The sequence below is a fragment of the Pipistrellus hanaki genome (genome assembly GCF_964339955.1).
Source record: "Pipistrellus hanaki genome assembly, chromosome: 3".
Lineage (NCBI taxonomy): Eukaryota > Metazoa > Chordata > Mammalia > Chiroptera > Vespertilionidae > Pipistrellus > Pipistrellus hanaki.
In genome coordinates this window covers 143,490,945-143,733,061 of record NC_140505.1, presented here as the reverse complement: position 1 = coordinate 143,733,061, position 242,117 = coordinate 143,490,945, and the positions used below count along the sequence as shown (strand labels likewise).

The window sequence follows — 242,117 nt, the reverse complement described above, 5'->3', positions numbered from 1 at the left end:
TAGATGGGAGCGAATCATCGATCAGCTGCCTCTTGTACACCCCTACTGGGGATGTGCCAGCAAACAAGGTACATGCCCTTGACTGGAATCGAACCTGGGACCTTTCAGTCCGCAGGCCAACGCTCTATCCACTGATCCAAACCAGTCTTGGCATCACATCTCTCTCTCTAAAAATTCATGGAAAGTCCTTGGGTGAGCATTAACAACAAAAACCCAGCTTTAGCCCTGACCAGGTAGCTTAGTTGGTTAGAGTATTGTTCCATACTTACTGGTTGTGGGTTTGATCTCTGTCAGGGCATATACACAAATCAACCAATGAATGCAATGCATAAATATGTGGAACAACAAATCAATGCTACCTTCTCCCTCTCTAAAATCAATAAAAAAAAACCTTCAGCTTTCTTACATTTTCACCCCTTTTGCTCCCATCCTCTCTTGGTGTATTAACCAAAGAAAGACTCTGCTGCCTTTTCTGCTTTCTCACCTGTACAGGGAGGGTCACCATTTTCTCAGCTGCCCCCTGTGCCACTTTTATTTTATTTTATTTTATTTTTTTTAATATATTTTATTGATTTTTTATAGAGAGGAAGGGAGAGAGATAGAGAGCTAGAAACGTCGATGAGAGAGAAACATCGACCAGCTGCCTCTTGCACACCCTCTACCGGGGATGTGCCCGCAACCAATGTACATGCCCTTGACTGGAATCGAATCTGGGACCCTTCAGTCCGCAGACTGACGCTCTACCACTGAGCCAAACCAGCTTCGGCTCCTCTGCACACTTTAAACACTAATGTGTTACAAAATTTTGTCCTCGGCCCATTGCTCTTAAGCTATATTTTCTCTAGGTAATTAATGGTTCTAACATTACAGAATGTAGTTAAGTGCTCAGTGCTGGTATCTTGGCTCCACCATTATAGCTATCTTGTAATAGGCCAGTTATAAACTCTTTAACTCCCCAGTTTACCTTTGTCAAATGGGGATAAAAAAAAATAATTCCCAATCTAAAAGATTAGTTTGAATATTAAATAATTCATATTAAGTATTTAACATTCTGTCTGGCACATGATTAACATACAGTGTCAGCCATTAATGCCTGCTGCTGACCTCCAAGTCTGTGTCTTACAGGTTGACTTAAGTTTCAGGTATATCCAATTGCTTGATGTATCCACTTGAATTTCCTATAGTTCTAACTTGACAGGTCCACAACTAACAGCACTCCGTCTCATCTCCAGGACCTACTTGTGGTCTCTTCCTATTTTAGTTAATTACGCTATTATCCAAGTCAGAAATAAGGGAGATTAGACTATTCCTTGCACTCTAATCCAAACCAGGTACTGTCTTATTAATTTTTACTATTTAGACATCCATTTAATCAGTTCTACTCTTATAATTTCCTGCTTATCCATTTTTTCTTTTTTAAGAGAGGAAAGGAGAAACATCAATTTGTTTTTCCACTTATGCATTCCTTGGTTGATTCTTATATATACCCTAACCGGGGATTGAACCACAACCTTGGCGTGTTGGGACGATGCCTATACTTTTGCAGAAGGTTTTTAGTGGTCTTGGTTCCAGTCTTGACCTCTTCAGATTTATTTGTCACATTTCCATCAGAGACATCTATTTGGAACAAATTTAATTATGGCATTCCCCTGCGTTAGATTGCCTCTGAAGCATAACCAGAGACAATAGGTTAAAGAATCCCTGACCTAAGGGTCAAGTCTAGACTCCTTAGTATGGCTTATGAGGTCCTTAAGAGCTGACCCACCTTGTCCTTTGTTCTAGTAATATTAAACTGCCTACTGGTTGTACAGATTCTTGTTTTCATGCCTGTTCATGCTTTCTTTCTGAATAGAACATCATCTCTACCCACCTTTTTATCCTCTCTTTTTCCAAAAAGGTTTCTGTGACCCTTCCCCTTCCCATGCTGGGCCTAGTGTCTATAAAAGATAACATTTTTCATATAAAAATTATCTTTTTAAAATTGATTTTAGAGAGAGAGAAAAAAATCCACACTGATTTGTTGTTCCACTTATTTATGCATTCAGTAGTTGATTCTTACATATGTCCTGCCTGGGGATAAAACCCAAAACCTTGGCGTATTAGGATGATGCTCTAATTAACTGAGCTACCTGTCCAGGGCTAAAATAAAAAAAATAAAAAAATAAGTTTAAAAGCACAAGTAGCTAAAATAATTTTGAAAAGGAACAAAGAAGATGGATTAGGCGTACCAGATATGAAGACACAGTAGAAAGCTAATAGTAATCTAAATGTTGGGGTATTAGTGCAGGAGTAGACAAAGAGACCAGTGGCATAAAATAAAAACAGATCAATGTATACATTAGAAATGGCATATGATAGAGGATACATAACAAATCCATGGTGAAAATTATTACAGAATGTAGTTATTCATAGTCTGTTATGGATGAAAACGTGTTGGTGAAAATATTTTTAAAAATGTATAAAAAAATGGATTGAAAGGACACAACAAACTTACAATAGTTGTTATATTGGGGGTAGGGTAAGGTAGAGTTAGGTTAGAGGCTAAAGGAGTCTTAAAACTGTTTCCTCTGCTCACAACACTTCTGATACCCAATGTGTGTGTTTTTCCAGCACCAAACAATTCTCCATCTCTGGATGCCAACTGAGTATCCTATAACTCAATTCTGCCACTAACTACCCCGGGTTAGTGCAGACCCCACAAGTTAAGGGCTCAGTCCCACTAGATCACATGTGTCAAACACAAGGCCCGCGGGCCAAATCCAGCCCGCCAGGCCTTGCAATGTGGCCCGCACCGCAATGTCATCACTGCACTCCGCTGTCAGTTTATGACATTGTCAGTTTATGACTGTTCAGTAAACCATTCGGCCCGCGATTTAGGCTGGATTTTAGATTTTGGCCCCTTCTCTGATTGAGTTCGACACCCCTACACTAGATTGTCCTCTCACCAGTGGGTCCCCAGGTTACCCACACTTCTGCTTGACATGGCTACAAATTGGTGCCTATGACCACCTCCTTAAGTTTTATAATTTGCAATAATGGCTCACAGAACTGAACTCAGGGAAACACTTCATCCACTAGCACTGGCTTGTTAGAAAAGACCACTCAGGAAGTCGAGTGGAAGAGAGAGATGCATCAGGCAAGGCATTGGACACATCGCCCATCAGCACCTCAAATTATCCAATCCATAAGCTCTCTGAACCCTGTCTATTTAGTGTTTTTATGGAGATTCCATCACATACGCATGGTTGAATAAATAACTGGTCATTGGCAATTAGCTCAATCCCTGAAAATCCCAGCCCTCAAATCCTGCCTTGGTCTGGTTCCTCTGGCAACCATCTCCAATTCTGAAATTATCCAGGGGCCCACCAAGAGTCATCTCATTAGCATACACACACACACACACACACACACACACACACACACACACACACAATCATCACTCTAGAGTAGGGGTGTCGAACTCAATCAGAGAAGGGGCCAAAATCTAAAATCCAGCCTAAATCGCGGGCCGAATGGTTTACTGAACAGTCATAAACTGACAATGTCATTAACTGACAGCGGAGTGCAGTGATGACAGCGCGGTGCGGGCCACATTGCAAGGCCTGGCGGGCTGGATTTGGCCCGCGGGCCTTGTGTTTGACACATGTGCTCTAGAGATTCCAAGGTCTCAGAAGTTCTTTGCCAAAAACCTAGGATGAAGACCAAATACATACCTGCAGACTTTGAGTAAAGCAAGTTATTTTCTGTAATGTGAATGGGCATCACCCAATCAGTTGAAGACCTTGAGAGCAAAGACAGGGTTCCCAAGAAAGGAATTATGCATCAAAACTAACACAGAAACCCTGCCTGAAGTTCCAATCTGTAGATTTTGGATGCAACACAATTCTTCTCTGAATTTCCAGCCTGTCATCTTCTTTTTAAATTTCAGACTTGCTAGTCCCTACAATTTTAAGAAGCAAGCCTTTAAAATAAATCAGTCTCATTCTTTTTTTAAAAAAATGTTTTTTATTGGTTTTGAGAGAGAAAGGGAGAGGAGAGGAAGAAAGAAACATCGATGAGAGAAAATCATCAATTGGTTGCTTCCCACATGTCCTCCCACTGGAGATCGAGCCCGCAACCCTGGCATGTACCCTAACTGGGAATCGAACCGGGGAATTCCTGGTTCATGGTCGATGCCCAATCACTGAGTCACGCCAGCTGGGTGAAATCAATCATTCTTGCTCTCTCCAGGGGTAAGGAATGTCCAACCCAAGGGATATATAAGGAAGGTCCTCAAAATCATTTGGTCTGGTCCTGCCAAGGCATTAGGGGTGCATTCATTAAATGATTGACCAAATATAGCAGGCTAATTTTAAGTTGATAATTTTGTATGGCCTGCAAATGATGTTATACATATCCAAATGGCCTTTGGCAGAAAATTGGTTCCCCACACCTGCGTGAGTCTAACCTATTGGTTGTTTTTTTTTTTGAGAACTCTCATACAGCAGATAATGCCAGTATGTATCTGTCATCTTGTTTCCTGGCCTAGGTTCCAGTCATCCCCTACCTCCAATTGTCTAACAGTCATTTTCACTTAGAGCACCTACAGTCATTTCAAATATAGCTTGTGAAAACCTAAACTCAAGCAGTTGTGTAGTATTTATTGAGCATGAACTAGTTGTATTTAGTAAGAAAGAATAGACATATTTGCTGTCAAATTAAAATGAATATAATTAAGTTCTTCGGTTATTACAGTAAATATCAATGAACTGAATTCTCTCATTAAAAGACAAAGACTTGAACAGAATGGCTAAAAAATAAAAATCATGTAGTTTCTAATAAACAGCAAATAAATCACCCCCAGACAGTAAAGCAGTGATGCTGCCAAAAAGTTTAGTATTGTTTCCTAGAAGGCTTTCACGGAGCACTCATTTGAGTGAAAGCAGATTCCAAATTTGTTTTTTGGTAGGTCTGCGGCTGTGGTTAAAATCTTGGAGGCCTGCCTTAGCAGAGACCTTATTGAACTAGAAGAAAAATAAATGTATGCAGATGACTGAGATGAAGGTGGTACAGATAATCTTAATATGTATCCTTACTACATATTGGCCTATGTCAACTCATAGTCCCTCCTTTCTTAGAAAAAAATATTATGTATTATTTTTCAGAGAGGAAGAGAGAGAGAAACATCAACGAGGAGAATCATCGATTGGCTGCTTCCTGCACACCCATTACTGGGGATCAGGCCTGCAACCCAGGCATGTGCCCTGACAGGGAGTTGAACTGTGATCTCCTCTTCATAGGTCAATGCTCAACCATTGAGCCACACCAGCCAGGCTAGCACAGCCACCTCCCTACCTTCTTTTATAAAATCATTTTTTTGTACCTCTGTAAGGTCAAGCCCTAAGTTTTATTATAGCCCTATGACTGCTTTTACAGGACTAATTTTATTGCTTTTAATCTTCAGAAGCCCCCAAGACCTGTCATCTAAAATTTAATCTTCAGCCCTAGCCAGTTTTGCTCAGTGGATAGAGAGTCACTGTGGACTGAAGGGTCCTGGGTTTGATTCCGGTCATGGGCACATGCCCGGGTTGTGGGCTTGATCACAATGGGGGGCGTGCAGAAGGCAGCAAATGGATGATTCTCATCACTAATGTTTCTTTCCCTCTCCTGTCCTTTCTGAAATCAATAAAAGTATATGAAAAAAATAAGAAAAATAAAATTTAATCTTCAGCATGCTTGTCAAAGTTCTTCACCATCTGCCACAAACCACCTTCTTATTGTCATCTCATCACTCTGATACAACTCCAACAGATTATAGTTCCCTGAAACTGCCATGTACTTGTTTTTGCATTAAAAAAATTAAAATTATTCCAAACTTCCGAAACCAGTTTGGCTCAGTGGATGAGAATCGGCCTGCGGACTGAAAGGTCCCAGGTTTGATTCCGGTCAAGGACATTTACATGGTTGCGGGCACATCCCCAGTGGGGGGTGTGCAGGATGCAGCTGATAGATGTTTCTCTCTTATCCATGTTTCTAGCTTTCTATCCCTCTCCCTTCCTCTCTGTAAAAAATAAATAAAATATATAAAAATAAAATAAAAAATAAAATTATTCCAAACTTATTTAAGAGCACCAAAAATAAGCCCATCTTACATCCTCCCTCCACAAAGATAAACACTATCCACCTTTCAGTAACTGAACATTTCTGTACTATTTCTATGGAAGTATCCTTAATATTATTTGGGGGTTAAAAAGGTAATATTAATTACATCAACAGAGACATATTCTTTTGCAACTTGACTTTTTTCACCCAACACTGTTATTTTACATTTACCCATTGTACTGGTTAATTTTGTCTTCACTGGGCCACCGAGTGCCCAGATAGTAGTAAAACAGTATTTCTGGTGCCATCTCTGAGGGTGTTTCTGATTGAGAATAACATTTGTATCTGAAGAATGAATAAAGCAGATTGCCTTCCCCAATGTGGTTGGGCCTCATTCAATCCATTGAAAACCTGAATAGGACAAAAATTAGAGTAAGAGAGAATTCTTTATCTCCACTTGACTGTCTTCAAGCTGGGACACTGGTCTTCCCCTGCCTTCACACTTTGTTTGGAACTAAACTAGTATGCTCAGCCTTCCTGGGTCTCCAAATCCTGGGGTTTCTCAGCCTCCATATCCATGTGAGCCAGTTCCTTATACTAAAAATTTTTAAATAGGTATTTAAAAAAATGTTTTTGACTGATAAATATAAGAACATATTTTATTTTTTTTAAAATATTTTATTTCAGAGAAGCAGGGAGAGGGAGAGAAACATAGATGAGAGAACCAACAATTGGCTGCCTCCTGCACTGGGGATCTAGACTGCAACCCAGGAATGTGTCCCTGACGAACTGAACCTGGGACCCTTTAGTCCGGAGGTCAATACTCTATTCAATGAACCAAACCAGCTGGGGCTATATTTTAAATATATCTGTATGTACATATGTATCCTATTGGTTCAGACCAATACATTCATATTGACAGAAAAACTTAGTTCTTCATTTTAATTGTTGTACAGTTGGTTCCTGAATATGGGGATTAGGGGTGCCGAAGCCCCCATTTGAAAATCCACGTATAACTTTTGACTCCCCCAAAATTTAACCACAGTCGTCCACAGGGTACTGGTTCTGGGACACCCCCCCTTCCAGATACCAAAATCTGTGAATGCTCAAGTCTCATGTAAAATGATGTAGCACAGTGCATGCAGTCAATCCTCTGCATCTGAGGACTGAAAATATTTTTGACCTGTGGTTGATTGAATCCATGGATGCGAAACCTAGGGATATGAAGGGTCAATTACATATTTATTGAAAAAATATGCATATAAGTTCAAACCTGTGTTGCTCAAGAGTCAATTGTAATTCCAATTGTATGAATAAATAAATTTATTCTATTTATCTAGTGAAAGATCAATGGGCCATACCCCCCCTCCCCCCAATAAATAGCAACGCAATGTGTATCCTTTTACGTTTTCTTGGGCCCATGGGCTACTTTCTCCAAAATAGGAATTATTTAGCTTACTAGTTATCCTTGCTTTTCCAAAGTGGGTATGTCAATTTCACTCTCACCAGCAATACTTCTACACACTGTTGGTGCGAAGTTGTTTCTATTCATTTTAATTTACATCACTGCTTTCCAGTAGGTTGAGCACCTTTTTATTGATTTATAATCCATTAGCATATTCATCCTTTAGGAATTGCCTATTCATATTCTGTGCTTCCTGCACTCACAGTCCCTCCTCTTTTTTTGTTATTGGGTTGTCTTTGTTTAAATATATTCTAGATATTAGTATTTAGTTACTAGTTATGTGTTGCAAGTTTGATTGAGATAATCTTTTTTTTTTTTAAATATATTTTATTGATTTTTTTTTTTACAGAGAGGAAGGGAGAGGGATAGAGAACTAGAAACATTGATGAGAAAGAAAAATCAATCAGCTGCCTCCTGCATCCCCTAAACTGAGGATGTGCCGGCAGCCAAGGTACATGCCCTTGACCAGAATCAAACCTGAAACCTTTCAGTCCGCAGGCTGGCACTCTATCCACTAAGCCAAACTGGTTTCAGCTGAGATAATCTTTAAAAAAATTTTTTTAAAATTGATTATAGAGAGGAAAGGAGAGAAACATCCATCTGTTGTCTCCCGCACATGCGCCCACTGGAATTGGGTATGTGCTCTGACCAGGAACTGAACCCACCTTCTGGTGTATGGGATGATGCTCCAACCAAGCCACACCAGCCAGGGCTGAGGTAATCTTTTTTATTTGGGAGAGGTGGTGATGGTATAAGAATCCCATGTTGTCTGTACCATCATGTACATGTCTCTCCAGAGAGCAGCCCCATGGAAACTGATCTGAGACCAATTTTCATGCAAGTTCTTACCTGGGACTGGGTGTGGGTTGAGATGTTTCCCAGACCACACAGGAAATGTATCTTTAGATTCTCAAATTCACATGTGGGCCCAGAATTGGAGAAAATCCTTTCATCTCCTGAACCAAAGCCCAAGTATTTGAACTTCTTTGCTTTCTCTTTTTGCCAACTGGGTGAATTTTTTAGTTTTCTCCCTTTCACTAAGTCTGTTGCTTTTTCAGGGTCCCAGCCTCAGCTGGAGGTCTCAGTTCCAGCTTTATGCATGGGGCCAGACTCTTCTTTTGTGGTCAACATTGAAACCCAAGTCCTTAAGTTATATGCCCATTATCCCTCTAATAATTGCAACTGTTTGCCTTTTCCCCTAGCTTTCAATTCCTCTCTTTGTGGCTTTTGTGACATTTTCTTGGAACCTCAGATATGCATTAAAAAATCGATGTTTCTCTTTCTCTGAAAATAAATAAAAAATGTTATATATAAAAAAACCTTATCTGCCACTCAGCCTATTTTAGTATGCATTAAGCCAGAACTGTCATTTACTCTCACATCTTTTCTAAACATAATACCTTTCCATTCCTATTTTCCAAGCAAAACTCTACTCATTTTCAATGGCCCAGTGCCACTTTCAAGTTTTCTCCCACCTTGCCAAGAATAATTTAGGATAGTTCTTATCGCATTGCTCTTTTTCCCTTACCGGGTTATAAGCTCCTTGAGGGTAGAAACCAGATCTTGTTCATCTTTGTGTCCCTAGCTTTGGCCACAGTGCCTGTCATAAAGTAGACCCTTAATAAATGTTTTATTGAACTGAAAATATCCTCCTGCATAGATAATGGATTTAAAGTCTGAAGAACTTAAAACGAAATTAAGTATGAATAACTTGGTTTAAAACCAGCAAACTATCACCCACTAAACTCATATAATTATTTTTAGGATTGTGATGATGTGAGAGTTCATAATACATGATGAACCATCTAAGTTTTTTTTTTTTTAAATTAAATTTGTGCCTGGCCAGGTGGCTTAGTTAGTTGAGTATAATCCTATACACCAAAAAGGTTGCAGGTTTGATTCCTGGTCAGGGCACATGCCTACATCATGGGCTGGATCCCCAGTCAGTGCATAGGGGAGAGGCGGTGGTTCAACGTTTCTCTTGCACATTGATGCTTCTCTCTCTCTAAAATTAAAAAAAAAAATTACTGGTTGAGGATTTTAAAAACAATAAAATTGTCAGGGAAACATTGGTTAATAATATTTTGTTTCAAGTACATAATTCTATAATATATCATTTGTACATTGCACTGTGCTCACTACCCCGTTTTATTTAATTTTTATTTTTTAAAATATATTTTTTAATTGATTTCAGAGAGGAAGGGAGAAGGAGAAAGATAGATACATGAACGATGAAACAGAATCATGGATCAGCTGCCTCCTGCATGCCCCACACTGGGAATCAAGCCCACAACCCGGGCATGTGCCTTTGACTGTAATTGAACCTGGGGCCCTTCAGTCCATAGGCCAATGCTCTATCCACTGAGCAAAACTGGCCAGGGCTGTTTGTGTTTTTTTAAGTAACTCCTGTTACTCAGTTTCCTCATTGGGGTAGATTTAATTTTTCAAAGATGAATGCAACTCTCTCTCCCACATGCTCTTCTGCAATGACTGTGCCACTCCATCAAGAGGTAAAGTCTATCTCACAATCCTCTGAATCTAGGTGGTCCCAGTGACTACTTTAGTACAGTGGAATGATACGCGGCAGTTAAGGACAACGCTCTTAAATGGCTTAGTAACTTCTGCTTCCTACCTCTTGGAACACAATCACTTGTGCAAACCCCAACACACGGAGTGGGTATGTGAAGGTACCTTAGTTGATGGCCCAGACTGATTTCCTAGGGATCGGCCAACACTAACTTCTACCCAGGTTAGTAAATCATCTTAAACATCCAGCCCAGTTGTCTTCAAATGACTATTCCCAGCTGCCATCAGACTGGGGTCACATGAGATATCACCAGCTGAGCTCAGTCAACCAACCAAACCATAAGAAATAATAAACTGTTCTTTTAAGCCACTGTATTTTAGGGTGGTTAACTACATAGTAATAACCATACTATTCACTTATTGTGTGAGGATAATCCTTCCTTTCAAAACTGTTCTTTTTTTAAAAAAAAATATATTTTATTGATTTTGTACAGAGAGGAAGGGAGAGAGATAGAGAGTTAGAAACATCGATGAGAGAGTCATCGATCAGCTGCCTCTTGCACACCACCTACTGGGGATATGCCTGCAACCAAGGTACATGCCCTTGACCGGAATCGAACCCAGGACCCTTCAGTCCCCAAGCTGACACTCTATCCATTAAGCCAAACCGGTTTCGGCTCAAAACTGTTCTTAAGTTCACTTTTTGATGTATGTAAGATCATTTTCTAAGTAGTAAAACTACACAGACATGTTATTTTTTAAATAATGAAGTTAAAAACCTTTTATATTAAACAGAGGAGAGGTTAATACCTTTCTTCTCTCACCAATATTCCTAGTTCTCTGGTAGGGATGATGTGAGTCTGCATCTAACCAGCTCTTCACCAGTTTCCTTCCTCTCAGGCATGAAAACTTCCTAGTCCATCTATAAAACTAGCCTCATGACTGTCTTGCTGCCATAACACTATTATCATCTAGTATTCACATCCACTAACACCCTTTCTCTCACCCACTTTATGCATAGTTCCTTCTCAGAACAAGAACCTGTTCTTATAATTGACCCTAATCTCTATTTACTTATCCAAGACAAACTCTAATCAGTCTATCCCTCTGGCTAAATGTTTCTTCAACGTCTATTCTTCCTCATTATGAAGTTTTGGGAAGTGGTCAAATATAGTGGTTAAGAATAGAGACACGGTGACCCTAGTTGGTTTGGCTCAGTGGATAAAGCATTGGCCTGCAGACTAAAGGGTCCCAGTTTTCAATTCTGGTCAAGTGCACATGCCCAGGTTGTGGGCTCATCCCCAGTGTGGGGCATGCAGGAGGCAGCCAATCAATGATTCTCTCTCATCATTGCTGTTTCTATCTCTCTCTCCTCTCTGAAATCAATAAAAATATATTTAAAAAAGAAAAGAATGGAGACACAGTGTTTGACTTTACTAGCTGGCCTGACCTTTGGCAAGTTAATCTCTTTTTGCTTCATTTTTATCATAAGTGCTTTAAACAGTGCCTGGCATATAATAAAAAGCTATGTCTTAGCTATGGACTTGGTTGCATCTTTACAAAATAATTGTTTAAATTTCAGAAGGTCATGTGCAGCTACCTTAGTTGACAGCCCTGACTGAATTCCTAGAGATTGGCAACACTAACTTCTAGCCAGACTAGTATATAATCTTCTCTTTTCTCCCCTGGGAAACAACATATCTTTTCTGACTTTCAAAAGCATTTCATTCATATTTTACAATTATTAGTCTATTTAACAATAAGGTAAGTTGAGGAACTAGTTGTAAGACCTGAATGTTTTAGTCTTTTTAAAAAATATGTATTTTAATTGATTTCAGTGAGGAAAAAAGATGGAGAGAGATATAGAAACATCAATGATGAGAGAGAATCATTGATCAGCTGCCTTCAGCATGCCCCACACTAGGGATCGAGCCCACAACCTGGGCATGTGCCCTAACTGGGAATCGAACTATGACCTACTGATTCATAGGTTGACACTCAACCACTGAGCCAAGCTGGCTGGGCTAATCTTTTACTCTTACTGACTAGATATGACTAAATTTGTAAGATTTTTTTTTAGGACTTAATTTTCTCCTACACCACAGTAAGTCTTTTTAAAATCCAGCCACTCAGTAAGGTAATTTTAGTAGGGTCAATATCTCTATACTGTCAGTGAACATTAAGTATCTGATTCATAGAACAATAACCTATTTCATTCAATTTGCATTCAAATTCCCTGACAATGAAATACTACATAACGCCGAGACCGGTTTGGCTCAATGGATAGAGCGTCGGCTTGGGGACTGAAGGGTCCCGGGTTCGATTCCGGTCAAGGGCATGTACCTTGGTTGCGGGCATATCCCCAGTAGGGGGTGTGCAAGAGGCAGCTGATCGATGACTCTCTCTCATCGATGTTTCTGGCTCTCTGTCTCTCTCCCTTCCTCTCTGTACAAAATCAATAAAATATATTAAAAAATAATAAAATAAAATAAAATATATAAAAAAAAGATTCTCTCTCAAAAAAATACTACATGTCTTAATGTACATAGAGCACCTGGAAATATATACAGAGTGGCCAGATTATTATGATTTCTGATTGCATAATAATCTGGCCACTAAGTGTATATCCTATATAATGAAAGGTTAATATGCAAATTGTCCCCTCGACCAGGAGTTCAACCAGCAGGCAGGCTGGCCAACCGCCCATGTCCCTTCCCCCTGGCGAGGCTGGCAGGACCCCATCCATGCACAAATTCATGCATCAGGCCTCTAATACACACACACACACACACACACACACACACACACACTGAGTGGCCAGATTATTATGTATTCAGAGATCATAATAATCTGGCCACTCAGTATATATATATTTTAATTTTAAAAAAATATATATTTTATTGATTTTGTACAGAGAGGAAGGGAGAGAGATAGTTAGAAATCGATGAGAGAGAGTCATTGATCAGCTGCCTCCTGCACACCCCCTACTGGGTATATGCCCGCAACCAAGGTACATGCCCTTGACCGGAATCGAACCTGGGACCTTTCAGTCCCCAAGCCAGCGCTCTATCCATTGAGCCAAACCAGTTTCGGCAATATATATATATTTTAAAACTATTTTTATTGATTTCAGAGAGGAAGTGAGAGGGAAGAGCTAGAAACATCAATGATGAGCCCTGGCTGGTTTTGCTCAGTGGATAGAGAGTTGACTTGTAGACTGAAGGGTCCTGGGTTCAATTCCAATCAAGGGAACATGCCGGGGTTGTGGGCTCGATCCCCAGTGTGGGGTGTGCAGGAGGCAGTGAATCAATATTCTCTCTCATCACTGATGTTTCTCTCTCTCCCTTCCTCCTTTCCTCTCTGAAATCAATAAAAATATTAAAAAAACACACAACATAAATGATGAGAGTCACTGACCAGCTGCTTCCTGCACACCCCCTACTGGGGATTGAGCCCACAACCTGGCATGTGCCCTTGACCAGAATCGAATCTGGGACCCTTCAGTCCTCAGACTGACGCTCTATCCACTGAGCCAAATTAGCTAGGGCTGGAAATATTTTGATATGAATATTCACTAAGCAGAAAACTATCTTAAGACATTAATACTACTATTCTTTAAAAAAAAAATTCTTTTTATTGATTTTTAGAGAAAGAGAGAAACATCAATGTGAGAGCGGAACATCAATCAGCTGCCTACTGGGGATTGAGACTACAATGTGGGCATGTGCCCTCACCAGGAATCGAACCAGCAACCTTTCTGGTGCATGGGATGACACCCAACCAAGCCATACCAGCCAGTGAATAAATACTACTAATAATACTACTAAATACTACTAATACTACTACTTGGTAATTTTGCCAAGACCTCAACTAGAGAAAAACCTGTACTAGGAAGACTGTTTTTCCATGGGCTAAAAGAGAAAACATCTGCTTAGATTCACTTATCATAATTTTAAAATGTTAACTGGCAGTATCTGTATTTTTAACTAAAAGTGTCTTAGCTCTTCAAAGTCTTTGTTGGTTTGGTGATTTACATACTTTAATCTGCTCAGTATTTTTTTCTTGTGATTACTATACATGTTTATCTTTTCTTAAAACATAAAGTCCTAAAACGTAGGCACTCTCTTCCCAGCACGCACAGAAAGGAAAAATTTGGTATCCAATGGCTTCAGAATCAGACCTGAAAAAAAATCCTTAATTGGCTTATGGATTCAGGGAATTGGGGATAGAGTCACTAAAGAGTTTGAGATAGCAGAAGAGGGTTGAAGCACTTTTAATCACAGAAGAGTAAACAATAGTATAAACCGTTACCAGCTCACCCAGTGGCTGTTGTCCTCCTCTAGCTCTCTGCTCACACTCTCCCACCCCCATCCCCTGCGTACCATTGAGTAAAGAGCAGGGTTATCAGCAGCTGTCCCTGTCACTACCAGGTGGTAGGAAGGAGATGTAGCTAGGGGTCACAGCAATCCTGGCCATTCATCCATGGTTATCTGTTTCTACACAACTTCATGTGAAATATTCCAGCTCTGAAGGAAGAACAGTGCAGAAACCTTAACTTGGCTGCTCCATTCAGATGTCCAGAGCCTCAAGAGTCATGGACAAGAAGGGAAGGGATAGTCCAGAACCAGAATAATTCAAGATGCAGCCAAATCTGGGATTGAGGTGGACCAGGTAAGGCCTAGAGGCCCCAGTTCAGAATTGTGCCCCAACCCAGGCAATGAAACTCATGCACATATGCATGCGTGCGCACACATGCACACCCATGCACACACACACACACACACACACACACACACACACACACAGCAAATATTATGGAAAGAACCTGGAGGCTATTAAATACAAAATGGCATAGTTTTTAAAAAAGTGAAAATATTTGCTTCTTTGATTCTCCTCAGTGCCTGCAGACCCCTAGTCTCAGGAGTGCAGGTTTGGGGAGGTCCAAGAAGAGTAGGTTGCCAGTGGCCCTACAAGTCCATGTGTGCTTAAGTCCCCTTACCAACCATTTTACTCTTCAACCCAGCAGCTGCCTCCCATATGACCATTCACCCAACTGGCACCATTGCTGGAGCTGCTGCCACAGGAGCTCTTTGTGTTGGTGGTCACATCTTCTTCCTCTGAGCTGCTCTCCACATCACTGCGGTCATCCTTAGATACCTAGGTGGGATGGGGCCAAAGGCAGGAAAGGTGAGGACAGAACTTTTCTGGAAACTTAAGACAAAGCCCACAGAGCCCATGTTTGGGCACTGTTTCCAATTTGGCCTACTTTCTGATGGCACCTGACTCAAAACATTATCTGGGCCATGGCTACTGTTTTGAATATCCTTTGCCTGCTTCCTGGGTTTCTCTCTTATCATTTCTGTTTTTATTCTCTACGGAATAAGTAGCTAGTTTGGTTGAGGTGTGTGTCTTTCAGGACCAGCCTAAGAGAGCTGAAATCATTCCCTGAGTTCTGACTTAGGTTTGAGGGATACTCCAGACGCCCTTTTTCTCCTTCCATCTCAAAAAGTAGAAAAAGGAAAATATAAATAATGCATATGACTGTCATCATTGTGTCTATCTTCTGATGGTAATGGTGATTGCAGTTATTCATATTGGTTATCCTGAGTTTTGTTCTGTTTCCAAAACTGATCCATACTAGGACTTTTTCAGCAGTTCTATTTATTCTGGGCGCAATTAGCAATATCCTATGACACCATTTCTCCAATCTTCTCCCTTTTCCTGAAAGCAAGATCACTTCTCTTGTGCAACTCTGACATTCCCAAGATCCACATGGTGAAAAGTGGATTGGCAATCACGGGAGAGAGTCCCAGTCCCAATCATGGTACTATTTGTGAATCTTGACTGCTTAACCTCAGCTTTTTTGTTGTATATTTTCAAATGAATAGTTTGGATTAGAGCAGTGTTTTCAAATCTAAATTATCCTGCATATCAAACAAAATATTTCAAATTCTCTACAATGGACCATAAAAGTAAAAGAGAGAAACCCAATGAAACCTATGACAGACTTTTGACCTCCAGAACTAAAGGATAATAAATATGTGCTGTTTTTTAAATAAGTAAATAAAGGTGAAAAGAATTAAAAGTACAATTGTTGTTTCTAAGAAGTGGGGCACTTGCTTTGGTTAGCTCTAAGATTCTATGGTTTATAATAGCTGTTGACTTCTGAACCCAGATAACTGATTCCTGATTTTTAGAAAATGTCTACCAGAGAGCACAGTGTGTCTAGATCTGAGGTAAAGAGAGGCTCAAAAAGGGAGAGGGGAAGTAAAACAAACAGCAGACTCCATTCTTGCCTCCATTTAGGAAAATCTGGCAGCAGCTTGAGCTCCAGTCAACAATGGCCCCACCAAGGTCAGGAGAGGGGGCATGCTTTCAGACAACATGGGAACATGGAGGAAAGCAGGAAGGAAGAGAAACACATTCAGAAAGACATGCTTCACTGAATACTGGAAGCACAGATACACTTACATGCAAGAGACGAAATTGTCCAGCTCCCACCAGGCATAGAAAAAAGGAAGGAGGTGAAAAAAGAGTGGAGAATATAGAATCTGGGTATAATCCTTCCTGGATAAGTCACCTGGTCAGAAAAGAAAAGCAGGGGAGAAAAGAGATGTCTAGTAGCTATAGCAAGATGCATAGACACACTGAGAAAGTTCTGTAACCAATTGCAGCCATAGGGAACAGACATAAGAGGTCCTATATGCCCAGGTAACATTCCATCCCTTTGTCCTAGAGTCACTGTGTCCTCTAGCAGACCCACCCCCACCTCCACCTTGGGATTCTGTATTACTGAAGGCTGAATCCCCAGCCCTTAGACTGATTAAAGCCTGACTGCTTTAGAACTTGGTTCACTTATGAATTTTAAATGACACTTCTCTCTGTGCTTGTGGGCTCTGGGCATAAGATGGGTATTTGAAACCCTAAATAGCCTTCTTACTTAAGATCCTTGCCTCATACAATAGTGGGATGAGGCCAGTACTTGTCTCTCACATCAACCATATCTTGAACATTACAGAATGGTCATTTTGAAGTGGTTTGTGAACCAACACCACTCCCTCGGCAATCACTACCTTTACAGTTTTTATCTTGGAGCTATGCATATGTTTTCCTTGAAAAAAAGCTCCCCAGCTAAAAATAAAAACTATGAAATCTACTGAAGTACGTAGGTAAAGGGTACGAAATGGTTGAGGTCTTCTCTAAAACCTAATCCTGTTCATTATATAACGACAGTCATTTCTAAAAGATAGGAAGAAGGAAGATCCTTCCTCTTACATCTAAATCATGTCCTAAGAGGCTAAACACTCATACTTATAGAAAAGGTGAAAACTATGGATCCCTAGGCTTTTTGCTGGGTCTTCTTGTATAGATGGGGCTCACTAGGTTAGATCAAAAGAGAAGGCCTATTGAGTAATATCCATCTTTCTACTCAGTCCCAAAGAAAGAAGCCATCTTTCATCCTCACCTTTCCTCGGATCAAGGCTTTGAAAGCAATTCTCGCAATTAGGTAGGACCAGATGACATGCAGAACCTGTAGGATCAGGAGAAGGCCATTGAAGAGCCACCAGGAGGGATAGGGTCCAATAATCTCCCAACTCTCAAAGAGGGTTGTGTTCAGAATCCTAGAAGGAGACCAGTGGTCAGATTGTAGAGTCTAAGCCAGGCAGATATGGATGAAGCTGAGTTCCCTGAGAAGCAGAACTTGTGTTTTCTCCCTGTACCTTCTCTCTCAGTTGAAGTTCCATGGATATTCATCCACAATGAGGAAATAAAGGAAGGCAGCCTATGAAGTTTTCATCTTTTGGGGTAAGGGAAGATAAACATTCAAATGTCTCCCATCAAACAATTTGGTTTTTGACTAAGTTGTTCATGGAAAAAAATGTCTTGGTTGTCAAACAAAACTTCGGTTCTCGACCCAACAACCCTTTCACCTGTATGTATGTATGTAATCATGTGTCTCTCAGGTGACAAACAGGAGAGAATGCCTGAGTATGAGTCAGTTTACCACTAAACTTCACATTGTTAACCTTTCAGGAAATTGTGCTATAAATATTTTCACATGGTATTTTTTTTTTTGCTTTTGTTGCTGCCATTATTATTAAATATTACAGTAAGTCACATGGGTCCTAAGAAGGTTAGTGATAGTAGCAAAGTGAAAAGGAAAGTTGTGAGAACAACAACAGAGCTTAAAAAAAGAAATAATTGCCAAGTATGATTGAGGTGTTTGCATGTCTAATTTGGCTAACGAGTATGGCATGATGAAATCAATAACTAACTTGTACAATTTTAAAACATAAAGAGGCCCCCAAGAGAGCTGATGTTGCTAAAGATGTGACAATGCTCATGAAACAAAGATCACAGGCAAATGAAGAAGCAGAAAAATTGTTGTTGATTTTGATAAGTGAAAAGCAATTAGTCAGTGATGTAGCACTTCGGAGACAATGATATGTGAAGATGCTGCATACTGACCTCCTAAAAGATAACCCTGGAATGAGTATTGAAATTGATTTAAAGCTAGTAGGGGGTAGTTCGATAAATTTAAGAAAATAAGTGGCATTGCCCTAACCGGTTTGGCTCAGTGGATAGAGCTTCAGCCTGTGGACTCAAGGGTCCCAGGTTCGATTCTAGTCAAGGGCATGTACCTTGATTGTGGGCACGTCCTCAGTGGGGTGTGTGCAGGAGGCAGCTGATCGATGTTTCTTTCTCATTGGTGTTTCTAACTCTCTATCCCTCTCCCTTCCTCTCTGTAAAAAATTAATTAAAACATATTTAAAACAAAAGGAAAGAAGTGGCATTCATAGTGTAGTCAGGCATAGGGAGGCTGCTAACTCTAACAAAGTAGATGCTGATAATTTCATAACAGAATTTCAAGAATATGTAGAGGCCAAGGGATTTGTTTCCCAGTAAGTGTTCAATTGTGATGAGACAAGCCTCTCTGGAAGAAAATGCCAGAGAGGACTTATATCACACAGGAGAAGTCACTGCCAGAACACAAGCCAATGAAGGACAGGATGACGTTTTTGTGTGGGAATGCAAGTGGGGACTTTAAATTGAAGCCTCTACTGGTCTATTGTTCTGAAAACCGTGAGTTTTCAAGAAAAATAATGTCATGAAAAATAAGTTGAATGCAATGCGCAGGGCTAATAGCAAAGCTTGGGTAACCAGGCAATTTTTTTATTGAGTGGATTCATGAAATGTTTGCCCTAAGTGGGAAGAAATACCTCTGGGAAAAACAATTGCCACTCAGCGCACTGCTTGTAGTGGACAGTGTTCCTTCCCTCCCTCCAGGCGTGGAGGCCGAGTTGGTGGAGGAGTACAGCTTCATCACTCTCAGGTTCTTGCCACCTAATACAGCCCCTCTTATCCAGCCCATGGACCAGCAGGTCATTTCTAACTTTTAAGAACTACACAAAGATGCCGAAACCGGTTTGGCTCAGTGGCAGAGCGTCGGTCTGCGGACTGAAAGGTCCCAGGTTCGATTCCGGTCAAGAGCATGTACGTAGTTGCAGGCACATCCCCAGTAGGGGGTGTGCAAGAGGCAGCAGGTCGATGTTTCTCTCTCATCGACATTTCTAACTCTCTATCTCTCTCCCTTCCTCTCTGTAAAAAATCAATAAAATATATTTTTTTTAAAAAAGAACTACACAAAGGCACTGAATCAGAGATGTTTTGAGGTGATTAAAAAACTAAAACTAATTTAACTCTTGGGGAGTTCTGGAAGGAACATTTTAATATTCTCACTTGCTTGAGGCTCACAGACAAAGCATAGGGGGAAGTGTCTTCCAGGACCATGCAATCTGCCTGAAATTGTGGCCTGCGGCTGTTGCTGAAAGAGACTTTGAGGGCTTTGAGGATGAGCCTGCGTCTGTTGTGGAGGATAATGTGTCTCGGGGCAGGTCCATGGCTTGGAGGTGGGTAATGATGTGGAGGACCACAACACTGAGCTGACCTTCAGAGGGAACAGCAACATACAGCAGCTGAAGAGCTCCCTTCAGAGAAGGGAAGGGATATTCCTACTTCACTAACCAAGAAAATGCTTGGAAAATGAGGAGAAATGCAAAATTTTATTGAGAAAAATCACCCTGGCAATGAAGCAGCAAATTATGCAACAAACTTGTTCAATGACAATGCAGTGTTTCACTTCAGAAAAGTGTTAAAATGTAGATAAAAACAAACATAATTGAATAGGTTTTTAGTGAGACAGAGGCCCAGGGAGCCTGAAGCAAATCCTAGTGGAGCAGAGACAAGAGAGAAGTTTTTATGGAAGGGGCAACAATAACGTCCCTCCATCCCTCCTCTCCATATCCAGTCATTAACAGCTCTCAGCAGTAAAGGTAAGTCCTAGTATGTATGCAAATTTTTACTTTTTACTGTACATTTCACTTCCTTTTTGTTAAATTTTCATTTACATTTCATGTCCTTTTTGTTTATAAAGTGTTTATAGATTAAACAGTACATTAGACATGTACTACATATAAGAAAGGTTGAAAGAGGGAATCATTTGGGGGTCTGGAACAAATTCATTCAATTTACTAATTAAAAAATGGGAAAAAATGATTTGGTTTTTGAATAAACCACTTCTTGAACAGCCTTCCAAAAGAAATGAGTTCAAGAACCAAGGTTCCACTGTGTAAACCATAGGAACTAATGGAATAAGTTATATTATTAATCACTTCAAATATGCACAAAACTGGGTCAACAATTTTAATCATAATCCTAGGATTTAGATCCTCAGGCACATATAGAATAGTTAGTAGCTTATTCCCTTAGACTAAGCGTGATCTTCAATCCACAGAGTCACTGACTTTGTACCATGAAATAGTGAGTGTAGAAGTGAGGGGTGTGCGCGCGTGTGTGTGTGTGTGTGTGTGTGTGTGTGTGTGTGTGTGTGTAGTCAGGGTAGGAGAGAGGGTGTGAGTAGGAAAACAAGCAAGAAGAGCCTGAGAATTTTGTAATCAGCACACAAGAAAGCAAATGAAATACTTAGGCATGAAATGAGGACTGCTCCTCAGAGATGATTCAGGAAAGCCACAGCCAGTGAGTTGGATGCTCTGAGTCTGGATCATGCCTCACTAGAAATACTATGCAAGGGAACTGAGGTTAGGTCAAGGAAAAAGCAGGGCATCAGGTTCTTGGTGGTTTACTCCCTAAACTGACAAAAGGTATCATTAGCTACATTCCTACACCAGTTCCACAGCTCTAACACTTACCAGAATGGATAGATTCCAAGACGAGTGACCATAAAAACAGCACTAAAGATCACAAAAAGGGTGTCACAGAGACGCTGATATTTGGCATAATTGGCCAGCTTGGCTGCCTGAAAAAAGGAAGAATTAAATTGAGGAGAAAACCTGTTCTCAGGATGCAAAGGAGAGAAATAGAGGAATAATGAGGGAAAAGAAATTGGGGTCTTACCTCCAGCAAGAAGTCTGAGGCATCATGTAGACACATGACCAGAGTTCCTACCCGAACCATGTTGTTGATATATGAGAAGGTGATGAGCCCAATGGTGGCTAAGTGATGCACAAACATGATCAGGAAGTCCTAGGAAGGAATGGAAATAGAAGAAGCAGGTATAGGCAGGGCCATAGAGATGCTAGCCAACTCAATGCCCTGCATTGTTCTCTAAAGATCTTAATCCCAGCCTTAGAAGTTCCATTCTGTTTAAACTCTCCATTAAGAAGCTGCCTAGGCCCTAACCAGTTTGGCTCAGTGGATAGTGTCAGCCTGCAGTCTGAAGGATCCCAGGTTCGATTCCAGCCAAGGGCATGTACCTTGGTTGTAGGCACATCCCCAGTAGGGCGTGTACAGGAGGCAGCTGATCGATGTTTCTCTCTCATTGATGCTTCTAACTCTCTATCCCTCTTCCTTCCTCTCTATAAGAAATCAATAAAATGTAGTGAAGAAAAAAAAGCTGCCTAGCATTTGACCCCAACTCTCTACATCAGTGACCCATAATCTATGTTAATATAGCTTAAAGCAGGTTAAAAAGCTCTAATTTAGTCCTGGCCAGTGTGACCCAATGGTTGGAGTGCCAGCCTGCACATCAAAGGATGTCAGCTCAATTTCTGGCCATGGGCACATTCTTACATTGCAGGTTCAGGTCTCAGCCCCCGTCAGGCATGTGTGGGAGGCAACCAGTTGGTCGATGTGTCTCTATCACATCGATGTCTCAAACACTCTCTCTCTCTGACTTTTGCCCCCTCACTCCCTCTCTTCCACTCTGTCTAAAAAAAAATCAAAGGGAAAAATATCTCTGGTGAGGATTAACAAAAACAACAACAAAAAGCTCTAATTTCTTCTCAGATTCCAATGCCAAGGGTTGACCTGAAGAAATCTCTAAATACCTGAGTTATCAGACATAGCTAATAAATACTTCTTAGCCCAGTGAGGGACACAAGGTGGGAGAAGGCAGGAGAAACAAGGATGAAAAGTTATATTTCCCACATAGACAGATACAGCGATATATTCTAGTTTTTGAGTTGCGTATGGGTTCAAAAATATACATTCTAGTACATTTTTAAACCTTTATATTTGTGTCATGTTTAAAACAAAATTTTAATAAGGGGACCTGTATCTCCTGACCATAGGAGAGTGAAAGTCACCTGATTGGAGTATCAAACTTGTAGGTTATGTAACAATTAACAACCCAGATTTAGTTTCAGTCCATTCCCATAAATGTTACTTTGGCTTTCTCACCAAAAATAACCATAAGTTGGTAACAGATTAGGGCTAGAGCTGCTGGAACTACATTATGTCAGGTGGACAACAATAAGAGGTGAAGATTGTCTACTTATAAAAAACTTGTCATTTACAAATTTGTCACTATGTGGACAAATCAACTTACTTTTCTGAATCTTTGTTTCCTAAATAATAGCAAGAAAATGGTAAAAATAATAATAATAATAATAATAATAATAATCTAGAACCCCTTCCAGTTGAAATTCTTTGAGTAAGTGGGGTCACCAAGAAGGAAAAGCAGAGAGAGAACAAGGGCCCCTAATGCCAAGCAAAAGCCAAATTTAGCTTTTTTTTTTTTTTTAATATATTTTATTGATTTTTTTTTACAGAGAGGAAGGGAGAGAGATAGAGAGCCAGAAACGTCCATGAGAGAGAAGCATCGACCAGCTGCCTCCTGCACACCCCCCACCGGGGATGTGCCTGCAACCAATGTACATCCCCTGACCAGAATCGAACCTGGGACCTTTCAGTCTGCAGACAGACGCTCTACCACTGAGCCAAACTGGCTTCGGCCAAATTTAGCCTTTATAGATTCAGGCCTGTTCTGGATCATGCCTTGCTATCCCTATGTTCTGACTAGTTTTCTCTAAGAGCCTTGGAAGAAAATAAAGATAAAGGTATGCTTAGCTGGTAACTGTTCTCATCTTGGCTACCCTGAAGGCCTCAAATATACTTCTTCATTAGTCAAATCTCATTTCTGAGAACATTTACAAAGAGCTAATAGTCCATTCAAACCTACTTTCTCCCTCTTCTGTGATCTCAGTCAGGACAGAGAATCCATCACAATGGCAGTAATGGTAGCTGCTAGGAAGGAGGATGCAATAAGTTACTGAGAATCGAGGGAACCAGGATCCTTACCTTTCTTTTAATGTCTGTAAACTGAGAAAACATTAGAGACCAATAAAAGGCCAATTCCATGATATAATAGTAATAAAGCCCACTTGTGAGAGGCTGAAAGAGAGAAAGAATTAGTTAGAATACCAGCTAGTCAAAGATTCATTCTATGTCTGCAACTATCTCTCCGGGGAGGACCAATAGTCATAAAAAAACATTAAGAAATGACTAAAGTCTTTTCTCCCTATCATCTTCCAAGATCTTCAATAGCTAACAACAGGCTTTGGGTTAGCATGGAGAATTAAACCTGGTGCATGGACTGGTGGGGTCCCTCGGCCTGGCCTGAGGGGATTGAGCCGAAACCGACTCTCTGACATTCCCTGAGGGGTCCCGGATTGGGAGAGGGTGCAGGCCAGGCCGAGGGACCCCACCGGTGCATGATCAGACTGTGGAGGGACTGCGGGAGGGTTCCAGGGCGTGTCTGGCCCAATCAGCTGGACCCCAGCAGCAAGCTAACCTACCAGTTGGAGCATCTGCCCCCTGGTGGTCAGTGTGCACCATAGCGACTGGTCAACAGGTTGAACACTTCACATATTAGGCTTTTATTATATAGGATATATATGTTCAGCTCTCATCTTTTAGTGTATTTAAAATTCTGGGCAATTAATGCTCTTTAAGGGATTAAAATACACTTAAGCCTTTCCTTCTAACACTCCTGACCTTTTAATAGTATAGATTAAGGGAACTCCAAGTTATCCTTGACTCAAAAATGACACCTGAACCAGAAAGCACTTCATTAAGTGCCAAAAAGCTGCTTTTGTTTCCAGCCCAATTAGGGGATCATACTGAATATAATGGGGAACTGGAACAAAAAGATCACTGGATTTCACAGCTATGGGGACCCCAGAAATAGATACTCTGTATATATTACTCAAAGAGACTCAGCCCCTAATCCCTTAAGAATACCAAGGAAATGTGATATCTTTCCTGTGATTTCACTGTCCCCCACTCTATTTTATACATATACATAAGTGCTCAGATCCTACCTGATATGGATAGCTATGCCAGCATTGTCGGGTATCCCAAAACCAAGGTGACTAAGAAAAAACAGATAATCCAGGTCAGTCTTCAGAATTCTTCCATAGCTCACCTATATAATCCTGTTCTCTCTATGCTATAGGGAAAAAGTCCCTCTTGACAGAATTTAGAAATCCCTAAAGGGTAAATAAATACCTAGATTTCTCTTCTAGGACTTAAAGTGTTATCACAAATAGAAAAATCATGCTTTGAGGTAAATAAGGGCAGGGAGAGCTCTAGGATAGTTTTTGAAAGCATCATAACCTGGGATAGAGGAGATAGGAAGACAGGAAGATAATTCCATTTGTTAACCAAGAGAAAGATCTCCATGTCAAAGATTCAAAAGTCAAAAGCAGTAACTTCTAATGGAGTTTTAATTATGTCCTGTAAGGAATTTGCCCATATCATCTAAGTTGTTGAATTTGTTACTATTAAATCATTCATAATGTTGTCTTATTATCCTTTCTGTATCTACAACGATAATCCCTTTTTCTCCTTGCTATTGATTTGTTTTCTTTTTTTGAGGGGTTTATCAAATTCAATCAAATGTTTCAAAGAACCAACTTTTGGCTTTATTAGTTTCCTCCATTGTTTGTCTAATGCCTATTTCATTAATTTTTACTTATTTTTTTATTATTTCTTTCCTTTAACTTACTTTGGATTTAACTTTGTTCTTCTTTTTCCAGATCTTATTAGATCACTGATTTTAAAGCTTTCTCTTTTTCTAACATAAACATTTAAAGTTGTAAATTTCTCTCTAAGCACTTTAGCTGCATCACATAAATTATGGCATGTTGTAATTTCAGCATTATTCAATTAAAAACATTTTAAAATTTCCCTTCTGATTTCTTGTTTGATCCATGGATTATGTAGCAGAATTGTTTAACTTCTAAACATTTTATGGAAATTTCATTATTATTATTGATTTCTAATTTCATTTTATTATGAACAGAGAACATATTTTGTAAGAATTCAGTATTTTAAGATTAACTGAGATTCATTCATTCATTCTCTGTGCCCCCCTTCCAGTCACAATACAGACCAGACAAAGAGCCCAGGCTGAGGTATATAGGGGTGGGTTTATTCTGCCTCCTCTTTTTGTACAATCAATGTAAGAACACAGCCTATAGTAAGCACCAGGAGGCAGAGATTTATTATCTGGCCTATCACATGGTCTATCTTAATTGACGTCCCATGTGTACTTAAAAATTATATATGTTCGGTCTGGCCGGTTTGGCTCAGTGGATAGAGTGTTGGCCTGCGGACTGAAAGGTCCTGGATTCGATTACGGTCAAGGGCATGTACCTTGGTTGCGGGCACATCCTCAGTAGAAGGTGTGCAGGAGGCAGCTGATCGATGTTTCTCTCTCATCGATGTTTCTATCCCTCTCCCTTCCTCTCTGTAAAAAAATCAATAAAATATATATTTAAAAAATTATATATGTTCTTCAGCTATTGGTGTAGTGTTCTTCCTAAGTGTCAATTAGGTCAAATTGTTTGACTGTGTTATACAAAACTATAGCCTTAGTGATATTTTTTGTCTAGTGATTTAGTCAACTACTGATAAGAGAGTATTAAAATCTTTAAGTATACACAATCTGATTGTATGTTTGTATATCCTCATTCTTTAGTTCTGCCTCTTTTTGCTTCATTTATTTTGAGACCTTAATTATATCATTTAGAAAAATATATAAATGAAATAAAAAACATGTAATCAGAAATCAAAAAATCTGAAATTCTTTGACTCTGGCAATTAACTGAAAAGCAGGAATTATACCTATTTTACCCACTTTAAAGAGTTACTGACTCCATTTCTGTAACTGTCTCCTCCTTGAAAGAATAAGGTTTTTTTTGTCAAGTCCTATGTAAATCATTGTGCTTATGCTGATTTAATCAATACCAATTATTCTCTAGAGATGTGGGCATGATTAGAACCCAAAAGAAGATCAGAGAAAGTTCACACTCACCGACCAAAGAAATCTAATTCCGTAGCAGAATATACATAAATAAAAAGTGAATCTCCACCTGGGTGGGCAAAGAGTAGAGGTTAGATGAATATTCACTCAAAAGAAAGTCTTTGGGGTTAAAAAAGTCAAGATAGCAGACTTGGAGATAAGATAGTTACTGGTGAAAAGGAAGTTAAGTCCCCAGAATAGGGACAAATACTGTTACCTCAAAAGCCAAAAGAGACATCTTTTGGCTGTTTAAAATAGATATCCACAAGTGTATACTGGCTTTAATAAACTTTTCTTCCATATCTTACTCCTTGATAATAATGCCTAATATTTTCTTTGCACAACGATAAATACAGTGTTCTGTGTCCAGAGGGGAATTAGTAAAAACCCAATGAAATAAGTATAGTATGCCCAGAAAAGGGATGCTGCCCATCAAAAAGTCCATTTAGAACAAGCTGGTACTATTGCTATCAAGGTACAAAGGGTGTGCATGTCTACCAACGTAAGTACAGTTACAGGAATTCACTCCCAATCTGTGTATTTGGGGAAAGGAACTACATTTAGCTTAGTGGCAAGCACGTCCAAGAAAGGGTGACTAGTCTCCCCATGCTCTTCTTTCCTGCCTATAATAAATATAGTTAGTCCTGCACATTTATCGACTATTGTCCTAGTAACACAAGTCATTTCCAAAAAGAAAACCTCAGTCCACTCACACTCCACCCTTCTCCTCACTCCCCACCTCCCTCTGCACACCTACATGCTCTCACAGAATTTAGTGAGCGTCGGGGGCTTGTCTTGATTCCTCCGATGGCGAAACCAGCATTGGATTTTTCGGACATCCCAGTCCAGCTGCTTTGACAGGCCCTCCAGCCTTTTCTCATCAGGATACTGTAGATATATGACCAGAGTCAGAACATCTCTTTTTCTTCAAACTTTTCATTAAATCCCTTGACTAGTTCAGTGGCAAAGGGGTGATAACTATAGTGGCTTAAGTGATGTTATCTTTCCAGGTTTCATCTCAAAAGTCATTTTCAGCCCTGCTCATGTAGCTCAGTAGTTTGAGCTTTGACCTATGAATCAGGAGATCATGGTTCGATTCCCAATTAGGGCACATGCCCAGTGTGGGGCATCCGGCCAGTCAGTGATTCTCTCTCATTACTGATGTTTCTCTTTCTCTCTCCCTCTTCCTCTCTGAAAACAATTTAAAAAGTCATTTTTACACATCACAAAAGTACTATTTCACACATTAAGAACCTTTATCACTCATCTATACACATCCTTGTTTGGTCTTCTCCCTCCAGCCCAAGCTGAGTAAAAAAAATATTAAAAATCCAAACTGCAAAGGCTATCTCTGGTCCCCATCTTAATTATGTAACTAGATACTGACAAAAGCTGGAGCAGAGAAAAACGAAATTAAAATATGATTTGTCTGGGGGCAAGGGTGGTGGTGGCTGCTAGGCCTAAAACTCAAATTATGTAAACTCGACTTAGATCCTAGCCCAAAGGTATTTCTCTGAGGAGATAAAGTTCTCCTCATAGCTACTAGGTGTACCGGTTGATAATGGTGGATTTTGTAATCAAAGAAAACACAATAATGTAAAGAGAAACATCAAAAGTGCTTTATTCAAAGTAATGTCCATCATTAGCTACACATTTCCCCATATTTCAGGTAATTTGTGGATACTGTCCCAATAGAACTTTTGTTTTGAGGCAAACCATTCAGAGACCCAATTTTCCACTTCTTTGTAAGTTTTGAAGTGCTGCTCAGAAAGTGTGTGTGCAATCAATCGGAACAAGTGGTAATCTGAAGGAGCAAGTTCTGGTGAATACAGCGGGTGGGTTAATACTTCCCAGGCAAGATCTTTTAACGTATCTTTAACTGGTTTTGAAGTGTGTGATGGTGTGTCATCATGAAGCAAAATTACTTTGCCGTGTCTTCTGGCACATTCTGGCTGTTTTAAGATCAAAGCATGGTTCAAACTGATTGTTTATAGCAATCAATATTAATGGTTTTACCTGGTTTTAGAAGCTCAAAATACACCACACCTTCCTGATCCCACCAAACGCAGAGCATTGTCTTCTTTCTGAAGCGATTTGGCCTTGCAGTCGATGTTGATGGTTGACTTGGATCAACCCATGATTTTGTGTATTTGGGATTCTCAAAATAAATCCAGTTTCCATTGCCAGTCACAATTCGATGCAAAAAAGACTTTCTTTCATGCCATTGAAGCAACATTTTACTGATGACTTTTTGGTTTTCCATTTGTCTTTTGTTCAGTTAATGCGGTACCCATTTTCCTTCTTTTAAAATCTTTCACATTGCTTGTAAACAGTTGTAAATTGTTTGCTGAGCAATGTTTTCTAGAAACTAATAGTTCAAAAGGTTTAACACACATTTTCATTCAATAATGCTTGTAATTGTTGGTCTTCAAGCTTTTTCAGTTGACCTGGATGTCCTTTGTCTTTCATATCAAAATCATCACTTTTTAAGTGTTTAAACCAGTGTTCACAAGTATCTTGAGATGGAGCATGTTCACCATAAGCTTCCCGAAGTATACGAGAACTTTTTCTTCAAAATAATGAATTAAAAGGTCCCACAAATGCTCTTTTTTTGGTATGAAATTTGACATTTTAAATGTAAAAATATCTATGATGTTAACACCTTAAGAAAATTTGACATATGGGGAGATCTGGGGGAGATAAGAGATCAACCGAAGGACTTGTATACATGCATATAAGTACAGCCAATGGACACAAAACTCTGGGGAGGGAAAGTATGTATGGGAGGGGGGGTAATGTTAAAATATGTACACAGATAATAATTTAATAAAAAAAAAGAAGAAAAAGAAAATTTGACATATGAAGTTTTGAAGCTTGCTATCAATACAACAAAATAGCATACGTATCAAATTGCATATATATCAACATATGTGTAACTCCATCTATTGAAAAAAATCCACATTATTAACTGGTACACCTAGTATATGGACTACCCAAACGGGAAAGATCATCCCATCCTATCCTTACACTTGCGAAATACTTGTCCTGTATCTTCTCCTGCCCTATGGGGCAATCCCTCATAGGAATCATCTCTGTTTCTTTGCTCACTTACCTTAGTAATAGATATGAACACCTTTTCAAGGATGGCATTGGGTTGGGGCTGATAAGGACCACTGTCCTGGATGCCAACATGGAGTGCACAAGGTTTGGCAATAAACCTGTAATGGAGAAAGCCCAAAAGTCAAATCTAAATATGGTTTGCTAATCAGGAAGGAAAGATCCTGATTAGGGGACTGATGGGAGGGAAAAGGAGAATCAGCTGGCTGGGAGCCAGGACTTTTTTATTTTATCCTGGATTTTGCCACTGGCCTACTTGAGAAGTGACCTGTTTAAGAAATATTGGGTCATAAGCTCTCTTTCCATTTTTCCCCTGGCTTCCCTTATCACATATAAAGCTTTAAAGCCAGAAAGACCTAGGTCAAATACTAGTCTACCACTTATTGCCTGTATGAACTTGGACAGTTTACTAAATCTCTGTAAGGCTCAGTTTTTCATCTATAAGATGAAGATAATATCAACCAACATCTTTGCTACTCAATATAAAGTCCACAGACCAACAGCATTAATGCTTTTCCTGGAAGCTTTTTAGAACTGCAGAATCTTGAAACCCATCCCAGAATAATCTGCATAATCAGAATCTCCATTAACAAGATTCCCAAATGATTTATGTGATCATTAAAATGTTAGAAGAATCTTGTAAGTATCCAATGAGATAATGTATGTGAAGACCCTGGAACCAGGGAGGTGCTAATAAATGGTAGGTTTTTTTTTTTTTTTTAATATCAAGATCTTAATTGGAGGGAAAAGTAAAACTGAGGCTGAGCTCTTCCTAACTACAAATATCCTGGGTCATGGTCACCTTCCTGCCGAATAAAAAGATTACGGAAATACTTGGAAGAAAGAAATAAGAAAACTAGGATGAGAAAGAAACTACCTATTAGTATTCAATCCCTGCCCTAGTTTATACCATTAATGAATTATATAAATTTGGCCAAGTCACTTAAATCTTGAATCTTGGTTTTATCATTTAAAAAGGTGTTATATGAGGTGATTTCTAAGATTTTGTTCTATATCTAAGATTACATAGTGTTATCATTAATTGTAATTCATTCCTAATTTTTAGATCTTTGAGAAACTAGTCCTTGTTTCTTCAAGAAAGATCTCCTGCTTTTCCACAACTATAGATTTTTGTGAGTATTAATCAGCTCTAGAAAAAGCTCCATGTAGTCATTTTGAGAATAAATCAAATGCTCTCTTAGCATTTTAGGGAGTCCGATAAAAAAAAATGACTGGGAGGCCTAAGATGGAGTGTTCTTGACCTATTTTCTTGGTCTGCATTTGAATCCAGAATTTATCTCTAAAGGAGGGACTGAGAATAAGAAACTTTGTTTATCTTCTATAAAAACTTCTACCCTTATCACTAAAGTTCCTGAGCCATGGGGAAACATTTATTCAGAGCACAAAGTTAGCCACATCTGTAACCCATTCTCTCCTCTCTTTTACATAGGTGACACAAAAGGTTCATTCAAAAGTCAATACTACTAGTAGATACTTTAACATATTTCCTGGTATATTATTCTGTGTACAAATATTTAAAAGCCCCACTCCTGTTTAAACTCATCGTGAACAAAGAATACACAGCAAATACCGTTTGTCTTTATTTACCAAGATTCTGTGCTCAATAGTTTCTGTGAGAGGTTCAGTGAATCCCACTCTTGCCCTATGAGCTCATTTTGGACCCAGCATTGATCAGCATCCAGAAAAGTAATTAAGGCTGTCACTCTTTGCTTTTGAGTTGGTGCCATATCTGCTATAAAAGCACTGAATTATCTGTCTGTCTCCTCCATTTCTTCTCATCTACATTAATATATGAAGAGGTAGATGCAAAAATAAAAAAACCAGCCTTTAAAATTCCTATTCTTACCCCTTGATGTAGGTCTCTTCCTCAATCCAGAAGCAGTCAGGTGTTTAAAGGCTCTGGAGTTAGGCAGATTGTAATAGCTAAGACACTTTGTGAAAATTCATTTTAAAGATGAAATGACATGATGCATGCGTAGCACAGAACCTGACACTTAGTAAACATTCAATAAAAGGAGGCTATTATTATTTTACTAGAAACTAATAGTTCAAACTGTGTACCCTGATCATATCTTCAGCAGAAGGTGAGAAGAGCAAAAATCTTCTTTCATAGAACAGGGATAGGCTTGTACCCTGCCCACCTGAGGGAAGCCAAGATAATTTTTATTATTATCTGGACATTGGAGGGGACTTGATATCCTACGGTTGTCATTAGCTCACATCCTGCCCTCAATAGTTCACAGAGTTTAATGAGAGACATAGAGTTACTGGCATCCAGTTAGTTACAGCTGTACAGACCCTAAGAAAATTTATTTGACAAATATTTATTGGGCACCTATTTTGTGCTACAGCACGAAGCCCAAAACCAAATATAAAGACTTATGGTTGGAAAAGAATTTTTCTGATTAAAAAAATTAAATAAATAGATTTATGCATTTAATGAATAACCTTAATGAAGAAAGTGAAATTATTTTAAAGTAGAACTTGAAAGAAGTTCGGACTCAATCATGTATTTTTTCTATATCATCTACCTGGTATTTAGTATATAATTTATAAAATGGACATATATGTTAGTCAAACTCCAGACAAAGAGCCTGGCATTCATCCTTTCTTCTAGATTGGCACCTAAGTGTGCTCTGGAGACTTTCAGGGACCCTTTTAGGAGGTTTGCAAGATTAAAATTATTCCCATAATAATTCTATAACTTCATAATAATTACTTTCTTTCATGAGTATACAGTGGAATCTTCCACAGATTATATGACAACAGACTGAATGCGGAAGTTGACATGAGAATACAGCTGTCAGATATTAGAGACTTACAAAGATGTAAAATAATGCTATCCTTTCTCACAGTTTTTTTGTTTTGGAAATTTTCCCCATGAAGTGTTAGTTATATTATCAATATAATCAATGTATTGTTATCTGTAAATGAATTAGTAATATATTAAATTATTTTCCATTTTAATTTTTAAAACAGTACGTGTTAATAGGTATTATTCACATGAACAAAAGCACTCTGAGGTCCTTGATAATTTTTAAGAGTATAAAGGATTACTGACAACATAGTTTGCAAACAAACTGCTGTGCTGGACGACACCGAGAAATCAAACTTCTCATGATTTTCTTTCTTTCTGTTTATTTATTGATTTTGGAGAGAGAGAGGAAGAGGGAGGGAGAGACAGAGAGAGAGAAAAACACTGATTTGTTGTTCCACTTATTTATGCATTCATTGGAGCCGGCCAGGGCCTCTTGTGACTTTCTGTCCCCTCCAGGATCAATTTGTTGTCCAAGTTTTAAAATAATCTGTAAGACTAGACTTCCTTTTGTCTTCAAGTCTGAATAAGTGAACATTTAGTGGTCTATAATGTGAAGATACTCCTTTCTTCCTTCCATTCCAGGTACATGATGAATCTAATGATCCAACCTGATTGTAATATATCTGTCTTGCTTTACAGAGATCATTTCAATTTGCCCTTTCCCTGCCCTCCAGATATATGGTAGCAGCTGACCTAAGCATGGGTTAATTAAGATGAAATTACTACTTTGCTTGTTCATATTAAAGACAGGAGCTATACTTAACACTGCTATCTTTGTGATTCATTGCAACATCATTGATGGATATGAACTTTACACAAATATATTAGAAAGTCTAGATCAAGCTTCTCCACTGGTGTATCATGGCAAGTAACACAGATTGGCTATACTTATGCTGAGATGCTGCTCTCAGTTCTCAGGGTAGTCCATGGGGCCTGTAGTAGCCATAAACACTTAGCCTGTAGCCTTGCCTCATATACCCCATTGTGCAACACACATTTTATTTTCTACACTAGAGGCCTGGTGCATGAAATTTGTGCACTGGGGTGAGTGGTGGCGGAGGCGGGGGGGAGGTCCCTCAGACTGGCCTGTACCCTCTTGCAGTCTGGGACCCCTTGGGGGATGTCCGCCTGCTTCCCATGGACATCCCTCTTGCAGTCAGAACCCTTCACTCCTTACCACCTGCCTGCTCTGGCTGAGCGGCACCCCCCTATGGGAGTGCACTGACCACCAGAGGGAAGCTCTTGTGTTGAGCGTCTGCCCCCTGATGGTCAGTGCACATCATAGTGATTGGTCGTTCTGGTTTTTCTACCCTAACGGTCGCTTAAGATTTTATTATATAGATGTATAGCAACATGGTTGAGTTAGGAAGCATTGTGACTTGTCAAAATTAATATATAAAAAGGAAGAGACTGGACAAAAATCATTCACCTATAGATGAGGACAGTAGAGGGGGGGAGGTAAGGGAAGAGGGTGGGATGGGAACCAGGTGGAGGGGAGCTATGGCGGGGGGGGGGGGGGGAAGAAGAACAACTGTAATAATCCGAACAATAAAGATTTATTAAAAAAAATAATATATAAAAAGAAAAATAACCATCAAAGAAATAGAAATAAGGAATGGGATGAAGGGGGAAATACAATAAAAAGAAAAAGGTCTTATATAGACTGAAGATGGTGTATCATTAGGTGAAAATACCGCGTAACTAAATTACCTGAATATTCAGGTAATTTTGAGTATTCATATTTTTGATATGAATACTCCCCACCACACACACACACACACACACACACACACACACACATGTGAGAGAGAGAGAAGAGAGACAGAGACAGAGAGATAGAGAAACAAAAGAGATAGCTGAGGTGATGGTTAAATAAAGGTTTGTAGGGCAAAATTAAGTCAGTTTAGAATTTAATTCTTAAGTTCAAAAGCAGCATTTGAAAATCACCCCCCAAAATATATGTACCCCTTAAGAGGCAAATGCAGAGTCCCATAGAAAACAGATTCAGAAAGTCCTTTCCCTTTACAACTGAATTAAATAAATAAATCACATAAAAAATTAGATGAGCTTCTGCAGAGTGGAAAGAGAAGGAGAGTGCAGAAAGGACATTCAAACAGAGGGAACAGCATGTACTAAAACAGAGATATAAGAAACAAAGTCTACTTAGAGAATTATGGAATGCATTAGAGGAGAAAAAAACTATACAGGTAATTAGGGGCCAGATCACAGGTGCCTTGTATGTTATGTTAAGTTTGAACCTTATCCTACTAGTATAGTTTTTGTTTTGTTTTTTCAAATCAATCTTTATTGTTCATATTATTACAAAGGTTCCTCATTTCTTCCCCCCTCCACCAGGTTCCCACCCCACCCTCCGCCCCCTCCCCATCCCCCATTGTCCTCATCCATAGGTGCACAGTTAATGTTCAGTCTCTTCCTCCCTCTCTTTCCCCGATAGTAAATCCCTTTTCAGATAGTAAATCAGTTACTTAGCATTTTCTCATATCAATAATACCTCCACATGCCCAATGATACATTTCACACAAAAGACATTTCCAAATAGGTCAACCAGCCCCATCCAGGCCCCATCCAAGGCACTCACAGATCAACACCCCAGCGCTATACTAACTCAACACATCCAGATCTAAGCCTTCATCACTTGATTCAGCAGACCCTCAAGTTCCCACAAAAGTTTCCAGCCATGTCTGAGAGGCAGCCGTGGGGCAGGGGCAGGCGAGGAGCAAGCTGTTTCGGGCCTGGCTGCTCCGGGACTGGCCTCTGTTGCTCTGGTTCGTTCCACAACCAGCTGCTCCGGGTCTGGTCACTGCCGCTCCCGACCTAGTTGCTCTGGACTTGGCTGCTGCTGCTCCAGGCCAGGCCGCACCAGACCCGGCTGCTCCAGGCCTGGCCGCTCCCAGCCTGGCAGTCGCTGCTCCGGGCCTGGCCGCTTTAATCCTACTAGTATAGTTTTGATAGTCACTGAAAGGCTTCAGACAGGGGGGCAAGGGGTTAGAGATGAATAAATCTAAATATTAATAAAGAACTGTCATCACCTAAAGGCTATTGTAAAAAGTCCATGCTATAAATGATAAAACATTGAAGTAAGACTATAGAAATAGAAAGGATGGATTCAAAATATACCAAGGAGGTAAAAATAAAACTGATAGAACTTGGTGACTGAATAGATGTAAGAGGCAAAAGAAAAGGAAGAGTCAAGCATGCCTTTCGTGTTTCTGGCTTGGGAAACTAAGTTGGTTACGGTGTCTCAACCACGTAGAGAAGAAGGTAATAGCAAATTTGGGAGTAACAAATGAGCTGTGTGTGCCGAAATGGGACACTGAAATGGAACTAACAGGCAAAAAAAAAAAAAAAAACTTGGAAAAGGAATTTGAGATACACACTCACTGAGAGAGTGAGAGAAGAACAATATAGGTGGTAGCTAAAATTGTGGGTGGGTGGGTGGGTGTGACTACATAAGAAAGCAATACAAATTGAAAAGAGAAACAAGGTCAGAATCCTGATTGACAACCAGCATAAAAGGTGAACTAAGGGTACAGAAGTCATATCAAATAAGGTAGAAATCCAGTATCCACTGGCTTTGTCAATTTGAAGATTTTAGGTAATCTTTAACAAAGAAATTCCTGTAAGTAAAATAGAGGCTCTAAAAGATATTAATGAGTTATAGCAGCGAAAGATATGAGGAGGAGCACGAAAGAAGTGAAAATAGCCAAGACTCTCAAGAACCTGGGCTAAGAGGAGAAGGAAATGCCTGCAGCAGAACCACTCTATCTATCAATAAAATTAATATTCTTGTGCTTTAAATGCATCCTCTTATTGATCAGAAAGTTCATTCTATTTATTCCTCTTCCCCCACCCCCCGATTCATTTCAGCCTCATTTCTTCTCCTTAGCTTAGACCTTAAATATGCTGAAGTCTTTCCCATCTTAAAAAGGCTCTCCCTGTCCCTCACACCCTCTGGTTCTTTCCTACCTCACAACTGAAGTTCTCTCCTCCTGACTTCGCTTCTCCCACTCATTCCTCAACCCTCCTTCCTCTCTCATCTGGCTTCTGTCCCTCCACACCACTGAAACTGCTCTTGCCAAAGTTGTCAATGATCTTCTTATGGTGAAATCAAATAGGTGTTTTTCAGTCCTACATCTTACCTGACTCATAGCACCATTTTATATTGACCATGTCCTCCCTCTTGAAATGCTCTTTTCTTAGCTTCCTCATTGCTATATATACTCTTCCCAGTTTTCTCTATCTCTTTGGCAGTCGAACTAGACTGCTTGGTATGCACTGCTAGTTGAGTCACTTTGGACAAGATACTTAACTTTCTCTGTGCTGTGCTTCAGGTTTTTCATTCATCTGTAAAATGAAGATAACAACAGTATCTATCTACCTCATAAAGTTACTATGTTTGGCACTTAAAACAGTGTTTGGGACAAAGTAAATACTTATTAAATGCTAACTAAGATGGCTGTCATATCTCTTATCTCCTTTTGGGTTTCCTTTTCCTTTTCCTTTTCCTAAAATAAAGTGTTTCCTCAGGGTTTCTTACTCTATATACTAACCCTAGGTAATCTCATTCACTCACAGCAGAGGATGGTCCACAGACCCTGAGAGTCCCTGAGATACTCTCTGGGGGCCCATAAAGTCAAAATTATTTTCATAGTAATATTAAGATATTATTTGCCTTTGCTACTGTCTTGATATTTGCAATGATGGCACAAAGGGATGGTGGGTAAAACTAATGGCACCTGATCACAAATGTAAGCAGTGACACCAAACTGGAGCAGTAGTTATGTTATTCCTTGCTGTGTCCTCTTAGTTAAAAAAGAAACAAAACTAGTTTCACTTAAGACTGTCCTTGATGAAGTAATATAAATGATTAATTTTATTAATCTTAACCAATGACTAAACTGCTGAAAAGTATTCTGTGATAAAATGGGAAGTACACAGAAAGCACTTTTGCTGCACACTAAAGTACATATATAGTTGTCTCAAGGAAATGCACCTGGCTGACTGAGTTGTGTGCTGAACCAAATCACTTTTTTCATTGAACAGCAATTTTACCTGATAGAATGGCCAACAGATAAATTAAGATTATTCAGATAAAATTCAAACTTTCAAGTAAAAATTAGAATTTTAGAGAACTTATATCCACCTTTGGACTAGACGATAAACTTTGAGTTTTCTGATGATACAGGTTATGAGATTAACTAATATGATTTTTAAAATATTGTATAATGAATAACATTTGCCAGAGCTATATAACTCAGTGAACCAGTATTTTTCAAATGAGCAATACATGATATCCATTCAAAGTATGGCAGACTAATAAATTTTTAACATGAATAAAATGCTCATTGATATGGTTTCAGATTCTATAACGCAACCAACCTTTAAGAAACTACTTGTTATATAAAAGAAAAAAAAATACTTCTTTTTACCAATAACATATCTATGTGAAGCTTAAGAGTATGTAATTATGTACTTCAACCAAAACAACATACCATAAGAGTGAATGCAGAAGCCACTGAAGAGAATCCAATTATCTTTTATTAAGCCAGACATTAGAGAGATTTGTGAAATGTAAAATCAATGCTGTTCTCCTCACTAAATATTTGAAAATAATTATTTTTTCAAAAGTGTTATTTATGTTAACATGTAATAGGTTTGTTATTATTTTTCATGAAATGATAAATACATTTCTTAAATTTCTCAATTTTAATTTCAAATGTGAAAAAAAAATTGATAGATATATGTAACCCACACAAAAACAAATGCTTCTCTGGAATTCTCAATAATTTATAAGAATGAAAAGGAATGCTGAGGACAAAAAATATTTAAGAATTTCTAAATTTTACTAACACTATTCATGTATGTGTGAGTGGCTCCTAGACATTATCTTGTACATTCTATATACACATGCATTCATTTTAATGTATTTTTTTCTGAGTATCTTAAGAGGATAGGATTTTTCTATATATAAGCAAATGTGTTGTATACATTGTTGTACACATTTTGTGCTTGCTATGTACAAGGTGCTGCACTTGTCAGACAGTGTACCACCAAATCCAGAACTTCTTGCATTGTCTATGGTAATCTTTTTCATTTTATTTTGAGGAATATTTTTTTTAATTTAAAAAATATTTTTTTATTGATTTCAGAGAGGGCTAGAGATAGAAACATTGATGAGAGAGAATCATTGATTGGCTGTCTCCTGCACACCCCTCAATGGGGATTGATCCCACAACCCAGGTATGTGCCCTGACTGGGAACTGAGGGGCAACTTCCTGTTCATACGCTGATGCTCAACCCAACTGAGCCACTCCAGCTGGGCTTGAGGACTTTTTTTTAAATTGGCAAATGTGTTCTTAAAACAAAGCAGAATCATTTGGGTGGTGGGCATATGATGCAGTATGTTGTAATACAGAAACCCACACCTGAAATCTATATGATCAGGTCAACCAATGTCACCCCAACAAATTTAATAAAAACAAAAGGCACAAACAGAATAAAAGGAAAAGGACCTCTAGGACTTACTATTCTAAATCATAAGGCACACACTGCGGATTTATACCAGAATATCCTTCATTCCTTATCCACTTGTAGCACAGTTATCTTCACATAGATGTATAGCAGGGCCTTACAGAATTATGACTAATACCTGTGCCACTTAATGTACCTACTGGTACTATGAGGAGAAAAAAGGATCAGCATCCTGCTTATACCTTACCTTATTTATAAGGGAACTAAGTCTTGAGATAAAAATTACTTAAGAATGTGAAAGAGCCACATGCTAACCTGACAAGCTCAGGGGAGGCGTGCGTGGCAGTCTTGCAAACTTAGAGACCTAAAGTAACCACAAAAGATGGTTTGAAAATTAAATATCTAACTACAAACAGGTCATAGTGGGTAGTCATGTTCCCAGACAAAGATCAACTTCGATCTTTTTACTGAGCCCATTTGCCTTTTTGCCTCTAAGATAACATATCTATGAGATGTCTCGGTAACTTGTAACTTCCCTTTTTCCTGAGCCCCTGGGGCACAACCAAATATGGTGGGCGCCAGGAATAATGCCTCAAATTCCTTCGTTATCATGTTAATTGCTCCGGCTACTCACCTGACTACACATCCATCGTTTTTACTTTTTATCCAATCCCAGGGGTTTCCTACCGCTTTGCTTTCTCCCACCTCCTTACTCCATCACCAATGAATTTCATGTGTAACCCACCTATGTCTCTCCTTTGATTTCAGTGTATAAATAGAAATGTAACCCCATCATTCTTCGGAGCATTATCTCAATCCGTTGAGGTTCTGCTTCTGGGCATATGTCAACAGTTTGGCTCAAATAAACTCACAAAAATTCTTTACAGGTTTCAATGGTTTTTTCCTTAACAAGAGTATGTAAGCAGTTCAAATGCTTCAGATACAAACTAATTTAAGACTAAGTTGTAGTTTTATTGCACAGGGAGATGATGAGATGGGAGAAGGGGAAAAGGGGAGAGGAGGAGAGAGGGAGGGAGAGAGAGAGGGAGAGGTAGAGGGAGAAGAAGAAGGAGAAAGAGAGGGAGAGGGAGAGGGAGAGGGAGATGGAGATGGAGAGGGAAAGGGGAGGGAGAGAGGGAGGGAGAGAGGGAGAGGAAGAGAGGGAGGGAGGGAGAGAAAGAACATCAATGTGAGAGAGACATATTGATTGGTTGCTTCCCACACATGCCTAACCAAAGCCAGGGATCATGGTTCTTGCCATTGAACAGGAAAAGACCCTGTAATCCTTCAGTGCATGTCCAATGCTATGACCATTGAAGCCAGGGCCAAACAAATTTATCATTTTTAAATGGATAAATGATTATACAACTTAATGTATTAATGAAACACACAAACCTGGATGTCAAATAAGAGAATTAGAGAAAAAGGTTAACAAAAAACTCTTTCTCAAAAAGTTCTTACCATTCTTCATAGTCCAACAAACAGGGGACATTAAGCCTATATTTCAGTTAATAGCTGTTAAAAGGAACTGAATCCACCTCCTCCAAACCCCCATAACTTACCCTTGTGCATACATTTATTACACTGTCTTCTAACTACTGATTTTCTCACTCTCTTTCTGAGGGTAGACATCATGACTAATTCACCTTTTTATCCTTGGCACATATCAATAGTTTGATATCTACCGTAGCAATCTGATTTTGTTTGAGACCCTCTGTGCCTATAATAGAGACTTCCTACAAATTCTGACTCTAAAAGCTAAAGACTGCAAGGAATACCCTTTTCAGAAACTCCATAATTCTGAGAAGATATAGATAGTATGATTATTACTTAACTACTTGACAAACTTGTTTGTTTATAGCTCATTATCTACTCAACTGAGAAGATATATGCAGAAAAGCAAAACTACAGACCAATGCTTGGCTAAAGGCACTGTCAATCAAAGATATCTCAAAATAGACTATTAACATTTTAGAAATCTCATTTTTATTATAATTTTTTAAGAAAGACTCCTTGTTTTTAAAAAAACTGAATCAAATGTGAATTTATATAATTCTTTTTTATTATTAACATTTGTTTGAGTCACTATCAGCAGCACTGCTCAACAGAAATATGTGAGCCACATAGCTAATTTTAAACTTTCTAATAGCCACATTTTAAAAAGTAAAAAAGAAAGGTGAAATTAATTTCAATAATTACTTGATATATACAAAATACTAGCATGTCAATATATAATCAATGTTAAAATTTTAGATATTTTACTATTTTTTGGTATCAAGCCTTCAAAATCCAGTATGTATTTTATTTTACACTTAGAACACATCTCAGTTCTGTCTAGTCACATCTGAAATGCCAAAAAGCTAGCAGCTATTGTACTAACCACTGTACTAACTAACTACTGTACCAACTAACTACTATGCCGCACAGCACAATCCTAGTGATTCAGAGAGAATTCTCCTTCACAGCTAGAAAAACTGCCTTCATACCTAAGGAAACTAGTTTTAGATTTTTTAAAAATTAGAAGTGATTATGGTTAACTCCTTTTGCAGTAACACCTCAATTAAATTGAAGTGGATTCAGTATAAAAAGCTCATAACTTAGTGAATTCTTTAGAAAGCAGCATTTACTTGCCTAAAAATACCCCTGAGAGGAAGTCAAAATAGGTTATTATTTCTCCGTTCCCGCTCTATGAGGGAGGGGTGTGTGTACAGATTTCATTTGCTGTCTCTTCCTTCATGAATTTCTTCTTGAAGAAACACTAGTTTTCTGACTCAGGAAGTGGCTAAAGCAAAAACATCTAGCACATTTCTTTTCAGTGGCGAATTCATTGTCTCTAGGGATAAGCCAGGAACCTGACCTCATGCATGACAGTATTCAGGGTTATCTGCAGAGCATCAATACCCACTACCCAGAAAGGGCTTGGGAAAGAAGTTTTCCCATAGAGAGGAGGAACACATTAGGCTTTTGACCATCTGGAGCTTATTAAGAGGTAGATACTTAGATAAGAGTAGGGTCATGTGACCATTTTTTCAATCTCGCTCTGCTGGATCTGCAAACCTGATTTAATTGTGATTTACAATTCAATAACACCCAACAGAACACCTTTAGAGATGCAGTGGAATTGGCAGCCTCCCTTCCAGCCTAGTCAGCAGCTAAGTCCATTCTTCCCAAAGCCTCTTTCTCTAACACTGGCCACAATGCTGTGACATGCTATGGTTCCAAGAGGGGACAGCAGGTCTGTTGGGAAGAGGAAAAGAAAAGTTCATCCTTTTCTTAGGGGAGGTGGGGGAGAAAGGAAAACAAAGGCAGTATACAGCAGAAGTAGCAAGGTTTACAAGAGGAAGATGAAATGAGTGGTTAAGAAAGTACACATGCACACACACACAAACACACAGAGTCACTACTCTTTGTTGCCAGTTACATGATGGCCAGCAAATGAGTATGTTCAGTCCCCAGTGAGAATGATATTGAGAAGGCTCTTTAAACAGCCTACCGAGGTTGCCTAGGAAGTAACAGGAGAGAAGAGGGGATTGGAATAATGAATGAGCAGCAAGGAGAGTTTTAATCTACCTCCTGCATAATTCATAAAATTTTCTTCTGGCAACATAAAGCTCCTATTGCAGTATCATATTCAAAATAAGGAGCCTATATATCTCTGATGGTGTCAATATTAAGAATCAGGCTCCTACTTAATCCCAAGGAACAAGATATTATAACTAGTGCTCATGGGACTAGATATTAAAATTCCAACAATTTATCTTTAAGATCTAATTTAAGGAAGACATAGCAGACCTAGTTTGAACCACTCTTTCCTTCAGATCTCAACCATCAACATAATATTAAAATAAGTTTAAAAAAACAGGTGGAAAAGTTTATCTCTCTTTTAATAGGTGCAGGGTAACATGAATTTGTGTATTGGGGGAGAGAGGAGAAAGAGAATATGTAGAAAGGTACACAACATGCAAATATAGTATAGTGAACTTTAACAATAGAAACAAAGGAATTATAGTTTTGCCTCTCTTAATCAAGCCAAACATCTATTTCAGACTGAAGATTTAGATTCCAGTTACTCCTCTGGGCAAATGAGTAGATGAGGGTGGGCCCTTCTCAAACTATCAAAAAGTATTTACTGACCACATGCTACACTCAAGGCATTTTTGCAAGGTACTGGGCCATAACAATGCAACCAGTCAACAGAGGCCCACACAGGAAAGCCTCTTGTTCTTTGGTAGGTAATTCTCTCCTACCTGTAATTCTTCAACAAAATAGTTAGCTAGATATAAACACTTTACATAAATGGTCGTGTAGCTTTTCAAGTCATCCTTACCAGATGGGCTGCAGTTCACCAGGGAATGTAGGAACTTAAAAAAATAAAATATTCACTGTTGTTGATGACAAGGAAGAGAAAGTGAGAACAGATTGTAAACTCTATATTTATTCTTTGGGAGACTCTTAAAACAACACAAATAGAGATAACTTATCAGGGGTTATAGTGTAAGGTTCATTAAAATATGCAGAACAATTAAAAAAATTGCAAAATTCAAGTCAAACACGTTATATTAAATAATGAAGAATAAGATGAGCATGAATTTGTTCTCCAAATCTTAGAATACCAGGAACCAGGAGTTTAAATCTTAACCCTTGAAAGGAGGTGAAGGAACAGGAAAAGATGGCCACATTATACACACACAGTGGCAAGAGCCCTGGGCTGGGGGAATGATCTGCATCTTGGTTCTAGCTCTTCCCCCAGGAGAATATGCAACCTCTGAAAAGTGGCCATATTTTATCTGTAAAAGGCGGTTGGAATTCTAACTCTTATAGTTTATGATAACTACAGAACTGCTTCTATTGTAGAACCTAAGTAGGTAGGATTTGAGAAATGAGAAAATGTAGGAAAAACGACACCACCAATATTTCTGATAGATCTTTTTTCATTACTCAATAAGAATGGCTTCTATTTATTACCTTTATGAAAGACCAGAGCAAATAGAGGAACTGGTAATCTAGCAGTCAGTTTTATTGCTGAAGTATTGTCTTAAAAGAGAAACAAAATAGCAAGACTGCTTCTAGGGTTAAACTTTCCAAAGATCAAACATGAGATGAACAAAGTACTGATCTATACTAGCCAAGAAATATCATACTAGAATGCTTTCAGCTCAGTATTCCCGTCCACCCCTACTCTCCTGACACTGGAGCACCATAGAAACATTCAGATAGAATTCCCACAGGTAAAGGATCTTTTCCAGTGGCTCTGCCAGGAGAGTCTTCAGCCACCTGGGGCAACTTTATGGAAAGCTGAAGACATGTAAGTTTATATAAAATGGGTGTTTAGAAGCAACAAGCTATTTCCTCTTGCCACTAATGTGGAGATATTTCCATACTGGTATATATTTATGTAAGAAGCACAGAATCTTTTCTTAGGACAAAGAATTTTTTTGGCAGGTTTTGAATTATGTATTTTCCTTCTTAGTCATTACATTGTCTTCCTCGTTTTTCAGCCTTCATATACATACTAACCTGATCCTAAGAGAGATAAATGGTTTGTATCTCCATCCCAATAACATTTATAAAATGACTATACTTTAAAAACTGCAGCACTAAGTTCCGAGGACCCATAAAAGGCAACTGGGCTTCATTTGCTACAATTAAAAGCATCAGCCTAGCTGGTGGGACTCAATGGTTGATCGATGACCCATGAACCAGAGGATCATGGTTCTATTCCTGGTCAGGGTACCTGCCAGGTTTTCCAACTCAGTCCTTGGTCCCCAGTGACAGGCGTGCAGGAGGCAACTGATAGATGATTCTCTCTCATCATTGATGTTTCTCTCCCTCTTTCTCTCCCTTCCTCTCTCTGAAATCAATAAAAACATTTTTTAAAAGCGTCATATTTTGCACTTGAAATCTAGCAGAACACTGATGATAATATACAAACACTATGAATAAATGAATTAATGACCAGCTAGCTACATAGCAAATACTTTTGAAAGATTTTGTGTCATTAGTAGGCAAATCAAACAGATAACACTAATTTTTCAGAGACTAACAGATTATTTTGTCTATGGCATCCCAGAAAGGGCATTCATGTTCTATATAAAGCCCAAGTGGACAAAAGGTGTCCAAGTGCCACCTTCATTACCAGAGACCTAGTGGAAAGAAGTCTCCTTTCCAGAGTCTGAGTAGACTTGGTCAAAATCACCCACAGCTGTAAGTCCACCTTATAAAATCACCACATCAAGTTCTCATTGAAGAGCTTTGACAGTTAAGAGACAATCCAGTCACTCAAGGAAAGGTGAAATCACTTTTCCAAAAACACGGCCTAACAAAGAGGTTGTGATTCTGCTGCACTCAGAAGTTTGACTCAACACAGCAGTTTTCTCTCATAAGCCCCACGGGCTCTCCATCCCTTCAAGATGACCACTCCCCCTTCCATCGCTGGCCTCCAAGGCCCCATCAGCAACTAGCTGACAACTTTCCACATTTTGGAAGCCTCCGGCTCCACCACACCCTACTCTCTCTTACGGGCCCTGGTGGAATTTTATTGAAACACAAGCACATGTCCAAGAGCTGACAGACCAACATGTAGGGCCTAAATAATCCAGCTCCCGCCAACGCTCAGAAACTAAAGCATCCTCGCAAATCTTACATCCCCATGAACCCGCCCCCTTCTGCCGAAGCGCTGACCCTTCAGCTTGCATCGCCCCAACTAGCTCGGGCTCCCGTGGCCCTTTTCCTGTTCTTCGCTTCGGGTTCTCGGCCGCAGCTCGCACTCAGCCAGTTCTGGAGAATCCGTGGAGGTTGGGAGGACACCGCCCCCCCCCAAAGGCCTCTGGAACCTGAAATTGAATGGGCCCAGCATCCTCTCCCCTCTCACTCTACTCTCACTCTACCATGGTCCACGCCCCAAGCCTCCTGACTCTGCCAAGGCTCCCTGGCCACCTCGCCACCCTCCGCGCATCCCGCGCGGAGCCCGCGCTCCCCCTGAACCCCTCTCCCAGCCCCTGCTTCCGGGCTCTGCCCGCAGGTCTGCCTCCGGCCCCCGGCGACCCCCGGCGCCCCCCGGCCCGCGCCCCCGGCGCCCGTGCCGCCCGCTCGCCGGCTCTCACCGCTCGAAGAGCAGCCGCACGGAGAACACGCCCGCCGCCAACGGGAACACCGACAGGATGTGCCGGGCCCGGGGGTAGCCGTAGCCGTCGCCCGGCCCCTCGAGGTCGGCCCAGCTCACGTTCTGGGGCAGCCAGAAGCGCTCGCTCCACAGCCAGCCCCACAGCAGGCCCAGGGCGCCCGCCGCCGCGGTCGCCATCTTACGCCCGCCCCGCGGCCGCCGCAGCCTCAGCCGCCGCCACAGCCAACGGAACCCGCGGGGAGGCGGCCCGGGGAGGGGGGGCGGGGCCGGGCCGGTGGCCGCCCCCTTCCGGCCCCTTCTGGTTCCCCGCACGTCTCAGCCCAGGTCACACCCCTTCCCGAGCCTCCTCCGCGAAGCCGGGCCTCTCCAACGCCCCTCTCGCCTCCCCGCCCACCTCGCTCACCGCGGATTCCTCGGACTTCGTGGTGGACCCCGCCCTCCAGGCTGGCCACACCCCTTCCCGAGCGTCCCTCAGCCCCGCCCCATCCCTAACCACGCCCCTCATCCAGCCCCTTCCTAAGCCCCGCCCCCTGTGAGCCCCGCCCCTCATTTAGCCCCACCCCGCCCTGAGCCCCGCTCCTCATCCAGCCCCGCCTCACCTCCCTCGGCCCCGCCCCATCCACGCCCCATCCAGCCCCGCCTCCCCAGCCCTGGCCCCACCCCCACTGGCCTCAGAACGCTAGTCCCGTCCTTTTTTTTCCTATCAGTTTCGGCCTCGCTTCTTTTGCCTGACCACCTACTCATTTCGGGGCTAGCTCCATAATAGGGACATTCCTTTTTCTCAGCCCAGGCCACTCAAAGCTATTCCCGTTCCCAGCTGTACTCATCTCTCTACTCCCCGCTCTCATCTGAGCTGGTCCCGCCTACTCTTCACCATCAGAGGCTAACTGGAATGGTTTTAAAAGAAGTTAAAAATCTAAATCTCTACCTCTCATCTAAGGACAGATAAAGTAACTCTAACTAGTATGGCAGCAGTTAAAGGGTTTTAAAGAGAGAAAAGGAAAAAACAAAACTCCAGCCATTCTAAGGAGTACATTAGGTTTGCTTTAACTCAGTGATTCTCAAACTTTAGTGCAACCCAGCTCAGCCATTAGTTTGTTCCAAAGAGATTAATTCGGGAGGTTCAGGGTAGGGCCAATGAATATGCGTTTCTAATTTCTAAAAAACTCATAGGTGATGACTTTGCTGCTGGTCTGAGAAGCACTGCCTGAAACCATTTTTCTCCAAACCCAACAATAGCTTATGGTAACTACCCTATCTATATTCAAGATACATTTTAAAAGACGTAAATCCTCCATGATCCCATGGTAATTCAAATCAGAGCCCCAAGGAACAGAGAACATGCTAACTTGGCATGCAGGAACACACAATGATCTTGGTCTCAAGATTTATCCCAAGCTCTACCTAGCTCTGTCGGTTAAGCGTGGTCCCATGCACTAAAGAATTGCAAGTTCAATTCCCAGTCAGGGCACATGCCCAGGTCACAGGTTTGATCCCCAGTGGTGGTGTGTGCAGCAGGCAACCGATCAATGTTTCCCACATCAGTATTTCTCTCTCCCTCTCCCCCTCTTAAAAAAAACACAACCATATATATACATATATATGCTAAATGATCTACCCCCAGAAAAACACATTTGTACCATTTCTCAACCTCTTGGCTGTTACAAAACTTATTGCTCATGAAATATGTAATGAAAGCTTTGGCCAGAAGTGATCGCACCAGCACGCAGTGTTTAAGAGTCTCCTTTTCCCACTTCACCAAATGAGAAACATCCTATTGCCACCATCAACATATCAAATCCAAACAAGTTGCCTTCATTCAGGAGAACTGAGAGAATAAACAATAAACACTTTTTATTTGGCTGTCATTTTTGTTTTTCTAAGAATGTTTATTGTTTTTTCTAAGAATGTTTATCGGTCATTCTCTTAAAATGACTCTTTTATTATACTGATTACGGAGCTAGTCCTTGTTTCTACTTTTTATATCTATGATACATTAGCCCTTGAAAGGCATAGAAAAGCGTTCTAAGTGTAATCCCAGTGCCCATGTACCTGATATATGGTGACATACTCAAATGATAACCATAAATGCCAGCCATAAGCACTCAGACTTTATTGTATAAAGTCAGGAGATATTGTATCATGTAGATAGGTTAGAGTAGCAGTGTGTCACAGTAAGAGTAGATAAACTGAAGCCAGGATTGGATATTTTATGAAGGTCAACAGGAGCTTCTGGATAACTGTTCAGTGAACAAGGCTTTCTAACCGACTTTAGCTTATGGTGGAGCAAGAGCAAAAAGTAGTTAGAAAACCAGGTAAAACCCTGAAACGCACAGCACCCCTGGAAAACATAACATGCCTCTCTCCAAGAAAATCCACACTTCCCATTAAAAAAAAAAAAAGTGCCTTAACAATTGGGTTGATTGCCTGTGCAGGCAAGGAAACCAAACAACCAACTATGCCTTTGCTCAGAGTGGAAAACAAGTCCATTTTCAGCAGAGGCCTTTGGAAATTCCATTTGGCATTTTAGGCCTAATTGTAAGGTAAATTATTAAATGTTGAGTAAAATTAACAATAACAACCCACCATTACATTCTTAATTGGTAAAACAAACAGCTCATTTTGAATGTACACATTAATTCTCTTGCCAAGTTGTTTTCAATTTTCAAGAAAAATTTGCCTACTTTCATGATGAAAGCCCCCAAAATCATTCCAACACCACCACCTAGTGGTGAGGTATATTAATAGCACTTCACTTAAACCCACATCAGATTTTTTCTTTCCAAACTGCTCCCTGCCGGCAGGGGTCTTCAAACTACGGCCCGCGGGCCACATGCAGCCCCCAGGGGAGTCTGATCCTGCCCGCCAGGTTTTTTGGGCAGTGAGCGCAGCCAAGGTGTTACAGTAGGAATTAGTAGTTCATATAGTCCGGCCCTCCAGCTCTCTGAGGGACCATGATCTGGCCCCCACTTTAAAAAGTTTGAGGACCCCTGTATCCTGAGAGTCTGTAATAATGTAAAAAAATAATAATGAAAAAGGAACATTGAAAAGTTCAAATGTAAATTTAAAGCTTTATTGAGTAAAAATGTTTCAGATGAAGCAAGACTGTAAGAAAGCAGAACATTTTACATCTCTAAAAAATATTAGAGCTAAATCTCTAAAAATACAGTACAAAGAAAAGCCTATAGCTTAAAACGCCTCCCTTCACCACATATAATTTGGGATATCAATTATGTACAACAAATGTACTCAAGCTTATAATGATCCAAAGACATAACACTAGGAGCCCCTTCCCCCCTTCCTCCTCCCATCACCCCTACACACACACACACACACATACACACAAAAGCCTATAATTGGTTTAATTGCACCCTGGGAATACTGTCTGCCATAAAAATCAATACATTCCAGAGCTGATAGGAATTAAAAACTTAGTGTCCCAGAAAGGGGATCTGAAGTGAAATATATGGTTTGGGGTCTGAGCTCAAGTGGTTTAAGGCAGTCCGTCTCCCCCCCCCCCCCCCCCCCCCCGTTATTCCTTCTTTAAACTCATTTTGCTGTAACATCAAACATGGCAAAGAGTAATATAAAAGATCTTAATAAAATATTGTATCTTTTAGCAAATTATGAGGAGCACAGATACCACCAGAGAAGAAAGCAATCACTTGGGGGTATATCACACTCATTGGCAAATACTATAGTTTACTGGGGAGACAGTGGATCTCTCCGAGCACCGAAGGTGCTTAAAGGGGTTTCAGAAAGATTCTGTGTTATATCTCAAGAATTCAGTTTAGGGTGTGGTTTAAAGAGCAGAAATGCAAAACAATAAATCCCCCATATATATCTGAGCAAGGTAGTTAACCTAAAAAAAAATTTTAAAAAAAAGACTAAATATTTGATTTCTTAACAGTTGAATACTAAATAATTAAATTGGTACTCATTTAAAAATATACAAACTGTGCCCTTTATACTAAAGTGCATACAGTAATATTGTTTAGGCCCCTAAATCCCTCTGAATGATTCAATTTTTAGTGTAACAATATACTATACTAATCATCTATTTCATATTGCCTTTCGGGGAATACAGTGGAATCTGGACTATATCAGTTGGAATATTCCCCTTCTCTTTTATAAGGCCTTAAAGCACTTAAGTATATTATCATGGCTAAAATAGAGGATTTAGGTAAAGTTATCTCTAGCTTTTAGAGATAAGCTGCAGTATGGGATTTTTAAATTTATTTTTGAAGCAAGAACTGTTTCCCCCAAATGACTTCCACGTAAATTACAGTTTATGCTAAGATAACTGTATACATACATCACTCTGATAAAGGGCAGTGGCTCACTAACACTAGCACAAGATAAGGCCCAGCACCGGAGCAGTTTATCATTCCTCATCCTCATCCTCATCCTCATCATAGTACCGGTTTCTCTTTATCTGCTCCTCCACAGACAGCTCTTTGACTACGTCTCCCTCCCAGAATCCCACATCCTGGGACTTCTGATTCTGAGTAGTGAATTCTTTCGGAGAGGTGTTGTCTGCAAAGCCGGACCAATTTGGAGACTTGGGTTCCAGTGGAGACTGCTGTTTGAAAAGGTTTGTATCATCTTCATCTAAGTTTGCACCATTTTCTACAAGATTCTCACTCCCCATCTCAAAACCGTAAGCTTCCTTACTCCTCCTCTCCCCTGTCTCCTCTCCTTTAGGTTCCTTGTTTTGCCAGGTTGTTTTTTCCACGCTCCCATTCTTCTCAGAGGCATCGGCATTTTCCACTTGCTTCCTTCCTGCTGCTATTCCTCCCACAAACTCCTCACTCTGCTCTGACATGCTCCAGCCCTTCCTGAAAGGTGGGGACGAGGATTTGGGGCTCTTGACCGAAGTGGTTCGAAATGAAGCTGCTACAGTGAACGGGCGGCTTCTTTCCTTCAGTGAAGAAGATCGCCTCAGCTTCTTCAGATCCAGATCTACATCCTCCAGAGCTTCAGGCTTGCTGATTTCATCCTCAGGAGGCCACTTGGGCTTGGATACTTTTATTCCTTCCTCCACTGTACTTCCTGAACTGCCAAGTTCTGTGGGAGGCGGCCAGGCGATCCTTAACTTCTTGGTTTCAGCCGGCCTGTCTTCTTTCTCTGGCTGAGAGGAGGCCTTGGCTTCCATACTTGCGGTGAGCACACCCACCTTAGCAATGGGGGCATCTTCTACCCCTGGGCTCTGAGGGGTCTCTCCTGCATTCGGAAGCTGGGCTGGTCTCTCCAGTGTCTCCTCGTTTTCATTTTTGCTTGACCAGAGATCTTTGTGTGGTCTGTGCCCAAAGCCTTCATCATAGTTGCCTTTAGATTTAAAGAGCTGATTGAAGTGAGGCTTGCAATAGATTCTCCCATGTAATGATGCATATGTTCCAAGACTGTTGTTAAAAGAAAAAGAGCATGGAGTTAACAAATCTGTATGTTCTTATTTACACCAGCAGGCTGAAATCTAATTTGCAGTATTTTCAGAAGATGACAAGTGAGAAAAAGATAAAAACACATCAATCACCTAGGATTATCTACTCTATTTATTTATTTATATTTTGTAGCAATAAGGTGTACTTATTTTTTTCTCTACTCTTTTGAAAACATTTTTAAAAATTAATTTCGGAGAGGAAGGGGGAGGGAGATATAGAAACATCAATGATGAAAAAGAATCATTGATCAGCTGCCTTCTGCATGCCCCCTACTTGGGACTGAACCAGCAACCCAGGCATGTGCCCTGAACGGGAATTGAACTGTAACCTCCTCCTGGTTTACAGGTGGATGCTCAACCACTGAGCCACACCAGCTGGGCTCTCTACTCTTTTAAAGCACAACAGTTTTATTATCCTTATAAAAAAAACATGACCACTTCCAGACCTGAACCTTTGCAAGACATCTTTCTACCTGGTACATTTTCTCATTTTCAAATGATTTCCTTACCGTTTGTCAAAACTGTTAAAAAAAAAAAAAAAAAAAAAAAAAAAAACCCCACAGAACTTTATCCAGGAACTCTGATCACTCATGTATTTCCCAAGTATTTACATCCTATAGCTACTTACAATGATATTCTTTTGTAAAAGTTGAATCTCCTTCTTCCTAGTTTCTCATTTGTGTTATAATTTAAAAGCACATCTTTACAGGAATGGTACAATGTGCTGCAAAAAGCTGGCACTCAACAGGGACTAGTGGCCGGATACAGTGAGCAGAACAGTGCACAGTTGCCGGGAAGTAAGTCTAACATGCTGGACAGGCCTTCAGGAGATTTGGTGTCTCTCACAGGGTGAGACATTTTAAAGGGGAATATAAAAATTCAAAAACTCAGGGAAAAAATGTGCTTTGGAGGGAAAAAAAAAAAATGAAGTGGGGGAAAAAAGGGACCAATGAGTAGAAGTTAGAAAGGCACACGCTGGCTTAGTGGAAGGAATGCTGTCAAGCTAGAGCCATTTCACACTGGAACTGGCTGTCATGCAGATGCCAGGGCATCTTTCCAGGGCATTTTAGAAGGGAGGCTTGCTCTGGAAGGAAAGTTGGAGGAGGTGGCATCCTGGTTTCATAATTACAATGAGTTAATATGGAATATTCCCCCAGCTGGCCACATTTACATCCACACTTTGAGTTATTTGGAAGAAATGATAACTCACAATGACTATTTTTCTCAGAGAGAAAACAAAGCAACATACAGAAAAATACATGCTCTTCCGGGTCCATGATTATTGCTATTGTTACCATCTATACTAGGGGTGTCGAACTCAATCAGAGAAGGGGCCAAAATCTAAAATCCAGCCTAAATCGCGGGCCGAATGGTTTACTGAACAGTCATAAACTGACAATGTCATAAACTGACAGCGGAGTGCAGTGATGACAGCGCGGTGCGGGCCACATTGCAAGGCCTGGCGGGCTGGATTTGGCCCGCGGGCCTTGTGTTTGACACATGAGATCTATACAGTACTCAGGACAGTTTGAAGTAAGAGATTAGATAATTACCCTCCTGAAGTTTCTTAACTTTATGATTCTATGACACAAAGGGAAAACATTCTATTGAATTAGGTCATAGGGGGTCTTACCTGCCACTCTATTATTTAAGCTTAAGTCCTAACATGTAAATTAATATATCAATGCACCAAGAAGTTCCAAATACCTCAACCATTTGATATGAAATACTTATCACTAAATAGTACTTTTTACTTTTTTCAGGGGCCTTCAATAGCATCCTATCAGCACAATAGCTGTTGGTATCAGCATTCTTTTTTTAAAAAAATATATTTTGTTGATTTTTCACAGAGAGGAAGGGAGAGAGAGAGAGAGCTAGAAACGTCGATGAGAGAGAAACACCGACCAGCTGCCTCTTGCACACCCCCTTACTGGGGATGTGCCTACACCCAGATACATGCCCTTGACCGGAATCGAACCTGGGACCTTCCAGTCCGCAGACAGACGCTCTACCACTGAGCCAAACCTGTTTCGGCGGTATCAGCATTCTAAACGCCAAAGACTCCCTTCTGGGGGGGTCCAATTCTACAGAGAGATGACTTGCTTTAGTCTCACTTACCTAAGTTTGTTGTTGCAATAGGAGCAACGGAAGCAGCTGACATGAAACACCTGCTGGTTGGCCAAGAGACGCTCCATCGGGTAGACTGTCTTCTGACATTCCACACAGGTCTCTCTTGCAGGTATCTGAAACTTCTAGAAAAAGGAAAGGACAACTTTCACTTAGCATAGGCAGTGATGAGTTAGGACTCTGCTGAGATGGGCCCTGAAATTTACTTTGCTATCTAAGGGCTCCCTCACCCGGCCTATTCATTCTCACAGGAACATTAAGTCCACTGTGATGGTATCAGCTGGCTCTTTGACGCCAAGAGGCTGTCCTGAATTCCCTCCCCAGACTGTTTGGCTGCCCTAAGTGTAGCAGCCACCGAGGATGGGTGGGTCTAGGGCTGGATTGAGGAGAAAGGCTTAGACAGGCCACAACACACAAAATGGCACATACAAAATGTTTCTGCAGACAGGAAATTAGGAGAAAATATCACACACAAGAAGGAAGTGTGATTGTTTCATTCAAGTGCTAAGGAAAAATAGGACAGACTTTTTATAAGAACAAATTCTGAAGGGGAAAATTTTCAAGGAGAGGAATTGGGAATTGGGAAAAGATGTTTTGATAAAGCATCTTTTAGTTCCCTCTGCTTATAATCTTGACTTGTTCAATTCACATAAGTGGAACAATTTAAAAGAGCCACAAACTATTTTATTAGGACTCCAGAAGAAAGCATAGCCCAATAAAGCTATAAGTTCTAACACCTTAAAAAATACCCCACACAAAACAATGGAGAATAAAACTAAAAAAATGGGAAGTCATAACCGACTTCATGAGAATCATGGACTATTTATAAAGAGTGGAATAGGGCTGGAACCGGTTTTGCTCAGTGGATAGAGCGTCGGCCTTTGGACTGAAAGGTCCCAGGTTCGATTCCGGTCAAGAACATGTGCCTTGGTTGCGGGCACATCCCCAGTCGGGGGTGTGCAGGAGGCAGCTGGTCAGTGTTTCTCATTGATGTTTCTGGCTCTCTGTCCCTCTCCCTTCCTCTCTATAAAAAATTTTTAAAAAAGGTAAAAAAAGAGTGGAATAGGGTGTGATGAGCACAGATGTTCTAGCCGGTAAACTCAATTCTAAAGAGCATAAAATACTTGGTATTCAAGCACTGATGAAAGCCAGAATTCCAAAACTGTAAGTTTTTACATAATAAAAAATGGTTACATGGCTACCAAGGGTGGAGGTTCCAAGTCCTTAGGTGTGTGTAACCCTTCACTTGCCCAAACAGAAACACCTCAACCAGGAAATGCAGAAGCAGCTTAGGTTAAGGTGGCCAGGAGGCTCTCACAGGCATGTGGGTGGCCCCGTTGTTGCCAAGACCAGGGTGGTGTTAATAATGCAAATGAGTTCCAAGGTCCAGGACCCGAATGGTTAAGGTAAGCTTAAAACAATCCAGGTATGGACAAGAGAGAATTTTGATTTAAAAAAAAAACCCTGAAAATAGACCCATAAAAATTTCACACTGCTGGTTCCCAAGTCACATGATTCACTAGGAGGTAAAGCAAAAAGTAGGAATGGTTTTTCAAGCAGATTTGGACACAGGAAATGAGAATAGAAAATGGGCATGAAATGGAAGTAAAGGGGAAGAGCTGTAAAAGGAGTTTGATAAAATTAGCGGGAAACTCCCAAATAGTATTTAAGAATGAAGAAGCAAAACTGAGTGGAAATGGCTCCTTAATAACAACCCCCCTCCATTCCTAGGGGTACAGTCCTAAAAAGAAAAACTTAAAGAATCAAAGACCACAGGCTACAACCTAGTCTACCAAAGCATAAGGGAGGTATTCAAATGTGATCAAATGTTACAATACTGAATGCCATTGAAGTAATTAAGGCATTGTTTGGAGCTCAGAATTATTTTTTTCTTATGAACACTTCTAACAAGATAGGGCCTAAGTGGAGGTGTTCTTGAATAGTTTAATTAGGTTTCTCTAAAAGGACTAGGCCCTTATCTAGCAAGCAGGAGATACATTAAAACGCAGAATGATTTGGTATAATAGTACAGTTGAAGCCACTGAAGAGAGCTGGTACAACTCACAATTCACATAATGTGAAAGTAACAGGATAAATGTATTTATCAGATCGAAAATATTTTTTAGCTGCTGGGTGGATTCTGTTTTTTTGTTTTGTTTTGTTTTTTTTTTAACATTTGGCCTAGAAAAATAAGTTTTCATTACAGTCAGTAAAGACGGAGCAGGAGACAAATCCCCCATGGTACAGGAGGAAATGGGTATTATTCCGCTAAAGTGGAACGGAAGGCTAAAGAACACCCCTCCGCTGTAGGTGCAGAGAGAGGGCACGCTGTGGGAGAGGGGTGCAGCCCAGTGACTAGAAGGGAGAACCTGAGAGAAAGCTGAAAGTTGAGCTCACATTAGGAGGAAAGTGGAAGGCAGGAGCAGAAATTAGGTACCGGGAGCAGGAAGCAGAAGCTGGAAAAGACAAACAGGAACCTTCAATGAATACACAGCATTTGGTGCGCCCTGGAGCGCTTCACTGCGGCTGAGCTGTAACTCGGTAACAGACTCAGATCCACCAATAAGGCCACGTTTGCTTTCTTTTTCAACGAACTCAGCGAATCGTGGCAAAATCAGCCTCACCCATATCTACCTGCGGCTGGCACATGCCCCAGCTCAGGAGAGAGGCTTTTATGAGCCTTCACCCACACAGGAAGTGTTTCATTAACAATTCTTTAATGTCTTACTACCTTCTACTCTTGACCCACAATGGCTCTCCCTTGAACGGAGCAGAGCCTTCACCCACCCGAGTGAAAAATCATTCTTCCTCTTTAATATCAGAATCATACAGGCATACCGTGTTTTATGGCGCACTTTATTGCGCTTCACAGATGTTGTGTGTTTTTTACAAAATAAAGGCAAAATCTTCCATTGGCAAAAAATTACAACTCACTTTGTTGTGGTGGTCTGGAACCAAACCTACAATCTCTCCGAGGTATGTCTATAGATTGCTGCTCAAATATCTGACTAACCACAAGCTTCTAACTAACCACCCCTACCAGATCCCCATTATTCCGACTCATTTTTTACATAAACCCTTTTTGATATTATTTAAGGTTTATTTGGCAGCTGCCCAAGGGCCCTTCTAGTTTCATAAAGACAAGAGGATGGCAACATGGTATAACGCCAAGCCAGAGTAGCTGTGGCTGTGCCTCCCCTTTATTTCCTCTGTCCCGGGCTCTCAGCCACTTTCCTGTAATTGCCTCCATGTCTATTCAGACAACAGGAAGTGTAGTCAATGCCCAAAAATCTCTACCATTATGGTAGGTCTGGCATACATCCTGCCCGTGCCTTCATGGCATGCTCAGACTTGGCACAGCCACATTTAAAACACTGCCAACATTAGAATGTTAGACATTTAACAATCTTTACAATATATTTTTTTCAGCGAGTAAGATGTCTTTCCATCTCCCCTCCCTCACCCTTTTTCATATGTAGAAACCAACTCGCCAGGATATCAGGTGCCTTATCAAAGTTCTCACAGTCAGTAAATTAAAACTCAGAATTATTGACTCACAAACCCACAAAGCTTTTTATTTTTTTGATTTTTCATGGACTGTTAAATTTCCATAACTAAAGGAAACTCTTTGGGAGAAGAGAGCAGATGCTAACCCAAATGGAAATAATCTTACTACAGCAGTTTGAACAAAACACAGTCTTTTGTAGATAATAACTTCAGGATATTTGGGAATGAATGAGGTAATATATGCATAATTGATGTTCATAAATGCTGTCATGTCTTTCCCACCTGAGGGATCTTACAGGGCCTCTGCTAATCAGCATCTACTTAAAGCGATTTTTCCAACGAATTTGCATGACTTCATCTACATTCTTTCCGTCTCCTATCTTAAGTATATTTCTTAGTCTAATGAAGGCTCCAGTGGGGGGTGTTTATGGGTGTCTTAGTGGGGGGAGGCAACAGCTAACTATTAGCTTTTAAAGACATAGTGAAATCAGGAGGACATTCAGTATGGAAGTCGGACGTCTATTCCCCGAACACCACAAAGTGCCTGTCATTCCCTCCTTCCAATTTGAGCAAAACAGCTAGGTAATAATTAAACTTCTTTGCCACATAGTAAATGTGGCCAGTTCTATACAGCCGTAACCATTCCCCTCACTTTCTGTGAAACATTTTGAAGGCATTTTGGGGACATTCACATCGTAAACAGATTGCTCTACATGCAGAGGAAAGGCTAGTGCTTTGAGGAAGCAGTGATGATGCAGATAATGAGAAAGAGTCTGGGTGCCTGGATGCCTTTCTAGTGTAATCCTGATCACTCTACAGAAGAGCCTAAGACCTCCGACCCTGTCTGTAGAGGAAGGGCCAGCTGGCAGGCGCGGGGAGGGGGATGCCATACTGCACACCCTCTCCTGCAGTCTGCCATGTTTTCTCTCCACACTCACCAGCAGGAGCAGCCAAGGAGGCCGGGCACAGGGCTGTCCTGGACACAGTGGGGCAGCAGGTGCTCCCAGGCCAGCTAAAACTCCCTGTGCTTCCTCCCTTACCCTCCCCTCTGGGAACATTCAGGGGGTAACTCTTCCAATGGGACAACATAAAGCTTAAGAGACCTCTGGGTCTCTTGAGTCAAAAGGTTCTGATCCTCCTCACAGGGTCCACTGAGCTCTGCACCCGGAAAAACACGTTTTTTGAGAAGGGATCTGCAACTTCAACTTTATTAGCACCAAGTCTCATCAACTAAGTTGTTTAGCCAGTGTTCAGATGATACAAAATCCTTACTTTTTAAGACCAGTATTGTGTGTTTTTTAAATTAAGCTAAACTTGGAAATGAGTTGAGCCTCGACTTAGATGTCCTATTTTCAATCAACGGCCAGACACGAAGAAACAGTATTTTCCAGGTTTCGTGAGGCCCCAAAACCTATTCTGAGTGAACGAGTCTATTCTTAGCTGTATGTGATTTCCCAAAATGGAGAAGCACCTTCTGTTTCATGGTCTATAACCATGAGACAAGTTATGCCAAAGTGTTGAAATACTTGTCTGCAGAATGTAAAGGGTACCTTTGAGGAAAACAAACTGCTCGGAAACAAAAGTGGAGCTGAGGGTGGGTCTCACCCTGGGCTCTGTACACCATAACCATTTGGGCTTTGATCCATGGGCAAACATGGCGGCAGGCCAGTCTTTCGACAATGTTCAGAACCTGCAGTCTATGGCTGGTAAAGGCAGGCCTGTCTGCATGCTACTGCTGAGCGACCAGGGCCAAAGCAGCAGGCATGGGTCCGGGGAAGGTGCGCAGGGAGCTGTACCTCCAGCTCCTCTTCATGGTATGCCAGGATTCACTATAACCCAAGGACTCACATCTGGCAGGGCTGCTCCTGAAGAGGAAACTAACCCTGTGGCATTTGCTACTTTGTTGGACTCCAAACACTGGAAAAAGAAAAGTGCTGACGCCTGTGAGGATCTTTGAGGCCAGCACATGTGCAGATTCGATCACTATACTAACTCAGTTCTTTCTCCCTCTACTTTCTCTTGCTACTTTCTTTACCTTCTGCTCCTTTTCAATACATCTTACTGTCCTCATGAATCTCTGCTTCCTTTCTTTTTCCTGATTCCTTTTAAAGGTTCATGTTTATCTTCTTTACCCATCCTCCTTCGTTTTAACCCACCTTTAAATACTGGACTCCCCCTTTTCCTCACGTGTGTCCTCTTCTCTTCATCCTTTTTGTGCAATAACTTTCATTAAAGGACCAATCGTGCCCACAGTTGAGAGATACAAGCACAGCAGATGTGCACAGGAGGATGGGGCAGCCTCAACTACCTGAAAACTAATTCTGCCTGCTGAGTTTCTCTCAAAACTTAAGTTTCTCTCAAAACTTAAGAGAGCACCAGAGGAGAAAGACACTAAAGTAATGTAGGTATGTTTGGTTATTAATCCCAATGAGTCAATTAGCACAACATTGCCAAAGCATTCAACGAAAACAAGTCAGTTTTAATAATAATCAGTCTACAACAAGTATTGGATATTTTTAAACCTTTGTTTATTTTTATGAGAGTACTAGAGGCTCAGTGAGAGAAATTCGTGCACGGGGAGGGGGGTCCCTGCACCCTCTCCAATCCGGGACCCCTCAGGGGATGTCCGACTGCCTCTCACAGTCTGGGACCACTGGCTCCTAACCACTTGTCTGCCTCCCTGATCGCCCCTAACCCCTCTACCTGCCTGCCTGATTGCCCCTAACCACTTTGCCTGTCTAAATTGCCCCTAATCACCCCTAACTACTTCTGCCTGCCTGCCTGATCACCCTTAACTGCTCTCCTATTGGCCTGATAGCTCCTAACTGCTCCCCTGCTGGCCCAAACACCCTAACAGCCTCTGCTTCGCACACACCCAGGACCCAGGATTCTCTCCCTCTGGCCAGCAGCAAGCACCCAGGACCTGGGCTGGCTTCACCTGGGCTGGTCACAGCTGCAGGGAACCATGGGCGGATGGGTTCACCTGGGCCACAGCCATAGGCGCCCAGGACTGTGGGTGTGCAGACTGTCCCACTTCAGGGCTGCAGCCACAGCCACTGGTGCCTGGGACCGCGGGGTGGGTGGCTTGTCCCTCTCCTGGGCCACAGCCTGTCCGCATTCCTCTCTCCCCAGTGTCTAGTGTCTGAGCCGTGAAGGCGTGAGGGCATGATGACCATTTGCATATTAGCTCTTTATTATATAAGATATATTTGTTTGTAGAAAGAGATTTTTTTTTTTAAATTGATGAGTAAAAAGAGATCATAGGTTGAATAGCCAAGTAAAATTTTCTTGAAGTACAAAAATTTTGTACATTCTTTTACATATAAGAGTATATCAAAACATAAGTGTTACTTGAATGTCCATTTTTTTTTTTTTTTTTTTTTTTTACAGCAAATGGGCTAGCCAACCCCCTCTGGAATGTACACATTCTTTCTTTAAATATGCTGACCACTAATCATGTGATGGTCAAGTTCCCCAAACCAGGGAGCCACTCTTTTGAAGTTGACATTGCACATTCCTGTCCAATGGGCTTTTAGTTTAATGGATTTCTCAGATTTTCCATTTGTGGGCTTTTACCCATTCACAGATTAATGAACTTGGACTTTTAAAAAATCAGTTTATTTCCTTTAACTTCAGGTTTTCTTAAAACTTTCATGAGTTTTCCAGATTTCAAACTGAGTGCTCTAGTGAGCCTCCCCTCTCCTGACCCAAACATCTGAGCAGAAGTAACAAGACTTCCAGGAAAAGTGACTGGCTTTAAGTGTATCCTTATTTGGTATTTTTATCCCCTGGAAAGTAAAAACAGGTTATAATGAACATAATGATAGAGGTGCAATGAACTCTACTAGTAAACCAATGCCCAAAGGCTCACAGAGAAATTGCCATCATACCTTCACTGCTTTGGGAGGAGAACTCTCAGAAAGGCTGGAGGCTCTGGCATCTGGACTTAGTGGCTTGGGATGGACAGGCTGCTGGACCTCACTCTTAACCTGGGAGTTACCTGCTTGAGTTACAAAAGGAAGACATTTTTTAAACCTCATGGGAAGTCAGAGAAAAGGTTCTTTCCCAAAGCAAAGAAAGGATCTTCACTATAACAGGTCCTTTCAACACTAGGAAAAACACTGCTTTTCTTCTATGGAATATTCTAATGCTAAAAGCTATGTCTTAGGGTCTCTCACAAATCAGGTTCTCAGCCAGGAGGTTTTCTCACCCTTTGTCATAAACAGCCAGGATCCAAACCACCCTATATAAGGAACTTTCTGCCCTGTAGCTTTGGTCATTTAAAAAAAGACATATATATATTTAATATACACTGAGTGGCCAGATTATTATGATCTCTGAATGCATAATAATCTAGCCACTCAGTATATATATAGTAGAGGCCTGGCGCATGAATTCGTGCATGGGTGGGGTCCGGCCAGCCTGGTCAAGGGGACAATTTGCATATTAGCCTTTTATTATATAGGATATACACTGAGTGGCCAGATTATTATGCTTTCAGAGATCATAATAATCTGGCCATTCAGTGTATATATTTTTCTATATATATTTATACATAAATAAATATTTATATTTTAGATAGAGAGCAAGGGAGAGGGAGAGAGAGAAACATCAATGTGAGAGCGAGACTTTGATCAGCTGCCCCTGGGGGCACACCCTCTACCGGAGATCAAGCCCACCATGCTGGCATATGCCCTGACCCAGAATTGAACTGGTGATCTTTCAGTGCAGGGGATGATGCTCAAACAACTTAGTGGCTTGAGATGGACAGGGTGCTAAACCTCAGGGCACTTCTGTCATTTTTAAAGGCTATCTATAGACTTTGATGACTTTTTGATAGTTACCATTCCCTCTAATTCCTTCTGGGGTGCTTGAGAGCAGAAATTTCAAAACGTGTATGAGAGAGAGAGAGATTTGACACTATGTTTTTGGTTAGTCCTATAGCAGATATTCATGGCTAAAGATTATGGAAAAAGGCTCCACGAAATTTTATTCATATTCACTGACGTGTCACCTGCATAACTTAACTTCCTGCCAATACATTCATAATGTGGAAAACAAAAAAGAGGCACAGAAAAGCCATTTACACAGCTACTAAGAAAACATAGAATAATTTCTTATAATATAGAGTTAAGTCAACAAAGTACTAAAAGATTAAGGATCATTTTTTCAAAAAAAAATGTTTTGCAAACCTAGTCAAAACTAAGAAAAAAGATTTTTTTATTTTTTATTTATTTATTTATTTATTTATTTTTTAAAATATATTTTATTGATTTTGTACAGAGAGGAAGAGAGAGAGATACAGAGTTAGAAACATCGATGAGAGAGAGTCATCGATCAGCTGCCTCTTGCACACCGCCTACTGGGTATATGCCCGCAACCAAGGTACATGCCCTTGACCGGAATCGAACCCGGGACCTTTCAGTCCCCAAGCCGACGCTCTATCCATTGAGCCAAACCGGTTTCGGCAGAAAAAAGATTTTTTTAATATTTTAAATTAATTTTTAGAGAGAGAGGAAGGGAGAGGGAAAGAGAGGAGCATTTATGTGAGAGCTAAATATGGATCAGCTGCTTCCTATATGCCCTTGACCAGGGATCAAGCCAACAACCTGGGCATGTGCCCTGACCGAGTCAAAATGCAGCCTTTACGGTGTAGGGGCCAACACCCAACCAACTGAGTCACACTCGCCAGAAAAATTTCTATACAAGCAAAATGATTGCAAAAGAAATATTCTTGGATTCAAGCAGCAAAAGTTTCTCTCTAAAATTATAAGATAGGGTTTACTAGAGATTTGTTTAGCTCTACTTTAGTTGCTCAGTTTTTAAGTGTCTAATAAACTAATTAACCAGGGAGAAGGTAGAAATCCAAATATGTGTATACTAGAGGCCTGCTGCACGAAAAGATTCATGCAATAGGCGTTCCTTCCCTGGGCTTCCAGCACCAGTTTTCCTCCAGCACTGGGGACCCAGGCCTTCCCTCCAGCCGGAGTCTGCTATTTTCGTCTTCGCTGCTTCACTGCAGACTCTAGCTGGAGTCTGTAGTCTTCATCTTTGCTGCAGCTGGAGTGCCCTCCTGTAGATCCCTTCACCCCACCCTCACCATCCGCCCTCCCTCACATAGCAGGTGTCCTGCCCTGCCCCCGCCCAGCCACTCTGCGCCCAGCCACTCTGCACTTGGAGCAGCTGGGTGGCTGCCATCTTTGTCCTTCTAATTTGCATATTCCATCCTGATTGGCTGGTGGGTATAGTGGAGTGATGGTTAATTTGCATGTTTCTCTTTTATTAGTGTAGATATAATACTGCAGATCAGAGTCAAAGTGGATATAGTAAAGAGAAAACCAAATTTTTTTATCTTTGGGCAAAGTGAAATTCAAAATCACTCCAAAATAGGATAAAAAAGTGATGAAATTTAACAAAACAGAAAAATCTCTAGACTCTTTCTAGAGCACATGTGTCAAACACAAGGCCTGCGGGCCAAATCCAGCCCGCCAGGCCTTGCAATGTGGTCCGCACCGCGCTGTCATCACTGCACTCCGCTGTCAGTTTATGACATTGTCAGTTTATGACTGTTCAGTAAACCATTCGGCCCGCGATTTAGGCTGGATTTTAGATTTTGGCCCCTTCTCTGATTGAGTTTGACACCCCTATTCTAGACTGAGTAGACTATGGTACATATTTAGATAAGTAGAGAAAGATATTCAATGTGTTACTCAAATATTAATTCTTTATCCCTGTAAATGAATGAAATCTTTGGCTAAACTTTTATTAAAATGAAACTTCAGCCCAGCTATTGTGGCTCAGTGGTTTAACATCAACCTATGAACCAGGAGGTCTCAGCACATGCCCAGTTTGCAGGATCTATCGATCTCCAGAGTGGGGCATGCAGGAGGCAGCTAGTCAGTGATTCTCTCTCATCATTGATGTTTCTGTCTCTCTTTCCCTCTCTCTTCCTCTCTGAAATAAAAAAAAAAAATGTTATATATATTGTAAATGAAACTTCAAAATTAGTTTTTACAGCTTTAAACCTGAAAAGATTTTTGCCTGGCTGGTGTGGCTCAGTGGTTGAGTGTCAACCCATGAAATGAGACTGGTCACTGGTTCTGTTCCTGGTTAGGGCACATGCCTGGGTTGCTGGCTGATGCCCAATATGGGGCTTGCAGGAGTCAGCAATCCATGTTTCTTTATCATTGATGTTTCTTTCTCTCTACCCTCTCCCATATTTTTAAAAAAGGTGTTCAGTTTGCCCCAAGTTAGAAATATATAGTTGAATTTAACTTCTCCCTTAGTCATAAAATGTGTGAAGGGTATTCAAGCATCACTCCTTAAAACCAAGGGAAAGATCTGATCGGCTGAATTTAATGTTACTCTCTCAGCGCTGACAGCAATGGGGATACCCTCCAGATCTAAGAATGAATGCTTACGGTAGTCAACTTCAGCAGGGGTGGAACGGACTGCCAGGCTATTCTCAGTTGCAGAAACCTACACACACAAAAAAAAGAGGGGTGGGATTAACAATCACATTAAAAATAAATGAACAAGCTGCTGTTAGTGCCATAGAAACCTGCTGACTCCAGTCAGTCACCGGCTGCCTGGGGGAAATAACGGGCCCCTGAACAGCTGAGCATTTAAACAAGAGGCAGCAAATGTCTTTTATGAGGATATTAACATGCCTCTCAATTACAGGGTAAGGCTGGAAGCAGACTGCACTCCACTGCCAAAATTCTGCATCATCTGTCTTTTTGAAAGAACTTCTAAACCATATATTTCAATTCTCAAAAAACAAAAAGGGCCGGGTTGGAGTGGCGGGGAGGGGGTTAGGAGGGGAGGACAGTGGGAGCGGTGGCAAACAAACCCTCTATCATGGAGAGCAGAGCTCCTCGCCATAAACCACAGCTCACTCCAAAGCAAAATAGTCCTTACACATAGAAACTATTATTATTCTTTAATTTTCCCAATTCCTTATTTCCCAACCAAATACATGCTGCTGAAACCAGCTTGCCAGCACAGAAGACTTTCTGATAGCTGTACAACAAATGTATCTAAAACCAACCTCTGGTATTTATTACCTTCAAGGTTAGTTTCCCTTTTTAATCCCAGTCTCAAAATATTATAGCAGGGTTTAACAAGATGACAGATCTCATGTGTAGGTGCATGTTTCCCCCCAGAAACCACCAAAGTTAAATGAAGAACTTCCTCCTAGCTTTCTCTGTCCTTCCTCCTGGCCCCCAGCCTTCCTGGTGTCTTCCTCCACACTCAAAACAATGAGGGTCAGTGGAGACCGAGTATGGGCTCTACCTGTAATAATTCTTTTACTCGGATGTCAGGGACTTTATGTGCGATGCTGAGTGTTTATACCAGGCTGCCTAACGTACTGAATACATTTATGATGATAAAATATTGGACATTAAATTGTTGCCTGACTGCACCTGAATTTCAGCATGGTTGGTTCTTCCCCACTACGCTCTTTTCATTACAGGGATTCTGACATGGTATAAAGTGAACCAGTGTAATAACAGCCAATGTTTACTGAGTGTTTATGAGGCTCACTGAAATGATCACCTTGCATGCATTATTTCACTTAATGATATGAAATAAAATTTCTGAAAGTCATGCATGGCCATAAAAAGCTCTTCAATTCTTGCTAATTAGTGGGTGTATCTATCCCAGGATGTTCTTCTTTTCTCCTCTAATTTGCTCACCTTGAACCTAAAAGGTACAGCTAATGCCAATCATGACATCATTGTACCAACCAGATGACTTCTCTGCAGGAACAGCCAGGAGAGAGCACGTGAGATTTTGCTCAAACATTTCATTAAAGGAAAGTACAAATTCATTCATAGGACAAGAAAGGGAAGAACAATACCCTTACAAAATATTCTATTTGAGGCAAGTTTGCCCTCGCACTAATGTCCTTTTGTAACCAATCAAAGTTCAAATAGTTCTTAGGTACTGGTTAACCAAAACTAGGCAAACAACCAAAAGGATAGCTGAGACGCTGAAAAATGTTCTGAATTTTAAGGCAGCCAAGCGTTTATGAACCCACAGTGCGTGCTTGAAGACGATGCCCTATCTTAACACCTTTCTTTCCCACCCACTCCCCAATTCGTGATTCAGTTGCACTGAAGCTCTTTTAGATTATAATTAAAATGTTCTGATCCTCCAGTTCAGCTCAGTTCCAGTTTCAAACCATGAATCCAATCAAGAAGAAAACATGAAATTAGATATAGGCACAATCCATGTATTGTTTTCCAGAGGATCATTTCTCAAACTATGCTGCTAGGGTACACTGGGGATTTCATGCTGGGAATATTTTTCCTTTAAATGTCTTTTTTTATAAGCCATAAGAAAAAATTCCAAACATATTTACTTTGTTATTCTTAAGACATAATCTTGCACTTAAAAAAATGAGAAACCCAGGCAGCCTTAGGAGAGAACTCACTTGCTCCAGGACATGTGACTCATGCCTGAGCCCACTGTTGCAAGGATGTATGTAATGTATTTGGTAATTTTATGATTGTGAAAGACATTACTGCCAAGTATTTTGTCTTATTATTTCAACATATATTTGTGATTTTTTGTAAAGTAAAGTGATTTAATTTTTCTAAACTTATTTTTCCTGTTCTATTTTATGATTCAACTTGTGTGGCCATTAATCTGAGATCATTTTTCTGTGTGACTACTTTGGTCCAACCAAGTGTGTAGTGTATTTCATGAGTTCCTGTCAGTGTTCTGTCAATACAGCAAACTTTAGAGGGCCCAGCCAATATGGCTTAGTGGTTGAGTATCGACCTATGTACCATTTCCAGTCAGGGCACATGCACAGGTTGTGGGCTCTATCTTCAGTGAGGGGCCTGCAGGAGGCAGCTGATCAATGATTCTCTCTCATCATTGATGTTTCTATCTTTCTCCCTCTCCCTCCCTGAAATCAATAAAATATATTTAAAAAATAAAGTCTGTTAGAGTAAAATAAGTTTGAGACTATTTTAAATTATATCTTCACCTTTTGGAAGAATGGCTTCGAGGTATCAATATGTGTAACAGAAACAATGGTTTTCTCCTAAGATTAATTACTGTAATAGATTTGAAAGCTCTTTCTCCTTAACTAACTTAACATTTCACTATAATATTGACCAAAAGGTAAAAGAGATTGGGTAATGGACTGGAAAAGAAAATGATAAATTCACCTGATAGTCATATTGTTAGTTATTCCAACTAAGCCATTCATCTAACAATAAATGCATAACATACAGATCTAATTTGCTTAAAATCTTACACTGGCTTTCCACCACTATAGGGCTACATCCCAAACTCTTCAGGGTAGCATACAAAGCTCTTCAAGACCCACTCTGGCCCTCTCCCTCCACCTGTCTCTCATCATGGCCTGTATGTACCTTCCCTGCTCAGCCAAGTCATCTTAGTTTAGATCTCCAATTTCCAACCTCTGTTATGTCTGGACTACCTTCTCTTTCTTTACTCAAACTTCTCCTTATTCACTTTGCCTATTTCCACACATTTTTTCAGGACTTGACTCAGACATGACCTTCCTGAGGAAGTTAGGGCAAGTGTCCTTAGTCTCAGCTTCCACAGCCCTGAAGAGCCCTCTTATAGCAGAGGTCACACCGCTTTATGATGGCCAACCTGTTACTCATCTCCCTTCTACTGTTAGCTTCCTTGCAGATAAAGACCACATAGAATGGTATGTTCATATTTAGTTTTTAAGCTTAGCATTTCCCATGCTTAGCATAGTGCCCACCTTTCAAAATACTGAGCGGAAGAATGAAATTTTATTGCATAAAATGAGTTGATAATACACAAATACTTTGAAGATAATATTTCTAATCAAAGCAGATTTTTAAAAATCACTTTAGCTCTATGCCCTCTAAGCATTTGCTGAGCAAAAGAATTTTCCGATGAAGGTTCATTATTTGGTCAGCTATAAGTTGCAGAGCTTCCCAACCAAAATTATGTGACCTGCAAAAACAACAATCTGTCTTGGCAGCTGTTACCAAATTCCCAGACACTCTACAGCCCAGAGTTAGAGTGGTTTCTAATTTTAAGCATCTAATTTAGAACACATGCTTCTTTGGCAACTGGACATTAGACTTTTAAACCCACCTTTTCTCCATCTTGATGGGAGATACAGACCTCAGGACCTGGGGGCACATTCTCCTTTTGTTCCAACTTATGAATTTTGATTTCACTGCCATTGGCTCTCAATTCATTCTAGAAAATAAAAACAGTCTGTGATTTTTTTTTTTTTTTTAATTCTCAAAGTGATAAAATGAAATAAATTCTCACTATTCTCTTCATGGCACACGTATTAAGTAAACTTGGAATGTGAAAAATAAATTTTATTTTAAGAGGCCTCAGATCAAACCAACCCCCTAATTCTCACAAGCAAAACCCACTGACTTGTGAAACGACAAAAGCAGCTTTGTGGACACATACCTCAGAGTTAAGTATTTGTACACTAGTCTAAAACCGGATGCTCATTAGAAAATATGCACATCAACACAGACACACACAGACCGCCCCCAGCATACAATGTTCTTGTGATTCACTCTTCTAGCAGCAGAGCTTGTGGGAATGCAAAGCTTGTGAGTTTTATCAGAAAAGACCATTCTGGAGCAGGGAAGGGAGATGCCAAGTGCCAATAATTAAGGAAATATACTGACCATACACATATATATGCCCGGCCTGGAAAGAGAGACAGGGATGATGTATACATATGAAAACAAATTATATTTAATGATAACTATAAAACAACCTTTTTTTAGTGAGACTTTCAAAAAACATGGTGGGGTTTTTTTTTTGCATAAAATTCATACATTAGTACAAAGACACACCTTATTCTACTTCTCATGACAGAGCCTGAACATACCAAGCAGGCATAAATACTATCATAGGAATAAGCAGAATCAACTTTTTTTTTCCTTGCAAAGAACATGTAGGAGAAACTATTAAAATTAACTTTATATATTAGACCCAAAATTAATATAGAGATAGGTAACTATGAACATTTCCTATCATTAGTCTGCTAGAAACATAGTACCTTTTTGTTCTCTGTGATTCTGTAGGCATGGGGAGAAAACATAATTATGGCCACAGGGCCAATGGAAGGGAGTGTGAGTGTGACTGACTTAATCAGGTGTGGAATTCCAAATTAAGGCACACATTTTGGAGGTGCATCAATAGGGAGGAGCTGGCCGCCAGCACTGCAGAAGACAATAGTACAACAGTCCAACCACTCATTCCTGACCCCATCTCAGAGCCCAGCCTCCAGAATCACGGCCAAAGAGTGTGTGCCTGTTACAACCATCCTCTGTAGGGGGCCTGAGAAATTCTTTGGGGATGAGATAAAATGTGCTTTTTACAAGAATTCCTAAAGCATTTCAACGCTTAAAAGTTTCAGAGACGGAGACTGCAATGCAGAAGCTCTATTAGGAGTTTTTTAAAAAAGGTCACTGAACAGGTTTTTCCACTTAGGGAGTCACTTGGTCGGAATGTTTATAGCAGCAGAGCACTGAGAAGCAGCAAAATCCTGCAACAGGAGAGAACAGAGCTGCACAGATCACCGATTTGCTGTATCTCCTGACCTGCCTTCTAAGTGAAGTCTAAGTTTGTTCACTTTTCACACTCACTGTTGATTTACATACATCTCTTCTTAAAATTACAGTGAAAAATCAAGATGAAATCATTCATCGCCCTGAGACAGCCCACCAATACATACTACTGGAGAATGCATACTTAGTAATGTGGGAAAAAGAAGGCTCAACTCCTGAAATACACGTTACAATTTCTAATAGGCAGTTTCAGTCTGGCTGGGAACGAATAAAATTCAATACTAATCTTCCAACTTTGTTTAAAAAATAGGACATCAAGAAATTAATGGTCCTTGCTGGTTTGGCTCAGTGGATAGAGTGTAGGCTTTCGGACTGATGGGTCCTGGGGTTTGATTCCAGGTTTCAGACTCGATCCCCAGTAGGGGGAGTGCAGGAAGCAGCTGATCAATGATTCTCTCTCATCATTGATGTTTCTATTTCTCCTTCTCTGAAATAAAATATAATAATAAAAAAAGAGATTAATGTATTGTAATTTGAAATCTTAGAAGGAACAAATATTTGAAAGATAAATATGTGTACATGTGTATATATACGTGTGTAATATGAATAAATAGCATTTAAAAGGCAACTTTAATTAAGCAGTTCCATAGTGTCATCCTGCCAGTTAAGCCTAGGTAAGTATAAAATAGAAAAACCCTCCAATTTATTTAGAAGACCAATTTCTTTGTTCTTACTGAGTACATTATCTTGTCATTTCTCTCCCCCTTTCTCATCCACTATTCTAATTTTTTTTTTTTAGAAAAAAAAAGAATGAAGAATAAAGATTAAGTAGGCTATATATTATACAATTTCATTTATAAGAAACTAGAGGCCCAGTGCACAAAATTCACGCACAGAGGGGTGAGGTGTCCCTCAGCCCAGACTGCAACCCTCTCCAATTTGGGACCCCTTGAGGGATGTCTGACCACCAGTCTGGACATCCCTCTCACAATTCAGGACTGCTAACTCCCAACTGCTCACCTGCTTCTGCCTGCCAGCCTGATCACCCCCTAACCACTCCCCTGCCAGTCTGATTGATGTCTAACTCCTCCCTAGCTGGCCCAATTGCCCCTAACTATCCTCCCCCGCTGGCCGGGTCACCTCTAATTACCCTCCCCTGCTGGCCTGGCCCCCCCTCCCCAACTGCCCTCCCCTGCAGGCCTGGTCCCCCCAACTGTCTTTCTCTGCAGGCCTGGTTCCCCCCAACTGCCCTCCCCTGCTGGCCTGGTCACCTCTAGCTGCCCTCTCCTGCTGGCCTAGTCAACCCTAATTGCCCTTCCCTGCAGGCCTGGTGACTCCTAACTGCCCACAACTGCCACCTTGTGTCTTGGAATGATGGTCAATTTGCATATTACTCTTTTATTAGATAGGATGTTGGAATAGGCAAGTCCATAAAGACAGAAAGTAAATTAGTGGCTGCTGGGGGAATTGGAAGTGATTGCATAGGCATGGGGTTTCTTTTTGGGATGATGGAAATGTTTTGGAATTAGACAGTGGGGATGGTTGCACAACCTTGTGAATATACTAAAAATTACTGAGTTATTATACTTTAAAATGGTGATTTTTATGTCATATGAATTATATATCAATACAAATTTGCAAAAACTCCCACCCATATTAATGTCAAATATATCTGATATTTCTCTCCACTATTTGCCCTTTCTTTAATCAAAAACATAAACAAAAATAGATGTTTCTGTAATAACTAATAAAATACCACTTCTTTAACAACAAGATTAAGCAGAAGAGACAGAAAAACTCTATGACATTACTGAATGGTAACATTATACAAAAAATGACTGGGATAGGAATGAGGCCTAGGAAAGCAAAATACGATAGAACATGGTAGGGATGGAAATAAAGCTAGGGAAGGATCTCTATGAAAAGGGAATGGGGACTGGGAGGACGAGGGAAGGAGCCAGGGCTTTCAAGTCAGGGTCTGGTGACATTTCTAGTTCCTGTGCTCAGTGACCATTTGTTGGATTAAGGAATGAATGAATGAATGATGCCGAACACATACGGTGTAGTTGGTGGAACTGCTTTGTTTGGACACAGCTGCCTGGTACTTGGCCATTCGATCCTTTATGGAGGTTTCTGACAGGCGCGGGATCTCCAGGTTTCGCCTAGTCTCACTTTTCTCCGAATTGAATGCAGAAGTTGACACTTGACCTGGAAGTATGCAAAAAGATGCTTTATTAGAAGATAAAATATGACATTAGTGGTTTCAAGATTCTCAATTTGGGGATATTGTAATGTAATGGAATAAATTTCTTCTATTTTCCCTTATATGCCCTTCAAAACATAATTCCAACCTTAAGGTTTTTTGTTACCACTGGTAGTACAGATAACCCATCTTTAAATACATTTTTTAAAAATTATTATTGACTTTAGGGGGAAAAAAAGAGAAAGAGAGAAACACTAACTTGCTATTCTACTTTTATTTATACATTAGTTGGTTGATTCTTATATGTGCCCTGAGTGGGGATCAAACCCCACAACCTTGGTGTATGGGGACAATGCTCTAATCAACTGAGCTATCTGGCCAGGGATCAGGATAACCGATTTTGATACTGCCCATCCATGAGAGCCCCTCAAGTCTCAAATGACCATGGAGCCAAAATTCTCTGTAGCAGTTTCCTTGGAATCCTGCAGAGGTACCAGATATTTACCATAGGTTACCACTAACAAGGATGGATTAAAAATACAGAGAAGCTGTTTGTGGAGAGCAATGACATTTGGGAATGGCTTGTATCGATGCCGTTGTAATTTAACCTAGTTATCAATTAGCAGGAACGAAGCAAAGGGAAGGCCAAATATTGTAGCAATTTGTACAGTTTTCTAGGAAGCTGCAGTTTAAATGCATGCCCAGTCAAGTCTGGGTGATAAAGGAAAGGTTCTTGCCTGTCAGTCACACTTGGGAACAGATCATTGGCCAGACTAGTGTAGCCACTGCAAGCCTGGGAAGACTTGAGGTACCTAAGCTCCTAAACAAAGGAGGTCCCTGTCTTGCTTTACACTCCTTTTTTATTTTTTAAATATATTTTTATTGATTTCAGAGAGAAGGGAGAGGGCGAGAGAGATAGAAACATTAATGAGGGAAGTGTCATTGATCAGCTGCCTCTGGCATGCCCAACACTGGGGAACAAGCCCACAGCTTGGGCATATGCCCCAACCAGGAATTTGTGACCTCCTGCTTCAATCACTGTCCAGCCCTTGCCGGCCAGGCTTGGTTCACACTCTTACCTCTTGCTTGTTCGTGTTTAACTCCTGCCTTGCGGGACTCTCACACTCGTGCATTCGCCCACATGGCCGGTGGCCATGTGGACCCCACACCGTGGACTGATGCAGTGCAACTAGCCTATGCTAATCCCCACCCGATTCCACCATGGAAAGGAAACTTGGGACACTGGCTTTGCTTTTAGTTCTACTGAACCCCCAGCTGCACGTCTTCCACGACTGGATTAAGGGAAATGAAACTTTGAAAACCCAAGGATATAATTACATGCAAATAAAAGTCACTCATCCTCCCATGCAAGGCTCAGAAAATTCTTTTTCTCGATAAGTATGCAGCCCCCAATGGGGAAAGGGATACCTCACTCCCACTAGCACTGGAGAAAGACAATCCATGCATCTCTCCAATAACAGTATCTAACTGATAGGCTTCCATTTAATTTGTACCACTCTTCCTTCAAAAGCATTGGTGCTGAGGCCAAAATAAATTGTTTACTAATGAGTACTTCCCGGAGAACGTCATGCACATGGAGCTCTCTGCTTACCTGGCCCTATTTCCAAATCATCCAGAGAATAGCTGTTTTCAGAGATCCTCCTTCCACCTGCACTTCGGCTTTGGGTCCGAGGAATCTGTTTGGAAAACAAAACCAAGCAATACATTTTGATAGAAGATGGGAAATCTTGATGCAGTGTTCAAAAAGGAGGACTGCAAATCTCCTTTATAAATAAAAATCCAGAAGAAATTCAATTTTATATTTGTTTTTATATTCCACAGAATATATTTTCCATATTATCAGTATCAAGCACTACATGGTCACAAGTGCCCAGGGAAAAATAAGTGCACTCTATCAAGGTTATGCTCTCTACTAACGATCAGTACCTAACCAGCTTAACCAGAAAGCCTTGTAATTTAAACATCATTGAGGGGAACCTTCATGTCCCAGATGACAATGACATGTCTCCAAAGTGCCAAGTCCTGACAGCAGTATCTGCTATTTCCCTTCTATGTCCTACCTTATCTCTGCTGCTGCTGCAGTGGATGGACTACTGATTACCTTTCTAACTGGTTTTTCTACCTTCCAATCAAGTCTCTATGATGCTGCCATTATCCCAAGTAATACAAAGCAATTTTCCCCAAATATAATTTATGTTACTCTCCTGTTTAAATTAAAACACACACACACACACACACACACACACACATATATATATATATATATATATATATATATATACTTTTATTGATATCAGAGAAGGGAAGGAGGGAGGAAAGAAGGGAAGGAGGGAAGGAGAAGGAGAAGGGAGAAGGGAGAAGGGAGGAGAGGGAGAGGGAAAGGGAGAGGGAGAGGGAGAGGGAGAGGGAGAGGGAGAGGGAGAGGGAGAGGGAGAGGGAGAGGGAGAGGGAGAGGGAGAGGGAGAGGGAGAGGGAGAGGGAGAGGGAGAGGGAGAGGGAGAGGGAGGGAGAAAACATCAGTGATGAGAGAGAAAACATTCATGCAAAGCAAACTGCTGTGAGGCCCATGATATTGTAAATTAGTTCCCTCTACCTGGATTACCGTTTTATCCTTTTGTTGTCTAGCAAATGCTTGTTCCTTCAAGATTCTGTAAACTAAGCAACTTTCCCTCTATGAAGTCTGTTCTGCATAAATCTAAGTTGTTCTTCCTCTATACCCAAAGTACTTGGCTACACTTCCATGACAATGCTTATCAAACTGCTCTGTGTTCCTCTACTGGACTGGAAGCTTATTGAAGTCAAGAGACTATGCCTTTTTTTTTTTTAAATAGAAAAGTGAACGATACATATTTTTTTCTTAGTAAAGCATTTTGTGATTCCTGTAAATCACTATATTTCTATCTCTCCCATCTAAGGTTGATCTCTAATTAAAATTAAAAATTATAATTTTTAAGCCTCGAAGAGTGACTCAATAGAAAGGCACTTAGTCACGGAATGTTTCCATAGTTCCAGATTGTAATGAGAGCCTTCAATTCCATCCTATCATTTACATCTCAAGATAACATGAAGTAGAAAAGATAACTGAAATTCAATATAACAGATCAAACTTAGTACCCTTTTGAATTCAACATTAGTAAATAGCTATTAAACCTCTAAGTTCAATGGATTAATCAACTCAACTTAAACAATAAAGTTTAAGACTGAACTCTTGCCTATTTTAAGTCTCCCCACATCTCCCCACACTTCAGAAGTCAATTATATACAATTAATATAATTTACCTCAAATAAGCTTTGCTATTACATTATTTGTTGAATCTTTTTTAAAAAATAAAAATATTTTTAAAAATATATTTTATTGATTTTTTACAGAGAGGAAGGGAGAGAGATAGAGAGCTAGAAACGTCGATGAGAGAGAAACATCGACCAGCTGCCTCTTGCACACCCTCTACCGGGGATGTGCCCACAACCAATGTACATGCCCTTGACTGGAATCGAACCTGGGACCCTTCAGTCTGCAGATGGACGCTCCACCACTGAGCCAAACCAGCTTCAGCTAAAAATAAAAATATTTTTATTGACTTCAGAGAAGAAGGGAGAGGGAGATAGAAACATCAATGATGAGACTCACTGATCTGCTGCCTCCTGCACACCCCCTTCTGGGGACGAAGCCTGTAACCCAGGCAAGTGCTCTGACTGGGAATTAAACAGTGACATCCTGGTTCATAGGTCAACGCTCAACCACTGAGCCATACTGGCTGGGCTAGTTGAATCTATTTTAATTTTATTTTTATAAGTTTATTTGAGCCAAAACAGATAACATATGCCTGAGAGCAAAATCTCAAATGTTCCCTGAATCTATTTTTTATAAAAATCAAGATAAGCTGCAGTAACTCTAACTTTACCATATTATACTCAGGTCAGCTGCATATTTGATCACATCCACATAATGCATATGATGCAACCTACTGTTGCTACAGGAGCAGCCCCCAATCTGGAAATGAAGATCACTTGCTAAAGGGAAAAGATAAATTTGGCAGGAGACCCTCCCATACATATTTTTTTTTCTGTTTTTAAAACATTTCTCATTTGCGGATAATTAAAGGAAATTCCAAAGATTTATTCCAAATGCTGCTACACTATAAGATGATCACTATAAAAATTAGAATTTTCAGGGCTCAAAGAGAGGAAGCCTAAAAATACACTCCTTTTTAAAAAACTGAAAGCGGCCGAAACCGGTTTGGCTCAGTGGTGGAGCGTCGGTCTGCAGACTGAAGGGTCCCAGGTTCGATTCCGGTCAAGGGCATGTACGTTGGTTGCGGGCACATCCCCGGTAGGGGGTGTGCAGGAGGCAGCTGGTCGGTGTTTCTCTCTCATCGACGTTTCTGGCTCTCTATCTCTTTCCCTTCCTCTCTGTAAAAAATCAATAGAAATATATTTAAAAAATAAAAATAAAAAACTGAAAGCGAACAAGTTCTGCATTCTTTTCTTTTTCTTTTTTTTTAAATATATTTTATTGATTTTTTTTTACAGAGAGGAAGAGAGAGAGGGAAGGAGAGTTAGAAACATCAATGAGAGAGACACATCGATGAGAGAGACACATCGATCAGCTGTCTCCTGCACACTCCCTACTGGGGAGTGCCCGCAACCAAGGTACATGCCCTTGACCGGAATCGAACCTGGGACCTTTCAGTCCACTGAGCCAAACCGGTCCCGGCAAAGTTCTGCATTCTTAATACCAGAGCAATATTTCCAATACTTACATCCTGCCAAGGTAAAGTTTCAGTACAATTCAAAGAGTATGTGGCCCAGCTGGCATGGTTGATCATTGACCTAAGGACCAGGAAATCACGGTTTGATTCCGGTCAAGGTACATACCCGGGTTACAGACTCAATTCAAAGTAGGGTATGTGCAGGAGGCTGCCAATCAGTGGTTCTCTCTCATCATTAATGTTTCTATCTCTCTCTCCTCCCTTCCTCTCTGAAGTCAATAAAAAAATCAAAGGGTATGTGTTACATTCGTAATCTGCTGAGTGTTCAGTTTTCTGTCTGTACTTACAGTCATGTGGGAAGGCCCTGCACTGGTGTTCCTGGGATCAAGGCCGTTCAGAACTAGTGCATATGCCCTGCCAGGGCAGAGCGTCTCTTTGGTTTTAAATGCATAAAATTTTCAATCTTTGCTAGCTTTTCATTTAAAGCTTTGGATTAAATAAAGAGCCTTTAGGAAAAAGAAAAGCCTCTGGATCATAGCGTATCAATACTCTATATTACCTTTTTTCAAGTACTAAAAGAGTGACTGTGCAAAGCTAATTCTTAGAGAAAAATAGAAACGTCTCTGGAAATCAAAGTTACACTGACACTGGTTCTGAGGAGGAATACAGATCTGAGACTGCTTTTAATGAGATTCCAGGTGAAGCAGTAAGCACTTTCTAAATACCTTTTCACCTCCAAACTACTCAAATATTCAGAATAACAACTTCTCAAATGCATTTACTATGAATTTTATGAGCCTCATTTTACAAGTGGCAATCTGAAGTACAGGAAGAAGGAGGGGTTTCCTTCAATATTTCTCAAGGAAGCAGAGGAACACAAAAAGAAAAAAACAGGAATTGTGATACTGAAACACTCTTCTGTAACATATTTTATTGAATTTCAGCTCTTTTTATTCAGATGTTTGAGGGAGCCTTAATCATCAAAATCTGTTAAGAAAAGACAAGACACTTTAAGACTCTCTGGAATTTCCTATGGCTTGACCTAACCCCACCCCACATGTCCTCCTTCCTGTCAGCTGACTGTAGTAACTAACTCTATTTAAACATTATCTGTGAATCCATAAACACATCAACATGTACAAATAATAAAATAAGAGTTTGGGGCTTTTAGCTAATAGTCCGTGAAATTTCTTTTCTCTGGAAATTTTTTTTTTAAAGAAATAAAATAAGTTAGGTCCCAAGTGTCAAGTAAAAAGCAGATTTCCTGTCCCTCCATCCTATTTTCAGAAGTTCTCTTTAAAAGTTGATTTTTAAATACCTTAATTTATTAAGAGGTTCCTACCTCTCTCAGCCACTTCCTTCAACTTTTCAACTTTGACCTTCTTGAAGACTCTCATCCCTCCAAAGTCAAGGGTGGAGGAGAAAGGACAACTTTTAGGAAAAGTGAGATTTTGCTGAACTGTGAATGGTTATCATAGGGTGTAAATAAAACCTGGCTTTAATTTCTCTAAGTACTGTGAGATAAACATTGCCTTCTCCAAGGACCTTCTTAGGAAAAATAGACCTCATTTAAGTAAAACAACACATAGAAAAGGAGCACTCATCTCCAGTGCTGCGATGTCTCTCCTTTTTCTGTATTTCTAAGCATTCTACAAAAATTAAGTGTTACTCTTACAATTAGAAAAAAAAAGAAGAGAGGTAATATTTCATACCTATTTTGAAAACATCTTTATTGATTTTAGAGAGGAAAGGAGAGGGAGAGAAACATTGATTAGCTGCCTCAGCATGCACCCTGACCTGGATTGAACCCGTAATCTGCACATGTGCCCTGACCAGGATAATTCCCTGACTGGCGATTCTTGGGTACATGGGACAACACTCAACCAACACCAGCAAGGACATTACTTCATACTTATTAAATTAATATCCTAATATATAAAAACCCAGGGTCCGTAATGACCGACTGAAGGCTTGAACGAACACCGAAAGTCAGTCCTGCAGTGAATGCTGGGTTGCCATGATGACCCAGCACTGACTGCTGAGGGGGCTGTGGATCAGGCCCAGAGAGAGGCCCAAAGAGAGAGGCAGGGTCTGATCCGCAGGTTCAGTGGCAGCTGTTGATCAGCCATTGCCTCTTTCTTTCTCTTCGGGCTTTCCCAGAAGCCGAGTCTCTGTTTCTCTCCAGGCCTCCGTGGGGGCTGCTGATCAGCCCCATCTCTCTGATCAGGGCAGGAGATAGGCCAGGAGACACTGACTGGCATAGAAACCGAATAATCAGAACCAAATCTGGGTGAACTGTGAGGAGCCAATGGCTACCTAGGAGGCGGAGCTTTTGATGCTGACTGGCATAGAAACCGACCAATCAAAACTAATTGGCTGGCAGGGGAGCGCAGTTGGGGGCAACCAGGCCAGCAGGAGAGGTTAATTGGGGGCAAGATCAGGCCGGTGGGGGAGGGCAGTTAGGGTGATCAGGCAGGCAGGCAGAGGGGTTAGGGGCAATAGGCAGGCAGGCAAAGGCAGTTAGTGGCAATCAGGCAGGCAGGTGAGTGGTTAGGAACCAGCAGTCCCAGATTGCGAGAGGGATGTCTGGTTGGAGATGGTACAGGCTGGGCTGAGGAAACCACCCCCTCTGTGCACAAATTTCATGCACCGGGTCACTAGTAAACAGATAAAAATGGTAAAACCAATGGTGATGAGGTGCTGGATAATTGACTATGTCCTTAGATTGTGCTAGTGATGTTATAAAATAATATAGTCGTTGAGAACAAGTTGAAAATGTGTAAGAAAAATATTTAATGAATTATATTTTTTGACCATGATAACACCCCAAATAACTAAAAAATAAAATAAAATAAAATTCTTATAAGATGCTTAGAGCTTTTTTATTAGGCTAAACAAGAACATAATTACTGGGGAATGATTAAACAGTATAATGAAATACCATGTTGCCATAAAAAGATAACTACATGAACTAGGAAGATACACAGAAAGGTCTATATAAAAAGACCAAACAAAAAATAAAGCATAAGCATATAAAACAGTAAGTATACAGTGAATAAACCATGTAAAAACTAGTTATGCAATGATAAGGATATTACTGTGCACAACTGATGATGGTTACTCTTTTTTCCTGGATTACTTAGCTTTTTCTTCTCCTTTCTGGTTTACCGTGTGTGTGTGTGTGTGTGTGTGTGTGTGTGTGTGTGTATAGTGTATGTGTAGTGTGTGTGTGTGTTGTGAGTGTGTGTGTGTGTAAGAGAGAGAGAAGGAGAGAAAGAAATTGTTCAGATGACGATTTCATTTATAAAAGAAAACCAAACTTCCCCAAACCATAAACTTCTAATTCAAGAGTTTTAGTACAAATCTGCTGTATTATGATGTATTTCTTCTCTTCATTGCCCTCATGTTTTTTATTCACTTAAGAGACTATAAAATGAGGCAAGAGAAATGATAGAGAGCTAAATTCTTTGAGAATATTTTTAATTTTTAATTTTTTAATTTTAATGTTTTAATTTCCTAAGGCCATGGCCAATTGCTTTTATCCAATAAGCAGTTATTATAATAATCATAAAGATAGTGTAATATGGTAGAAAGGGTACTACACAATTTCAGTCCTTGTTCTGATATCAATCAGCCACAGTACATTGGGTGTATCAGTTAAGTTCTCTGACCTTGACTGTTTCCATCTACAAAATATAGATTTTAATATCTTAACTGCCCCAGAGCAGTGAGCTGGATTACTAACATGAAAGGGATTTCTCACACCTTGTAACTCATTGATAAGTCAGAAGGCTAGAGGAAATGACTAATACATTCATCTGGATGCATATCATGTTGTCTAATCCAGGATTGAGTCCAATAGCAAGAAGACAGAAGTGGTAAATATTTGGTAAATGATGTCCTTCTGACCCCTCCAAACTCTAATGTAGCCAACATTGCTTAGAGAATGTTCCAGTTTCCTGCTATTACTTTTCAACATGTTTTATTGTAATGAAAACCAGTTAGAAACCTGTTAAGTAGTTATTTGGCATGAAAGTAAGCAGAAAAGAGATTATTGGTCACCAGTTGGCACATCAAAGTCAGCTATTTAGGGTAACAAACAGTGAAAAATATCAGAATTCCTTGACTGGCACCTTTATACCTGGGTCCATTATCATCTTACCACAAAAGACCAAACAGTTACTCAGTTACTAAATAGGGATAAATAAAAATTATTTATACTAGTACGAGGTCTTTATGAAAAATTATTCACTATAGAAAGGTTATTCTTATTTACATTTGAAGTCACAGAAGCTATAAACTATTCAAGAGTGAATAATAATAAATCAGCAAAATTTAATTTTAATAAGATATACAAGAAAGATAGCATTGACAGAAAAACAAGGATAATTCTCGTGTTTATTTAACAAAACCAGTTATCTGTACTTAAGGCACTAACAATGTATCTAATGGAGGTAGGATGTTGGATCAATTTAAGATTTATAATTCTGATAAGCAAATTAAAGATATACTACCCTACATTAGGATGACCACTGTAATGTTGACAGTTATTCAAATCCCTTTCCTCCTTAAGCCCATCTTAAAATTATGATTCAAAAATATGCAAATGATACCAATTATGAACATCCTCAAAGCTGTATTTTTCTTGGGATTTAATTCCAACTAATTTACTTGAGACATTAAGAAAGCAGAAGAAAGAATCTTACTAAGATGACATTAAGTAGATAAGGGAACACACACAATTATTAACTATGAAAGGAGAAGATAAAATGTTACGGGTAATTTTATAACAATGTAGAGGTTCCCTATAGACACCTACCCATTTCTCAAGAAGGCAAATATAAAATGTTTTTTTGACGTAGATTATAGATTCGTTGGTTATAGATAAAATAGCTGATGACCACAGATCAGACTTTAACTTACTTTCCTTATTTTCTCAAGGGCTTGCTCCATTACAGCAACACATACACACTGGTATGTACCAGTGTTATATAAAGCTACACAAAATACTAGGCATCACTTCCAGGAACTTATAAGAAGGAAAACCACAAAAATGTTGGACTGTCTGAAGAAGGACAGTTGTTCTCTCCTATTAACAAGTGAAGTTTTGTTGTTTTTTTTTATGGTAGCCATTCATATAATGATCCTGATAATAAGAGGAACAGAAATTCTACGGGAAATTCATGGGGTTTAGAAGTCTAAGGGGAGAGAAGTAGCAAAGAAGTGAAAAGGGCTTGGGACAAGGGAAATTTCCATTTTTATTTCAGTTATTTCTGTTTTAGCCAATGTACTATTTTACCTTTGTAATCTAAAACAAGTGAACACAACTAAAATATGACTAACTAGAAGAACTAAAATATACCACGAGGCTCTCCCTGGTCAGGTAGCTCTGTTGGTTATGCTGTAGGCAGACAAACATGAGCAGAGCAAGGACAATGGGCCAGGTACAGAAGACCACCAGGGTGGAAAGCCCCAGGTGGCTAGCAATGGACAATCAATTGTAGGGTGGGACCTTGCCCCCAGGATGACTTTACTTCCTCTAGCATATCACTGGTCATGAGGTTTGTATCCCCTGACCTTTCCTACCATGCGATAGCATTTAGGCCTCAGTTGTATTTCAGCTCCAGGCCCAGATTAAGTAACAAAACCAGCCAAGGCTGACCTCAGGACCAGCTGCATGGAATAATGACCCCCTGCCCTGGTACCTGCCAATCAACCAGTGGAGACCACAATCCTGAATGGACACACCTGGAAATGTTCTATTAGGATCTTCCCCTTGGAACTCCCCTAAAGTCTCCATCCTTAAAACAGAAGGGAGGACCCAGTGCTGCCCCCACTCCCCACCCCTCACGTTTCAATTAGCGTTCTCACTCCCAAGCTCCAGGGGCCCTTCCTTTACTCTAGAACTTGTTTCCTAAGCCTATTTCTTCTAGGAATTACTTTTTCTACTTCTGTAATTTACCCAATAAGTGTTCTCTTATAGTTTGGGTTTTGCCATGAATTCTTTCCTAGCCAGAACCCAAGTTCCGAGGTTGCTGAAACCAAGTTTGGTCTAATCCCCCTGGTCAGACACCTGGTGCCTTTCCTGCCACCTACAACAGAGCATCTTCCAGATACACCAAGGTTGCAGTTCGATCCCTAGTCAGGGCACATATAAAAAAATTATGGAATACATGAATAAGTGGAACAACAAATTAATTAAATTGATTATAGCCTTATCCTTATTAAAGCTGAAATTATAACAACAACCATAACCTAGTTTCAAACTGAACAGTTATTCCTTTGCCTAAAGTAGACAAAATTTTAACAGTTTTACTGAAATATTAGACAAAACTTTTCTTTCTTTTTAATTCATTTATTATCTGTGTACATAATTTAACATTGCCCCCCCTCATAGACAAAACTTTTCAAAGTAATCTATACTGTTTCCAACATGGATAATGCTACTTATTTAGACACAGCTAATAAAACCAAGGGCTGCTGTGTGTTACACTCCCTTAGCAGTCCATTAAGTGACAAATGACTATTTAAGAAGTTTAAAAAGGCCCTTTAAAAAGTCTAATCTTAGGACAACCATCACCCCACCCCCAATCTTCCTAGACCGTTAGCTGCTCAGTGCCTATGAAATTGGGTTGGGGACTCACAATTCTTTATATAAGGAATTTGTTCTCCTCTCTGACCAGCCACAAAGAGACAGGCCTGTTCTGACCCATCTCTCAGCAGGCACTTATGAGAAAAAAAGTCTCTCACCAGATCCTTACACATAATCAGCATTTTTGTTTGCTGCAATCCCAGTCATTTCCCACCTTAGGCCAGTTTTGACATGCAGCAGCCTTTTGCACTGAACCTACATTGTGTGTGCTGGCATGACATCAGCTGTTCTGCCCCTTAGCAGGGTCTGTGAGGAGGAGACTGACAATGGCGCTTTGAGTCACAACAAAGCCCCTTCCTCTCTATTTAGGATTTCTGACATTTTTTTTCCTTCCATTTAAAATTCTTTTTCCCATTTAAATTTAAATTTTTTTTTTTTTATTAAGACCATAAAGAAGAAAGAGGGACTTGGCAGGCCTAGAGGACTAAAAGTTGGGAAGGATGAGAGTTGAAGAAAAGTTGTAAAACTGCTTTGTGGTTACATCTCTTGCCAACTGGTTTCAGTGTTAAAACAGAGCTAAAACTCATTTACAGAGCAGGGTTCTAGGTTTGAAAACCTTTAAAAATTCTTTCTGCATTCTCAAACAGACGAGCCCTAAACACTCAGGAATGTTTCTAGGCAGGAAAGCTCCAGGAACTGTAAGTTATGGGAAGAGATTGACTAAGTCACCCCATATATAATTGAGGATTAGGATAGTTATCTATTTTTTTTTTTTTTTAATCTTAGAAAGAACGCTTCATACCATTACTTCACAAATATAGGGATTTGGGCCAACTATTTAGCTTAAAAAAAAATTCAGCTTTCCCATTTAGATGGAATCTAAAGTAAATGATGGCTTTGCTACCCATCATATCTGTTTATTTCATTATAATGACTGTTATAACAAACCATCCTCATGTACAAAGCCAGATATTCAGGAAAGTATGAGAAAACTGGAAAAATTTACCAGTTCTGCAGCCCCTGGATTGTGTTATAAGTCACCAGCATATGTAACTCATTTTCTAGTTAAGTAATTCCCTCTGGGGACCTGGTCTGCAATCCACACGAAGGATCAAATTTCATTAACAGTTGTAGGAAAATGCAACCCTGTGCATTTGCAAGTCAAAAATCCTGAAGGCTACAGCTAGTCTGGCTATCTTCATTGATTTTTCCTGGGAGAGGATTTTAGCTGATAGAAAACATTTGTTGGGAGGCACAGATGAGGAAGTTGAGAAGAGGAGAAAGGATTCAGCGAGCAGAGACAACTAAGCCTCAGTCTGAACGTTAAAATCTGGCCCTAACACTCGGCCTGCAGCTGTGTCCAAGAGAACGATTCAGCAGTAATTCCACCCCCAAACCGACAAATGACAAAAGACACAGGAAGACAAATTAAAAGGGCAAGCGTACAAAAACACAAAATCACATTGGCATCAGACTCTCTTCATTTCTAGACATCAACCTGAAGCCCCTGTGTGAGCTTGATTTCACATGAAATTGGGTTGGAACCTCACAAATCTTACCATCTAGGCAAATAATTCGAGATTTTTAATTAACTCAATGAACTTGAGTCAAGACATACAGACCGCATGCTCCACACTATTGAAACTGTCTGGATTAGAAAACCAGCTTTGTTCATGTGAAATGACTGTATCAAGTCTTAAATGCTCTCAATCCTTACCTTGGTTTGAGATGGTTCGCCTTTCTCAAACATCATCTTAAGCCTGTTCAGCGGAACGTTGTATTTCTCTATTTTGTTTGTAGCTTCTGTATTTTCACTGATTTCAGGCTTTCCTACTTCATGCCTGGATTCTCCTACTAGACAGTTTTCCATTTTGTTCTTTTCTGTTGAGTGGTCTTTCAGAGGTTCACTGTCCCCAATGCGGGGGTACGGATCCTGAATGTGGGCGTCAGCAGGTGATCCAAGTCTGGGTCTGGGATGGACCTGCTCCCCTCGTTTAGCCTTGGCCCCAGAGGCAGAGTTGCTCACCACTTCAGCAGGAGGACGGTCGTCTCTGTGTCTGACCTCAGTGCTGCTGTTTCGCGGAGAGTCTGTGTGAGACTCAGCTCCCAGCACTGGGTTCTCCCACTTCTTCTTTAACGCAGTCAGGATTCCCCTTCTATAGTGCTGGGGGAGATTTTCGGTGTTCTAGAAGAACAAGAAGTAAGTGCCAGTTATGACTTGCCTGCTGAAACAATCAAACATGATGTTCTTTGTAAAATGAAAGTTAAAACTCCAAGCTGCCCCAGGTCCACTGGCGTTTCACACAGCTGTGAACAGTTACAGCCCTGCCACATGGAGAAAAAGCATCCACCCAGGAGAGGGAGAGGGGAAGAGAGAAAAAGTCAGGAGCTGAAGCAGGAAGTGATAAAACAGGATAGCCTTATAAGGACAAAATGAGGAGAAAGGAGAGCCCAGATCTAATGACAGTTACATTGGAGACAAGAGATTTTTTATCCAAAGATCAATGGGGGAAATGAGGGGGGAAAAAAGCAAACACCAGGTACTTTAAACTCTGTAAATATGCACTAATAAAAGTTCATCATTACATGCCACAAAGTTATATGGTATATCCTGCTTTTTTTTTATTATTATTATTTTAAAAACAAAAAGGCAATATAGCTGAAACTACACAATACTTTAATTGTGGAGAGTGGCATCAAAGATTGAAATTTAAAGAAGTCACCAGACTTTTACATGTATTTGCATAAACAATATTTCATTATATCTGACAATTTACATGCATAGAAACAGTCAAATTGTACGTAAAAATCTAATTTTTTGGGTGCAAAACTCTGGGGAGAGAGGGCAATTATGGGAGTGGGGGGCAATGGTAAGATATGTACATATATAATACCTTAATAAAAATAAAAATAATCTAATTTTTTTCTGCTCTTCTCTACATGTTTGTCCATATGTAAATGTTCAGTTATCAGAAAAGTCACTATTTTAGAGACCCTTTGGCTGAGAAATATCCAGGCTTCATATGAAAGCACCGACACACACTCTCCTGATTGAAGGGCAGAAATTTAAATATCTCAGAAGAGCTCCCTTCCAGCTGGGCCAAAATGGAATTAATTTCAAAATGTGAGACAGATAGAAAACAACCTGGAAGCTGTCAATGTTGTTCCACAATAACAGGAAACATGCTTGTTTAAATAAAATTCAGCGTTGCACATTCTGAAAGTACTCCTAAATAGAGCAGCTCCACCTTCCCAACAAACCACAAATTCCAATACTACCTTCTTGCCCTCCATTCCCGTAGTCTGTGACTCACCCGTCTTTCAATTGAGAAAGAAAAGGCAAACCACCTAGTAGTGAACGACTTCGGGGGAATTAAACAGGATTAGCAGCTATATTGGGAATTAAGATTCCCTGTTCCTCTTCTGAACACACGCTGAGAGCCACTTCATCAAGTAGCTACAAGGCTTGAAAACCAGTTACAGGTCAGCCTGAGGGGAAGGTCTGGGGGGGAGGGGGAGGGGACGAGCAGGCAACGGGGTCAGTAGGGGAAAAGGGACATATGTAATACTTTTAATAAAGATTTTTTTTTAAGTTACGAACTGCTTGATTTTAGTGTTAAAACTTAGGTGACAAGATTCACTGGGGGAAACATGTATGGATCAGAGATAGAAGCAGCATGAAAAGTTTTCTTGTTGGGAAAGAGAGAATTAAAAAAAAACAACCAGCTCTGGAAGCTGGTGCTACCTTTACTGCCAGTGGCACTCTTGGCTCTGTGTACCTCCTGCCGCACAATGGATGAGTCATCTTGGTCTCCAACTTTACCTGCCTTGCCCTTGCCCTGCCCAGACAGGAGCCCTGGGAATCAAAGTGGCATTCTGACCGGGTAACTGGACACTACCTTTCTCAGAGACAAATCATGTGATCGATGTATATTTATTAACAAGGAAAGATGCTTTTGAGTGGGAAAGGGCAAATTATGAGACAGTATGATTCCATTTTGTAATACACATGTATTTTTTTTTTTTTAATCTAAGCATAGAAAAGTATTCTAGAAGAAAAAACATCAGGAAATTAATGGGTTACTCTTGAATCATGGATTATGGGCATCTGTATTTTCTCTTTATAATAAATATGTATTCATTGTGTAATAAAATGAACATAAAGATAAAATTAGACATCTTCATGTCATAAAAAAGCTTCTACAGAAAACGAAATAATTTTAATGTTACTGTAAGCAGCTTGAAAATTATCATTTCTACTTGACTCATGGTGACTGGGAAGAAAGGGATGTGTGATAGAATACCAGCAGTGTCCCAAACGAGGGCCTGGGTGGAGAACATCCCTGTGGGGCATTTTAAGGAGGAGCAAACGTGCTCTTTTATTAAAAGAAGCACTTAAGGATACAAGTTCAAAAGTGCTGGCGTGGAGACAAAAGGGGGAAGGGCAGGGCTGTGTGATCTGACAGCATTAAAGACCCACACCCTTAACTCATTCCTGGCAGCACTGCCAGGTCATGCCAGGTGTTCAGGGCTTTAGGACCCAGGGGGAAGCACAGATGGGGAAGGAGCAGAGCCTACAGTCTATCTGGGGAAGAAAGATGCAAGGAAGTACAGGACAAAAAGGACAGCTAAAAGCAGGTTGGTCAGCACAGTGAACAGAGTATTGGATTGAGATAGTCTGGGTTATCATTGGATAATGGATTATGGGTCACTTACATTTTCTTCTCTTTATCTTTATTTCCTACAATAAATATGTGTTACTTGTATAACATAGCTCCACCCAACCAAGTGACCTTAGGCAAGTTTCTTAAATTCTGGAAACTACCATCCAGGGCTATTGTGGAGAATAAATGAGGATATATTAAGCATGTAATGTAGCATTGGACATAAATAGGCACTCAGGAAGTGGTAATTATTATTAGAAGGATGATCCTCTCTACCCCTTAAGCCATATCTCACCGTGGTGATCACCCACTGAACCCAGTCATCGCCCAAATCCTGAACTTGAGTTAAAGTCTCTTACTGTTCTTTTTACTTTCTCTATAGTCTCTACTGTAGGTGTGGGGGCGCAAAATAAGGTAAGATTCTAGTTGATGTCATTTGTGTCATGGTTTTAATTTCCCCCCAACTATTTTCTTAGATTAAGGCAGTGGGAAGTCAATGATGCTGCAAGTTTTCAAGGGCCCTTGGTTGCTACATAGCCTCTTTCTTCAAAGGGACATTTAGCACACTGTTCATTCTACCCAGCAAGGCTGAGCATCTTGGCAGATCTGCCTCTAGACCATAATTGGCTGCCTGGATCCAGATCAGGAACACCAAGGAGATGCAGCACAGTGTCCTTTCTGCAGGAGCGTCTGAGTCCTCGCTCTGTCACTGACCCTGAATAAGGCCCTTCCTCTCTTTGGGTCTCAGTTATCTCACCTGTAAAATGAAGAGGCTGAGTCAAATGAGCTTTAATGTTAAAATTGACATGGGGATGTTCATATTAAAAGCAGGCCCGCCGGCATGGCTCAGTGGTTGAGTGTCAACCTATGAACCAGGAGGTTACAGTTTGATTCCCAGTTAGGGCACATGCCTGTGTTGCATGCTTGATCCTGGGGGAGGGAGGGAGGGAGGGAGAGGCGGTGCAAGAGGCAGCTTATCAATGATTCTCTCTCATCATTGATGTTTCTATCATTCATCTTTCTCCCTTATTCTTTGAAACCAACACAATGTGTTTTTAAAAAAGCAGGAGGATGTTTGGTAGGAGACAGCAGTGGGATTAGAAACATGGACTATCTGGATGTACAGCCTCCAAGGAAGGGAAGAAATTCCTAGGCTGAGAGCTGCTCAGAAAAGTGACAGCCAGGCATTTTGGAGATGAGCGCCCAGGCAGCACAGATTTCAGGAAATGGCATATTCCATGCTTGAGGGGAACCTGGAAATATAACTGGTGGTGGTATTAATGGTTTGTGTTTCTGGGTCATAGGAATAAGTGGGAGAGGAAGAGAAGATGAGGAGTAACTTTTTGGAAAGTTAGGTTATCCCACTATTTGCTAAAGGAACAAATTTACCTACTTGTTCCCTAATGTTTCTCTAACTTGCTTTCCATGGTAGAATGTTTAAGTATTTTTTTACCTGGTCAGTCACTTCTATAAATATATATGGATACTTCTTGTTCTTCAGGAGACAGTTCAGACTTCTTATAAGTCTAGTGGATCTTAAAAACAACCCTCTGTCATTAGTGGAAAAACTGGTAAGCCCTAATAAGTCTGTAGTTAATAGCATTGCACCAATGTTAATTTCTTAATTTTTGATAAAGGTACCATAGTTATGTAAGATGTTACCATTAGGGGAAGCTAGGTGGGTGGAGGTATATAGGAACGCTGTACTAGCTTAGAAACTCTACTGTAGGTTCATTATTATTTCAAAATAACAAGTTTGTTTAGAAAATATAGCAACCCTTCCTTAAGTTTATATCTTCCTCTAGTTCTTGCTTCTCTTGCATTTCAGAGTTAAGTGTCTTGTAGCTGCTATTTCCACTTGATCCCTTTTCATTCACTCTAATTCTACTACCAAAATATTTCTGAAGTAGCACTAGTCAAGATCACAAATTTCCTCTTAAAAAATTCCATTTTGTTATTTTATTTTTAACATTATTTTTCTCAATTACAAAAGTAATAAAAAAAACTTATTGGGAGTAAAAAGTCACAATCAATATTGGAATGTATACATACATGTCTTGAATATATGCTATAATTTTCCCTATTGACAGCCCATCCCTCCTATCCAAGATATCCACTGCCAACATTTTGGTGTATATGTTCTCAATTTCCCCCTTATTTTTATAAACTATACTTATTTTATAAAGTCACAAAATTCATGCACTGGGACAGTGTGTGTGTGTGTGTGTGTGTGTGTGTGTGTGTCCCTCAGCTCAGCCTGCACCCTCTCCAATCTGGGGCCCCTCAAAGGATGTCCTAAACGAGCAGTTGGACATCTCTCACAATCCAGGACTGCTGGCTCCCAATTGCTTGCCTGCCTACCTTCCTGATTGCCCCTAACCACTTCTTCCTGTCAGCCTAATCACCCCCTAACCACTCCCCTGCCAGCCTGATTGATGTCTAACTGCTCCCCTGCCAGCCTGTTTGCTCCCATCTTCCCTCCTCTGATGGTCTGGTCACCCCTAACTGCCCTCCCCTGCAGGGTTGATTGCCCCCAACTGTCCTCCTTTGCAGGTCTGGTCCCTCTCAACTTCCCTGCCTTGCAGGCCTGGTGCCTCCCAACTGCCCTCCCCTGCTGGCCATCTTGTGGTGGCCATCTTGGGTCCACAGGGGGGCAGGATCTTTGACCACATGGGGGCAGCCATATTGTATGTGGTAGTGATGGTCAATCTGCATATTACTCTTTTATTAGATAGGATAGAGGCCTAGTGCATGGGTGGGGGCCAGCTGGTTTGCCCTGATGGGTGTCCCAGATCAGGGTGGGGGTTCCCTTGGGGCGTGGGGTGGCCTGGGTGAGGGGCCTGAGGTAGTTTGCAGACCATCCACTGGTGACCCAAGCTGAGGCCCTGGTATCTGGAATTTATTTACCTTCTACAATTGAAACTTTGTAGCCTGAAGTGGAGCCAAGCCTCCTGCTCGCTCTGTGGCTGGCAGCCATTTCTGTTGGAATTTATGTATCTTCTATAATTGAAATTTTGTAGCCTGGATTGGAGGCCTGGGCCAGCCAGGGTGTGTGGAAGGCTTTGCTTCTTCCATTGCCAGGGGCAACCCTAGCCTCCCGCTCTTTCCAGCTATATGACTGCCACCATTTCTGTTTGGATTTGTTTACCTTCTATAATTGAAACTTTGTAGCCTTGAGTGGAGGCTTAGGCTGGCAAGGGCAGGTGGAAAGCTTGGCTTCCTTCATTGCCTGGGAAACCCAAGCCTCCCTCCTGCTCTCTGTGACTGTAGCCATCTTGGTTGGGTTTATTTGCATACTCACTCTGATTGGCTGGTGGGCGTGGCTTGTGGGTATAGCAGAGTGATGGTTATTTTGCATATTATTCTTTTATTAGGTAGGATACTATACATATACTGTACCTTGCTTTAATCATTAATGTACTTTTGATATCTATCTATGTCAGTACATGAAATCTTACCCATATAGTATAATACTATATATATTATAATATACAACACAATATACTACTAAATGTATGTACCATAATTTATCATTCCTTTGAGAAGATCTGAATTATTTCAAAGTTTTCAGTATTATAAAAAATCCTGCAATATGTATCTTGTGATTTTTTTTTTTTTTTTTTTTTTTTGATGTGTGTGTGTGTGTGTGTGTGTGTGTGTGTGTGATAATTTCTGGAAGAAGAAATGCTGGATCAATGGGTATGAAATATATTTAATATTTTAATAAGTATTGCCTAACTTCTCACTAACAGTATATGAGTTCATACTTCTTCACATACTGAATATTATCCATTTAAAAGTCTGCCAACTATTTACATTACAATTTATAGTTCATGAATAGTTTAATTAAAATTTTTTTTTATTATTAGTGAGGCTAAGCATTTTTTCATGTTTATTGTTTCTTTTTTTCATTTATTGTTTCTTCTTTAATTACTGTTCACATCCTTTCATCTCAATTGTCAAGTGCAATGGACAGTTCTGCTTTATTTGATCTCTCTATAGTAGGGGTGTCGAACTCAATCAGAGAAGGGGCCAAAATCTAAAATCCAGCCTAAATCGCAGGCCGAATGGTTTACTGAACAGTCATAAACTGACAATGTCATAAACTGATAGCGGAGTGCAGTGATGACAGCGCGGTGCGGGCCACATTGCAAGGCCTGGCGGGCTGGATTTGGCCCGCGGGCATTGTGTTTGACACATGTGCTCTATAGCATTTTAGATTATTGATTACTCCCAGTTTTGAAAATTAGTTCCTTCCATGATGTATGTAATACCCCCATTTCCTAGATTTCTTCCCATTTTTCTGACCACTTCTCAATTTTCTTTATAGGTTTCTCTTCCCCGTTCCTCTCTTCTATGGTGGGGTCCCTTGAGACTCTGTCTTATGTCCTCTTCTTTGCTCACTGTATATATTCTCTATAGATGATCTGGTTTCAGTCCCCTGCTATCTGTTGATGATTCATAACCATAAGTCTAGCCAGATATTTCTCCTTACCTATTAATTCTCCTGGAAACCCTACAGGTACCTTACACTCATCCTTATCTAAGGCTGAAGTCTCCCTTCTCTTTCCTTCATTCCTCATACTTTAATATTCTCCTCTCTCCCCCTTTTTTAAACTCTTTTAAAACAATATATATTTTTGTTGACTTTAGATAGAGAGAAAAGGAGAGGGAGTGAGAGAGAGAAAAACATTGATGTGTGAGAGAAATATTGATTGGTTGCCTCCTGCACACACCCTCACAGGGATTGAACCCACAACCTGGGCATGTACCCTGATGAGGTATTGATCCAGCGACCTTTTGGTGTACAGGATGATGCTCAACCAACTGAGGCACACTGGCCTGGACTAATCTGTATTTTCCCCCACACCCCCCAAATTCTCTATCTTGGTGAATGTGATAATTATCTTGTCAACTGTCAAAGATGCCTGTTCTCTTATACCTCCACATTGTACACGTACTGATTTCTCTGTCACTCCTTCACCCTACTTTTAAAGCTAATTCCTATTTGTCCTTTGGGCTCAAGCAGGCACCACTCTGGGAAGCATTTCCTGACATGGCATAGTCCAGGTTATAAATCTTTCCTAAATTAAAACACAGCACCTTGAGTATTTCTTTAATATGCTACTTATTACACTGGGATTACAAATTCTATTTTCAAAACTCAGAACAGTCCCATGAAGGCAGGGAGTACATCTTATTCCTCCATAAATTTATGCTCCATATTGTTTTTATACACTCGTGGTGTCAACTTCTGTTGAACCTAGTCCAATCAGGCCTTTATCTCACTTCCAAACAGCACATGATGACCAATGATCTTCATGTTGCCAAATCCAACCATCAATTGTCAGCCTGTGTGTTTAACTCTGTTGAGAACTCTCCTTTTAGAAACACTTTATTCACATGACTCCTGACATTCTCTTGTTTCACTGCTATTTCACCAATTGCTCTCCTTCAGTTTCCTTTGCTGGTTCCTCATCTCTCCAACCATTAAACACCAAGGTACCTTTCAGCTCAGTCCTCAGAACTTCCCTCTAGCTTAAGGTGACCAGATTTTAACATTGGTAAAGTGGGACACCATTGACCAGGGGGAGGGAGGAGATTCTTGATTAAAAATTTGGTCTATATGGAACAACAAAAATTTTCATAGAATGCAAAAATAGTATTGTAATATATTTTTAAAAATTTCAACATAAGTACAATTTACAAATATAATAAATAAATAAAAATTATGTATAGTCATAAGTGTCACTTTCAAAGCCGGCGCTAGACTTTTTGCCGCCACTATAAAATATAAATAATCTGAGTACTGTCTGCTAAATTCAAGAAAATTTATGTATTTATGAAATAAATAAATAAATTACTTACCTAAATTATCTGAATAGCTGATTTGTAATAACATCACTTGTTTAACTAGTTTACTAGCACGCAGTACGATGTGTATCGTCTGAGAGACAGTTACAAAATGTTTTCGTTGTTGCCAATCCCAAAAAATGCCATTGTTCATTAAGTCCAAACAACGGTGGTTGAATTCTAACAACTGATCAACAATGTGAACTTTGGTAAGCAGTTCTCGATAATCAGTTCTCAACAATTATTTGTTATTATTAAAGTTTAACATTATAAAATTAACAAAAATAATATAAAACTCATATCCTGGCTAAATATTGGGACTAGCGGGACGTCTGGTCACCTTACTCTAGCTACATTCCCTCGCTAGGTAATCTCTTGCATCTTTAAATACCACTGACATGTTGATATATATATATATATATATATATATATATATATATCTTCTCATCTCCAGCCCAGATCTCTTCCAATTCTAAATTTGTACATCCAAGTTCCTATTTGACATCTCCCTTGAGATATCTTACTAAAAATTTTTATATTTAATAAGCCCAAAGCTGAGCTTCTAATATTTCTCCTACTCTAAACCTGCTTTTACTATGGTCTTCCTCATTGCAATTAATGGCATTTTCCCAGGTGTTTGGTCCAAAAACATTGTTGCCACTCTTGATTCTTCTTTTTCTCTTTACCTTCGGTATAAATCCTGACCACTTCTCATCACCTATGTGACTACTACCCCAGTCCAATCCATTATCATATCTTTCCTAAATCACTATAATCCTATATAATAAAAGCCTAATATGCAAATTGATCTAACAGCAGAATGACCTGCGAAACGACTGGTCACTATGATGCACACTGACCACCAGGGTGCAGACGTTCAATGCAGGAGCTGCTCCCAGCCCACAGGCCCCAGGCCAGCCAAGTGGGTGCCAACAGGGGGTCCCCCAATTGCTGAGGTAACTAGGTGAGTGGGCAATGCCAGGTCAGCCAAGGCGAGTGCCAGTGGGGGCCTCCCGATTGCCCCACCAGTCACCCCACAGATATCGCAATCTAGGCCTATAGACCCTACTCATGCACGAATTTTGTGCACTGGGTCTCTAGTCCAGTGTTTCCCAACCTTCTCTCATGATGAGAATCACCTGGTGGAGTTGTTAAAACACAGATTCCTGGATCCCAACTAAGAAGTGCTAAACTAGAATTTTTGAGAACATATAGGTAAAATTGCATACCTAACTTAGTGCTCTGTATATAACATCTGTGTGAGCACTAGTTAAGTATACAATTTTACCTATATGTTCCCAAAAATTCTAGTTTAGCACTTCTTAGTTGGGATCCAGGAATCTGTGTTTTAACAACTCCACCAGGTGATTCTCATCATGAGAGAAGGTTGGGAAACACTGCTCTAGTCTATATATATATAAAAGGCTTATATGCAAACTTGGGAGTTTGACCAGGAGACCAGGAGTTCGATCGCTTGCTATGATGTGGACTGACCACCAGGGGGTGGTACAGAATAAAGATAGACCCCGGTTGGCAGCTGGAAGGCCCTTTTCGGCCAGGCTTAGGGACCCTACCCGTGCATGAATTTCATGCACCAGACCTCTTAGTTGTTTTATAATTGGTTTCCATACTTCTGCCATTTTAGCGCTAGTCCCTCCTTTTTTTAAAATTTAAACCAGATTACATCACTCCTTTGCACACAAACACTCCATCAGGATTAAGGTCTAAATCCTCAGTCAGGCCTGTGTGGGTTAGTGGCTGAGCATCAACATGTGAACCAGGAGGTCACAGTTTGATTCCCCATCAGGGTACATGCGTGGGTTGTGGGCTCAATAACCAGTGTGGAGCATGCAGGAGAAAGCCAATCAATGATTCTCTCATCACTGATGTTCTGGTACCTCTCTCCCTCCCCGTTCCTCTCTGAAATAAATAAAAATATTTTTTTAAAAGGAAAAGGAAGTCTAGGTCCTCACAATGGCCCTATATTGCCCTGCTTTCCCTATTACCCAAGCATACAAAGAATGTTTCTGCCCCAGAGCATTTGCATGTGCTCTTATCTTTTTGCCTGAAACATTCTTCTCCTGGCTCAAATCTTCAGATTTCTGCTCAAATGTCTCCTTCTCAGAACCTTTCCTTGACCTCTCTATACTCTATCTCTCTTAGCTGCTCCATGTGTTTCATAGCTCTAATCATCAACTGACAAAATATCTTTATTTGTCTCTCTCACTAGGATGTAAATTAAACCCCCTGGTGGCAGGGAGGTAGTCTGTATGAATGCCTAAAACACGTGTTGGCTCATAGTAGGTGCTCTTTGAATATTTGCTAAATGAATAGTAAAAGGAAAGAAGGACAGAGAATGGGGGGAAATAGCAGGCAAGGGGGACAGAAGGAATAAAGAAAAGAAACCAGCATTTGAGCCCAGCTGGTGTGGCTCAATAGTTGAGCATCAACCAGCAGGTCACAGTTGGATTCCCGGTTGGGAGCGGGTCCCCAGTGGGGGCATGCAGGAGGGAGCTGATTGATGATTCTCTCTCATCACTGATGTTTCCATCTCTCTCTCCCTCTCCCTTACTCTTTGAAATCAATAAAACAATAAATAAAACAATAAATAAAACAATAAATAAATAAATAAATAAATAGATGTTTTAAAAAAAACTAGCATCTAAGTGAAAAGATGGTAGCTTTTTCTTACAATGCATCTGAGGACATCCAATTTTTACTTTTTTATTTTATTGATTTCAGAGAGGAAGGGAGAGGGAGAAAGAGATAGAAATATCAATGATGTGAGAGAATCATTGATTGACTGACTCTTGCATGCCTCCTACTGGGGATCGAGCCCACAACCCAGGCATGTGCCCTTGGCCGGAATCGAACCTGGGACCTTTCAGTCTGTAGGCTGACACTCTATCCATTGAGCCAAACCAGCTCGGGCCAATTTAGCATCCTCCCACTCCCCTCTTTAGAGAGAACAAATTGTCATAGGCAAGTTATATACTAATTTAAATAGGTTAGGTACTAAAAATTGCCAGGAGGATATTTTCATAATGCAGTTTCTTGTCCAAGTACATGAGGTACCCCTCACCCCCTACCCCTGCAGTAAGATTAAATGAGTAAAATTTCAAAAGAAATACAGTACACCATACAGCCCAGCTGGAAAGTTAGCTGGCAGGGAGAGTAGAGAATGGGTATGAGCAGAGAGCTTGGTCTGAGGCTTAAGCCTTTGATGGATCCTGCAGCTAAGAAACTTGCTAACTAGACTGGGTCAAGAAGTTTGTTTCAAACAATCCCAGAGGAGGACAATAGCTGCACAGCTGCTACCACTTAAATGCAGAGATACAGAAATTCTGGTTGTTTGATTTGGAAAAAAGGCCAAGCCTAGGAAGCTCTGTATCCTAATTTGAGCAGAAGTAATAATCCAGTTTAGTAACCTCAGGCAAAGCCCTTGGCCTTCTGTCCTTCTCTCAACTCGGGAAAGAAAAAGTGGTTTGAAAGGAGTACATCTGTGAAAAAATGATTCCCTCCACCTAAGCCAAGTTCTCCTGAGCAAATGGCTCACAATTCAGACCAGCTGGCACAAGTGCCTGGCTCAGCTGACATGGAGCCCAAGCCCCACAGAGGCTGCAGGTGGCTGGCCCACACAGGCTCTGCTCCTGAGGCCTCACATGCCCCGGCCTTCTGAGTACTTACATTTCTCCTCTTTTCCGCATTTGCTTCTTCAGCGGCTTTCTGGTACCTTCAAAGAAGGGGAGGAAAAAAAAGAGAACATCCTCAAATTAAACTTATATTTTTACTATTTCAATCTTTAAGAAAATGACTTTTGCAAACCTATGTCCGACAGCAACTGTCTTTAACAACTCTATCAGAAGAAGCAGAGAATCAGAGTAGTCCTTACTTCCTGCTGTTCCTGTCAACTGCTCTGATATAACATACCCAAGCTGATGAGGCCGAATGCTGGGAAACAACTGGGCAGAGCAGAAAGTACCTGAAAGTCTGGGGTGTTAGTCCCAGTCTCATCACTTATTAACTATGATATCTGGCAAGTCACTTAACTCATCTAGGCCTCAGTTTTCTTATCTAGAAAATGATTTTCTATAGCTACTTTCAGGGTTGCAGGGAGACTGAATGAGATCACATGTGTAAAACTGCCTTGGGATTAGTCAAAGGATTTGGCATTGCATTAATGCTAGAATGTACATTTCCTCCACATTAATGCATGTACATTTACACTTACATAAGCATATACCACACATATAGAGTGATAAATCCTTCAAAGAAGAAGAGTATTATTAAGTAACCTAATAAGGGGAACAAATTGAAAGGGCGGGGGAAGGGCTGTGTGTGTGTGGAAATGACTTCTAGCCTGAGATCTGAAGTTTGACCAGAAGGAATGAGCCAGGCAAAAAGAGGCAAGAAACGCATTCCAGACACAGAAAAATAGCAAACTCAAAGGCCCCAAGGCAAGAAAGCATTTCATGTATAGGTACACAGACTCCCAGTGTTGCTGAAGTGCACTGAGAAAGGGGGAGAGCAGGAGATGTCGCTTGGAAGCAGGGGCTTTTAAGGGTTTTTAACTTAATCCTAGCCGGGTAGCTCAGTTGTTCAGAATGTCATCCCAATATGCCAAGGTTGTGGATTCTATCTCTGGTCAGAACATATACAAGAAACAACCAGTGAATGCATAAATGAGTGGAACAACAAATAGATATCTCTCTCTCTCTCTCTCTCTCTCTCTCTCTCTCTCTCTCTCTCTCTCTCCCTCTCATTCCCCCTCTCCTTTCCTCTTTCTAAAATCAATCAGTGGCGGGGGGGACTTTTAAAAATCCTAGGTACAATGAATGGTCATTGATCTAATTCATGTTTTTAACAGAGTTCTTTGGATACTATGTGGAGGATGGACTGGAGGGGGCTGACAATGGAGGTAGCATTAGCGAGAGATAATGCTGGTTTGGCCCAGGGTGGTGGCATTGGAGATAAAGAAAAGTTAATAGATTTGAGACATATTTCAGAGATAGAATCAGCAAGATTGGTGATGAGAGGTGGGGGAAAAAGAAGTCAAAGTGATCCCCAGGTTTCTGGCAGCTGGGTCAATGGAAGTACTATTTACTTTACTGGAATGGGGAATTCTGAAGGAGGAGTGAATTTGCGGATAGGGAAGATCAAGAGGTCAGTGTTAGTCATGTTAACTAAAACATCCATTTCATGGTGGCAGTAATTAGATACATGTGTCTAGAGCTCAGAAGAGAAATCTGAGCTAATACTATAAATTTAGGACTTGTTTGGCCACATATGTTATTAAAGCACAGGAGTATATGATATCACCTACAAAGTGTGTGTAGTGCAAGAAAAGGCCCAGAACTCAGTCCTGGAGACGCTAACATTAGCAGTCAGAAGGGGAAGAAGAGGTGATAAGACAATGGCAAGGAACAGGCAGAGAGGTAGGAGGAAAACCAGGAAACTGCCAGTGAGGTCAAGAGAAGAAAAACATGTGGGAAGGAAGAAGTGGTGAGAAGTCATGCAAGACAAAGGCTAACAAACATCTCGATTTAGCAACACAGTAGCCCTTGGTTACCCTGGCAATCTTCTTCCATTATCAATACAGCATAATTCATTTACCCATACTCCTTTTAATGGGCATTTGGATTGCTTCTAGTTTTCTACCATTGTAAATAGTGCTTTGGTAAGTGTCCTTGTACATATATCCCTCCCTCCTCACTTGTCTAATGCACATATGTCTGAGAGAGTACCTAAAAATCCAACTGCAGAAACACTGGATTATAGCTAAAAAGGCACTTAGAACCTGCCTTGAACTTGTGTTTCCACAACACTTGGTAATCATCTTCAGTATATTACAGCAATAATACAATATATGAAAGCCAGAGCCAATCAGCAAATGGATTTACTCTTAGTCAATTGTTCTCCAAGGAAAATATTTACACTGTGGGTAGTTGGGTAAATAAGTTCAGAAGTTCCCTTTACTGTCCTAACAGTAACACAGATTTAAAGAAAGAAGATCAAATTAATTTTCATCTTCAGTCCTGACCTTTTAGCACTGAAGCATCTATATATTCTGATGGCTGTCTTGAATTGTTTTGAAACTCCCAACCAAATATCTCCCTTTTATTTGTAAGTAAGGACTTGCAAAATAGTAGATTCAAAGGAGACAGGTTCTATACCACTGCTTTCTTCCAAGCCGGGTTCTTGCTAATTTTACATTTTGTACCCTCAGAATGCTAAGAGATGCTAAGGCGTAATCCTTTTGAATTCGGTATTAAACCAGGAGTCTGGCCTCAGACTTTCCTCAAAGGCACTTAGAGCAATTAGCATTATTCTGACACAAAATATGAAGGTTATTGATTTGAGGAAGGGGCTGAAGCATTTTGAAGATTTAAAGTTGAGGAGGAAATATTTGCAATGAGATTTCTATGATTAAAATATCATCCCTCTTCCCTGCCCAGATTTTTTTTTTCCTTTCAGTCTTGAATTTAATTTTGCAACTGCTCATCAATGCTCAGCTGTGAGGCAGGCAGCTGATGGAGGATGCTAAAATTATCTGGGGAGTAAGAACAGTGTCTCAACCTTTTCTAAGGCCAGAAAACAAAGTTCCTGAGCCATGACTCTTACTTATAAGCCCTCAAATAGAGCAAAGGGAACACTGAGCCAAAAAGGGAAAATGGAAACTCCCAAGTTTTAGTCAATGTATTTTCTTCTGGAACAATCTCACCACTAAAATATTACAAAGAAGCAAAGAGGTTAACCAGGAAGATCTAAGGGTCAATTTTTTTTCTCTCTTGTTATCGAAGAAGAAAACTAAATATAAACCCTGTTCTTCCTTGGGACTATGGAGTAGCTAACAAGAGTGGGAAGAGTTGTGACATGGGGGAAGGCCCCGTGGGAGGGGAGGAATATGTGTGCTCTGTTCTGCCACTATGTAGGGTGTGGTCTTCAGTCATAGTTGCTGGACATCAAGTTCATATTCTGTCAGAGGAATGGGATGAAGGTTAGCCAGATTAGTGGTTTTTAAACTCTTTTCGCTGCAGAATACTGTTCAAATGACATCGTATTTAGAACCTAACATATAAAAGGGGTCAAAGCAGGACGACTAGGGTGAAAGGGCTCAGGCTCAGCCCTTAGATCTTCCCATTTTCTCAGAATTGTCCCCTGAGATTCCTATGCAGAACTCAATTAAGAGAGTTTGAAAACTACGGAGCTAGATTCCCTTTAATTCTAAAAATGTATAAGTCAAACAGGAACCTTCTGCAAAGAAACCAAATTCCACCAAAATAGTCATAGTTTAATCAAGCAAAGGATTATGTTGAAGTCAATGGTAAGTGAAATCCAAGCTAGCCATTCAAATGGACCCATCAATAGACCCTTCCTTAACTCAAATTCAGTTATTTATACAGTAGGGAAGTTTAGTATTGTAAAAGAAAACTCTGGAACTATAAAGTACTCATGAGACAAGCTCTGATGCTAGAAAAATTACTCTTATATACATATACATGTAAATGCATTGTTAACAATTAGAAAAACCAAGCAGCCTTTCCTCTGCTCAACTTCCTGTCGATGGCTTCTACAGAGAACAGTCACCACATGCCTGGCCGGGATTTTGTGCTCCATAGTTCACAGGCCCCCAGGGAAGATGACATACTATGACAAAAGGCGTGGAATCCCTTTTTTGTACCAAACTGTTTCATCACAAATTTACCAAGACAAGAATTCCAGCATTTTAGCTCTCACCTAGAATTCATGAAAAATGTGATGGGGATCCACAGCACCCTCATAAACTGCATACTGCTACCAGCATAAAAAGTACAAAAAGATGTCTATGTTGGGGAAAATATGTATTAAAGATGCTTGAGTTAGAAAAAGCACATACTTCTTAAATTCACAAGAATATTCCTTAGTGAACCCAAAACTGAAAGTAGTTAATCATTTGACAAGAAGCAAGCCCCTGAAGGCTGTCACCAGGACTTCCAACAAAGGAGGACATGACTCACACATTCCTTAAGAGCACTGGGGAATTAGTGGTGTCATGTCAAAAACCCTGTGGCCCAGGGAGCTATGAAGTCCTCATGCCAGAGCAGTTGCAGATTAAAAATTTCACATTTGCTCTGGTGGGTGGGTTCCATTGGGTGGAGAGTCAACCTGAATAGCAAAAATGTTGTGTGTTTGATTCCCCATCAGGGCACATACCTAGGTTGCGGGTTTGAACCCTGGTCTGGGGTGCACACAGGAGGCAATGGATCAATGTGTCTCTCTCACATTGATGTTTCTCTCTCCCCTATCCTTTCTCTCTCCCTAAAATCAATAAAAACATATTCTCTATGAGGATTAAAAATAAAATAAAATATTAAGATTTGAGTTTTTATTTAAAGAGAGTGAGAAAGTGTTCTCATTAAAATATATTTTAAATGCTAGTCATTTTCATTGACACCAAAAAAAATTCAAAGCCCAGCTAATTCTATGAACATCTGCCAGATTGTTTCCTCCAAATTTTATATTAATTTCTGATGAGAAACCCCCAGTGTGTTCCTACAGTCTCTTGACTAGGCTTGTATAGGCTTTACTAATTCCAAACTCCATACTAGACAGTGTTCCAAAAAATAAGAGAAAATCAGGTCACTAGGTGTTGGAAGTAGACATTCATATATGCCTTGTAGAACACAGTCCTGCAATCTGCTTTGGGAGCATACAGTGAGTGAACCCCAACAGCCTTAAGGAGTATCAGCATCATGTCTTCACTTAGTAAGAAACCTGGAGAAGAAATCCAGGCAGATTGATCTCTGATTTTCACATTGGGCCCTATCCCACTCCTGTGCCTTACCGCCTGTTACCCCTTCCTCGGCCATGTCACCGCTATCTTCCCACCCAACCAAATAAGATTCTATTCATCCTTCAAAGCCAGTCAATAGTTAGGATATAAGCATCAGGAGAAAAATACCAGGCAGAAACAAAATACTAATAATGGCTGGTTACTTTCTACACCTCAGGTTTCTCAACTATAAAACAGGTGTAATGTCCCTTCCTCATGCAATTTTTGTTAGGGTTAGAAGTAGTCTCTATTTCTATCAAGAGTCTAGCACAGTACTGGGCAAATTAATTCTAATTAATGAGTTCGGGATATACAATTTTGCATAACTGCCATTTACCCTTAGAACCTTTCTGGAGAAAAGATAAACTGCTATGCTGTGACGATCTCTAAGATCCCTTGGCACTTTCTCACTGCAAAATGAAGAATGCCCCTAAGATGGACAGCTTTTTCCAACTTCCTAACTCTCTCAGTGCAACTGCAAGACTCAAACCCTCTATCATGAGAACTTACTGAGCTGGACAAGGTAAAGGAGTGAGAAGAGAACTGAGAAAAGTGTGAGAGTTTCGCTGACATGACTGACCAAGCCAGGCAGGGAAGGAAGTGACAAGGAAGGGACCGACATCCACAGCCTGGGTGTCCTGGTGTGACCAGAGAGCAGGATCGGTGGGAATAACATATGGAAGCTCAGGAGGCTCTAAACAGGCAGTAGGCTTTCCAAATGTAACATTTCAGAGATAGAGTCTGGGTGATGAGGGGGTTGGGATTAGATACAGGGGCACGAGAGACAAGGTGCAGGTTGAAGAAGTAGGGGAGATCAAGAAATTGTGAGTCCAGAATATCAGTCAGATCATTTATGTGGACCAGTGATTTTTAAAAAAATAATATATATTTATTGATTTCAGAGAGGAAGGGAGAGGAAAAGAGAGATAGAAACATCAATGATGAGAGAGAATCATTGATTGGCTGCCTCCTACACGCCCTTCTTCCCCTTCTCCATGGGGATCAAGCCCACAACCCAGGCATGTGCCCTTGACTGGAATTGAACCTAAGCCCATTCAGTCCGCAGGCTGATGCTCTATCCACTGAGCCAAACTAGTTAGGGCAGACCAGTGATTCTTTACTGGAGGCACTACTGGCCCCAAGGGACATTTGGAAAAGCGTGGGTATCTCATTGGGGTTTATCCCCCATCCCTTTTTGCTTTTTTGGGTTGTCACAATGTCAAAGGGTGCTACCAGCATTTGAAGGAAGACAAAAATGATGAACATCCTGCATAAAGAAGACCTGCCTCATCTAAAATGTTAATAGCACCCCCACTGAGAAACATTGAGAAGAGAATGAATCTGGAAGCTAGTGTCCCCAGTGAAGGCAAGGAGTTTGACCCTGAGGCTGGCCCCCCCAATGCAACAAATAGGAGGATAAAAGGATTATAGTATAGATTAGGGGTGTCGAACTCAATCAGAGAAGGGGCCAAAATCTAAAATCCAGCCTAAATCGCTGGCCAATTGGTTTACTGAACAGTCATAAACTGACAATGTCATAAACTGACAGCGGAGTGCAGTGATGACAGCGCGGTGCGGGCCACATTGCAAGGCCTGGCGGGCTGGATTTGGCCCGCGGGCCTTGTGTTTGACACATGTGGTATAGATAGCTGTGAGTCTAAAAGTGCAGGGTTAGAACTTCAGAAAAAGGCACAAAATACAAGAGATGGGAAACAGAGTGGAGATGTAGGGGAGTAGCACCCCTGATTCCTGGCGCCAGAATATTCAGAGAAGCATGCGTAGAAAGAGCAGGAAGACACTACTCAGAGACAGAATGCATGTCAAGGAAAAGCCAAGTTCAGCTGAAGAGAGGTGGGGCTAGAGCGGGTGAAAAGGGTAAGAATGTGAAGAAGTTTCTCTACAGAACAGGGAGTTTCCAAGTCTCATTAATCACATCTCAACACTGTCTCAAATCCTTCCCTTCCTTTCCATCCCTGCTGCCCCCCACCCTTAATAGCTTTCACTTTGGTTCTCAAGAGACCCTCATGACTTGTCTCAGTGCTCTCAATCTCTCCCCTTCCCAGGATACCTTTTACACCTTTGCCACAAGCATCTTTCTAAAATACAAGTCTGATCATGACATTCTCCCTGCGTGAAAACCGTCAATTGTTTCCATTGTTTATCGCCTTCCAGTCCCTTCTCCCCTTTGTATTCTCCATGCCAGATGGCTTGCTTTCCTATTTCCTTTATTCATGTTCTGCTTTCTACAACCCTTTGCATGAAGCTATCATTCTGCTTTATTTTTTAAAAATATATTTTTACTGATTTCAGAGAGGAAGGGAAAGGGAGGGATAAGAAACATCAATAATGAGAGAGGATCACTGATTAGCTGCCTCCTGCACGTTCCACACTTGGGGATCGAGCCCTTAACTCAGGCATATGCCCTTGACCTCCTGGCTCATAGATTGATGCTCAACCACTGAGCTACACTGGCCAGGCTATCATTCTGCTTTATGTTCAAGTTCACAAATCCCTCTCTTCCACTACCAGTGCTTCCTAAATTTCCTTAGAGGTAAAAAAATCACCTGGGATACTTGTTAAAAACACTCCTGGGCCCCATCTCAGACATAGTGAATCAGAATCATTAGGGGGAGGTGGGGGACGGGTAAGCCATATAGGATGGTTTTAAAACATATCCAACAAATCAACAAACGACAAGTGCTGGCGAGGATATGGAAAAAAGGAAACTCTCGTGCACTGCTGGTGGGAATGCAGACTGGTGCAGCCACTGTAGGAAACAATATGGAGTTTCCTCAAAAAGTTAAAAATGGAACTCCCATTTGACCTAGTAATTCCACTTCTAGGAATATATCCCAAGAAATCAGAAACACCAATCAGAAAGGTTATATGCACCCCTATGTTCAAAGCAGCACAATTTATAATAGCTAAGATTTGGAAACAGCCTAAGTGCCCATCAGCAGATGAGTGGATTAAAAAACTGTGGTACATCTACCCAATAGAATACTACACTGCTCTAAAAATGAACTTTTATCATTTGCAACAGCATGGTTGGACCTAGAGAGCATTATGCTTAGCGAAATAAGCCAGTCAGAGGAAGATAAATATCACGTGATCTCACTCATATATGGGATATAATGAACAACATAAACTGATGAACAAAAATAGATCCAGAGACAAAGAAACACAGAACAGACCGTCCAACCTCAGAGAGAAGGCGGGGGTGGTGGCGAGTGGGGTGGTGTTGGTAAGAGATCAACTAAAGGACTTGTAAGCATGCATATTAGTATAAACAAGAGACACAGACACTGGAGCTGTGGAGGCTGGTCCTGGGGGGTGGGAGTGGCCAGGGATGGGTCAATCAGGGGAAAAAGGAGACATAGGTAAATACTTTAAACAATAAAAAACTGTTTGAACAAAAAGCTTTATCATGAAAAAAAAACAAACAAAAACATATCCAAAACAACCTTTGAAACACCACCCATTAAAAAATAGTCAGCCCATGCCAAACCGGTTTGGCTCAGTGAAAAGAGCATCGGCCTGCAGACTAAAAGGTCCCGGGTTCGTCAAGGGCATGTGCCTTGGTTCAAGAGGCAGCTGATCGATGATTCTCTCTCATCGATGTTTCTGGCTCTCTATCCCTCTCTCTTCCTCTCTGTAAAAAAAATCAATAAAATATATTTTTTAAAAATAGTCAGCCCTTGCCAGTTGCTCAATGGTTAGAGTGTCAACCTGCAGACTGAAGGGTCTCTGGTTCGATTCCTGGTCAAGGGCACATATCTCTACTGCTGGCTCCATCCCTGGCATGTCGGGAGACAGCCAATTGATGTGTTGCTCTCATGTCGAAGTTTCTCATTCTCTCTTCCCCTTCCTCCTTCCCCTCCACTCTCTAAGAAAATCAATGGAAAAAATATCATTGGGTGAGGATTAAAAGAATTAATAAAAGTAGAGTCAAACTCCCCTTCCTCTGAATATGAGCCAGCTTTCATGACTCACTTCTAATGGAGAGAATGTGGCAAAAATGTGTAACTTCTGAGGCTAGGTTACAAAAGGCAATCCATCCTCTCACCCTGACTCCCTTCCTCCTTTGTTCCATCACTCCCTCTGTGTCTGGATGTTTGCCCTTGGAATGCAGCCAACCAAGCCAAGCAGCCACATGGTGTTCCAAACAGGGCCTCAGCTGAGAGCCCAGATGCCTACCAGCTTCGACCTCCTCACTTATGAGTTGAGTGAGCATTTAGGTAAAATTAAGGTCACCAGTCCTTGAGCCACCCTGGCTGATGGAGCAGAGGCAAGCTCTGCCCAAATCAGAGATTTATAAGCAAAATAAATGCTCTCATTATTTTAAGCCACTGAACTTTGAAGATTTTTTTTTTCTTCATGCAGCATAGACAACTGATACCCCATGTGATTCTTAAGATTCAGGAAGTTTGGGGACTTCCTTTACTCAGGGTGTGCCCTCAAAATGTATACACAGTTTGAATAATTTTCACTTCCAATGGGTTAAATCTGAAAAGAAAGAAACATCAATTGAGCTCTTAGCTATTAAGTGTATATACATTTTTGGGGGATACCCTGGATATAAACTATACTAAATATACTATTAAGTTCCTTGAGGTCAGGGATTAAGTCTTAATAGTCTTCAGATCCTTATCCTTTTTGTCTGAAATAGCTTCATTAATTTTATTTTTTAATATAAGAATAATACATGTGTGACATAAAATTACAGCAATATAAAATGCATAATGTAGAAGGTAAATAGGCTGGGTGGTCTCATGCAACCTTCACTTCACCTTAAGCAATAACCAAGGTCAACAGTTTGAAAGGACAGTGTTTTCCACATAGCAGGTGCTTGATGGATTTGTTATTGAAGAAAAGGTGATATTGTAGATTACAGAAATCTCTTATTGGTATTTAATTATATCCTAGATATAGCTCCCAGAATTACTTTCTTTAAATATTTACCATCATTTTCTTTCTTTCTTTTTCTTGTTTTTTAAATATATTATTGATTTTTTACAGAGAGGAAGGAAGAGGGATAGAGAGTTAGAAACATCATTGAGAGAGAAACATCGATCTGATGCCTCCTGCTGGGCATGTGCCCATAACCTCCTGCTGGGCATGTGCCCATAAGGTACATGCCCTTGACCAGAATCGAACCTGGTACCTTTCAGTCCACAAGTCGACACTCTATCCACTGAGCCAAACCAGTTAGGGTTACCATGCTTTTCTTAAATGCATTGAAGCTACCTATCAATTAACAAATTACTTGTGAGGTAAAACTACCATATTCCCTAAGCTCTTCCCAACTGTGGAATCTTTATTGAGCAAAGTCAATGTATTTCCCATCATAGTTTATTATTTGCATACTAAAGGCCTGGTCCTTTGGCCTGGCCTGCACCCTCTCATAATCCGGGACCCCTTAGGGGATGTCAGACTGCCAGTTTTGGCCTGATCCCCGCAGGCCAGGCCAAAGGGCCCCACTGGTGCACAGGGCCTCTAGTATGCATATTCAATCTTTGATTAATCTCTTCCCACCCTCTCTCCTCCCCGCTCCGCCCTTCCCTCTGAGATTCATCAGTCTGTTCCATGTTTCCATGCCTGTGCATTGAGCGTCTGCCCCCTGGTGGTCAGCGCATGTCATAGCTACCAGTTGAATGGTCGCTTAGGCTTTTATATATTATATATAGACTAGAGGCCTGGTGCACAAAATTTGTGCGCAGGGTAGGGGTTGTCCCTCAGCTCGGCCTGCAACCTCTCCAATCCGGGACCCCTCAGAGGATGTCACACTGCTGGTTTAGGCCTGATCCTGCTGGGATACCTGCGTATCGGGCCTAAACCAGCAGTCAGACATCCCTCTCACAATCCAGGACCACTGGCTCCTAACCACTTACCTGCCTGCCTGCCTAATGCCCCCAACTGCCCTCTCCTGCCAACCTAGTTGCCCCCAACAGCCCTCCCCTGCCAGCCTGGTGGCCCCCAACTGCCCTCCCCTGCTGGCCTGATCACCTCCAAAGGCCCTCCCTGCTGACCTGGTCACCCCCAACTGACATCCCCTGCTGTCCAGTTTATCCCCAATTGCCCTCCCCTACCAGCCTGGTCTCCCCTAACCCCCTGCCAATCTGATCTTGCCTCTAACTGCTCTCCCCTGCAGGCCTGACTGCCCCAAACTGCCTCTGCATCGGCCCCCACCACCACGGCTTTGTCTTGAAGGAAGTCGGATGTTTGAAAGATGGCTGGTCGACCTGGTCTAATTAGCATATTCCCTTTTATTAGTATAGATAGATTATATAGGGTAGAATTGCTTAAATGGGGGGGTGGGGGAGGGAGCCTTTTTCAGCAGGAGGAGATGCTCTTGGAAGACAAAATACATAACCTTTATATCTGGACTAATAGCCAGCCATTTGCACTTTACTGCCAAACTGGTTATTAAAAAATTGAACTTCTTAAACCTTACACCAAACAGCTGTTACCCTTAAAACCCCTCCTCAGCCCCCACCTTAGGTTCTGCCTTCGCAGTTCACCCAGATTAGGTTCTGATTGGTCGGTTTCTATGCCAGTCAGCATCAAAAGCTCCATCTCCGCCGAAACCGGTTTGGCTCAGTGGTAGAGCGTCGGTCTGCGGACTGAAAGGTCCCAGGTTTGATTCTGGTCAAGGGCATGTACCTTGGTTGCGGGCACATCCCCGGTAGGGGGTGTGCAAAAGGCAACTGGTCAATGTTTCTCTCTCATCGACGTTTCTAGCTCTCTATCTCTTTCCCTTTTGTAAAAAATCAATTAAAAATATTTTAAAAAAAGCTCCATCTCCTAGGCAGCCATTGGCTCTTCACAGTTTAACCAGATTTGGTTCTGATTGGTCAGATTCTATGCCAGTCAGTGTCAAAAGCTCTACCTCCTAGGCAGCCATTGGCTCCTTTCAGTTCATCCAGATTTGGTTCTGATTGATCAGTTTCTATGCCAGTCAGTGTCAAAAAAGCTCTACCTCTCTAGAGAGTGGCTACAGGGTTAAGCCTCAGACTGACCTGTTGGCAAAGCTACAAACAAGTCCCAGCTTAGAGGGCACAGCCCTCTTAGCATAATTAAACTTTACCTTAAGATTCCCCCTAGATCTTATCTGAGTAGTTAATGGGCTGTGGGAGATGCAGCAAGTGCTGCCAAAACAAGCGAAACTCATAAGAACATTGTAACTATGGTGACCACTACCTTGTTTACCTCTGGCTATAAAATAAAGGCTCAGCTTGCTGTCTGGATCTTTTCTCTGTGGACTTAGCCAGACATAGTAAGATCCACCTAGACCCAGCTTTTTCTCTTTGTCTGTCTTTTACACATCCCTCCCTCAGGCTTGCCGAACCCTTGGCTGTGCTGGCATGGCACACACCTCCTAGGCAGCCATTGGCTCCTCTGGGAAATCCAGAATGGCCTCACCTTCACATTAGCACCAGCCCTTCAGTCACGACCCCAGTCCACTACTAGGTGTATCTCTGATCACTCTGAGAAGTGGCACCTCAGGTCTGTGCTGGTGACAATTTTGAATTCTCATCCCTGATCTTATCTTCTTACAGTGCAAGTTCCATGAGGGCAAGCATTTGTCTTGTTCATTCTTAGTTCACTCATAGACTTTACCTGTGTCTATGCATCTATGGTAGCAACACATGGTGACTGGTCAAATGGTCATTTCGGTTGTCATAGTCACTGCCTTTAGAGATGATAGATAGATAGATATTGTAGATAGATAGATAGATAGATAGATAGATAGATAGATAGAGAGATAGTATTTCTTCAATACTTGTTGAGTGTCTACTATGTTCATGTTACCATGCTATAGATTGGGGATACAAAATAAGCAGGAAAGGGACCCTCATATCAAAGAACTCATGGTTCAGAGTCAGCAAACTTTTTCTTCAAGGGTCAGATAGTATATTTTAGACTTTGAGGACCATAGGTCTTTGCTGCAACTCTGCTGTTGTAGATGAAAGTAACCATAGACAGTACACAAATGGACATGGCTGTGTCCCAGTAAATCTTTTTATTTACTAAAATGCAGTCAGTGGCCAAAAGTTTGCCTACATAGTTTGCAATGTTCAACAGAACTTCATGCAATGAAGAAATGTTTCTGTGATGTACAGTATGGCAGCCACCAGCTACATGTAATGAAATGTGGCCAGTACAGCTGATGAATTGAATTTTAAATATTATTTAATTTTAATTAAAATAGTCATATATGTAGTAGCTACTATATTGGACAATGCAGGTAGAGAGTGCACCTTACATTCCATTCTCTTCAACTAAATAAAAACTCACTTTATAGCTCATCTCAACCAGGAAGCCTTTGTGACTAGCCTCTGTCCATCATGGTCACTCTCTCTCTTACTCTGTATCTAGATTTTATTCCTACTTATTTGGGACTTGTGACATTTTGTTTGGTAATTATGTGTTTTATAATTACCTTTTGAATTTGTAACTTTGACTAAAAAAAATTCAAAGAAAAATGTGTCTCCCAATTATTATAGTCATCCACCTTCTCCACAGAGCCTAAATAGTGCTTAAAATACAAAAGGAGCTCAATAAAGCCATTTGATACCATGTACTTCCTTTACCGATTTTCCTGACAGGTGGTAATGTTTGTGCAAGACAGATGGTCCTTTTGGACCAGAATCAGCACTTACTTGGAGAATATTTCTACAATAGCCGATGACTTGTTCTTATTGACAAGAGAAAGTTCTTTGGCGGTTACCCTCAATGATAGTGAAGTCCACTGCCGTCGATTAAATGGAGTTGATTCCATTTTGTCTACAGATACTGAAATACCTATTAAATAAAGGAAATCAGAATATTAGACACAGAAGAGAATTCTCCAGCATCCAAGCACTGGCAGTGCTATGTTGAGAGCGAGCAGAGAGTCTTAGACCAGCAGACCACAGTTTTCTACCTGTTCTCTCAAAAACCATAACCTTGGTCAAATGATTCAATGTCTTTGGGTTGTAGTTTCCTGTAAAATGAGAAGGTTAGACCAGATGATCTCAAAGTCTTTTCCAGTTCCATCATTTTATGACTGACCCTACTGTGCAAACATCGATTGGCCTTTTCCTGAACTTAAGTCTGTTCCAAAGTCACATTTGGAGTGAAATGTTCCACTCTTCTGAGTTACATCCCAGGGGAGGTACAATCAGCATCTCTGTAGACTCAGGTCCAAATTAGGTTCTACCTACATCCAAGTTTCTTTTGGCTGCCCTCTCTCCCCAAGCTCTGCAGCACTGACTACTTGTTGTTGGGGAAAGAGCTGGGGACAGAGCGTGGATAATACAAAGAGCGAGGGCTTTAAGGCAAGACAGACTTCAGTTAAAATCATAACTTTATTATCTTAAACAAATTATGTCATCTTTTCAGTTTCAGTTTCTTCAGTTGAAAAAAATGAGAATACTACCTACCTTTATAAGGCTTTTGATACAGATTTAAGGAGATAATATACTTAAAATACTAGGTATGTTACAGTAGTATTAAGAGCATTTAAAGTATAATATATTAGTAACCGATTTTGTTATAATTATTATTATTTTAAGCCTTGTAACAATTGGGGAAATCATAATGACTTTAAATTCAGGGGGCTAAAACCCCTCTACTTAAATTCTTTCCTAAAATCCTTCCAAGTCAAAGACTGCATAAAACCTGGCCCTTGGTATCACCTGGTCCCTACCCTGATTTGTTTTTGTGTGTGTTTTGCCCCAGTAATTACCAAAGGAGTTCCAACCTTTGTCCAGAAGAGGTGAGATTAGAAATGAGTCAATCGTTTCCTTATTTAAAGAGTGAAAAATATAGATGACAGGACTATTTGCAGCACTCTTTACAACCACAGCGCATAACTGATCTGGTAGAATGTATGGCTCCGTACTGCTTCCCACAGCCTTGACAACAGCAGAACACACCCAAGCAACCTGGGCTTCCATTTCACACTAAAAGTCCTGTGATATAAAGTGCGTGATAGGCTGTCCTAGAAGACTGAGCTTCTTTTTCAAGTGCAATATTTGTTCTCTCAACTAAAGCTCTGTCTGAAAACACTAGTTTTGTTATTTTTGTTTACTAATTTGTTTTATAATCCCCAAGTTGGGACCCAACATAGAACCTTCTAATGGTAAGAAGCTCTTGTATTAGAGACAGTTTTGGCATCTAAATAGGTGTTAGTCCCATCACTTAAAGCTGTGTCTGTCCCTAAATCTTAGTTTTTTTTCACCCATTATAATAGTGCTTACTTCATCGTATCCTTATGAGGAATAAAGAAGATAAATACCCTGACATAGAATAAGTAAGCAATAAATGTTTGGTTTTTATATTATCTCTTCTCCCTGGATAAATAACCTTAATTCTATACATGTTCTTTGAAATAAACCTGAATGTATTAAATACTATATGATATTTCTCTGTTTGTTTTCCAGTCTATAACTGACAAACCCACCAAACATTGTCAGTCTTTTTCCCTAACAAGAAAAAGACACTGAAACAACAAACAATTTAGCTAAACTTCATCATGTAAAACCACAGTAATAACCCTTTAGAAAATAATGACCAACACTTTAAAACATTATTTGGTACAATTATGCTTCTAGCATAGGTGTGGGTATAAATGTTGTCAGTTCTATAGCAATCATTTCTGAATCAAAGAAAAAATACAAAAGATATGTTCTCAGGTTTGTTTGTAAAAAAGGAAAAGTATAAATTATTTGAAGGACTGAATATGATTAAGAAAAGGAGTTTAATTCCCAAGTCTAATTCCATGGTTTTGATTACTCTTGTCCAGAACGTTAAGGAAAGTCAGAACATCTATTTTGATATAAGGCTACGATAAGCACTCTTTATACTCAAGGAATGAGGTGGCTCACGTCCTGATCACACTTCTCTTCACAGAAGCATACTGTTATTTCTTAGCACTATAATTAGCATCCTATGAAACAGATAAAGGAAAGAATCACCTGGTATCAGATTACTGAGTAACTACTTCCGACAGGTGTAGAGAGAGGGCCCTACCCAAATAGTGTGCGTAATCTATGGGGCTTGCTAACGTGTACATGAATAATTATAGCACAAGGCAGAATGTGGTTAGAGGCAATGCATGTTTTGGAGTATAGGACCTGACTTTCTGGCTTGATGGGTGAGACATCAGATTGATTTGGGATTTAGGAACAACAGAATTTCAACAAGTGAGGGTGGAAGGAACAGTATTACACCATTAGGGATTTGGAATAGCATAGGAGACTTCAATGGAGTTAGACTCTAGGTGCACTAGAAGTTGAAGGTCAACTATGGAAAGATAGAATGGGAAGAGCTTGAAAACTGTGTTTGGGCCATATTCCAATAGAGGAGAGAACTAGCCTGTGAGTGAGCTGAGGTCTTGTAATCTTCTTAAGGTGCCACTCTAGCACAGATATGATCTTTATGGAAAATTAAAAAATAATTTCCCTGAGCCTCATTATGTGCATTTGTAAGAAAAGAACTCTGTAGTGAATTTCTCAATCTCTGTGGCAGGATGAAGAACATTTCTGAAAAAGCAAGCACCCTAATAAGAGCCTTTTTGGGTTGTTGCTGTTGTTGTTTTTAGTTGGTTTTTAATCCTCATCCAACAAACAGTAACAGCAGCTATCACTTATTGGTCACTTACTAATTCAACTAATCCTTTTGCAATCCTAGAGTATGATTTCCATTTTCTTTCTTTTTTAAAAAAAAATATATTTTATTGATTTTTGTACAGAGAGGAAGGGAGAGAGATAGAGAGTTAGAAACATCAATGAGAGAGAGAGTCATCGATCAGCTGCCTCTTGCACACCCCCTACTGGGGATATGCCCGCAACCAAGGTACATGCCCTTGACCGGAATCGAACCCGAGGCCCTTCAGTCCCCAAGCCGACGCTCTATCTATTGAGCCAAACCAGTCCCGGCAAGATTTCCATTTTCAAAAATGTGGTTCACTGAAGTGGAACAATTTGCCTAAGGTCACATAGCTAATATACACTGAGTGGCCAGATTATTATGATCTTTGAATGTCTAATAATCTGGCCACTCGGTGTATATCCTATATAATAAAAGGTTAATACGCAAATTGTCCCATTGACCAGGAGTTTGACCAGCAGGCAGGCCGGCCAACCGCCCATGTCCCCTCGCCCTGGCCAGGCTGGGCGGACCCTACCCATGCACTGTGCCTCTAATACACACACACACACACACACACACACACACACACACACACACACTGAGTGGCCAGATTATTATGTGTTCAAAGATCATAATAATCTGGCCACTCAGTGTATGTCCCAAACAGAATCCAGTGTTTCAACTGTGGACAAAAAAAGAGTTCTTCGGAAATAAATCTCACAGGGTGATCTGATCATAAATTCCTAACTAGACTGGTTATGGTGGGTAATTATATGACAGGTCTATAACTTCTTTAGTGGAAGGTTTTTAAACAAATCCAGTTCATTGTTCACATGCACCCCTCTGAAATGCCAGAAGTAATACCCCTCCAAGGCGTAACCACCCTCAAGAAAGCATATAATCGCCGGGACCGGTTTGGCTCAGTGGATAGAGCGTTGGCCTGCAGACTGAAAGGTCCTGGGTTCAATTCGATTCCGGTCAAGGGCATGTACCTTGGTTGCGGGCACATCCCCAGTGGAGGGTGTGCAAGAGGCAGCTGATCGATGATTCTCTCTCATCGACGTTTCTAGCTCTCTATCCCTCTCTCTTCCTCTCTGTGAAAAATCAATAAAATATATTAAAAAAGAAAAAGAAAAAAAAAGAAAAGAAAGCATATAATCTTTTTTAAAATATATATTTTATTGATTTTTTAGAGAGGAAGGGAGAAGGATAGAGAATTAGAAACATCAATGAGAGAGAAACATCAATCAGCTGCCTCCTGCACACTCCCTACTGGGGATGTGCCCATAACCAAGGTACATGCCCTTGACCAGAATCAAATCTGGGACCCTTGAGTCCCCAGGTCGACGCTCTATCCACTGAGCCAAACGGGTTAGGGCTAAAGCATATAATCTTAACTAACCTGTAAACCAATCCCCACTTAGCTTTCTCCCATCTTCATGTAATCTTTCTTACACTCCCTCCTTAATTTCAAATGCATAAAAGAAACTTCAATTTCAATAATAAAAGTTTGCATAGGAGTTGGAATTTGAAGAGGAAAAAAAAAAGGAAACTGAGAAATTGTTCTCTGAAGTATTTGAGATTTCGCTTCCCAGCATTGTTGTCAATTTGGCTCAAATAAACTCTATAAAAATTCTCTGCATGTTTAAACATTCTGTATGTGAACAACACTCCAAACCCAACCTCTAAGATCATATGCATTCTATTACCACTTTGACTGTGAACAAAGAACTTCTGGAATGGTTGACAGTTATGTGCAAGAGTTAAAGGAAACAGATGTAACAAAAAAAAACTAAGATTTTAGCCTTAGAGACTATAAGAGCAATGGCATATCAAATAAAATGGGATACATAGAAAGGGGAATCTTTTGCTATAAAGGAAGATGTCTTCAAATTTTAGATGTGCAGAATTTTACAAGAGAGCAGCTTAGAAATCAGTAACCAAATTCTCTCTCTTTTTTTTTTTTTTTACAGTAAGGCAGTTAAACCACATAAAGGTCCAATAATTTCGCATACTCACCAGGTAGTTAGTATGAGAGCCAGATTCTCAGTTCAAGTTCTTCTTTTTTTTTGTTTTTTTTGTTATACCAGATAGGTTGAGGTAGAATAGCTAAACATTCTACAGGTGAGCTGGAGCCTGGAAATAAAGATCTCTGAACAAAGGTCTCTGAAAGTTTAAGGGTTGGTAATGACTCACTGGGATATTTGGCCCCAGGTATCAGCTTCCTCCAGCTATTGCTTAGGGCGAGGTCTTCAGCTGCTCCAGGAAACCTACTCTGATATAGGCTTACCTAACCTAGTGAACTGGCTCTCAGAAACCATCTGGGACAAAAGCAAATGGGCTGCCACTAATAAATTCCTGAATCTTGTTCTTATAAGCCCAATCTAAGTCCTCTCTCTCTGTGTCTCTGTCTCTCTATCTCTCTCTCCTGAGATGGCTACTTGTGCAAGAGGCATAGTTGCCTGAATATAGCCTTGAAAAATTAAAGAGAGCAAAGTACAGTGGACCTTTGAACAATATGGATTTGAACTGTGCGGGTCCACTTACCCTGCTTCCCCAAAAATAAGACAATGTCTTATATTAATTTTTGCTCCCAAAGATGCGCTAGGTCTTATTTTCAGAGGATGTCTTATTTTTCCATGCGCTAGGTCTTATTTTCGGAGGATGTCTTATTTTCGGGGAAACACGGTACATGCAGATTTTTTTCAATAAATTCCATTAACATTTTCTCTTCCTTATGATATTCTTAATAACATTTTTTCTCTAGCTTACTGTATTGTAAGAATATAGTAAAGTAGAGGCCCAGTGCACGAAATTTGTGCACAGGGGGTGTGTCCCTCAGCCCAGCCTGTACCCTCTCCAATCTGAAACCCCTCGAGGGTTGTCTGACTGCCCGTTTAGGCCCGATTTTGGTGGACATCCCTCTCACAATCCAGGACTGCTGGCTCCCAACTGCTCACCTGCCTGCCTTCCTGATTGCCCCTAACCGCTTCTGCCTGCCAGCCTGATCACCCCCTAACCAATCCTCTGCCAGCCTGTTTGCCCCCAACTTCACTCCTCTGCCGGCCTGGTCACCCCTAACTGCCCTCCCCTGCAGGGTTGATCGCTCCTTGCAGGCTTGGGCCCTCCCAACTGCCCTCCCCTGCTGGCCATCTTGTGGTGGCCATCTTGTGTCCACATAGGGGCATCCATCTTTGACCACATGGAGGCAACCATCTTGTGTGTTGGAGTGATGGTCAATTTGCACATTACTCTTTTATTAGATAGGAAATACATATAATATACTAAGTATGTGTTAATTGACAGTTTACGTTATTGGTAAGACTTCGAGTTGACAGTAGTCAAGTTTTAGGGGAGTCCAAAAATCCAAAGGTATACAGACTTTTTTTTTAAAATTTTTTTACTGATTTTTAGTGAGAAAGTAAGGGGGGGGGGGGAAGAGAGAGAGAGATCCATTCATGTGAGAGTGAAACACTGGTTGGCTGCTCCTTGCATGCCCACCACCTGGACAGGTACCCTGACTGGGAATTGAATCAGCAACCCTTTGCTGAACGGGATGACACCTAACCAACTGAGCCACACCAACCAGAGCAATTTTTTAAATTTATTTTTATTTCAGAGATAGGAAGGGAGAGGAGAGAGAGATAGAAACATCTGTTGGCTGGCTCCTACACATCCCCTGCTGGGGATCGAGCCCACAATCTGGGCATGTGCCCTAACCAGAAACACAACTGGTGACCTCCTGGTGCACGGGACAACACTCAGTCAATGAACCACGCCAGCCTGACTACACAGATTTTTGTCTGCCTGGGGGTCAGCTCCCTTACCCCTGTCTGCATTGTTCAAGGGTCAATGGTACAACAAACTCACTTGTTCAGAGAAAATGTTATTTTTTTAGAAATAGATTATAGAGTGTTTTGTTTCTTTGTTTTTTAACTTGCAGTTTTAAAGTTTTCTTTTATTATTAACCAAAAACTCTTCAGTTTAGATGTCAACAGATAAACGGGAACAACTAGTTAAAAGGAAAAAAAAATTAACAATCTTGAAGGTACAAAGGGAAATTTTAAACAAAAGCAATGTGAAATATATGCCCACATAATGTTTTATTTTTATTTCCAGAATATAAACTACATTTATTTCTAAGGCTATATTTTTGTGTAAAAAGTAGTGATTGAAAAAAATTTTAGCCGGTTTGGCTCAGTGGATAGAGCGTCGGCCTGCAGACTCAAAGGTCCCAGGTTCGATTCCGGTCAAGGGCATGTACCTTGGTTGCAGGCACATCCCCAGTAGGGGGTGTGCAAGAGGCAGCTGATGGATGTTTCTCTCTCATCAATGTTTCTAACTCTCTATTCCTCTCTCTTCCTCTCTGTAAAAACTCAATAAAATATATTTTAAAAAAATTTTAGAAGCTAATAGCTTTTTAAAAACATTTTATTTTGAATTTAGATTTTCAAAATTACAAAGATAGTACAAAAGTTCCCAGATAGCCTGGACAGTGTTGAGTGTGGACATATGAACCAGGAGGTCAGTTTGAGTCCTGGTTAGGGCATATCCTTGCAAGCAGGAGGCAGCTGATCAATGATTCTCTCTCATCATTGATGTTTCTATCTCTCTCTCCCTCTTCCTTCCTCTATAAAATCAATAAAAAATATATATTTTATTATTTTTGTGTTGTTAATCCTTACCTGAGGATATTTCCCCATTGATTTTCAGAGAGAGTGGAAGAGACAGTGAGAGAGAGAGAAACATCAATGTGAGAGAGACACACGAATTGGTTGCCTCCCACATGGACCCCACAAGGGGGATGGAGCCTGCAACTGAGGTACGTGTCCTTGACCACAATCAAACTCAGGACCCTTCAGTCCGTGGGCCAATGCTCTATCCATTGAGCCAAACCAGCTAGAGCAATAAAAAACATATTTTTTTTTTTAAAAAGTTCTCAAATAGCCTGGCAGTGTTCTCATGGTTAGAGCACTGGCCCTTGCACCAAAGTGTCATGGGTTCGATTCCTATCAAGGGCAAGTACTCTGGGGCAGGTTGGTGCATGTGGGAGGCAACCAGTCAATGTGTCTCTCTCACATCTCTCTCTCTCTCTCTCTCCCTCTTTCTCTCTCTTCCTTTCTTCCTTTCTCTCCCTCTCATTCCCTCCCTTTCTTCCACTCTCTCTGAAAAGCAATGAAAAAATATCCTCAGGAGTTCCCATGTAGTTTTCACCTAGCTTTACTTTACATTACCACAATATAATTATCAAAAGTAAAAAATAAACATTGGTACAATAACTATTACTAAACTACAGACTTTGTTCCCTGAATTATTTTGTTGCTCAAATTGTCTCACCTTTGGCCATTGGAGCTCTTTCAGCTTGGCCCTGGTGTCCTTTCAACATACTACCAATTTATTTTATTTTTTTATTGTTTGAGCATTTCTTCACTTTCCAGCATTATAAGATGTTCTAGACTTATCTTGTATTTGCCCTGCCCCGGCCCTGGAATCAACAATTTCTCAAAAGTGCTGATTCCTTTTATTGGAAAAGCCAAGATCTGGGTACTGGCATGTTCATTACTACTGATATGTCACTGCTTCTAGGGGACAAAACCAGGAAATATATAAGTATATTAACCTACGTATCTATACATATCTATATTTCTATAGCTACCTGTCTGTATACATATTTTTAAACTATAAATTTATACTGATACTTTTTATTCCAATCTAGCACCACAAGGTTCATTCCAATATATATTCCCTTTTATTTATTTGTAACTTCTTTCTCTGATAGTGAGAAGCCTATCTCCATAGAATTTTGATATAAAAAGAAATCTAGAATTCCAAAATTATGCCATTACCATTATCTATTCCCTTAATACACTGTATTTTTTTTTTTCTCATTCCAGCTGGAATGCTTCCCCTTCCTCAATGTATTTGCCTTTCAAGTGAGAGACTACGTCTTGCAGAACCTTTCCTGAACTGCTCCTGACCTATTCCCAATCAGCATAGGTAATTTCCTTTGCCTTATAATTTTGTCAATCTTTTTTATCAAGAAAGATTCTTGAGGTCAAGGACCTCTTGCTCTCCTAGTATCTAGTATATTGCTTTATAAATAAAAGGAACTCTATAAATTTGTCTTGAATAAAATTGCATGAAGGTTTAAATTTTAACCAAAACACTATCAGTGCAAAAAAATGCTTATTATGCAGTCCAAAACTAATTGTCAAGAAAGGACATATCATTTTTTCAGAACCATGAATTAATAATTTTAGTTTATTTAAACTCTGAGATAAACTCAAGTGATATAAAAAAAAAAAATGGGACCATTAAATAACTTTAAATACTATACATAAAAGGCTCTCTGCTTTACTATCCAGGAACATGGCGACAGACAAGTCTGTAGGCATGTTAGAATAATCATTGCTACTGTTCTTGGAAGACCTTTAGCCAGGCCTCTGTAGACACATGTACCCCAGACAATAGGAAAATTATAACAATGACCAAATTCTCAGGGCTCACCAAGGACATAGATGTTTGCATCAAGGCAAATTCACTTTAATAACATTTTTTCCTCTCCTTCTAAGGATATTTTGTTCTTAAAAAAACACTAAGATTTAGAGCAAGAATAATGAAGAACAGATTGTATAAATGAGAAACAATGTCACTTCTGGAAACTGCTCACCAAAGAAACAGAGCAACTTTCACCTGGCACTCACAAACATTCATCTGTAGTGATTCACACTTTACCACTCCAAAGATAAAAGAAGAAGCAAAAAAAAGTTCACTCGGGTAGAATCATCGTTCCCCCATCTTGCCTATATGTCAGGAGAAAAACAAGTGTTATGACAACCCATCTGAGCCCCTGATCTTTCCCTTCTATCTTCCCAGTACTTCGTCTCACCTCCATCTCTGACTATGCCCTAAAATCATGCTCACATTTTCGATATGTGTGTATACATATTTGAAATTTGTATATATGGATTAAATAAATAAGCCCCTTTCCTCTTATGCCTCCCACCCCCATCCCGGCTCAAACTACCTCCTCACCTTACTCCTACCTACACAGCCAAACCTTAGTCTCCAGATACTCACTGTTTCCACTTCCTCATCTTCTATTCATCCCTTTGCCCACTTGGCTCTGGCTTCTACTCCTACCATTCTCCTGAAGATCTCTTAACTCAAATCCAAGGACCATATCTCAGTTTTTATCATTTTCTGTTGCCATTTGAATTATTAATTGTTCCTCATTTTTGAAATTTTATTTTCCCTTGCTTTTTTTTTTCTTCTTAAACGGCTCTTCTGATTCCTTTCCTATCTTTCAAACTATGCTCAGTTTTCTCACTGAACCCCTTCTCTGGCCCTCCACTCACCCCTCTTCCTAGACATTAGTCAAGTGTCAGTTTCTCTCCTTTCTGTGGGTGAGCTCAGCCATGCTCAAGTCATTAAAGGTCACACCAGATGATTCCCAAAGCTGTATCTTAAGTCCTAACTTTCCTGACTTCCAGACCTAAAATTTCCATTGCATGCTGGATAGTTTCCTATGTCCCATGAAGACACAACATAACACAGCCCGAAGCATATGTATCCTCCTCCTTTATTTCTACCCCTCAAAGTAAGTTTATTTAACCACAGATAATTTTTCTCAAAAGATGAGATGGCATATGTATTTTTGCTTATATCAAACAAAACAATATAACATAAAAGACAATATGATATAACAAAGTATGTACAATGTCTGAAGTTAAAAAGAGGGCTTACAGGTTCTTTTTCTGCCTTTTTCCAATTCTGTTGACCATAGGCGATTTATTCACTTCCCTGAAAAATGTACCGTCAACTACCTTGGCTTATCAAAAATTCTATATATAATGTCTACCACGTGACACTGCAGAGAGAATGGCATAGAGGCTAAGAGGATAGGCCTTGGAGTTTAAATCTAGCTGTTCAAATCTCATACCGCTCATTAGTTGTGTGATCTTGAGCAAGTTATTACACTCTGTCTCTGTTTCCTACTCTCTATATTGGGGGGAAAGAACCTACCTCATAATATTGTTTTGACAATTAAAAGAAGTTGCTTGCTTAGTTGCAGCAAGGAACTTCCTCTCTGAAATCAGTAAAAATATATGTTAAAAAAAACACCACACAAGTTCCTAAATGTCAAGTATGTACTATACTCCTAGCACTTAATAAATGCTAAATAAATCTTTAATATTATCATCATTATTATTAATCAGCAGTGTTTCACACAACTCTTTTATTTTTGACATGTGGACTTTGTATACACTTTTTCTCATACCTTCTCTCTCTGATTCCTGGCCTTTGTCCTTACATTCTCCTCCATGGTCTTATGCTACTGGTCCCAGCTTAGATGACACTTTCCTCCAGATGCCTTCCCTGACCCCTCCAGCCTGCTCTAGGAGGTTTGCCTTAAGTTCCTAAAATGCTAGATCTAGCCCTGACTGGTATGGCTTTGTTGGTTGAGCATTGTCCCTTGAACCAAAAAGATACAATGTGGACCAGCCAGAGTAGCTCAGTTGGTTGAATGTTGCCCTGTATATCAAAAGATTGCTGGTTCAATTCAGGTCAGGGCACATACTTAGATTGTGGGTTCAATCCCAGGTCAGGGCGCATATGGAAGACAACCAGTCAATGTTTCTCTCTCAATGTTCCTCTCTTTTTCTCTTTCCCCTTTTCTCTCTATAAGCATGCCTTCAAGTGAGGATTAATTAAAAAACAACAACAACGTAATCAGTGTTGGGGATAGATCTACTACTCACTCATCATTGATATTTCTATCTCTTCCTCTCTAAAATATATAAAAATATATTTTAAAATAAATATATTTTTACCTCTCCCTTCCTCTCTGAAATCAATAAAATATATTTAAAAATAAGTAAGTGTATTTTTATTGATTTCAGAGTGGAAGAGAGAGGAAGAGAGAGGGAGAAAGAGAAAGAAACATCAATGATGAGTGAGAATCATTGTTCCGCTGCCTCCTGCACTCCACTTTTTGGGGATTGAGCCTGAAATCCAAGCATGTGCCCTGACTGGGAATCAAACTGTGACCTCGTGGCTCACAGGGTGACACTTAACCACTGATCCATGTGGTTGAACATATGTATTGTAGTTTTATTGATTTTGAGGGAGAGAGGGATGCCTCTCACATGTACTCCAACTAGGGGCACAACCAAGGTATTTGCCACTAACCAGGAATCAAACTCTAGACCTTTTGTGCAGAGGCTAAGGCTCTAACCACTTAGCAACTCCAGCCAGTGCAATTCAAGTATTTTTTTTTTTTCAAGTATTTTCTTACAAATGCTAATTCTTTCAAATAACTATTGGCTTTTCAGGTAACAATGCCAAATAATATTTCTAGAACCCCAAAAAGGAGCTAATGTGAGAAATAAAAGAAGGAAAATTAATTCAGTTGGTCACAACCTTGAGTGTATATAAGAATCACCTAGGAAATTTAACATACTGACTTCCAGGTCTCAGCCCACAATTCTAATTCATTTGGTCTGGAGTAGGTAGGGCCTATGTAGACCACATTTTAACAAAAACCTTGAAGTGATTGCGGCATTGTAGGTATACCCATCACACACTGAAATAAAATATTTTTATTATTATTGATTTTATTTTTTATTTTTAATATATTTTATTGATTTTTGTACAGAGTGGAAGGGAGAGAGATAGAGAGTCCGAAACATCAATGAGAGAAAGTCATCGATCAGCTGCCTCTTGCACACCCCCCACTGGGGACGTGCCACAACCAAGGTACATGCCCTTGACTGGAATCGAACCCGGGGCCCTTCAGTCCCCAAGCCGATGCTCTATCCATTGAGCCAAACCAGTCCCGGCTTATTATTGATTTTAAAGGGAGAGGGAGAGAGGGGGGAAAGTGAGAGTGATTGAGAGAGAGAGAGAGAGAGAGAGAGAGAGAGAGAGAGAGAGAGAAACAAACACATTGATCAGCAACGTAGGCATATGCCCAGATCTGAATTAAACCAGCAATCTTTGTGTGTGTGTAGGAAAGTAAGCAAGAATTTGTTTGACCAAAGCAAAAACACACTTAGGACATAGAAGGGCATAGAAGAAGCAACAGGGGAGCCACGGCTGGGCTGCTCACTGGAAAGTCAGAGAATAGGGGCCTGGGAGACAGGTTCAGGGGATTAGCCTGGGACAAGCTGCCACTGTCCAGTGCCTTAATTTCCTCGTTGTGTAAAATTAAAGGGATATTAGTAAAATAGCCTAGAGTTTTTCTAGTAGCAGGTAACAAAATTAGTGAGTTGTGAAATCAGTTCAGTAGGACAGAACCAACATGTTTGTTTGCATTAATGAAAAAGAACAAAATGAAAATAGGAAAATGTCAGAACATCACGCATAGTATAGGTACTCTTTTATAAAGCTTTTGTTTGTGTGTGTGTATATATATAAACTGGGTAAGAATGCTAATTTTTAAAAAAAATATATATATTATTGATTTTTTACAGAGAGGAAAGAAAGGAGATAAAGAGCTAGAAACGTTGATCAGAGAGAAACATTGATCAGCTGCCTCCTGCACACCCCCCACTGGGGATGTGCCCGCAACCAAGGTACATGCCCTTGACCGGAATTGAACACGGGACCCTTCAGTCCACAGGCCGATGCTCTATCCACTGAGCCACACCAGTTTCGGCGAATGTTAATTTTTTATTGTGGGATGTGGTTAAGAATTATTGTTTGAAAAGAAAAATATTGCTTGACAGCTGTTGGTATGGATGAAACTGAAAGCCTCATATGCTGCTTATGGGAATGTAAAGTGGTGCGGTTGCTTTGGAAAATACTTGGCATTTCCTCAAAACGTTAAACATGTAATTATCAAATGACTCAACATTTCCACTCCTAGATATATGTGGTGGGGGGAGGGTGTTGTATCTTCAAGAGAAATGAAAACACATGTCCATATAAAAACTTGTACAAGGATGTTCATAAAATATTATTTGCAATGGCCCCAAAGTGGAAACATCCCAAATGTTCATCAACTTACTAGTGGATAAACAAAATATGGTCTATCCATATAAAGGTACATATATTATTTGGCCACGAAAAGAAGTGAAATACTGCCCTAGGCAATTTGGCAGAGTGGATAGAGCATCGGCCTGTGGACTGGAGGGTCCCAGGTTTGATTCTGGCCAAGGGCACATGCCTAGTGGCGGGGGGGGGGGGGGGGGGGGGGGGTATGCAGAAGACAGCCAATCTATGATTTTCTATCGTCATTATTTTTCTCTGAAATCAATCAATAAATATATTTTTTAAAAAGAAAATAAAAGAAGTGAAATACTGATACATGCCACAGTATTGGTTAAAACTTGAAAAATTATGACATGGGTCTCTTTAAACCATTAAATTTTTAATTTTATAATTATTAGAAAAACTACCTCTTTTTAAATATTTGTTCTGGCCACTTTGAGCAATTACTTTTAGTAGTTTTAATTCAAATGTCAAATTAAACATAAATCACTGTATTAGTAAAAATGTTATTAAAATGCAAAAATAGTAAGTCCAGATATAATTGTTGGGCCTTTATGAGGTTCTTGCACAATTAAAAAATTTTAATCTTTAATTATGTTAGTGATTTTCAGAAGAGTTTCAGCAGCCAAGGTGGAATCCCTCCTTTCTCCCCAGAGCCCCACCTTCCTTCCCCCTCCCTCCTCCTTTCCTTGGGGGACCTCTCCTCCTCCAGAGGCTCAACAAGCACTCCAAACCAGAGCTGTCATTGTCTTCAGTAACTTCCTTAGTCAGAGTGATGGATCAAGAGATGGGCCTGCTTATCATAAACAATAAGAAATAGAAGTCTGGCCCTAGCTGGTTTGGCTCCAGCTAGTTTGGGTAGAGCATTGGCCTATGGACCGAAGGGTCCCAGGTTCCATTCCAGTCAAGGGGCACGCATCTCACCTGCAGGTTCCTCCCCAGCCTGAGCCCTGGTCAGGGGCTCATGCTGGAGGCTACCAACTGATGTGCTTCTCTCACACAGCTACTTCTCTCTGTCTTTCCCTCTCTCTCCCACTCTCTAAAAATCAATGGAAAAATATCCTCGGGTTAGGATTAAAAAAAGAAAGAAAGGAAGAAATAGGAATCTGGTCTGACAGGTGTGGCTCAGTTGGTGGAGTGGTGACACATGCACCAAGAGGTTGCCAGTTTGATAGCCTGGCAGGGCACATGCCCCAGATGTGAGCTTGAACCCAGTAGGGGGTGTGCAAGAGGCAGCTAATAGGTGATTCTCTCTCATCCATGTTTTTCTCTCTCTTCCTCTGTCTATATATATATATTAAAAAAAAAAATCAATAAAAGAAATAAGAAATAGAAGTCTGCCTGCTCTTGTCCACCCCTTCCCCCAAGCCCATTCTATTTCTCAATGATAACCTCTGTGACAGTTTGGAATATAAGCTTCCTAATATTGTTTATATGTGGTAGCAATAATAATGATAATACTAAACACATATCTCTGTGTCAGTCTCCGTTCTAAAAGGATGTATCTACATATTGTATCTAATTTTATCTTCACAATAGGTCATGAGGTGGATATTATTATGATGCTAATTTTACAAATGAGAAAACTCAGGCACAGAGATGCTAATATACATTATGCACAAACGCACATTAAAAAAATTATAGCAGAGCCGAAACCAGTTTGGCTCAGTGGATAGAGAATCATGATTCTCTCTCATCGATGTTTCTAGCTCTCTATCCCTTTCTCTTCCTCTCTGTAAAAAAATCAATAAAAATATTTTTTTAAAAAATTTATAGCCGAAACCGGTTTGGCTCAGTGGATAGGGTGTCAGACTGAGGACTGAAAGGTCCCAGGTTCGATTCCGGTCAAGGGAATGTACCTTGGTTGTGGGCATCCCCAGTAGAGGCAGCTGATGGATGTTTCTCTCTCATTGATATTTCTAACTCTCTATCCCTCTCTCTTCCTCTCTGTAAAAAATCAATAAAATATATATTTTTTAAAAAGCATCTAAAAAATTATAATGGTCTTATGTGAATGTGCTGTATGGCCATTATTTATTTCCCCTTGGACATTTCCCACATCAGGACATATACATCTACTGCAACCCTTCAAGACCACTTATTATTTCACTCCAAAATAGTCTTATTTAACCAGGCCCCTGCCAATGAACATTTAGGTGGCTTTAGGTTCTTCATTATTAAGAGCAAGACTGTAATGAACATGCCTCTGCTATTGCCTACTTGAAGATGTGCACCTATGGTATAAATTCCCAGAAGCAGCATTTGTAGTTCAAAAGGCCTATGCATTAACATTTTAATAGACATTCCCAAATGTTTCTCAAAAAAAGTTGCTTCTTTCCCCCCTCCAAAATATTGATGCAAATATACATATATATATATATATATATTTGCATCAATTTATATTTGAACCATCAGCTAAAAGAGAAAGCCGATTCACAACATCCTTGTCAATATTAAGCATTATTAAACATTTTTAATTTTTTCCAATCTGCTAGATGTGGGAAAAATAATACACGATTGTTTGTTTTTATTCCTTTAATCATGGGGGAGGTCGAGTATATTTTCAAATGTGTATTGGCCACTCAATACATTTACTTTTCGATTATAAATTGTTTATTATCTCTACAACTTAATTACTTTTTAAAATTGCACAAGGACTTTCTGAATATCATGTGTAATTCATTGTACAATTCAAATTGCCTCTCACAGCAGCTGTCCTTTCCTGGTGTCTGATTCCTATCCAGATCTCATTAATATTCTTTCTACATAGAATTGTTGCTTGGCTATACAGATGAGATCCTAGTTTCTGCAGAGTTCCCTTTTGTAGGACATCTACCCCTTGACTGCTCATTAACATTCCTGCTAGAGCACAGTCCTCCGAGGAGTCTGACTGACACCGCACGACAATCCAGGCATTGAGATCACTGTTTGGGGTTGTGCTCCAGCTGCTACCCTCAACTCGCCAGTCTAATGCCTCTCAGTTGGGGGTGGGGGAGGTTATGTGTGAAGGGAGGGTTCTCTGAATATCAGGACTATATTTAGAATGTGAATATCTCACGTGGAGTCCAAACACATCTAATTTTTCTGAAAAGAGTCTCCTACATTCCAATGTAAGAACAGGTTTGAGAGTTTAATTTTGGCTTGATCCCAGAGTTATTAGGCCAGAGCACACACAGATCCTAATCACCCAGATGGACTATGTCAGAATCAAGCAAAAGTTTGGGCCACCTTAGCATAAGCCTGGGGATCAGTTATTGAGTGCATGTCTTATGCAAGGTGATTCATTCCAGCTGATCTTATTCACTTAATCCTATGATACCATGAAACAAATATTAGTGTTCTCATTTTACAGGAGGAGAAATTGAGGCTCAGAGGTTAAATAAATTGCTCAAGGTCACACAGCTAGTAAGAGGCAGAGCCAGCATTTGAAACAGTATAAGACAGTGGTCGGCAAACTGCAGCTCGAGAGCCACATGTGGCTCTTTGGCCCCTTGAGTGTGGCTCTTCCACAAAATACCATGGCCTGGGTGAGTCTATTTTGAAGAAGTGGCATTAGAAGAAGTTTAAGTTAAAAAAATTTGGCTCTTAAAAGAAATTTCAATCGTTGTACTGTTGATATTTGGCTCTGTTGACTAATGAGTTTGCCGACCACTGGTCTAAGAGATCCTAATGTCCATGCTCTAACAACTCACTGCTAACAACATCTTCCCAGAACCTGAGGGTAGTCTGGGCCAGTCTTATCCTCCTAAGTATCTCAAAACTAGAAATGGTGGAAGCATTATCTCAATCTACTGAGATTTTGCATCCTGGCAACTTTGACTGTTTGGCTCAATTAAACTCACAAAAAAGACTCCAAAAAAGAAAAGGAAACTAGAAATGGTAATGCTTTATATCTAGGCCGACTCTGCCCAGGTTCCTTTCAGCTCTGGCCTAAGTCTTGAGCCTATCACTTACTTATTAGGTAACATTAGGAAAAAAGCCTTAGCCTCCCTCATCATCTCTAAAATGTTCTTTTAGCCTGGCCGGTGTGGCTCAGTGGTTGAGTGTCAGTGGTTGAGTGTCATGGCACATGCCCAGGTTGTAGGTTCAATCCCCAGTGTGTGTGTGTTTGTGTGTGTGTGTGTTGGGGGGGGGGGGGGGAGCAGTTGTGCAGGCAGCAGCTGATCAATGATTCCCTCTCATCATTGATGTTTCCATCTCTCTCTCCCTCTCTTTTCCTCTCTGAAATCAATACAAAATATTTTTAAAAAATAAAATGTTCTTTTAGCTCAGTGCTAAAATATGTGCTTAATAATAATGATTGTGATAATAAAAGTAGCTAACATTTATGGAACATTTACCATATTTCAGATACTGTTTTAATTGTTTTGCATAATAAAGGTATTAATCCTCACACACAGTAACACACTCAGAATATTATGGTCTCATTTTACATATCTAGAAACTGAGATCTAGAGAGGTTAAATAAATGTTATCTCTTATTCATTTTTTAGGAGGCTGGCATGGAAACAAAATGATCTTTAGCACAGAGAATAAAGTTCTACTGTACAATGCATTTCAGGGTCAACTTATTTTTGTTAAACCTGAAATTTAAGAGACAATATCTCTAATACTTTGAGAAACTGGTAGTGAGTACCAGGAACTCCAGATCTGCTCAAAACCCTGACACCATTTCTCTGCACCAAAACATCTAAACCTGTCAAATTATACCTTGTAAGGGCCAAATTCTAGGTGTTCTCAACGCCTTTGTAAAAACTCTTAAGTTGAAAATGATATAATGATTACCTTACATGGTTTCTCTCACTTTATTCATTCACTTGAGTATCTTTTTGTGCTTTTCAAACCCAAATTAGTTTTTTACAAAAATGTGGTAATCTTTTTTGTTGTCGTGAGAAAACATTTATTGGGTAAATTACAGAGGTAGAAAAAGTAATTCCGAGAAGAAATAGGTTTGGGAAACAAATTATAGAGGTAAAGGGAGGGCCCTCTGAGCTTGGGAGTGAGGAAGCTAATGGTTATGTGCCTGGGGCAGGGGAGGGGGGAGATCAGGGAGAGCACGGGGTAATCTTCGTTTATCTTACTTAGATGATTAAAAGAATAACCTCCAGTTGCAGCCTTTAAAAACAGACTTTGGTTTAAAATTTTTAGGTCATAAAGAATCATATCTTTTTTTCCTTTAAATTAAGAAATTAGTAGATCGAATCCAAGTTTAATTCTACCTCTCTCTCTCAAATCTAATTTGTTATATATTCACTTAGTTCTCCTTCCCTTCCACCCAGTTGATAATTAACTCATTGTAAGGGCAACAAGTCAGTAAGGGTTTTTTTTCATACATAGCAAGTAAAATCTCTTTCGGAAAGTAGAAAAACAGATAATTTTGATAGTAACCCTTAAGGGGGAAAGTAGAGAAAAGCAAAGTTAATTGGAAAAAGAATGTGGAAATTTAGAGTTGACCAAGGCCACAAAAGCATAGGTTTACTCTGAACAGCCTGTTTCTCCTTTAACCTTTGTACCATTCCATACTTTATCATCCGGTGCATCAAATGTCAGTGCCCGGAACAGTGTAGGGGCTCAATAAATACGTTATACAAATAAAAAACAGTACTATGCTAGTTCTCAGTTGCCATATCTCTTGACAAAGATATAATTGAATATCTGCCTAAACGCTCACAGGTCTTGCCAATTACATGCTTAATTAAGACAAAGTGGATAATGAAAGGAGTCTTCTTCACAATGTCAAAGCAGAAGAAATATAAACAATTATTTTAAGAAGGCTGCTTCCGTTAAAGATATACCACCTTATACAGTCCTTTGTCCTTAATAATTAAGCAAGATTTCTCCAAATACAGGGCTTCTTAGTTTCACTCCTGGCCATTTCCAGGAAGGGCCTGGCTTCCATTCTTCTTATCTGAAATTTTAGATGGTGTGTTTTTTTCAGGTCTTGCTCAATCTGAAAAGCCAACTCAGATCAATTTAACCAGTCCCTTAAGCAGGAGAATTAAAACGGGTTTACTGAAAAGTGATTCTTCTCTAGGCAAGTTCTCTAATCTTTCCTTTCTGAAAACAATCTGAGAAGCTAACACAGAACAATGCTTTAATCAAGGACAAGGACAACCGAAGCTTGTGACAATTCTTCACATAAAGAATTACCAAATCACACAGCCACAGAAGTAATAAAATTCTGCTCATCTTCACTGATGTAATGCATCTTATTTCTTAATGAGTACTGGTTACAAACATATTAATGCTAGTGTTTTAATTAAATTTTAATGTTTACCTTCTAAAATCACATAAAATTATGGTGCTGTTTAAAAGAGCTTTTGGGAGAGATTTATTGAGGGATCTTTTAGTTGGCTTGGGAAATCAAATTTTTTTTTTTTTGTCTCAGGTTCTTCATCTAAAAAACATAATAATTCACATGACTATGAAGATTAAATTAGACAGTAAAAGTCAAAGTATTTTGAAAGATCATAAATTGTTATTATTATTTTAAATAAAATTTTCATTCAGTTTCAAGAAAAATGGAATTAAAAAATAAGGTTACCCAATGAAGAGAAATAGGAAGATATTAGAACTGATTAGTTACATTGTCTGGCTCAACTAGTTGTTAACAAGAATCCCTTGTTTAAAATTGTTGTTGACAGTCCTTCCAATCAATACCCTCTCCTATTTCAGGGTGTATAGTAAGTATAATGAAAATATACTTTCCTTGAAGATTTTCTGTGGCTTCCTTATTTTTCATATAGAGAAGGAAAGCAGAAGAAAACTTCTGGCTGCTTGAAGATTCTAGTCAGTTGGATTCTAGTTTTGCTACACTTGCTTTTAAAAATGTAATGAGTGTTAAAAGACTAGCATTGGCCTTAGCTGGTTTGGCTCAGTGGATAGAGAGTCAGCCTGTGGACTGAAGGGTCCCAGGTTTGAGTATGGTCAAGGGCTCATGCCCAGGTTGCAGGCCCGATCGCAGAATGGGGCATTGAGGAGGCAGCCAATCAATGATTCTCTGTCATCATTGATGTTTCTATCTCTCTCCTTCTCCCTTCCCCTTTCTAAAATCAATTTAAAAATAAAATAGTATTGGCTCGCAGTAGTAACCCTGGAAGGAGATGCTGACAGGTAGTAAAACGGTGGCCTGGATCCTGGGAACACCTTGGAAAACCTGCACTCAGATGGAACTGAGCCCTGCCTATCACAGTATCCAAACCTTTGTCCTGCTACCTTCAGAAGTCCTCAGAGACCGCTACCTGATTTGAACCCTCATGGGGAACTACCTCAGCTGTTGTCCATTAAAACAACAACAACAAAGCTTTGGATTGTGAACCAAAACAAGAATTGTTAAAGTGAAAAGTCTATCTTCAAGCCTTATTTATTCATTCAACAAGTATTTATTGAGCACTTAACCATGTGTCAAGCAGAATTGTTAAAAATACAACCTTAAGAGTGACAGACAAGGTCTCTGCTCTCATGTAGCTTCCATTCTACTGTTGAAGCAGGACAATTACATGCTGTGAAGAAAGACAAAAGAGTAACTGGAGTGGTGGTGGGGAAGGGGGCAGATGTTTTAGATAGTGGTCAGGGAAGGCCTCTTTGAGTAAATGACATTTGAGTGAAACCTGAATGATGGGAAGGAGAGAGGCAGCCAACCAGGTGAAGAGAAGATATGGGGGAGTTTTCCAGCAGAGGTAAAGGCCTCAAGACAGGAAAAATATGGCTAGTGAGTGAATGAGAAGTGAGGTGATCACAGAAATGAATGAAAGCTGGATCGAATAAGGATTTATAAGCAATGATTAAGTTATTTCAAAATTTTTTTTATTGATTTCATAGAGGGAGAGGGAGAGAAAGAGAGACTTCAATGATCAGAATCATTGGTTCTTCCCCCCTAATGGGGAAAGAGCCTGCAATCCAGGTATGTGCCCTCACAGGGAATCAAACCGTGACCTCCTGGTTCATAGGTTGACATTCAACCACTGAGCAACACGGGATAGACAGCAATGAATGGTTAAGATTTCAATTTTATTCTAAGTGTGATATTAAGCTGAACATTGTTACATAATAATATTTGCAAGATGAGATATATTTCATGTACTGTGTATTTAATTATTTATTATATGAATAATAGCTATGAAATGAAGAGGTAAAGTTCTCACTTAGAAGGCTTATAATCTTGTAAGGAAGCAATAATTCATATATAGTGACAGCATTAAGGTAAAAAAAGAAGTAAACATAAAGTGCTAAGTGAAGACTAAGCAGGGAGCCACTGATTCAACTAAGAGAAATTAGAAAAGGCTTTTTTTTCTTTAAATTGGCATTTTATTTGAGCTCTTAAGGAAAAGGATTTTAGCAGGAGTTGGGGGAGGAGCATAAGGCTGTGGGAACTGCATGAGCAAAGGCACAGAGGCAGGAAAAGACTGGGTGGGTCCAGGAAACCACGAATCATTGTGTAACTACAGTGCCAGGTGGGTGGGTAGTGATGTAGGAGATAAGCCGGGAAAAATAGGCTGCCAGGGCATGGGAGTGGGGGTCTTGAGTGGCATGCAGAGAAACTTCCTTACTTGACTTGGGCACTGGTTCCCCTTAAGTGTGTGAATTAATCTCTTGAGGTACTTCCATTCCCCAGATATATTTATTTGTAGAATTTTGTAGGACCTGGGAATCTAGCTCTTTAACCAACACCCCACGTGATTCTGAAACATGTAATTGAAGAAACCATACTTTGAAAATCAGTGTTCTATTTTTTTTTTTTTTAATGACTGAAAAAGCAACGACAAGCCAACTCTAAAGATGCTCAGCAATTTTAGTAGAAAAAGGGGAATCTGAATTAGAAGACATGAAAGAGGCATTGAGGCATTATCACTGTTGGGGTAGAATGTTAATGATTAAATGTGGGAGGAGAAAAGGACTGAAGTGTTCAAGACAATTCAAGCTTTTTCCTTAGGGAGACTAGGAAAAAGGTGGATGCAGGTGCCTGGTACATAAGGATTACCCACATGGTCTACCAGGTAGTTGGAAATATGGATCTGAAGCTCAGAGATATACAAAGGCACTAAACATACTGATTTGGTATTCCAAAGTAAAAAAGAAAAATTTAAAAATCCTATATAATCCTATATAATAAAACCATAAATTGCAAATTGTCCCCTTGACCGGGAGTTCGTCTGGGAGTTTGACCAGGGGGTGAGGCCGGCTGGGTGAAGGGAAGGAGGCCCCGGCCAGCAGCCGGCAGCCGCTAAGGACCCAACCAGTGCACAGATTTCATGCACTGGGCCTCTAGTTAAATATAAAAAGCAAAACCATAAAAATTAGAAGCAAATTGAAGTGAATACTTAATCCACCTCTGGATGACAAAAGACTTTTAAGCATGAAAGCAAGAAAAGAATCCCAAAGAAAAAGATCTATAGATAAATAATAATAAATCATGTATAAATTAAAAGACAATTATCTAGTTAAACAAAAGAATTGATATTCTTAAAAATGAAGAGCTTATACACATATCACAAGGAAAAACACTAAAAATAATTTCCCTACGAAATAGTGAAAGTTGTTAAATAACTTGGCATAGCAACTTAAACCTTTTATCATAACATAAGACTTGCTTTACATTCACTAGAGATGATGGTGCTATGTGGCATAGATCAGCAGGGCTTTCAGACTTACTTTATCAAGTTGCCAATCGTCAATCTGTGCAACTTCTATTGTCCAATGGGAGCAAGCCATTAAATTGCCACCAGGCTCCATTAAGCCTTGCTACCCCTGTGTAAACTGCCTTTGCTGTACCCAGTCTTTCCTCAGGTTCTGTATATTTAAAATGGATGAAGAGCTGAAACTGGTTTGGCCCAGTGGATAAAGCGTCGGCCTGCAGACTAAAAGGTCCCAGGTTCTATTCCGGTCAAGAGCATGTTCCTTGGTTGCGGATACATCCCCAGTAGGGGGTGTGCAGGAGGCAACTGATCAATTATTCTCTCTCTATCCCTCTCTCTTCCTCTCTGTAAAAAAATCAATAAAATATATTTTTAAAAAATAATAAAATGGATGAAGATTAGGAATGGGAGATAAAAAAATTTCAGAATATACAGTGAGCTATTCATGTTGTATGGACTTTGAGATCAAGAGCCCAACCTTCTCACTTTACAGATGAAGCTCAGAGAGGATGAATGATTTACTCAGGATAACCTAAGTGGTTAGTTTTCAACACCAAGTTGGGAATCCTGACTTTTAAGGCAGCCAGTACCCTTTCTGTTTGTAGGGCTGCTTCAGCCATCACAAGCTCTGGCTTCTCATAGCAATGGGCATTTAAAACACCACAATTTACACTTCTTGTACACTTTCTACTTTGTCGTTCCACTTATTCAACCTGGCTTAATACAAACCTATACTCTCTCCCCCAAATAAATGAATGAACCCCAGACAGAAAAACAACATAATTATAATGTTAAGGCCCAAATAAAAATGGGAATGAATAAACAAATTATAATTCACAGAAGAAATTGAAATGAATGTATTAAGATTGTTCACTCTCACTAATAAAGAAATACAAATTAAATAACTCTTGCTTATCAAATTAGTAAAGATTAAAAAATAATATTCAATGTTATGAAGAATGCAATATGATGGGCACTCACAATCACTGCAGGTGAGAATGTTAATTAGCCTAGTCTTCATGAAAAGCAATTTGGCAGGAGGCTTAGTATTTTTAAAATTTCATGCCATTTGACACAGTAATTCAACTTCTGAGAATCTAACCTAAGGAAATAATGAGTGATTTGTACAAAGATTTATGCATAAAGTTATTCTAAAATTTTTTCACTTATTAATAATGTAACACTCAAAACACCCAAGTACACAGTTAAATTATGCAACATCAATGCAATATGGTATTAAACATCCACTAAAATTGTTTTCAAATGATTTTCATGCCATAAAAAGCTATGACATAATGTAAATAAAAAAGCAGATACAAAACTGTCTCTACTGTAATAGTATGAACCCAATTAGCTGTGTGTTTGTGAGTGTGTGTATGTCTGTGCATCAAAGAAAAAAAAAGACTGAAAAGAAATACATCAGCTTATAGTTCTCTCTGAACAGAAAAAATATTTTATCTTCTTTATAATTAATTTGCCCCAGGTTTTTTTATAATTAGTATATGTATTTTTTATTTTCTAAATGTGAATATATAGTTGTATTTGTAAAAATAAAACAAGAATTATATATATATTATATTGTTAATGTGTGTTTTTAAAATATATTTTTATTGATTTCAGAGAGGAAGGGAGAGGGAGAAGGAGATAGAAACATCAATGAAGAGAGAGAATCATTGACCTGCTGCCTCCTGCATGCCCCCTCTCTGGGGATCAAGCCTGCAATCCTGACTGGGAATTGAACTGTGATCTCCTGGTTCATAGGTCCACGCTCAACTCCTGAGCCACACCTGCTGGGCTTATGGGTGTGTATTTTTTTAAGATAAATTTGCAAGTCACTTACATGGAGGTGTTAAAACAGATCAAATTGCACAGGTGAAGAGTATAATGAGAATAGGATTCTGGACAGGGCCATGGCAAACACCCACATTTTAAGGGGCAAAAAGACTGTGAGTTACTGAAGGGAGCAAGGGGTTCGAATAGAAGACAGAGAACCAGGTAGTCGCATCAAGAAAGCCAAATGAAAGGAAGAACCAGAGAAGTTGTCCTCTTGGTCAAATGTTGCCACGTGGTAAGGAGGACAGTGACAGGGCCGTTAGAGGGAAATCACTGGGACTATGTAAAGGCAGACAGATTTCCTCTAGTACTGGAGACAGAAGCTAAATCTGAGCAAGTGTTACCTGTTCAGTAAAACTGACTATGAGGAAAAGAACTCCTGGGCCATTTGCTTGATTTCAATTTATGGAAGAAAAAAAGAAATTAGAGAAAGCTAAAGCCAAGTAAAAGCGTAACTGGGTTACTGATCTATAGGTGATGAAACAAAAATTGGCAATACTTTGGCATGCAAGAGAAAACATGTTTGAAAGAGTGTAAGATTTTTATTTTTATTATTATTTTTTTAAAAATATATTTTATTGATTTTATACAGAGAGGAAGGGAGAGAGATAGTTAGAAACATCGATGAGAGTCATCGATCAGCTGCCTCTTGCACACCCCCTACTGGGGATATGCCCGCAACCAAGATACATGACCTTGACCAAAATCGAACCCGGGACCTTTCAGTCCCCAAGCCGATGCTCTATCCATTGAGCCAAACCGGTTTCGGCGAGTGTAAGATTTTTATTTTTATTTTATTTAATTTATTTATTTTTTTAAATAAATTTTTATTGTTCATATTATTACAAATGTTCCTTTCCCCCCCTTCTCATCCCATCCTCTGCCCTTTCCCCACCCCCCATTGTCCTCATCCATAGGTGCACAATTTATGTTCAGTCTCTTCCCACATCTCCCTCTCCCCTTTTCCCCAAGAATCATCAGTTCACTCCCCTTCCATACCTCTGATTCTATTATATTCAACAGTTAATATTGTTCCTCAGATTTTCTTTTTAGTTTCCTTGGTTTTTAGATTCACTTGTTGATAGTTACGTATTTGTTGTTCATAATTGTTATCTTTATTTACTTTCTCTTCTGAAAGAACCCCCTTCAGCAATTCATATAATTCTGGTTTGGTGGTGATGAACTCCTTTAGCTTTTTTTTATTAGTGAAGCTCTTTATCTGACCTTCGAATCTGAGTGATAGCTTTGCTGGGTAGAGTATTTTTGGCTGTAGGTTCTTACTATTCATCACCTTGAATATTTCTTGCCATTCCCTTCTGGCCTGCATGGTTTCTGTTGAGAAATCAGCTGACAATCGTATAGGTGTTAGCTCTTGCTGCTTTTAATATTCTCTCTTTGTCTTTTGCTCTTGGAATCTTAATTATGATTTGTCTTGGTGTGGTCCTCTTTGGATTCCTTTTATTTGGAGTTCTGTGTGCTTCCTGGACTTGTAAGTCCAATTCTTTCACCAGGTGGGGGAAGTTTTCTGTCACTATTTCTTTCAGTATGTTTTCGATATCTTGCTCTCTTTCATCTTCTGGGACCCCCATAATTCTGATGTTGGATCATTTGAAGTTGTCCCAGAGGTTTCTTACATCATCTTCAATTTTCTGGATTCTCTTGCCTTCTAGCTTCTGCAGAGGAGTGTCTTCTGGCTCTTTATGTTCCAAATCTTTGACTTGATTCTTGCGATCTTCTATTCTGTTTTTAGGACTCTGTAAAATATTTTTTATTTCAGACAATGTATTCTTTATTTCTTGTTGATCCCTTATCATTTCTTGTTGATCCCTTTTCATATCCTCATAGGTCTCATTTATTTTATCGGCCTTTTCTAGGAGACTCTTGAAAAACCTTATAAGTGTGGTTTTGAACTCTATATCCAGTCGCTTTTTGTCCTCCATTTTTTTCGTTTGTGATCTATTTGGTTTAGGCATTTTCGCAGGCAGTTTTCCTGATAGGGCGGGGTTTCAGGGTGGAGCCTACAGCCTTGGCTTCCGTCAGCCCCGCCCTATGCGACTCCTGAGACTCAGGGTCCTTCAGTACTTGTTGCAAGCGCCTCTGAGAGAAAGGTGCCCTTGATTTTCGCCTGCTGCCAAACTGTCTATGTATGCTCTCCCCCAATGAGTCCAGTATTGGGGTTCAGTTCAGTTGGAAGTGGAGTTGGAGATGGCGTTCAGAGCAGTCTGGAGCCCCAGTCTCCTTCCCGTCAGGGCACAGCCGGCCGGCCCTTCTCTGCGCGCAGTGTGCGTGCCTCCAGGACCTCCTCTCGCCGTTCCCTGGAGTTCCGCCTTACAGCCCAGCTCCCTATGGGTGAGCCTGGGTCCCCAGGGTCTGGCCTAGAATTGGGGTTCAGAGCAGTTGGAGCTGGGCCCAGCACAATCGGAGCTTTTCTCTGCTTCCCGCTTGGGAACGCCAGCCAGGCACTCGGCCTCCCTCCTCTCCGGCTCCGTCCTCTCCGCGCGCCGCGTGTCTCCGTACCTTAGGCTTTTACAGCTCCTCCGAGCTTCCTTCTGGTTTTCTCCTTGCTTCTTGTTGTAGGATTTCCAGTCAGTCGACTTTCCTGTAGTTCTGGGTAATGTCCATTTTATATTTTAGTTGTATTTTATTGAAATTGTTGTGTGCAGCTGCGGCTAGTTGCCTACCCGAGCAGCCATCTTGGATTCTCCCCTCAAAGTACCGAGTGTAAGATTTTTAAATAGTAAGCTCTGTTATAGGATAAATATAGGAAAAACAGCTCCACATTTGTTATCAGAAGTACAAAAAAAGTTGCATTTTTTCTAAATATAAAAGTTCTTAGTGTCTGAGTAGCATTGTTGTTAAGAAATTCTTTATAAGAAAGAATTATAAAAATAAAAGAAAAGAAAAATAATCTAAATTTTCATGGTATCATGTTAACTTCTTATAACTGGACATGTAAAGTCTCTAGAAATGTTTTCAAGTTTTAAAAAAATCATTTGACATGCTGAATAATGAATTACTTGTTGGGTCAAACCTTGTCCTTTTTATGAGAAGAGGTCTTCATTAGCACAGTAACTTGACTGAGGCTCAAGGACTTTGCATCCAGTCACAGAATAAACATATCAGTATAGTCCTACCAAGAGCACCATTGACCATAGAATCTCAATTCTGCAATTAAGTAGAAACTACTCAATTTACAACCACTCATTTGTTACTAGAGAACTTTGAGAGTCTGTGCTAAGTGATTTAGCGTCACCTAGAGATTACTGTACACAACCCAAAATAAAGTACTTTAACTTCTTATAAAAATATATATATATACAGTGAAAGACGAGAGCAACCTTAAAAAACAAACAAACAAAAAAACAACCAAAAACCAATAGTCTTTTCTTATGGAAATTTCTGACTTCAGAACCAAGTTAACCCACCTTTCTATCTGCAGAAGGAGTACAACTCCAATCTAAATAAAGATCATCTACTTCTGAGTATATGGAATTAAGAATGCCTGAAAACTAGTTTCATGGTCAATATAAATAATGACAAATTCTCCCAATCTGTGGTTAGGAGGCCTTTTATGGCAAACTTGTCCAATGATCTCTCATACTCTCAACTTTCTTTTTTGTCTGTGTGTCTTTGAAGAACTTCTGTACTTGAAAACATTGTAAGAAAGCAATGTAATCATTGTCGGTACCCAAAATACATGGAAATATACCTTTCTAAAAATTCCTGGTGGAGACCACTTTCCTAGAGTGTAAATGGAAAGAAAAGAGGTAAGCAGTGTCAAAGAAACAAGTGCCATGGCTCAAATTGCCAAATGAAACAACCACAATCTCTATTATTAACGCACAATCTTACTTAAAAAATGAAAAACACAGTCACAGAGAAGGGACCATGTTATGTTCATCCTCCCTATACCAGGGCACTGGCACACAGTAGGCCTACAGCTATATGACGAGCACTCAAGACTGCTAGACTTCAGATAATCAAAACTCTACAAAGAATCTTCAAACTCTTCTGACTCTTTCCTTCTCCACCCATCTACCCACCCCATCCCTGCTGCCAAAGAAAAAAGAAAAAGACATTTTGAGGACACCTTAGGAAGAAAAAATATCCTCTGTTACCAAGGTATGCTGTTAATAGAATTGCTTTCACTTCTGAAGCTTTCTTTTCTTACGATTATTAGAAGGTTGAAATCTGGCCCACCTTTAACCAGCATCTAGAACAAAGTTTGAATGTACCAAGTTAAACAAAGTTACACAATGGAGCAATTTTTACAAAATGGCGCTGCTTTACTGATGTTGCCAGTACTCTATTCTCTCCCCAGTAGCTCTACAGTTCATGAACTACCTGATAACAACACTTCAAGGCTCCTGAGAGAACAGTGAAAATAGCTCCACCAACTATTTACTGAACTGCTACAGTGCCAGCAACAGGACATAAGCCCATCTTGAAAAGGCCATAATGGGGAAAGAATGCAAGGTAAGAAATATAAGTGATACAGATTCATGAATTAAAGAGAACCCTATTACTCAAAGGTTTTTACTATGTGGTTGTTTACTTTTTTGTCTTGTTTTTAAGGGAAACTAAAAGGCAGAATTAAAACAAACAAACATTATTCTCTGTGCTCCCACAGCACTCTGGACTGATCTATAGTATAGCATCGACCTCACCAACCCTGTAAATTATAGCCAGTGATCTGCCAAACCCATTTGATTTTAAGCTCTTTTACAGTTGGCGATTTGGAACTTTGAATCCACAGTAGAACTGACAAAACAAGAGGCACTTAATAAATGCATGGGGGAAAAATGTTTTTAAAGAAATTACATATTGCCATGCTATGTGTTTTTTTTTTCTATTGATGCAAAACAAAGAAATCTATATATATGCATGCACAGCTTTCTTTATTTTTTCCTTTAAAACCTTCTCCCCTGCTAAGTCTGCAATTCCTTGAAGGTATACTTAAAACGTGATCATCCTTCATCCAGGCTGTAACTCCACAGGAACTTAGAAATGTTTGTTAAGGGTCATCTTCTTTTGTGTATACCTCGGACCTCAAAAGAAAGTTTGTTATTTCACAGTTCCTAACCCTGTGAATTTATCATTTGTGAATAGTATTAGTAATTATGCAGATAAAAAGTATCCTATTTAACCACTGGAACCAAGAGCAAAAGAAAAATTCTTTCATTCAAAAGAAGACACCCTGAACCCCTACAGAGGCATTGTCTTAAAGGCTGATAACTCTCTAAGTACCTTGACTAACTTAAAGAGTCAAATTGATAGAACCATCTGGATTAGATAGGCTTTTGAAAGCTGGAAATTAAGTGAAAGACAATAGTAGTTCAAATATCTCTCACCAGGATCAGCTAAACTCAGTTGTTGTAAGCGCCAGGAGGAGGCAAGGACAAGCGCCAGATGGTTCGCTCCTAGCACTTACAACTTTAAGTGTAGGAGGTGTAGTCAGGGTGTACGGTTACCTTACATTAACACCTACGTGCGTTAGTGACAGGTGCCAGCAATATAAACACGATAGCGACTCGGGGATGATTCATCCGGCTGCAAGGACTGCTATCGTCTCCACACACCTCTAAAGGATCTAAGTGTCTTAAACAGAGTTTAACCGGCAGAATGGCAGGGCAGAAAAGCCAAAGAGGGAGGGAATGGCTAAAAAAAATTAAGGAGGGGAAAAGAGCAGTTGAATATCCTACTAGTATTTTCTTGGGATATACTTTTTGACTATAGATGAACTGCCACCTCCTTCCACCACATCAAAAAATACATAGTTAAGAAGAAGGAGCGTTCCCGATTTAAGAAGAGGGAGTTCCTATCAGCTTCCTCCCTCAGGCAGCAAAGGCTCAGCCCTCTATAATTACTTCCAACCCCGGGGCAGTACCCAGAAGTGAAGGAAGAGCGCGGAGAATCAGCGGTTCCTCCACTCCCTCTTTCGAGGGTAAAGGGGGTCGCTCTCCCTGCGCTCCCCGCGCCCCTGAAATCGCGGGAGAAAGGCGGTGTGGAGGAAAGCCGCGGTCCGCGCACGTCACTTTTTTCGACTGAGGAGGATGCGGAGGGAGAAGGCCCTTACCTGGCTACAAGCGGTCCTGTCTCTGCACCGGCACCAGCCCTGCCCCGGGTCGCAGGCGCTCTGCCTCGCGCACCTGTCGCGCGACCTAAGCAGCAGCACCTACAGCTCCCGCTGCCCCGCCCCGGCCCGCTTCGGAGCCCCGCCCCGGGCCCCGCCCACCGCCGCGGGCGCGCGCACGTCAGCCCGCCTCCCTCGCGGCCTCGGAGCGAGCGTGCGCGCCGCGGGCTGCGTGCCCTGCCCTCGCGGGTCCTCTCGTTGCTCCCGCTGCTCCCTTCGCGCGCGCTCGTGTGTGAGGGGCGGGGCTGCTTAGCCCCGGGCCGAGTCTCCTCGCGGAGGAATCCACGTATCTTAACCGCCTGGGGCTTAGTGCATCTCTGTGTGACCCTAATGAACTCTGACTCAGTGACTGCAGTTTGCCTCAGGAGCGCGTGGGCGGTGTGTCCCAGGCTCTCTCCACTGTAGGCCAGTCCCCGGCCAGGTTCCTGGTGACTTGGGGTAAGTTCTTGGCAGGGAGGGTATGTTAGGGGACGCCCGTGTGCTGTAGTGGAAAGAGCTGTACATTAAAGCTGCCTCGACCGCTTGACGTTCATCAAGTCGCGTCCCCCCACTAGAGCAGACTGGCCCCTTTTACATGCAGGGGTTGGACTAGGCCAGATCTCCAGGCTCTCCTCCAGCAGAGCCAGCCTTTCTCACAGTTCTTAGAAAAAGGCTGTGTGAAAGGTTTTGAGAACTTTAAGAAGGCTAGTTGGCACTTGGTCCTCCTGTCCCCAAACTTTTTTGTTTTTTTAATTAAGTGCGTGTTTTTAAAAAATATATATATATATTTTTCTTATTGATTTTTTTTACAGAGGGAAAGGGAGAGAAACAGAAAGTTAGAAACATCAATCAGCTGCCTCCTGCACAACTCCCACAGGAGATGTGCCCGCAACCAAGATACATGCCCTTGACCGGAATCGAACCCGGGACCTTTCAGTCCGCAGGCTGACGCTCTATCCACTGAGCCAAACCAGTCAGTGCTGTCCCGAAACTTTTGCCCCAGTTTCCCGGGATTGAAGCGTGCCCTTTCCTTTTCTTGCACCCCAAGGGTAGTAAGGTTTCAGACAACAAGGTTTCTGAAGCTTTTTGGAATTCATGTAGTACTGTTAAGAGGCTTGTGGTGGGAAACACCTGTATTTACATTTTTAAAAGCAATTAAAAAAAAATTTAAAGAGAAATGTCCAATAGCAGATGATGGATAGACCACTCAGTTGTTCCCTCTTCCTCCAAGTATCCAGCCTAAATTGATTCTTGGATAGGTATGAAGCATCAAGACTCTAGCAAAACTGGCAGTCAGAACCAGAATGTAAAAGAGTGTGCAATCCTATATAATAAAAAGCTAATATGCAAATAGACTGAATGGCAGAACAACTGGAACAACTGAACAACCAATCACTATGACATTCGCTGACCACCAGGGAGCATGCATCAAACATGACGTGTGTTGGCTGTGTTGGGATGGTGGAGCAGGTGAGCTGGGTTGCCAGACCAAGGTGGGGCACCTGTCACTATCATGGGGCCAGACTCTTGCATTTGTTGCTGGTGCCTGGTACGGGTCCCAATCTCTGCGCCATCAGCGGGTGCGAGTGGCGGCTGCTGTCCCTGATCACCCCTCAGGGCTTCTCCACCTTCCCCTGCTCCTGAGGGGTGATCGGGGCAGCAGCTGCGGCTCACACCCACTAAAGGCACAAAGCGATTGGGGCTGGCGCTGCCATCTGGCACTGGAGCCACGGCAGTGGGAGCAGGGCTGCCGGCAGGCGGGACTGGGGACCATGGCAGGACAGGCTAGGTGGGGGTGTGGAGGATGGGCCCAGACCCACACCTATGCCCACCAAAGCCCACAGTTCCTTTCAATGTGCACAAATTCGTGCACAGGACCCTGGTATCAATATAAGATGGTAGTCCAGAAAATGAATTTCCTTGCATGTGGAGTTACCTCAGTATATGCCCACCCCCTGCAAGTTAAAGCACACTCACATGCATGAATGCACAGACACACACACACACACAAGCACAAGCCAATTATGGCCCTTATTCACCAAGAAACCTAACCTGTGTCAGAGTTTTGTACTAAAATTTGAATCTTGACATAGCCACTTATCAAGTCAGGCAAATTACTTGCTCTCCCAAAGCCTCCCTTACTGTACACATAGTTGACTTACCAGTTTGCAAGGCTGATTGCTAAATTTTCATGGATTTTATGAGTCAGGTATTAAGCATAACCACTATTAAAATCAAATTTATAAATTTACAGTAATATATGTGAAGAACAAGTAAACATTTAAAACTCATTTTTAAAAAATATATATTGTATTGATTTTTTACAGAGAGGAAGGGAGAGGGATAGAGAATTAGAAACATCGATGAGAGAGAAACATGGAACAGCTGCCTCCTGCATAAACCCTACTGGGGATGTGCCCACAACCAAGGTACATGCCCTTGACCGGAATCGAACCTGGGACCCTTCAGTCCACAGGTCAATGCTCTTATCTACTGAGCCAAACCGGTTAAGGCTATGTTTTTTTAACTTCATTTTACTAATAACTCTGCTCTTGAGGTTATTGGTCTCTATGAAGGAAATATTGTGTAATATATGTATCTCTTCTCAACTTTGTGTCCAGAGTTGTCACATTTGTAGCATGAAATTGGCTATAAAAGGAGTGTTTTCAGAATGGTACAAAAGACTTAAATAAAAGAATGGATGTAAGAATTGTTTGATAGTTCAACATTTAGGAGTAACAGCAGAAAAGCATGTCCATTGGTCCATGGAATGGAAGTCATATTTAGTAACTTGAGATGGTACTAATAAAACTAGTAGGCAAATTTCTGCCACTAAATAAATAAATTAGGAAACATGATTTTTTTTTCTCTTCCCATTTTTTTAATTCAATTATTATCTATGTACATAATTTAACATTGCCCCCTCCCCTCTGATATATACCCCCCCCCCCGAGTTGTGTGTCCATTGGTTGTATTTAGTATATGCATGTATACAAGTCCTTCGGTTGATTTATTATCTCCCCCAGATCTCCCTACCCTACCTGCTGTAATTTGACAGTCTACTTGTTGCTTTACTGTCTCTATATCTATCTTTTGGTTCATCAGTTTATAATGTTCTTTATTATCCATAAATGAGTGAGGTCATGTGGTGTTTCTCTTTCATTGACTGGCTTATTTTACTCAGCATGATGTTCTCCAATTCCATCCAGGTTGCTGCAAATGATGAGAATTCCTTCTTTTTTATAGCAGCATAGTATTCCATTGTGTAGATGTACCATGGTTTTTTGATCCAATCATCTGCTGACGGGCACCTAGGCTGTTTCCAAATTCTAGCTATTGTAGATTGTGCTGCTATGAACATAGGGGTGCATATATCCTTTCTAATTGGTGTTTCTAGTTTCTTGGGATATATTCCTAGGAGTGGGATTACTGGGTCAAATGGGAGTTCCATTTTCAGTTTTTTGAGGAAACTCCACACTGTTCTCCACAGTGGTTGCACTAGTCTGCATTCCCACCAGCAGTGCACGAGGGTTCCTTTTTCTCCGCAACCTCACCAACACTTGTCATTTGTTGATTTGTTGATGTTGGCCATTCTGACAGGTGTGAGATGGTAACGCATTGTTGTTTTGATTTGCATCTCTCAGATAATTAGTGACTTTGAGCAGGAACATGATTTTTTAAAAGACTATCAGAATTTAAGATTTGTCAGATGCATCAACTAATGGCTCAATTTCTTTTTTAAATATGGAAAGCTCCACGAATTTGCATGTCATCCTTGCACAGGGCCGTGCTAATAATCTTCTCTGTATCGTTCCAGTTTCACTATATGTGCTGCTGAAGTAAGCACCTAATGACTCAATTGCCAATTTGTTGTGTAAATTAAATAAAGACACTGATACTATCATAAAAGTTTTTAATACTCTTTATAGTTTAATGAAACACAGTAGTCTTTGTCTGATAGTGAGGGGTTATAGAGTTAAAAGAGAAAAATGAAGTGGATATAGGCATTTGTTTACATACATGATACAGTGCAATAAGGAAGAACAGCAAAATATATTGCAAAATAAATTATATGAAACTACTTAAGAATATCATAGAAGAGGATGACAGTTATGTGCTATCATTGATTAGGGATCTATAATTAAAAAAAGCACTTGTGCCGAAACCGGTTTGGCTCAGTGGTAGAGCTTCAGTCTGTGGACTGAAAGGTCCCGGATTCGATTCTGGTCAAGGACATGTACCTTGGTTATGGGCACATCCCCGATAGGGGGTGTGCAAGAGGCAGCTGGTCTATGTTTCTCTCTCATCGCTGTTTCTAGCTCTCTATCTCTCTCCCTTCCTCTCTGTAAAAAAAAAATCAATAAAATATATTTAAAAACAAAAACAAAACACTTTGTAATGAATCTTCAATATGCAATTGAGTCAGTTTCTCTACTGATATTTGTTACTTCAAAAAAATTGGTATCAGCTACTACAGAGTATATTTCTAATTCAGTATTGTCTGCTTGAAATGATTGGGCCTTTGATAATGAATAATTGAAAGTGAAATTAATTGTATTTTTGTTGTAATAGTGTTCCTACAGTAGTGGGAAGGAAGTTTAGAGTAGTTACAAATTTGTTAGAAAATTTTCCTGAAGTCATCACTTGGCACTGTTTAAATCATTTATTGCAATTTAGTACCTAAAATAAAATAAGTCAATTGTTTAAAATATTCTGGATAAAATTTATTTCACTTATCACCAACCAACAAAAATAAAATTAAATTAGAAACTGTAGCAAAAAAAAAAAGAAATTGAAATTATTAAAATTGCTCAAGTACAATGCTTGAGATGGGCAATATGTCGTTTATGAACTGCCACTGCTCTGTGTCAGTCATATCCTTCGTAAAATATGCATTTTTCTCTTTTGTTAAATTCTGGTTTGACAAAGGAATTAGCTAACATTGATTTCTTGCAAAAACTTGAAAAATTTTTGAAGAATTTTCATTATTTTCTTCTTTTAATAACATTTTAAATATATATATATTTTATGGATTTTTTACAGAGAGGAAGGGAGAGGGATAGAGAGTTAGAAACATCAATCAGCTGCTTCCTCCACACCCCCACTGGGGATGTGCCCGCAACCAAGGTACATGTCCTTGACTGGAATCGAACCTGGAACCCTTCAGTCCCCAGGCTAACGCTCTATCCACTGAGCCAAACCAATCAGGGCAATAAATTTTTTTAAGTTGACATAATTTCAGTTGTAATGCAGTCAAGATGAACTAACATAAAGTAAAAAAATTAATCAAATGCACCATAAAAGCTTTGGAAAGTTTTAAATTGGTAGTAGAAAGCATGAATCTCATATTAAAGATTTAAGTCAGGTAAGTTTAAAGACATTCCATTTTAATAAAAATAAAGGTGAAGCTCTGCACAAGAATCTATAATAATAAAAGCATAATATGCTAATTAGACTGGACAGCCAAACCACCCTCCAGATGTCATTCCAGATGTCCTTCTAGAGGACCTTCTGGACAAAGCCACGTCTGTGGGGGCTGAGGCAGAGGTGGTTAGGGGCCAATCATGCAGGCAGGCAGAGGCAGTTAGGAGTGATCAGGCAGGCAGGTGAGCAGTTAGGGGTGATCAGGCAGGCAGGCAGAAGCAGTTAGGGGTGATCAGGCAGGCAGGCAGAGGCAGTTAGGGGTGATCAGGCAGGCAGGCAGAGGCAGTTAGGGGTGATCAGGCAGGCAGGCAGAGGGATTGGGGCAATCGGGCAGGCGGGCAGGTTAGCAGTTAAGAGCCAGATGTCCCGGATTGCTAGAGGAATGTCTGACTGCCGATTTAGGCCAAATTGGGCCTAAGCTGGTAGTCGGACATCCCCCTAGGGGTCCCAGATTGCGAGAGGGTGCAAGCCGGGCTGAGGACCCCCTCTTCACGAATTTCGTGCATCAGGCCTCTAGTATGTTAATAAAAAGTAATGAATTTAGCCCTAACTGGTTTGGCTCAGTGGATAGAATGTTGGCCTGTGGACTGAAGGGTCCAGGTTCCATTCCGGTCAAGGGCACATGCCCAGGTTGTGGGCTCTATCCTCAGTAGGGGGCGTGTAGGAGGCAGCCAGTCAATGATTCTCATCATTGATATTTCTCTCCCTCTTGGAAATAAATAAAAATGTATCTCTAAAAAGTAATGAATTTATGTCTTTTATTAGAAACAGAGCATTTTTAATTATTTTGATTTATTAGAACCATCTCCTTGGCCTTATGAAGAAATAACTTTCAGGGGTCTTCAAACTACGGCCCGCGGGCCACATGCGGCCCGCAGAGGAGTCTGATCCGGCCCGACAGGTTTTTTGGGCAGTGAGCGCAGCCGAGGTGTTACAGTAGGAATTAGTAGTTCATATAGTCCGGCCCTCCAGCTCTCTGAGGGACCGTGATCTGGCCCTCACTTTAAAAAGTTTGAGGACCCCTGAGATAGATGGTAGGGAGAAATTGCATCATTTAACTGAAATCTTAAAACATGAAATTAATGTGAATGATATTCAGGATTTTGTAGATATTAATGTAGGATCAAACAATGTTACAATCCCAAAAACTATACAAAAAGCTAAAAAGATAGCACTTTGCAGTCAGTACTTCTAAAGCTCAAAGAAGTTTTATTTTGCTCAGTCAGCATGGCTCAGTGGTTGAGCATCAACATATGAACCAGAGGTCATGGTTCAATTCCTGGTCAGGGCATATCCCGGGTTGTGAGCTCAATCCCTAGTGGGGGATGTGCAGGAGGCAGCAGTCAATGATTGTCTCTCATCATTGATGCTTCTATCTCTCTAAATCTCTCTTCCTCTCTAAAATCAATACAATTATTTTTAAAGTTTTATTTTAATGAATTTGTATGAGGTGAGAAATTGTAGCTTAATAGTAGATCATGTATCAAACATAATGATAAGAAAGTTGTTGGAAAAATAGCAGATTAAGTTAATCAAATGATAGTTATACCATTATCCTCTGATTTTCTTCTGTGTTGGATCCTTTGTTTTTTACTTTTGTTTTCTAAACATTGGCACTACTGACATTAACTCTTTATTCTTTACTATGAGGCACTATCCATATTTATATGTGTAACGATTTTTAAGTGCTCTAAAGTATTTCATTGATACATATGCCACTACTGGTGGACATTCAGATTATTTCCATTTTTTTTACTGTTATAAACAATTTTAAGAGGATAACCCTATACTTATATTCTAGAGTTTCTAGGAATATACCTTCAGCTTACCCTGACACCCACAGTGTGAGATCTCATTTCTCTACATTCTTGCCCAAAATTAGTATTATCAGACTTAAATCTTTGCCAGTTTGATGGATATATGTATATAGCCTACCTTATAAAAGAGAAATATGCAAATTAACCATCACTCTGCCCAAGTCACGCCCACCAGTCACACCCACCAGCCAATCAAAGCAATATGTAAATTAAACCCAACCAAGATGGCTGCAGCCACAAAGAGCAGTTGAGAGAGGCTTGGGTTTCTCCAGCAATGGAAGCCAAACTTTCCACACATCCTAGCCGGCCTAGGCTCCACTCCAGGCTACAAAGTTTCAGTTGTAGAAGGTAAATAAAGTCCAGATACCAGGGCCTCAGCTTGGGTCACCGGGGGCTCTGTCTGGCCTACAAACCACCACAGGCCTCTCGCCCAGGCCACCCCCACACGCCAAGGGAACCCCCACTCTGATCCAGGACATCCTTCAGGGCAAACCAGCTGGCCCCCACCCATGCACCAGGCCTCTAGCCTATCTAATAAAAGAGTAATATGCAGATTGACCATCACTCCAACACACAAGTTGGCTGCCCCCATGTGGTCAAAGATCCTACCCCCATGTGGACACAAGATGGCTACCACAAGATGGCCAGCATGGGAGGGCAGTTGGGAGGCACCAGGCCTGCAAGGGAGGGCAGTTGGGGACATCAACCCTGTAGGGGAGGGCAGTTACGGGTGACCAGGCCGGTAGAGGAGGGAAGTTGGGGGCAAACAGGCTGGCAGGGGAGTAGTTAGATATAGGAATCTCTTTCACAACCCATGTGGAAAGAGTTCCAATTCAGTGCTCGGGTTCTGGAGAAGGGCCGCACACAAATGAAAGGACTTGAGACTTGAAGAAATTCAATTTGGCGATATGGAAGGCCAGGTGGTAGTCCAACTCTAATGGGAGAACTACTCACTGCTCTGGCCCTGCCATCCCCTTTTATTGAAGCTTTGGGGAAACATCTTAGGCAACATAAACAGAAATTTACATGTAGCCCTTAGGCAGGAAATAACAGAAACTTACACGGGACAAGCAAGGTGGAGGCTGCTTCAGCTAACAATGTCTCAACTGAAGGTTAGAGCAATTAAGGTTGTTGACCAGCCTTCCTGGCTTCCTGTCAACATCTCTTTCTTAGTGAAACTGATTTGTTTTTCAGCAGTTAGACATCAATCAGGCTGGCAGGGGAGTGGTTAGGGGGTGATCAGGCTGGCAAGCAGAACTGTTAGGGGCAATCAGGAAGGCAGGCAGGTGAGCAGTTTGGAGCCAGCAGTCCTGGATTGTGAGAGGGATGCCTTACTGCCTGTTTAGACCTGATCCTAGTGGTCTAAACGTGCAGTTTAATATCCCTCGAGATGTTCCAAATTGAAGAGTGTGCAGGCTGGGCTGAGGGACACCCCTCCTACCCCATGCATGAATTCTGTGCACCGGGCCTCTAGTATATATATAAAAGACTAAGCAACCATCCAGCCAGTAGCTATGACATGCAATGACCACCAGGGAGCAGACACTCTGACTGGTAGCTATAATGCACACTGACCATCATGGGGTAGACATTCAATGCAGGAACTGCCAAGCTGCAGTGACTTGGCAGCGGTGGTTCTTGGGTGACGCACCCCAGAACCAGAGAGGAGGGAGCCCAATTCTGGGGTGTATCACCCGAGAACCATCCTCTCGTAATCTGGGACCCCTCTAGGGATGTGAAAGAGTTGTTTTGGCCTTATGCCTGCAGGCCAGGCTGAGGGATCCCACCTGCTGAAGGGACCCCACTCACTGCAGATACCCTTTGAGCTGTGGTGCCACCCAAGGTGTGGCCAGCCAGGGAGGGACCATGGGAAGTTGGATCCAGGGCATGTCCAGCCCATCTCACTCAGTCCCACCCCGATGGCCACCTTCTAATTAATTTCCTTTCAATGTGTATAAATCTGTGAACTGGGGCACTAGTGGAATAATAAGATCATTGGTTAATTTGCATTTGTGTGGTCGATGAGGATAAACTAGATTTTCTATTCTTATTGGCCATTTGGGTTATTTTTCTCTCTGTATGTGAACTGCTTATTTAAATTCTTTGTCCAAAAAATAAATAAATAAAAATTAAAAAAAAATTCTTTGTTCATTTTCTTACTAGCTCATTCGCTATAGTTATTTTTCTATTGTCCCTCCTGGCATTTGTTTGTTGATATACATATTTTCCATTACATAAATAAAAATGTTAGCTTGTTTCTCTTAAGTTTATTTATACTTCAAAGTAAAAGTCATTCATTTACTTTTCATTCAATAAATTTTTATTGAGTGCCTACTATATTCCAGGTACAGTGCTAAGCACCTGGAAATTCATTGGATAACAAGACAGTGATTCAATAGGACAGATAAGTCAGTAGACTGCTTTAGATAGTACTGTGATAGGGAAAAATACAGGATGCTTTGCTAGCCTTTAAAAGGGATACTTAACTCAGACTTGGAAATCAGTATTCTTTCTAGAGGAATTAATGTCTAATTAGAGGAATTAATGTAAAATAAGAATTGGCAAAGCAGAAGATTTTGTGTGTTTGGTTGATTTATTGGAAGGAATGGATAGATGGGGTAGGATCAACAGGGGAAAACAGATCATTTCTTTAAAAATGTGGGGAAATTCAGTATAACTTAAGCCTAGGGTACAGGAAGTCATTAATGAAGCTAGAAAGGTATGCAGTGGCAAGATTGTAGAAGGCATTGGAAGACATGTTAAAGAGTGAACTTTTTTGTAGAACTGGGGAGCCATTAAACATTGTGCCTTAATGTATGACTGTCTACCTCAGAATCACCTAGGAGTCTTGTTAAAAATACCCATTCCTATATTTTACCCCAGATCTAATGAGTCAAAATCACTAGGTTAAAGTTCTCAGACCTGTTTTTTGGTGTGCGTGTGTGTGTGTGCGTTTTTTTCTTTCACAACACTGCCAAATCATTTCTTACACATATTGAAGTTTGTACAGTATAGTAAAGTATTCAAGGTCAGGAATGACACTGTCGGATGTGTACTCCAGAGAGGTAACTTTGGTTGGAATATGAAGAATCATTTGAAAGGTGGTAAAACTGGAGGCTAGGAGACCCATTAGTGGCTGTTGGAATAATCTAAGTGAAAGATACTGATGGTCTTCCTAGGACAAGAGAAACAAAGGAAAAAATAAACAAATAGGACTGCATCAAACTAAAAAGCTCCTGCACATCAAAAGAACCACCAGCAAAATGAAAAGGAAACTCACAGTATGAGAGAACATATTTGCCATTGATACATCTGATAAACAATTAATTCCAAAATACACACAAAAAAATCATAAAACTCAACACCAGGAAGACAATACAATTAAAAAATCCAAATTAAACCCTTCTTCAAAGAGGACACACAGATGGCCAATAGACATGAAAAAATGCTCAACATCAGTAATCATCGGAGAGCTGCAAATTAAAAATATAATTGAGGTATCACCTCATATTTGCTAGAATGGCTGTCATCAATAAATCAACAAACAACAAGTGCTGAGAAACCAATATGGCGGCATAGGTATACGCCTAAACTGCAGCCTCGCACAACAATTTCAAAAATACAACTAAAAGATAAAATGTACATCATCCAGAACCACAGGAAAGCTGACTGACTGGAAATTCTACAACTAGAAGGAAAGAGAAAACCACAAGGAAAATCAGAGGAGTTGTAAAAGCCTGAGGTACGGAGACACGGGCACGGGAGTGTGGAGAGGATGGAGCCGTAAAGGAGGGGGCTGCTGAGTGCCTGGCTGGCGTTCTCTAGTGGGTAGGAGATAAAAGCTCTGGACTGCGCTGAACCCAGTTCTAACTGCACTGATCCCCAGTTCTGGGCCAGGCTCTGGGGACCCAGGCTCATACTGGGGAAATCGGGGCTGTAAGGCGGAAACTCAGGAGAGTGGCAAAAGGCAGGGCTCTGGAGGTGTGCATGTGAATGCGCAAAGGATGGACTGTTGACTGTACCACTGGATTGTCCTAGCAGGAAGGAGACAAAAGTTCCGGACTGCCTTACCCCAGTTCCAGGCAAGAATCTGGGAATCCAGATTCATTGGAAGAGAGACTAGACTGTCTGACAGCAGGCAAAACTCGAGGGTGCCTTTCTCTCAGAGGTGCTTGCAGCGAGTACTGAAGGATACTAAGGAACACTGAGACTCAGGAACCTCATAGGGTGGGGCTAATGGGAAGCCAAGGCTGTAGGCTCCACCCTGAAACTCTGCCCCATCCAAGCTGAGCACAGAGGCTTTTGCAATTTTCCAAGTCTAGTCAAATAAGGCTGTCTCCCGGCATAGATGCAGCTGATACCAACAACAATCAAGATTTAACTACAACAAGGTTGTACACACAGTCCACAAAGGGGTGCACCAAGAGTGTCCCCCTCAGGTAACAGGGGAGGCTGAACCACTGGCTCATATAGGACACCTAGCAAACAAAGCTACCCTACCAACTCAGGGAAGCAGTGAAAATGTGGAGACAAAGAAACAGATCACAAACAAAAGAAATGGAGGAAAATAAACTACTGGAGATAGAGTTCAAAACCACGGTTATAAAGTTTTTCAAGAATTTTTTAGAAAAGGCTGATAAATTTAGCAAGACCCTCGAGGATGTGAGAGAGACCCCCAAGGATATGGAAAAGGACCAACTAGAAATTAAACATACACTGACTGAAATAAAAAATATATATTATACAGATAACCAACAGCAAACTAGAAGAACACAAGAATCAAGTCACAAGATTTGAAATACAAAGAAGCAAAAATCACTCAACTGGAAAAGCTAAAAGAAAAAAGAATCTAAAAAGTTGAAGATAGTGTAAGAAGCCTCTGGGACAACTTCAAGCTTACCAACATCAGAATTATGGGGGTGGCAGAAGAAGAGAGAGAGCAAGATATGGAAAGCCTATTTGAAGAAATAATGACTGAAAACTTCCCCAACTTGGTGAAAGAAATAGACTTACAAGTCCAGGAAGCACACAGAACCCCAAACAAAAGGAATCCAAAGAGAATCACACCAAGACACATCATAATTAAAATGCCGAGAGCAAAAGACAAAGAGAGAATATTAAAAGCAGCAAGAGAAAAAGTTAGTTACCTACAAGGGAGCACCCATATGATTGTCAGCTGATTTCTCAACTGACAGGCCAAAATGGAGTGGCAAGAAATATTCAAGGTGATGAATAGCAAGAACCTACAACCAAGAGTATTCTGCCTAGCCAAGCTGACATTCAGAAACAAAGGTCAGCTAAAGAGCTTCACAGACAAGAAAAAGCTAAAGGAGTTCATCAACACCAAACCAGTATTATATAAAATGCTGAAATGTGTTTCCTAAGAAGAGAAAGAAGAAAAAGGTAAAGATAAAAGTTATGAACAACAAATACATATCTATCAACAAGTGAATCTAAAAATCAAGTGAATTAAAAATCTGATGTACAGAATAAACTGGTGAATATAATAGAATCAGGGGCATAGAAAGGGAGTGGACTGACAACTCTCAGGGGGAAATGGGTGTGGGGGGTGCAGGAAGAGACTGGACAAAAATCATACACCTATGGATGAGGACAGGAGGGGGTAAGGGCAGAGGGTGGGATGGGAACCAGGTGGAGGGGAGCTATGGGAGAGGGAATAGGAACAACTGTAATAATCTGAATAATAAAGATTTATTAAATTAAAAAAATAAAATAAAACAAAAAACAAGTGCTCATGAGTATGTGGAGAAAAGGGTACCTTTGTACACTGCTGGTGGGAATGCAAACTGGTGCAGCCACTGTAGAAAACAGTGTGGAGTTTCTTCAAAAAATTAAATATGGAACTGCTGTTTGACCCAGCAATCCTATTTCTGGGAATATATGCTAAGAATTCCAAAACACCAATCAAAAAGAATATATGCAGCCCTGTGTTCACAGAAGCATTATTTACAATAACTAAGATCTGGAAGCAACACAAGTGCCCATCAGTAGATGAATGGATTAAAAAGCTGTGGTGTATTTACTCCATGTAATACTATGGAGCTGTAAAAAAGAAGGAATTCTTACATTTTGAAACAGCATGGAGGGACCTGGAGAGTATTACAATAAGCAAATAAACCAGTTAGAGAAAGACAGATATCACATGATCTCACTTAGAGGTGGATTCTAATGAACAAAAGAAACTTATAAACAGAGATTTCAAAATGGCAGTGGAATAAAAGAAAGCTACACTGACACTCTCCCAGGACTAAACTGGAAAAACAACTAAAACACAGAAAAACCACCCTGAAAAATCAACTGAAGACTAGCTGGAGAGAACCCTGATAACTGAGGATGGAAAGTGGGAACTACATAGAGAGTTGTAGGAAGTGTGGAGGTGTAAAAGGGCTGATCAGGCTTCCACAGACAGCAGCTGGAGTTCTGAAGGGAGAGCTCAGCTGTGGGGGTTACCACAGAGAACTCTGGGATCTTAAACCCCAAGCTGGGCCCCGTAGCCCAAAGAGCCAGAACTTAGAAAGGTGCCACGTAACATCTGTCTTTGAAAAGCAGCAAGGTAACTGTATGCCAGGGAGAGATGGCTGGAAAAGCAGGCATCCTTTTAAAGGGCCAATGTACAAAACTTGGTGTGCAGCCACTCACCGTGGGCTCCAGCAGAAGGAAGGCAGAGTGGACTGGAGCTGTGTGAACAGAAGCCAAGATTGCGGGTTCTGGGGTTGGAGCTTGGAAGCTAGCTCCCTGGTTACCTGTACTTCCCTCACGTCATGGAGGAAATTTTTCTCCAGCAGATATTTGCTGTCCAGAAGGCTTTTGCCTGGGGGAAAGCAGTTGTCCCACCCTGTTGGAAGACATTTTACTCCACCTTTTAGTCAATAGCCTAAGGCTAATCAAGTCTGAGTGTCAGTGGGACTGAGGGCAGAGAGCTCTGGAAGCTTTGAGTCTTTGCTGATGTAATCCCAGGTCTTGAGCTAGGAAAAGCAGACCCTCGTGTATATCTTTGTCCTTTCTAAAGGCACTCAGCCCTAGCAGAGGGAGCCACACACTGTAGATTGCTGATAGCTTTAAACAGGGTATGCAGGGCCAGTCACAAATAGCATTGACATTGTCTTGCACTAGAGATTAGGAGTCATAAGAGATCTACCTAATACACAGACACAAATCCAAATAGGCAACCAAAATGGGGAGACAAAAAAAAGAAAAAGAAAAAAAAAAAAAAGCCTCAAATGAAAGAATAAGAGAATTCTCCAGAAGAAGAGCTAAATAAAATGGAGGTATGAAATTTATGAGACATAGAGTTCAGAATAATGATAGCAAAGATGTTCAATAGCATGAGAAAAGATATCGTAACTGTGAAGAATGATAGCACTAATAACACAATGGAAGGAACAGATAGCAAATTAGGGGAAGCTGAGGGTCAGGTCAGTAAATTAAAAGACAGGGTAGAAAAATACAATCAGAGAACCAAAAGAAAAAAATAATAAATAGGAGGAGAGCTTAAGGAAGCTGTAGGACAACATGAAACAAAACAATATTAACATAATAGGTGTGCCAGGCCCAGTGGTTGAGCATTGCCCCAATGGTTCAGTGGTTGAGCACTGACCTATGAATCAGGAGGTCATGGTTCAATTCCCAATCAGGGCACATGCCCAGGTTGTAGGCTCAATCCCCAGTGTGGGTATGCAGGAGGCAGCTAGTCAATGATTATCTCTCATCACTGAATTTTCTATCTCCTCCTCCCTCTCTGAATCAATAAAAATATATATTTAAAAAAAATAGATGTTGCGCCAAAACCGGTTTGGCTCAATGGATAGAGCGTCGGCTTGGGGACTGAAGGGTCCCGGGTTCGATTCCGGTCAAGGGCATGTACCTTGGTTGCGGGCATATCCCCAGTAGGGGGTGTGCAAGAGGCAGCTGATCGATGACTCTCTCTCATCGATGTTTCTAACTCTTTATCTCTCTCCCTTCCTCTCTGTACAAAATCAATAAAATATATATATTAAAAAAAAAAAAAAAAAAATAGATGTTCCAGAAGGGGAAGAAAGTGAGCAAAGGATAGAGAATGTATTTGAATAAATAATGGTTGAAAACTTTCCTAATCTAATGAAGAAAAAAGTTACATAAGTTCAGGAGACACGGAGTCCCAAGCCAAAAGAACCCAAAGAGGCCTACACCCAGACACATCATAATTAAAATGCCAAAAATTAAAAACAAAGAGAATCTTAAAGGCACCAAGAAAAAAGCAAATCATTACCTACAAAGGAGCTCCCATAAGGCTGACATCTTATTTTTTCATCAGAAACTTTATAGGCAGAAGGGAATGGCATAAAGTATTCAAGGTAATGAAAAGCTATGATCTGAAACCAAGATTACTATATCCAGCAAGGCTGAAGGAGCTTATCACCACTAAACAAGCACTGCAAGATATGCTAAAAGGACTGGTATAGTAAGAAGAAGCAGAGAGCCAGGACCGGTTTGGCTCAGTGGATAGAGCGTTGGCCTGCGGACTGAAAGGTCCCGGGTTCGATTCCGGGCAAGGGCATGTGCCTTGGTTGCGGGCACATCCCCAGTAGGGGGTGTGCAGGAGGCAGCTGATCGATAATTCTCTCTCATCGATGTTTCTAACTCTCTCTCTCTTCCTCTCTGTGAAAAATCAATAAAATATCTTTTTTTTTTTAAAAAAATACTACCATTTAAAAAAAAAAAAAAAGAAGAAACAGAGAGAGAAACTTACACATAAATAATTAAAATGGTAATAAGCACCTATCAATAATAATGTTAAATGTAAATGGATTAACTGCTCCAATCAAAAGACATAGGGTATCTGAATGGATACAAAAACATGTACCAATTACATGCTGTCTACAAAAGACTCACCTCAGAATAAAAGACTCACACAGAATGAGAGTGAAGGGATGGAAATATTTTTTCCATGCAAATGAAAATTTTTAAAAAGCTGAGGTAGCAATGTTCATATCTGACAAAATAGTCTTCAAAATGAAGGCCATCACAAGAGACAATAAAGGTCACTACATAATACTAAAGGGATCAATCCAACAAAAGGATATAACCCTGGTAAACATATATGCACCCAATATAGGACCACCTAAATATATATATATTTTTTTAAAACTTCTGGAGGACTTTAAGGGAGAGATCAACAGTAATACAGTCATAATAGGGAACTTTTAACACCCTGCTGACTTCACTGGATAGATCTTCCAGATAAAAAATTAACATGGAAACAGCTGAGACCGGTTTGGCTCAATGGGTAGAGCGTCGGCTTGGGGACTGAAGGGTCCCGGGTTCGATTCCGGTCAAGGGCATGTACCTTGGTTGCGGGCATATCCCCAGTAGGGGGTGTGCAAGAGGCAGCTGATCGATGACTCTCTCATCGATGTTTCTAACTATCTCTCTCCCTTCCTCTCTGTACAAAATCAATAAAATATATTTTTTTAAAAATTAATAAGGAAACAGAGACAAAACTGCAGAATATTCATTCTTCTCAAGTGCACATGGGTCATTCTCAAAGATAGACCACATTTTAGGACAAAAAAAAAGTCTCTACATGTTCAAGATAGAAATCATATCAAGCATCTTCTCAGATCACAATGGAATTAAATTAGAAATCAACTGCAGTGAAGGGGACATACAGATGGCCACTAGATATATGAAAAATGCTCAAAGTCACCCATCATCCAAGAGATGCAAATTAAAATAATAATGAGGTATCACTTCACACCTGTCAGAATGGCTATCAACAAATGACAGTGCTGCTGAGGATGAGAAGAAAGGGAACCCTAGTACACTGCTGGTGGGAATGCAGACCGATGCAACCATTATGAAAAACAGTATGGAGTTTCCTCAAAAAATTAAATATGGAACTGTCATTTGACCCAGTGATCCCACTTCTAGGAATATATCGTAAGAAGCCCGAAATAGCCCTAGCTGGTTTGGCTCAGTGGATAGAATGTCAGCCTGTGGACTAAAGGATCCCAGGTTCAATTCCAGTCAAGCGCACATGCCTGGGTTGTGGACTTAATCCCCAGTAGAGGACGTGCAGGAGGCAGCCAGTCAGTGATTCTTTCTCATCATTGATGTTTTTATTTCTCTTTCCCTCTGAAATTAATCAATAAATATATATTAAAAAGAAAAGAATTCTGAAATACCAACCAGAAAGAATGTACATATCTCTACATTCATAGCAGCACAATTTACAATAGCTAAGATCTGGAAACAGCCCTAGTTCCCATTAGTAGATGAGTGGATAAAAAGAAGTTGTGGTCCACTTATACTATGGAATACTATGCAGCAGTAAAGAAGGAGGATCTCTTACCCTTTGAGACAGCATGAAGGGACCTGCAGAGTATTGTGCTAAGCAAAATAAGCCAGTCAGAGAAAGGTAAGTATTACATGATGTGGAATCTAATGACCAAAAAAACTGATGAACAAAATAGACCCAGAGACACAGAGCATGGAACAGACTATGGAATCTCAGAGGGAAAACGGGGGTGAGTGACTGGAAAGAGATCAACCAAAGAACTTGTGTGCATATATGCATAACTCATGGACACAGACAATAGGGTGGTGAAGGCCGGAGTGGAGGATGGGGGCAGGCTAGAAGGGGTCAATGGGCAAAAAAAGGGGACATAGATTATACTTTCAACAATAAATATTTAATTTAAAAAAATAAACTGATGAACAAAATAGATCCAGAGGTATGGATGCATGGAACAGAATAACAGATCTCAGAAGGGAGGGGGATGGAGGGGAAAGAAAGATATTAACCAAAGAAGGGTAATGAAGGACCCTGGAAAGGAGATTGCCTCCCTGTATCTGTGCTTTCATTTTCTTTTTTTTTCCTTTAAATATGTATTTTATTGATTTTGTACAGAGAGGAAGGGAGAGAGAGAGAGAGTTAGAAGCATCGATGAGAGAGAACCATTGATCAGCTGCCTCTTGCACACCCCCTACTGGGGATGTGCCCACAACCAAGGTACATGCCCTTGACCGGAATCGAACCCGGGACCCTTCAGTCCCCAAGCCAACGCTCTATCCATTGAGCCAAACCGGTTTCGGCTGTGCTTTCATTTTCTGTGATTTCAGTTACCCACAGTCAACTGTGATCTGAAAATATTAAACAAAATATTACAGAAATAAACAGTTCATAAGTTTTAAAGTACATGCCATTCTGAGTAGTGTGATGAAATCTCATACTGTCCTGCTTCATCCCTTTACCTAGCATATCCATGCTGTATACATGGATCTTGGTTATCAGATCAACTGTTGTGATATGGCAGTGCTTGTGTTCAAGTAACCCTATTTTACCTATTAATAGCCCCAAAGTTCAAGAGTAATGATGCTGACAGTTCAAATATGCCAAAGAGAAGTCAGAAAGTGCTTCCGTAAGTGAAAAGGTGAAAGTTCTTGACTTAATAAGGAAAGAAAGAAAATATGCTGAGGTAGCTAAGAACAGTAAGAATAAATCTTGTAACTATGAACTTGCCTAATTTTTATAAGCTTTATCATAGGTATGCATTTATAGGAAGAAAACAGAGTATACTATGTTCAGTACTATCTGCAGCTTCAGGCATCCACTGAGAGTCTTGGGACATATTTCCTGCAGATAAGGGGGGAATTACTATATAGAATAAAAAACAACAAGAGGTCTTATTATTTTACAGATAATTCTCTAGGCATGACTATTATTTTAAATTAGCTGTAAGAAAAGTCAGGAAAAAAACATAATAAAAACAAGTTAAGTCCAGCCAAGGTGGTATAATGGTTGAGCATCAATCTATGAACCAGGAAGTCACAGCTCAATTCCTAGTCAGGGCACATGCCTGGGGTTGCCGGCTGTATTCCCAGTGTGAGGCATGCAGGAGGCAGCCAATAAATGATACTCTCATCATTGATGTTTCTATCTCTCTCTCCCTCTCCCTTCTCTCTCAAATCAATAAAAATATATGTTTTTAAAAAGACCACTAGTTAAGAGTTTGTGGCCATACAATACACCATGGGTCAGTTGAACTTAAAAGCTTTATATGTTTATATTAAACTATTATGAACATTTGGGTACACTCCTAGTGAGTAATTTTGATAATCATATATGAAAAAATGAAGCTGTATTTTTCTAACTCTAAAAAGAGGGATGAAACTTTAAATTGAGAAGCTTTGTAGTTTTTATATAAATACTTTTGGCATCACATAAATATTGGGCAAAATAGATTTACAATTGTTTGTATGGAAAATAATACAATTAATAATGCACCCTGTGGCTTAGTTGATTGGCGTGTTGTCTGGTACACCCTAAGGTGGCAGTTTCAATTCCTGGACAGGGCACATACACAGGTTTTGGGTTTGAACCTTAGCCAAGGCACATATTGATGTTTCTCTCACATTGATGTTTCTCTCACATTGATGCAACTAATTGATGTTTCTCTCACATTGATGTTTCTCTCCCTTCCTTTCTCTAAAATAAGTTTTAAAAAATAAATAGTAATATAAGAATAAACTATGCTCATAACTGTAAAGCTAGTTTTGCTCTACCCTCATGTATTTCATAACATAATTACATAATATAGGTATATATAATATATATATGAGATAAATGTACTAGTTACTCTTTGCCTTAAAAAAATCGATTCTGTTTTTTTTAATCAGTGGCCTTCTCCATTTTTAAAAATTGTCAAGGAAATCTTTAACAATGTCTCGTGATCAGAAATCTCATATCTTTTCTAAATCTCTGATTCTCACGAAGGAAGAGGAACACTTTTTAAAAATCAGCTTTATTGCCTTAACCAGTTTGGGTCAGTGGATAGAGCTTCGGCTTGCAGACTGAAGGGTCCCAGGCTTGATTCTGGTCAAGGGCATGTACCTTGGTTGCAGACACATCCCCAGTAGACCCCATGCAGGAGGCAGCTGATAGATGTTTTTCTCTCATCCGTGTTTCTAACTCTCTATTCCTCTTCCTTTCTCTCTGTAAAAAATATTTTTAAAAAATCAACTTTATTGAGGTATTTTTTACATACATTGAATCATCAGTTTTAATTATACATTTCAATGTATTTTTGACAATGTGTACATCAGTATAACCACTATGATCATCCAAATACAATATTTCTGTCACCCTCCAAACATTCTCTTGTTCCCTTTTGCCATAAGGCTCCTCTCCTAATCCCTCATCCCTGCCCCAGGCAACCACTGATCTGTTTTCTGTCATTACAGCTTTGACTTTACTAGAATTTTATACAAATGTTTGTAGTCTTTTGTGCCTGGCTCTGGCTTCTTTCACTTAGCATAATGCTTTTGAGCTTATCCCTGTTGTTTCATGTATGAGTAGTTCCTTTTTATTTATATTTTTAAATAGTTTTTTTTTTTTAATTGATTTCAGAGAGAGGAAGGGAGAAGGGGAGAGAGATTGAAATGTCAATGGTAAGAGAGAATCATTGATTGGCTGCCTCCTGCACGCCCCCTACTGGGGATCAAGTCTGCAACCTGGGCATGTGCCCTGACCAGGAATCAAACCGTGACCTCCTGGTTCATGGGTCAATGCTCAACCACTGAGCCAGATCAGCCAGGCAGTAGTTCCTTTTTATGCTAAGTAGTAGATTCCATTTTGGACCTATCACACTTAATCAGTTCACTAGTTGATAGACATTTGTGTTGCTTTAGCTTTGGGCTATTATAAATAAAACTGCTATGATACATATTTACATACTAGTCTTCACATAGACATCTGCTTTCATTTCTTTTGGGTAAATTACTTAGAAGTGGGCTACAGCATAACATGCATTTAACTTATTAAAAAAAAAAAAAATCTGCCAGACTTTTCTAAAGTGGGTATACTATTTTGCATTCCTGCCAGCAATGTATAAGAGTTCTAGTTGCTCCCCAGCCTTCACTGTGCTTGATATTGTTGATCATTTTACTTTTAGCTTCCTAGTGGGTGCCATGTTTTCTCATTGTATTAATTTGCATTTCCCTAATAACTAATGATACTATACATCGTTTCATATGCATATTTGTCTTTTATATGTCATTTTTGGTGGAGTATCTGCTCTAATATCTTTTCCATTTATTAGTTGGATTATTTGTCTTACTGAGTAAAAGTTATTTATATGTTCTGAATACAAGCCTTTTATGAGATATATGCTTTGAAAGGATTATCTCCTAATCTGTGGCTTGTTTCTTAAAATTGTTTTGTTACTAATCTTCACCCAAGGATATTTTTCCATTGATTTTTAAAATCTTTATTGTTGAAAGTATTATCTATGTCCCACTGTCTTCCCCATTGACCTCTTCTAGCTTGCCCATGCCACAGGCCTTCACCAACCTATTGTCTGAGTCCAGGAGTTATGCATATATGCATACAAGTTCTTTGGTTGAATTCTTCCCACCCATCCACGCTCCCCTGCCTTTCCTCTGAGGTTCAACAGTCTCTTTCTATGCTTCTATATCTCTGGATCTATTTTGTTCATCAGTTTATTTTTTCATTAGATTCCGCATATGAGTGAGATCATGTGATATTTATCTTTCTCTGACTGGCCTATTTAGCTTAGCATAATACTCTCCAGGTCCATTCATGCTGTTGCAAATGGTAAGAGGTCTTTCTTTCTTATGGCTGCATAGTATTCTATTTTGTAGATGTACCACAGCTTTTTTATCCACTCATCTGCAGATGGGCACTTGACCAGAATCCAACCTGGGACTCTTCAGTCTGTAGGTCGATGCTCTACCCACTGATCCAAACCGGCTAGGGCTTAAATTTTCTTAATAGTATCTGTCAGAAAGCAGAACTTTTAAGTTTCAGTGAAGTACAATTTATCAATTTTTTTCTTTTATCTTGTACAGCATTCTGCCTAAGAAATTATTGTCTAACCCAAGTCTCACAAAGATTTTTACTATGTTTTGTAGTTTCAGAAGTTTTATCTCTTACCTATAGGTCTCTGATAATTAAAATTAATGTTTTGGTATATGGTGTAAGGTAAGAGTAAAAGGTTTTTCCATAGGGATGTCAAGTTGTCCCAGCACCATTTGTTGAAAAGACTATCCTTTCTGCTTTTGAATAACTTTGTTCCCTTTGTTGAAAATTAAATGAATTTATTTGTGTTTGTCTATTTTTGGACATTCTATTATATTCAATTTAAATACATGTTTGTGATAATTTTTTAATAATTACAATAATTTATTTTACTTACATGAAACATATCTTGTAGGTATTCTAGGATATTATGAGTTCTATAATTTGAACAATTTGTATTCTTCCCAAACATACACTTAACTGTGTTTTTAACATGTATAGTTAATTCATTCATTCAACTGGAAATATATATGTGTAGTCTAGGTATTTTGCCTTAAGTAATTACTAGGATAGTAAGTTATTATTTTAGGGAATTTAAAAAAAAATCCTCACCCAAGGATTTTCATTGGTTTTTAGAGAGAGTGAAATGGAGGGAGGAGAGTGGGAGAGAGAGAGGGAGGGAGAGAGATGAGAAAGAAAGAGAAACATCTATGTGAGAGGAACACATCAATTGGCTGCTTTGCACACGAGTTCTGTCTGGGGCTGGGGATCAAAACCTGCAACCCAGGTACATGCCTTTGACCGAGAATTTAACCCGAGACCCTGTGGTCCACAGGCTGATGCTCTAACCACTGGTCAGGTCAGGAATATACATTTCTTATGTATAAGGAGTCATTAGGCATTCTTGGTTTGCTCATAGCTTCATTTTCTAAGAATATAGAAAAGGGAATAAAATAAAATATTGTCATGTGGAAATCTTTAAACTAACCCAAACTATGTTCTATTAAGGAAGAATGAAAAAGAATGTTGAAAATGTCAAAGAATAGAGCAGAATAAATTCTGTTCTTTGCAGATAACAGCCACATAAATACCACAAATAAGAAAGGGAATTTCCTGACTTCTGCTTCCAAGAAATTCCAATAAATGAAGGAGGAAGAGATTTTTCCTTCTTAAAAAAATAAAATAAAATAAAATAAAATTTTGTTGGCAAGATTAGTGTAGTTCCTTTCACTCTTAGGATGTTAAACACATGTACACTAGTATCCTTGAACTTAAACCTTTGGAATTTTGTCAGGTTCTTAGTTTGCAAAATGTTAAATTGTTTCAGTAAAAAGTCACTCTTTTGTGGAAATGTTACAGAGTCAGGGAGATGAAGCATTAACAAGAGGCAGAGAAACACCCAGCCATTAACACTTGACTGGGAGGGATCCCTTACTCTGGTGGAATAAGCATAAATTTAGGAGTCAGAATGCATTTGCATTTCCTCTTTAACTTTTTTAACATGAGTCAGGGGGCAGGGGCAAGTTTCTTCTCTAAGTCTCAGTGTCTTTTCTTGGCAATAATACTTGGGTGACAGCATTGTCACGAGGATTAACCTAAATGGCACGTAGTACTCTGTTTAGCACAGTACACATTGAGTAAATATTAGACTCCTTCCCCGCTTCTTCCAGTGATTCGTCCGATAGGCAGGGAAGTTTTCTGGAGGTATATTGCATTCCCCATAGCAGAAGCTGACCTGTTGGTTCTTCCTCATTCTTTTACTAACCGAATGGTAGAGTTTGAAAAGTGCTGGAGAACAGGAGACCATCTGAGCTTGGGGATCGGAGTTGAGGATAAGAAACTAGTTCAACAGGAAGTGTGCACGGTCAGCTCTTTAAGGATCATATGCTCAAGGTGTCCAATCCCATCTCACATGTTTAATACCTCAAATGTCACTTGATGGTAGAAGACTCTCTGGGGAACTCTGTGAGAACAGTACCTAGCTGTAGTGGAAGGCTGACCTGACAGCACCTTTTAGTCTTTCTCTAGCCTTCTTTGTCCTCGTGTAATTTAATTATGTCCTCTCTAGCTGCAGCTTTTAAATTCAAAGACACTTATTATTAGTGTCTGTCACCTTAAATTACCAGATTCAGGCCCTCTTAACCTCCCTTTCCCTCCTCCCCCCACACACCTTTATCCTGTGAAAAAAAGACAGTGGTTCTGTCTAATTTAAATTGCTTTTGGTTCCTCCTCCCTGCTCCCCCAAATACCTGTCCTTTCACAATTAATTGTATTCCTAAAGGGCATTTCAAAATGCTCTTATTGGGAAGACCTCCACATGGCTATTAGCAAAAAACAGATCCTCGGTTATGTGTTCAAATATCTTAATGTGCTCTTGGGGATATTGCAGAAAAATTATCGTCTTATTTTGAGACTATCTGTCAAAACACAAAATAGTCTCAATCAGTTAGAATGATCATATGAATTTACTAGAATTGTTATGTCAGCATCACTATTCCCATTCTGTTGAAAAATAAAGATTAGAACTTTCTCTGTATTGTTTAAGCACAGCATTAAGCCCCAAAAGTATAAAAAGAACAATATTTGCACCTTATGCTTAAGTCAAAAGGAAGGAAAACTAGGATTAGAAATTAAAGTCCCTAATTCTGTTTTGTTTACAAAAATGCTACTGCATTAGATCTATCTCAGGCATAAAAAATAGCCCAACTGACATAACTCAGTGGTTGAGCATCAACCTTGATTCGTGGTCAGGTACATGCCTGGGTTGCAGGCTTGATCCCCAGTGCAGGAGGCAGCCCATCAGTGATTCTCTGTCATCATTGATGTATCTCTCTCTCCTTTTCCCTTCCTCTCTGAAATCAATTGAAAAAATATAAAAAATACACAGAACTCGCCAAAACCGGTTTGGCTCAGTGGATAGAGCGTCGGCATGCAGACTGAAAGGTCCCAGGTTCGATTCCCGTCAAGGGCATATACCTTGGTTGCGGGCACATCCCCAGCAGGGGGTGTGCAAGAGGCAGCTGATCGATGATTCTCTCTCCTTAATGTTTCTAACTCTCTATCCCTCTCTCTTCTTCTCTGTAAAAAAAAAAAATCAATAAAAAATATATATTTTAAAATACACAGAACTCTTTCTCTGATTCTATATAAAATATATTTATATGTATATATATATTTAACAAACTATTAACACCTTTAAATAATATTTCAGTGATTGATTGATTTCCAGAAACTTATTATTTTAAACAAAAAATTTTTTTCTTATTGACTTCAGAGAAGAAGAGAGAAGGGTAGAGACATAGAAACATCCATGATGAGAGAGAATCATTGATTGGCTGCCTCCTGCTGCCCCACACTGGGGGTCAAGCATGTGTCCTGACTGGGAATCAAAATGTGACCTTTTGGTCAATGATGCTCAACCACTGAGCCACGCCAGCTGTGCTATTCTGTTTTTTTGGTTCATGCATAAATTTGAGCCTTCTCAAATGTATATACACTCTTTTACACTTTCTGTTAAAGTATCACTCAGATGCAGCACCATCAAGAATAAGAAAAACACTCAGTTATTAATGTTTTATTCTGGAGTGAGTTCTGGTTAGAAGAGATAATTAAATGTCTTTATTGTTTAAGCCATTGTTACATGGATATTCTAGTACAGGCATATCTCGTCTTATTGGTTTTGCTTTATTTGTGGTTCACAGATGTTGCATTTTTTACAAATTGAAGGCAAGACCTTCCACCAGCAAAAAAATTATCACTCAGTTTATTGAAATACTCGCTTTATTGCAGCAGTACTTACTTTAGTTCAATACTTGCTTTATTTAGGCAGTTTAGAACGCAACCTACAGTATCTCTACGGTATGCCTGTGTTTGCTGCTGAAAGCACATTAAGTAAATTTGGTCTGTAGATGGCTTTATTTAAGTATTCTTCCAGATTTTCAATGACTAGATCACTTAAATCTTAACTTTTCCAGAACATAGAAAAAGTGGAGACATTCTCCAACTCTTTCCATAAGACCATGAAAGCCTTGATACCAAAACCAGATTGGGAGAGAAAGAAAAGTAAAGGCCTATCTCATTATCATAGACACAAAAATTCTAAATAAATTATTAGTAAACTGAATCCAGCAGTGTAATAAATAGATAATATGTATGATCTAGTTCAGTTTCTTCCAGGAAGCAAGGCTGATTTAACAAAACAATACAAACTCCCAATGTAAATTACTATATTAACAGATTAGAGGTGGGGAAAGCTATCATCGATTATTTAAGTGTGATGAAAGTTCATGATAACTGAACTCTGTTCCACAGATTCTTTATCCTGATAGGAGTCCCAGATGAGCTCAGTTTATCTCCTTTCACTGGGAAATTTTTTATTTTTTTCCCCCATTGGGAGATATTTTCATTAGAGACATTTAGAATTGTGTTTCAGGGTTGCTTGATTGATTTTATTTATTTATTTTTTAAGTATTAGCAATGCCAGCATCTGATAAACCCGAGTTTTTTAGTAGAGGGTGAATAGAATTAGAACTATGAACTTCAATGAGCTCATTTACTTAGCAGAATTGGAAGCTAGGGCTTTAGTTTCAGCACTTTGTAATTATAAATTAGCACTTGACTGTATTTCATTATCTTGATTTCCGTTAGGTAGTTCATTTTTTGAATAGCTAAACTAGATGGGGGAAAAAGGATAGTCTTTTATAAGAAGCTTTTATCCTAGTTGGGGATAATCACCACACATATAAGACTTGATACTTTATTTTTATTCTCTTATTCTGTCCTCTGCTTGAGGCTCTTGATCAAGAAAAAGCCCTTTAAACTCAAGCAAGACCAGGTTCAAATCCTTAAATTGCACTGTCCTTAAAAGGTCTTTGTCTTCCAAATAAGTCAGATAATGTTGGAACATTCCCATTAGTGAGTCACACGGACCACAACTTTTCTGTATTTTTTGCTGTAACTTTTTAATCTTCCCTTTCTTCCTTTGCCTATTAAATGACTATTGTGAATGCAAAACTCAGAAGTTAACAGGATCTTGTGTATTTTTGTGATTTAAAAAACTGGTTATCTGGGTATTGACAGATTATAGGTCAATTTTTTATTTTAATGGAGAAACAATCCAAAAATTTAAAAAATATTTTTATTGATTTCAGAGAGGAAGGGAGAAGAAGAGAGCGAAACATCAATGATGAGAATCATTGACTGGCTGCTTCCTGCACGCTGCCTACTGGGGATTGAGCCAGCAACCCAGGCATGTGCCCTTGACTGTATACTATCTGTAGTAGTTTTAAAACATAACTCACAAATTCTTTGGTATAACTCATTTCAAAAGGCAGAGCCTCTCCCTTGAACATGGTTGGCACTTAGGGACTTATATCTAATGACTAGAATGTGGCAGAAATGACAGTGTAGCATTTCTGAGAATAGGGCATAAAAAGGCATTCATTTTTCTGTCACTCTTGGGTCATTTGTTCTGGTAGAAGCCAGATACCGTATCATAGGATACTCAAGAAGCTTTATGGAGAGGTCTATATGGCCTCCAGCCAATGAGTGAACCAACTTGGCAGCAGTTTCTCTAGTCTTAGTCAGGCCTTCAGATGACCAGCCCTAGCCAACATCTTGACTGTAACCTCATAAGAGACCATGAGCCAGAAACAGTCGCTAAGCTGCTACTAAATTCCTGACCCACAGAAATTGTGATAATGTATGTCTTGTTTTAAACCACTAAATTTTGGAAGTAATTCGTTATGCAGCAATAACCGATATATCATCATGTAACATTTAGTAATATTCATAAACTTCTTATTGTCTTGTAAAACTAGCTGTCTTAAAGTTCAACATTGTTTAGTTCTCATAAATGCATACATTTTTGTTGCTGTTATTTCTTTTAACTATCTTGGATTGAGTTAGTCATTAAAGTAATTATTAGCATTTTTCTATTTTTCCAATCTTCTGTATCTACTACTTTACAAAAGATGTTGCTGTATTATTTGTTGTATTTATATGATTATTATATCTTCATTTGAAGCCCGGTGCATGGAATTCATGCACTCAGGGGGGTGGTCCCTCAGCCTAGCCTGCACTCTCTCGCAGTCTAGGAGCCCTCAGGGGGTGTCCGACTGATGACTTAGGCCCACCCTGGGCCTAAGCCACCAGTTGGACATCCTTAGCGTGGCTGCGGAGGCGGCAGAGTCTCCCACCACTACCGCTGCGCTCACCAGCCATCAGCTCAGCTTCTGGTTGAGTGGTACCCCTCCTGTGGGAGTGCAGTGACCACCAAGGGACAGCTCCTGCATTGAGCATCTGCCCTTGGTGGTCAATGTGCATCATAGCAACCAGTAGTTGCCCTTTGGTCCTTGGGCCGATGCTCTACCAGGGGTCTTCAAACTACGGCCCGCGGGCCACATGCGGCCCGCAGAGGAGTCTGATCCGGCCCGCCAGGTTTTTTGGGCAGTGAGCGCAGCCGAGGTGTTACAGTAGGAATTAGTAGTTCATATAGTCCGGCCCTCCAGCTCTCTGAGGGACCGTGATCTGGCCCCCACTTTAAAAAGTTTGAGGACCCCTGTACCACATAGCAAAACCTGGCCAGGGCTCTGGGTGAGGCTTTACAGATGGATCTTTTGGAGAGATTGGAGACAGTTTTTTTGTGTGTGTTTTTGTTTGTTTGTTTGTGTGTTTGTGTGTGTGTGTGTGTGTGGTTTGTTTTTTTGCTGTTAATTCTCACCTGAGGATATTTTTCCATTGTTTTTTAGGGAGAGTGAAAGAGTGAGGGAAAGACAGAGAAACATCCATGTGAAACATATCGACTGCCCTGACCAGGGCCCAGGCCAGGGAGGAGCCTGCAACCAAGGTACGTTCCCTTGACTGGAATTGAACCTGGACCCTTTGGTCCACCAGCTGAAGCTCTATCCACTGAGCCAAACCGGCTAGAACCAGGGGACAGTTTTAAGTCCTTGCCTGTTTTTTTTTTTCAGCTCAAGTGCTCCCTCTTCTGTTGCTATAGTGAAGAGCAGTTTTGTTAATGTGGTTTCTTTATAGTCAGATTTCTGATTCTCCTTATTGTTTTTTTCATTGGGGCATTTATTACCAGCTACTTCTTTTCTTCTCTTTACCACTGACTGCTGTATCCAAGGAACAATGACTTTACATTCCCAAGAGTCTCTTTCTCTTTAAAGTGGCACTTTCCCACAACTGCCACCTTTGTTCCTATACATTTTATTTTATTTATTGTTGATAGTCTTACAGAAGCCTCCCATTTCCCTATGGATTTTCCAAACCCTGCTTTGACTCCTGTTGCCTGTACCGATCTGCCAGGTTTCAGACTAGCTCTCAGTTGTTCTCAAAAGGGAGTGAATGATTTCCTTCTGGGGGTGAGACCTTATTGATGTTATCAGGCTCTACCAACACTAAGACTCCACGTTCTCTGCTTTTTTTTTTTTTTTTTTTTTAGCAGATTCTATGACTTCTACATACCTCTGGGGGTTCTGAGTGGTCCCTACTATATTTTTGCCAATTTACGTGTATATTGGGGATTTCTATGTTTTTCTCTACTTAGTATCAGTTGTAGGATTTCCCCCCCCCCCCAACAAATATTAATAGCAGCTTTATTTTTAATAGCCCAAAACTCTCAACAACCCAAATGTCTGTTAACAGGTGAATGATAAATAAATTGTGTTAACTCTCCAATGCTATCTTACTCAGTATACTGAATGAACATTGATACATGCAATGATAATGATTCTCAAAAAATTATGCTAAGCGAAAAGAACTAGGTAAAAACAAGTCTGAACTGTATGATTCCAATTCTAGAAAAATGTACACTTACAGCATAGTGACAGAAAGTAAATCATTGGTAACCTGGAAATGGGGGAAAGGTTGATTTAAAAAAAGAAGATATGGGGGCATGAGAAAACTGGGGGGTGATGGGTATGTTTACTATCTTGATTGTGCTGATGTGATTTTTTTTTTTTTTTTTACCCTTTAAATAAGTTGATGGTATGTCAGTTATCTTTCAAGAAGCCTATTTTTAAAAAAATCCCGTCTTTTAAAATGGAAATTTCAATAAACTTCTGGATCTTTTACTAGTATTTTAGCACTAAAGCCTGAAGGGAGAAGCTGCTGCTAATCCCACCCACCTACATAGGGGGACACCTCAAAAAGGTGATGCCCTCCCTGAGGGTGGCTGCCTCAATATTTGGAAAGAAGCCCTTGGAATAAGAATTGGGGAGACTCTCCTCATTAGAGAATGACAAAGCTCGAAAAATCTCAAGACATCATCTTGCCCAGCCCCTCATCATACAGACAAGAAAACTGATGCCCAGAGATTGGTAGTGATTTATTTATTTATTTTTGATTATTTACTTATTTATTTCATTTAGTGGGGTGACATTGGTTAATAAGACCATACAGTTTCAAGTGTACAGCTCAACAAAACTTCACTGCATACCACATCGTGCACTCACCACCCAAAGTCAGGTCACTTTCAGTCCCCATTTCCCGTTGGCTCACTTCTACCCCCTACACTCCCCTTTCCCTTTGGCCATCACCATACTGTTGTCCGTGTTTATGTATCATATATATATTTTGCTTAATCCCTATAGTTTTTTTTTTTTATGAAATGCCTTTTTTTTTTTTTTAAATATATTTTATTGATTTTTTACAGAGCGGAAGAGACAGGGAGAGCCAGAAACATCAATGAGAGAGAAACATCGATCAGCTGCCTCCTGCACACCCCCTCCTGGGGATGTGCCCACAACCAAAGCACATGCCCCTGACCGGAATCGAACCTGGGACCTTCCAGTCCGCAGGCCGATGCTCTATCCACTGAGCCAAACCGGCCTCGGCTGTCTTTTTTTGTTTTTTTGTTGTTGTTTTTTTGTTTTTTGTGTTTTTTTTTAATACCCAATCCCCTGACCCCCTTAAACAAAGTCTGCAATAGGACAGGTTTAGGAACAGAATGTGAATGAGCATGGCCAGGGGAGGGGAAGGATGCCATAAGCAGGGACTGAATTCTCTGTCTCCTTTTACTTACCTCTGCAGTAGCCTCTCATTACACAGACAGGACTGCTGGAGGGCTGCTGGGTGGAAGGGATGGTCCTAGCCCCGTCCGCCCACCCCCCAGAACGAGGGAGAGCCATTTGGCCACTGAACACTCTATCCAGCCTGTATTCTCTCCAGGCCTCACCCCTCGTCTCCCTCCCAGGTGAGAGTTCCGTCCTGCAGCTTGGAGGACGGGTTTCTGCGCCCCAGAAGCTGCCCCAAGAGACAGGAAATGCCAGGCAAAAATTTAATGTCTCAATCAGTTGTAGGAATTTTTATTTGCTTTCCTTTATGCTCTATAGTTTTGGAGAAGAGGTGTGGAAGGAGTCACAGGAACCCATAATGTCTACTTGTTTTTAATATGCATAAATAATATTGTGCTTCAAATATCCTTCTATTTTTTCTTTCTTTCTTTCTCACTTAACATTGTGTTTAAAATCTGTCTGTGGCCCTGGCCGGCTTGGCTCAGTGGATAGAGTGTCTGCCTGAAGACTGAAAAGTCCCGGGTTCAATTCCAGTCAAAGTCACATGCCGGGGATGTGGGCTCCATCCTCAGAGGGGGGCATACAAAAGGCAGCTGATCAGCTTTCTATCTCTCCCTCTCCCTTCCTCCCTGAAATCAATAAAAATAAAATTTAAAAAATCTATCTATGCACTACATGTATACCTGGTTTGTTGCTTTAGTTGTTACATTTCTTCCAGTCTACATCTACCCTATTATGTACCTATTTCCTAGTTAAAATACTGGGTTGCTTCCACCTCCCTGGTATCATGGGAAGGGCTGGATGAACACTTGTACTAGTATATATGTTCATGGTAATAATCAACATGACATTTTTTCTAGGACATATACCCAAGAAATGAGATCTTGGGACTATAGGACACAGTTTCAAGTGTACAGTTACTAATCTTCACTAATATTTGTAGGTTGCATACCAGAACAGTTAAGAGTTCACACTTCCACATTCTATGCATAAGAGATCAGTGTCCCCACATATTTTGCCAAGACTTGCTACCAGCCACCTCTTAAATTTGTCATGCTGGTAAATCTATTAACTTTTGGGCTTAAGTTCTATTTTGATTTTATGTTTTGAAATTTTTAGTTTTATTGAGGTATAATTTTCAAATAAAATTATAAGATATGTAAATGTACATTGTAATGATTTTGTTTTGTATTTTTGCATCTTGTACTGTCACCCAACCCAACTCACAAAGGTATTTTCTTCCAGTAGCTTCATAGTTTTACTTTTCCATTTATATCTTTTAAGCCATTTGAAGTTTACCTGTGTAGTTAGTGTACAGTAAGGATCTAACTTAGTTTTTTTAATTTAAACCTTTATTGTTGAGAGTATTATAGATGTCCTCCTTTTCCCCCCCATTGCCCATCCCCACCAGTTCCTGCCCCACCTTAGGCCTTCACCACCCTATTGTCTGTGTCCATAGGTAATGCATATATGGTTATAAATTCTTTGGTTAATCTCTTCCCACCCTCCCCTTCCCATTCCCTCTGAGTTTCGTCAATCTGTTCTAAGTTGTCATGCCTCTGGTTCTATTTTATTTATCAGTTTATTTTGTACATTAGATTCCTTGTTCATTTATTTTGATTTTTATATTCAACAAGAGGCCCGTTGCACAAATATAGTGCAAAAATAGGCCTTTCTTCCCCTGGCTTCACTCCCAGCCACCCAGGAGCTGGCAAGTCCCTGGGAGCCAGCAAGTCCTTGTTTCTGTGGGGAGCACAACTCCAGTAGTTCCCTCTGCCCCCCCCCCCCCCCCCCCGCTCCCCATAGCAGGCATCACGCCCCTCCCAGCCTTTCCACGCCTCCATATGCAAATCAACCTCCATCTTTATTGGCTTAATTTGCATACGCATCTGATTGGCTGTGGGCCTATCGGAGTGATGGTTAATTTGCATGTTTCTCTTTTATTAGGTAAGATTGTTGATAGATATGTATTTGTTGCCATTTTATTGTTCAAACTATAGACCCAGTGCATGAATTTCATGCATGGGGGTGGGGGGGTCCCTCAGCCCAACTTGCACCCTCTCCAATCTGGGAGCCCTCAGGGGATGTCTAACTGGGATCAGGCCTAAAATGGCAGTTGGACATCCCTCTCAAAATCCAGGACTTCTGACTCGTAACTGCTCACCTGCCTGTCTGCCCTAAACATTCTGCCTGCCGGCCTGATCCCCCTAACTGCCCTCCCATGCTGGCCTGTTTCCCTTAACTGCCCTCCCCTGCCAGGCTGGTCGCCCCTATTAACTTTTTTTTTTTTTTTTTTTAAGTCTTATCCCCTTCACACACAATTGTATTTGACTTCTTTTTTATTTTATTTTATTTTTAAAAAATATTTTTTATTGATTTTTTATAGAGAGGAAGGGAGAGGGATCGAGAGTTAGAAACGTCGATGAGAGAGAAACATTGAGCAGCTGCCTCTTGCACACCCCCTACTGGGGATGTGCCCGCAACCAATTTACATGCCCTTGACCAGAATCGAACCTGGGACCTTTCAGTCCACAGACCGACGCTCTATCCACTGAGCCAAATAGGTTTCGGCTGTATTTGACTTCTTTATTGGCTTCTCCCTCTCACACAATCTTCCTCTCTCCTTTATGTAACATTTTTTCCTACTGACTCATCACTTATAAACTCTTCTTTCCTTCTTATTTCTTACTCCTGTTCCATCATTCTTCTTCCCATCTTTCTCCTACCCTCCCCCCCCACATTCCTTCTTTCCTTTATCTTTCCCCCCTCCATTCCTCCCCTTTTCCTTCCTTCCCACATTAATTTTTTTCTTCACGTCCTCCCTCGGACCTGCTTTGCTCCCTCTCCCATTTCTTCTTTCTTCCCATTCTCCTTTTAAGCTCTACCAGCTCCCCTTTAAAACTTTTCTTCCCTCCCTCTTTCTCTCTCATCCTACCTTTCTCATACATTCTTCTCTACTTACTTCCACTGATTTAATATCTACTTACCTGCCTAATTATTCACTATCATTTATCTTTTTTCTTTTCTGAGTCCTACCTTTAAAATCTGTCCCCAGTACACAACTATACTTGCTTTTCATTATAGCTCCTACAGTTCACACATGTCCTCTTTCCTTCTTTAACTCTGCTCTCTAAAGACTCCTTTATAAAGTTATTCCCTCCCCCCTTCCCTTCTTAAAGCTTCCTTTGGGGCGGGGGGGGGGGGGGAGGGGGGGCGTTAACCCCCAGCGTAGGGCTCAGCTCAGCCAGGTGTTTGCCGCCCCCTCTTCCCAGCCTCCCTACTGCTGTCCTGCTCCTATTCCCTGCCTGGGACGTTCAGCCCAGCAAGGGTGGCCGAGGCCCCGCAGCCTGAACGCTGCTGCCACAAAGCAAGATTACCTCCACCCAGAAGGCCTCAGACCATCCTCCACTCAGTCCTGGACCCTTGGGCGCCTCCCTGCCAAGGGCCACCACCACCCTCCTCCCGCGTCTGGGCTGGGCTCCAGCTCCACCCCGCTTCTTTCCCTTTTCCATTCTACATCTTTTTCTTGTTCCTTTGATTTATTTCTGTTTCTCCTCTCAGCCTGTCTGCATGCAGGCCTGCCTTCCTCTCCCTTTCCTTTCTTATCCTCTCCTATCGTATTCTATTCTACCCTGGGCCTTGCAGCTGCCTGAGCAGCCTGCTGATCCAGTCATGACATGATGCTGTAATGGACAAATTTGCATATTCCTCAATTATTAGATTTTTTACTAGAGGCCCAGTGCATGAAATTCATGCATGGGTAGGATAGGATCCCTAGGCCTGGCCAGCGATCAGGGCCAACCAGGGCCTTCCTTCCCCCAGCTGCTGGCTGCTGGCCAGGGCCTTCTTTCATTCCATGTCGCCCCTTGGTGGTCAGTGCACATCATAGCAAGTGGTCGAACTTCTGGTTGGTTGAACTCCCGATGGGACAATTTGCATAATAGCCTTTTATTATATACGATTCTTCTTTACTCTTCAACATTTCAGATAATATTGGTTTGATGGTAATGAACTCCTTCAGCCTTTTCTTTTCTGTGAAGCTCTTTATCTGACCTTCAGTTCTAAATGATAGCTTTGTTGTGTAGCGTAATCTTGGTTGTAGGTCTGTGGAGAGTAGCTACAACATTCAGACAGGATCAACACTCAGACTGACTTGTGGCAAAGCCATAAACAAGTCCCAGCTTGGAAGGCAAAGCCCTCCCAGCACAATTATAGCCAAAGGCTACTATTGTAAGCTTGACCTTATAGTCTGACCCTGCAGTCCTTGTTATCTAAGGGATGTGGGCTACGGAGGTATAGCAAGTGCTGCCTAAACAAAACTTGAAAAAGTTCAGAGAATGGCAACAACAGGAAAGAAGCAGATTTGAAACTCACAAGAACATTGTAAAAATCTTGCCCTTGTTTTGTTTTGTGAGATCTGACTATAAAATAAAGCTTTGGTTTACAGGCTGTGTCACTGTTTCCTCATCGAGACACATTGATCCACCTGCTCTCAACCTATGCTCTTGTCTGTCTTCTTTAATCTTTCACTAACCCCCCCTCAGGCTCACTCCTGGCCGTGCTGGACATGGTTCAATATGTTCTTGCTATTCATCACTTTGAATATTTCAATTTTTCTTAATATTGTGAACCAGTTGTATTAACATAATTCATAAGCAATTTGTCCTTTCCTCATTAAAATGGGTTTGCCACCTTTGTGGTGCTGTATTTTTCATATGTTGAGTTCTATGTATCCGGGTCTATTTCTGAGCTTTCTATCCTTTCTATTTGTTATTTGTTCTTGTGCTGCTGCTATTGTTTTTTGTTTGTTTGTTTGTTTTTTAATATCTACGGTGTGATTGATCTTAAGAATTGTTATTATTATCCTCTGTAAATTTTCTTTTTCAAAATTGGCTCATCTTTTCATGGGCTAATATTCCAAATACATTTTAGAATGAATTTGTCAAGTTTCTTTTAAAAAATTCCAGCTAACATTTTAATTTTTTTTAAAAATATATTTTATTGATTTTGTACAGAGAGGAAGGGAGAGAGATAGAGAGTTAGAAACATCGATGAGAGAGAGTCATCGATCAGTTGTCTCTTGCACGCCCCCTACTGGGGATGTGCCCGCAACCAAGGTACATGCCCTTGACCGGAATCGAACCCGGGTCCCTTCAGTCCCCAAGCCGACGCTCTATCCATTGAGCTAAACCGGTCCCGGCTCCAGCTAACATTTTAAAATAATATTTGAATTTATAGATTAACTTGGGAAGAACTGACATATTTCCTACGCTGTCTTATCTAAGAATATAACTTAAAATCTTCCTTTATGTGTCCTTTAATGGAGTTTTAAAATGTTAGGGTAAAGTATTGTGGATTAATTATTAAATATTTTATAATTTCTGATGCTATTATGAATGGTAGTTTGCCATTTCTAGTTCATTATTGCTAGTATAGAGAAACATTTATGTTTTTCTGAAGAAATTTTTTTTTTTTTAATATATTTTATTGATTTTGTACAGAGAGGAAGGGAGAGAGATAGAGAGTCAGAAACATCGATGAGAGAGAGTCATCGATCAGCTGCCTCTTGCACACCCCCCACTGGGGATATGCCCGCAGCCAAGGTACATGCCCTTGACCGGAATCGAACCCGGGACCTTTCAGTCCCCAAGCCGACGCTCTATCCATTGAGCCAAACCGGTCCCTTTCTGAAGAAATTTTAAACATAAGTTTAACTTTATCAAGTGTTTTAGTCTGAAACTTGTGGAATGATCATGTGATTTTCTCCTTTAGTCCATAAATATGATCAATAACTGATAAATTTCTCATGTTAAGCCATTCTTGCATTCCTAGAAGAAAATCTTGACTGTTGAATTCAGTTGAATAATTTTATTTGAATCTATTTTTTAAATCTATTTTTATCAGTAATATGGGTTATGATTCTTCTTGTACTTTGGAATAAATAATTAGGCAGCTTTTCTTGTGTTTTTTTTTTTTCTATTTTCTGAAACAATTTAATTGATAGTGATTATCTGTACCTTGAAGGCTTGGTAAAACTGTATAATCATATAAGACTAAGGCTTTTTATCTGGAGGTAGTCTTCAATTACCATTCAATTTATTTATAGGTATTTGGTCTGTTCATATTTTTTATTTCTTCTACCAATTTTGGCATTTTATAATTTTCCAAAAATCATCTACCTCATCTAATTTATTAACTTAAGTATTTATTAATTTAAGCCTAACTGTTCTTTTCTTCTTTTTAAAAGATATATATCTTATTGATTTTAGAGAAGAAGAAAGAGGGAGAGATAGAAACATCAATGAAAAAAATCATTGATTGGCTGCCTCCTACACGCCCCCTACGAGGGACCGAGCCTGCCATCTAGGCATGTGCCCTTGACCAGAATCGAACCTGGGACCCTTTAGTTGATGCTCTATCCATTGAGCCAAACCAGTGAGGACCTAAATATTCTTATCTATCTCTGTTGTATCTGTAATGAGTTCCCTTGATTTCATTAAGGTCTAGATATAGTATATTATCTATTTAAGAGACACAATTAAAATGAAGAAATATGGACAAGTTGAAAATAAAGAGCTATTATTCGAGGCTAATATGAACAGAAACTAAAAAACTAAACACCCCCTCCTCTACCACAGAAACCAAATAGGTAACTATTTTATATAAGGTAAATTCAAGCTACAAATTCAAGGCAAAACTATTATCAGGAACAAAGCATAAGGAATAGGCTTGGTGGTATAGACTATCAGGACTTCAGCCAAGTGGAGGTATAAAGTAGATAGATGTATAAGACTAGAATTCAGGGGCAAAGTTCAGAGGCAAAGTCAAAGCTAGATATAAATTTGTGGTCATCAGCATATATATGGTATTTGAAGCCATAACAGTGAGTGAGACCATATAAAGGAGAATAGACAGGAAACACAGTCTGAGGAGTAAACTCTGAGCCACTGTAACATTTTGAGGTCAGGGAGATTAAGAGAAACAAGTAAAAAGATACAAAAGTGTCCAGAAAGGTAGGAGGCAAATCAGGAGAACAGGATGTCTTGGAATCCATCTGAAAAAAATTCAAAGAGAATGATCAGCAGTTCAAATGTTGCTGATTTGTCAAGTAAGAAGAGTCTGAAGATGTAAATGGTTGGATGTAACAATGTGGAGGTTGTTGATGACCTTGCTAGAAGCAAGTTTGATGATGGAGTAGGGGGAAAGACCTGATTAGAGTTGGTTCAGGAGAGAAGAGAAATTGGAGATGGTGAATTTACACAATTTTTGAAAGGAGTTTTGTTGGGAAAAGGAGAGAAATAGAGCAGTAACTGGCAGAGGAAATGAGTGTAAGAGAGTTGTTTGCTTTTCTTTTCAAAGTTCACAAAAATAACATGAAGGTAGAAAGTGGGAGGGGGGGATGATGGTACAAGAGAGATTGGGAGAATTATTGAAGCATTGTCCTTGAAGAGAGGAAATGGAACTGATCTATAAGCGGAAGGGCCAGCATTAGATAGTAGTCAGATAGTTCATCCACAGGTAACAAGAGAGAAAGTAGAATATGTGGGTAAAAATGCAGTTAGTTAGGGAGATATGGTACTAGAAGTATGTGGAGTTAATGAGTTCTTCCATTTTCTTAGTGCAATAAGAAGCTAGATCATCAACAACAACAAAAAGAAAAGAAAAAAGAGGAAAGAGAAGGTCTCAGAGATTTGAAGAGATAGGAGAAAATACAAAATTGTTGTTCAGGAAAGTCAGAGTGAATGGATTAGGGAGATTTAGAATGTTTGCCAGGCAGCCTTATGAGGCCACTCAAGGTTAATAATTATTTAAAATAATACCAGTTAACAAGTTTGAATGTTTTCCCAAAGCTACATTTAGCTGCCAGGATACAGCTATAGAACAGGCAGAGAAAATTGGATTTAAACTGGTCTGTGGTTAGACAGAGCAAGAGCAGAACAAGTGAATTAGAGTTGAGAACATATGCTAGGGCTGGATTATAATTATTGACCATGGAATTTATACTGGGTTACAAAAGAAATGAGGACGTGAAGAGATGGGGGAGAGTAAAAAGATGGTAGAACCAATGAAGTAGTTTCCTGTGGAGATCAAAGGATTGTTGGGATTGGGTTACTAGTGGAAATGAGGTATAAAGAGGTCATGTTTAAAGAATAAGTTGTTTGAAATTAAGATTATAGAAGAGCTATACGGTGGGTTTTTTTGTGTTTTTTGTTTGTTTTTTGTAATGACAAGGTCAAGGGTATGGCTCCTGGCTAAAGGATGAAATCACTGAAGGAGAACAGATCAAAACATTGCGATGCCAGGTGTTGGAAAGATCTATGTGACTACTGAAATTTTTAGAGGTTATGACAATATTGGATAGAGTGACAGTGAGTAAGGAGTTGGTAAATAACTAGAACAGAGAAGGCAATAGGGGTGTCTTCTTAAAGACAAGAAACTTTAAGTTGAATATTATTATATGTAACGTAATATATAATATTTTATATAGTACTGTATGACAAGAGTAGGGGAGAATGATCTGGAAATAGCTTTGAGGAGTGAGAAAGACCCCCCCCCCCCACCTCATTTTCAGTCCAAGTGACAGAGGGGGATGGGGAAGTTAAAATAGACATTGGGTGAAAGGTCTGCAGATGAGGCAGTATTATCAGGAGAGAGCCAGGGGTCATTTATTTTAGAGAGAGTGGAAGAAAGTGGGAAGGAGAGACACATTGATGTGAGAGAGGCACATCAATTGGTTGCCTCCCACAAGCACCCTAACCTGGGCTTAGGAATCTGAGACTGGAAATAAACTTGCAAGCCAGTGACATGCCCTCAACTGGGAATTGAACCTGCGACCTTTTGTTGGGTAGGCCAAAGCACTACCACTGAGCCACATGGCCAGGGCTATACATCATATATTCTTTTACACACACACACACACACACACACACACACACACACACACACTAGAGACCCAGTGCATGAAAATTCATGCACTGGAGTGGGGAGTCCCTCAGCCCGGCCTGCCCCCTCTCACAATCCGGGAGCCCTCAGAGACAGGAGGCCATTCCCATCACACCTCTGCTGCTGCTACTGCCAGCAGCTCAAGCCTCGGCCAGCCCTGGTTACCTGAGCCTTGGGAAGTGCTGGGCAGCCTCCATCTGAGGCTTGCCTGTGCCTTGGGCCAACCCTGCATGGCTGGGGGGCTGAGGAAACTGGAGGATTCTGGAGGCAGGTGCATAGAGCAGCTGGGCCTGCTGGGAGCAGTCCCGTCCTTGTCACACACCTGCTGCCCTGGTGGGGCTGAGAGGACTGGGCACTGTCATCTTGTGGTTGTGGGCACCACCATCTTTGAGGGCAGGGCAATTAGCATATTCCCTTCTTATTGGCTGTGGGCACTGCCATCTTTATGACAGCATGAGGGTCAATTAGCATATTCTCTATTAGATAGAACACACACAAACACACACACTCTAGAGGCCCAGTGCACAAATTCATGCACCAGTGGGATCCCCCATCCTAGCCTGTGGGAACCAGCCAAAACTGGCTCTCCAACATCTCCCTAGGGGTCCTGGATTGCAAGAGGGTGCAGGCCAGGCTGAGGGACCCTACTGATGCATAATCAGGGCCTGGGAGGGATGCGAGATGATGGCCATCTGGGGAGGGACCACAGGAGGGCTCCAGGGCGTGTCCAGCCTGTCTCACCCAGTCCTAATCTGCTGGACCCCAGCAGCAACCTAATCTACCAGTCAGATTGTCTTCCCCCTGGTGGTCAGTGCATATCATAATAAGCAGTTGAGTGGCCTTAGCATATCATAGCATATTATGCTTTGATTGGTTGAACAGCTGACTGGTCAACCGAACACTTAGCCTATTAAGCTTTTATTATATGGGATTTTTATTCCAGAGAAGAAGGGAAAGGGAGAGAAAGATAGAAACATCAATAATGAGAGAGAATAATTGACTGGCTGCCTCCTGCACACCCTTTACAACCCAGTATGTGCCCTTGACTGGAATCAAACACAGGACTCTTCAGTCCACGGCCAATGCTCTGTCCACTGAGCCAGGCCAGCTAGGTCTCATATGTTCTTAATTTACTGTCTCCCTTTGCCCATAAAGATGGATATTAGATGTCTGCTTGGCTTTCTTTTGATTTATAGTTGCTTTTTTCCATTTCTTTAATTTAATCCTATCCTTTCTTTTAATGTGTCCCTTGTAGACATTATCTTGCTAGACCTTGTTTTTTAATACAATCTGAGAATTCTGTCTTTTCTTTTGTGAATTTGACTAATATATTAAATTCCTTTTATGTTTGTTAAGACTGTTAATCCATCTTAGTTGATACATATTTAATCATCACCTGAGGATGTTTTTCCATAGATTTTTAGAAAGAATGGGAGATAGGTATGGGGGGGAGAGAGAGAGAGAGAGAAGCAGCTATATGAGAGAGAAACATCGATTGTTTGCCTCCTGCACATACCCTGATCCTGGCCAGGGATCAAGCCTGCAACTGAATTGAACCCATGACCCTTTGGTCCGAAAGCCAACACACCACTAAGCAAAACCGGCTAGGGCTAATTCCATCTTAGTTTAGCTTTTCCTCATTTTTCTGTTTGCTCACTCATTTCCTTGAATACATCAATTTTTCTATGGGTTTAAAAGGCTTTCATTTTATATAATATTTCTTCTTCCATTGGTTATCCATAACTTGTTAAGATGCTTGTATTTATTTTGCCCAATTTATAGAACTTATCAACACCTATTCGTATCCCCCTTACTGGGACAAATACTTCAAACACTCTTACCAACCTCTGGATGTTGCACTTTATCTCCTACTTTGTTATATCATCTTCCCTTTATTTACTTTTTTCTCTTTTATTAAAACACCTATTATATAAATGGTATTATTTCTATGTCTACCATCCATATTTCTTCATTCTTATATTTTCTTTATATATATTTTATTTCAGAGAAGAATGGAGAGGGAGAAAGAGATAGAAACATCAATAATGAGAGAGAATAGTTGACCAACTGCTTCCAACATACCCCACACTGGGGACTGAGCCCACAGCCTGGGCATGTGACCTCATTTCATAAGTTGACATTCAACCACTAAGCCAAGCCAGTCAAACCATTCTTATATTTTCCACCTGTTATTTCTTCTCAATGTCTTCTGGAAAAGTTTCTTGACCTGATCTTAAGCTATGTCCATTTTGCTCTTTATATCACCTAGTGAGTTTATTTCAACTGTATTTTTTATATTTCAGTAATCCTACTTGGTTCTTTATGATTGTTTTCACTTCATTAGCACTGTCCTGTTTGGTGACATTTATTTGGCTTGTATTCTATTAATTCTTGTCATCTATAATAGGTTTTTCAGTTTATTGCCTTTGTAACTGTATAGTTATTTTTCCCTATGAGATATTTTCCCTCAGGGTTTTCCATTCATTATCTTGCTGGATAGTGGAGAAAAGAGGAGGAGATCAAAACTTAGCTGTACCACTCCTGATGAGTGGAGGGTCTAACTCTTATATCATCATGTGTGTCACTAACATCAGAAGTTTTTGCCCCTTAGTGAACCTCTGTATACCTTCCCTTGGGCTTTGTTCTCTTCTAAAAATGTGTTTGTCTAGCTCCCTGGGTGAAAAAGGCCTCTATGAGAAGGTAGGAGGAAACCCTTAGATGTTTGTTGGTTGAACCAGCACTTACTGTTTTTTTTTAATCCTACATCTTAATAGTGTTCCCCTACAAACTTGTTTTCAGTGTTGTAGGGCTGATGGGAAAGGCAGTGATCTACGGTGGGCAATGTGGTGTATAGAAAAGAACTCAGCTCAAAATTTCTCTCCAAGTCTACTCTCTATGTTGGGAGTCTGGTCCTATTCCCCTGCTTTACTAAATCATAACCACCTCTGACCCTTCAGGGGTTTCTGCTGGTTTTCTTTTCTTTTAATACCATTCATTTTTTATTTCTGAGGCTTTTTTTGGTGACACTTCGCAATCATGTCAAGGGCTGTATGATATCCTTTTAATGACAGTCTACCCCAGTGGTTATTGAAGCTTTGAATTTCTAATAATATAGAGCTAAAGATTTTTTTTTTTCTTGAGTGATCATGGTAGTACTCTGGAAATGAAGATATTTAACCTGAATGACTGATAGGCAGAATGTAAATGCAAAGGATAGACAAAGTAATGTATATAGGTGAAAGAAAGCAAAATAATCATTTTACCAAAACATCGAACTTTACTTTCAACATGCTTGTTTAATTTTACAGTCGTCTGCGATTCTTGTTAAACCTGGAAACAAGACAAGATAATCTTATTACAAATTTCTCCTAAATACATTTATGAGAATATAGATGATTCATAGGGAAAATAAGAATGCCCCAGAACTCACAAAGTTAAACTAGTAAAATTAACATGGCAAAATGTCTCCCAGGACCAAAATCAGGAAGATCAGGGCTTGGCAATACCTTTTTATTTATTAGACTTCCTACCAGTCTCAATGTGCTATCTTCTCTAGTTGTAGAATTTTCATTCAGCTAGATTTCAGATGGTTTTGAATGATGGTTGTTCTGTATTTTAGTTGTAATTTTAATGTGGTCGTGGGAGGTGGCAAGTACTGGAATTTACCTACATCACGTATGTCAAACTCAAAGGCTAACACAGGCCAAATAAATGAGGCATTCAGTCTGAGAGCCACGGGTTTGACATGCTTGACCTACACCATCATGTTGGTTCTCTTTTGTTTCTTTTTTTAAAAAAATGTGTTTAATTTATGCTTGGTATTCCATATACAAATATTTCATTTTGTTGTTAATCCTCATTTGAGGATATTTTTTTCTATCAATTTTTATTTGTTTCAAAAATTTAAGTTATTTTTTTAAAAATATGTTTTTATTGATTTCAGAAAGAGGGAGAGGGGGGAGAGGATAGAAACAGTAATAATGAGAGAGAATCATTGATCGTTGCCTTCTGCACATGCCCTAATGGAAATGGAGCCTGCAATCTGGGCATGTGCCCTGACTGGGAATCGAACTGTGATCTTCTGGTTCATGGATTGAAAGGTTTTCATTTCATATGGTTTTTATTTTGTAGGAGATAAAGCAGAAGCAGCCATACACTACTGGCCCTGGATCTTTGTACATATTGTTCCTTTTGCCTGGCAACCATGGTCTCTTGAAACCTTCCCACTTACTGTATCTCAGTACCTATATAGTTATAGTACCCTGCACATAGATAGTAGTTAGCAAATGTTCTTGAAAGGAAAGCAAGCAGAACAAAAGTAGAGACTATTGAACACAACAAGCAAGTAATCTCCCAAAAATGTGGTCTCAAAGCAGGGGAGTAACAGGGCCATTATAATACAGAATGGTAAGCCCTGGCCAGTGCAGTCAGTGGTTAGAGCATTGGACTGGGCACTGAAGGGTTTCGGGTTGGATTCCCAGTTGGGGCACATGTGGGAAGCAACTAGTCAATGTGTCTCTCTCACATCGACATTTCTCTCTCTTCTCCCACCCTCCTCCCTTTCATTCTCTCTGAAAGCAATGGATAAAATATCCTCAGGTGAGGATTAACAAGAACAAAAGAATGTTAAGCCCTGGCCAGTGTGGCTCAGTTGGTTGGGCGGGTGTCATCTTGTGAACCTAAAGGTTGTTGGTTTGATTCAGTCAGGGAATGTGCCCAGGTTGCGAGCTGGATCCCCAGTTGGGGGCGTGCAAGAGGAAGCTGGTCATGTTCCACTCTCACGTTGATGTTTCTCTCCTTTTCCCTTCCTTTCTCTTTAAAATTCAATAAATTATCTTTTAAAAAATATTTTTTTACTGATTTCAGAGAGGAAGGGAAAGAGAGAGAGAGAGTTAGAAACATCAACCATGAGAGAATCATTGATTGGCAGCCTCCTGCAGCCTCACACTGGGGATCAAGCCTGCAACCCGGGGATGTGCCCTGACCAGGAATTGAACCATGACATCCTGGTTTATAGGCTGACACTCAACCACTGACACACGCTGGCTCGGCTTAATAAAATATCTTTAAAAAAACAACAACAACACAAAATGGTAAGTGCTCGGATATTGTTAATTACAAGATACATTGAGAGCACATAGGAGTCAGAGAAGATAGCTCAGAAAGTGTGATAGTTTAAACTGACCCCTAAAGGACAGTAGAAATAACTAAACCCAGAAGGAAAGGAAATCTTTTTTTGTACTTTAATTGACACAACATAAATTAAATATGATGCTCTTTGGGGAAGGAAGGACTCTAGTGAGGAAAAAAAGGAAGTAAAAATAGTAACTGATTATATAACATCCATTATTACTAATTTAGGATTTCTAAAAATTGATACTTCCTGTACTTATTCTATTTTAGTGAAAAATAGCAAAAATCAGAAGACTTCCATTTTCTTATAATGTCTTAATCCCCCCCCCTCCCCCCACTGTTCTTAGCATCTCTTAACTCTGAAAGTTTTCAGGGATCTACCTCTACATTAAAACTAATACATACATATTTTGCAATAGCTTTAAAAAATGGAGGTTTTGGCACAATAGAAGAGTTGCCATATTAAATACAGGATGCCTAGTTAAACTTGAATTTCAGATAAAAAAATGAATAATTTTAAATATAAGAATACAATCACATGGACTATACTTATAGTACTAAATCATAGGTTGTTTATCTGAAATTTAAATTTAATTGGGTGTCCTATATTTTTATTTTCTAAATCTGGCAACCCTAATAATAGATACCAGATTCCAAGTGCTAAACTAGGATTTACAAAATAATTGACTCTTAATCTCTTACTCTGAGAGTATGAAATCAAGTGAGAATTCGGTTTAACAGAATTTGGAAAGGTGGACCCACATCACCCACCTTCCCTATTCTTCAGTATATCCTGGGATAGAAGCACTTAATTTATCTCAAGTTGGGCCCAGATATGACAGCTGCATTTAAGGTATTTTACTGAACCAGGAGGTAGGCAGAAGCATGCTACTATGGTTTTTCTGGTACTTTCAATAATAAAATCCCAATAATAAAGGGTGGAATTCAAAGTGGGCTGATCTAGTGTTAGATTAGGTTTTGTGGTGTTATAACTGGTTGCTTCGTTTATATTATTCCATAGTGACATCTGCAGGCCTCCAGAGAGAAACACGAATACTTTTGGTAACTCCTAGGTGCTGTAAGAGAAAGTTAAGTTGGGTGGGGAGGAGGAAGAGAGGTATTTGACCAAAAGCCCAATGATCAGAATGCTTCCAGTCCTTAACTTACTGTGATTGAATGGATGAAAGAGATTTTCTGAAGGTGGACTGAACATCTAACTGGAGCAGCATGGGAATAGGTGGGTACCCACCCAGCTGGGCCCACAGTGAACGTATTGATGATGTCTTCTCGGTTATTGGGTAGCTTGAAGCGGACTGATCAGCATTCCAGATAGCTTCCATCTGATCTTGTTTTCTAGAGAGTCAGAGAGCACTAATTGAAAGCTCCAAACTCTCCTGTACTCCATAGGCAATCAAAAGCTATGGTTCTTATTCTCCCCTCTTTTCTTCACCACCACATCACCCCGTCCTCTAAGGCCCTTCCTCACTCTGAGGAACATTAGTCACGCCCACTTTGACTGAGAAATGAGTTAAAACAACAGGATTTGCTGAAATTTCCCACCTCCCCCCAAAAAAGCTGCATTTCCATGGTTTTACCTAGTAATCCATTTTAAAACTGCCTTCTTAGCTGCCTGGATTACTATATATAGATCATATCCAGAAACTTTTTTTTCTATTTTCCCAGCAGCAATCTTTTTCCTCTTCCTTCCCAAAGCTCCTACTTTCTTCTTTTTTATTTTATTTTAAGTAATACTTCTAAGTTTCTTCATTGTGTATTAATTTGTTGCTTAGTAAGAATGGATCAGCTTCTTTTTTAAAAAGGAACTCAAAATTGGATGTTAAATATTTAAGTAGGAATATATTTAAATAAGCCTTTTGTTAAATTAGCTAAGAAAATTAATAATCCTTAGACTCTCCACTATACCATATTATAATTGTGGGGAAGGGGAAGATCTTGGCTAGGAAAAAAAGCATACCATCCAAAGAAAGTTTAATGTCAATCTTTCCTTCTACATACCTAAGTTTCTTGAATATGTCAGATTTTCTGTCCTCTTTCATTGGTAGGTCTAGGAATGGCTGTTGAATAAGTTTGATAGGGGTAGGTTTCTGCTTTTTGTCGATGAACAAAGGTACAGGTTGACTAAGATTCAATTTATATATATCTTGGAGCTAAAAATAAATAAATAAAAAAGAAAACAATGAAAAGAACGGGCCAGAATCTTCAGGAAGGTCTTCTGAGCTGGCCCTAGCTTACCTATGACTCTTCATTTATCATGGATTTGCAAATTCTATTTCTCCATTCTCTTTCTCCTCTTCTCCAATTACTCCTCAGCCTCCACCCCACCTTCAACATAATTTCAGTGGTGGCAGCTATAATATATATAAACCTGGCTCCTGCATAATCTCTGATCCTAGCCGTTTCATTTCCTAGCTGTGTAACTTTGAGTTGCTAATTTTATCTGCACCTCGTTCTCATTATTCTATGAGAATAGTAACACAGGTTTGTTGTGAGAATTGTATAACATATAGGGGAGCACTTCATAAATTGTAAGAACTATGCAAATGCAATGATGAAAACATTTACTGAGTCCTTACTGAATGTCAGATGCTGTCTACATAATAATTCATTTGATATTTTATTTACAACAACCTTATGAGATAGGTGCTATTATTGTCCTTATCTTATAAATAGGGGTTTGGAGTTCAGAAAATTTAAGTGGCTTGCCCATGGTCTCCTAGTTAGCATGTAGTGAAGCTCATTTGAACCCATGTAGTCTGGTAGCAGAACCAACCTCTTGACCACCACCCTGACTCAGTGAAAGGTATTTATTATATTTCATTTTTATCCTCTTCTCTCTTTTGCTTTTTCCTCTCCCTTCGTTATGCCTTAATACCCACCTTATCATCTAGATGAAGGTTGCCTGGACCCCAGACCCTATTCATCCTCTGACATGCCCTAGATATTGTGATTCCTGTTAGACAATTCATGACACTGCCAACAGATCTTGCATTCCACTTACACTGGCCATATTTTCCAAGCAAAAAACTGTGTGTGTGTGTGTGTGTGTGTGTGTGTGTGTGTGTGTGTATTTACAAAGAGCTTTAATTCTTAAAATGTAGCCCTTCTGGAAAATTCAGAATATGTCTGATTTGAATCAGGCTATGATGAGAAGTCTCTGTACCTTCTAAAGTAGCAAGTAAACTGATCTTATTAAGTAACTAAATTAATTACTTTAGTGGAAGAAAAGGATATATAGATACAAAATGTTCCTAGGATTTCCAGAATGTTCCAGAACTTCTGCTAGAACATGTAATAGGGGCGTGTAATCCCAGAGCAAAGAGCTCTAATCTCACCTTTATAACTTCGTGGAAGGTCATCTCAGAGGGAGCTCTGGGACATAATGACTGAATTGTTAAGAGTTAAACAGGGTCTTCTGTGCATGGTGCTATGCAAGCAAGTTAAATAAATCCTTATCTCTCTTCTTGTAAAGTCACCAAATTAAAACTTGCTTTCTGATAGTTGTGAGAAAAGGAGTAACTGTCATGAATCAGTTGGAGAGTAGTGACTTCAAGAGAAGCTAGTAGATGTGGGTTGACTAGGAATGAGTTGAACACTTCTAGAAGTCTCTCCTATTCAAACCTTTTCTCATCTAGAAAGTCCAGCCAGTATTCCTGTTGTCAATTTAGGAGTTTCACTGAAGTCACGGTGTAATTGATTGAATGGTGATGCCCCAGATACGTGCACCCAGAACCCATGACTGTGACCTTATTTAGAAAAAGGGTCTGTACAGGTGTAATTAAGTTAAGGATCTCAAGATGAGATCATCCTGGATTAAACAGGTGGGTCCTAAATTCATGACACATGACTTTGTAAAATTCAGAAGTGAAGACAGACAAGCTGGGAGAAGGGCTAAGGGAAAAACGAAAGCAGACGATAGGGATTATGCCGGTACAAGCCAAATAATTGTCTATAGCTATCAGACTCTGGGAGAGGGACATGGAGTACATTTCTTAGAGCCTCCAAAAAGAACATCTTGATTCTCTCTTTATCTTGATGTCATAAACTGTCCTTCAGAACTCTAAAAGAATACATTTCTGTTTTTTTAAGCCATGAAGTTTGTTACAGTAGCCCTAGGAAACTAATATACAAGGTGTCTCCAGATGAATGTTAATTTCAAGGCTTTCCACTCTCATTTTTCTTGTAATACACTGGGCCGAGGGAATAGAAAACAGATTACCTGGCTAAATAAGAGCATCATTTTCCTCAGGCACTGATTCCGGTTCTTCTCTAGAGACTTCTGCTTCCCAGTCCAGACCCCCATCATCTTTTTCTGGTAGCCATCAATTCTGTTCAGCATTATGTAAAGGTCCTGGATCTCATAACCTTTCCCACTGTTTTGGATGATTTGTAATCTTTTGATTATATTGTTTCTGAAAAAAATTAACAAGAATTAGATTGATGTAATTACTGACCTTAACTTAGCAAACCTGGCCTTAGTTACTTCAATTCTCATCTCATCGTTAATAAATAGAGAGAGGTGGAATAGGGATAGGAGGCTTACTTAATAAAATCTTAATCAAGTTCCATATATGACTAAACTTTCAAAAATCTATATGACTGTCAAATTTTCATTAAACCTTCACAATTTAGTGTTATAATAGTGATATTATTATTTTAATATATTAAAATTGTAGTATTGTACAATTATGTACAAGACATAATTCTATATAATAAAAACCTAATATGCTAAGTGTTTGGTCATCCAGTTGTCCATTCAGCCAATCAAAGCATAATATGCTAATGATGTGCTAAGGCCACTCAACCGCTCGCTATGACATACACTGACCACCAGGGGGCAGACAGTTGACCAGTTGACCAGTCACTATGACATACACTGACCACCTGGGGGCAGACACTCCTACTAGTAGGTTAGCTTGCTGCTGGGGTCTGGCCATTCAAGACTGAGCCAGGCCAGATACACCCTGGAGCTCTCCTGTTGTCCCTCCCTGGCTGGCCAACCTCTCGCATCCCCCAACCCCTCCTCCCTGCCCCAATCGTGCACTGGTGGGGTCCCTCAGCCTGGCCTGTGCCCCCTCCCATCTGGGACCTCTCAGGGGATGTAGGAAAGCCAGTTTTGGCCTGATCCCACAGACCATGCTGAGGGACCTGCACTGGTGCACAAATTTGTGCACCGGGCCTCTAATACAATTATAAAAAAGACAGTGTTCTTGCCTTCAAAGCATTTCAAAGCCAGAATAGGAGACTAATAAGTTAACTATGTCAAAGAGAGAATGAAACAAATGTTAAATAGAAATGTAAACATGCTATTTGAGCAAAAAGAAATGCATAATTAATTATAGTAAGAGAAATAAAGAAGGCTTTATAAGAAGATGTTGAGCCCTAGCTGGTTTGGCTCGATGGATAGAGCGTCAGCCTGCAGACTCAAGGGTCCCAGGTTCGATTCCGGTCAAGGGCATGTACCTTGGTTGCAGGCACATCCCCAGTAGGGGGTGTGCAGGAGGCAGCTGATCGATGTTTCTCTCTCATCGATGTTTCTAACTCTATACCTCTCCCTTCCTCTCTGTAAAAAATCAATAAAATATATTTTTTTAAAAGATGTTGAATAGGATCTTGAGGAATAGTCATAAAAATGTATTCTCTTTATTATAATGCATGCTACCTTTGGGTCTCCTAAAAAATAGTGTTTCACCATCCCTGTACTAGAGGAGAGGAAAAGGAATCTGAGGGGGGGGGGGGGGAATTAAAGATTTTTGAAGTGATTTTTACAGAGAAGAAGAAGGGAGAGAAAGAGGAGATTAGCTGCCTCCTGCATGGCCCCACTGGGGTTCAAGTCCGCGCCTGGGTACTTGCCCTCACCAGGAATTAAACCAGCAACCTCTTGATGTATGGGTTGATGCTCAGTCACTGAGCCACACCGACCGGGCTAATTGATTTTCTAAAGTCACATAAATAAATAGCATATTTGGGAAGCAAACCTAGATATTCTCCCTTTTCAGAATACCAATATTTTTCAAAGTGTGTACTGAATCATTTGTCGGGAAAGGAGGAAATACTTGTTTAAAATACAGATTCCAAGTCTCCCCAGACCTTTTTAATCAAAATCTTGGAGTGGTCCCCCTCTCTTCCTCAGCGCTGCCTACGAAGGTGGCAGCCATCTTCTCTTGGCACCATGGCTGTCCTCAGACCCCTCGTGAAACCCAAGATTGTCAAAAAGAGGACCAAGAAGTTCACCCGGCACCAGTCAGACCGATATGTCAAAATTAAGCGGAACTGGCAGAAACCCAGAGGCACTGACAATAGGGTGTGGAGACGATTCAAGGGCCAGATCTTGATGCCCAACATTGGTTATGGGAACAACAAGAAAACAAAGCACATGCTGCCCAGTGGCTTTCAGAAGTTTCTGGTCCATAACGTCAAGGAGCTTGAAGTGCTGATGATGTGCAATAAGTCTTACTGTGCGAGATTGCTCACAACGTCTCCTCCAAGAACCGCAAAGCCATTGTGGAAAGAGCAGCCCAGCTGGCCATCAGAGTCACCAAACCCAATGCCAGGCTGCGCAGCGAAGAAAATGAATAGACAGATTGTGCACACATTGTATTTGGTTAATTAAATCATAAAATTCTGCCCCCAAAAAATCTTGGTGTGTAGATTTCGAGATATGTATTTTAAACAGAATCTCAAGTAAACCTTAAGTTTGGGAAGAAGGGGATGAGGAATTCCAGGTTGAAGCAATACTTAGTACAAACGTAAGAGAATGGAAGTTATATTTTGGGAGTTGTGAATAGTCTAAGACTTTTAGACCATGGATATGTGAAAGGATATGGTGGGAAGGAGACTGGAATGGCTGGATTATGAAAGGCCTAAAAAGACATGTTAAAGAGTTTGGATTTTGGGGGCAGGAATTGGCAAAGGAAATCATTGAAGATATGTTTCTGAACATAGGTGTTTTACATATATATAAACACAGAGAGGAAAAACAACTCTTAGGTCCCTTTTGTGGGTTATAATTAATAGCTTAGAACATACTAAACTATGGATCATTTAATACTTAAACAGGTCAATTTTCTGAGTTAACTTAGCATATTTAAATTAATTTTCCAGTAGCTTTGGATGTTTTCCCATGTCCTATAGGTGATTTTTATTTTTTTCACTTTTCTAACCATCTTTATAACATGTGTTTTTAATAACTTCTCCACATTGATTATAGAATGCCTATCACATCCATTCCCATAAATAACACTGTTCTCAATAAAGCAAGTGAGTAACATTCTTATCACCACCTTTTATACTATTCAAAAATAGTTAATATTATTATACTTCATATCTTCTCTCCCATATAACATCAAGAATCTTCTTGACCTAGCTACCTTTGTTATGGAATATTTAACCTATCAATATTTTATTCCTTGTTATATCTGTTGGTGATCTGATTATAATAACATTAAATATTAAATAAGAACTTTCTGAGGAAAAATGAATTGATCTTTGATGGGAGTAAAGTTATAATTGTATAAGTTGAATATTGTTACAAAATGTTGACCTATATATTTCAATTTTTAAATGATTTTACTGAAGCAAGTCAGATCATGTCACTTATGTCTTCAAAATCTCTAGTCAGGGAGAAGAGGTCAGGGGAAATGGGAGATATCTGTAATACTATCAACAATAAAAAATATTCAAAAAATTTAAATCTCCAATAAATCAAACAAACTAATTGCCATATATAGATTGCCATAAAAGCTATCTAAGAACTTCCCTCCAAAACTACCAAGCCTATATAATATCATAGATGATATCTGCCAAACCTTAAAAGAACAACTAATTTTACTGTAAACTCTCAAGCATAAAAAAATAAATTTTCACATTTTTTAATGATAGAAGCTTAAAATTAAGTAAAAAAAATGACAAAATAGCACCAATCAAACTTACTAATTAATGTAAAAAAATTTAAATAAAACATTAGCAAACAAACTTCATAACATTCAAAGAAGGATAGATACATCAAGGACAAATAGGATTTATTCCAGGAATGCAGTGATGGTTTAATATAATTAATTATATTAATATATCTGAGGAGAAAGTAATATTTTCTTTAATGCACATGAAAATGACATGTTAAAATCACATTTAATAAAAAATGTGATTTAACAAATTTAACAAAATTTAACATCCATTCTTTATTTTTTTTAAACATAATGAAACAGGAGCATATGGATATTTTAATATGATAAAAATGTACTTCAACCTAAAAGTCAGCATTTTTTTTTTTTACTGACAGTCCCTCTCACAGTCTGGGAACCCTTAAGGGATGTCCACCTGCTGGCTTAGACCCACTCCCCAGAGGATCAAGCCTAAGCTGGCAGTCAGACATCCCTCTGGCAGCCCAGGAGCCCTTGGGGGATGTCCTACTGATGTCTTAGTGCTGCCGCAGAGGCAGGAGAGGCTCCCACCACTGCCACTGTGCTTGCAGCCCTCAACCCAGCCTGTGGCTGAGCGGAGCTTCCCCTGTGGAAGTGCACTGACCACCAGGGGGAAGCTCCTGCATTGAGCGTCTGGCCCCTAGTGGTTATTGCATGTCATAGCAACTGGCCATTCCACTGTTAGGGTCAATTTGCATATTACCCTTTTATTATATAGGATTTTTATATAGGATGTTAATTATTTCCACTATCTTTTTAATCAATTTATAATTATTTTTAATAAGTAGCAATGAAAGGGCTTATATTTTGGCCATCTGAGTTACATAGAATGGAAAAAATAAGAAAAAAGAAATTGACTTAGGTTAAAAACATTTTACAACTTTTTCAGAAAACAGAATATAAATGTAAGTGATCCTTTTAAACATACTTGAATATAAAGGTTTTTTTTAGAAAAATAACATGGGGCCATGGGAAGGCACTCATAGCTGTTACTCAGGTCAGTCAAATGAATAAAGATGACCTTGTAGCCATGTCACCAAATTTTTTAACAGAGTTTTAGAGATACTAACCAATTCAGATAATCAAGAGACAGAAATTAGATGTTTAAAAATTGGCAAATCTAAATGTAAAAAAATTATTATTGATAGGTGCTATGATTACATTTGAGTTCTGAAGAACTCAAAATTATCAATTGAGCCGAAACCGGTTTGGCTCAGCAGTAGAGCGTCGGTCTGCGGACTGAAAGGTCCCAGGTTCAATTCCGGTCAGGGGCATGTACGTTGGTTGTGGGCACATCCCCGGTAGGGGGTGTGCAAGAGGCAGCTGGTCGATGTTTCTCTCTTATCGATGTTTCTAGCTCTCTATCTCTCTCCCCTCCTCTCTGTAAAAAATCAATAAAATATATTTAAAAAATATATATATATATCAATTGAAAAACTCACATGCATGAATACCATAAATGGTTGCATATAAAAATGATATAAAGAAATCTAGACTTCATTTATACAAATAATGAGTTAGAAGATATCATAGAAAAAAAGAGTCCTTTTAAAATGGTAACCACAAAAATAAAAACTACCCAATCAGTGTGGCTGAGTGTCAACCTATGAATCAGGAGGTCACGGTTCTATTCCCTATCAGGGCATATGCCCCTGTTGTGAGTTTGATCCCCAGTGGGAGGTGTGCAGAAGGCAGCAAATCAGTGATTCTCATCATTGACATTTCTATCTCTCCCTCTCCCTTCCTCTCTGAAATCATTAAAAATATTTTTTAAAAAAATACTACCAGGATATACACTTATGGAAGAATATGGAGGAGTTATACAAAAACTTTTTCCAGAAGGACACACACATACTTGAACAAAAAGGAAGGTATACCATATTCTTGGAGAGGAAGATAGCATTAGTAAAGATAAGCTAGATTTTGCTGTCTTAATAATCCCAAATCTTAGTGGCAAAAAAGAAAATTTTACTTGTTGTTTATACTAAAAATCCATCAGGGTGTAGCAGGGAGAGCTTCATTATATACTCTCAAGAATACAGGCTAAGACGGGAATGGCAAGAAATATTCAAGGTGATGAATAGCAAGAACCTACAGCCAAAAATAATCTACCCAGCAAAGCTATCACTCAGAATCGAAGGCCAGATAAAGAGCTTCACTAATAAAAAAAAGCTAAAGGAGTTCATCACCACCAAACCAGAATTATATGAATTGCTGAAGGGGGTTCTTTCGGAAGAGAAAGTAAATAAAGATAAAAACTATGAACAACAAATACGTAACTATCAACAAGTGAATCTAAAAACCAAGGAAATTAAAAAAAAATCTAATGAACAATATTAACTGTTGAATATAATAGAATCAGAGGTATGGAAGGGGAGTGAACTGATGATTCTCGGGGAAAAGGGGAGAGGGGGGTGTGGGAAGAGACTGTGCACCTATGGATGAGGACTGAGAAAGGGCTGAGGATGGGGTGGGAGCCTAGTGGAGGGGAGCAATTGAGGGGGGGATAAAAAGAGAAACATTTATAATAATATGAACAATAAAGATTTATTTTAAAAAAAGAATACAGGCTAAAAGAACAGCTATCATCTTAAACATTGTAGTTTATCATGGCAGAGGAAAAAGAGACTCTGGAGGGTCTCAGACTGACAATGACAAGCTCAGCACAGAAATGACACATACCAATTCTGTTCACATCTCATTAACAAGTACTGGCAAACACTATAATGACTATGACAAAGACTCAACATCATGAAAATAAAACTGCAATAAATAACATGGACTAGAAGTGACTCATCTATATGTAATCAGTAAAAAAAAAAAAAAATAACAAAAAGTGAGAAACTAAGATGGCAGCAAAGGTAAATACCTAAACTGTCACCTCGCGCAACAATTTCAAAACTACAACTGGAAGACAAAACGTCTATCACCCAGAACACAGGAAAGCTGGCTGAGTGGAAGTTCTACAACTAGAAGGAAAGAGAAAATAGCATAAGCACTGAAAAGCTGAGGTACAAAGACACGTGAATTGGGCTGGTGGCAGGTGATTGGGAGAGCTGCTTTTTTTCAACCTACAGGGAGACAAGCTCCCGATTACTCTGAAATCCAGTTTCTGGGGAGATGCAGGGGACCCAAACTCCTACAGGGAGAAGCTGGACTGTCTGCCATCAGGTCGAAAAGTAAGGGTGACTTTTTTTGCAGAGGTGCACCCAGCAATCTTGTTTACTGCGCTGGAATGTGGGATGCAGGGACTTAGAAATGTGGAAAGGCAGAGAAGACTGACTGGCAGCCATTGCTGACTGCCATGCCCTAGCCTAGTACACCCTGAGACCCTATCCAGCACATTCTACAAACACACCCAAGCTCCTCGCAGTGGCTTTTGCAAATAAATGGGCTGCCTTGTCAAAGTTTAACCAAATAAACTGAAGCTCCAGTCAGACAGCTCCAAAACCTCCAAATCCCAAGCAAAAACTGTAGTTCTTGCTGTAATTCCTGCTGGGTGGCCTCAGACAGTAGCTGACTTGCACCCCATTAGAGATCCAGAATCTAATGGTCTATGTGAGACAACACCAGATTGCAACTACTCTCATAAGAGACACATGCAAGAGGCAGACCCAGTGAGTACCAAAGCCCCATTGGGACAAGTCCTGCCCCATAAACATGTCTCCAGAGCAGCAATTCTTCCATTATAGACACAGTAGGTCCTCACAGCCAATTGGCCTGAAGGTCAATTACTCCCAGTGACACTAACAATAATCAAGATTTAACTACAACAAGGCTGTACACACAGTCCACAAAGGGGTGCACCAAGAGTGTCCACCTCAGATAACTAGGAGGCTGACTCATTAGACCATATAGGACACCTAGCACACAAAGCCACCCTACCAACTTAGGGAAGCAGCAAAAATGAGGAGACAAGGAAACAGATCACAAATGAAAGAAATGGAGGAAAACAAGTGACTGGATTTAGACTTCAAAACCATGGTTATACAGTTTTTAAAGAATTTTCTAGAAAAGGCTGATAAATTTAACGAGACCCTCGAGGATATGAAAAAGGACCAACTAGAAATTAAACATACACTGACTTAAATAAAAAAATATTATACAGAGACCCAACCACAGACTAGAGAAATGCAAGAATCAAGTCAAAGATTTGAAATACAAGGAAGCAAAGAACAATCAACCCGAAAACAAAAAGAAAAAAGAATCCAGAAAGTTGAAGGTAGTGTAAGAAGCTTCTGGGACAACTTCAAATGTACCAGAATTATGGGGTGCCAGAATAAGAAAGAGAGCAAGATACTAGAAACCTATTTGAAGAAATAGTAACCGAAAACTCCCCCACTTGGTGATAAAAATAGACTTACAAGTCCAGGAAGCTCACAGAACCCCAAACAAAAGGAATCCAAAGAGGACAACACCAAGACACTTCATAATTAAAATGCCAAGGGCAAAAGACAAAGATAATTTTACAAGCAGCAAGAGAAAAACAGTTAGTTACATACAAGGGAGCACCCATACAATTATCAGCTGATTTCTCAACAGAAACTATTCAGGCCAGAAGGGAGTGGCAAGAAATATTCAAAGTGATGAATAGCAAGAACCTACAACCAAGATTACTGTATCCCGCAAAGTTATCATTCAGAATTGAAGGGCAAATAAAGAGCTCCACAGATAAGAAAAAGCTAAAGGAGTTTCATCACCACCAAACCAGTGTTGAAATGCTGAAAGGTATTCTTTAAGAAGAGGAAGAAGAAGAAAAAAGTAAAGATAAAAATTATGAACAACAAATAAGTATCTATCAACAAATGAACCTAAAAATTAAGTGAATTAAAAATCTGAGGAACAGCCGAAACCGGTTTGGCTCAGTGGTAGAGTGTCAGTCTGCGGACTGAAAGGTCCCAGGTTCGATTCCGGTCAAGGGCATGTACCCGAGTTGCGGGCACATCCCCAGTAGGGGGTGTGCAAGAGGCAGCTGGTGGATGTTTCTCTCTCATCGACGTTTCTGGCTCTCTATATCTCTCCCTTCCTCTCTGTAAAAAATCAATAAAATATATTTTTTTAAAAAAATCTGAGGAACAGAATAAACTGGTAAATACAATAGAATCAGGGGCATAGAATGGGAATGGATTGATAATTCTTAAGGGGAGTGGGGTGTGGGGATGCAGGAAGAGACTGGACAAAATCGTACACCTCTGGATGAGGACAGGGGAGGGGGAGAGGTAAGGGCAGAGGGTGGAGTCAGAACCAGTGGAGGGGAGTTATGGGGGGAGGAGGAGGAAGGAGAAATGATTGTAATATTCTGAACAGTAAAGATTTATTAAATTTAAGAAAAGAATGCAAAAAAAGTCCAGATATGTACCTAATTGTTATAAGAATTTATGATTAAGATATGTTTAAATCAGTAGTGGGGAAGGCAGATTATTTTGTAAGTAGTGAGGGGCAACTGGGTAGCCATGTGCGGAGAAAAACCAGATCCATTTCTCACAACAGAATATTGTGAATCAAAGACTTAAATATATATATGTGCTGCCGAAGTGAGCACCAAAGACTTAAATATAAAACAAATTTAAAAAATGAATAACCAACCATAAAAATACTAAGAGACCTAGAAAGGATTTTTTAAAATCACAATTTTTAAAATAGGGTTGTTTTTTTTTAGTTGACTTTAGAGAGGAAAGAAAAGGGAGAGAGAGAGATAGAAACATCAATGATGAGAGAGAATTATTGGTTGGCTGCCTCCTGCACACGCTCTTCTGAGGATCAAGCCCACAACCTGGTATGTGCCCTTGACCGGAATCAAACCAGGGACCCTTCAGTCCACAGGCCAATGCTCTATCCAAACCGGCTAGGGCTAAAAATCATAATTTTCTACAAAGCAAAAAATACCAAAAACAGAGTAAAAACAGACAAGTGGGGGGAGATTTATAATTTATTACACAGTCAAGGGGCCAATTTTCCAAATATTTGATCAGATCCCCCAAATGAATTTAAAAAGCAAGTTGACAACCCAAATGAGAAATGGGCAAAGTATTTTAATGGCGTCTTCATAGAAAATGAAATACGGATGGCTCTTAAGTCTAGAAAACGTTGTTTAACCTCACCAATAATAAAAATAGTGACAATTAAAACAGTAAAATGCCATATTTTATCTATTATATTGGTAATGAACAAAAAATTTGATAATAGTTTGTGTTAGTCTTGATGTAGGGAAATACCATTTTCCAACACTAACCAATATGTAAATTGGAAAACAATTTGGCAAAAATCTTTCACAATTATAAAACACCCTTTGATACAGAAATTCTACTAGGAATATACATACATATATATGTGTATACAAGATTGTTCATAAAAGTATATTTTTATAATGCAAAATATTGATAACAGCATAAATATCCATCAGAGGTTAGGTAAATTCTGATAAATCCGGACTTTGAATACTATGGAACTATAAAATCAATGAGTAGACCCTTTATATAGGAATTCCCAATTTATCTAACACTTAATACCTAAGTTCGATTATGAAAAAAAAAAAATCAAACATGGTAACTTTAAAATATGCAAAAATGGGGATAAAAGAGCATAGTACTTTTCTACATATGCAGAAAATGTTATGCATATGCATTAGTAGCCCTGTGGAAGAGGACTAAAGATTAGGATAGGATTATTATCACTTTATTTCATTTGGATTTTTAAAATATTGTACCTGGTGAATTCCACTTATTTTTTAAAATTTAAATAAAACTAAGGAAAAAAGACATAAGAGAACTGGAGATTGACCAGAAACATGTTATTTAAAATTCTCGAATAGATTAAAAAAGCAAACAAAACTAGGGATATTCAGTTTAGAAAGAACAAACTACAGACAAATATAGAGTAAAACATTTTTCAACAATCTCAGTTTAAGCTTTGAAATTAAAAGTTCTGATTATATCTTGAATAAGTCTTTCTTTTGCACCTTGTTATTTCAATCCTTAGTTATCAAATGAATTCTGTCCTCAAAAATGTAAATTTATTGAGAACAGGGTATTTCGTTTTATTCACTGCTATATCTAGCAACTAGAACAATGCTTGGCACATAGGAGGCATTCAGTAAACATGTGCTGAATAAATAACATAGTTCTTTCTATATTTAATGATAACCTCTCTATTATAGGTTTTAGTTTAGCTTCTTGTAATTTAAGGTTAAAAAATTTCCCCAAAATAATAGGTTGGTAACCTCAAAACACAAATGCTAAGGATGGCAGGCCAGTTGTCCCTTTCCCTGCCCTATTTCTGATATTTTCAATTTTTTAAAAATCAGGATGAGGACCTGTTTCTTTCAGGTCACTCCAGCGGTCAAGTTGCTGTGGCAACACCTTATACATAACATGCCATCTCCCATTTTAAGAATCATAATCTTCTGGTGAGCCCAAGATGTTGTAAGAAATTCAGAATAACTGGAAGCATCTCTAAACTTTTGAAATGGATATTATGGGGATCAGCCATGATCCACAAAATTTATCTTGGCATCTCTGCTAGATATATTATATATTTATTTTCTAAAAAAGATCTCCTATTGCTATCTTAAATAGGCTTCCATCCCACAGACCTACCATAGGATAATCTTTTAGAACACCTGATCTGACAAGTATGAACATACTTATAGGGCAGTGTGGGAGGATATTTGAAATCAGGACTAAACCAGAAGTCAAAATGTAATAGTTACATCTACCTTGCACGCTGGATCAGCCTATAGGCAATGTACTTGCGGAATAGGTATCCCAGCCGAACTGTGTCTGTATGAAGTGTCTCAAGTATGAGATTTCTAGCTGTTGTATATAGCTCTGAAGGGAGTCCAGAAGTTTCTGTGGTTTGATTTAGGAGTATCAGGTTCTTCCTTTGAGCCTTCACATCAACAAAATACCTCTGCTCTTTGAGCTCTTGAAAAGAGGAAGAGGGTATCATCATCTTGAGTTTCTTGGTATCTGAAACTGAAGTCAGTACACAGGGCTTACTTATAGGGGGGAATCGGGATTTCCAGTCCCATTCGGATGGTGAAATCTGTGATCTTTGGGGTAGTTGAGTAGTAAGAGGAGGTAGTGATGTTATAGGCTTCGTGAGAGCGGGAAGGGGCCCCTCAATGTAAGGAGTTTGTGATACTGGTGTCCTATAACTGGTGAGATAGGACTGAAATGTCCCAAGTTGTTCCATAGCAAAAGAATCTTGGAGTTCCTGGATTTCTTTAGAAGTGTCAGAAACCTCTGATATTTGGAACTTCTTAGTGGTGAAAGGGGTTTGCGGTACCTTGAAATGTGGAGCACTGGGTTGGACCAATTCTGATTTAGGTTTCAGAAACAAATCTTTTGGGGGCTTTCCAAGAGTTGAGGGGGCCTGTAGTGTTGACGGATATCCAGGGCTGGGAGAGATCCATAGTGGGAACGCTTGCCCAGGAAGGGTCTGTGGTGCCAGAAGCTGCCCAAGGGCAGAAGGGGCTTGTAGATAGGGAGATTGCTCACGGGTAGTAGGTAGCTGAAATGCCTGGGGCTGCTCAGAGAAGGTTGAGCGTCCAGATTCCGTGAGCTCCCCAGGGACAGAAGAGGGCCTAGGAATCAAAGGCTTCCCAGGAAAGAGAGGATCCCAGAGACTGGGAATCTGTGAAGAGGTGGATGGAATCATTGATACCAGAGGTGACTGGGGAGTCAGAGAGTCCCTAGGTATGAGGAACTGCCTAGGGCTAAGAAGGGAATCCAGTGGGAGGGGCTGCCCTGGAGTGGGAGGGGTCCCAGATACTGGAAGCTTCCCAGGGATGGGAGGGACCTCTTGTGCTAGGAACTGCACAGGGGTGAATTGACCCTTAGAAACCAGTGTCTGTTTAGAGGAAGGAAGTGGTGCCAGGAGCTTCTGTCTAGTTCTTGTAGTGTCTGGCCCAGAAAGGAAAGAAGTCTTTGATTCTTGAAATGGTTTAGGAGTGGAAGGAGTCAATATGGTGGACAACTTAGGCATGTAAGGAGCACTTCGTTTGATGGATTTATCGGGAATAGAAAAGATCCCACCTTCCAGGGTTTGTCCTGAAGGAGGACCAGCCCAGTCTTGTGAAAACTGCTCATTAATGGGAGGAGCTCTTGATTCTAGACTCTGCCTAGACATGTGAGTAGTACCCATGGGCTGGGCCTGTCCTGGGGTGAAGGGAGCTCCCAAAGGCTGAACTTGCTCATGGGTAAGGGGAGATCCTAAGTCATGGGCTTTATCTGAGGTGAGAGGGACCCCCAAAGACTGCTCAGGCCAAAGAGTTAAAGGAATTGGAATTCCGAGTGCCTGGGCCTGATTCAGAAGTAAAGGAGTGCTGAATGACTGAGCCTGTTCATAGGTGGGAGTGATCCCCAAGGCTTCGCTCTGCTTGAGAGAAAGAGTGTGTGATACTTCCTGAACCATTTCTGGAGTGATAGACCCCCGCAATCTCCGGGCCTGTTCTGCAGTGAGAGGGGTCTCTAATGCCTGAGCCTGGTCAGGGGTAAGTGGGATCCCCAATGCTTGTACCTGCTCAGGGGTGAGGGGGATGCCCTCTGCCAGGGCTTGTTCACTGGTATGTGTGATCGCTGAAATCTGCGCTTTCTCTGGAGTGAGAGTGAACATCAGTGCCCGTGTCTGTGCCTCTGTCTGCTGTGGTGTGACAGTGACTCCCAACGCCTCATCCTGGCCTTGAGTGATAGGGACACCAAGTATTTGGGCCTGTTGTGTAGTCACAGGGATCTGCATTGCCTGGCCCTGAGTAGGAGTAATATGGTCCCTCAATGTCCCTTCTTGCTGGAGAATGACAGGAGCTCTCAACGCTTGGTCTTGTTCATGTGTGAGTGTGACTCTCAACTCCTGGGCTTTTTCAGGTGTGAGGGTAACCATCAGTGCCTTTAACTGCTCATGGGTAAGAGTAATGCCCTGTGCCTGTGCCTGCTGAGGGGTGAGAGTGATGCCCAGAGCCTGGGCTTGCCTAGGAGTGACAGTGATTCCCTGGGCCTGGGCCTCGGCCTGCTGAGGGGTGAGAGAAAAGCCCAATGACTGGGCCTGCTGAGGGGTGAGTGTGATTTGTTGTGCCTGTGCCTGTTCAGGGGTGAGAGTGATGCCCAGAGCCTGGGCCTGCCTAGGAGTGACAGTGATTCCCTGGGCCTGGGCCTGGGCCTGGGCCTGCTGAGGGGTGGCAGTGATGCCCTGGGCCTGGGCCTGCTGAGGGGTGAGTGTGATTCCTTGTGCCTGTGCCTGTTCAGGGGTGACAGTGAGTCCCTGTGATTGGGCCTGCTGAGGGGTGGCAGTGATGCCCTGTGCCCGGGCCTGCTGAGGGGTGGCAGTGATGCCCAGTGCCTGGGCCTGTTCAAGGCTAACAGTGAGTCCCTGTGCCCGGGCCTGCCGAGGGGTAAGTATAATGCCCAGTTCCTGGGCCTGCTGAGGGGTGACAGTGATGCGCTTTGCCCGTGCCTTATGACGTGTGAAAGTGATGCCCAGTGCCTGGGCCTGCTGAGGGGTGAGAGATATTCTACGTGCCCGGGCATGCTGATGAGTGACAGTGATGCCCAGTGCATGGGCCTGCTTACGGGTGAAAATGATGCCCAGTGCCTGGGCCTGCTGAGGGGTGACAGTGATTCCTTGTGCCCAGGACTTCTGAGGGTTGAGAGGGATGTGCAGTGCTTGGGCCTGCTGACGGGTGAGTGTGATTCCCCGTGTCCGGGCCTTCCGAGGAGTGACAGTAATTCCCTGTGTCTGGGCCTGCTGAGGGGTGACAGTGATTCCCTGGGCCTCCTGAGGGGTGAGTGTGATGCCCTCGGCCTGGGCCTGCTGAGGGGTGACAGTGATTCCCTGGGCCTCCTGAGGGGTGAGTGTGATGCCCTCGGCCTGGGCCTCCTGAGCGGTGAGTGTGATGCCCAGTTCCTCAGCCTGCTGAGGGGTGACAGTGATGCCCTGGGCCTGAGCCTGCTGAGGGGTGAGTGTGATGTCCAGGGCCTGAGCCTGCTGAGGGGTGAGAGTGATGCCCTGGGCCTGGGCCTGCTGAGGGGTGAGTGTGATGCCCAGTTCCTCAGCCTGCTGAGGGGTGACAGTGATGCCCTGGGCCTCGGCCTGCTGAGGGGTGAGTGTGATGCCCAGTTCCTCGGCCTGCTGAGGGGTGAGAGTGATGCCCTGGGCCTGAGCCTGCTGAGGGGTGAGAGTGATGCCCAGTTCCTCGGCCTGCTGAGGGGTGAGAGTGATGCCCTGTGCCTCGGCCTGCTGAGGGGTGACAGTGATGCCCAGTGCCTCGGCCTGCTGAGGGGTGAGAGTGATGCCCAGTTCCTCGGCCTGCTGAGGGGTGAGAGTGATGCCCAGTTCCTCGGCCTGCTGAGGGGTGACAGTGATGCCCAGTGCCTCGGCCTGCTGAGGGGTGAGTGTGATGCCCAGTTTCTCAGCCTGCTGAGGGGTGAGTGTGATGCCCAGTTCCTCAGCCTGCTGAGGGGTGACAGTGATGCCCTGTGCCTCGGCCTGCTGAGGGGTGAGAGTGATGCCCAGTTCCTCGGCCTGCTGAGGGGTGAGTGTGATGCCCAGTGCCTGGGCCTGCTGAGGGGTGAGAGTGATGCCCTGTGCCTCGGCCTGCTGAGGGGTGAGAGTGATGCCCAGTTCCTCGGCCTGCTGAGGGGTGAGTGTGATGCCCAGTGCCTGGGCCTGCTGAGGGGTGAGAGTGATGCCCTGTGCCTCGGCCTGCTGAGGGGTGAGAGTGATGCCCAGTTCCTCGGCCTGCTGAGGGGTAAGTGCAATTCCTTGTGCCTGTGCCTGTTCTGGGGTGTGATGAAACCCCAGTTCCTTGGCTTGCTCGGGAATGACAGTTACTCGCTGTGTTTCAGCCTGCTGAGGGGTGACAATGGCACCCAGTCCCCTGTCCTGCTGAGGAATAAGACTTATCCCCTCTCCTTGGACTTGGAGCTGTTGAGATGTAAGAGTGATGCCCAGTGCCTGGGCTTCCTCAGGGGTGACAATGAGCCCCAGTCTCTGGGCCTGCTCAGGAGTGAGAGTTATCCCCTGGGCCTGGGCCTGCTGAGGAGTGACAGTGATGCCCAGTGCCTGGGCCTGTTCAGGAGAGAGAGTGATGCCCTGGGCTTGGGCCTGCTCAGGAGAGAGAGTGAAGTCCTGGTCCTCGGCCTCCTCATGAATGACAGCCATGGACTTTGTAGGATACTGTCCAGGAATAGACAAGGGCCCAGGTGAGGAAAACTGTGTCGAGGTGGAAGGAATGGCTGGTTCAAAGTACTTTTCATCAGCAAGCTTCATATGGAACTCTTTTTTTTTTTGTAACTGGAATGCTTCTTTCCATGTGTCCTTCCATCTGGGAGTCAATGTTATTGAAGCGTAATTTAACATATTTTCTAGATTTTCAGGTATTTCCTTCTTAATCTTCTTCTGCTCCTTTGTTTTTTTAGGCCACTGACTTTCATCATCCTCCCCCTTTCTCTCTGGCTTCTGCTTCTCTTCCTCTTCCTTCCAGCTGCTTTCCAGCTCCAAATGTTTCACTTCCTTCTGAATCTCCTCAAAGGACACTCCTTGTTCTTTCATTTTTTGCATCCATGCTTCCAGGGGTTGCTGCTTTCGCTTCTGCTGTTCTTCCTCTCCCATTCCCTTTTGCATCTCATCTTGCTCAGTCTGCTTTTGCATCCTCTGTTTTTGAAGTAGCACCAATACTTCTTTCTGCCATTGTTTCTCCTTCTGCTGCTCTTGCTTTCTCTCCTTCATCTGGAGCCATTTAATTTTCTCTTCCAAACCCTTACTTATCTTTTCATATTTCATCTTCCATAAATTCCTTTCTTCTTGTAACTGCTGTTGTTTAAGATTCATATTCACAATTTCTCCTTGAACTTGCAAATATTTCTCCTGCCTCTGTTTTTGCTTCTCCTTGTGGTCTTTCCCTGCTATTGCGACTACTGGAGCATCTTCTTCCTTTTCTATTTCAGTCAAGATCTCCTGTGTTAAATTTTGTATTACTGGGTCCATGCTCTCAGATGAAAGTAAGGAGCTAATTTCAGACTTTGCACTAATTGGCCTCTGTAAGTCTAGCCCTGGTATAAATGAGCCTTGTTTTTGTTTCATTTGTTTCTCTCTAATTTGTTCTTTTTTAATGTCTTTGTATTTTCTCAAGATTTTTCCCACAGCTCCAGCCACATTTTGGAAATATTCTTCCATTTTTGTCTTTATGATTCCTAATTTTTCAACTTCTGCTTTTTTTAATAATAACTCTCCTTCTGGCACAGTCTTTTTATCCAAAGGAGTTCTTGTGTTATCAATTTTCTCTTTTAAGAAAGACATTATGGCGTTATGAAATTCATCTATTGATAGATTATCCTGTTCACTTTTGCCATCTGGACTTCCTGGAGCTGTAGTAGATTCTGAAGTCTCTTTAGTTATCTTAGATTGCGATTCAGCAAGTTCATGAGACTTGACCTTCTTGGTAAAGACTGATGTGTCCTTCTCTTCAGTTTTTCCTTCTTTGCTTGTGGTAATTTCTGAAGAGACTTGATGTTCCTTTTCTTTTATTTTCACTTTCTCAGCAGATTTATCAAGTTGGGTTATCCCCGATGACTCTGCTCGGAAACTCATAAGAGATTTGCTCTCTTTGTTCATTAACTCGGTGGTGGATTTCTTTTTATGCCCTGAAATAACTTGGTCTTTTGAAATTATATATTCAAGTTTCTGCTTCCTGAGTCGTTCCCACTTACTAGTTCTACTTTTGCCACCTTGGCTCTTTGTGTCAGTAGAAGGGAATTTCGAAAGAACACGTTGACTTTTTGATCCAATGAATGACTTTGATTTGTCTACAGAAAGGAGTTGTACTTCTTGACTTGTTTTTTGCTCTACTTGTAGCCCTTTGGTCTCTGAGACTATTTGTTTACTTGTCTGAGTCAGACTTGATCTAGAGGTCTCAAGCTCATATGAGTCTTTTGAGATCTTCCTTTCCTGTGATTGATACTCATCAGTCCAATCTTCCTTCAGTGATATCTTATCTTCAGTGATATCTTTGGAAGGTATTTTGGGGGGTTTTTCAGGTAAAGAAGATTGCTGATCAATTAAACCTGCAGTCGTTTCAACTTGGGATGTATGTGAAATTGCTGAGTCCCACTTGAACACTGAGCCTTTGGTCCCCTTTCTTTGGGCCTTCCCCAAAGTATTTTTATATTCTTTGATCAAAATATTGTCTATAATCTCTTCTTTATCAGTCTGGCGAAAGCCCTTGGGTGATTGTGGAGAAATCCCAGATAACACTTTCAAGGTTGATGGGGGCCATGCTTTGAATTTAATAAGCTGCTCACATTTTTCTTCTGCATATTTAAGTTTCTGCTGAAGCATTTCATTTTCTTCACTGAGCTCTTTTATTACCTGCAGGGAGGTCTCTCTTCCCCCTTCCTCGCTTATATACACATCAGGAGAGAGGTTAGTAACTTTTACTTCATTATTTAGTGAAGTCAATGCTTTAGAAAGATTTGATATTGTTGATGCTATATAGTTAATAGCATTGTTTTCCAATTTATTGAACATTGTAGTATCTATGAGTTCCTGTAGCATGTAGTTGATTTCTGAAACCTTTGTATTTGTTGCAAATTCATCACTGATCATCTGATTTGGTGTTAAAGCCTGGGCTGTTACAGGTCGCTTTAAAACTCTATCTTTCCAGGATTTCCATAGACTTTTTCTAGATGCTAGAAGAAGAAAAACCAAAAAACATAAATGATGAGACTGTATTTATTTTTTTGTGTTGTGTCCTATGGTTAAGCCTAAGGAAGTTAGAATAAATTAACATATAGCTGAAGGAAACAACTATGATGATAATTGCTCATCAAACATAGCATATCAATAAAGATATGAAAATCTAGTAGAAAAAAAATAGAGCTGAATAGTATAATAACTAAAATGAAAAGTTAGCTAAGAGGGCTCAAAGTAGATTTGAACTAACAGAAGAAAATAACCAGAAAACTTGACGCTTGATTAGTAAAAGTTGTCTAATCTGAGGCACAGGGAAAAGAAAGAAAAAAGAAAAATGAACAAAGCCTCAGAGACAAGTGGCACACCATTAAGCATACTGATATACAAATAATAGAAACCCCAGAAGAGGAGAGAAGTACATTAAAATTATTTGAAGAAGTGCCTTGGCCAGTGTGGCTCAGTTGATTGATCATTGTCTCATGCACCGGTTGGATTCCTGGTCAGGGCACATGCCCAGGTTTTGTCGATACTTAGTAGGAGGCATTCAGGAGGCAGCTGATATGTTTCTCTCTCATCGATGTTTTTCTCTACCCCTCTCCCTTCCCTTTCTCAATAAAAAACATATTTAAAAAAAATTATTTGTAGCTGGGACCAGTTTGGCTCAATGGATAGAGCGTCGGCTTGGGGACTGAAGGGCCCCGGGTTCGATTCCGGTCAAGGGCATGTACCTTGGTTGCGGGCATATCCCCAGTAGGGGGTGTGCAAGAGGCAGCTGATCGATGACTCTCTCTCATTGGTGTTTCTAACTCTCTATCTCTCTCCCTTCCTCTCTGTAAAAAATCAATAAAATATATTTTTAAAAAAATTATTTGTATAAGCATAACCAATGGACACAGACACATGAGAGGGCATGAGTGGGGTGTGGGGGATAAGGACACATATGTAATACCTTAATCAATAAAAATAAATAAATTTAAAAAATATTTGAAGAAGTAATGGCCAAATCATCCAAATATATATACATATAGTGGCCTGGTGCACGAAATTCGTGCACCCTCCTCTCCAATCTTGGACCCTTCAGGATGTCCAACTGCAAGTTTAGGCCCAATCTAAACTGGCAGTCAAACATCCCTTTCACAATCCGGGACCACTGGACTCCCTACTGGGCAGCCTCCAAGCTGGGTGGCACTGTAGGCCTATGTTCGCCTCTACCAGTGGCCACTTCTGCTTCGGAGGTTGCTTCCACTGGGAGCCACTCCCAGGCTAGGCAATGCGGTGTGCCTGCTTGTGGCCTCCAGGCTGGGTGGGGCAGCATGCCCGCTCATAATCCCCAGCTGGGCAGCTTCCAGGCTGGGCGGTACTGTGACCCTGCACGTGCCTCCACTGGTGGCTGCTATTGCCTGGGGCTGCTCCCAGGCCAGGCCTGACTGGTCGTGACTATTACGTGCCTGACCAGTCGTGACTGTTACAGCGTCTGGGCTAATTAGTATATCCCTAGGATAAATTAGGAATATATATATACCGTGTTTCCCCGAAAATAAGACATCCTCTGAAAATAAGACCTAGTGCATGAAAAGATAAGACATCCCCTGAAAATAAGACCTAGCGCATCTTTGGGAGAAAAAATTAATATAATACACTGTCTTATTTTCAGGGAAACAGGGTATATATATATATATATATATATATATTTGAGATTTAGTTTCAGAGGGAAAGTTTCTCTTCTTAATATCTTTATATTGATTTCAGAAAGAGGAAGGGAGGGGAAGAGAGGTATGGGAACATCAATGATGAGAGAAAATCATTGATTGGCTGCCTCCTGCCCACCCCTCACTGGGGATCAAACTTGTGCATGTGCCCTGACTGGGAATTGAACTACTGGTATGACTTCCTGATTCATGGGTTGATACTCAACCATTGAGCCATACCAGCTGGGCAAATTATCCAAAATTTTATGAAAAACATTAATTTACACATTCAAAAAACTCAGCAAATTTTAAGTGGACAAACACAAAATAATCTATATTAATAAAAAGGTAATATGCTAATTAGACCGGATGTCTTCCGGACGTCCTTCCTGACAAAGCTGGAGCCCAGGCAAAGCTGCTCTGGGTCCTGGATGGCTGCAGCCAGCTGGAGGGAGGGAAGCCTAGGTTCCAAGTGTGGATCCCAAGGCAGAGGTGGTTAGGGGTGATCAGGCAGGCAGGCAAGTGGTTAGGAGCAATCAGGTAAGCAGACAGAGGCAATTAGGAGCAATAAGTCAGGCAGAAGAGTGGTTAGGGGAGATCAGGCAGGCAGGCAGAGTGGTTAGGGATGATCAGGCAGGCAGGAAGGCAAGCATTTAAGAGCCAATGGTCCTGGATTGTAAGAAGGATGTCCAACTACTGGTTTAGGCCCAATCTGCAGGGATTCCTGCAGGACTAGGCCTAAGCCAGCAATTGGACATCCCCCAAGGGGAACCCCCCCCCCCAATGCATAAATTTTTGTGCACTGGGCCTCTAGTAAGTAGATAAAATGAGGAGAAAGGTGGTTATAGAAAAAAATTAAAATAAACAAGATAAAATAAAGACACAAAAATATAGAAAAATGACTCATCCCAATAAAAAGAGACTAATCAAGTACAGGAGAACTATAGCTCACTCTTTATCAGAAAAAATGGAGGCCAGAAGGCAGTGGGATGGTATATTTAAAGTGCTGAAAAAATTATACTGCTAACCAAGAATTCTATACCCAGCAAAACTATTAAAAAGTGAAAGTAAGCCTGGCCAGAATGGCTCAGTGGTTGAGCACTAACCTATGAATCAGGAGGTCATGGTTTGATTCCCAGTCTGATTCCTGGTCAGGGCACATGCCCAGATTGCATGCTCAATCCCCAATGGAGGGTGTGCAGGAGGCAGCCAATCAATGATTCCTTTTCATCATTGATGTTTCTCTTTCTCTCTCTCACTCTCTCTTCCTCTCTGAAATCAATAAAAATATATCTTTTTTTAAAAATGAAGGTAAGCCTGGCTGGTATGGCTCAGTGGTTGAGTATTGATCTATGAACCAAGAGTCACTGGTTCAATTCCCGGGCAGGGCACATGCCTGGATTTGGGCTTAATCCCCAGTAGGGGGTGTGCAGGAGGCAGCCAATCTCTATTCTTCTACTTTCCTCTCTCTATAAAAATCAAAACATTTTTTACAATATATTTATTTCAGAGGAGATTGGAGAGAGAGAAAGAGAGAGAGAGAGAGAAACATCAATGATGAGAAAGAATCATTGATTGGCTACTTCTTGCATGCCCCAAACTGGGGATCAAGCCTGCAATGTGGATATGTGCCCTGACCAGGACATAGAGTGATGACCTCCTGGTTCATAGTTCAATGCTCAAGCACTGAGCCATGCCAGCCAAGCACTAAAAACGTATTTTTAAAAATATATATATTTTATTGATTTTTTACAGAGAGGAAGGGAGAGAGATAGATAGCTAGAAACATCGATGAGAGAGAAACATCGACCAGCTGCCTCCTGCACACCCCCTACTGGGGATGTGCCCGCAACCAATGTACATGCCTTTGACCGGAATCGAACCTGGGACCTTTCAGTCCACAGACCAATGCTCTACCACTGAGCCAAACCAAATTCGGCTAAAAACGTATTTAAAAAAAATACTTTTAGCCGAAACTGGTTTGGTCTGAAGGGTCCCAGGTTCGATTCCGGTCAAAGCATGTACCTAAAAACGTATTTTAAAAAAATACTTTTAGCCGAAACTGGTTTGGCTCAGTGGATAGAGCATCAGTCTGCGGTCTGAAGGGTCCCAGGTTCGATTCCAGTCAAAGCATGTACCTTGGTTGCGGGCACATCCCCGGTAGGGGTTGTGCAGGAGGCAGCTGGTCGATGTTTCTCTCTCATCGATGTTTCTAGTTCTCTGCCCCTCTTTCTCTCTCTTCCTCTCTGTAAAATATCAATAAAATATATATTTTTTAAAAATACTTTTAAAATGAAGGTAAGACATCCGTTCTTCAGAATAACACTCTTCCCAAGGTAGCCTGTATTTACAACTCTTACAACCATTTTTATTGCATGTGTTTTTAAACACTTCTCTAAATGCATTACATAATGTTTATAACATTGATTCCATGAAATAACATGCTTTTTAAAATAGCACACATATATAACTCTTATAAAAAATAAAGGTAAAAAATAAGATATACAGATGGCAAGTAAGTATATGAAAAGATGTTCAATATCATCTGTCATTAGACAACTGCAAATTACAACAATGGGATACTGTCATACACCTATTAATACCAAATGTTGACAAGGATATGGGGCAACAGGAACTCTTGCTTATTAATAGTGGGAATAAAAAATGGTATAATACTTGAAAGGCAGTTTGGCAGTTTTTTACAAAGTTACTTACAAAGTAATGTTGTCTAAATGTTCCAGTAATCATACTCCAATAAATTTACCCAATAAATTTGAAAACTTATGAACACACACAAAATACTTGCATAAGAAAGTTTATAACTTTATTCATATATATAATTGATTTCATAGAAGGAGAGAAAGATAAAAACATCAATGATGAGAGGGAATCATTGATTGGCTGCTTCCTGCATGTCCCACACTGGGGATCGAGCCTTCAACCAAGGCCATATGCCCTTACTTGAACCATGGCCTCCTGGTTCATAAATTCATGTTCAACCACTGAGCCATTCAGGCCGAGCAACAACTTTATTCTTAAACACAAAAATCTAGAAGCAACCAAGATATCCTTCGATAGGTGGATAAACAAGCTGTGATACATCTACACAATGGAACATTATTCAGCAATAAAAATAAATAAGTTATTAAGACACAAAAATACATGGAGAAACTTTATTTTTTCTTTCCTTATTTTTTTATGGAGGAACTTTAAATGTATATTCTCAGTGGTAGAAATCAGTTGGAAAAAGTTACATACTGCATGATTCTAACCATATGATATTCTTGAAAAACATTTTTAAAAATTAGTGATTGCTGTCTGGCTGGTGTGGCTCAGTGGTTGAGCATCAACCCATGAACCAGGAGGTCACAGTTTGATTCCCAGTCAGGGCACATGCCTGGGATGTGGGCTCAATCTCCAGGGTGGGGTGTACAGGAGTCAGCCAATCAATTGATTTTTCTATCTTTCCCTCTTCCTTCCTTTCTGAAATCAATAAAAAATATCTTTAAAAAAATCAGTGATTGCTTCCCAACTGGTGTTGTTCATGGATTGAGATTTAACCCATGCATTAAGAGTTCACTAATTCCCGATCAGGGCAGAGGCCGGGGTTGTGGGCTTAATCCCTAGTAGCAGTATGTAAGATGCAGCTGATTGATGTTTCTCTCTCACTCCTGCTCCTTTCCTCTCTATCTAAAAGTCAATAAAAATATTTTAATTTTTTTATAAAAACATTTTTTTAAAAATCAGTGATTGCCAAGAGCTTGAGGAGAGAAGGAGAAGATGAATAGGTGAAACACAGATTTTTTTTAGGGTGATGAAACTATCCTGAATGATACTGTAATGATGGCTACATGAAAATATACATTTGTCAAGCCCCATAGAACTCTAAATAATATCTGCAATTTTTTTTAAATTATATTTTTATTGAATTTTTACAGAGGAAAGGAGAGGGATAGAGAGTTAGAAACATCGAGAGAGAAACATCGACCAGCTGCCTCCTGCACACCCCTTATCGGGGATGTGCCCACAACCAATGTATTATACATGCCCCCGACCAGAATCGAACCCGGGACCCTTCAGTCCACAGGCCGACGCTCTATCCATTGAGCCAAACCGGTTTCGGCTGCAAATTTTTTAAATGACCATTGAGGAGATCATGAGGTTCCAGGAAGGAATACAGACTGTGATAGGAAAATCTAACTATTAGAAATGTGTGACATATCCTTACTGAAAGGGAAGGAGGGAAAGGTGCTGACCTAAGTAACTGGACATGAACAGAGCCTGTAAGTAGGAAGGCAAAAAGAGCTACACTTAAGTACTGTACTCTAATTGGTAAATTGTTTCCTGTGGGGGTAGGAGTTAATAATCTGATAGTGCTATACCAGTATATTGTAATTCAATAAGTAAATGGATGGCAGATAGTGGGAGCAGGTTTCTCATTGTTTGAGTGGAGATTTACAGATAAGCAAGGTTAGGAGGCTACAAAGGCCTATGTGATATGGATTAGAGTTAGAGACATCAGTAAGAACTCCCGTTTAGCTTAGTGTAGTTACAGATGATTATATAGGTAAACAATCATAGAAATGTGTATATTTGTGGCTTTGCATACACATGTGGGTGCTTTTGTGTGCATGTCAGATAAGAGGGCCAAACAGAAATGACACCCAGTAGCAACCAAACCTTGGTTTTTATTACGATTCTCTAATAAAAGGAACCAGAACTCTGGGAGAAATGGAAAATTTGAGGACCGGGTTAGGATATATTCAAGATGAACCTGAGTTAGCTTGTAGTGCCAGAAAATAAGAAACTACTAAAAAAAGAAAAAAGAAAAACTATATTGCTGTGGGTATGTCAAAGAGGCACAGGAACCAACTGGAGGGGGTCCCAATGGCCAAGGCTAGAATAACTTGAGCAAGAAAATAAGGTATTGGATTATAACCCAAAGGATAAAGTAAATGTCTGTGAGGTCATTTTTTAAAAATGGTTCTCTTTTTTTATGTTTTACGGAGAAAGAGGAAGAAAGGAGAGGGAAAGAGAGGGAGAGGGAGGAAGGGAGAAAGAGAGAGAGAGAGAGAGAGAGAGAGAGACATGAGAAACATCCAATTGCTTCCTCCTGCATGTACCCTGACTAGGGATCAAACCCCCAACCTGAGTATGTGATCTGACAGCCTTTTGGTGAATAGGACAATGCTCAACCAATTGACCCACACTGGAAAGGACTTAATATAAATTAAAAACTGAAAAATTAATAAAGGGAATACAAGAGACAAATTATTATGTGTAAGAACTTCAAATAATTAATGTAGATATTCCACCATAAAGGAATGGGCTGCACATATAGACTTTCTTTTAAAGAGAAGAATATAGAAAATGAGGAAAAAGAGTAACTTTACAGTGGAGAAACTTGAAAAGCACTACTTTAGCCAGGTGATTGGTGTCAATATGAAGTCACAAATCATTTGATAGTATAAATGATTGAAATAATAGGTGACAATGGTATTTTACCTCTGTGATTTTTCTTCCCCAAACCAATAACTTCAGGATAAACATGAGAAAAACATCACACAAATTCAAAGAGATAGGCATCTTACAATATATCTTACTAGTACTCCTTGAAATTGTCAGGGACATAAAACACAAGAAAAAATCTGAGAAATTGGCTGGTCCCAGAACAGATAGAAGCAGCGTCTGAGTCGCTCAGGGAATGTTGATTGGCAGCTAAGGGGCAGCGGAATTCTCAAGGAAGGAGAAGGAACACCACATAACCAAACATCCTGAGAAGAGAGGCCATGGGGAGACAAAAACATAGTCCGCACATGAAAGAAAAGCAGGCATCACCAGAAAAGGAAGTAAACGAGTCAGAGGTAAGCAGCCTACCAGAGCAAGAATTCAGAATAATAACCATAGGATGGCTAAAAAGAATGGAAGAGAAATTTGACAATAACCAAGAAGAAATGAGGAAGAACCATGAGGAATTGAAGAAGAACCATGAGGAATTGAAGGAGAACCAAGAAGAATGAAAAATGACATCGCTACCATGAAGAACTCAATAGAAAGCATCAAGAGTAGACTAGATGAAGCAGAGGACCGCATCAGTGAGCTAGAAGATAAGATGGAAAAAAATACCCAAGTAGAGCAGCTTCTATTGATAGAAAAAAAGATTAAAAAGCAGGAGGAGAGCCTACAGGAGCTTTGGGACAATACAAAACAAAATAATATTCGAATAATAGGAGTTCCAGAAGGAAAGGAAACTGAGGTAGACATGGAAAAAGTATTTCAAGAAATAATGACAGAAAACTTTCCTGAAATAGAGAAGAAAAAACCCACACAAATCCAAGATGCTCGCAGAGTCCCAAGCAAAATGAATCCCAGAAGACAGACTCCAAGGCACATTATAATCAAATTGGCAAACAACAAGGACAAAGTAAGAATCTTAAAAGCGGCCAAAGAGAGACAGAAAGTTACATACAAAGGAACCCCCATCAGACTAGCAACTGATTTCGCAACAGAAACTTATCAGGCTAGAAGGGAATGGGATGAAATATACAAAGTCATGCAAAGGAAGGGTCTGAATCCAAGAATATTGTACCCAGCAAGGCTATCAATCAAAATTGAAGGTGAAATCAGGAGCTTCACAGACAAAAAAAGACTGAAGGAATTTATCTCCACCAAACCAGCAATGAAAGAAATGCTAAAGGGTCTACTGTAAAAATAAAGAAATAGGAAGTGAAGAAGGAACACAGGGTATAGAATAAAAATGGCGTCAAATGTGTACCTATCAATAATAACCTTAAATGTAAATGGATTAAATGATCCAATCAAAAGACATAGGTTAACAGATTGGATAAGAAAACAAGACCCATACATCTGTTGTCTACAAGAAACCCACCTCAGAAAAAAAGATGCACACAGACTGAGGGTGAAGGGATGGAAAAAAGTTTTCCAGGCAAATGGAAATGAAAAAAAAGCTGGGGTAGCAATACTTATATCTGACAAATTAGATCTCAGAGTGAAGGACATAATAAGAGATAATGAAGGCCACTTCATAATACTAAAGGGAACAATCCAACAAGAAGAAATAACCCTGGTAAATATATATGCATCCAATACAGGAGCAACCAAATACATTAAAAAAATTGCTGGAGGACATTAAGAGAGATTAATAGCAATACAATCATAGTAGGAGATTTTAATACCCCACTGTCACCCTTCGACAAATCATCTAAACAAAAAATCAGCAAAGAAATATCAATCCTAAATGACTCACTAGACCAGATGGAATTAATTGACATTGTCAGAACACTCCACCCCAAAGCCACAGAATATACATTCTTCTCAAGTGCACATGGGACATTCTCAAAGATAGACCACATTTTGGGACATAGGCAAAGTCTCTTCAAATTCAAGAAGATAGAAATCATATCAAGTATCTTCTCAGACCATAATGGCATAAAACTGGAAATTAACTACAATAAAAATAATCCAAAGAAATCAAATACATGGAGACTAAACAGCATGCTATTAAACAAGGACTGGGTTACCAGAGAAATCAAGGAAGAAATTAGAAACATCCTGGTAACAAATGACAATGAAAACACAACAATCCAAAATCTATGGGACACAGCAAAAGCAGTTTTGAGAGGGAAGTTCATATCCTTACAAGCCTATTGCAAAAAACTAGAAAAAAGGGTAACAGATGATCTAACTCTACAACTCAAAGAGTTAGAAAAGGAGCAACAAGAAAAGCCCAGTGTAAGCAGACGGAAGGAAATAACAAAAATCAGAGCACAGATAAACGACATAGAGACCAAAAAAACAATACATAAGATCAACAAAACCAAGAGCTGGTTCTTTGAAAGAATAAACAAGATACATGAACCTCTAGCCAGGCTAACTAAGAAACAAAGAGAGAGGACCCAAATAAACAAAATCAGAAATGAAAGAGGTGAAATAACAACAGACCCCACCGAAATACAACGGATTGTTACAAAATACTACGAACAACTCTATTCCAACAAACTGAACAACCTGGAGGAAATGGACATATTCCTAGAAAAATACAAACTTCCAAAACTTGATCAGGAAGAATCTAAAAATCTCAATAGACCAGTGACTTGGGAAGAAATTGAAACAGTCATCAGAAAGCTTCCAGCAAACAAAAGCCCAGGGCCAGATGGCTTCACAGGAGAGTTTTACCAAACATTCAAGGAAGAACTAAAACCTATCCTCCTCAGACTTTTCCAAAAAATTCAAGAGGAAGGAACACTTCTAAACTCCTTCTATGAAGCCAGCATCACCCTAATAACAAAACCAGATAAAGACAACTCAATGAAAGAGAACTACAGGCCAATATTCCTCATGAACATAGATGCCAAAATCCTCAACAAAATTCTAGCAAATCGCCTCCAGCAGAGCATCACAAAGATCATACACCATGACCAAGTAGGATTTATTCCAGGAATGCAAGGATGGTACAATATCCGCAAATCAATAAACGTGATATATCACATAAACAAATTGAAAGATAAAAATTATATAGTCATATCAATTGATGCAGAAAAAGCATTTGATAAAATCCAACACCCTTTCCTGATAAAAACTCTTAACAAGGTGGGAGTACAAGGATCATACCTCTACATAATAAAAGCTATATATGATAAACCCACAGCCAATATCATACTCAATGGGCAAAAACTAAAACCATTCCCTCTAAGAACAGGAACAAGACAGGGATGCCCACTCTCGCCACTCCTGTTTGACATAGTACTGGAAGTACTAGCCATTGCAATTAGACAAGAGGAGGAAATAAAAGGCATCGAAATTGGAAAAGAAGAAGTAAAATTATCCTTATTTGCAGATGACATGATATTGTACATAAAAAACCCAAAAGACTCCATTAAAAAACTAATTGACTTAATAAATGAATTTGGCAATGTAGCAGGATACAAAATTAACGCCAAGAAATCCATGGCATTTCTATACACCAACAGTGAAACTACAGAAACAGAGACTAAAAAAGCAATTCCATTTACCATTGCACCAAAAATATTAAGATACCTAGGAATAAATTTAACTAAGGAGTAAAGGACCTATATGCAGAAAACTACACAACACTGAAAAAAGAGATAGAGGATGATGTAAGGAGATGGAAGAACATACCATGTTCATGGATTGGTAGAATCAACATCATCAAAATGTCCATACTTCCTAAAGCAATCTATAGGTTCAATGCACTCCCCATTAAAATACCAACTGCATATTTCACTGACCTAGAAAGAACTCTCCAAAAGTTCATTTGGAACAATAAAAGACCCCGAATAGCCACAGCAATCCTGAGAAAGAAGGGTAAAGTAGGAGGGATCTCAATACCAGACTTCAAACTGTATTACAAAGCCACTGTTCTCAAAACAGCCTGGTACTGGCACAAGAACAGACATATATTGATAGATCAATGGAATAGAATCGAGAACCCAGATATCAACCTAAATCAATATGCTCAATTAATATTTGACAAAGGAGGCACGAATATACAATGGAGTCAAGACAGTTTCTTCAATAAATGGTGTTGGGAAAATTGGGCAGACACATGCAAAAGAATGAAACTAGATCACCAACTTACACCATACACAAAAATAAGCTCAAAATGGATACAGGACTTAAACATCAGATGGGAAACCATAAAAATACTAGAAGCATCCACAGGCAGCAAAATCTCAGACTTATGCCAAAAGAACTTCTTCACTGATACTGCCCCTAGGGCAATGAAGCTAAAGAGAAAATAAACAAATGGGACTACATCAAAGAAAAATCTGAGAAATTGTTACAGCCAAGAAAGCCTAAGGAAACATGTAATCAGGTACCCTAGATGGGATCCTAAAACAGAAAAAGGACATTAGGTAAAAATAAGGAACTATGGATAAATTATGGGCATAAGTTATTAATTTATCAATATTTATTAATTATGATACATGTGCCATACTAATTTAAGATATTAATAACAGTAAAAACTATAAGGAGATACATAGAACTCTGACTTATTTTCTCTAAATCTAAGACTGCCTTTAAAAATAATCTATTGAAAAATGAAAGTGAAATAAAGACATTCAAAGATAAGCAGACTCAAAGAATGTGTGGCTAGTATACATGCCTTACAAGAAATACTAAATAAGTCCTTCAGGTTGAAAGAAAATGACACAAAAAGATAACTCAAATTTACACAAAGAAATAAAGAGCATAAATATATCTAGATAATTATTTAAAAAAACAATAAAATATTTTTCTTTTTACTCTCAACTGATTAAAAAGACAATTACATAAAACAATATTTATAAAACTATTGTAGGGCTTATAACATAAATTGTAATATACTAGAAGCCCCATGCACGAATTCGTGTACCTTGGAAGGAACTGTGGGTCACGAGGCTGTGGTTCCATGCTCTGCTGCCTGCTGGGGACACCCACAATGTTCTACGCACACCCCCTAGTGGTCAGCACATGTCATAGCAACCAGTTATTCAGTTGTTCGGTTGTTCCACTGTTCCGTATATTTGCATATTGGGGTTTTATATATATATATATATATATATATATATATATATATATATGTGTGTGTGTGTGTGTGTGTGTGTGTGTGTGTGTGTGTGTGTATATATATGTATGTATGTATGACAAAACACAAATGACAGGAAGGGAACAGGGCAATTGGAGCAAAGACTATGTTTTGCTGGAATTAATAAGTACTAATCTAAAGTAGATTCTAATCATTTAAGATGTATATTGCATCACTAAGAAAATTATTTTAAAAATATAGGAAAAACTAAAAATAGTATACTTGAAAATATATGTTTTATACAGAACAGAAAAAGAAAAACAGAGGATGGAAAGAGATATGAGACCTATGGAAAATAAACAGCAACATGGCAGGTATAAATCCAACCATATTAATAATTACATTAAACATGAATGAATTAAACATTCAAATCAAAAGTCAGAGTTTGGGGAAGATAAGAGATCAACCGAAGGACTTGTATGCATGCATATAAGCATAACCAATGGATGCAAAACTCTGGGGAGGGAGTGCCTGGAGCCACCTGGAGTGGGGGGGCAGGAATTGGTGAGATATGTACACATATAATACCTTAATAAAAAATGGGGGGGGGGGGGGAGTCAGAGATTGCCTGATTGTATTTTTGTTAAGCCACAAATAACACATTTTAGAGATAACCTTGCAAACAATCATCAGAAGGGAACTGGAGAGAATATACTAATATCAGATAAAATAGACTAAAACAAAATGGTTTTAGAGACAATGAGGGACATTTTATAATGAAAAAAGAGTCAGTTCATCAGGAATCTATCACAATTACAAACATATATGTACCTACCAACAGAGCTTTAGCATACAGGGAGCAGCCTGGCTTGTGTGCTCAGTGGCTGAGCATCAACTATGAACCAGGAGATGAGGTTTCAATTCCTAGTCAAGGCACATGCCCACATTGCAGGCTTGATCCCCAATAGGAGGCATGCAGGAGGCAGCTGATGAACGATTCTCTCTCAACATTGATGTTTCTATCTCTCCCTATCCCTCCCTCTCTGAATCAATATATATATATATATATATATATATATATATATATATATATATATATATATATATATATAAAATACAGGAAGCAAAAACTGACAGAATTAAAGAGATATATCTATATATATAAAAGCCTAAGTGACTGGCTGACTGGCTGACCAGTCGGCCAGTAGCTATGACATGCACTGACCACCACAGGCAGACGCTTAATGCAGAAGCAGAAACCGCAGACATGGAAACATAGAGCAGATGAATCGCAGAGGGAAGGGAGTTGTGTGAGGGTGGGAAGACATTAACCCAAGATTTTATATGCATACTAGAGGTCTGATGCACAGATTTGGGGTCCCTCAGCCAGGCCTGTGCCCTTTCGCAATCCAGGATCCCTCAGGGGATGTCGGAGAGCTGGTTTCAGCTCGATCCCCACAAGCCAACTATCCATGCACAAATTTGTGCACCGGGCCTCTAATACTATATATGACAAAATATAAAGGATGGGAAGGGAGCAGAGCTATTGGAGAGTTCAATATCCCATCAATAATGTATGGAACAACTAGACTGAAAATCGGTAAGGATGTTTATAGAAGACTAGAACAATAGTATAAACCAACTATAGAAATTTCCACCCAAGAACAGCAGAATATATATTCTCAAGCATAGTATATGGAACACTTTAAAATATTCTTTTTTTAATCCTCACCCAAGTGCTTGCTTATTGATCTTAGAAAGAGGGGAATGCAGATAGAAAGGGGGAAGAGAAGAAAGAGAGACAGAGGGAAAGAGAGAGAGAAACAATAATTGGTTGCCTTCCTGTCTGCACATGCCAAAAATGGGAGTCAAATCCGATAGGTTTATGTCCTGTCTATTGGGTCGGCAACTAAGTAATTGCGGACTTTTAAAAGAAAATCAAAGACAATTTTTTCATGGAACTAAATAACTTTATTCTGTAATGTATTGCCCATTTTGATCAATGACCTTTTGCCATCTTTCAGGCAGCATCATAATCCCACGTTCAAAAAACTTCTGGTTTTTATTAGCAAAAAACTGAATCAGGTACGATTTGACATCATCATCATTATTGAAATTTTTACCATTCAAGGAGTTTTGTAAAGATCGAAACAAAAAGTAATCAGATGGTGCAAGGTCAGGACTATATGGTGGATGTAGCAAAACATCCCAACCAAGCTCCATTAATTTTTGCTGAGTGACCAAAGATGTGTGTGGCCTTGCATTGTCATGATGGAATACAACACCTTTTCGATTTGTCAATTCGGGGCGCTTTTCTTCAACTGCATTGTTTAATTTCGTTAGTTGTTCAATGTAGACATCAGAATTGATCGTTCGGTTGGGTGGTAAGAGTTCAAAGTAGACAATTCCTTTGTAATCCCACCAAACTGATAACAAAACCTTCTTTTGATGAATATCAGCTTTTGATGTTGTTTGAGTTGGTTCACCTGGCCTGCTCCACGATCTTTTCCGCTTGATATTGTTGTAAACAACCCATTTTTCATCGCCAGTTATCAGTCATTTTAAAAATGGATCATTTTCATTACGTTTCTTTAGCAAATCGCAGCTGCTAATGCGTTGCGTTAACTGTGATTCTTTCAGTTCGCAAGGAACCCATGTATCGAGTTTTTGAACATAGCCAAGTTGTTTTAAGTGATTTTTAATGCATGTATGTGATACATGAAGCTTCTCTGCAATCTCACGTGTTGTACTGTGACAGTCCGAATTGATTATTGCTTTGATTAGGGCGTCATCAACTTCAACTGGACGACCAGAGCGTTTTTTATCTTTCAGTGAAAAATCACCAGAACGAAATTTGGCAAACCAATTTTGACACTGCCGTTCTTTTAAGGCTTCGTCACCATAAACAGCACATAACTTTTTATGAGCTTGCGATGCGTTTTTCCCTTTGCGGAAATAAAAAAGCAAAATATGACGAAAATGTTCCTTTTGATTTTCCATTTTTCAACGAACGCCAAACGAAAACTACGAAACAGATCAAAAAACTTTTTTTTACTGATTAACAGCTGAATAGCCAACTATCAAATAACAAAATGTGTTTTACATTTGTACTACGTCTGCAAACCTAAAAATTCAACTGAAGCCATATATGTGTGAAAACCGCAATTACTTCGTTGCCGACCCAATATAATTGAACCTGTAACCTTTTGGTGTACTAGACAACATTCAATAAACTAAGCTATATTGGCCAGGGCTTAAATGGAACATTTTTAAAGATAGACTATATGCTAGGCTATAAAACAAGTCTCAATAAATTTAAAAGAATTGAAATACTACAAAGTATGTTACCCAATGAGGTAGGTAGGTAGGTAGGTAGGTATATAAATGGATGGATGGATAGATAGATAGATAGATAGATAGATAGATAGATAGATAGATAGATAGATAGATAGATAATATATAACTTTCTACTGGTTTTGTTTCTCTGGTTGAACCCTGACTAATACAGGTTTTTTTAAATGTTTATTTTACCCTAGCCGATTTGGCTCAGTGGATAGAGCATCAGCCTGTGGACCGAAGGGTCCCAGGTTCGATTCCGGCCAAGGGCACATACCCAGATTGTGGGCTCTATCCCCAATAGGGGGCATGCAGGAGGCAGCGATCAATGATTCTCTTTCATCATGAATGTTTCTATCTCTCTATCCCTCTTCCTTTCTCTCTGAAATCAATAAAGAAATATATATTTTTTAAATGTTTATTCATTATTTCTATAACCATCTTCCTCCCCTACATCCTCCTCCACCTCTACTTAACCCTCCTCCCCCACAATCACCACATATGTCCATGTCCATAAGTTCTTTCTCTTTTTCTTTTTTGCTCCATTCCTCCACCACTCCAGAAACCCCTGATACAAGTCTGTTTTTAAAATAGTTAACACCAGGCCTGCAGGGGAGGGCAGTTGGGGGCGATCAGGCCAGCAGGGGAGGGCAGTTGGAGGGGACCCAGGCCTGCAGGGGAGAGCAGTTGGGGAGACCAGGCTTGCAGGAGAGGGCAGTTGGAGGGGATCTATTATAGGGTTGCAGGGGAGGGGAGTTGGGGGGACCAGACCTGCAGAGGAGGGCAGTTGCGAGTACCAGGCCTGTAGGGGAGAGCAGTTGGAGGGGGGGAGCCAGGCCTGCAAGGGAGGGCACGGGGGGGGGGGGACCTAGGCCAGCAGGAGAAGGAAGTTAGGGATGACCAAACCTGCAGGGGAGGGAAAACGGGGCGGGGGGGGGGGGGGGGAGACCCAGGCTTGTAGGGGAGGGCAGTTGGGGAAGACCAGGCCTGCAAAGGAGGGCAGTTTGGTGGTGGTGGTGGTGGGGAGGAGGACCCAGGCCTGCAGGGGAGAGTAGTTGGGGGTGATCAGGCCAGTAGGGGAGGGCAATTGGGAGGAACCAGGCCTTCAGGGGGGGGACTCAGGCCTGTAGGGGAGGGCAGTTAGGGGGTACTAGGCCTTCAGGAGAAGACAGTTGGGAGCAATCAGGCCATCAGGGGAGGCTAGTTGGGAGGGACCAGGCCTACAAGGAAAGGCAGTTGGAGGTGATCAGGCCTCCAGGGGAGGACAGTTAGGGGTGATTGGGCCAACAGGAGAGGGCACTTGGGGGTGACCAGGCCTGTACGGGAGGGCAGGCTAGCAGCAGAGCAGTTAGGCATCTATCAGGCTGACAGGGGAGTGGATAGGGAGTGATCAGGTTGGCAGGCAGAAGAAGTTAGGAGCAATCAGGCAGGCAGGCAAGTGAGTGTTTGGGAGTCAGCAGTCTTGGATTGTGAGAGGGATGTCCGACTGCCTGTTGGTGGGATCGAGCCTAACTGGGCAGTTGGACATTCCTTGAGGGGTCCCAGATTGGAAGGGTGCAGGCTGGGCTGAGGGACACCCCCCTTTGTGCACAAATTTCGTGCACTGAGCCTCTAGTATGCATACAAGTACTTTAGTTAATCTCTCCCCACTCTCCCCTCCCCATTCCCTCTGAGATTCATCAGTCTGTTCTATGTTTCCATGCCACTGGTTCTATTTTATTTATCAATTTATTTTGTTCATTAGAGTGCTTGTTCATTTATTTTTATATTTAGATTTAATTGCCAATATATATGTATTCGTTGTCATTTTATTGTTCCTATTTTTTAATGGTTTTTTCTCTTCTTCTTACTCTTCCTTTTCTTCTGCCTTTCTTCTACTCTTCGCCATTTCATGTAACACTGATGAACTCCTTTAGTTCTTTCTTATCTGTGAAGCTCTTTATCTAACCTTCAATTCTAAATGATAGCTTTTTTGGGTAGAATAATCTTTGTTGTAGGTCCTTGCTATTCATCACTTTGAATATTTCTTACCACTTCCTTCTGGCCTGCAAAGATTCTGTTGAGAAATACGTTGATAGTCATATGGACTCTCCCTTGTAGATAATTAAGATTCTTTTTGTCTTTAACCATTGGCATTTTAATTATGTTTATGTCTTTGTGTGGGCCTCTTTGAGTTCCTCGTGTTTGAGGCTCTCTGTGCTCCCTGGATTTGTAAGTCTATTTCTTTCACCAGGTAATGGAAGTTTTCTTTCATAATTTATTCAAATAGGTTTTCAATACCTTGCTCTCTCTCTTATCCACCTAGCACCCCCATAACGTGAATGCTGGTTTGCTTGAAGTTGTCCCAGAGTCTCCTTACACTATCCTCATATTTCTGGATTCTTTTTCTCTTTTTTCTCTTCTAATTGGTTTGATTCTCAGAATTTCCCACCCTACTGTTCAGTCCCTGTAAATAATTCTTTTCTTTTTTTTTTTCAGTTAGTATATGCTTAACTTATGATTGGTTTTTTTCATGTCTTTGAAATTCTCACTAAGATCCTTGAAAGTCTCACTAAGTCCCTTGAAGCTCTCATTAAGATCCTTGAGCAACTTTATAATCATTATTTTGAACTCTGTATCTAGTAGTTTGTTTGATTTCATTTAGTTCTTTTTCTAGAAATTTCTTCTATTCTTTCATTTGTGACATTTTTCTTTATCTCCACATTTTGGCTGTTTCCCTGTGTTTGTTTCTATGTATTAGATAGAGCTGCTATGTCTCCTAGAATTGGTAGAGTGACCTTGTATAGTAGGTGTCCTGTAGGGCCCAGTGGCTCAGCCTCCCCAGTCACCTGAGCTGGACCTTCTAGGTGCATCCCTGTGTGGGCCATGTGCATAGTATTTTTTTTTTTTCATAGTATTCTTATAGTTGGACTTTGACTGCTGTTGTTATCACAACTCCTGGGAGGAGTTGACTTCCAGAACAATTGGTTTTAGGACCATCAGTGACTACAGTGGAAGAGCTGCTGTGCAGGAGACATTCCTATGGAGCAGGACTTGCTTCAATGGGGCTTTGATGCTCACTGAGTCTGCCGCTTGACTGTGTTACTTGTGGATGTGTAGAGAGTTGCAATCTGGTATGGTCTGAAGCTGTCCACTGGATGCACTGGCTCTGGGGCCTCCTGGGAAGTACAAAGTCATCCAGTGCCTGGAGCTACCCAGCAGGAGCTACAGAGAGATCTCCAGATGGCTGCTACTTGTATTGGGCTTGAAAGTACTCAGGCAAGGCATGGCTGTGAAGCAAGGCAGTCTGGTGCTAGTGCCAGATCTTTGGCCTCTTATTGATAGGTTTGGGGCATGCTGATGCTAGCTGCTTCTTGTTTGAGAGAGTTTAGGAAAGTCTGAAGCCTGAGCCAGGACAGGCCATTCATATGGGAAAGCCACTGCAAATGGCTTGGGTGGTGCTGTAAGTTGGATGGGGTGGAGACTCCGGGAATCAGTAGGGGAGCAAACAGTGTGAGCCACACTGATGGAAACTCAGATATGCCTGCCAGTCATTTCTGTGATGGGGGAGGTCCCAGCACAGAAAAAATGACTCCTTGCAATCACCCCTGTCTGGGAGAAAGATGCCCCTGAATTCCTGCCCCAATGTCAAACAATTCAATTCCTCCCTCTACGTCCCTGGATTCTCCTAAGCTGCTGTCAAGAGCTTGAGTTCAGGGGAAGCAGGATCATGTAGGTTGGTGCACTGGCCCTTTAAGAGGAACTGCCTGAGTCTCCAGCAGTCTCTGTGTCACTCAGCCACAATCCGCATTGGTTTTTATTGTCTGAAGTTTCAGGGGCTTTTATTCCCAGCTCTGGAACCCTGGGCTAGGGGCCTGGTGTGGGGCTGAGACAGACCCTTTGCTCCTCATGGGAGGTATCTGCAGCCAAGATATCCTTCCCAATTAAAAGAATATGACATGGGGGTGTTGGACTTGCATATTCTATGCCAGTGTTTTTCAACCTTTTTTGGGCAAAGGCACACTTGTTTCATGAAAAAAATCACGAGGCACACCACCATTAGAAAATGTTAAAAAATTTAACTCTGTGCCTATATTGACTATATATAAAGTAATTCTCTTGAATAGGAATCAAATAAACACAAAGAAAGTATTTTATAATTACTTTATTATGAAATATTAAGTAAACAAAATAGTGAAAAATTATAAAATTCTTGTCTTGTCTGCACCTACGGCACACCAGGCAACTAGTGTGCCGCGGAACAGCGGTTGAAAAACGCTGTTCTATGCTTCTGCCCCTTCTATCAGTCTCAATGTGCTTTCTTCTTTACTTATATAATTGTAAAACTTCTATTCAGACTGATTTCAGGCAGTTCTGAATAATGGTTGTTCTTTATTTTAGTTGTAATTTTGATGTGCTTTGCAAATGCTTTTTAGTTTTTTGTTTATTTTTTCCTTTTGTTACCCTTGCTTAAGGAGATATATTGGCAAAAATATTGCTGCAAGAGATGTCTGAGATTTTACTGCCTGTGTTTCCTTCTAGGATTTTTATGGTTTCCTGACTTATATTTAAGCCTTTTACCCATTTTGAGTTTTTCTAGTTTCATTTTTTTACATGTACATGTCCAATTTTAACACCATTTATTAAAGAGGCTGTTTTTACTCCACTGTATGCTCTTGCCTCCCTTATCAAATATTAATTGATCATAAGGTATAGGTTTACTTCTGGGCTCTCTGTTTTGTTTCATTGATCTATATGCCTGTTCTTGTGCCAGTACCAAACTGTTTTTATTTCAAAAGATTTGTAGTATAGTTTGATATTCCATATTATGATACCTCCAGCTTTGTTCTTCTTTCTCAAGATTGCTGAGGTTATGCTGTATTTTTTTAGATTGCATATAAACTTTGGGAGAATTTGTAATATGTCTGTGACATATGCCACTGGTATTTTAATAAAATCGTGTTGAATCCTATAGAGTGCTTTGGGAAGTATGAACATTTTAATGATGTTAATTCTTCTATCGATAATCCATGAACATACTATATATTTACAATTATTTGTATCTTCCTTTATTTAGTTCTTCCATGTCCTATAGTTTTCCAAGTAGAGGTATTTTACTTCCTTTGTTAAGTTTATTGCTAGGTTATTTATTTATTTACTTATATTGTTGTTGTTATTGTTGTTGCAGTGGTAAGTAGGATTGTTTTCTTAGTTTCTCTTTCTGAGAGTTTCTTACTGGTGTATAAAAATGCTACAGACTTCTGGATTTTGATTTTGTATTCTGCAACTTTGTGAAATTCATTTAATAAATCTAGAAGGTTTTTTGGTGAAGTCTTTAGGAGTAGGTTTCTGTGTACAATATCCTGTCATCTGCAAATGACAGTTTTACTTCCTCCTTTCCAATTTGGATGCCTTTTATTTCTCCTTCTTCTTCTTCTTCTTCTTCTTCTTCTTCTTCTTCTTCTTCTTCTTCTTCTTCTTCTTGTCTCATTGCTGTGATTAGCACTTCCAGTACTGTTTTCTTTCTTTGGAGTGTCTTTATCTGGTTTTGGAATTAGGATAATGCTGGTAAAAAGAGTCTTCCCTCCTCTTAAATTTTTTTGGGATAGATTGAGTTGCATAGGTGATGCTGGGTGTCCTTTTTTATTATTACTGCTCAATTTCATTAGTTGTTATTGGTTTATTCAGGTTTTCTGATTCCTCTGATTGAGTTTTGGAAGATTGTATGTTTCCAGGAATTTCCATTTTGCTCAGTTTGTCCATTTTGTTGGCATATAGTTGTTCACAGTATTTTTTTTTTTTTTACAATCATTTATATTTCTGTGGTAACAGTTGTTACTTTGTCTATTTCATTTCTGATTTTATTTGAGTTCTCTCTTTTTGTTTCTTTTTTTAAGTCATTTTTTTAAAGAGGTTTTTTAAAAATATATTTTTTATTGATTTTTACAGAGAGGAAGGGAGATGCATAGAGAGCTAGAAACATCAATGAAAGAGAAACATTGACCAGCTGCCTCTTGCACACCCCCTACCGGGGATGTGCCCGCAACCAAGGTACATGCCCTTGACCAGAATCGAACCTGGGACCTTTCAGTCCACAGACCGATGCTCTACCACGGAGCCAAACTGGTTTCGGCTCTTTTTGTTTCTTGATGAGTCTGGGTAAAGGTTCATCAATTTTCCCCAGTAGAGGGGTATGAAAAAGGCAGCTGATCGATGTTTCTCTCTCATCGATGTTTCTAACTCTCTATCCCTCTCTCTTCCTCTCTGTGAAAAATCAATAAAATATATATTTTTAAAAATAAAATAAAGGTTCATCAATTTTGTTTAGCTCTTCAAAGAACCATCTCTTGCTTTCATTGATGTTTTGTATTTTTGTTTTAAATAATTCTTTATTGTTGAAAGTATTGCATATGTACCCTCCCCCCACTCACCCACTCCAATCTGCCCCAGGCCTTTAACACTATTATCTGTGTCCATGAGTTATGCATATATGTATACAAGGTCTTTGGTTGATTATTTTCCACCCACCCACACTCCCATGCCTTCACTCTGAAACTCAGCATTCTGTTCCATGCTTCTATGTCTCTGGATCCACTCCATTCATCAGTTTATTTTGTTACATAGATTCCACATATATGTGAGATCATGTGATACTGTCTTTCTCTGACTGACTTATTTCACTTAGCATGATATTCTTCAGGTCCCTCCATGCTATCTCAAAGGGTGAGAGATTCTTCTTTTCTACTGCTTCATAGGACTTCCAGTACTATGTTGAATAAGAGTGGTGAAGTGACATCCCTGTCTTGTTCTTCTTCTTAGGGGAAATGATTTTAGTTTTTGCCAATGAGTATGATGTTCACTGTAGGTTTGTCATATATGGCCTTTATCATGTTGAGATATGCTCCCTCTCTTCCCATTTTGCTGAGAGTTTTTATTAAAAATGGGTGTTGGATTTTGTTGAATGCTTTTTCTGTGTCTACTGATATGATCATGTGGATTTTTCTTTCAATTTGTTTATGTGATGTATCACATTTATTGAATTGTGAATATTGTACCAGCCTTATATCCCTGAAATAACTCCCACTCGGTCATGGTGTATGATCTTTTTAATATAGTACTCAATCCAATTTGCTAATATTTTGTTGATTATTTTAGCATCTGTATTCATTAGGGATATTGGCTTGTAATTCTCTTTTTTTGTAGTGTCCTTATATGGCTTTAAAATTAGGATAATGCTGACCTCTTTAAAAGAGCTTGGAAATGAATTAAATGCTCCTATCAAAAGATATAGGGAAAATTAATATATACAAAAACATGACCCAACCAAGTATTTCTTCCTCTTGGATTTTTGGAATAGTTTGAGGAGTATAGGTGTTAGTTCTTTGAGTGCTTAGTAAAACTCCCCTGTGAGGCTGTCTGGACCCAGGCTTTTGTTTGCTGTAATTTTTATATTATTATTACTGTTCCTATTTCATGAATTGTTATTAGCCTATTCAGGTTTTCTCATTCTTCCTGATTCATTTTTGGGAGATTGTATTTTCTAGGAATTTGTCCATTTCATCCACATTGCCCAGTTTGTTGCATATAAGTTGTCCAAAGTATTTTCTTGCAATTCTTTGCATTTCTATAGTGTCGGTGGTCACTTCTCCACTTTTGTCCCTGATTTTATTTATTTGTGTACTCTCTCTTTCTTGATGAGTCTGGCTAATGGTTCATCAATCTTGATTATCCTTTCAAAGAACCAGCTCTTGCCCTAACCAGTTTGGCACAGTGGATAGAGTGTCAGCCTACAGACTGAAGAGTACTGGATTCAATTCTGGTCAAGGACATGTGTGTTGGTTGCGGGGACATTCCTAGTAGGAGTTGTGCAGGAGGCAGCTGATCGATGTATCTCTCTCATTGATGTTTCTGACTCTCTATCCCTTTCCTTACTCTCTTTAAAAAAACCAATAAAAAATATTTTTAAAAACAGCTCTTGGTTTCATTGATTTTTTAAAAAATAAGGATTTTTAAATATATATATTGTATTGATTTTAAAGAAAATATATTTTATTGATTTTTTTACAGACAGGAAGGGAGAGGGATAGAGAGCCAGAAATATCAGTGAGAGAGAAACATCGATCAGTTGCCTCCTGCACACACCCTACTGAGGATGTGCACACAACCAAGGTACGTGCCCCTGCCCAGAATCAAACCCAGGACTCTTCAGTCCGAAGGCCTACACTCTATCCACTAAGCCAAACCAGCTTCAGCTATTTAATTGATTTTTTTACAGAGAGGAAGGGAGAGGGATAGAGAGTTAGAAACATCAATGAAAGAGAAATGTTGATCAGCTGTCTCTTGCACACCACCTACTGGGGATGTGCCTGCAACCAAGGTACATGCCCTTTACTGGAATCAAACCTGAGAACTTTCAGTCCGCAGACTGATGCTCTATCCACTGAGCCAAACCGGTTTCGGCAAAAATTTAAGCATTTGTTTGTTTCTTTCTTTCTTTATTTTTTTTCTTTTTCTTTTTTTTTAAACCATTTTTTTAATTGAATTATTATCTGTGTACATATCTTACCATTGGCCCCCACCCCCATACATGCCCTCCCCAGAGTTTTGTGTCCATAGGTTGTAATTATATGCATGTATACAAGTCCTGGGGTTGATCACTTAACTACCCCAGATCTCCCTACTGTCTCCACTGTAATTTGACAATCTGTTTGTTGCTTTACTGTCTCTATATCTATCTTTTGGTTCATCAGTTTATAATGTTCCTTATTATCCATAAATGAGTGAGGTCATGTGGTGTTTCGCTTTCATTGACTGGCTTATTTCATTCAGCATGATGTAATCCAATTCCATCCAGGTTGCTGCAAATGATAAGATTTCCTTCTTTTTATGGCAGCATAGTATTCCATTGTGTAGATGTACCATAGTTTTTTGATCCAGTCATTTGCTGACTGGCACGTAGGCTGTTTCCAAATCTTAGCTATTGTAAATTGTGCTGCTATGAACATAGGGGTGCATATATCCTTTCTTATTGGTGTTTCTAGTTTCTTGGGATATATTCCTAGGAGTGGGATTACTGGGTCAAATGGGAATTCCATTTTCAGTTTTTTGAGGAAGCTCCATACTATTCTCCACAGTGGTTGCACCAGTCTGCATTCCCACCAGCAGTGCACCCAGGGTTCCTTTTTCTCCCAACCTCGCCAACACTTGTCATTTGTTGATTTGTTGATGTTGGCCATTCTGACAGGTGTGAGATAGTACCGCATTGTTGTTTTGATTTGCATCTCTCGGATAATTAGTGACTTTGAGCATGTTTTCATGTGCCTCTTGGCTTTCCTTCTGTCTTCTTTTGAAAAGATTTTATTTAGGTCCATTGCCCATTTTTTAATTGGATCATTTATCTTCCTTTTATTGAGTTGTATAAGCTGTCTGTAGATGTTGGAGATTAAACCTTGATCAGTGATAACATTTACAAATCTGTTCTCCCATACAGTGGGCTTTCTTGTTGTTTTGTTGATGGTTTCTTTTGCTGTTAAAAAGCTTTTTATTTGGATGTAGTCCCATTTGTTTATTTTCTCTTTAGTTTTCATTGCCCTAGGGGCAGTATCAATGAAGAAGTTCTTTTGGCATATGTCTGAGATTTTGCTGCCTATGGATCCTCTAGTATTTTTATGGTTTCTCGCCTTATGTTAAGTCCTGTATCCATTTTGAGTTTATTTTTGTGTATGGTGAAAGTTGATGGTCTAGTTTCATTCTTTTGCATGTATCTGTCCAATTTTCCCAACACCATTTATTGAAGAGACTGTCTTGATTCCATTGTATGTTCGTGCATCCTTTGTCAAATATTAATTGAGCATAGTGATTTGGATTGATATCTGGATTCTGTATTCTATTCCATTGATCTATATGTCTGTTCTTGTGCCAATACCAGGCTGTTTTGAGAACAGTGGCTTTGTAATACAGCTTGAAATCTGGTATTGAGAACCCTCCTACTTTACTCTTCTTTCTCAGGATTGCTGTGGCTATTCAGGGTCTTTTATTGTTCCAAATGAATTTTTGGAGAGTTCTTTCTAGGTCAGTGAAATGTGCTGTTGGTATTTTAATAGGGAGTGCATTGAACCTATAAATTACTTTGGGAAGTATGGACATTTTGATGATGTTGATTCTACCAATCCATGAACATGGTATGTTCTTCCATCTGTTTACATCTTCCTCTATCTCTTTTTTCAGTGTCGTGTACTTTTCTGTGTATAGGTCTTTTACCTCCTTAGTTAAGTTTATTCCTAGGTATCTTAATTTTTTTTGTGCGATGGTAAATGGGATTGCTTTTTAGTCTCTGTTTCTGTAAGTTCACTATTGGTGTATAGAAATGCCATAGATTTCTTGGCGTTAATTTTGTATCCTGCTACATTGTCAAATTCATTTATTAAGTCTATTAGTTTCTTGATGGAGTGTTTGGAGTTTTTTATGTACAGTATCATGTCATCTGCAAATAAGGATAACTTTATTTCTTCTTTTCCAATTTGGATGCTTTTTATTTCCTCTTCTTGTCTAATTGCAATGGCTAGTTCTTCCAGTACTATGTCAAACAGGAGTAGCGAGAGTGGGCATCCCTGTCTTGTTCCTGTTCTTAGAGGGAATGGTTTTAGTTTTTGCCCATTGAGTATGATATTGGCTGTGGTTTTATCATATATAGCTTTTATTATGTAGAGGTATGATCCTTATATTCCCACCTTGTTGAGAGTTTTTATCAGGAAAGGGTGTTGGATTTTATCAAATGATTTTTCTGCATCAATTAATATGACTATATGATTTTTATCTTTCAATTTGTTTATGTGATGTATCACGTTTATTGATTGGTGGATATTGTACCATCCTTGCATTCCCAGAATAAATGCTACTTGGTCATGGTGTATGATCTTTGTGATGCTCTGCTGGAGCCAATTTGCTAGAATTTTGTTGAGGATTTTGGCATCTATGTTCATGAGGGATATTGGCTGGTAATTCTCTCTCATTGAGTTGTCTTTATCTGGTTTTGGTATTAGGGTGATGTTGGCTTCATTGAAGGAGTTTGGAAGTGTTCCTTCCTCTTGAATTTTTAAAAAAATATATTTTATTGATTTTTGTACAGAGTGGAAGGGAGAGAGATAGAGAGTTCGAAACATCAATGAGAGAGAGTTATCGATCAGCTGCCTCTTGCACACCCCCTACTGGGGATATGCCCGCAACCAAGGTACATGCCCTTGACCGGAATCGAACCCGGGGCCCTTTAGTCCCCAAGCCGACGCTCTATCCATTGAGCCAAACCAGTCCCGGCCTCTTAAATTTTTTTGAAAAGTCTGAGGAGGATAGGTTTTAGTTCTTTCTTGAATGTTTGGTAAAACTCTCCTGTGAAGCCATCTGGCCCTGGGCTTTTGTTTGCTGGAAGCTTTTTTTTTTTTTTTTTTTTTTAATATATTTTATTGATTTTGTACAGAGAGGAAGGGAGAGAGATAGAGAGTTAGAAACATCGATGAGAGAGAGTCATCGATCAGCTGCCTCTTGCACACCCCCTACTTGGGATATGCCCGCAACCAAGGTACATGCCCTTGACCGGAATCGAACCCGGGACCTTTCAGTCCCCAAGCTGACGCTCTATCCATTGAGCCAAACCGGTTTCAGCTGTGTGCTGGAAGCTTTTTGATGACTGCTTCAATTTCTTCCAAAGTCACTGATCTATTGAGATTTTTAGATTCTTCCTGATTGAGTTTTGGAAGGTCATATTTTTTAGGAATATGTCCATTTCCTCGAGGTTGTCCAGTTGGTTGGAATAGAGTTGTTCATAGTATTTTGTAACAATCCTTTGTATTTTGGTGAAGTTTGTTGTTGTTTCACCTCTTTCATTCCTGATTTTGTTTATTTGGGTCCTCTCTCTTTGTTTCTTGGTTTGCCTGGCTAGACGTTCATCAATCTTGTTTATCTTTTCAAAGAACCAGCTCTTGGTTTTGTTGATCTTATGTAATGTTTCTTTGGTCTCTATGTCATTTATCTCTGCTCTGACTTTTATTATTTCCTTCCTCTGCTTACACTGGGCTTTTCTTGTTGCTCTTTTTCTAACTTTTTGAGTTGTAGAGTTAGATAATTTGTTACCATTTTTTCTTATTTTTGCACAGGCTTGTAGAGATATGAATTTCCCTCTTAAAACTGCTTTTGCTGTGTTCCATAGATTTTGGATTGTTGTGTTTTCATTGTCATTTGTTACCAGGATGTTTTTAATTTATTCCTTGATTTCTCTGGTTACCCAGTCCGTATTTAATAGCATGCTGTTTAGTCTCCATGTGTTTGATTTCTTTGGATTATTTTTATTGTAGTTGATTTCCAGTTTTAGGCTACTATGATCTGAGAAGATGCTTGATATGATTTCTATCTTCTTGAATTTGAAGAGACTTTGCCCATGCCCCAACATGTGGTCTATCTTTGAAAATGACCCATGTGCACTTGAGAAGAATGTATATTCTATGACTTCGGGGTGGAATGTTCTGAAGATATTGATTAATTCCACCTGGTCTAGTGAGTCATTTAGGATTGATGTTTCTTTGCGATTTTTTGTTTAAATTATTTGTCCAAAGGTGACAGTGGGATATTAAGATCTCCTAGTATGATTGTATTGCTATTAATCTCTCCCTTAATGTCCTCCAGCATTTTTTTTTAAATGTATTTGGGTGCTCCTGTATTGGGTGCATATATGTTTACCAGGGTTATTTCTTCTTGTTGGATTGCTCTTTTTAGTATTATGAAGTGGCCTTCATTATCTCTTATTATGTCCTTCACTCTGAGATCTCATTTGTCAGATATAAGTATTGCTACCCCAACTTTTTTTTTTTTTTCATTTCTGTTTGCCTGAAAAACCTTTTTCCATCCCTTCACCCTCAGTCTGTGTGCATCTTTTTTTCTGCAGTGGGTTTCTTGTAGACAACAGATATATGGATCCTACTTTCTTATCCAATCCATTACCCTATGTCTTTTGATTGGAGCATTTAATCCATTTACATTTAAAGTTATTATTGATAGGTACTTATTTGATGCCATTTTTATTCTATACCCCTGTGTTCCTTCTTCGCTTCCCATTTTTTTTTTCTTTTTTTTTAAAATATATTTTATTGATTTTGTAAAGAGAGGAAGGGAGAGAGTTAGAAACATCGATGAGAGAGAGTCATCGATCAGCTCCCTCTTGCACACCCCCTACTGGGGATATGCCCGCAACCAAGGTACATGCCCCTGACTGGAATTGAACCCGGGACCCTTTAGTCCCCAAGCCAACGCTCTATCCATTGAGTCTAACCGGTTTCGGCGCTTCCCATTTCTTTTTTATTTTTACAGCAGACCCTTTAGCATTTCTTGCATTGCTGGTTTGGTGGTGATAAATTCCTTTGGTCTTTTTTTGTCTGTGAAGCTCCTGATTTCACCTTCAATTTTGATTGATAGCCTTGCTGGGTACAGTATTCTTGGATTCAGCCCCTTCCTTTGCATGATTTTGTATATTTCATCCCATTCCCTTCTGGCATGATAAGTTTCTGTTGAGAAATCAGTTGCTAATCTGATGGGAGTTCCTTTATATGTAACTTTCTGTCTCTCTCTGGCTGCTTTTAAGATTCTTACTTTGTCTTTGGTGTTTGCCAATTTAATTATAATGTGACTTGGTGTCGGTCCTTTGGGATTCATTTTGCTTGGGACTCTGCGAGCTTCTTGGATTTGTGTGCGTTTTCTCTTCTCTATCTCAGGAAAGTTTTCTGTCATTATTTCTTCAAACAAATTTTCTATGCCTTCCTCAGTTTCCTTTCCTTCTGGAACCCCTATTATTCTAATTTTGTTTTGTTTTGTATTGTCCCAAAGTTCTCTTAGGCTCTCTTCCTGCTTTTTAATTTTTTTTTTCTAGAAGCTGTTCTAATTAGGTATTTTTTTCCATCTTGTCTTGTAGCTCACTGATGTGGTCCTCTGCTTCTTCTAGTCTACTCTTGATGCTTTCTATTGAGTTCTTTACAATAGCGATGTCATTTTTCATTTCTTCATTTCCTCTTGGTCCTTACTCATATTGTCAAATTTGTCTTCCATTCTTTTTAGCCATCTTATGATCATTATTCTGAATTCTTGTTCTGGTAGGTTGCTTGCCTCTAACTCATTTACTTCCTTTTCTGGTGATGCCTGCTTGCTTTCATATGCGGGCTGTTTCTTTGTCTCCCCATAATCTCTCTTTTTGGATGTCTGGTTATGCAGTTCTCTCTCTCCTGCATTGATTTAAAGCACATGTGTCAAACACAAGGCCTGCGGGCCAAATCCAGCCCGCCAGGCCTTGCAATGTGGCCCGCACCGCGCTGTCATCACTGCACTCCGCTGTCAGTTTATGACATTGTCAGTTTATGACTGTTCAGTAAACCATTCGGCCCGCGATTTAGGCTGGATTTTAGATTTTGGCCCCTTCTCTGATTGAGTTCGACACCCCTAATTTAAAGGCACAAAATACAACACAACCAAGTCCAACACACAAGGCACTGAACAGAAATGTGTTTGTGATATTAATAACCTCCAATAAAGGTGACCTTCAGAGAAAGGCAAATTCGGGTGTAGGAGAGATAGAAGAGAAAAAAGAAAAGAAAAAAAAGTGGCAAAATGAAATTGGGAGAAGGAGAAAAAAAAGAAGAGAGAAACTAGAACGATACTAATAGAGAAACAAGGAACTAACTATATATATGGGAAGGAAACTCCAGTATAACAACCCTTAATCACAGCGAATGCCAGCCACAAGTATCTGGAGATTAACACAGTTTACAATACCAACTAATATCAAGTGAGGAGAGGGAAAGCAGAAGTAATAACTAAAACACAGCTAACAAAAGCATACAATCAAACAAAAAGAATAAGCAAAACAATCTCACAAAAAAGCATAAAACTTTGATGTAGTTAACATTCAACATACAACTTCAAGGGAATAGAGAGAAAGGCTATTTTTTTTTTAAAGTATTTTATTGATTTTTATACAGAGAGAAAGGGAGAGAGATAGAGAGTTAGAAACATCGATGAGAGAGTCATCGATCAGCTGCCTCTTGCATACCCCCTACTGGGGATATGCCCACAACCAAGGTACATGCCCTTGACCGGAATCGAACCCGGGACCCTTCAGTCCCCAAGCCGACACTCTATCCATTGAGCCAAACCGGTCCCGGCGAGAAAGGCTATTTTTGTGTGTGTGTTTTTAGGACAATGGAAAGGGAGGTGTGTATGGGCTTGGAGCAGGGGGTTGGAAATTAGATATACACAAATAGAGTAAAATTTTAGGAGGTGGTAAACAGAAAGAATAGGGAAAATCTAGAGCAGGAAAAGGTTAAGATAAACAGGACATGAAAGAAGGTAAGTTAGGAAGAGAGTGATGGCATAAAGGTAGGGTTGAGATAGAATAAAGCATTGGCGAAGGAAAGGTAAAAATAGACTGTAGAACACTAATCCTGAAGTAAAATAAAGAGCAAATAACATGACACTTAAAATAAATAATAAAATTAAAAAGTAAATAAGATAAAAAAGTAAAATAGTAGTAGTAATAATGCTGATTACAAGTAAAAATGTATTAATTAAAAAGGTAAAATCAAGTGAGGAAAAAAGAAAAAAATATTTTCTTAAGTAAATGTTGCAAATATTGAAAATAAAAAACAAAAATTAAAAAAGTAAATAAAATTCGTAGTAGTGAAGGTCATTCACTTCCTCTATCGTTCTGTTTGGCATGCCTGTTTCCCAGAACAGACAGTATTGCAGTTCTTTGAGTTTCACTGCTCCTCAGTGTTGTAATCCAGTCCTGATTTTTTAAG

General features: G+C 40.1%; 4 protein-coding genes, 2 long non-coding RNA genes and 1 pseudogene across 9 annotated transcripts; 2 read left to right on the top strand and 5 right to left on the bottom strand.

Annotated features, from left to right (window-relative positions):
- Positions 1–7,289: 7,289 nt before the first annotated feature.
- Positions 7,290–9,364, top strand: LOC311619326. Its single transcript, XR_014794474.1, has 2 exons — positions 7,290–7,621; positions 8,244–9,364. It is a non-coding gene; the product is annotated as an uncharacterized lncRNA (long non-coding RNA).
- A 4,327-nt stretch (positions 9,365–13,691) lies between these two features.
- LOC311618894 lies at positions 13,692–14,042 on the bottom strand. Its single transcript, XR_014794407.1, has 2 exons — positions 13,916–14,042; positions 13,692–13,883 (listed from the first exon to the last, which is right to left on the bottom strand). It is a non-coding gene; the product is annotated as an uncharacterized lncRNA (long non-coding RNA).
- A 287-nt stretch (positions 14,043–14,329) lies between these two features.
- On the bottom strand, positions 14,330–46,523 carry CERS5 (ceramide synthase 5). Of its 2 annotated transcripts, XM_084876627.1 has the most exons (11): positions 46,230–46,523; positions 29,791–29,896; positions 27,436–27,566; positions 26,691–26,748; positions 24,694–24,744; positions 23,672–23,764; positions 21,488–21,616; positions 21,283–21,389; positions 17,538–17,694; positions 16,544–16,652; positions 14,908–15,229 (listed from the first exon to the last, which is right to left on the bottom strand). In XM_084876627.1, exons 1-11 carry the CDS (start codon positions 46,424–46,426, stop codon positions 15,222–15,224), a joined length of 1,146 nt encoding a protein of 381 aa, XP_084732753.1. In that variant the 5' UTR covers positions 46,427–46,523; the 3' UTR covers positions 14,908–15,221. The 2 variants fall into 2 exon arrangements, with proteins under 2 accessions (XP_084732752.1, XP_084732753.1); XM_084876626.1 differs by lacking the exon at positions 16,544–16,652 and having other exon boundaries at positions 14,330–15,229; positions 46,230–46,519.
- Positions 46,524–49,300: 2,777 nt separating this feature from the next.
- Positions 49,301–143,064, bottom strand: LIMA1 (LIM domain and actin binding 1). 2 transcript variants are annotated; one of them, XM_084877378.1, is made up of 11 exons: positions 142,917–143,064; positions 111,404–111,545; positions 97,616–97,661; positions 85,129–85,596; positions 73,702–73,786; positions 71,946–72,094; positions 68,439–68,546; positions 64,745–64,802; positions 61,214–61,323; positions 53,808–53,941; positions 49,301–51,651 (listed from the first exon to the last, which is right to left on the bottom strand). In XM_084877378.1, the coding sequence occupies exons 2-11, from the start codon at positions 111,520–111,522 to the stop codon at positions 50,634–50,636; spliced, it is 2,295 nt and encodes a 764-aa protein (XP_084733504.1). In that variant the 5' UTR covers positions 111,523–111,545; positions 142,917–143,064; the 3' UTR covers positions 49,301–50,633. The 2 variants fall into 2 exon arrangements, with proteins under 2 accessions (XP_084733504.1, XP_084733503.1); XM_084877377.1 differs by having other exon boundaries at positions 61,214–61,326; positions 142,917–143,049.
- A 46,206-nt stretch (positions 143,065–189,270) lies between these two features.
- Positions 189,271–212,047, bottom strand: FAM186A (family with sequence similarity 186 member A; the record flags this gene model as incomplete). Its single annotated transcript, XM_084876212.1, has 7 exons — positions 189,271–189,460; positions 190,124–190,275; positions 192,345–192,537; positions 203,762–208,366; positions 208,538–208,998; positions 209,185–210,728; positions 211,945–212,047. The coding sequence occupies 7 exons, from the start codon at positions 212,045–212,047 to the stop codon at positions 189,271–189,273; spliced, it is 7,248 nt and encodes a 2,415-aa protein (XP_084732338.1).
- LOC311619320 (large ribosomal subunit protein eL32-like) lies at positions 194,271–194,713 on the top strand (annotated as a pseudogene). The gene has a single exon. The product of its transcript is annotated as a large ribosomal subunit protein eL32-like (transcript).
- On the bottom strand, positions 203,758–208,203 carry LOC311618654 (uncharacterized protein; the record flags this gene model as incomplete). The annotated part of the gene is made up of 1 exon (XM_084876213.1): positions 203,758–208,203. One exon carries the CDS (start codon positions 208,201–208,203, stop codon positions 203,758–203,760), a length of 4,446 nt encoding a protein of 1,481 aa, XP_084732339.1.
- Positions 212,048–242,117: the final 30,070 nt, after the last annotated feature.

Coding starts and splice junctions, on each gene's coding strand:
- CERS5 (XM_084876626.1), bottom strand. CDS start 46,426: ATGGCGACCGCGGCGGCGGGCGCCCTGGGCCTGCTGTGGGGCTGGCTG. Junction 29,897..46,229: donor GTGCGGCTGCTCTTCGAGCG/GTGAGAGCCGGC, acceptor TCTCCATTACAG/GTTTATTGCCAAACCTTGTG. Junction 17,695..21,282: donor CTTGGAATCTATCCATTCTG/GTAAGTGTTAGA, acceptor GTCTCCTTCTAG/GATTCTGAACACAACCCTCT.
- LIMA1 (XM_084877377.1), bottom strand. CDS start 111,522: ATGGAATCAACTCCATTTAATCGACGGCAGTGGACTTCACTATCATTG. Junction 68,547..71,945: donor GCAGTTCCACCAACTACACC/GTATGTGTTCGG, acceptor TTTATTTTCTAG/AATGAATTGAGAGCCAATGG. Junction 64,803..68,438: donor CCCATCAAGATGGAGAAAAG/GTGGGTTTAAAA, acceptor TTGTGTGTGTAG/GTTTCTGCAACTGAGAATAG.